Raw genomic sequence first — 288,358 nt, 5'->3', positions numbered from 1 at the left:
TCTTCTCTTCTTTTTCACCTACATGCACACACAAGTCCCCAATCTCAGTCTTAACTTTCTATTCCTGACCTCCTTCGATCAGCTTCCTTTGCCATTATTGCAAAGTGCCCACTCTCCCTCCATTCTCCCTCCATTCTCCACAATAAACGTTGTGTAAGGGAGTTCAGAGACATTGCTGGCCTAAAATTATTATTTTAAGCCAAGCTTTCCAGCTCTTGGTCTCTTTTGTGGCATTCCTGTGGGGAAGAAAATGTCAGTTCCATTATTATTATTTTTAAAAAAAGTTTATTACTTTTCTATTCGATAGCAGCCACACTTCTAATTAAGACTCCAACATAATAAGTGTACAGGTGGGGGGGAAATAAAACTCACTGGATACCAATCACAGATATTTCTTAGATGAAACACTTTTAATGTTCTTTCTTTTTTCTCTTCCTTGCTCTCACACGCACTCTCTCACACACAGACACAAATACAAATGTGCATATATTTATTCTGTACTTTCAAGTAAATATCAATTGTAAAGGTAATGTTTAATCATTGTACAGTGATGCGTCTGGTATAGCTTTCCTAATAAAACATTTTGAAAAAAAAATAGATATATATTAGAAGATACAAAAGCCTGAATTTTAAAAACTTCAGCTATACCCTGTTCATACCCTTGCTTCCCGTTAAGTCCATGTTGTTTTATTAATACCAGTACAATCTATTGTGATGTTAATAGAATATAACAAAAATAACAAATCTCTGCAATTTTTCTATCAAAATGCTATTTTGGATTTTTAAAATCTGATTTTTCAATCTCTTTCTTTCTCTTCCCTTTTCCCTTCTGCTCCTTCTGTTTTTCCTCCATTTCAATTTGTTATGCTTTTATCGGAATGAGTTTCTTCCTACGTAATAATATGCAATAGATTTATTTAATTCTTCGAAATTATCGGTACCATTATTTATGTTCTGCTGCAAGGAAAAGTCATTTGATTTGATTTCAACACCCACCCACCCCAGAAGTTTAAAATTTTAAAATATATTGAATATATTATATATTATTTTTAGAACGGGAGGCATAAATGTCAGCATTTTTTTTTTAACTGTGTGGGTATGTTGCTTTCCCCCCTCTTTTTCTATAACAGTTGAGAAAATTAGGCCTAGTAACTCTCTTGAAGCTACAAGCTCCCATCTGTTTTACTGAAATCATAGTTTGGGCTGAGATAAATGAAGTGGTTTTGTTGTGTTTGCTATGGATTTTTTAAATATATCTCTTCTCTTTTACTTTAGAGTTGCTATATTGCCAAATTAACTTCGTAGAGCCTTTTTTTTTTCCCCAAATCATTTTGACTAGTATGAAAAGAAGCAAAAAAAAAAAAATAGTTTGCTTGTATCATTTATTTCCTTTCCAAGGTATCTAGCTGGTATCTTGTTTCTTGTAGAACTGAGTTGACACTGAAAAAAATCGGAAGGGAAAGATTTCCTTGGTGGAGAAAAAAAATATTATCCATCCCGTATGGCCAGTAGATGGCACCCGAGTTCCAGAAATGACACCCGGAGACCAAGAGGCTACTTTTGAATGGTGCACACAGCCTATCCATTTGGAGTCCCGAATCTGCCCTTAATAGAAAATCATCACGTTGAATGTAATTCACCAGACGTCACTAATGCCTTACATGAAGATAAAAAAAAAAATCAAACTAAAGGGAAACTCTGGAAAGTACCTCCTTTAGTATGTACCAGTATGGTGGTGGTACCCTGTTTCTGACGATTTCAAGCAATGGTTTTTATATTTATATAACACGAGACACACAGACACACACTCATGAAGAAAGGGGAAATGTATTTAAAAAAATAAAATAAGTCATAAAAGCAATTTATTTGTCTTACTAAAATGTTATCCAGGGAACTTAAAGTGTGTCTATGGTGGGGTGGGGTGGGATGGGAAAAATCTATCTGCCTCTCATACTCTTGATCCATGATTTGTTTGTTCTAATTTAGTTAAGGAATCAGTGCATAAATTGCAACCTTGGGTGTAAAATATATGTTCCTTCATACGGTCGCTAATCACTCGGGTTGTGTTCCTTTAACACCAAAATAAACTGGAATAGGAAACTCACTGTATCCCCTGTTCTAAAGCCAGGTTAAAAAAAACAAAATGAAAGCTCTGGAAATTAAGCCAGTTGAACTCTCTTGAAGATTTTACTCTTGAATTTTGTCTTTGTAGGGGATAATATGAAATGTATCCCACTTAAGAATAATAGAAATTGAATTTAGGCTCTTCCACCCAGACCATGGGATTGAGAACAGTACAATGCTGTATTTATTTACTGAGTCTTACCTGCAATAATCTACAAAGTGATCTACAATTAGCAAAGGCAGTAACAAAAGCCCAGTTTTTGCTTTGTGATATCTTTGTGCTATTAATCATGGGCATATTGAATCAAAGTGAACTTGTGAACAAAGCTCAAGTTATAAAATGTGTAATTTAGTTGACTGTGGTTTTGGTTAAATATGCTTTTGGTCCAGGAACACTTATGCCACTGGTCCATCTATGTTCTAAATTGCAGCAGCTTTCTAGAATTTACTCAGGCCTATGGTCTTAACTGGATTGAACCATTGGCTTCTCCCCCTAAAGTCTTATTTTCTTTACTACTGGGAGTTTTCATGTGTAAAATGGATACAGACCCCCTACACTGTATGATGATAATGATAACCTTTTTCCATAGTAGAAAAAAAAGCTCTATTCCACATAGGAAGAAAGAATCTAGGGAATTTCGTTGTATTAGAATACTGTTCAAAATCCAGTAACAGGAAGTTAGATTGAGAGGAGTGGCATTCACAGGTAAAATAGATTCATGCTGGACAGAACTAACTTTGGAAAGGATTGTAGTGCAAAAGTATATCAAGATTCAGCATAATAATTGTTATAATAGTTGTGTTAAGTTTGAGATGTACAAAAAGCTTTTTATCTTAATGATCCCCGGCTATGAATCCAATACATCTGAGTTCCTAAAGCATTTGCTGCTCATCATTTCTAACGTAGAGTTTCTGAAATTATTTATTTTCATTTTTTTGCATAGAGGTGTCATTGCAGTTTTGGATTTACGGCATTATCACTTCATCAAGCTCATTTGTTTCTCCTGTTTGGCTGGGTAGTCAGCAAGACTTTTTTTAAAAAAAAATTATCAGAAAGTATAAATATACATTTATTTTATAATTAAAGTAATTACATTTTTATTCAATTTTTTTATAGCCACCCATCTCAGCCAAGATACTTTCTATAAGCAATTATGACCTCTCTTTTTTTTTGCTGCATGCATGGATAAGGTTTGATTTTATAAAATCTTCCAAACATGATGAATTGCTCATAATGTCTTGAAATATAACATCACTTGAGCATCTAATAGAGATAAATGGTTATAAACAATATTTTCCTTTGTTTATGTTGTCATTCACAAAGGTATCTAAGCTTAAATATAGAAATCAGTTTTGAACTGAAATGCTGACATAATATTAAGCGAAAACAAATGTCTAAGACTAATTTTTCTACTCAAAGGAATGCTTTTGAAAGAGAAGAACACGGAGTCTGAATTTTGTTTGTTTCCTTGCATAAATAATTTTCTTGCTGATTATATAGCCACTAAAGTCTGTCATATGCAAAGGGTCTGAAGACACAGCTATGTAATGCTGCTGTATATAATATAACTGTTAATTGAGGTAATATTACTGGATTGAGAGGCTAATGGGCAGAACTATAGCTGTTCATTTCTCTAAAGTGGGTCATCCCATCAGTGACTGTTTTCATTCATTAATCTGAGTGATGGGTAATTAGTGGAGATGGTTTATCACCATTAGCAGTTTTGTTAGATAGCAGTAGCAATAATATTAATTGAAATAATTGTGAAAAAGAAATTACTTTATATTCGTAGGAAGGAAGTGTTATGAAAATATGCTTCAATGAAGTCTTTTGTATAGAATTCTTACATTTTTAAGGGCACTCATGAAGCAAACGGTATCTGCTGTCAATGCTTATACTAAATACCATATTATAGTTTCCTGAAAGATGTGTTCCCTTCCAAGCTCTTAGGGATATGTGATAATCTTCACTAGTGAGCAGAAGAAGGAGTCTGTAGAATACATGGGGGTGGTAGAGAAATGTCAGCTGCCTAGCAACCCTGGCATATGTGCATCCTTGTCAGTCGTACAGCTATTAAAATCACAAAAGGCAAGAGACAACCTAGACCCATCCCATTTAAGAATAGAATGTTTGAAGGGCAAGAATGTAAAAAACTGCAAAGAAGTGTGAGATGGTTATAATGGTAGTACCTGATAGGATAAAGACCTACTTTCTCTTGGATGGGAGATTTTTTTTTTCTGGTTGGTTTTTTTTTTTAAGTCACCAATATGGATTAGTGCCTATACCTGATATATAGTATATTTATATACTATAACTGTATATTTTTGTATTAGGTGGTATTGCTAGATTTCAGTTCTGGGGGGCAGGGAAGCTGATGGACAGATTTAATTTCTGGTGACCGCCCCCCAAAAAATGTCTCATGCATGGAATTTCATACATGAAATTAAACCTTTTATTATGAAATATATACATGCTTATATACACTGCAGTGGTGCAGTGGTTAGAATGTGGTACTGGAAATACAGATTACTTCTGACTGCCAGCTGCCTGCAGTTTGGCAGTTTGAATCTTACCAGGCTTAAGGTGGACTCAGCCTTCCATCCTTCTGAGGTGTGTGAAACAAGGACCCAGATTGTTGGGGTCCTCATTTGCTGACTCTGTAAAAACTGCTTAGAGGGGGCTGTAAAGCACTGAAGCAGCATATAAGTCTAAGTGCTATTGCTATAAAGAGATGAATAAAGGTAAAGGTTCCCCTCACACATATGTGCTAGTCATTGCCGACTCTAGGGGGCGGTGCTCATCTCCGTTTCAAAGCTGAAGAGCCAGCACTGTCCGAATGAGGTCTCGGTGGTCATGTGGCTGGCATCATTTAACGCCAAAGGCGCATGGAACGCTGTTACCTTCCCACCAAAGGTGGTCCCTATTTTTTCTACTTGCATTTTTATGTGCTTTCAAAACTGCTAGGTTGGCAGAAGCTGGAACAAGTAACGGGAGCTCACCCTGTTACACGGCAGCACTAGGGATTCGAACCGCCGAGCTGCCAACCTTTCGATCGACAAATCGACGAGCTAAACGTCCTAGCCCCTGAGCCACTGCTCAAGGTGAATAGTTGTTATTAATTGATTAAGCATGTATATGAAAACACTTTCAATAAGAATTTAAAGTACTGATCAAATCCTGAGATTTTCAGTGTGTTGACAGCTGAAAGAGACGACCACAGGTTTTGGTTTTGGTTTTCCCCATGATGGAAGAGTTTCTCATAGATCTGCTCAGGGTTGAAAAGTCAGAGCTTGGTTTAGTAGAGTTAATCTGCTAAATAAATGGTACTTTTCAATAGGTGTGGATTTTCTGCATGCGAGCAATTGAAGTTGAACAAAATTCTCCCCCCCCCAAGTATTAACATGTCGGCTCTGCCGCTGTAAAACAGGTATTATTAATTAATATTTCCACTGTTCGGGATCATTTTTGTAGTGGAATATTATGGCTTGTGACAGCTGGTTGGATGTCAAACGAAAACGGCTGAATGATTTGCCTGCTAACTGCGGTGCAATTTGAAGTCAATCTAAAATATTAAACAACACCCCTATGGATTTGCTAGAAAAGTATGTTACCTTGAGAAATATAGCCAAGCATAATAAGTGCTAGCTTTCGTTGGGAGGGTTACCACCACAGAACTACATCAAAGCTAAGCAGACTAAGGAATGGAAAACCCTTTTCCAGGATTTTTAGGTTGTTCAGAAAAGCAGCCCAGCACAGAGGATTTGACTGAAAGGTTATCAGTGTTATAGACAATTAAGTGGCTTACTTAAACTTCACTTTTAAACAAAGTGAAGCAGCAGAAGGAGATGCTGCTAAGAGAACTTGGTGCTACAGTATGTAGTCTGGAATTTGCCTCTAAAAGCAGCATGCTGTTTTTACCATGGTGGCGCAGTGGTTAGAATGCAGTACTGCAGGCTACTTCTGCTGACTGCCAGGTGCCTGCAATTTGGCAGTTTGAATCTCACCAGGCTCAAGGTTGACTCAGCCTACCATCCTTCTGAGGTGGGTAAATGCCCCCAGAGTGTTGGTGGGAAATAGGCTGACACTGTAAACTGCTTAGAGAGGACGGTAAAGCAATGTGAAGTGATATCTAAGTCCAAGTCCAAGTGCCACAAATGATGAGAGTGTAACACCATCAGACTTCCCCAGTACAGAAGAAAAATTCAGTTGCCTGTCTAGTAAGACATGGTACATGGAATGAAGGGGCAAGTTAAATATCCTGTTCTACCTTCATCTTCATCAACATCATCCTTAGGGGATTTCTATGCTTATTCTGGGTGCAAGCTTGTCCATCCTGTTACTTTCCAAGTGTGCTTTGATTCCAGCTTTTACAATTTGCTAGTTGAATGGCTATTTATTGTCTAGGCTGCTCAAACTCAATAAATTTTGCAGCAGATGATAATGATGATTGCAATTTTTTTTTTGTTTACAAAAAACCCCCAATATTTTTATGTATATACAAAAAAGTAAATTATATTTTGAATATGGGATGTAAGTCATGTCTTGGCCAATACAGTACAGATAGATAATTCTGAGAAAAAAGACTTGATAGTTGGACGTGAGGATGTTGATGGAGAAAAGTGTATATCTCTGTGTGTATCTGTGATTGTGCGTTTTCTCCCTGAATTTGCTCATAATGAGTAGGAAAATGACATGTTGATTTCTGATGCTTTACTTGATATTTATTTCAGGAGTGTTTAGGGGATATGATTCAGGGGTGGTATTGACTTGTCTTAACTACGGGTTCGCAAATGTGAGCAACCAACTCCGTGCATGCGTAGGACTTTCTGCGGATGTGTAGAGCATTAAAAAAAAGGATGTGATGATGTCTGGGTGGGTGGGTGGAGCCTCCCGCAGCCCCAGCTATCGGTTCTCCCAAACTGGGTAGAACCGGCAGAATCCCACCACTTACATGATTCAAATTAGCCATCTCTTTTCAGTCAGTTTAAGATATTCCAAGGCACTCTGTGAATATTAGAAATAAGATTTATCATAGCAAATGAGCTGGCGTTGTGAGTTTTATAGAAAGTCACAATGTATGTAATAAGATTCACATTCATTCCGCTTCTCCTTTCTGTTCCAGAATATAATGCTCCCTATGAGAATGATTCACATTGTGATAATTCAATGATTTTCTTATAATGCTATACAAACTGCAGATGAACAACAGCCATTTGCTATATCAGGGAAATAATCAGGTGTACAAGATTTAAGTTCATATTGTAGTCAGTTCTACAACTGATGTGTAACAATTGAATAAGTGTTATAACCTTGGATGACCTTTAAAGCACCATAATTTGGTTGATGTTCAACTTTCTTATGTGGTGAGCAAAACTTTTTTGTTGTTGTTCTTGGTAACTGACAAATTACTATTTGAATAATTTTCTCTTATTTTATGTTATATGTTTTATTGAGAAAGATAATTCTTTTCATTACCATAAATAGGAGATTTAACTCGATTTCCTCTCACATCAGTGGCCTAAACTACTTTATATTTTTTAAAAGTATTAGCTTTTTACATTAAAACAGTAGACTAACTATCTTTTCAAGCTGAACCTGAAATATTTTTACTTTTAGAAAATCTTGGTCTGTTATCCTTGGGACTTGTCCCAGTACTTGTTCAGATTTCAGTGTTAGACTTCAGTCAACTATGATTCAAGGAAACCTTTCATAAAGAGCAGAATTTCTTTGTAAACCTGTATAGGAATGTAAGGTTCTCAAGTTTGGGGATAATTTCTATTCAATGGGAATTATATCTTGCAAAAATAAGTTGGTGCAGTGGTTAAAATGCAGGCTACTTCTGCTGACTGCCGGCTGCCAGAAGTTTGGCAGTTCAATTCTCACTGGTTCAAGGTTGACTCAGCCTTCCATCCTTCCAGGGTTGGTAAAATGAGGACCCAGATTGTTGGGGGCAATATGCTAATTCTGTAAACCACTTACAGAGGGCTGGGAAATACTGTGAAGCGGTATACAAGTCTAAGTGCTATTGCTAATCACACCTATGCAAATATTTTTCATGAGTAACAGTGAAAATTAACTGTTAATCTTCCAAAAGATGTTCTCTCCATTTCTATTTAAAATAATGCAAATATGGTTCATTGACTCAGGGCCAGGTCATTTAATTTATATTCACCTGAATCAAACAAAATTTGAAAGGAAATTCTTAGCACAGGTAGGTGGAACAAAATTGAATCCACTTCCCCTCAGAATTAGCAGAAGTAATCCTATCTTTGTAGGTTGTTACCTTGAGAGCAAACATTTACTGGTCCTCTTCTGCTGGCAGAACAAATGAAGGCTAAAATTATTTTCTCATCGTGTTGGTTTATCCTTCAGAGTTATTTTTTTCTCCTGGCTTCCAGATGTGTTAACAGATGCTACTGAAACACATTGGGAGATGCTAGGTTGGTGAAAAGCAGGCTAAGACATACTTCTAATGTATTCTGATCATGTATTTTATTTTCTTGCATATTTTTTTAAGGACAATCACTGACTTGGAATTCAGAGGGTTATTTTTGCAGCTTATAGGACATGCTTCATTAGATGGATTTCTTTACTATGCATGCTTTGGAAATGATTCAGAAATGCTTTGGACCTGATATAAGCACAGCATTGATCTGCTGTTCATTAAAATGCTCTGTTTTGTTTTTTTCAGGCTTCGGGGTGAGGCTCAAAATTAGATGGTATATTAGATGGTTATTTTTATTTTACTTTCTCAAGGTTCACGTAGGAGCCTGAAAAAAAGTTTGCCTTTTCTAATGAACAGAAAAGAAGCATTGTAAACATACACAAGTACAAAGCACTTCTTTGCATATCTATGGTATAAACTAAGTAAAGCTACCTAATCGACATGTAGCTCCTCATTTTCAGTGCATTTAAGGTTGTTGTGAGAACAAAACATTTTAGTTTTTTTCTTAAAAAAACAACAACAATTCTGAGGTTGATTGTTGCAGCTCCACATTCAACTTGCCTAAATGTTACCAAGTCATTGATTGCTCTCCCATGACACATGCTTAAACTGAAATAACTCATTTCCAGGATTAGCACAATATATTGAACTTTAAATGACCCTTCAGGAAACCAGAATAAGGTTAATAACATTGTATGTTTTGTGAATATGTCTATTTTACTTGATTTAAGTATGTATATGGCTAGAAGTAGTAGAAGAAAGAAGGGACGTGGTGGCTCAGTGGCTAAGACACTGAACTTGTTGATTGAAAGGCCGGCAGTTCAGCGGTTCAAATCCCTAGTGCCGCATAACGGGGTGAGCTCCCGTCACTTGCCCCACCTTCTGCCAACTTAGCAATTCGAAAGCACGTAAAAAATGCAAGTAGAAAAATAGGGACCACCTTTGGTGGGAAGGTAACACTATTCTGTGTGCCTTTGGCATTGAGTCATGCCAACCACATGACCACGGAGATGTCTTCAGACAGCGCTGGCTCTTTGGCTTTGAAACGGAGATGAGCACCACCCCCTAGAGTCGGAAAGACTACCACATATGTGCTAGAGGAACTTTTACCTTTAGTAGAAGAAAAAGGGGAAGGAAAGAGAGGGTTTAAAATACACACATTTCTTTTTCCTTAAGGCAAGAACTCATTATTTTCCTCATACAATGGGATAGGCTAACAGCTATAAAAATTACAACTGGGATGTTTATACAGAATCTTCATTGGCAATTCCAAGCATCTACTATTATGGCATAAGTGTTTGTCCTTGGCATGTCAAGACTACACTCTTAACAAATCAAGAGAGGCAGGCCAATAATAATAATAAAACAGTTTTTGGATTAAAATAAAATTAAGTATTGTTGAGATGATTTAAAATATGAATTCTAGGGGCAGAAAAAAAAATACTGTTTGGTGATAATTTTTGTTTCAGCTTTTGAGCTTCTCAAATATATATATCAGGGGCAGGGGTGCAATCCAGCAGGTTGTGACAGGTTCTGGAGAACCGGTACCAGAAATTTTGAATAGTTCAAAGAACTAGCAAATACCATCTCTGCCTGGCCCCAGAGAGGGGAGGGAATGGAGATTTTGCAGTATCCCTCCCCTGCCATGCCCACAAAGCCACAGCCACCAAGCCATGCCCTCAGAACCGGTAGTAAAAAAAAATGGATTTCATCACTTATCTGGGGACTATATATCATTATGAGGTCCCAGAAGATGCACCTTTGTCCTAGATAAGCCTGCTATGATTAAGAACGTCCTTGAGGATAAAAGATACTGGAGGCAAGAGTGAGTTTGTGGCAACTTGTAGATTGTGTTATTTAAAATCTAAATGTAATATCTTTTCAGTCAGGCAATGCTCAAGCTTCAAATTCTTGCTTCACTGTACGACTGATGCAAGACAGTGGTAACCTATGCTACATCATAGGATTGCTATGAGGGCAAAATATGAAAGAACAGCTTTATTTTTTTCAGCGATCCTACATTGAAGCGTCAAATAAAAAGGTGGTGAGAGTAGGCTATGTTTATAGTCTATTAATAAGCTTTTATTCAGTAAAATGATGTTAAAGTTCCAAACTATTGTTTTCTAAGTGTACAAAAAGAGATAATTGGGAAGTGAAAATTAATGCAGCCAGTCTTTATTTATAGCAATTTTATATGCATATTTTTTTTTAATTTACATTTATATCCCGCCCTTCTCTGAAGACTCAGGGCGGCTTACAGTGTGTAAGGCAATAGTCTCATTCTATTTGTATATTTACAAAGTCAACTTATTGCCCTCCCAACAATCTGGGTCCTCATTTTACCTACCTTATAAAGGATGGAAGGCTGAGTCAACCTCGGGCCGGGCAGTAACCTGCAGTAATTGCAGACTACTGTGTTCTAATAACAGGCTTCTTAACAGCCTGAGCTATTAATATACATATTTCATTTAATATTTTCTAATTCTTGGATTTACCTATAGTTTCAGATTTAAAGAAAGGTATAAATAACTGACTAACAAAGCCTCAGTTGTGGATTTTCTATATTCCACATTCTTAATCTCTGAATTTAGATGGGATTTATTTGTTTTCCTTATCCAGATATTTTTCCTTACATTTTCTTATATTACATTTTGTAAGCTCCTTTGGTATAACTATGAGTAGAAATGTAGCCATGTGCATATGTGGAAAAAGAAGCCTTTATGAATTGATGCTTGGGTTATATGATATTATTATTATTATTATTATTATTATTATTATTATTATTATTATTATTATTATTATTATTATTATTATTATTATTATTATTATTGCAGTGAGGAAGGACACAGTAGTAGTCACTTCAGTAGTCCTTTTTTTATAAACAATTATGCCTACATTAATACTGTATATATCCATACTGCAGATGGGAGTTAATTATAATTTGTGTCTCTTATGAGGCAGTATTCACAAGGGTCAGTACTACAGTCAGACAAAAATTAGATATATAAAGAATTTTTCATTTTCACATAATGTGAATTCTTGTTTAAAATTTTTTGCTTTCAACATAGGACTGGAGACAGGGATCTCCACTTTAAAACTTTAGACACAACATCTCAAAATTTGAACACCCTAAACCATCAAATTACCTTTTCTCAGCAGTTTCATCTAGATTTTAAATAATATGGGGGCTTTAATGAGTTGTGGAGTACCCTCTTTCAGTTTCCAGCAGCTCAAACACTGATTACATATTACCGCAGTCTGAAATAGGTCAAATGTTATAAAGCATGCCCCAATTTCCAAACATGACAGTTTAGAAGGACACCATGGTCAGTAGTAGCACATGCTGCTGATAAGTCTATCAAAAATGATGCATGTTCATCCAGGTTGTGACACAAGTCATCAACTAGATTGATCAATGCCATTTCTATCCGTAACCCAGATTTTGAATTGTAACTAAAAAGTCTCCAGATAATTCATTTTACCCAGGACTCTCTATAGCTGGTTCACCACTACCTTCTCAATCATTTGCAAAGAAGGAATGTTTGGAAATTGGAGGAAAATTATAAGAAACAGCGGGTTCCACGGAGAGCTTCTTCAGAAAGGACTGTAACCCAATGCCTTTTAAACTAAGGGGCATTACCAGTGGTAGGATTCAGCCAGTTCGCATCTATTCAGGAAACCCAGTTGTTAACTTTCTAAGCAGTTCGGAGAACTGGTTGTTGGAAGAAATCTTATTTTGTTTTTTTTCACTTTACAGGGCTAATCCTGTAAGGGAGGCAGGAAGGAAGCATCTTGGTGTTGTTTCTACCCTAATATTTATTGCCCTGCTTACAAAAACTGCCTCTCTGGTTAACCCTTATTACATTGTAATAGCTAAGGTGAAGCGCCCATCGACGTGAGTGACATTGAGTTGGCCACATCTACATTGTCACATGACCACCGAGCCATGCCTACCCATTAGGACAGAGAACTGGTTGTTAATTATTTGAATGTCACCACTGGGCATCACCCTCTTCCCCAGAAGACATTACTATTTCCCAAGATGTTTTAGTCTTAAGAAGAGAAGATTAATATCTAGGAAAATGCAATATCAGTTTTCAAGTACCAGACAATGTGTCATATATAAAATACAACAATAAAAGTTTTTCTAATCTTCCCAGGTTTAATTATTCTAAGTTACAGAAAAGCAGATTGAGGTTAAATCTTTCCAAAGATGGTGGGATATTTAAGCAGGATTCATGTACAGACTGGACAGCCACTGTTATGATGTGGATTCCTAATTCACTAATCAGGTGGCTAATTTCAATGGACTCAATATCCCTTCAATTCTATGATTCTAAGAATTCTCCCCTCAGTAACTATCTATAGATATTTTCAGTCATCCAGGTCATGATTGTCCCAAAGGTGCTTTTTCAAAAGGCAACTGGACTTTGTTTTTCCTTGAAGCTGTTCAGCTTCTCATCCAAGCAGCTTCTTCAGTTCTGAATAAAGCTTCTTTTTCTTCAAGAAGAAAAAAAAACAAAAAACAAAGTCCAGTTGCCTTTTGAAAAACACATTTGGGATCACTTCAGTAACACTGAAATAATGATCATGAAGGAAACCATCTGAGGTCAGAAATCCAAGCAGAAAACCAATAAGCATTATTGCACTAAATCAGCCTCCTCAGTCTGGGAGTCTCCAGATTAATTTGACTTCAGTGCCTTGGGAATGTTTAGAGACATAATTAAATAATTGCCGAGTGTAGGTAGGTGATACCTTATGGCCTGGCCCGTTTGTCCCACAACACCAATCTTTCAGAGATGTCTTAATTTGCCATATTCCTCATTTGAAAGCATCTCAGGTTTCATTTCTGTACATGAGTTTCAATAATTCCATTGGTATTTCTAGCTCTGCTATAGTATTTGACTTGTGAGACTGAGAAAATAGTATCACAAATAACCTGGCAATGTTTCTGATTTGCCAAACAGGGACAGACAGTAATGACATACTACTATGTCTCTACTGTGGAAACCAAAAGTGAGGTATGATATATAGCTTTGCCAGCAGTGAATATGATTTCAGTGGTATAGAGTTAAAGTATCTGCAATTGACTAAAGTTAGGACAAATTCAAATAAGTTTTCAAGTATTGAGAAAGAACATTTTATTAAAATCAAATGCATAATATATGATATAATATTGGATATAAGAAAGTTTGACATAATGTGGACCATAACTGTACACTGGTACCCTGGTACTCAACTGCTTTGAAATTCATCAAACTGGTACTCCATGCATTTTGACATGAAAATTTTGTCTGGTACTCAATGTTTGGTACTCAATGCATAAACTAGAATTTCTCAGTATCAGCTACCTTGTGACTCGCTACATTATTCCTTATAGAAAAAGAACGGTTGGTACTTATCATTTTTGGTACTAATTGCACCTCCCAGAATCAATTAATGATGAGTACCAAAGTACCACTGAATATTACTGTGTTTCCCCCAAAATAAGATTCTGTCTTATATTTTTTTGAACCCTGAAATAAGCACTTGGCCTTATTGCCATGCACTCAAAAGCCTGATTGGGCTTATTAGTAATGCAAATTCTTTTGCTTCATTTCAAGCAGGTTAACAAACCAAAGCAATACTTTCATACTTCCTAGCAGTTATCACAGAAGGGAAAGATCAACTTGTAACAGTGTAAATGCTTGGGTTCAGGTGTAGAATCTAGGTATCATCCATCCATCTGCATAACTAATACATCTTTATGAGCATGTGAACCCACATTTATTTATGTAAATATATCTATATATGACCCTAGCTCTGTTCATCAAAGCATGGCTTTGTGGCAAGGATCCAGAATTTCTATTTCTATTTCTGGCACTGGTTAGTCAATTTTTTTTTTTTGTTTACATTTATACCCCGTCCTTCTCCGAAGACTCAGGGCGGCTTACAGTGTGTAAGGCAATAGTCTCATTCTATTTTGTATATTTTTTACAAAGTCAACTTATTGCCCCCCCAACAATCTGGGTCCTCATTTTACCTACCTTATAAAGGATGGAAGGCTGAGTCAACCTTGGGCCGGGCTCGAACCTGCAGTAATTGCAGGCTTTGTGTTCTTAATAACAGGCTTTACCAGCCAGAGCTATTCCGGCCCCTCTAATTACTCTAAGAATGGAAGTTGTAGCCTTTTCCTATGGCTTCTTTGAGACTTAAGATACATACAAGAATGAAAATTCATTCATGGCACCACCATAAGTACAAATTGAGATTGCATCGCTACAAATACAAATGTGGATGTGATTTGTTTAAAACTCTCTCATTAAAAGGTATCTAAAAGTGTAATATTGGAGAATGGTATATTAACCTAAGCTAGTCAAGGATACCTTCAAATGATAATGGCTGTTCTTAAGGACAAGCATAAATTATATTGAACTAAAGGCAGGTAACTGTTATTGTCCTTGGGAAAATAGTTACCCTACTGGCATATTTTCAACACACTATAGTAGCAATGCAATGTTCATCAGTTAGGTAAAGTTTCGCCTCGCACATATGTGCTAGTCGTTCCCGACTCTAGGGGGCGGTGCTCATCTCCGTTTCAAAGCTGAAGAGCCACCACTGTCCGAAAACGTCTCCGTGGTCATGTGGCCGGCATGACTAAACCAAAGGTGGTCCCTATTTTCTACTTGCATTTTTTATGTGCTTTGGAACTGCTAGGTTGGCAGAAGCTGGGACAAGTAATGGGAGCTCACCCCATTACGTGGCACTAGGGATTCGAACCGCTGAACTGCCGACCTTTCAATCAACAAGCTCAGCGTCTTAGCCACTGAGCCACCACGTCCCTTTTATTAGTTAGTTACCATGATATATATTTAAATAGATTTGTTTCTACTTGATAGGAAATAGGAGAAGCAGCTATCAGCTTCCTATCATGTTTTTGCTGACATTTCACATTTTCTTAATTTTTCCAAATGAATTAAAAGTGTTGAAAGAACAAATCCCATTTTACTGGAGAGAAAAAAGCACTTTGCAAGAAAATAGCTTTGACGTGATCATATATCCATCACAGAAAATGTTTTGTCCTGTGCTTTCCTCTTTATAATATGTCAAAAAAAGGACCAATAATCTGTATATTCACATACAAGTCTTGAATGAAGCATTTCAAAGGTTTAATCTTTGTAAACTGTGATGTAAATGGTCTATGTCCACACTTTTCTTGATAAATGAATTGTCCTTTATTTATCATCCTTATTTCCAAATTTTGTAATAAAGATCTCAACAAGAAGAAAAAGAAGCATTAGGATAAAATTCTGTTTAGAATTGCATGCTTTCTAAGAAAGAAGCAAAATTAGGAAAGAACATAGTGTATTTAAACTACAGTATTTAAAGCTGGCATACTGTATATCTGCAATAGTTTGATTCATCCATCTCTGATTATTTAATGATATGATTGTGGATCTGGGAAGAGGGTTAAATCCATTTAAAACATTGAGAAAACTTTATTAAAATTCTGGATGTCATGGAACCTAAAAAAACTTTTGGGGGGAATGTTTTAGCCGCTAAATATGGAATGCACAACTTTCCCCTTTTGTATGGTTGCTTGCTTGCTTATTTTTCAATAGGTTTTGATCTTAAAGGTGATCTAACCAGATCTTAGCAGCCAAACCCTTATGCATAATATTATTCCAAAAATTAAATAATCCAAGATAAACAATCAAATACACTGTATATCTGACAATGGCCACTTTATTTCCAAATTTTAACAATGTGCTCTCCAGACTCTGGCACATAGCTTCTCCATGGGTAGATGGGCAAATCTGATTAAACATAACATTACTTCTGATTTTCCTATGCACTTTGAAGATCTACAAATATAGGAAGTTTTTCACAGAAGGAAAAAAAAATGAAATACCTGTAGTTTGAACTTAGAGGTTTTATTTTTCATTTGATATAAATAGGAGTTAATAAATAATAACATAAGTGCAATAAATAACATAAGAGTTTTGGAAGTACTTAAAGTCAAGGTATCTCAGTAAATTTCTAAATATGAATTAATAAAGGTTATACAAGCAATGAGCTTTGTGGAAGAGTTTAGAAGGAAGGAGTGTCTCTTTCTCTATTTTTGGAATACCCAAGAAATTTAAAGAAATAAAGAAAAAAACCTTCTTCACATTTATGTCTTGTAAGAGCTTTCTAAAATGCACTCTTGAACTGATTATTAATGTGCAGATTTTTCATGTCATTAAAAGAGGCCTTTGCCCCATGCGGATTAGGGATTCAGATTGTGTCCTGAATTAAATATCTGTTGCCACAGTCTCATCATGTCAGGATAAAGTAAATGTTGGCATCTCTGCTTTTTAATAAGTTTTTGTTCTGTTTTGTGCCTAGATCTTATGGAAAGGTCACATTTTTATATCTATCTTCATATGCATTTCCCTCCCCCCTGGAAAAAAAAATCTAATCCCCGAAAAACATATATCTAGAAAATATCCTCTTAAGAAAAATACTCTTCTCTGTTGAGAAGAGAAATTGTGATCATAAATCCTTCCTCAAGTCAAGATAGATTCCTAATGACTTCATTGGTATTTGCATGTTATTTCCATGCAGCAATCAACAATACATAAATCTCCCAGGTCTTTCTTTTTTTTCCCCCTTCAAATTCTTAATCTAGCCTATACTCCTATTGTTTCCCCTTGCAATCCCATCCAAGCATTAACCATTTCTGAACAAGCTTGTTTTTTGTTTTCTTTTAAGATCAGACAGTCTCCTTGGTGCTGCCACTTGTTATGACAAAGGAAGTGAAGGAAAAGATTGCTTTTCTTACACTTTGCAAGTAGGGAAGAAATTATGTTGACTGTATCATTGGGATGGAATTTACACAGGACTAAAAGACACGCTGTTAAATTAAGCACTTTTCCTTCCTGATTTTCTTTTGCTATGCAAGAAACAATTTCAACCTGGGACCTATCAAGCACCTAGACAAATGCTTATCATTTCAAGATCCATAAATACATTTAGGTGGCAATCTTCTGGAGGAGGACTCTAAAATCATCAACTAAAAGAATCCACTTTTATTCTTCATCCCAACCTGTGATCGATTCCACTTCATTTCTTTTCTTTTTTTAAAAATTGTGCTTTTGTAGTTAGGCTGTGGAGCTGCCTTGCAGAAACTGAACTGAAGAGCAGGTGCTAAAGCTTCTTTGTCTGGTGCTCAAACAAATGTATGGCCTTCCTAGTCTATGGCTAAAAATAACAGAGAATGGTGAAGTCAGAGAATGGTGTTTAGTCATACCCAGTTTAAGTGTGGATACCAGAAGGCTCTCCTTTAACACGAGCCCATCTGGAGGCTGAAAATTTCATCAGAGACCCATTCTTCCACTTGGAAGTGAAGGAAGTGGTGAATAAGAAAAGAATCCTCTTTAGTCAAAGCAACCTATCAGCAGATTTTTCTATCATGATGCTTTGGTGTCCTTTCAACGTTAATCCTTTATATTCTCCCAGAATTTTCATAATGCTGATTTCATTGATGTTATTTTTCTGACTTGAATTATGAGTGACTGGTATTATTATTATTTTTTCAATTTGTTAATGGATATTATGCTGAATTTCCTGACAAGAGTTCTCCGAAAGTTATGTTCTTTGGGAAATGCTCAAATTCTCCAATGTGAGTTATAGTGAAATTATTTATGGTTTGCTTTGACCTGGCTGAATCACCCTACCCAAATTGCATCTTCAGTTTTTGCAGGAGGGGTACACTGGACCATTGTTAACAATGTAGTAAAACTATATGGTGTTTTTTGGTTCTTTCCACAGCATACAAATGCCATTTTCATTGCTATTTGCTGGACAAATGAAAAGCAAAACCAAGTCTCTGATAATCCACAAGGTCAAATTTGGAAGTATATTGTATCCTTTCCATGGTTTGTGCAAATTAATGGCAAGTTTAAAGCCAGAATCAAAACCTGAAGAAGGTTAAAAGATTCACTAAGCAAAAAAGATCTGAAAAGGATTGGTAAGATCTATTCTGCCAAAAAAATGATTTTTCTACTTGCATACACAGCTGTCTTCTCTTTCTTGCATTAATGTGAACTTTTGCAGACATGTTCAAGAAAAATAAAGGTCATTTCCTTGTAGATGTTATTTTTTTTATAGGCTGAAAATGTGCTGACAATAGGTAATATGTACAAAGCCAAATAAATATTTTTCAATGCTTTGAGACTGAAACTTTTAAGAACCACACTGAAAATTTTACATTTATTAGCAACACATGCAGTAGATTATTAAATGTCAATAAATAAACCTGCCCTTTGCACAGGCCCTCATGCCCTGGTCACTTCCCATTTGCACTATTGTAATGCCTCAGAATGTTTTCCACAGCCATTATTATTTCATCAAACTTTTTTTAAAAAAACTTTCAGTTAGGGATTGCAAGATACCAAATTGTATTTTGTCAGATGTGACCACATTTCCTTGTCTGTAATTTGATGCATTGTTGCTCTATGTGATAGATAAGACAATTCTTCAAAGCAGAATAAGAAACTAGATCCGGGTCAGCAACCTTAAAGACTCAAAGAGCCACAAAGGTCCTAACCGGAAGCCCTCCATTCAATTCTGGACCAGAGCTCTGGTTTCCCCACCATAGAGTCTCCTCCTAGTGCGGCATCCCTCTTCCTCTACCTCTGCTAACCAAAAGCCCTATCAATTGTGGAGCCAACAGGAAAACCCACCCCTTGTCATAGAGTCTCCTCCTGGCGCACCATGCTTCCCCTCCCAACCGGAAGCATCTCTCAAAATTGTGGTGCCGACTGGCAACAGGGAGCCACAGCAGAGGGATGCAAGAGCCACATGTGGCTCCAGAGCCATGGGTTGCTGACCCCTGAACTAAACAGAGGAGCAGGGAAGTTATTTTCTGAATATTTTGATCCAAGATTATTTCCAGTCCTGAGTGAATCTCTGGACTGATGTTGTTCCATAACATAGTTGTAAGAAATGAACCAGGTTTTGAATATTTATCTTCAATATGTCATATACATATTTGCATTTTGCTTCCCATGTAGTAATTATTTAAACTCCAATCAGTGCCTTTAACTAAAACCTCCTTCACATTCCTTTTTATAGAGTTGTTTCTATGGTCATGTTCTTGAAAATTCCTGTCTTATTCAGACATCAAAACTGTTTTACTTCTATAGAAATCTGTGATCCTCTAAAGAATAGACTGATGGTTTCCATATTTAGAGTTTCATAATGCATCAAGAATTCCCTGGTTCTATGAAATAAATAGCTTGAACACAAATGATGTTAATGTTAAATATTCAGAAAAATATATATCTGAAATATATCTGTCCATTTTCCTAAGTTAATGTTGGCAGTAATACAGAACTCACTTGCCACTGTCTTCTTCCAGAATTTTTTAAAAATTGGCTTCCTAATGTAAAGTACAGCTGTAAGATTGTTATTTGGTGGTTTCACCTTCAACTATTAACCACATCCAACTTTTAGCTTTTTGATCTGAGCCAAGATCAGATGAAGTCTGCCACTTATGAGCTGCTGTGGCACAGTGGTTAGAATGCAGTACTGCAGCTACTTCTGCTGACTGCTGGCTGCCTGTAATTTGGCAGATCGAATCTCACCAGGCTCAAGATTGACTCAGCCTTCTATCCTTCCGAGGTGGGTAAAATGAGGACCCAGATTGTTGCGGGCAAGAGGCTGACTCTGTAAACTGCTTAGAGAGGGCTGTAAAGCACTGTGAAGCAGTATATAAGTCTAAGTGCTATTGCTATTGTTATGTAATCAATAATGTAAAAATGAGCAAAGCTGGAAAAAAAAAGCAATGGGAATGGTCCATTTTACCTTGTGATTCTTGGATGTTGCAAATTATATGCTGAGGCAGAGGTAACTATCTAGAAATTTTACCATGCTGTCTTCAAACTGACTTGCATTGGAAATAGTAAACCACAACATTGCATAATCTATAGTTTTAGTAAAGCAAGAAACAAAACTCACACCTTTCCTAATTGGTAAATGATTTCCTTAAAGGCACTCCTACAATTCCACAAATTGGCATTTCGCTTTTCTGTAATGTGGTCTTCAAATCAGTCAGTGCAACTGAGGGCCATCAGTTTGATTGATTGATCTAACTATTGAAGCAACTTACAGTATTTTAAAAGACTTGCTTAAGATACAATATTGATCATCCTGCTGCCTGTTTAATTAGTGAGGCTTATTTTTTACTAGCCAACATTAGGGAATATGAACTTTATTCTATCTATTAAAAATGGAGAATATTCAATGTCACCAAAATAAAGTGAAATTAATAACTACTTGCTAATCAATGCAAAGGCACTTGGCCAAGACTCCAAATATAGTTTTTTAAAAAATGTTCAAGGTATCACCAAGTTAACAATTTTAATATTTTAGATACATACGCACATGGACCCATAAACATAAAGAATGAAATTGTTGATGGAATAGTTTCATGGGTAAATAATAATAAAAATGTACAGGAAGCATTGAAAAGTGGTGCTATGCCAATATGTATTAGATGCAGCCTGGGCAACACAACTGGTTGTCCATAAATACACATTGCTCTTATGAAGAACAACTGCATCAACCATACACTAAAGTAAATACAAAATCTGGAACCATAGAAGTTATTTAAATTGGGCAACAACTGGTTACTCTTTGGCTTCTATTCTTCAGGTAGCTTGTCTATTAGAAAAACTCTTCTGAGTCTTCATGGACCTAGTGATGGGGGAGGGGAGATGGGGGGGCTGAGAGAAAAGACCCCAAGGGGCAAGAAGTCGAGAATGGAGTGTCTTTGTGTGGAGCCTTGGGAAACCCAGGGGAGTTGGGCCTTGGCACAATAACTGGAACAATTGCCACAATAAACTCCATTGCTGTTGCAAATCGAGGACTACCTGCACAGAAATGTATTAGTGTAACAATTGCCTAAAAGCATCAAAAGAATTCTGATGGGTCAGAATGATGGTAGTATCCAAATGTTCCTGAGTTACACTTACAAATAATCATCAGGGTAAGTATAAAAGGATGCTGGAAATTGTACTTCTGACAGCAGAGGAACAAGGTGATTTGGACTGTCAGCAGTAACTGGAGGACCACACGCTTCCCAGCCATGTGTCTATCAGAAGCCCCTTTCAAATATGCTTTCTAATATCTGAGAAGAAACAAAATGCTTCTGTTTCCACTAGTCTGTTTTGAGAAATGTCTTTTTATTGCCCATTTATTCCATCATTCATTATGCCTTTAACCTGTCATCAGAAAGAAATTCTATCCTGCAGTTGATCTGCAATTTCAGTAAGGGACCTTTTAGCCATGACAGAGCTCAAAGTAAAAAAAAAATGGACCAGGCATTCAGCTCCTACTCTCTCTATTTTTGAAAAAGTTGGATAAGCGGCCACAGTAAATGACTGCTGGGTGGTGCAGGCAAACACAACATTTAGAAGAGAAATAAAACATGAGTCTTTTAGGCAAACCAACTAAGTTAAAACATGCATAGAACCCAAGGAATCAGATAAGCTAATTGTTTTAATTAAATAGCTTCTCGCCTGCTTTTCTGCTTTCATTCTCAAAAGGCATATTTTACAAAATTGGAAGATTATCCCAAACCACCCTTCCAAACTAACACAAAACTCTCACAACCCTCCTAAGTTACTAGCCCTCGCAGAAATCCACATGGATCCCAAATGTTACTCACACCCCTTAAAAAAACACCTCTACTTTAGAACATTCCAAAATTTATTTTTTAAATAAATGTGAACTATTGATCTTCACTAATTTATTTAACCTGACTCATTAATGTTGGTAGCCAACTGTCCATTTTTCTAGCGGACAAAAATTCTGATGGGAGGAAAGCTAGTTTGGTCTGGTGGTTAAGGTACCAGGCTAGAAGCCAGGAAACTGTGAGTTGTAGTCCCAACTTAAACATAAAAACCAAATGTATAACTTTAGGCCAATCACTCTCTTTCACTTCACAGGATTATTATTGTGGGGAAAATAGAGGTAGGAAGGGGCATTAGATATGTTTGTTATATAAAAAATGATGAAGGTGGGATATAAATAAATAAAATATTCTCACCAGTTTTCCCTAACACAGTTTTGTGTTTTGGATTTCAAATCCCATAATCCTCTACTAAGCAACTTGTTAATTTATCTAGACATCACCAGCTTGAAAAAAACTGTATCTCAGCATTTTAAAGTGTACATGTCCACATACTGTAGCCTCTCACGATTCATTTAGGATTCATTTAGGCAAATACTGAACAGTATACAAATTGACTGCATTAAGCACTATTTGGATGCTTTCCTGTGAATCATTCAACATAAATAAGACAAAAATAGTTCTAAATAATTAGTTGAAAAAGGGACTAGACTGATATCTCTAGCAAATAGTGAAAACGTATCCTGAAGTAAGGCGATATTTCTTTCTTTCTATTTTTTTTCTGTAAGATTTGTGGCCTAAATGGCAACATAATTACAGTAAAAATGCACAAGTCACTTAAATTAACGAAGTAATTAAAGTAGACTAATGCACTACTATTACTTTTGTGCAAGATAAACATTTTCCCCTCCACAATTCTTTGTTTTCTGCCTTATTTTAAAATGTTGTGCTTTTGCATACAGGTTCCAAATAGGCAACGTATTTCAGCTCCCACACAAATATAGCTCTCTACATACAAACATATTTTCATGGAGACTCACTCTTTTTTGAAACATACATGGCATTATCATAATAAAAAGCTTTTCATTCAGAATGGGCCAGGAATCACCCTCCCTCCCTCCCTCTCTTTCACCCACCCACCCAAAGGAGCTTTTTCAAAAAGCATCTGGGCTTTGTTATTCCTTGAAGATGTTTCACTTCTATGCTTCTTCCATTCTGACCAACCACCCAACCATCATCCAACTTTAGCACATCATCACCTTTTGAATTAACCGTTTCCTTGGCATCCCTTCTTTTCCTAGTACATTGCCTGCTTATTGTCAATGAGACTACTAACCTGAGGTCAAATCCTTCTGCTTTTGTCCCCACATATGCATGCACAGATCACATGCTCTCTAGATGTCTTCTTGGACAGATGTAGATATAGAACCAGTGATCGATTAGATGCTAGGGATATAGGCTCAGTGATCAAATAAATATGTAGAATATCCAAAAAGGAGAGAAAAAATGTCCGGGTGAAAGAAGAATTTGAAGAAGTATACCACTTTCAGAAATGAAGTCAGGAACAGATCGGCCAATAGAGGTATTAGAAGAAGCAAAGTCTATCTCTGATCATTCAAGATACTCCAAAAGGACCAACAAAGGAGTTGCATCATGACGAAGATTATTTTACATTGCCAAGAGAGAGCAAATAAAAAAAATCCATACTTGAAAAGATACGGAAAGGATGTCAGATATTGAAGGAGACAAACAGGAAGGGTGGCAAAAAGGAGATTGAAACATTCTCCAAAAAGGAGATTAAAACATAAAAGTGACACTTAGAAACCTGTCAAAGGTTTCCTACCAGGAAAGAAAACTGTGCTAGCTGAGAACAGTGTTCTCAAGATGATGTAGAATGCTGTCCAGAACTATAAATCTAGTCAGAGACCGAACTCATTGGTAGCCTCATCTTGCAATCAACAGAGATAGATTTGATTTCACAGCTACTAAGATTGTTGGCCGAGCAGGTACAGAGATAGCCAGAGAAATGTTGAAGCCTGTGAAACAGGCCCTTGTCAGTCATCAGGAGTGCTGATTTACCACCAGCTTATCAGATACTTAGGAGCTGAGGACTTGTCAGCACAAGAAATATACAAATAGAATGAGACTATTGCCTTATACATTGTAAGCCGCCCTGAGTCTTCGGAGAAGGGCGGGGTATAAATGTAAACAAACAAACAAAAAAAAAGCAACAGCCAGCGACCGTTGTCAGATTGCTGCTGTTAGGAATGCTCATATGTACTCAAAGAAACCATACCATACATGTGTTTGTATGAGTGTATACGCATATAGACAAACATTTTGGTGGTTAAGCAGGCTAGAAACAAAAGATTGTGTATTCTAGATCTGCTTTATTTACAAAGCCAGATGGAATATCTAGAAGATATATGTGTCATGGAATGGGCTTTGCTCATCTGATGTGGGATCTATCATAGTATTGCTATCACCTACTTATGAGAGCACAGCCATATCACTCAAAATTAAATGATTTGTTGTGCTTCGCAAGTAATTTCCAGACTCAGTTGAAGATGCCTTCAATGTTATTTGAAAGATTCTTGTTCTCTTATGGACTTATTTGAATGCTGAGATCTGCAGAATTTTCTGAAGATGTTTCAGCTGTTCTTTTGCTCATTTAATCTTCTATTGTGAATGTACATATTCTTTTGCTGAGCACACACCAAGCATAATGTTTGAGTGCAGCACAGAAATCAAATAAATAACTAAATAAATATTGATCTTGCCCCGAGAAACTCAGCTTGGATGTGTTATGAAAAGAAAGTAGGTATTTTTGAAAAATGATATATTCCATATTAAAAATAATGAAAACTTTTGGGGAAAAAAAACCTATGCACTAGCTGATTCTAGTGTAGCTCTTTATATAATGTAAAATTGAACTACAGAGGATAATATAGAAAAATATTCAACTATTTTACCTCTCTTTTTCTCATTTACATTCCAGGGTGGCAACATCCCATTAAAAATGTATATGCAGATCTGAATTTTTAGGGCTAATATATTGGTTAATGTGTCTGAAATGAGTTTCTTAAAAATGTATTCAGTATTTTAGCCATTATCAGACTTTTTCTAAATTATGGTTTAGAAACAGAACTTACTCTTTCAAGTATTAAAAGTCTGTTCAGAAATTGTAATGTAGATCTTTAGTCACTTTTTGGGACAGATGTTAATACTTGAAAGGTTACTAATTAGAAATACTTCACCTATTCTCAACATCATAGAAAATATTACCCACAATGCTAAATCAGAGGATTGTGAATACTTCAACAATGAGTTGGAAGGAGTGGTTCACATTTTATAAGGCCATAATGGTGAACTCTTTATTTTTAACTCTTTAAATACAAGCTCGATGGACATTACCTTACAGATGACCCCCATTCTGTCAAAGACCTTGGAGTTTTCATATCCAATGATCTAAGTGCCAAAGCCCACTGCAACTACATCGCAAAAAAGGCTTTAAGAGTTGTAAACCTAATCTTACGTAGTTTCTTCTCCAGAAATACTACACTACTTACCAGAGCTTATAAAACATTTGCTAGACCAATTCTTGAATACAGCTCGCCTGTCTGGAACCCATACCACAGACAACAAGTGGTCACTAACAGACAACAAGTGGTCAAAATTGGCAATGCTCTATTAAATCCTGTTCCTGTCAAGAGTGGCGTTCCTCAAGGCAGCGTCCTTGGACCAACCCTCTTCATACTATACATTAATGATCTTTGTGACCATATCACAAATAATTGTGTTCTCTTTGCTGATGATGTCAAATTATTTAACACCACAGACAATGCATCTATCATCCAAAAAGACCTTGATCATCTAACCACTTGGTCTAAAACTTGGCAACTCCAAATCTCAACCAGCAAATGCTCAGTCTTACATATTGGAAAAAAAAACCCAAACACTAAGTACATACTTGATGGACATTACCTTACAGATGACCCCCACCCCGTTAAAGACCTTGGAGTTTTCATGTCAAATGATCTAAGTGCCAAAGCCCACTGTAACTACATAGCAAAAAAGGCTCTAAGAGTTGTAAACCTAATCTTGTGTAGCTTCTTTTCCAAAAACACTACACTACTAACCAGAGCATATAAAACATTTGCTAGACCAATTCTAGAATACAGCTTGCCTGTTTGGAACCCTCACCACATCTCTGACATCAATACAATTGAACGAGTCCAGAAATATTTCACAAGAAGAGTTCTCCATTCCTCTGAAAACAACAAAATACCTTATCCCGCCAGACTTGAAATCCTAGGCTTAGAAAACTTGGAACTCCGTCGCCTTCGACAAGACCTAAGTTTAACTCATAGAATCATCTATTGTAATGTTCTTCCTGTTAAAGACTACTTCAGCTTTAACTGCAATAATACAAGAGCAACCAACAGATTTAAACTTAATGTTAACCGCTTTAATCTAGATTGCAGAAAATATGACTTCTGTAACAGAATCATCAGTGCTTGGAATACTTTACCTGACTCTGTGGTCTCTTCCCATAATCCTAAAAGCTTTAACCAAAAACTTTCTACTATTGACCTCACCCCATTCCTAAGAGGACCATAAGGGGCATGCATAAGCGCACAAATGTGCCTACCATTCCTGTCCTATTGTTTTTCTTTTCTTCTTCCTATATATTTATAGATGCTTATACCTCCCAATATTTACTCATATATATGTTTATATACTATAAAATCTTTTTATATGATGTTGTGACAAAATAAATAAATAAAAAAATAAAAATAAATAAATTTCAGACATCAATACAATTGAACGTGTCCAGAAATATTTTACAAGAAGAGTTCTCCACTCCTCTGAATACAACAAAATACCTTATGCCACCAGACTTGAAATCCTGGATTTAGAAAACTTAGAACTCCGCCGCCTTCGACAGGACCTGTGTTTAACTCATAGAATCATCTATTGCAATGTCCTTCCTGTTAAAGACTACTTCAGCTTCAGTCACAACAATACAAGAGCAAACAATAGATTTAAACTTAATGTTAACCGCTTCAATCTTGATTGCAGAAAATACGACTTCTGTAACAGAGTTGTTAATGCTTGGAACACACTACCTGACTCTGTGGTCTCTTCTCAAAATCCCCAAAGCTTTAACCAAAAACTGTCTACTATTGACCTCACCCCATTCCTAAAAGGTCCATAAGGGGCGTGCATAAGCGCACAAGCGTGCCTACTGTTCCTGTCCTATTGTTTTCTTTCATTATATCCAATTAATATAGTTATTGCATGCTTATACTTATATATATAAGCTTATATATTATATAGTTACTTTCATGCTTATGCTTATATATAGTTGTGACAAAATAAACTAACTAACTAACTAACTAACTAACTAACTAACTAACTAACTAACTAACTTATGGAACACGTGCCAGAGGTAGCATGAAACAGAAGCTCATGAAAGAAAAAGATCTTGCCTCTTGCCACGCTGCCCATGTCGGGATGCCCTGCCTCCTGCTGGCCAGCTGGTCTTCAAGTATCTGCTGAGCATGCACGCATGTCCGTGCATGTGCATGTTTGTGCATGTCCATGCATGTGCATGTTCATGCATGCACATGCATGTGCACATTCACACATGACTGTGCACGCATGTGCATGTCAGCACATGCACATGTTCACGTGCGCACACGTATTTCAGTTTGGGCATATGCGCATGCACAGTTTGGGCACTTGGTGTCTAAAAGATTCGCCATCACTGTTATAAGGCATCAGTCCGGAACATTTATTTATTTATTACAGCACCATTTTTTAGGTAGTTGTGGCTGCTTTAAGAAGTCAGCTCATTAACTTTAATGTAACTTTGACCCAAGCATAGTTTTACTAAATAACTGGCTATTGGCAATATTCAAATCATACTTGTTTGGAAGTTGACAACTGCTGACATGATCAGCACTTCTGTCAGTGCTTTGATTGACAATAAAACCCTGGAATGATGTCAGTATAAAAGTTGCCTGCTTTGGGCCTTTTTAATATTTATCTCAATTTGATAATGCTAAATTTGCCAAGGGCTTTGAGGTTATTGCAATTTAAGTGTGTGTGAAAGCGCTGTTCTGTTTTCTCACTATATTGGAAAGAAACAGCCTAAATATATTATCATGGCATTAGATTTTATCTAAAATAAGATATAACTCAATAACTATTTTGTCATAAATTTGATTTGGAGCTGGACAAAGAAATGGCTAAGTGAAGTCTTTGCTTAATTTCTTTATACAAATTGCATCTTTTCTTTAGTTCTATGCAAAAGATTTGAGCTCCAAAGAGCTGGTTTGACCTTCCTAAAAGTATTCTGACATTGTTCCAGCTACCAAGGACCCTACTGTGAGCTTTAAACCCCTGTTTGAATTTCACAAAGGGTCATTGTGGTTCTGAAACATTTCCAAAAAGCAATAGAACTCTTCTGCCAAGGTCAAAAACAGTTTTCGAATTCAAAAATATTTTGCATACTTCTACTTGGTTTAAGGGATAATTCATCAATCGAAGTCTGTTGTCTCTATTCTACTTGCCGGCTTACACACACACAAATAAGCACATCAAACTCACCATACATTGTTTATTCCTGCTTCCCCTTAATTATAAGTTCAAAAGTCTTTATAAATTAGCAGAATATATATGTCTGTCTGTCTGTCTGACAGTCACACACACATGTGCATGCACACATACGCACACATATAAATGTATTATAAATAAAAATATTGGCCACCTATCTTACCATAGGGTAACTCTGGGAGTTTACAGTTATATTTACAATTAAAACATAAAAAGTTAAAACCAGACATTAAAACCTAGGACACATGAGGAGGGCAAGGGCAGAGTGGCGGGGGTGAGAGGGAGGATGAAATCTGTTATATTACTCAGTCAATCATTTCCATTGCACTGTTCCCACTCTGGGGCTGCAAGCCAACTGGCGAAGTCAGGTCTTTAAGCCCTTATGAAAAGATAGGAGGCTTAAGGCCAACCTCACATTTGGTGCGGGGGATGTTCCAGAGGGCAGGAGCAACAGCAGACAAGCAGACCCTTATTTTAGATACCACCAGCCAAAATAATTGGGTTGACTGGACTGACAGCATGCCTCCTCTGTGGGCATGAGTGGTAAGGGCCAATCCCAGTGGGTTGAGATGGTCTCTCAGGTAACCTGGATCCATGCCATGAAGGCCTTTAAAGGCAATCACCAACACTTGGAATTGCACCTGGAAGCAGACTAGCAGACTATACAGCTCACTGATCAATGATGTTACAGGGGCCATTCTTGGGGTGGGGGGGCTCCCAAAACTACCCACATTGCCACAATCTGTACCAATTGTAGCTTCCGAATTGCACCTAGAAGAGACTAGTAACTTATGCAGCTCACTGAGCAATGGTGTTATAGGGGCCATTCTTGGGGGTGGGGGTCCCAAAACTACCCACACTGCCACAGTCCTATAACAGTTGTAGCTTCTGAATGCTCTTCAAGGGTAGCCCCATATAGAGTGCATTACAATAATCCAGCCAAGAGAAGAATGGAATAGAATAGAATGGAATGGAATGGAATGGAATGGAATGGAATAGAATAGAATAGAATAGAATAGAATAGAATAGAATAGAATAGAATAGAATAGAATAGAATAGAATAGAATTCCTTATCGGCCAAGTGTGATTGGACACACAAGGAATTTGTCTTGGTGCATACACTCTTGGTGTACAGAAAAGAAAAGAGACATTTGTCAAGAATCATAAGGTACAACACTTAATGATAGTCATAGGGAACAAATAAGCAATCAAATCATATTAGGAAACAGTCAATATAAATCTTAAGGATACCAGCAACAAGGTTACAGTCATACAGTCATAAGTGAGAGGAGATGGGTGATAGGAACGATGAGAAGATTAATAGTAATGCAGAGTTAGTAACTAGTTTGACAGTGTTGACAGTATTATTTGTTTAGCAGAGTGATGGCATACGGGAAGAAACTGTTCTTGTGTCTAGTTGTTCTGGTGTGCAATGCTCTGTAGCGTCGTTTTGAGGATAGGAGTTGAAACAGGATGTAAGAGATCTGTAAATATTTTCACAGCCCTCTCTTTGACTCATGCAGTATGCAGGTCCTCAGTGGAAGGAATTATTACTTTATAATATCTATAAATATAGATAGAAATGAAAGATCACAGTTATTCCTTATCTGGTCAGAGATAAAATATTTAAAAAATTATAAAGTTGTTTCTAATTTTAGTCTCACAGAAAATTCCCTATTGTAAATAGTTAATCAACAATGCAGCTAAAGCCCTAATATATCCAGTTTCTTGAATTTTGCTATTTCTGCAACTGGAGTAACGATAATGATTTCATTAGAACTTTTACTTGAAATTACTTTTAGGTTTGATTTTTCAAAAAAAATCAGAAGTTTCCTAGTGCTATTATAGTAGTATTTTATAAAACTCAGTAATGTGATGTACCTACTAAATTCAACATGGCTGATCTTTTCAAAGATGGAAAAGAAAACTGATTATCACAAACTAATGAAGTCTTAGAAGCGAATGCCTATTTTTATAGGAATCATTCTGCTGAAAAAACTTGGATGGCACTAAATTTTACCTTGTAAATTTAAACTTTTGAAGATAATAAATTCCTTTCTCTCATAAAGTAGGTATGACAAAAAAGATGATTCAAATGCATTTAGTCCAACAGATAAGGAAATGAGGTCATTATTCTCACATCAGAAGAAAGACAATAAGAATGTGCATTACTCACTGAAGATCATCATCAGAACCATAATCTAACTTGTAAGCTCAAATGAGCATTTAATTATTCCTAGTTACAAGATAAGGCTTCCTTTTTCAAGTGGAAGACAATGAATGTATTCTAGCCATATTTATAGAGGAATCTAAATGGCTAGATGGCAATTTCCAATTCCTATTTAGCTCTGCTTTGTCAGCTCTTCAATTCACTGAAAACTCCACTTAACAACAGTCAGAAGTAGATAAGAACTCTTCCCAAAATGCAGTAGCCACTTTAGAGCTCCTGCATTTAGCCATTAAGCAAAATAAGCATGTACTTAAAGCATCAAGGAGGATTTTTTCCCTTCCTAGCTATTATGCCTTTAACACGTTCACTGCCACACTATAATTTTTGCCCTTATTGCTATGTTTGACCTTACTCTGCATTGTTAAAACACACACACACACACACAAAAAAAAACCCTTTTCTTTGGCATGGTGAATAACTAAAGTTTAAAAGTGTGGGTCTGAAGATGTCAACAGATATTTCATTCGTTTCCATCTCTTGGCATGAGATTTTAGCTTCCGTCGAGGGGCACCAATTTTGTGCTATGCTTGGGAGATCAGCTGGCCATAATCCAGAGCTGAGCTAATCTAAATTTCCTTCTATCCTTTTACTTTTCACTCCAGGAGTAGTATACATGGACGTTTAACTCATCCATGAAAACTATTTTTATTCTAGTAAGGCTTCTATATGGGTAATCTTCAACATACAACCGTTCATTCACTCACGCTCTCGTGACGTCTCGTCTGGATTACTGCAATGCTCTCTACATGGGGCTCCCCTTGAGGAGCACCCGGAGACTCCAGGTTGTTCAGAATGCGGCTGCGCGGGTGATAGAGGGAGCCCCTCGGGGCTCCCACGTAACACCTCTCCTGCGCAGACTGCACTGGCTGCCTGTGGCCTTCCGGGTGCGCTTCAAGGTTTTGGTAATGATCTTCAAAGCGCTCCATGGCATAGGGCCGGGCTATTTACGGGACCGTCTGCTGCTACCGAATACCTCTCACCGACCCGTGCGCTCTCACAGAGAGGGACTCCTCAGGGTGCCGTCAGCTAGGCAGTGCCTTCTCTGTGGGGGCTCCCACCCTTTGGAACGAGCTTCCCCCAGGACTTTGTCAACTTTCGGACCTCCGAACCTTTCGCCGCGAGCTTAAAACTCATCTATTCATCTGCGCAGGACTGGACTAGATTTTAGATTTTAAATTTAAATTGGTTTTAATGGGTTTTATTATGTATACTGTTATTTTTAATTATTTGGCTATTTGGAATAAGTTTTTTAATGGATGTTTTATTTTGTATCTATATGTTTTTTATCTGCCTGTAAACCGCCCTGAGTCCCTAGGGAGATAGGGCGGTATATAAATACGAATAAATAAATAAATAAATAAATAAATAAATTTAGTGATGTTCATAGTTACAATGGCACTGAAAAAAGTGACTTATAACCATTTTTCACACTTATGACCGTTAACAGCATCCCCATGGTACCGTGCTTTACATTCAGATGCTTGACAACTGGTCCATATTTATGACGGTTGCAGTGTCCTGGGATCATTTGATAACCTTGTGTGACCTTCTGACAAGCAAAGTCAATGGGGAAGCCAGATTCACTTAACAACCGTGTTACTAATTTAACAATTGCACTGATTCACTTAACAAATGTGGCAAGTAACGTTGTAAAATGGGGCAAAACTCACTTAACAAATTTCTCACTTAGCGACATAAATTCTGGATTCAATTGATATGTCTAGCCTTCTTATTGCAAAAGCATCACTCATTGTTTTGAAGTTCATTCAGAATTGTATATCAGCATAAAACCTCAAACTACTAGAATTGCAATATTAAATGCTGCTTCTAAAACAGATAATTAAAAAAACAAGAAACAAGAACTTCATTTCCTATGTCAGCTCGCTATTTATATTTCAAAAATTATATGCATAGAAATTGTGCATATTATACATATGCTGCCTAACATATACATATTTATACAATGAACAGATTTTCAAATATGCCTTTTTTTCAAGCACTTTTCTATAATGTAATGCACCCCCTCCATTTTCATATGTCCATGTCCTTGTTAACTTTTGTCATTATCTTTCTTGGTTTCCCTCTTGCAAAGCCGTATCATAAAATGTGGGACAGTGCAAATTCAAAGGATAACTGAAGGTCTGTTCATACATTTGTTCGAGGATACAGAATGAAATAAGTTCACTGTATATGCATTTTTCCCCGGAATGAAAGAAAATAAACCTCGTTTTGATTAAGATATTGCCTAGAATCCCATTACCACCACTGCTCTCCCTGTCCTTCATTCTGGGTAAAAGAAATCATTATCAAAAGAATGTATCAAATTAATTTTTGCCTGGATTGGTTAACTGTTTCACGCAAGTCATTTATAAAAAAGGTCGAACAGCATAGGGCTCTGCACAGAGCCCCATGGCACTTCACACAATACTATGTTCCAAGGTGAAGTAGAACAAGCAGTCATTGAATCTATCTAACTGTAGTACCTTCAAGTCCCTATTATATCACGCTATTAAGAAGTATATCACGAGGCCGTCTGTTCCGCTGAGGCCCAGGTATACTGTATCTATGGCATGCCTTGAAAGCAAATCATGATCAAAGAGAGAAATATGATCAGTCTGAGATGATTGGTTGGCGACAAGCTCATGACGATTCCTGTTAATATAGCAAATATGCTGCTTCATTATCATTACAGATGTTTCCTTTACAACTATCAAATTGGCAGGACAATTCTTTTTCTGGTCTTTTTCTTCCATTCTTTTGTAAATGGGAATGGCATGTGTTCTCCTTCAGTTTTCTGGGACCTTGACAGTCATTCAGGAGTTAGTACAGTTCACCAAGATCTGTGACAATCTCTGATTAGTCTTGTAGTCAGAGGTGGCATTCAGCAGGTTCCAACTGGCTCAGGCGAACCGGTAACGGAAATCGCAGGTGGGCCTGCCGACCCCCCCTCCACCCGTCCCAGCTCTATGCTGTCCTATTTAGGCTCGTTTTTGAGGCTGGGTACATGCCCGGAAGTCATGTGTGTGAGCAAAGCACATGCATGGAAGGCTGAGGGTATACACGGAGGTGGCGCATGTGAGCAAAGTGTGTGCACACACACGTGCACTCACATTTTTGGGGCTGGGCAAACTGGTAGGTCAATTATGTGAATCCCACCTCTGTTTGTAGTATACTGGGATGTAATCCTTCTAGCAATGGAAATTTGAATTTCTCTTGTCCCAAAGTTGCTTTTCCAAAAGGCAGCAGGACTTTGTTTATTTTTTCCTTGAAAAAAAAACCACAAAAAACTGAAAAAGCTTCTTGGATGAGAAGCGAAACATTTTCAAAGGGAAAAAAAAATCAAGAAAGTCCAGTTGCCTTTTGGAAAAGCACCTTTGGGATAACCATGACCTGGATTATTGAAAGTCTCCATTGACATTCAGGAGAAAGTAACAGATTGTAAGTGGTATCTTCAAGAAGTCAAAAACCTTTAGTATAAACAATATCTTAAACCATAAACTAACAAAACGGACTGGATTTGCCCAAACTTATACGCTAACCATACCCCTTCATACCTAAGACTGACATTAGTATAATATATAATGTTGTACAAATATATCTATTAGACCTTTAACAGAGCTGGTTAACAGAGCATTGTGTGAAAGCTCTCAAGTGCTTTAATTTACCATCCGTAGGGACATAAGGGATAACATATTTCCTGTAAAATAGTCTGTTTCTACCCAGTTTTACTCCCTCCATTCCTCTGTTTATATTGGTAAATGGAAAACCTGAAATCCTCCCCAGCTGCGCAGTTTTACACATGTAGAGTCTGAATAAGAGCCATTTGCTACATGTTGTATAATTCATTTCCCCCACTCCTATTGCCATGGCAACCTCCAGTGTGGCTATATTTTGGGTAATTTTCATTCTGATATCTATAAAAAAATAAAATAGATTGATGGAAAGTAGATGTCCAGAAGCCATAAATAAATAAATAAACCCCAGAGACCTTCCCAGACATTAGTATCACCCGGAAAATTGGTTTTCCATTAAATTCACCCTCCTTTAATTGTATCAGGAAAATACCTTCTCACTTTCTGATGAGACTGACTTTTTAGCACAGGCAGCTGTTCTTTGGAATGAATGAATTCTCCCAGGTGTGAGAAAATTTCACACCTGCTCCCATTTTTAACCTTCAAGGAGGACATCTTTTCCATTAGGCTCCCACTGAGGATAACTCATTTTGAAATAACATCACTGATTTTGATGGGTTGCTATTTGGTGTAGAAAACTGTATCCAAAAGATTAATTCACCATGACCGGAGGAACAATATACATATAATAATATTCAGATTAAAGACCAGATAATATTCCTGGAAAGGAATTAAGCATCCCGGTGTGTATGTTTGTGTGCATTTTCCTCCTTCTTAGCATTATTACATAGGGATTTCCTTCACTGCCATGGAAAAGATATTCCAATCGAGTATCCTTGGTTACCTGTCATTCAAAAGTTACTGTGCATTTCTCAAATCAAGCATAATCCTGTAATTAATCTGATGGTGGTTGGACCAAATTTACAAGTTGGTTAGGATGTTTTGGGGCAATATAGAAAAAGAATAAGAGAGTTGTGAAGGACCTTGGAGATCTTCAAGTCCAACCTTCTGCTTAGGCAGGAATAACCCTATACCATTTCAGACAAATGGTTGTCCAATCTCAAGTACATGCTCAAGAACATATGCTCAAGAACATGATAGCTAATTAGATCTAGCCATCATTGAAGGATATGGATTATTTAGATCAGGGGTCTCCAACCTTGGTCCCTTGAAGACTTGTGGACTTCAACTCCCAGAGTCCCTCAGCCAGCAAAGCTGGCTGAGGAACTCTAGGAGTTGAAGCCCACAAGTCTTCAAGGGACCAAGGTTGGAGACCCCTGATTTAGATCATTTGTTTTGGCACTGAAAATACTTTGATCAACCTGCGGGAGAACTTTACCTGGAACAGCATAGGGAAATGTAATCCTTTCCATGCTTCAGGACTTTCAAGAAGCTTTCAGTATTGTCGACTAACATATTCTGGAGAATTATATAGTCAGGCATCAGTGGCATAGTACTGCACTGATTCTCACGAATGAAGGCCAATATATGTGTCCCAGGATAATGTTAAGGGATCCAACCTGGGTCAGTTACCAGGACCAGAGGTTTAGTCTTCCGAGCTTTCAGACTCGTGCTGGAATCCATCCTCAGGGAACTTCTCTCTAGCAGAATGTGGTAGCATCCCTGAGGATAGGCTACAGCATTAGTCTGTAAACTTGGAAGACTAAACATCTCGTTCCCGTGACTGACCCTGATTGGATCCTGTACTGATTCTTTTCACATAAAGATAAAAGGTTCCCCTCGCACATATGTGCTAGTCATTCCCGACTCTAGGAGATGGTGCTCATCTCTTTTTCAAAACCAAAGAGCTAGTGCTGTCCGAAGACATCTCCTTAGTCATGTGGCTGGCATGACTAAATGCCGAAGGCAAACAGAATGCTGTTACCTTCCCACCAAAGGTGGTCCCTATTTTTCTACTTGCATTTTTTACAAACTTTTGAACTGCTAGGTTGGCAGAAGCTGGGACAAGTAAAGGAGCTCACCCCGTTATGTGGCACTAGGCACTCGAACTGCTAAACTGCTGACCTTTCGATCGACAAGCTCAGCGACTTAGCCACTGAGCCACCGTGTCTATTCAAATATGGTTAGACAATTCCAAAAGATAATGCTATGACATTTTTGTTCTAGGATTAGACTGAAGGATCTGAATGCTGCTTATCGCATACACAAAACATAGTTAATTCATCCAAAGATCCAAGGGAAGTGCCGGATGAGACAGTGGAAACATTTCCAACTTAGGTTAGAAATTGAAAGTATAAAAACAACATGTTCCTGGATGGACTGTCTATCCATGCAGGGAGACAGCTTGAAGCAAATATTCAGAGGTTTATATATACAGAAGAATAGAAGCATTTCTTACATCCTAGGAAGGAAAATAGATTTAAGAAATAACTCAGGATGTCCCCATCCTGACTCATTAGGGTATTTAAAAGAAGGAAAAGAAGTCCCATCAGATTTATAAGATACTAAAGCCTACCTCAATAAAATATAGTTGTGATCTTCTTGTGGAGTATGTTTTCTGATCTGGTCTGACAGTCCAGGAAAATGATGTTAAATCAGTTTTTTATTTTTGCTCCCATTCTTAGATGGATTTTCTCCCTTTTTAAAAAAAAAAAGTCTTCCTTTTTTAATGTGTGCAGAACTTTGACCATACTGTGATGCCTTAATTTTTCTGACCATATCTTGTTGCCCTTTATAAAAAGAACTAAATCTTTGTAGATTTTTGATCATTGTAAAAAGAACTAAATATGAGACTTCATGATGTGAGCCACACACACAAAATCTGTATCACCTTTCCACATCATCATTATTCATGGCCCGAGTGAAGAAAACATCTGCCCCAACTTCGTCTGCTTATTTTAGGGAAATGTTTACATGCTTTTAGCCAAAGTGTTTCTCTTGTTTAGAAGCATAAATTTGCATGCATATAGCAAGGTGATATAATTATCAGCATCCCCAGCAGAATACAAGGGGTCACACATGAAAATGGAAGGTCAATACTGATGACAAGCAGAAAATGAATTCTGCATTATTTTTAATCAGCAGCTTATGTTTGACATATCCAACTTTACACCATAAATTCTCCATAGATTCCTATTTAACAAATCATTATGGTCAAAAAACAATACAAGTCTGTGTAAACATTGGAACAAAGCCAAAACAGTTTAAAATATAAGAGAACGGATTAGAAAATAGTGGCCTAAGAAAATGTTTCTTATTGAAAAGTCACAAAGACTGGAAAATTTCCATTGTTTTTTTTTTGTGTGTGTATGTATGTATATGTGTGTGTGTGTGTGTGTGTATACACACAGACACACACATATATACATATATATACAAACACACACAAATGATGTCATGGTATATATAAACAAAATTATATGACCATATTGTCATATTAAAATGCTCTCTTATTATATAATTCATAAAATTTATGTAGTTTTAAATGGTTTGTTAAATTCCAAAGGTTTACTATTTCACAATGCTGTTGGAAAAAGCTTTTTTTGTTAAAGGTTTGTTAAAATATATTGTTGTTGTTAGTCATGAACTTGTGTCCGACCCATCACAACCACATGGACATATTCCTCCTGTCCTTCCTGTCCTCTTCCATGCCCTGGAAGCATTTAAGCTCATGCCGACTGCTTCAGTGACTCCATCCAGCCACCTCATTCTCTGTCGTCCCCTTCTTTTTTTGCCCTCAGTCTTTCCCAGCATTAGGCTCTTCTCCAGTGCGTCCTTCCTTCTCATTAGGTTATCAAATACTTTTAGCAACAATATAATTATTTAGCAATGGAAAGAGTAAAAAGGAATATTAGGACAGATCGATTTACAACAGATCTTTCAGTGACCATTCAACGTTACAAAGGCACTGAAAAAAGTGACTTAAGGCCATTTGTCACACTTATGACCATTGCAACATCCTCATGGTCATATGATCAGAATTCAGATGCTTGGCAACTGACTCATATTTATGATGGTTGTAGTGTGCCAGGATCATATAATCAACTTTCTGACTAGCAAGTATAAAAGTCAATGGGGAAGCCAGTTTCAGTTAACAACCGGGCTGCTCACTTAATATAACTGCAATGATTCACTTAACAATTGTGGCAAGAAAAGTTGTAAAAGAGGGCAAAACTCACTTAACAAATGTCTCACTTAGCAACATAAATTTTGGGCTCAGTTGTGGTCATAAGTCATTCCTTAAAAGATACAAGGGCCTCTGGTGGCTCAACATACTAAGCAGTCTGTTATTAACACAGCTGCTTGCAATTACTGCAAGTTCAAGTCCCACCAGGCCCAAGGTTGACTCAGCCTTTCATCCTTTATAAGGTAGGTAAAATGAGGACCCAGATTGTTGGGAGCAATAAAAGTTGACTTTGTATATAATATACAAATGGATGAAGACTATTGCTTAACACAATGTAAGCCGCCCTGAGTCTTCTGAGAAGGGCGAGATATAAATTCAAATAAAACAAAAACAAAAAAACAAAAAAAACAAAAAAAAGTCATTGTAGTCATTCCTTATAAAACACAAATCTGTTCTTTCTCCAGAATTTCCTTCTTAGAAACTTATCTTTCCATTGCTTTCTCTTCTTTTCTTTGTGAAAAATGTGTATTTCTAAGTAAAACACTACAGCAAAAATGCCATGATTTTAATTTTCCAAAAATTCCAATAAAGCCCTGAAGCCTGGAAATAAAAGATTGCTGGAACCTGATATTTTATTTTGAAAATATGCCAGGTTTCAATTTAACCTTGCTTAAAGCCTACAGAAAAGGTGATAAAATGCTGTACAATCAGGCCAGAAATTCACTAACAAGGGAGATCAGAGCAGCAAAAAGAAGCTACTCTGAAAAGCTAAAGAATCAGTTTTCAGCAAATGAACCAGCAAACATGTGGAAAACTCTTAAAAATATCACCAGCTATGGCAAACCTCCTTCCCAGGCTGAAGGTAATCAACAACTGGCAGATGACCTGAATGAGTTTTACTGCAGGTTTGAAAGGAAACTACAGCCACCTATCTCCACAACCCCCATCTCAGACACACCAACAACAGCCAAGCCTCCTACAACTGACCCCATTTCATTGGGTTCACAACCCCTAGTGATCACAGAAAAGGAAGTGCAGGACCTATTTCACAGACAAAAACCAGGAAAAGCTCCAGGCCCAGACAAGATAACTCCTTCTTGCTTAAAAGTCTGTGCTGACCAATTGGCCCCCATCTTCGCCCATATTTTCAATAAATCACTAGAGATGTGCTATGTTCCTTCTTGCTTCAAACACTCTACCATCATCCCAGTGCCGAAGAAGCCCACCATCAAGGAACTGAATGACTACAGACCAGTTGCTCTAACATCTGTAGTCATGAAAACCTTTGAAAGGCTAGTGCTTTCCTACCTGAAAACCATCACGGTTCTGCTGTTAGATCCCTTGCAATTTGCATACCGAGCAAATAGATCAACAGATGATGCTGTTAATATGGCTCTGCACTACATCCTACAACATCTTGAGTCTCCAAAGACCTATGCAAGGGTCCTTTTTGTAGACTTTAGTTCAGCATTCAATACCATCATTCCAGATATTCTTCTAACTAAGCTAAACCAGCTACAGGTACCGGAACAGATTTGTAAGTGGATCACAAGCTTCCTAACAAACAGGAAGCAGCAGGTGAAGCTAAGCAAGATCACATCAAATATCTGTACAATTAGCACAGGGGCCCCACAAGGCTGTGTGCTCTCCCCACTTCTCTTCTCTCTGTATACCAATGACTGCATCTCCAATGATCCATCTGTTAAGCTACTGAAGTTCGCAGATGACACAACAGTGACTGGTCTCATTCGAGACAATGACGAATCCGCATACAGACGAGAGGTCGAACGACTAGCCTTGTGGTGCAACCAAAACAATCTGGAACTGAACACACTCAAAACCATAGAAATGGTGGTAGACTTTAGGAGAAACCCTTCCATACTTCCACCTCTCACAATACTTGACAACACAGTATCAACAGTAGAAACCTTCAAATTTCTAGGTTCTATCATATCGCAAGATCTCAAATGGACAGCTAACATCAAAAACATCATTAAAAAAGGACAACAAAGAATGTTCTTTCTACACCAACTCAGTAAGCTCAAAGTGCCCAAGGAGCTGCTGATTCAGTTCTACAGAGGAATTATTGAGTCTGTCATTTGCACCTCTATAACTGTCTGGTTCGGTTCTGCAACCCAACAAGAAAAACACAGACTTCAGAGGATAATTAGAACTGCAGAAAAAATAATTGCTACCAACCTGCCTTCCATTGAGGACCTGTATACTGCACGAATCAAGAAGAGGGCCGTGAAAATATTTACAGACCCCTCGCATCCTGGACATAAACTGTTTCAACTCCTACCCTCAAAACGATGCTATAGAGCACTGCACACCAGACCAACTAGACGCAAGAACAGTTTTTTCCCGAAGGCCATCACTCTGCTAAACAAATAATTCCATCAACACTGTCAAACTATTTACTGAATCTGCACTACTATTAATCTTCTCATAGTTCCCATCACCAATCTCTTTCCACTTATGATTGTATGACTGTAACTTGTTGCTGGCAATCCTTATGATTTATATTGATATACTGACCATCAATTGTGTTGTAAATGTTGTACCTTGATGAACGTATCTTTTCTTTTATGTACACTGAGAGCACCAAGACAAATTCCTTGTGTGTCCAATCATACTTGGCCAATAAAAATTCTATTCTATTCTATTCTATTCTTAAAATTAAATTTTAAACTTAAAATTCTAAAAAAAAAAATGTGTAGGAGATAGAGGGCTCCGCATACAACAAGCTATATAAATGTGTCTACATGGAATGGAGAAGCTTCACATTAGATACTCATCCCACTAATAATAATGTCAACAGTCACATTTAATTAGTGCAGTGACTAAATACTGTTTGATTGGGATTTTTTTTTTTTTGCAACAATCTGCTAATTAGTTACTAAAGGCAAAAGGGGCAGTGTTATGTATCTTTAAATATTTAGGCGGGAAACAAGCACGTTGCTGATTGGTTGAAGCCGCCGGTTAAACAGTATATAAAGGGTTGATTTTCCCCAGCCAGGTTGCTGGGTTCACCATATATTAAAGAGCTGTTGTCACTACCCTGGTCTCCAGCCTCGTTACTTCCCGAACTTAACACTGGCGACGAGGATGGGATCTCGAGGCTAAGGAGCACCAGAACCGAGCTGAAACACGAAAGAACCGAACCCAGCAAACACAGGGCAGAAAAACGGAGATGGCCAGTTACACTCCGCCCGCACCGTTTGACCCGGCTAAAGAGAAATGGGGAACGTATATGACCTGTTTCGAAAGCTTTCTAGAAGCCAACGAACTGCAAGGAGTTCCAGATAACCGCAAAAGGGCATACTTCTTGAGCCACTGCGGTCCCGAGGTCATCGACATCGCGGAAGCCCTGGCAGAGCCAACGCCGATACAATCGGTATCGTGGCAAACTCTGCAAACCCTTCTAAAAAACCATTTCGCGCCAACGCCATCCAAATACGTGCGGCGTTTTGAATTTGGAGAGCGCCGGCAGTTAGAGGGCGAATCCATCGGCGACTACATGGCCGCCCTACGGAAAGCATCCAAAGACTGTGGGTACCGAGACCTGGACGAGGTGCTGCTGGAGCAACTCATCAGGGGGGTCCGAGACATGCGTTTGCGGAGGCGACTGCTATCGAAAAGCAATCTGACGCTGGCAAACGCTCTGGACGAAGCCCGAGCGCATGAAATGTCCACCCAAGCGGCGGAGACACTGCAAAAGCCTCTCACACCAAAGGCGAGCACAAAGTCAACCCCGGTGCACCAAGAAGAGATCCAGACCGAATCCGACGGTGAGGATGAGGAAGGGGTCTGCCGAACCGAGAGACGCGGCAAAGAGGACCGGGACGAATGCGGAAGTTGCGGAGGTCAACATCAGCGCCAACGCTGCAAGTTTAAGGACGCAACATGTCGGCGGTGCGAGAAGAAAGGACACTTAGCTAAAGTCTGTCGAGCTCCCCAACCTTCCCGCCGAAAATTCAAATCGGCCAATCAGAGCACGGGATCGGCAAGGCGACCCGCGATTGGCTCAAACAAAAAAGGCGCGGATTCGAACCAAACAACTGTGGTCATAGGCCGCGCCTCAACCCGAGTGGAGAAGAAGATCTTCACCAAACCCAAAATAGAAGGAGTAAGGTGCCGACTCGAAGTGGACACCGGGTCAGCGATCACCATCATGTCATGGGACACGTTGGCGAAGTCACTGCCATCAGTCGCGAAGCGCCACCTGCAAACACAACGGCTACGAGTCCACGACTACCAGGGGAATCGAATCCCTGTTCGAGGGCCACCTCCGTCCGAGTCGAGTACGGACCACATAAGAAGACCCTGCCCATCACGATCGTCGAAGGGACCCTGCCTAGCTTGTTGGGACTAGACTGGTTTCGTGCATTGGGCATGGGGGTGACTGGCATCTACAGAAGTGACTGTAACCTGAAAAACATACTCATGAACGAGTTCGAAGATGTCTTCAAGGACTGCCTGGGCAAGTACAAGGGGACCCCTATTTCCTTCAACTTAGACCCCCAGGTAGCTCCCATTAGGTTAAAGGCAAGGAGAGTCCCTTTTGCCCTTAAGCCTAAAATTGACAAGGAGCTAGATAAGCTCATAAATCAGGGGATTTTGGTGCCAGTCGATCACGCAAAGTGGGAGACGCCAATTGTCACCCCAGTAAAACCAGATGGGTCAATTAGAATCTGCGCTGACTACAAGGCGACGCTAAACAAAGCCTTACAGAAAAGCGCTTACCCAGTTCCCGTGGTGCAACACTTGCTGCACTCTTTGGGGCAAGGGCAAGTCTTTGCAAAGTTAGACTTGGCTCAAGCCTACCAACAACTGCCCGTAGACGCCAACACAGCCGAAGCCCAAACGATTGTAACTCACAGGGGGGCCTTCAAGTGTACCCGATTACAATTTGGGGTGAGTGTGGCACCGGGGCTGTTCCAAAATTTGATGGAACGTCTTCTCCAAGGGCTCCCAGGGGTAGTTCCCTACTTCGATGATGTACTGATATCAGCCGAAAACGTAGAGGAATTGGGGGAGCGTTTGAGAAAAGTTCTGGGCATTTTCCGGTCAGCCGGACTAAAAGTTAAAGTGAACAAATGCCAGATAGGGGTAGAATCCGTCGAATTCTTGGGCTACCGAATAGACAAGAAAGGAATTCACCCCACTGAGAGCAAGGTCAAGGCAATCAGAAAGGCTCCAGCGCCCAAAAACAAAACAGAGCTACAGGCATTCCTAGGGCTAGTGAATTTTTACGCGGTCTTTTTAAAAAACAAAGCGACCGTTGCTGAACCGCTGCATAAGCTTCTAGGGAAAAATACTGCTTGGTCTTGGGGGAAGTCGGAAAGTAGGGCTTTCGAAGCAGTAAAAAACCTGCTCTCGAGCGACAGCCTGCTCATCCAGTACCATAGCTCATTGCCACTAGTGCTGGTTTATATGCCTCCCTTACGGGTGGGGCTGTACTCAGTCACAGACTGCCAAACGGCACAGAAGCCCCTATAGCCTTCTACTCCAGAACGATGTCCTCCCAGAGAGGAACTATAGCCAGTTAGATAAGGAAGCGCTAGCAATTGTGTCAGGGTGAAAAATTTCACGAATATGTTTTCGGGCGGGATTTTGAAATTGTGACTGACCACAGACCGCTGTTAGGAATACTGGCTGGCAACCGCCCAACGCCTGTGGCACTTTCGCCACGATTGACTCGATGGACTATTTTCTTAGCCGCTTATTCTTACAAGCTGCAGCATCGACCAGGAAAAGAAGTGGGGCATGCAGACGCGTTAAGCAGATGCCCACTACCAGGGGCGATCGAAGATCCCACTCCGGGGACGCCCATCCTGCTTATTGACTCTTTGGACTCTGGCCCAGTCACATCTAAGGAAGTGGCTCGGGCATCATACCGGGACATTATGTTAAGGACTGTACTCGGTTGGGTACAAAGAGGGTGGCCCGCTGCGCCGGGCGAACGGTTTAAGGAATTTGTAAAAAAACGTGATGAGCTCTCGGCTCAAGGGGGGTGCCTGTTATGGGGTGATCGTGTGGTAATCCCGGATAAATTGAGGGGAAAGGTATTGGACCTCCTCCACGAGGGTCACCCAGGGATCGTAAGGATGAAGGGGCTAGCAAGAAGCTATGTGTGGTGGCCACTCATGGATTCAGAGATTGCTGAGAGGGTAGGGAAATGCCAGGCTTGCCAAGAGTCCAGACCTCTACCCCCAACGGCCCCAGTCAGGGAATGGGAAAAACCCCAAGGACCCTGGTCAAGAATCCACATTGATTTTGCTGGCCCTTTCCACGGCCAAACCTTCCTCGTGGTTGTCGATGCATTCTCTAAATGGTTGGAGATCATACTCATGAAATCCACCACGGCCGAGGCAGTAATCGCAGCCCTGCGCCACCTATTCGCAACACACGGGTTGCCTGACACTCTGGTGTCCGACAACGGCCCGCAATTCACGGCAGCCCAGTTCGAGGAATACTTGGCAGAGGAGGGCATCCGACATGCCCTCTCTGTGCCTTTCCACCCTGCGTCGAATGGCCTTGCAGAGCGTTCCGTCCGGAGCGCTAAGGAGGCATTGTCCAGGCTCAAGCCAGGGGACTGGCAAACAAAGATAGATTTCTTTCTGGCCGTTCAGCACAGAACCCCAAGCACTGCTACCGGCAGAAGCCCAGCCGAATTATTAATGGGACGGAAACTCCGGTGCCCACTTGACCGTTTGAATCCCCATTACACACCAGAGGGTTACAAGGGGGAACTAGAAAAAACGAGAGGAATGGGCATAGGCGACCGAGTGTGGGCCCGCAACTATGGGGACGGCCCAAGTTGGCTCGCAGGGCAAATCATAAAGGCAACCGGTCCAAAGTCATATTTAGTCGAGTTACAAGACAACCGAGTATGGAGGCGCCACATAGACCAGATAAGGAAACGAATAACTGAACAACCCGAGCTAGCTGAGACAGACAATGACCCCTCCTTATTTGACTCCACAGCTGACCATAACCCGGGGGAGGCGCAAGACTTAGCTGAGGTCCCGGAGGTCCAGCGACGCCATCAGGCTCCCGATGGAAACAGCAGGGAAAACTCAAAAAGTAATCCAGGGCCGGAGGGCCAAGAAAAAGAGACTGCCAGTAATCCAGGGCCCGATGGCCTAGAGAAAGAGCTGGGAGGAGAAAAAAGCCCCTCCGACCAGCTCAAAACACCACCCAGGACTGAACCGTGCAGGTCCGAAAGAATTAGGAGACGCCCAGGTTATTTGCGTGACTACGTCGAAAAATAACATGTAAATAATATGTAAATAGAGGTAAAGTGTTTTCTGGGAGGGGAGGAGTGTTATGTATCTTTAAATATTTAGGCGGGAAACAAGCACGTTGCTGATTGGTTGAAGCCGCCGGTTAAACAGTATATAAAGGGTTGATTTTCCCCAGCCAGGTTGCTGGGTTCACCATATATTAAAGAGCTGTTGTCACTACCCTGGTCTCCAGCCTCGTTACTTCCCGAACTTAACAGGCAGTATACAGCATAATTTGCAATTCTTTCAATCTGGTGAAACATTTTTAAAGCCCTATAATAGCCCCACTATACAATACAATATAGCCCTCAGAATATTGTATGAAAATAAAATGAATATGTCTGTTGAGAAAATGGAAAAGGATACCTTGCTAGAAAACACCTCTCCTATAATCACCGGTAATGAATCCCTTCTGTGAATCAAACTATAGTACATTTGAAACCAGCACTATTGTTTATCTATATTCCTGATTAGACCGTGTAATTTCTTTCCTAGTTTTGTTAGCTATACAAAGCAGGTATTCATACTAGCCTACAGTGTTTGAGTATTAGCACTTTGAAATTTCTAGTGCTACAGTTTATTGTGTGTTTCTTCCTTTCTTCCCCAGTAATGATGAGTCATAGAAAAACCAGCACCAATGCTAGAATGGATTTTTGATTAATGTTTTTTTTTGTTGTTCACCATTTTAAGGCTGTCCTGAAAAAGGAACCACTGAATAACTATCACCTTCCTTCTAATGTAAAAATGATTGTCTAAGGCAGGATGTTCTTTAAGTTGGCTGTCTAGTTCATTACTTTTCAGGCTACTGTTTTATTGTACAAATGAACACACAGGAGTGACTCAGCTAATGCTGAGATTCCAACTGGCTATAAGATCCGTTGTTAGGTCATCCCATTTCCCTCAGAATCTAATTTGCAATATTTGTCATTGAGAACCTGAAGCAGTTATGTAGTTTATTTATTTATTTATTTATTTACTATTTACATTTCTATACTGCCCTTCTCCGAAGACTCAGGGCGGTTTACAGCCAAGTTAAAAAGACATATACAAAAATTAAAACACAATATTTGTATAATATATGAGTTGACAAAATGCCAGTAGCACAGTTAGTAAAAAGCTACTTAAAAAAAAATCCTTGTGCCATGTAGATAATTTTCTTTCTTTCTTTTTTTCTTAATAGAAACCCACCAAACCATGAGTGATAAGAAGAATTCTATTGAGAATGACAACAAAAATATTCAATTGTAGTGAGTGACCAAAGAAACCATTCCATTCAGGGGTGGAGTGTAGTGAGTGACCAAAGAAACTATTCCATTCAGGGGTATCTTTACTACTCGTTCGCAATGGGAACACACTTCTGCACATGTGCAGATCATACCTTATTATGTATGGCAGAGCCTCCCTCCACTTTTACTACCAGTTCACAAGAACTGGACAGAACCGGGAGCAAGCCACCACTAATTCCATTTTGGTAGTGTATTTTGGACATGGCTAACATCAGATGCATTGTCTATCAGAACGCACCACACAACACGTCTCTATTTTATCCTCATCAGATGTGGGTATCCAGATTTATTCTATGGGAATAAGTCACCCTCCAATGGGGAATTTTGCTCATGGACCTTTGCACTCTACATGACTATATACAACATAACTAAATGTTTTTCAATGTAACTGAAAAAAAATACACCGTATAAAAATGGATCTACTATGACATCTGCAAGCTTAAGAGAAGGTGGTTTCTATATATCTTTCTAATAGACAGCAACATTATGGATAGCTGACATCAATCTTTTGCATGTGCTGTGATAGCAAATTTATATTGGGTGGGACATTTAACAGTCCAATATATTTGGAAAATGTCAGATGGAGTAACTTGAACCAGTGAGGGATACCTGATTACAGTATTTTTTGTCATAAAAATAATAGTAGAATAGTAGTATATTACTAATATGACCACTAATGACATGTGGGATTGTGCTTTTTTCTGCATCATTATGAATTTAATTCTTTTTTCTTGTACCCAAGAATACAAGCTAGATTGAAATAGGGAACAGCGGACTTAGTTTATTGTGTCTATTGTTTTCCTTTTATTAGTTTTCTTTTGTTCCCCTAGAAAATGCGTTGGGACCTTGCAATGTCTTTATTCTAAAGCTTAGTCCTAACAGATTGCAAGTGACCTGAGCTTTATATTCTAAATTAGATTCTGCCAATCTCTGAAAGGGTCTAACATTCTCATGTAACTTTTAGTTTTACACTGTTATCTGCAAAAGTGAAACAATTAAAATAAGGTTTACAGGGATCCCCAGATTAACACACATTGTCTCTCATCATGATGCATTTTAGAATCAATGGTATTCATGCTACATCCTTAGTGAATTTAATTAATTGTGTTAGACTTCCATAGTGTTAAACTCTTTTCATTAACCTACCCTTTACAGTTGTAGTTAATGAATCCCTGCAAATGTCTTGATTGGCTGAATGTTCTTCAAACACTTCATTAAAAATATTTTTATCAATTCATACTTATTGTCAGAAATGAAAAGAAATCATTGTGTTCATGTCCCCCCCACTTTTTTTTTGCTTAAAATTACCAGATGACTTTTAATTTATCTCAGGTAAAATTGGATTTTGCTCCAAAGCTTTATTACAATCAACTTTTCTATCCAATTCAAGATGGATCAGATGAAATCAATAAATTGCTGCTTTGATTTACTTGCTCATAATTTGCTTTCTCTCCCAGATTTAGTCACGTTTTATATGCCTTCCTTATTCTTACCTTGCTGAGCTGACTTACCATGTAATGAAGACTGATGGAATTACTGATGTTTTGAAGACCTCATGCTCAGTCTATAACTTTACAATGCTGCTGAGCCTCATTTTTAGTTGTCTGTTTATTTCTTCTTTTTTTTAAAAAAAAAGCTGTCCTTGTCATTAATAGGAAGAAATGGCTTTTTTTTAAAAAAAAATTCATTGTTCCAATCTTAATTCAGTGCTGAAGAGTCTTGTGAATAAGGTACAGTTTTGATTTGGATGTCAAAGTGGATTGGAAAATACTAACTAGATAAGTAGCACTAAAGTTCAGATAAAGTTGTCATGCATCCTTTAGATTAGATTAGAATTCTTTCTTGTACTTTCTGATACACACTGTGTGACTATACCTCCATGTCCATGTGGTTTTCTTAGAAAGTACAGAAACATGGTTTTTGAGGATAGTTTTCAATATCCAGACTACACTAAGAGCCTCAGTCCAAATGCTAACCAACATGATGGTGCTTAACTTTCAAAACGAACCAGGGCCAGCAATTATTGTCACCTGCTCAGTTTTCTAAAATTACGTTCCCTGATTTTTTCCCAAAGAAAGCCATTTAGTTTTCTGGTGACCTTGGACTAATGACTGATAGAAAAAACAACTCTCAATTATTTATACAAGGATACTGTGCTGACGTGTCTTGAATATTTCTTTTTTGCCAACGTGGCTTCTGATACCATATAGTATCTCAGCACCAATAACATGCATTTTACATCCTTGACAAAAGTCAAAGATATCATTAAAATATATATTTTTAAAAAAATAAAAAATATTTTTATTAAATATTTTTTATTAGCACTGATTGACATAACTATAAACAAAGATGTATGAGTATCACAAGCCTACCTTACTTTTGTCCTTTCTTACTTTATAAGAAATACTTTCTAAAGCCCATAGTTTTTTTTCTCTTTTCCTTCCTTTCTTTTGTTACTTTTTTTCTGACTTTTTCTTGAGCTAGCTGAATAACAGTTGTTTGAATAATTAGTATATCCTTCCGTGTTATCAATAGCAATGAAGGGCCAAAGGCATTGTAAATTGAACTTATATGTTGGGGTTATAAGTTGGACTTAACTGATTGCTATTTTGCTTCACTACCATGCAAGCAACAATCTAATTTATACTGCAATATGATCATTAATATTACTCATAGATCTGTATACTGGAAAAGGAAAAATGCTGCTTAAGTCATTCTCCATTTCATTATATTGGTACTCTTTGCACTATTTCTCTATAATATATTACTATCGTTTTAACAATACTTCATCTATGCATTTATAAGCTGGTAAAGACATCACAGCAAGACAGAGCTAGAAGAATAAATCCAGATAAAATTGTGGTATCTTTCCAAAACTCCACAGATGCAGTTATGTTAGGAATGATCTGAATTTTTTAAAAGAAGGAATAAGAGAGGCATATGTTATCCTTCCTAATTTCCGCACACCCTAGACTTAATCATTCCAGGGTGCTGCATTAATTTTTCTGTAATTCCTAACTTCCTTGGAAACTTTTGAAAAGGTATTGACTTCTTATTTTGTTAGATTTATATTCTATGTTTCCCAGGAGCTTAAGGCAGCACATGCATGAAAATAGCTTTACTTTATACCTATAATAATGACTCTGTTAGTTATTTGGGCTAAGAATATATCTTTCCCCCTACACCAGTGGTGGGTTGCTACCGGTTCACCCTGGTTCAGACGAACCAGTAGCAGTGGCAGCGGGAAGCTCCGCCCAGCCACCCAGACATCATCAAATACGAACTGCGCATGTGCAGAAGGTTCTGTGCATGCACAGATGAGATGCGAACTGGTAGCAAAGGTAAGTGAAACCCACTCCTGCCCTACACTAAAATAAAAGAAAAAATCAGGACATTTTTATGGATGAAGATAGCTTTATACTTGAATTCCCAGTCCTAGCCAAAGCCTCACTAGTAAACTATGTGGCATGAATTATGCCAGTAATTGGGTAGGTTGTCTTCTTTATTAAATGAAAATGAAATGATGACATAGTTAAGGAAGTTCTGATTTAAGCCAAAAAAATCAATCTTAAAATCTTAAATCAGAACTTCCTTTACTATGTCATCATTTCAAGTTATACGAATCAAACATTTTGGCATGTTGTGTGCAAAAGGACCAGGAGAAATTAACAAAAGTATTTACATGAATGTGTTAATTACTGCTTTTGTGTTTTTATAAAATTACAATGTTGCATTTTCAACTGCAACATCAGAGCCTTTTTTTAAATATAATCTGAAATTAAGTTGTTACATCTCATTTAGCCAGGAATCCTTCCTCCAACCATGGGTTTAAAAGAAAATATCAGGAAATCCATGTAGTTTCAAATCAGCTTAAAAATGGTGCCATCTTGAATGTGGATATTATAATCCACACAATTAGAAAGATTATGGCAGGGGTGAAATCCAGCAGATTCTGACAGGTTCTGGAGAACTGGTAATGGAATTTTTTAGCAGTTCAGAGAACGAGCTTCCTCCGGGGTTACGATCACTCCCCGACCTCCGGACCTTCCGACGCGAGCTCAAGATCCTTTTATTTCATCGTGCAGGGCTGGCCTGATGTGTTATGGTTTTTAATTGGGTTTTACTATTGTTTAGCCAAATTTGAATGTTTAGCCAAATTTGAATTAGATTTTTATAGTGTTTTTTAATCTATTTATGTATATTTATGTATATTGTTTTATGTTGGCTGTAAACCGCCCTGAGTCCTTCAGGAGAAGGGCGGTATAGAAATTTAATAAACTAACTAACTAACTAACTAACTAACTGGCAAATACCACCTCTGGCTGGCCCCAGAGTGGGGTGGGCCCCAGAGTGGGGTGGGAATGGAGATTTTGCAGTATCCTTCCCTTGCCATGCCAACCAAGCCATGCCCATAGAACCAATAGTAAAAAAAAAAATGGATTTAACCACTAGATTATGGGGGTTTGCAGACCATTGCAAATAAAGGCTGTTTTTTACCAACAGTTCATTGAGTTCATTGAAAGCTCAGGGCCTTTGTCATATGAAAACTGATCCTTAAAAGGACAGATTCTGAGATATGAAGTTTTCCCCACCTGCATTTAGTCATCTCCCATCATTGTCTTCAGTTGGGATATGTGCAGTGATGGGATGCTGCCAGTTTAACAACCGGTTTGGTGATTGTGTGCTTCGCACCCTGTGCATGCAAGTGCAGTTTTACAAATACTAACCTTCTGTAGTATTGAGAGTAACACAGCTGAGGCGCAGCAATCTGCTCTGACATGCCAAACAGCTGATAAAGGTAAGTAAAGTGCAGGGGCGGGGGCGGGCCGGGCCGACCTGATCATCAGAGCGAACTGGTTCACTCCCAGCCGATGGTTGGAGCTACTGGTTCACCTGAACCGGTAGAATCCCACCCCTGGATATGTGCTAAGGAACTGAATGGGCTCTGCAGAATGTGGAAGGATAGAGAGGCATGCTTGTTCCATTGCCCAAGGTTCTGTTTAAGACCAAAACTTCAAGATAAATCCAATGTGCTAGCTGGAAAACTCTCGAGACCTTTTGGAAATCGTTTGAGCCATTAACTTGCAGGAGAAGAGAACCATTCTATTAGTTCCTGTATCCTTGCGAAGAGAAATATTATCAGTAGTCTAAATCTTAAAGAAGGAAATAGTCTAATCATAATGATGAATGGATATGAGATCACTCTCCTTCACAGCAGGAAGGTAATTTTGCAAGCTTGTGAAGCCAATCAGCCCTATTTAAGGAAGTTTGACTAGTTGGGTGAGGCTATGGTGTTATTGGTTGGGATGCATGCCCCTACATGTCAAGCACATATTGTAAAAAAGAAGGACTTCTGGCTAGAGATAAATTGGTATTAGGCTGATTAACTAGAAGGTGGAATAAAATTCCTCCATCAACTATTTAGTCCCAGTCAAATGTTTTGGAAGAAGAGTTAGTTGGAAGATTACAAGCCCAGCAAATGTTTAGGGAGGAGAACAAGGAAAGGGAAGTTCTCAGGAGAAGAACAAAATAGCCTATCTCCAGTGACTAAACTTCCAGGTGAGTTTCCTAACTGTGGGATTATCTGCACTGCTGGATTGCCCTTCTTTCAGGACATGTGAGAAGCCTGGAAGCTATAACAATTTTAAAAGGTTTTGTTTAGAAACGGGAAGGCAAGAACAAGCAATATCACCCTGCATTTGGACTTCACATACGATCTGTGGCTGCCCTGCTTTCAAAGTACATTTTCCTGCTTTTGTTAACTCGAGTGTTTGCTGTTTACTTTCTTCAAGATTAAGCTTTGCACTTTGATTGGCTACTTCAGGAAGACCAGAACACACACACACACACTTTATTTTTCCAGCAATAGGATCATCAGCAGATTAACATAGAAAATACTGCTCAAAACCCAGTAAGAATATTTTATACATTTCTGTGCATATAATGTAGAGTATGTGACAGTTTTATTTTCTCAGAATCAACTGTGTATGGATTCCTTTCCTTTCCTTTCCTTTCCTTTCCTTTCCTTTCCTTTCCTTTCCTTTCCTTTCCTTTCCTTTCCTTTCCTTTCCTTTCCTTTCCTTTCCTTTCCTTTCCTTTCCTTTCCTTTCCTTTCCTTTCCTTTCCATTCCTCTCCTCTCCTCTCCTCTCCTCTCCTCTCCTCCCAGAAATAAGAAAATGTAACTTTTTTTAATAAAGCTGGTTGTTTTACCTTTGCATTTTTGTTGCACTTGGATGCTTTAATGTTATATGTGAATTTATTCTACTTTCTATAAATGTATTTTACATACATAAAATTTTCCAGTAACACTCATCCTCAGAAAGCAAAGCCAGTAGCAATTGTTTTTCTGGAATGGAAAGTTGGAAGGCACAGCGGCAGAGGAATTGTCAAGTGGGAGGGTGTGGTAGGCTTCAGTCTGAACAAAATACCTTGCAAACTATTTTTTTTTTATTATTTAATTTTGTCACAACAGTATACATAAACATTGTCACAGTAAAAAAAAAAGAAAAACATATCATGAAATGTGTGTGTATATATATATATATATATATATATATATATATATATATATATATATATATATATATATATATATATATATATATATATATATATATATATATATATATATATATATATATGTTTTCTGAGGTTTTCACGGGTGTTTGTATATAGGTCTTTGGTTGTTCGGGTTTTCTCCTGTGTAAGATTGGAAGTGTCTTGGCGACGTTTCGACGAAGTCTCATTCGTCATCTTCAGGCTTCAGCTTCGTGCTTCTGGGAGCAATGTGTGATCGCAGCTGTTTCTTCCTTTTAACTGCTAGTGGGGGTTTGAACTGATTGGGTGGGAGCTTGGCTGTGCTCTGATTGGATGGGGTTTTTTCTGTGCTCTGATTGGATGGGGGTGTGTCCTGTGTTGGTGGGGGCTTGGTTGTGCTCAGTCTAGTCTGTGCTGCAGGGGGATTTGAGCTGGTGAGCTGCATAGCTGTTGTTTGGCTTTGTGGTCGTGCTACATCTTCATAGTGGGTGTCAGTCTGCTGCATGAATGGATTGGAGGAGTTTGAAATGGCTAATGTTGCAGCTGCGGTCTGGCTTCTGGTCCTTGGTCGTGCTTCATGATCAGTGTGGGTTTGGGTCTGCTTTCTTTGAACACTTTGAAACCCAAGCACTAGAAAAATCTGATCACAAACCCAAACTCTGGCTCAGATATGTAGATGACACCTTCATAATCTGGCCACACGGGAAAGAAAAACTTGACAACTTCCTCACACACCTCAATAGCCTACACCCCAAAATACAGTTCACCATGGAAACAGAAGTTAATAACCAACTTCCCTTCCTGGATGTCTTAGTCTACAGAAAACCCAATGGCTCCCTAGGACACACCATCTACCAGAAGAAAACACACACAAACCGCTATCTGCACGCACTCTCACACCACCACCCAGCACAGATCAACTCCGTAGCCAAGACACTCATCTCCAGAACAAAATGCTTAGCTGATGAACAACACCTAAAACCCGAACTAGACACTCTCACTAACGTACTAACATCCAATGGATTCCAAACAAATAAGATTACCAAGCTAATCCAAAAAGAACCCCCCACTAAAATCCAAGACAGAGAACAAGAAAACGGCACAGCCCTCCTCCCATATATAAAAGGCACCACAGACAGAATCAGCAAGATCCTCCACAAACACAACATCAAGACAGCATTCTGCACAAACAGCAAATATCCACCATCCTAAGAAACCCCAAAGACAAAATTGAGTTAGAAAATCAAGGAGTATATGAAATCCCATGCACCGCCTGCCCCACCACATACATTGGACAAACCAACAGAAGAATAAGTGCACGCATTGAAGAACACAAGAACTCATTCAAAAAAGAGGAACCAACTTCTTCCCTGGTCCAACATTTTAAAGTCACAGGACATGATATTGAATTTAACAAGACCAGAACTATCGCCAAAACTGAACACTTTAACAACAGAATAATCAGAGAAGCCATTGAGATAGAAAAACGCCCACACAGCATGAACAAACGAGATGACACCTCCGCCTACCAGCCATTTGGAAACCCGCCCTTATTGACAAACGAGTCCCTAACACGAGGAATGACACCAGACCCACACTCACAAGGTCCACACAGGATGTCACCACCGCACATCCACCCAGAAAGCAGACCCAAACCCACACTGATCATGAAGCACGACCAAGGACCAGAAGCCAGACCGCAGCTGCAACATTAGCCATTTCAAACCCCTCCAATCCATTCATGCAGCAGACTGACACCCACTATGAAGATGTAGCACGACCACAAAGCCAAACAACAGCTATGCAGCTCACCAGCTCAAATCCCCCTGCAGCACAGACTAGACTGAGCACAACCAAGCCCCCACTAAAACAGGACACACCCCAGCCAATCAGAGCACAGAAAACCCCATCCAATCAGAGCACAGCCAAGCTCCCACCCAATCAGTTCAAACCCCACTAGCAGTTAAAAGGAAGAAACAGCTGCGATCACACATTGCTCCCAGAAGCACGGTTGAAGCCTGAAGATGACGAATGAGACTTCACGAAACGTCGCCAAGACACTTCCAATCTTACACGGGAGAAAACCCGAACAACCAAAGACCTATATACAAACACCGTGAAAACCTCAGAAAACAAATATTGCACCTCTACGGGGAGGAAATCCACCATCTGACCAGGACCTATGAAAAACTAGAAGTCCAAAGAGCTTCCATTTTAGGTGACCTCGCATTCCTACGAAACTGCCGCGATCAAAATTTAATCCCCAAATGCTTCCAATTGAAATTCCACTCCAACTCTGCAGCCACCAAACGCATCCTAAAAAGAACAGAATTGGCCTTAATCAGAAATGAACTTCACACAATAAGATTCCTCCTAGATCAAATCAACAAAGATCTCCTCACACTTCACCTCAAACTCAGCAACAAGATGCACCCTGCACTTTGGGACAAATCCAAACAACTTGCCGCCTGAGAGCCAAACACAGACCACCCTCAAGACAGACACGCACACCAACAAACTCAAGACTACAAGAACGCCAGAAAACAAACCCCTCCACCCTCACAGCAACACATGAAACAAACAGTGCATAACATCTCAGATAGGATCCTCACCAAAGCTGAAACCGATGTCCTTTCCAAAGGATTCAACTTTGCAGTCACTCCCAAATACATCCCCACCGAAAACATTATATGCGGAGTTGAAACCAGCCTGACCAAAATCAACCCCGATGACGCTAACAAAATCAGACTCGAGATCTCCAACATCCTCTGCACCAGCAAGCCACCCAAAAGCAACTTACCCAAAGAGGAACAGACAGCACTACTTAACCTGAAAAAAGATACCAGCATAATAATCCTACCAGCAGACAAGGGCAACGCCACGGTGGTTATGAACACATCTGACTACCAAACCAAATTAACCAACCTACTCCAAGACCCTGCATACAAGCCCCTAAACACAGACCCCACCACCTACCTAGAAAAACCCACTAGATCCAAAATAAAAGCCTCCCCCATCAGCGAAGAAATCCAACAAAGAATCATTCCCAGAGAGAAATCATCCAGATGCCCTAAGCTCTATGGCCTCCCCAAGATACACAAAGAAGGAACCCCACTCAGACCCATAGTCAGCTCCATAGGCTCACCTCTACAAAACCTAGCCAAATTTCTCGCCAAACAACTACAGCCCTATGCAGAATCCATCACCTCACACGTAAAAAACTCATTCCAGTTCATAGAGATCATAAAGAAACAAAACTTACAGCCCAGCGACCTACTCGTGAGCTTTGATGTCATATCCCTCTTCACCCAAGTGCCAATCAAAGAAGCCTTGACAGCTATCCAAAACAAATATAACCCCCCCAAGCACATCCTAGATCTGACCAACCACTGCCTATCCAACACATACTTCATCTATAATGGACAAAAATACAAACAAGTAGAAGGAGCACCCATGGGATCACCCTCTCACCTGTCATTGCCAACTCTACATGGAACACTTTGAAACCCAAGCACTAGAAAAATCTGATCACAAACCCAAACTCTGGCTCAGATATGTAGACGACACCTTCATAATCTGGCCACACGGGAAAGAAAAACTTGACAACTTCCTCACACACCTCAATAGCCTACACCCCAAAATACAGTTCACCATGGAAACAGAAGTTAATAACCAACTTCCTTCCTAGATGTCTTAGTCTACAGAAACCCAATGGCTCCCTAGGACACACCATCTACCAGAAGAAAACACACACAAACCGCTATCTGCATGCACTCACACCACCACCCAGCACAGATCAACTCAGAGCCAAGACACTCATCTCCAGAACAAAATGCTTAGCTGATGAACAACACCTAAAACCCGAACTAGACACTCTCACTAACGTACTAACATCCAATGGATTCCAAAACAAATAAGATTACCAAGCTAATCCAAAAGAACCCCCCACTAAAATCCAAGACAGAGAACAAGAAAACGGCACAGCCCTCCTCCCATATATAAAAGGCACCACAGACAGAATCAGCAAGATCCTCCACAAACACAACATCAAGACAGCATTCTGCACAAACAGAAAAATATCCACCATCCTAAGAAACCCCAAAGACAAAATTGAGTTAGAAAATCAAGGAGTATATGAAATCCCATGCACCGCCTGCCCCACCACATACATTGGACAAACCAACAGAAGAATAAGTGCACGCATTGAAGAACACAAGAACTCATTCAAAAAAGAGGAACCAACTTCTTCCCTGGTCCAACATTTTAAAGTCACAGGACACGATATTGAATTTAAAAGACCAGAACTATCGCCAAAACTGAACACTTTAACAACAGAATAATCAGAGAAGCCATTGAGATAAACGCCCACACAGCATGAACAAACGAGATGACACCTCCGCCTACCAGCCATTTGAAACCGCCCTTATTGACAACGAGTCCCTAACACGAGGAATGACACCAGACCCACACTCACAAGGTCCACAGGATGTCACCACCACACATCCACCCAGAAAGCAGACCCAAACCCACACTGATCATGAAGCACGACCAAGGACCAGAAGCCAGACCGCAGCTGCAACATTAGCCATTTCAAACCCCTCCAATCCATTCATGCAGCAGACTGACACCCACTATGAAGATGTAGCACGACCACAAAGCCAAACAACAGCTATGCAGCTCACCAGCTCAAATCCCCCTGCAGCACAGACTAGACTGAGCACAACCAAGCCCCCACCAACACAGGACACACCCCCATCCAATCAGAGCACAGAAAAACCCCATCCAATCAGAGCACAGCCAAGCTCCCACCCAATCAGTTCAAACCCCACTAGCAGTTAAAGGAAGAAACAGCTGCGATCACACATTGCTCCCAGAAGCAGCTGAAGCCTGAAGATGACGAATGAGACTTCGTCGAACGTCGCCAAGACACTTCCAATCTTACACGGAGAAAACCGAACAACCAAAGACCTATATATATATATATATATATATGTAGATCTTTGGTTATTCGGTTTTCTCCCGTAAATTGGAAGTGTCTTGGCGATGTTTCGACGAAGTCTCATTTGTCATCTTCAGGCTTCAGCTCGTGCTTCTGGGAGCAATGTGTGACTGCAGCTGTTTCTTCCTTTAACTGCTAGTGGGGTTTGAACTGATTGGTGGGAGCCTGGCTGTGCTCTGATTGATGGGTTTTTTGGTGCTCTGATTGGCTGGGTGTGTGTCCTGGTGGGGCTTGGTTATGCTCAGATTAGTCTGAGCTGCAGGGGGATTTGAGCTGGTGAGCTGCATAGCTGTTGTTTGGCTTCGTGTTCGTGGTCGTGCTACATCTTCATAGTGGGTGTCAGTCTGCTGCATGTATGGATTGGAGGGGTTTGAAATGGTTAATGTTGCAGCTGCGGTCTGGCTTCTGGTCCTTGGTCGTGCTTCATGATCAGTGTGGGTTTGATCTGCTTTCTGGGTGGATGTGGTGGTGACATCCTGTGTGGACCTCGTGAGTGTGGGTCTGGTGTTATTCCTCTTGTTAGGACACGCTTGTCAATAAGGGCAGGTTTCAAATGGCTGGTAGGCGGAGGTATCATCTCGCTTGTTCATGCTGTGTGGCGTTTATCTCGATGGCTTCTCTGATTATTCTGTTGTTAAAGTGTTCAGTTTTGGCGATAGTTCTGGTCTTTTTAAAGTCAATATCGTGTCCTGTGGCTTTAAGGTGTTGGACCAGGGAAGAAGTTGGTTCCTCTTTTTTGACTGAGTTCTTGTGTTCTTCAATGCGTGCACTTATTCTTCTGTTGGTTTGTCCAATGTATGTGGTGGGGCAGGCGGTGCACGGGATTTCATATACTCCTTGATTGTGCACGCATTGAAGAACACAAGAACTCAGTCAAAAAATTACTTTCGATATACAAAAGATCTTTTTATGTAATAATTTCCTGATTCTGTTCTATATTTATATTCTCTATTGTATGTCTAGGACTTGCTCACATAGGAACCTTATAATTTAGTTTATAAGAGTATTTTTTCCAAACACGCAAAAGAGCAGTTCTTAACACATGATTTTTAAAAGCCTTATCCACTTTTTTGTCATAAATTAAATATGCATGCCATCCATATAGCAAGTCATAACCTTCTATATTCAGAATTCTTTCCTCCGTTAAATTAAACCAATCACTTATTGCAGAGAGAGCAGCTGCTTCATAGTATAATTTAAAATTGGGCATTTTTAAACCTCCCCTTTCCTGAGAATCTTGAATTATTTTCATTTTAACCCTCACTTTTTTACCTTCCCATATAAATTTATTAATTCCAGTCTGCCATTCCTCCAGATTTTTATCTTTCTTAATTATTGGTATCATCTGAAAGAGGAATAAAAATCTAGGTAAAACATTCATTTTGATACCAGCTATTCTCCCCAACAACGATAATTGCAATTTTTTCCAAACAATCAACTCCTTTTGAACTTTTTGCCATAAAACCTCATAATTATTCTTATACAATTTCACATTTGATGATGTAATATAAACCCCTAAATATTTAACCTTTTTTACAATTTCAAATCCTGTTATTTCCTCTAATTTTTCTTTCAGTTATCTGGCCATATGTTTTATTATCACTTTTGTTTTATTCTGATTTACCTTAAACCCTGAAACCCTAATTGTCCAGCACGCATGTATGCAATGGAACCCAGAAGTGCCGTTGGCCGCAGCATGCATGCGAACCAGCCAGCTGCTCTCTTCTTGGTTTTGGCGCTCTGCCGTGCATGAGCACTCCAGTTTCGGGACTCGGTGCCAAAAAGGTTAACAATCATTGTTCTAGGGTGTTAGAATTTTGCCTAATTCTACGGTACTAACTTCCTTGTTGTCAAACAGAAATTAGGTCTGGGAGTAATCATTTTGAGAAAGAAAATATTCTCATAGGAAGAACCAATTCTTTTGCAGCTGATGAACCTGCATCCTTTGATATTAAGGATATTCTTCTGGGATGGAATGATTATGGATGATAATGACAGAGTTAATAACATGAGATTATGATAAACAAGTAGCTGCCATGATACTTCTTCTGCCAGATCCCAAGATTTTGGTAATTTTACAATATTTAGATAAGTTTCTGGAATGAAAGAAAATAGCGGTTGTAATTCATACTGGCAGAAATAAAAAGTTCCATGGGCCAATCCTAAATTAAATATAGACTGCCAAATAATAAGGAGTTGAATCCAGCTTTCCTATTGACTTTTTTGATGGGATGCCACAACCATCATAAATATATGCCAATTGACAAGTGTCCAAATTTTTATCATATGACCACAGGGATCAGAGATGAGCTTCACATAATTTAACAATTATGGTTTGCTCCAGCACCAAAAATGTGAGACTGTGTACGTGTGTTCATTTAGCTTGTGCATGAGCCTTTTGCACATGCACACAACCTTCTGTGCATGCGCTTTGTTTGCATGTGCGCTTGCATGCATGCGCACGGCTTTAAAAATGCAGCTAAATAGAATGACATAGTGCCCGGGGTGGGTGGGCAGGCCCATCTGCAGGACACAAATACAGGTTCGCCCGAACTGGTACAAACCGGATAAACCCCACCCCTAACGGGGATGCTACAACAATTGTAAATGTGAAAATAGTCATCAGTTACCTTTTTCAGTGCCTTTGTAACTAAATGGTCACTAAATGAAAGATTGTAAATTGAGGATTACGTGTATATGGTTCAAAAATATTTAAGATCCAAATATGATTATTGGATCCCAGCTGTTTCTAACTGGAAAAGAAATACTGCCTTAATTCTAGTGGATGTGAAGCAATTTATAATTATTTCTAGACATGAAGGAACGTTCCTAGAAATACCAGTTGTGAAGGAGCAGTGGTGAGGAGAGAGAGAGATTTTTGTTTTTTTCATTGTCTATGTGAAAGCATTCGGCTCTCCACTTTGAGAAGGTGCTGAATTAAGATAGTCCTTTACCTGATTCAGCAGAGCCACTTTTAGGTTTCTTATTGTCCTGCCCTGTAAGGAAAGAAAAAAAAAAGAACTAGAATAGATTCTGAGTTGAGCCAATAGTATGCAGGAACAGATCCAAGGATATCATGGTTGCCACGAAGTCCTGAATTTCTCCAAATAGCAATAGCAATAGCACTTAGACTTATATACCATTTCTCTAAGCAGTTTACAGAGTCAGCATATTGCCCCTGGGTCCCCATTTTACCAACCTTGGAAAGATGGAAGGCTGAATCAACTTTAAGCTGGTGAGGCTCAAACTTCCAAATTGCAGTCAGTCAGCAGAAATAGCCTGCAGTACTGCATTCTAACCATTGTTAGAAAAAGTGCTGAAAAAGTGGAGAAATATTTGGGAAGGGTAAGTAATATACTGTATTTGGCAATGTTTTATTATATTTCATTTTGCTGTAAGCTACCAAGAGTCAGAATGATTCAGAGCATACATACAAATACAATAAATTTATAAAGCCTCCAAGATTTAAAATGTTGTGCAGACTTTTATTTTATTTTATTTTTATTTTATTTTATTTTTCAATTTCTATACCGCCCTTCTCCCGAAGGACTCAGCGCGGTTTACAGCCAACTAAAAACAACAAATATAAACCTTAAAAACAAATTTAAAAGATTAATTTAAATAGGCTGAAAATTCTAAAAACTACTTAAAAAAAACATTAAAAAACTATTAGGCCAGTCCTGCACGATGAAATAAAAGAGTCTTCAACTCACGCCGGAAGGCCCGGGGGTCAGGGAGTTGGCGTATCTCTGGGGGTAGCTCGTTCCAGAGAGCTGGAGCCCCCACAGAGAAGGCCCTCCCCCTGGGGTCGCCAGTCGACATTGTCTGGCCGACAGCACCCTGAGGAGACCCTCTCTGTGGTAGTGCACCGGTCGATGGGAGGCCATCGGTAGCAGCAGGCAGTCCCGTAAGTAACCCAGTCCTAAGCCATGGAGCGCTTTAAAGGTGATAACCAACACCTTGAATTGCACCCGGAAAGCAACCGGAAGCCAGTGCAGCCTGCACTTTTAAAAGTGCTTTACTCATACTTTATATTCTCTTTCCTTCCCCTGAACATGTTCTGTCACGTGTTTTTCTTCAGCAAACTATACTTCAGCTTACATATTATGATTATTAAAAAAATAATGCTTGAGTAAAGCAATGATAAATATTCATATTGCAGATTTCAGTTGTTCAGAATGCTTCAGGTACTCCATAAGCTTAATTTCCTTCAGTTGAAGACATTTTCACTTCCTTTTTCCAATGCTAATTGCAAAGTATATGTCAGGGTGGGGGTGGACAGTCTGGACTGTTGCTACCCACATTTGATCATTTATTTATAGCCTTTAAAATTCAACAACTCAGTCACAAACTTACAATAGTTAAGGGATAGAGTCCTGTCTTTTTAAAAAAACAGTCTCTTCACCAGAGGTGGTATTCAGCAGGTTCTGACCAGTTCTGGAGAACCGGTAGGGGAAATTTTGAGTAGTTCAGAGAACCGGTAAATACCACCTCTGACTGGCTCCGCCCTTATCTATTCTCTTCCTCCCAAGTCCCAGCTGATCGGGAAGAAATGGGGATTTTGCAGTAACCTTTCCATGAACTGGGGAGGGAATGGAGATTTTACTGTATCCTTCCCCTGCCATGCCCACTGCTCTCCACGCTTATATTTTTGATAGATTGCCTGGGAGTTGTTTTCAACTACTAATGACCACATAGATAGTTTTTCTCCAAGGCAATTTATTCCTGACCTGTTCTTTCATGTCTCCCAAAGGTGCTTTCAACCTTTTTCCAATTGAGTCCATCTACCTTGCAACTGGTTGTCCTCTTCTCTCTCCTTTTAGTTTTCCCGGTAAGTCTTTTTCAGGAAGTTAGGTCTTTGCATAATGTGTCCAAACTAGGAAATTTGAGCCTGATGATTTGTGCCTTGAGTAAGAAATCTGAGTAGATTTGTTCAATGATCCATTAATTTGTTTTCTGGCTTGTTCATGATATTCTCAAGAGTCTTCTCTAATACCAAAGTTCAAAAGTGTCAATGAACTTCCTATTCTGCTTCTTTAAAGTCCAACTTTTGCTTCTGTGAATATCACAAGGATTACTAGGGCTTATATGAAGGTTTAGACACATTATGGCATTTAAATATCTTTCCCAAGGCCTCCATAGTGGCTCTACTGAGTACTAGCCTCTACTGTATTTTTTAAAGTGTTAATACCACCTTATAATGCCTTGGTAAGATCACATTTGAAATATTGTATCTAGTTTTCATCACCACGATATAAAAAAGATGTTAACCCTCTAGAAAGAGGAGAGCAATAAAGACAATTAGGGGACTGGAGGCTAAAACATACAAACAGCAGTTGCTGGAATTTGGTATGTCTACTAGTTTAATGAAAAGTAGAACTGGGGATGATCCGATAGCAGTGTTCCAATATCTAAGTGGCTGCCATAGAGAAGAGAAGGTCAGCCTATTTTCCAAAGCACTGGAAGGCAGGACATAAAGTAATGGATGGAAACCATCAAGGAGATGACCAATCTAGAGCTAATTTCCTGAGAGAACAATAAATCAGTAGAATGGCTTGCCTGCAGAAGTTGTAGGTGGTCCAACTCTGGAGGTTTTTGTAATGAGATTGAACAACCATTTGTCTGGAATGGTACATGGTTTCCTGCTTGAGTAAGGGGTCCGACTAAAAGATCTACAAGGTCCTTTCCAACTTTGTTATTCTGTATTTTGACTGTCTGATCCTTTACTGTTTATGGTTGATAATACAGAAGCTATCTACTACTTTGATATCTTCCTTGTGAATTCTAAGGCCAGTTGTCATTAATTTGGTCTATTTTATATTTTATCCCTTTTTTCATTGCGTTCTATGAATTTTATACTAGGGGCTTGCAGATTCTATGCATTCCGACTACCAAGGTAGCAACAGCCATATACTGCAGGCTATTGATGTATCTTCCTCCAAATTTAAAACCACACTCTTCTTCTTACAATCCAGCTTCCCTTAATATGTATTCTGCATATAAATTGAATAAATATGGGGACAGTGTGCAGCCTTGTCACACTCCTTTGCGAACCTGGATCCAGTCTATTTCACCATGTTCTGTCTGACTTTGGCTTTCTGACCTATGTATAAATTTGTCATGGGGGTAATGAGATGTTGTGGGATTCTTATTTTCTGAGAACAGTTCCATAGCTTGACCTGATCAGCTCTATCAAAGGCTTTTCTATAATTGGTGAAACATATACGGACTTCTTTTTCACATTTTTTGACGTTTTCAATTATCCAGAACATATTGTCTGTAATGACTCATCTTTTTAGGCTTGTTCTAAAACCAGATTGAACATCTAGTACCGTGATGGTGAACCAATGGCACGCATGCCCAAAGTGGCACACAAAGCCATGTCACCCAACTCGTGCGGCCTTGCCTGTTTGTCTTCCGGGTTTCTGGTGTGCCTGTGTGCACAATGATCAGCTGTCCTTTGTGTGTGCAGCAGTGCCAAAAACCAGTTTGCGCATGAACGCCAGCCAGCCGATTGTCGGGTGTGGGTGTGTGCCAGAACCCAGAAGTTTGACTTTTCCAGAGTGTGATCCCTTCTCACGCACAGTAATGCTGAAAATCGGCATGCACATGCTGATCGTTGGGCGCGCATGCACACTAGAATCCAGAAATTCAGCTTTTCTGGACCACGGCCCTGATAAGCATGCATGCATGACTTTTCCACGCAATCTTTTTGGCACTTGGTGGCAAAAAGGTTCACCATCACTGATCTAGCATCTCTTTTTCCATGCAAAACTCTAACTGTGTTGGATGACTTTAAGCACTATTTTGCTATCATATGTAATTGAGGTTATTGTACAATAGGGTGTGTTTGCTTAGTTAAGTCTCCTTTTTTGATATTGGAATCTAGATTAACCTCTTCCAATACGGCCATTACATCATTCTCAAGATTTGCTGATAGCTTGGTTAAAATCTTGACTGATTTTTTCTTGTGTTTCTTGCCATATTTCAGTGAGTATTCCATTAGTTGCTGTAGTCTTCCTATTACATAATGATCCGAGTGCTGATCTAACTTCATCTTCTAATACTAGAGGTTCTTCTAACTTGAGAATACAATATCTTCTAAGCTATCTTGGATGTTGACATTTCTACTGGATAGTGTTTCAATATTCTTCCATCTTCCTTTGATCTTCTTTGAATTGGTGGTTACATGTCCATTGGCATCCTTTAGCATATCAGTTTGAGGTTGGAACCTCTGTTTCAGTTCAAATATCTTTGAAAGACATTCTCTGTTTTTCAATTTCTGTTGCCATCTTCAATGCCTTTATAGACGTTGTTGTAATGTTTCTTGTCTCTTCTAACAGCTCTGAAACTGTTAATTCCTTTATGAGATATTTGGCTTTAACTTCTCTCCTTGGCAATTTTCACAGCTCATTCTGATATTTAGCTTGCTTTCTTTTCTTTCTTCATTTTTGGCAGGGTATTTTCCACATACATTCTTAATAACTTTAAGCTCCTTCCATAATTCATCTCGTTTTCTATCAATGAGTTTAGAACTTCAAAGCAATTCCTGATGTTCTCTTTGAAAATGATGGAGATATATTCAGGATCATATTGTGGAAACTTCTTCTATTACTTCTCCTTCCTCCTCGTCTCCTTTCCCTTTCCACTCCACTCCTCCTCCCTCTCCCTCCCCCTCTTCTTCCTCTTCATCTTCTTCCCCCTCCTCCCCATTTCCATATGCTCCTTTCTTCCTTCTCCTGTAGTTTGTGATCTAAGATATTTATTTTTAGTTGGAAGAAGGAAAAAAGTGTTCAAATTGAACTCATCTCCTGGTCATTGCTTTTTGTAAGATTATTAGAACTGAGACTTCCCATGTTGTGGAATTCAAGTGGTAAGGATATCAGTGACAGTTAATCACAATGTCTATCTAATCTTCAATATCTGAGGCAAAATGCTTCTCAATAAGTGAGCGCAAAAAAATGTTACTTTATTTTTGTCTTGCCTATATAGCTGATCCTCATTTAATGATTATTTCTTTAGCGACCATTGTAACTTAACATAGCACTGAATGAATGAGTGTTACAACCAGATCTCATACTTATAGCCATTGCAGCATGATCATGGCAGTTGTGGGTTTCAATTTTTTTTACTACCAGTTCTGTGGGTGTGGCTTGGTGGGCATGGCATGGCTTGGTGGGTGTGGCAGAGGAAGAATACTGTAATAATTTCCATTCCCTCCCCACTCCAGGGGAAGGATACTGTAAAATCTCCATTCCCTCCCCACTCCAAGGGAAGGTTACTGCAAAATCCCCATTTCCTCCCGATCAGCTGGGACTTGGGAGGCAGAGAATAGATGGGGGTGGTACCAGTCAGAATTTTTACTACCAGTTGTTTGTTTGTTTGTTTGTTTGTTTGTTTTTGAATTTATATCCCGCCCTTCTCCGAAGACTCAGGGCAGCCTACATTGTGTTAAGCAATAGTCTCGTCCATTTGTATATTATATACAAAGTCAACTTTTATTGCCCCCAACAATCTGGATCATCATTTTACCTACCTTATAAAGGATGGAAGGCTAAGTCAACCTTGGGCCTGGTGGGACTTGAACTTGCAGTAATTGCAAGCAGCTGTGTTAATTAACAGACTGCATTGGTCTGTTGAGCCACCAGAGGCTCAAAATTTCCACTACCAATTTCCACTGGTTCTCCAGAACTGGTCAGGACCTGCTGAAACCCACCTCTGGTCCATGGCCAATGATTATGATTTGCAACCTTCAGAACTGGCTTCCCACAAACAAAGTCAATGGGGAAGGTGGAAAGACGTTGGAAGTTGAGGCCACATGGAGTCCTTGCTTAATGATCTGCATGATCTTTGCATAAGGGTAGTGTCCAGGACTGCCAGAACTGCCATTGCCAAGTGGCATGTTCTTATGGTTATTCAACTTATGATCATGTTGTTTAGCAGCAGTTTCCATTCCAAATTGTTTAAGTGAAGATTACCTGTATCTGACATGGAGCTACGACTGTAAAATGATGGTTTGCTGGGGGAAGAAAGCCCTGACCTTAGCTCAGTGAAAGTAATGGATTTATGTACTATTGGAAGGATCGGTATAAGTTCAAATAAAATATAGGCTACAATTACTAGAAAAATGAATAACATAATCAGGGATATTTCCATTTAATATTTTCACTTATCTAGAGGGGATCTACAATGTTAAGAAAATTAAATATTCTGGAAGGCTGTAATCTAAATATCTAGCAGACATTTCTTTAAAAGAAAAAGTAAATTGACTGAAATGCCAGCCCAACACTTTACAAGCTACTGAAATACATTTTAATGTTTTTTTTTCATAGAAAATTATAATACAACTATTGGTAGAACTAACTAGAGAATTCAAAGTCTTGTTTGAGGCGATTTAAGAAAAAAACCTCACTGATGATACAAGATATATACTATGCAGATGGAAACCTTTTTTTTACCCACTGAAACAAAACATTGCCAATATTGACTTTTTCCTATTTTGAGATTCCCAGTCTGTATCCTCATTAGGTTCCTAAAATAACACAGGCCTGGTTGGTGATATTTATTTGTATCAAGAAACCAGTAGGATTCTTGATTAAAATACAATGTAAGTTCTGATTTCTTAGTTTGGGATTTGTGAGAAATAAATATACCAGCTGCTCATCTTGGCTGAAATCCGCAGGGAAGCAGAATGCTTAGTAAAGTTAGGAACGATGCCCATCTTTGACAAACACTGTCTGTTGAAGTGTTAGGGCTCCACAGCCAACTGCTCAGTTTTGTGTGAATGACAACATGGTAGCATGAACATTTAACTGCAACTAGCAACAGACAGCACTGAAAGAAATCTTTAGCATTCACACCAATAAATAAGCAGCGGGATTATACTCACTTGTATAGAGTGACTGCAAATAATTGTGTAGCTGTGAAACAATAAAAATTGCTTTGGGATAAGCATTTTTACTAATAAAAGATCTGTACTGATCACTTGAAACCATCAGAGCTCCCAAATAATCAATTACAAGATAAAAATAAATAGAAATTATTTTAACACCGCCCCCCGCCCCCAATTGGTCAGCTCCCACCATTGTCTTTTGAGCATTTTAAATCCTAGTAATATTTTTGCTTGCATACAAATGCCTACATACTGTAGGAAGTTAGCACCCATCCCTCTCCTAGAAGAATGAAATATTTTAGAAAATATTAAAAAGGCAGAATATTATATTTCCCTGGATGAGAAATGGAGAAACATGTTTTAAGGACAAAGCAGCTCCCTGCAGCTTCCTGCCTTCCCCCACCTTTGTCAATGGGCCAGCGGCAGAAACTCATTCTCCTCACCTTTGTCAATGGACCATCATCTGCAACACAATAGGACCCATCTAGCAACAGAAACTCACCACATGGCACCTGGGAATATTACATCAGCCAGCAAGGCTAACTAAGACCCCCACCCCCTGGGAGTCTGACAACCAATCAGGATACTCTTCCTGTGCCCCAGAAAGTTCAAAGCTCAGAGAAAGCATAAAGCCAGGGTGCACTCAGCATCTCAGCCCTTTTCTGTTCAGGAACTCAAACCATGTGAACAGTGGTGGGATTCAAATTTTTTAACAACTGGTTCTGTGGGCGTGGCTTATTTTGGGGTGTGGCTAGCTGGTCATGTGACTGGGCGGGCATGGCTGGTCATGTGACCAGGTGGGTGTGGCTGGCTGGTCATGTGACTGGGTGGGTGTGGCTAGCTGGTCATGTGACCGGATGGCCATGGCTATGGGAATAGAAACTACTCAGAGGGCTAAAATGTCATTTCTGATCATCCTCACATTAATGACCATTGCAGCATTTTTAGCAACCATGTCACTCATTTCACAACTGCTTCTCTTTACCACGGTTACAAGATAGGGCGCAAAATGTAAAATGTGAGGACAGTCGTAGGTGTGAGAACCGGTCAAAAGTGTGAGGACAGGTCAAAAATAACTTTTTCAGCCCTCTGAGTAGTCCCTATGCACAAAATGCTGCAAACAGGCATAAATGATGACCGGTCATAAGTGTGAGGACTGGTCAAAAGTGCAAGAACCTGTCAGAAATCCCTTTTTTCAGCCCTCTGGGTAGTCTCTATGTGCAAGGGACTACTCAGAGGGCTGAAAAAGTTATTTTTGACCTGTCCTTGCACTTTTGACCAATCCTCGCACTTATGACTGTCCTCACATTTTACGTTTTTCACCCTATCTTGTAACCGTAGTGAAGAGAAGCAGTTGTGAAATGAGTGACACGGTTAAGAATGCTGCAACAGACATAAATGTGAAGATGGTCATAAATGCGAGGTATGTTCAAAAGTGTCAGAACCTATCAGAAATCACTTTTTTCAACCCTCTCGGTAGTCCCTATGCACATAGGGACTACCCAGAGGACTGAAAAAAGTGATTTCTGACAGGTTCTCACACTTTTGACCAGTCCTCACACTTATGACCGGTCATCATTTATGCCTGTTGCAGCATTTTTAATAACCATGTCACTCATGTCACAATTGTGGTGCTTCATGTGACCGGGTGGGAGTGGCCAGGTGGTCATGTTACATAGCTTCTTTGCCCTAATGACAGTTTGCTGCAATGTTCGTAAGTGTGAAAAATGGTCATAAGTCACTTTTTCAGTGCCGTGCTTGTTAAACCAATTACCAGAACAAATCCATTCTCCCTCCCTCTTTCTCTCCATCTCTTTCTCCCCTTTCTCTCTTTCTTTCCTTAATCTCTTTCTCCCTCCCTCTTTCTCTCCTTCATCTTTCTCCCCCCCTTTCTCTCCTTCATCTTTCTCCCCCTTCTATCCTTCATCTCTTTCTCTCCTTCATCTTTCTCTACATCTTTCTCTCCTTAATCTCTCCTTCTCCCTCCTTCTCTTTCTCCCCCCCTTTCTCTCCTTCATCTTTCTCCCCCTTCTATCCTTCATCTCTCTTTCTCTCCTTCATCATTTTCTGCCCTCCTTCTTTCCCTCCATCACTCTTTCTCCAGATGGGGCAGGGTAGGCTGGTGCTGCATGGGTGGGAGGTGGCCGCAGGACAGTCCTGCTGGGTGGGCAGCAGGCCGAGGTGATTGACACATGCTTTGTTGGCCACCCGATCCAAGCTCCTTGCTGGCCGCGCTTTAATCGCTGGCTAGAGAGAGGCTTGAATGCAGGCGGACCGGGGAGGGAGGATTAGCAGGCCACCAGCCGCGCGAGGGAGGCTGAATGCCTTTGAAGTGATGACAAAGCAAATGCGGGGGAAGGGCTTCTTCCCCCCTAACAGAAGCCCCACAGCCAGCGCCCCTCATCCCCATAGAAACACCTCCCGGTAAAGGCCCCTCTCCGCAGACTCTCAGGCCCTGCCTTCTGCCTCTCATTCCCAAATCCCCCCTCTCTTCCTCAACAGTCCTGGTGGGGGGAAATCACTCACCGTCCCCCTCCCCCTGCAGGCCCCAGGCGACTCCCACGCCCCCCTGCGCAGTTGGCTTGGTTGGCTTTGGTTTTGAAACGAAGTTCCGAACGGGCAAGAAGCAGGAGGAGCCAGGCCCATGCCCCGTGACGTGTTTCCAGAAACCGGTAACGCTGCAAAAAACCATGTGACAGGAAGGGAGGGAGGGAGGGAGGCCAGGGCTACCACGCCACATGGAGAGAGCCCCCCCCACCTACCCCACCCCCCTCAGTTGAGTAAGGATCATGTGAGCCCGGGAATTCTGCTCGCAATCGGTGCAGAAGAGGAGGAGCAAAGGAAGGGCCACGTGGCCAGCGAGGCGCTTTATTTGCTGGCTAGAGAGATGCTTGCATGCAGGCAGGCTTCTGTCAGCGGCCGCGGGGCATTTGGATCAGGTGCGATCCCAAGCTAAACCGTTTGTTAAATTGCCGGTTCGCCCCGCTCCTTGCCCCTCCCCTCCCCACCATTACTTACTGGTGTCGGGTGGGCAGGGAGGTGCATGGATCCGCTGCCCACTTACCCAACACTGGTAAGTAATGGTGGGGAGGAGAGGGGCAAGGGGAGGGCCGAACCGGCAATTTAACAAACGGTTCGGCCGAACGGTCTGGAACCAGCAGAATCCCACCACTGCATGTGAACCTGACCACCATTAAACCATCTTTCCAAGCAGTCTCCATGTTTCCAGTGTCTTTTTTCCCACTTGGAACTGAACCCAGATGGATGTTTCTTCCAACAATACAAAACCACGAACTGAAAATTTTAATCGTGCTTCCTTTCTGATCCCATGAAATCACTGGTTACACTTCATGCAATTTTATGGTTGTAACATCTGACATGGCTTACCACTAGAAGGCAGCAAAGAGATGCAGGGGAAAGAAAAACATTTTTATTTATTTATTTTATTTATTTTTGTCAAGCATGTATTTTATGACAGAAACACGTGTAAACATAATTATAAATACATAAAAAGGATACGGATAAAAGAAAACATTAGGACAGGGATGGTAGACAAGCTGGTGCACTTATGCATGCCTCTTATAGACCTCTTATGAATGGGGTGAGGTCTACAGTAGACAGTCTAAGGTTAAGTTTTGGGGATTTGGGGAAGAAACCACAGAGTCAGGTAGTGCATTCCAGGCATTGACCACTCTGTTACTGAGTCGTATTTTCTGCAGTCTAGTTTGGATCGGTTTACCATGAGTTTATATCTATTGTGTGCTCTTGTATTGTTTTGGTTGAAGCTGACTTATTCATTGGCTGGTAGGACATTGTAGCAGATGATTTTATGTACTATGCTTAGGTCAGACTGAAGATGGCAAAGGTTTAATTTGTCTAAGCCCAAAAGTTCGAGTCTGGTGGCATAAGGTATTTTGTTGCAAGCAGAAGAGTGGAGGACTCTTCTTGTAAAATATCTCTGGACTTGTTCAATTGTATTAATGTCTGATATGCAATGAGGGTTCCAGAAAGATGAGCTGTATTCAAGAATTGGTCTGGCAAAAGTTTTGTATGCAGTTCAATATTACTGGAGAAGAAGCTACGGAAGATTAGGTTATGGATGGGGAAGAACAGGCTCCAGCTCAACCCTTCCAAGACAGAGTGGCTGTGGATGCCGGCGTCCCGGCACAGTCAGCTTACACCATCGCTGACTGTTGGGGGTGAATTATTGGCCCCCAGGGGGAGGGTGCGCAACTTGGGTGTTCTCCTGGACGACCGGCTGTCCTTAGAGGAACATCTGATGGCCGTCACCAGGGGAGCATTTTATCAGGTTTGCCTGATTCACCAGTTGCGTCCCTTCCTAGACCGGGACTCCTTACGCACGGTCACTCACGCCCTCGTCACTTCCCGTCTGGACTATTGCAATGCTCTCTACATGGGGCTCCCCTTGAAGAGTACCAGGAGGCTCCAGCTACTCCATAATGCAGCTGCGCAGGTAATAGAGGAGCACCACGTTGCTCCCATATAACACCTATCCTGCGTGGCCTGCACTGGCTGCTGGTAGCCTTCTGGGTGCAATTCAAGGTGTTGGTTATCACCTTTAAAGCGCTCCATGGCTTAGGACCAGGCTATTTACGAGACCGCCTGCTGCCACCGATAGCCTCCCATCGACCTGTGCGCTCCCACAGGGTGGGTCTTCTCAGGGTGCCGTCGACCAAACAATGTCGGTTGGCACCCCCCAGGGGGCGAGCCTTCTCTGTGGTGGCACCGACCTTTTGGAATGAGCGGCCTCCGGGGTTGCGCCAACTCCCTGACCTCCGGACCTTCAAACGCGAACTTAAGACTTTATTATTTCATTGTGCGGGACTGGCCTAAGCGAAAATTTTAAATGGAAATTTTAATTGGGTTTTATGTCGGTCTATGACCGTTTTAGTTCGATTCGACCTATTGTAAATATTTGGTTTTAATTTTGCTTTTAAATTTGTTGTTTGTATTTTGTGATGGTTTTTAATATGGCTGTAAACCGCCCTGAGTCCTCCGGGAGAAGGGCAGTATAGACATTAAATTATAAATAAATAAATAAATAAAACAACTCTTAATGCTTTTTTAGCAATGCTGTTAAAGTGAGTTCTGGCACTTAGATCATTTGAGATGAGAACGCCAAGGTTTTTATTTATTTATTTATTTATTTATTAATCGTATTTATATACCGCCCTATCTCCCGAAGGACTCAGGGCGGTTCACAGGCATTTAAAAACATATAAATATAAATACAGAATAAAAACAATTAAGAAACTTATTTGAAAGCCCGTTAATTAAAATATACAAATAAAACCCAATTAAAACCCATGAATTTAAAACCTAGCTCAGTCCTGCACAATTAAATAAATATGTTTTAAGCCCGCGGCGGAAGGTCCGAAGGTCCGGAAGCTGGCGGAGTCCGGGGGGAAGTTCGTTCCAAAGGGTGGGAGCCCCCACAGAGAAGGCCCTTGCCCTGGGCGTCGCCAGACGACATTGCCTTGCTGACGGCACCCTGAGGAGACCCTCTCTGTGAGAGCGCACGGGTCGGTGAGAGGTATTTGGTAGCAGTAGGCGGTCCCGTAAGTAACCCGGCCCAATGCCATGGGCGCTTTAAAGGTGGTCACCAAGACCTTGAAGCGCACCGGAAGGCCACAGGTAGCCAGTGCAGTCTGCGCAGGATGGGTGTTATCACGGGAGCCACGAGGGCTCCATCCGCCAGCGTTCTGGACTAACTGCAGCCTCCGGATGCCCTTCAAGGAGCCCCATGTAGAGAGCATTGCAGTAATCCAGGCGAGGCGTCACGAGTGCGTGGTGACCGTGCATAGGGCATCCCGGTCCAGAAAGGCGCAACTGGCGTACCAGGCGAACCTGGTAGAACGCTCTCCTGGAGCGGCCGTCAAATGGTCTTCTAGAGACAGCCGTTCATCCAGGAGGGCGCCTAAGTTGCGGACCCTTTCCGCCGGGGCCAATGACTCGCCACCGATGGTCAGCAGCGGATTAAGCTGACTGTGCGGGATGCGGCATCACAACCACTCTGTCTTGGCGGGATTGAGCTTGAGCCTGTTTCTCCCCATCCAGACCCGTCGGCCTCCAGACACCGGGACAGCACTTGATAACCGTTGGGGTGGTCCGTGTAGAAAAGTACAGCTGGGTGTCATCCGCATACAGCTGATACTTCACACCGAAACCACTGATGATCTCACCCAGCGGCTTCATGTAGATGTTAAACAGGAGGCGAGAGAATCGACCCCTGCGGCACCCACAAGTGAGGCGCCTCGGGTCGACCTCTGCCCCCTGTCAACACCGACTGCGACCGGTCGGAGAGATAGGAGGAGAACCACCGATAAGCGGTGCCTCCACTCCCAATCCTCCAACCGGCGCAGCAGGATACCATGGTCGATGGTATCGAAAGCCGCTGAGAGGTCTAATAGGACCAGGGCAGAGGAGCAACCCCTATCCCTGGCCCTCCAGAGATCATCCACCAACGCGACCAAAGCCGTCTCCGTGCTGTAACGGGCGGAAACCGGACTGGAGCAGGTCTAGATAGACAGTTTCATCCAGGTGCAAGGAAACTGATATGCCACCATACTCTCTACAACCTTCGCCGCAGCGAAGGTTGGAACAGACGATAGTTACCTAAAACAGCGGGTCAGGAAGGCTTCTTAAGGAGTGGCCTCACCACCGCCTCTTTCAAGGCGGCCGGGAAGACACCCTCCACCAAAGAAGCGGTCGTAATCGCCTGGAGCCAGCCTCGTGTGACCTCCCGAGTGGCCAGCACCAGCCAGGAGGGGCACGGGTCCAGTAAACATGTGGTGGCATTCAGCCTACCCAGCAACCTGTCCATGTCCTCAGGAGCCACAGGGTCAAACTCATCCCAAACAATATCGCCAAGACCACCCTCGAACATCTCACCCGCATCACCGCAATCTTGGTCCAACCCATCCCGAAGCTGAACGATTTTATCGTATAGACAGAGTGACGGTCATCTGTTAGGTCGTATCCATCCAGCTTGTATTTTGTGTTCTGATTTTTTTTGCCAATGTGTAAGACAGCACATTTGTTGGTTGAGATTTGGAGTTGCCAATTTTCTGACACATAGTCAGGTCTTTTTGTAGAGTAGCAGAATTGTCAGTGGTGTTGAATAGTTTTACATCATCCACAAAGAGAACACAGTTGCTTATAATATGATCGCAAAGATCATTTATATAAAGTATAAGGAGTGTAGGTCCTAAAACGGTCCCTTGGGGACACTGCCGTTAACAGGTGCAGGGTTAGATAAGATGTTCCCTATTTTGACTATTTGCTGCCTGTTTGATAGGAACTCAGCTATCCACTTATGCAGGAATCAGGAATCCACTTATGCAGGAATACGATTTTTGTTTTAGAAGTAGCTTGTTATGTACCACTGAATCGAAGGCTTTACAGAAGTCTATATAATTGCATCTATTGCTTTACCCTGGTCGAGTTTTGAAGTCCATATGTTTTTGCAGTGTAATAGTTGCAGTGTAATAGTAATGGTATCCTGCTGCGCCAGTTGGAGGGATTGGGAGTGGGAGGCACCGTTTATCGGTGGTTCTCCTCCTATCTGTCCGACCGGTCGCAGACGGTGTTGACAGGGGGGCAGAGGTCGGCCCCGAGGCGCCTCACTTGTGGGGTGCCGCGGGGTCGATTCTCTCGCCCTTCTGTTCAACATCTATATGAACCGCTGGGTGAGATCATCAGTGGCTTGTGTGAGTACCAGCTGTCGCTGATGACACCCAGCTGTACTTTTCCACGGGCCACCCCAATGAAGCTATCAAGTGCTGTCCCGGTGTTTGGAAGCCGTGCGGGTCTGGATGGGGAGAAACAGGCTCAAGCTCAATCCTTCCAAGACAGAGTGGCTGTGGATGCGGCATCCCGGTACAGTCAGCTGAGTCCTCGGCTGACTGTTGGGGCAGTCACTGGCCCGATGGAGAGGGTGCGCAATCTGGGCGTTCTCCTGGATGAGCGGCTGTCTTTTGAAGACCATTTGACGGCCGTCTCCGGAGAGCTTTCCACCAGGTTCGCCTGGTGCGCCAGTTCGCCCTTTCTAGACCGGGATGCCTTATGCACGGTCACTCACGCCTCGTGACATCTCACCTGGATTACTGCAATGCTCTCTACATGGGGCTCCCTTGAGGGGCATCCGGAGGCTTCAGTTAGTCAGAATGCGGCTGCGCGGGTGATAGAGGAGCCCTCGTGGCTCCCGTGTTACACCTATCCTGCGCAGACTGCACTGGCTACCTGTGGCCTTCCGGGTGCTCTTCAAGGTGCTGGTGACAATCTTTAAAGCGCTCCATGGCATAGGGCCGGGCTATTTACGGGACCGCCTACTGCTACCAAATACCTCTCACCGACCCGTGCGCATTCACAGAGAGGGACTCCTCAGGGTGCCGTCAGCTAGGCAGTGCCGTCTGGCAACACCCAGGGGAAGGGCCTTCTCTGTGGGGGCTCCCACCCTCTGGAACGAACTCCCTCCAGGACTTCGTCAACTTCCGGACCTCCGAACCTTTCGTCGCGAGCTTAAAACACACTTATTTATCTGCGCGGGACTGGATTAGATTTTAAAGTTATGGGTTTTAAGGGTTTTTTATTATTTATACTATTTTAAATTTGGGCAATAGAATAAGTTTTTTAATTGTTGTTTTTAATCTGTATTTATATGTATTTTAACTGCTTGTGAACCGCCCTGAGTCCTTAGGGAGATAGGGCGGTATATAAATTTGAAAAATAAAATAAAATAAATAAAATAATAGTTGCAGATTACAACTGCAGGACAATTTTTTTCTAAAGCTAAATTGCTTGTTAGAGAGTAGTTTGTTTATTTCTAAGTAGAGGGTAATGGATTGGTTTACGATTGATACCATGACTTTGCAGGTGACACAACATAATGAGATTGGTCTGTAATTATCAACTAGGCTGGGGTCACCCTTTTTGAAGATAGGAATGACTGTGGCTAGTGACCATAAGCTGTGATGAACTGGTTGTTGAAAAGACAGGTTTGAACCCAGAAATGGCATTTCTCCCAAAAATGCAGCCCATGACATATATATATGGAAACAGAAGTTAATAACCAACTTCCCTTCCTGGATGTCTTAGTCTACAGAAAACCCAATGGCTCCCTAGGACACACCATCTACCAGAAGAAAACACACACAAACCGCTATCTGCACGCACTCTCACACCACCACCCAGCACAGATCAACTCCGTAGCCAAGACACTCATCTCCAGAACAAAATGCTTAGCTGATGAACAACACCTAAAACCCGAACTAGACACTCTCACTAACGTACTAACATCCAATGGATTCCAAACAAATAAGATTACCAAGCTAATCCAAAAAGAACCCCCCACTAAAACCCAAGACAGAGAACAAGGAAACGGCACAGCCCTCCTCCCATATATAAAAGGCACCACAGACAGAATCAGCAAGATCCTCCACAAACATAACATCAAGACAGCATTCTGCACAAACCAAAAAATATCCACCATCCTAAGAAACCCCAAAGACAAAATTGAGTTAGAAAATCAAGGAGTATATGAAATCCCATGCACCACCTGCCCCACCACATACATTGGACAAACCAACAGAAGAATAAGTGCACGCATTGAAGAACACAAGAACTCATTCAAAAAAGAGGAACCAACTTCTTCCCTGGTCCAACACTTTAAAGTCACAGGACATGATATTGACTTTAAAAAGACCAGAACTATCGCCAAAACTGAACACTTTAACAACAGAATAATCAGAGAAGCCATTGAGATAGAAAACACCCACACAGCATGAACAAACGAGATGACACCTCCGCCTACCAGCCATTTGGAAACCCGCCCTTATTGACAAACGAGTCCCTAACACGAGGAATGACACCAGACCCACACTCACGAGGTCCACACAGGATGTCACCACCGCACATCCACCCATAAAGCAGACCCAAACCCACACTGATCATGAAGCACGACCAAGGACCAGAAGCCAGACCGCAGCTGCAACATTAGCCATTTCAAACCCCTCCAATCCATACATGCAGCAGACTGACACCCACTATGAAGATGTAGCACGACCACAAAGCCAAACAACAGCTATGCAGCTCACCAGCTCAAATCCCCCTGCAACACAGACTAAACTGAGTACAAACAAGCCCCCACCAACACAGGACACACCCCCAGCCAATCAGAGCACAAAACCCCCCCCATCTAATCAGAGCACAGCCAAGCTCCCACCCAATCAGTTCAAATCCCCACTAGCAGTTAAAAGGAAGAAACAGCTGCGATCACACATTGCTCCCAGAAGCACGAAGCTGAAGCCTGAAGATGACGAATGAGACTTCGTCGAAACGTCGCCAAGACACTCCCAATTTTACACGGGAGAAAACCCGAACAACCAAAGACCTATATACAAACACCCGTGAAAACCTCAGAAAACATATATATATATAAGGGCGGGTTTCCAAATGGCTGGTAGGCGGGAGGTATCATCTCGCCTACCAGCCATTTGAAACCCGCCTTATTGACAAACGAGTCCCTAACACGAGGAATGACACCAGACCCACACTCACGAGGTCCACAGGATGTCACACCACATCCACCCAGAAAGCAGACCCAAACCCACACTGATCAGGAAGCACGACCAAGGACCAGAAGCCAGACCGCAGCTGCAACATTAGCCATTTCAAACCCCTCCAATCCATACATACAGCAGAAAGACACCCACTATGAAGATGTAGCACGACCACGACCACGAAGCCAAACAACAGCAGTACAGCTCACCAGCTTAAATCCCCCTGCAAATCAGACTAATCTGAGCACAACCAAGCCCCCACTCAAACAGGACATACCCCCAGCCAATCAGAGCACAAAAAACCCTCCATCCAATCAGAGCACAGCCAAGCTCCCACCCAATCAGTTCAAACCCCCACTAGCAGTTAAAAAGGAAGAAACAGCTGCAATCCCACATTGCTCCCACAAGCACGAAGCTGAAGCCTGAAGATGACGCATGAGACTTTGTCGAAATGTCACCAAGACACTTCCAATTTTACGTGGGAGAAAACCCGAATAACCAAAGACCTACATATATATATATATATATATATATATATATATATATATATATATATATATATATATATATATATATATATATATTCATTCATCTCTGTACCAGAATAAATTTGAGGTTGTTGGAAATATTATGCCAGTCTCCCAATTGTTTCTAACATGGTGCAGAATAGAAATGGAATCATCAGACTTTCTATTTTCCTTCTTTTGTTTTTTTTTTCAATATAAAAGCTAGAATAACCAAAGTCTTTAGGACAATCTACATTACTTACCCAAATTATTGTTTCCAGATGCTGAGTGGTTTGTGAGCTTCCTCTGATTGAATGGAATAATGATGGGGGCAAACTAAACTGGAAAATATCTGCCGTGGTGTTCCAAAGAGATAATCTTAGCATTTTCAGGAAAAATTGGGAGAAGTCCAAGTTAAAACACACTGTGAATTTAAGTAAAAGTGTAAATAGGCAGTAGGGCAATAAAGAGTATCCAAAAACTAAAGTATGTAGATTTGGGAGGGGATAGATAGATAGATAGATAGATAGATAGATAGATAGATAGATAGATAGATAGATAGATAGATAGATAGATAGATGATGGGTAGGTAGGTAGGTAGGTAGGTAGATAGATAGATAGATAGATAGATAGATAGATAGATAGATAGATAGATAGATAGATAGATTGATAGATCGATAGATCGATAGATCGATAGATCGATAGATCGATAGGCAGGCAGGCAGGCAGGCAGGCAGGCAGGCAGGCAGGCAGGCAGGCAGGCAGGCAGGCAGGCAGGCATAAATAGACAATCAAGTCTTCATAGAATGTTTCAATGACTCTAGGCTATTCTCAAGGTAGGTAAGGACATTTTATTCCAATCAGAAAAAAGAAAGAAACTTTACTGCTCCCCCCACCCCTCAAAAATCCCAGACTACAAAAAGACCAAAACTCACAAGTTAAAACATTGTTGTGATTCCAATGATACTGGTAATTTTTCATTCTCTGAGGACATAATAAAGTTTCACACCTATGAAACTTTTCTGGCATGCCAGTATATTAGCCAGTTCAAATGCTTCCCTGGGGTATTCAGTGGTGTAATGATAGTTAATGACATGTGAAGTGCAAGAGTCTGTATCTTCTTCTTCTTCTTCTTTTTTGATTTTGTTTTGTTTTGGTAGGAGGAATTTCCATTCATTTAATTGTGTATTAAAGAATGAATATTTATTTAATCCAAAAAATGGGAATAACATGCCAATAGTAGTTAGTTATTTTTGGTTGTTCCTTCAGTTGTTCTTCTTTGGGGTTTTTTGTTCCATCAGAGGTAATGATACTCTAAGACAAAGTTTTCTGCGTAACATCAAAGTGAGCAGAAGGCACCCAAAATACATGTAATCAATAAGCTAAACTTCCTCTATAATGTATCTCAGTTGTAAAAATGTGCATATGTTCCTTTGTAATTAGCCAATTAATCCTATGAAGGAAAAGCAAAATTCCTACCTGAATAAAAACCCATAGATACTGGAATGTTTTCAAATAGTTTATAGTAAGTAGGATGCTATGTTTTGGGATTGATATTGTCATGTCAACAGCATCCATGACATGCAAATAAAAGCATATGCCCTGTGAGTTCAACACAGATATCATTTGACTACAGATGCTCACTACAGGTGCTCATGTTTTGGATTGGTTTCTGGTGATGGGATAAATTTTATTTTTAAAATGTACAGAAAAGGAAAGAGAGACATTTCTGTCATTCCATATTTATTGAAGAAGAAATCAAAGGGATCACCCCTACCACACCTCTAAATATTTTAAAAAGAAAATATTACATTTACAAAGAATATGATTTTGGAGGCAGATCCCCCTCACCTGTTTAACCTTATTTTCCCCTTATCTTGGGGGCAGGGGTTGGCTTCAAAAATTTTAGCAAGGGATTCTCTGCTGGGTGGGCATGGCCATGGTGGGCATGGCCTATTTGGTCTCCTGCATCACGGGGGGGGTAGAGGGAACATTTTTGCTTTCCCAAGGCTCTAAAGGCTTTCTTCACGCCTCCGGGAGGGTGAACATGGCCTCCCCAGGCTCCGGAGGCCCTCTGGAGGCTTGAAATGGGTCAGTTTCTGGCCTTCCCGAATTTCTGGTAGGCCCATTTTTTGCCCTCCCTTAGACTCCACACGTGTCCTGCACTTACCTTCATCCAAAATGGGCCACATGGAGACTCCTGGGAGGGGTGTGGCAGGGTGGGTGTGGCAGGGCCACCCAGGAGTGAGATTTGGGGGTTCTCTGAACTGCACAGAATCTTAGCTAGAGATTCTCCCAAACCCTGCAAATCCCCAGCAGCCCACCCCTGGTTGCGGAATGGGGAAGAGAGAGAAAAGTTGTCTTTCACTCAGGTAAATGCATTTTGAACGTACATTAAAAGAAACAACAACCTTTCTTCTGTTCATCACTATCCTCTTCAATAGTCTTCTCTTCCCAATCAGTAGCTTTATTTATTCATTTATTTAAAACTCAGTAAGCTCAAACTGCCCAAGGAGCTGCTGATACAGTTCTACAGAGGAATTATTGAGTCTGTCATTTGCACCTCTATAACTGTCTGGTTCGGTTCTGCAACCCAACAAGAAAAACACAGACTTCAGAGGATAATTAGAACTGCAGAAAAAATAATTGCTACCAACTTGCCTTCCATTGAGGACCTGTATACTGCACGAATCAAGAAGAGGGCCGTGAAAATATTTGCAGATCCCTCGCATCCTGGACATAAACTGTTTCAACTCCTACCCTCAAAACGACGCTATAGAGCACTGCACACCAGAACAACTAGACACAAGAACAGTTTTTTTCCGAAGGCCATCACTCTGCTAAACAAATAATTCCCTCAACACTGTCAGACTATTTACTGAATCTGCACTACTATTAATCGTTTCATAGTTCCCATCACCAATCTCTTTCCACTTATGACTGTATGACTATAACTTGTTGCTGGCAATCCTTATGATTTATATTGATATATTGATCATCAATTGTGTTGTAAATGTTGTACCTTGATGAACGTATCTTTTCTTTTATGTACACTGAGAGCATATGCACCAAGACAAATTCCTTGTGTGTCCAATCACACTTGGCCAATAAAATTCTATTCTATTCTATTCTATTCTATTCTAAAAGTTTTATCCAGCCACCCAAGCTGCAAAAATGTGACTGTGGGTGGGAATAAAATTCCAACAATACTCTAAACCTCAGAATTACAAAATCGCTAAAGGCAAAATAGCTAGAAGTCATTTAGAATCCACATTCAGAGGGAGAAGGACCCGTTCACCATTACATAGATAATGTTGTAGCATTGAAGATATCTGTAGTACCTTAGGAAAACTTGATGGGAGAAGTTTGCCCAAGGCATTTTAAGAATTGTTGCAGCAGTTTTTAAATAGCTAGTAATGGTGAAAGTATTAGCATGGAACAAGTGCTGATGTTCCTACTCTAATTCCTCAGAGAGCTTGAGCAACAAAACCTATGTCACAGAAATATCAGGTGTATAGAGAAGAAAATCAGACCTTGGAAGAAGGTGAGGGCACAATGACAATGAAAAATAATAATTGTAAACCCATGTTGCCTATGCTTTATAGATTTGGTATTTTATATTAATATATTTTAGTGTACAGTATTTTCAATAGTACATATTGTTATGAAAAATGTACTTTTATAAATTGTTAGTTCATCTTTATTTGTAATCGGTTTCCATAGTGGGAAGCACAGAAACATAACCAAAAAAACAAGCTATGATGAAAGAAACAAAGAATAATGATTTCAGACAAGGAGAGCCAAGACTTTTCTCTAAAAATGAATTACACTTGAAGAATGATTCTACTGGTGATTCCTTTCCCCTCACCACATGTTTCTCTTCAGTGCTGAATATATTTTCTTTCAGCATTTTTGGTTTCTCAGAATCGAAAGGAATGAGTGCCTATACTTATTTTTTTTCCCCAAACAATTTTGTAGATGCAGTTTTATGAGTAGATTTGACAAAATATGTCACCAAAATCATATGTCGTTTTTGTATTCATAAATGTAAACCATCCAGAATTGCTGGGAGTTGTGCAGCATGTAAATGTAATGAACTCCCTCCCCCCTCTCTCTCCCCCCCCCCCACACACACATACCATGAACTACAGAAAGGATCATTTTGGCCATCAAGTACAGGAATATAAATGAAAACTTTTTGACACCTGGTCTTTTGTCTATCCATCCAAATCTTTATACCATTCAGATCAGTCTTAACTAGCTTGCTAAGTCAACATGTTGCCAGCTAGCATGTCAAATGCCTTACTGAAATCAACATTAATTTTACAGTAGTGTTTCTCAACCTTGGTCACCGGAAAATGTGTAGACGTCAATTCCCAGAATTCCTCAGCCAGGAATGGAGATGAAGCCCACACATCTTAAAGTTGCTAAAGTTGAGAAAAATTGTTTTACAGGATTCCTACTATCTACTGTTGGAAGAAATATCCATCTGGGTTCAGTTCCAAGTGGGGACAAAGACACTGGAAACATGGAGGCTGCTTGGAAAGATGGTTTAATAGTGGCCAGGATCAAATGGCTTGAGTTCCTGAACAGAAAAGGGCGAGATCCTGTGTGCTCCCTGGTTTTATGCTTTTTCTGAGCTTTGAACTTTCTGGGGCACAGGAAGAGTATCCTGATTGGTTGTCAGACTCCCAGGGGGTGGGGGTCTTAGCTAGCCTTGCTGGCTGATGTAATCTTCCCAGGTGCCATGTGGTGAGTTTCAGTTGCTAAATGGGTTCTATTATGATGCAGATGATGATGGCCCATTAACAAAGGTGGTGAGAATGAGTTTCTACCTCTGACCTATTGACAAAGGTGGGGGGGCATGAGTGAGCTTGGCTGAGGCTTTAATGGCCCATTGACAAAGGTGGGGGGTGGCAGGAAGTTGCTTTGACTTTAAAACATGTTTCTCCATTTCGCATCCAGGGAAATATATTCTGCCTTTTTAAATATTTTCTAAAATATTTCATTCTTCTAGGAGGGGGGTGAGTGCTAAATTCCTACACTACCAAGGAATTAAAAATTTAATTTAATTTAATTTAAGAAACAAAATGAGCTGTTAATTTAGCATGCTTTTCTCTCTTACTTTTTCTAATGTGAAAGCATAAATGTACCAAATTAAAGCTTAAAAAAATGAAGAAATAAGACAAATAAAAAGAGTCAGATCTGTCATTTGCTATTCTGCTGATCACAAACTGTCATTAATAATTGACAGTTTCTGGGGCTGGATTTCTTCTAAAGCACAATGTTGATTCTTTTTCAGCAAGATTACTGCTTCAAAAGGCTATCAGTTCCTTCAACTTGATCATTGACAAGCCTCACAAATATCAACAGTTATACAATATATATGTCTTTCTCCTAGTACTCATTCCATTTATTCAGTATTCATCCTCATATATCACTTACTCTGTCACAAATCCCTTAATGTTTATTTTGAATTTTCTACTATTTGTACTTTTAATTATCCAGGAAAAAAAGCTAATATCAAGTCTAAAGAAAATACTGTAATGTTATGGCCTTCAATAGATTTGAAATAACTGGAGTGATGTTGCACTACCTTTCTGATTTCTTTTAGATTATATAGTTCTTTTTATGTGACAGACATAAAACTCAGTGTGTAAGATTGGTGATAAATATACATTAAAAAAAAAGCATCTGTCCACAATCATTGATCTTGCAGCTTTTACATTCCTGACTTTGATTATGCATTTTCTGTTACAGGTTTAGAAGATTAATTCTTTCTTTAGCTGCATTTCAGTATGAACTCATTTTGTACTAGGTTTTGCCCAAACCAAATCCTATTCAGCTATTCATTTATTTTCTTTTTTTTATTTTATTTTATTTTTTTTTTGCATTTATATCCCGCCCTTCTCCGAAGACTCAGGGCGGCTTACACTATGTCAAGCAATAGTCTTCATCCATTTGTATACTATATACAAAGTCAACTTATTGCCCCCCAACAATCTGGGTCCTCATTTTACCTACCTTATAAAGGATGGAAGGCTGAGTCAACCTTGGGCCTGGTGGGACTTGAACCTGCAATATTGCAAGCAGTTGCTGTTCTTGTTATACATTAAAGTAACCAGTCTCCTGTACTTGTTATATATTAAAGTAACCAGTCTCCTGTACTTGTTATACATTAAAGTAACCAGTCTCCTGTACTTGTTATATATTAAAGTAACCAGTCTCCTGTACTTGTTATATATTAAAGTAACCAGTCTCCTGTACTTGTTATACATTAAAGTAACCAGTCTCCTGTACAAGTCTGAAAGAAGAGGCTGCTACTTTGAACTATTTAATGAGAGTATTAAAACAACTGCAAAGATTTGTGCAGGAGCCTGAAAAAAAAAATCTCAAGCTCGTTTACTGAATAGGAAAGTCATGTGGTGCCGATGTATATTGTAGGTTTGATTGCTTCTTTCCTTGCTGTCTGGCATGCTTTGTGCATTAGTTTAGACTAATATAAAATAAGGTGGATAAATGTTAGAACCGAGACACTGACTTTATATGATGTATGAACCAGACAATCAAAATCAAGCCATGATAGGATTTCCCTGTGTGGGTATTGAAGAATACATGGATGCAGCTCAATTACATTTTTTCAATTTTTCGAATTGAAGTTTAAAGTTTATCATCTGGTTGATTATTTATATTCCCTCTGTTTTCAGGACCCTTCAGAACCTTAGGGCGATATACCCCTAACAAGACCATCAGTCAGAATATTATCAATATTAGCAACTATTATCACAGAACTGAATATTTTATTAATATGATATCTTGTGTTTTGCTGTAATAGAATTTTTTTTATTGGCCAAGTGTGATTGGACATACAAGGAACTTGTCTTGGTGCATATTCTCTCAGTGTACATAGAAGAAAAGATATGTTCATCAAGAATCATAAGGTACAACACTTAATGATAGTCATAGCTTCTCTTCAGTAGTACTCCTTTGGCTTATAAACAGTTTATTCAACATATCTTTGCATAAAGACCATATTCTATGTTAATCAAGTTTGTTAAGCCTCCGAATTCCCATCACATTGATTTTTTACTTTTATTTCTTATGTACTGTTTTGCCAAATACATTGAAATGTACACTTTTAGAAATACAATGAAATCGTTAACTGGAATCCTAATAGCATCAATTAGCTAGAATAATCACTTCTGTTACAAACCAATAATGCCTGGTTTGCAACTAATTCCAACTAAGGAACAAATTGATGTTCAAATACAGAAGTAGTTTTTGAGGCTTGGTTATAGTGACCAGATGTCCCAATTTTGGCGGGACAGTCCCGCTTTTTAATAATTTGTCCTGCGTCCCGCGGCAATTCCAAAAAGTCCTGATGCAAGAGGAGGAGGCGGAGAAGGGGGAGTGGCAGAGAAGGGGGCACGAGAGGGAGGAGAGACGCCGCTTGACTTCACCAGAGAGGAAGAGAAGAGCCGAGCCTGCCTGGAAGAACCGAGAGGAGAGCCGAGCCTGCCTGGAAGAGTGGAGAAGCAGCAGCCGCTCCTCCTCCTTCAGGGAGGTGGCAAGACTCAGTGTGCATGAGCAGCCCCACCCCCCCGGTCAATGGTGTCCCGCTTTGCCATCACTGAAATCTGGTCACTTTAGACTTGGTTTAGTTTTGTTTTAATGAATTAATATGAAATAGAATGTATCACACAAGGACATTAGAAAGATTTTTTTAAAAAACAAACAAACAAATCATTTCATTAAAGGATGACAGTTCTCTAGGAATGTGTTCCTGGTGACTTATTCATTTGTTTGATGGTATTATTGGAAGGAAAATTCACCTGGTTCTGTTCCAAGCTGGGAGAAAGGCACTGGAAACAACATGGAGGCTGATTGGAATTTATTGAACAGAACCACAAAGACAGTCCTGGATCAGCTGAACAACAGGTTGAACGAGTGGATGGATCTTTATAGGTTTCTGAGACTTTGAAGTTTGAGCTGTTCTGCGGGTGGTGCAATGAAGGGGCTTGTGTTCTGAAAGGATGTTGGGCAATTTCTATTGTAGCTAATGGCTTTCATCCTGTGTTGGATCTTGGGTGAGGGGATGCTTTTAATCCTTTCACTCTGCTTTTGTTAAGCTGTCAATCTTTGCTGCAAGTGGTTTCGAAATAACCTGTCTTGAATGGATTTCTGCCTACAGTATTTGCTTTGCTTGTGAACATAGTTATCGAGATAGTTGTATTCCTCTTTCAATAAGCTCTTTATCTCTTAATGCTGGCATCTGCTGTGGGCTATTAAGAAAGACTTGGGGGCTGCTTCCTGCCTTTAAAACATGTTTCTCCATTTCTTCTTTAGGGAAATATAATATTCTGCCTTTTTTAATATTTCCAAAAATATTTCATTCTTTTAGGGTGGGGTGGGGGGCTTCCCACAGTATGGATTGATTTCTCCACAAAATCTTGGAGATGCTAATCTACAAGTGCTGGATTTGTTTATTAACTTTGTGTTTGATTTTCTGTTGCATTGTCAGGATCACCCATTTCATCCACATTGAGGAAAAAGTAAGAAAAGGAATGTGGTTACCCCTTTCTGCTATGCATCAATATTCTGTTAAGATTGTAAAAGAAAGGAAAAAATAGTTAATTCCTGGTCACTAAATGGAAGATAAAGCTTTCACTTGCCTCTCTATATTTGAAGACAGGTGAAAGATATGATATCTACCTTAATGTCTGTCTGATTTGGATTCTTAAAAGTAAGTGGGTGAATACTACCTGGAAATGTGCAATCCTGTTGTTTTAGTGATTATCTAATGAATGCAACACCAATTCAGAATAGTTTAGGTGCAGCAAAAAAAGATGGCTTTACAAGCCCATTTAACAAGATGAGTATGAAGCAGCAGCATTAACTGCTAATTGCTTATACAGTCTTCTTGTAGAAACTTTCAGAGTGAAATTAAGGAGGTAGGAGAGCATCATTCTCATTGTACTTAATGATGAAATATCACAAAAGGCTAACAAGAAAAAAAACTTCTATTAACTACTTAATAGAATAGATTCAGAGGATTAATCTATTAAGAGAATAGTGCAATTGATTAATTCTTTCCCACCCATGCCATTTTTGAATGCACTTCTGATTTTCCCGAGATTGTTAGCAACATTAATGATTAGTGAATATTATTTTTAAAGAAATCATAGGTTTAAAAGAATAGTGTCAACTAGAACAATGTTCCCACTTTTTAAGTTTTAGGCATGCTACCCAGAACTATATTCTTGATAAGAACAGTACTGGTCAAGTATCTTGATAAATATTTGATGAAGTTAAAATGAAACCATCAATCATCTCCTCATCTAGCCAGCTGTTTTCACTCTCTAAGCATCTTCTGTAAGGGATTGACAGAATGAGTATATGTTTTAATTTTGTTTAAATCAATCAATTAAGAAATTAGGTGTAGCCATCAATTAGCACAGGGTTTTTTTTAACCCCAAAGTATACAGCTTTAAAATCACTGAATATAGAGCTCAGCTGAGTCATGCAAAATGAATATCAATCTAATCCTAGAAAAGCAATATAATTGATTGATTATGTTCCACCAAGTCACTGTGGATCCCTAGTGACCAGATAGGTAGATTTTCTCCATGTTGACCTGTCTCTGACTTGGTGTTTCAAGTCTCCCAACAATACACTTAACACCTCTCTAACTGTCAAATCACCCTGTTTCTGGTCATCCTGTTCTCTTTTCTTCTACCTTTCTTAGTACAACGATATTCTCCAAAGAGCTAATTCTTCACATGATGTGTGCCAATTAGGAAAAATTGAGCATGATAATTCATACCTCAAAGGAGAATTCTGGGATGATTTGTTCAGTGATTCATTAGTTTGTTTTCTTGGCTCCCTAGTCAAGACTCCAAAATAAAAAGCTAATAAATAAGTTTTTTAAAAAAATGCATTCAGAAATATCAATACCTTTGCAAAATACTATTATAAAGAAAGATCAGGGATAGAATAAAGTAAAAAAAAATATTTCATAGACTAAAGTGAATAAGATAGCCATATTAAAATGCAGTGAACTAGGATGTTTTATTATCATGAAGAATTGATGGAATGATGGCTAACAATTGTACTGGAAATTTCTGAGCATGGATCAAGAAAATATATTTTCAAAATACTGTAGAACAAAAACATATGGACAACCCCTTTATACTGTATGTCAGAAATGGGAAGTTATCTCCTCCTTAATCAAGGGAAAGTTAAAAATGGACCAAAGGCATCAAAAACCCAACTCTTTGGGGTTTTGTAGGCACATCAGCTTGGTTTCCAAGACTCTATAACCAAGGAATGCATTCATTCATTCATTCATTCATTCATTCATTCATTCATTCGTCTGTCAAGCATATATAAGATAACAGGTAAAAGTATAAACATAATTTGAATACATGAAAAGAGTAAGTAAAAAAGGAATATTAGGACAGGGATGGTAGGCATGCAGATGCACTTAGCCATGCCCCTTACAGACCTCTTAGGAATGGGGTGAGGTCAACAGCAGACAGATTAAGTTTAAAGTTTTGGGGGTTTGGGGAAGAAACTACAGAGTCAGGTAGCGCATTCCAGGCATTGACCACTCTGTTACTGAAGTCGTATTTTCTGCAATCGAGTTTGGAGGAGTTTACCTTGAGTTTGTATCTATTATTTGCTTATGTATTGTTGTGGTTGATAATAAACCTAACAGTGACTTTAAGGGAAACTAGCTTTCTTCGTTATTGTTAATAGGCTTGATACCAATGAACTGGCATTATCCCAAATATATTGTCTAATTTTGGAATTAGTGATGATAGTTGTAAATCTCCTCTGAGAATGGAAGGTCTTGCTTAATTCAAGAACCAGAGTTATTAGGAAAGTTTCCACTGAAAGAAGAAGGACATTGCTTTCATTATTTTTTTCATCCAGCCATGAGTCTCCCTCGCATGGATCAAATTGTAGAGCAGATTATTGTCCTTCCTATGATGGAAATTGCTTCTTATTATTTTCCTTCTATTATTTGCTTCCTTCCATTTGTACACTACATATAGTCTTGAAGGTTTTTCAGTTATAACATATTTCTTGAATTATGGAAAAATTAATGATTTATTTATTATCGGTTATTATTGGTTTTGTTATTAAGATGTTTCTTATAAAGAAAAGAATCACTACACTTGCAAATGAAAGAAGGCTTAAGACTATATATGTCTTAATTATATAAATTATATATAAAGATTATACACACACACACACATACTGGTGTATGTGTATGTATTTGTGTATGTATATGCAATAAAAATTCAATAGAGAAGAAGTTGTGGGGTAGATCGGGGTGAAATCCAGCAGCTTCTGACAGGTTCTGGAAAACTAGTAGTGGAAATTTTGAGTCGTTCAGAGAACCAGCAAATGCCACCTCTGGCTGGTCCCTGAGTGGGGTGGGAATGGGGATTTTGCAATATCCTTCCTCCAGGAATGGGCAGGGAATGGAGATTTTGCAGTATCCTTCCCCTGCCACACCCACTAAACCAGGCCCACAGAACCGGTAGTAAAAAAAATTGAATTTCACCACTGGGATAGATATTAATATAAAATAATTGCAGATGAGCCGTTACTTGACTTAATTGGGGATCATGTGTTCCAAAAATGGCAAGACAGATTTAACATTTTTTTCATGCAGTATCAAATGACACTTGAACAAATGAAGCTGAACCTGACATTTAAAGTTAAATTAACTACAAGTTTCAACTGAAATGTTTTTTTTTTCCAAGGGAAATCCTAGTAAATCATGTTTCTTGCTCAGAAAAAAGAAAAAGTTTGAAAGTTAAAATATTGCAATAATCAGAATAATATAGCAATAGCAATAGCACTTAGACTTATATACCACTTCACAGTTCTTTACAGCTCTCTCTAAGCGGTTTTATAGAGTCAATATATTGCCCCTAAAAATCTGGATCCTCATTTTACCAACCTTGGAAGGATGGAAGTCAGGCTTGAACTGTTGAACTGCTGGCAGCTAGTAGAAATATTTCAGCAGAAATAGCCTGCAGTAGTGTATTCTAAGCATTGTGCCACCACGGCTCTGATCACATTATTTGATTTTTTTAAAAAAGAATTTTTTAATCATAAGAAATTTCCTAGAGATAATAAGTTCTTGCAACCAAGAATTGACACAACAAAAGCTGGAATATTTTATATGTTCTCTTACTAGAAACAATGGGAACACAAAAATAACTTCTATATTCTTTTGCTTATAGGTTTACAAAAGTAGTTGAGACTTTCTCTATGCTGACCATTGTTATCAATTCACTGTATTCAATTCATTGATTTCAGGCTTGGAATACTTTGCAAATTCATATTTTATAAATTGAATAGAATAGCATGGAATTTTTTATTGGCCAAGTGTGATTGGACACACAAGGAATTTGTCTTGGTGCATATGCTCTCAGTGTACATAAAAGAAAAGATTCGTTCATCAAGAATCATAAGGTACAACAGTTAATGATAGTCATCGGGTACAAATATGTCGTTTGAAAGAGACATTTGTTCAATGGCTTTACAGCCCACATGTCTGATAAGATCTCATGATGGTATACAAATCACGTCCTCCTTTATTTTTACCTCACAGTAACCTTGGTAAAATAGATTATATTGAAAAAATTCTGCCCCCACAGTCTTTCAGGATCTTCTGAGTCTGAGGACATATCTGAATCTCGCTCTCAGTCTCAAATTAGCACTAAAAGCAGTTGACGATCCTGCAAATCATTTTGATATTTCTGAAAATTTATTGCTTATTAAATAACCCAGTTGAAAACATTTAAAAATATGTCAATATAAATTATAAATTTTATGTTAAAATATGTAGTGTAAAAGAAGCATATTTGTTATATGGGAATCCAGTACTGATTTCATATATTGCATTAAGTTTATGATTTGCTTAAAAAGTTTACAAGAGATGGCCACAATTTGCCTCCATACGTTTGTTTAATATACCCAGAAAAGGCTCCTGCAAATACAAGAAAACCTTTGAAGCTTTGCCCAATCATATTGTGTGACCCTGACTTATTCAATAAGCCTCAGCTGTCTATGTTCATATAACATATGAACTAGGAAAAAGTAAACCTTATTTTGCTTTTAGTGCAATATGAAAACTCAGGCTATCATTTACAGTTTTTACTAGCATCATGAAAACTAGGCTGAACTCTGACCTGGTGATCAGGACTGAATCTTATTTCTCCCTGGAGATAACACAAAGAAAATGAAGAAATTTTCATTGCTTTATAGTATGTTCCCTAGTTACTTTGATGACTTTGTGCAGGGGTCCATTTGTGATAAACATCACTCTAATTCCTTCAAAGACGTGCAGACTAAGAAAATTAATGAATTCCCTTAGGCCAGTGTTCTATTTGATATTCCTCCAGGACTGAGTCTTCAATCATCCCCAAGTACCAGAGATGAGTGATTGATAAGTACTGAGGGCCTTATCTTCATTCTGTTTAGTTTGATCTATATGAAAAGATCGCAGAGAATCAAAGAGAATTCTCCATAAGCAAGGAGTTAACCATTTCCCCTTCTGGTCCGGTTGCATATTTTGCTCAGGTTTACTGGTCACTTTTGCAAATCTCCAGGATACTGTACATTGCTTTTTTTTCACTGAACTTGTGGTGTATCAAAGCCATATCCTATGTTTTGCCTAATTAATTCTAAACTTCAATGTTTTCCTGATATTTTAAATTTGGGATTTTCCATCCATTTTCTTTGTAAGAAGTTGCATCAGGTTTAGCTTTTGCTTTTGCTTGTTTCACCTGCTAAGCAAATGTTTGTTGTTCTTGGATTGGCACAATCTACTTTCCAAATACTATGTAGTTAATTTGGTTTTGATTCCATGTGGCATTTCAACTTCCCATTTCACACCTGACCATTTATTGTGGAAGTTCCCTATTACTGTTTTATGTCATTCGCCAACAGATTGTCCTTGATTATATCTTTATTTTTGGTTTTGATTTCATGGTACACATAACCCGGGCAGATTCAAGGGACTGAGCCTTGAAGTTAGAAATTAGACTTAACTCAGGAATATTTAAGAATGAATCCTCAGGGACAACATGAATATAAACTCAGAGCTTTTGCAGATGACTTGGTGATTACTTTAACAAACCCTATAAATTCAAGTATATCTCTGTTGGAAATAATTGATCGATATGGGAAGGTTTCAGGGTTTAAGGTAAATCAGAATAAAACAAAAGTGATAATAAAACATATGGCCAGATAACAGAAAGAAAAATTAGAGGAAATAACAGGATTTGAAATTGTAAAAAAGGTTAAATATTTAGGGGTTTATATTACATCATCAAATGTGAAATTGTATAAGAATAATTATGAGGTTTTATGGCAAAAGGTTCAAAAGGAGTTGCTTGTTTGGAAAAAATTGCAATTATCGTTGTTGGGGAGAATAGCTGGTATCAAAATGAATGTTTTACCTAGATTTTTATTCCTCTTTCAGATGATACCAATAATTAAGAAAGATAAAAATCTGGAGGAATGGCAGACTGGAATTAATAAATTTATATGGGAAGGTAAAAAAGTGAGGGTTAAAATGAAAATAATTCAAGATTCTCAGGAAAGGGGAGGTTTAAAAATGCCCAATTTTAAATTATACTATGAAGCAGCTGCTCTCTCTGCAATAAGTGATTGGTTTAATTTAACGGAGGAAAGAATTCTGAATATAGAAGGTTATGACTTGCTATATGGATGGCATGCATATTTAATTTATGACAAAAAAGTGGATAAGGCTTTTAAAAATCATGTGTTAAGAACTGCTCTTTTGCGTGTTTGGAAAAAATACTCTTATAAACTAAATTATAAGGTTCCTATGTGAGCAAGTCCTAGACATACAATAGAGAATATAAATATAGAACAGAATCAGGAAATTATTACATATAAAGATCTTTTGTATATCGAAAGAAGTAATTTGCAATTAAAATCTCTGCACGTATTAAAAGAAAAAGGGAAAAATTATATTTGGTTTCAATATGAGCAACTACGTGCTAGATGGAAGGAAGATCAGAAAATTGGTATAATGCAGAATGAGGAAAATTTGGTAAAGCAAATTAGAAATCAGTCTCAGGAGTATATAAAGAGATTGTATAATGTCTTACTTGAAATAGATTCTGAGAGGGACTTGGTAAAGGACTGTATGATAAAGTGGGCACAAAATTTTCAGGAGCCAATATTATTAGAAACTTGGGAAAAAATTTGGGTTAGAAATGTTAAATTCACGCAGGCACAGAATTTAAGGGAAAATTTTTATAAAATGTTTTATAGATGGCATTTAGATCCTAAGAAACTATCGTGTATGTATCCAGATATGCAAGCAAAATGTTGGAGATGTAATTGTGATGACGCTACATATTTTCATATTTGGTGGACTTGTAAGGATATTAAGGCCTTTTGGATAAAAATTTGGTGGATTTTACAAAATGTTCTGAAAAAGAAGATAAAGTTCCTGCCGCAATTTTTTCTCCGGGGAATTATTACGGACTGTACAGTAATTGAGACTAAATTGATTTTAAATCTAATAACAGCGGCAAGATTACTGATAGGACAGTATTGGAAGAAAAAAGAAGTACCTACAATAGAAGAATGGATATTGAAAGTTGCCAATTTGGCTGAGATGGCAAAAATCTCAGCCTTTTTGAAAGACAATACGCAAGAAAGATACTTAAAGGAATGGAAAAAATGGATTGACTATATTCAAAGTAGATATCAGACTAAGAGTTATCAGACTGCCTTTGAATGATTAGGATGTATTATTTCTGATTGTTTTGGGGGAAGTTAGGAACTGATGAGAATTGTAGGAGTATAATTGAGTTGGGAGGGAAATTTTTTTAGCATATGTTTGTTTTATTTTTAACTATACCTTGTGTTTGTTCCGGGAAGTCCAGGAGGGAGGGGGGTTTGTGAATGGAGGGGGGAGGGGGAGGGAAATTTTGTAAAACTTTTTTAATTAAAAAAAATGAATTCTCAGAGATATGAGGCATATGAGGAAAATATTTTTTAAAATTACACATTAATTTTTTCTCCTAATATATGTACAGAGTTACATACATGTTGTTTGATTCTTAATGTGAATTTTTGGCTCTAGAAAATTTAGCAGGATTTTAAGGTCCCACGTGATTTCTAGCTAGGGCTAATATACGTATTGCACTGAAAGCTTGCCAGGGGGTTCAAAGCCTTTGTAGAGATAGCATTCTGTTTGAGATGTATACTCCAGGAAATAAATGAGTTGTTAGTTCATAAGTCTAAGATGTTCCTCAACAGGATATTTAATCTAAGTCCCATTTGATTTCTAGAATGGGAAAATGCCACAGAAAATTGACTCAGTTGGTTTGGAGCATCTTCTTCCAACAAATACAGCCAAACAAGCACCTTCAGTTCAAGCAGGCTGGCAATAGTAAACTGAGTGGAATGACAAGTAGACAAGAATAAACAGCAAGGGCAGAAAATAAATTGTTGTTCTCTGCTGATTTGGGTAGAGTTTTTCAATAAAATTTGTCAGTACAGTGTTGTCAGAAGAATAATTTCAGGTCCCAATAGGAGCTGGGGTTGTGCAAGAACCAATCAGAATAAAACTCAGACATGTTGTGTGGAAAGGAGATTTATTTACTCTCAAAAGGAAAGAGGATTGTTTGTGTTGCGCTGACAGGAAAAAAACCAGGTACAGAGGGGTTGTTTTTTAGCAGGGACTGGGTCTTTGTTGTGGGCTTGAGGTGAATAGGTCAGTGGTGGGTTTCAAATTTTTTTACTACTGGTTCTGTGGGTCTGTCTTGGTGGGCATGGCTTGGCTTGGTGAATGTGGCTTGGTGGGCAAGGCAGAGGAAAGATACTGTAAAATCTCCATTTCCACCCCACTCCAGGAGAAGGATACTGTAAAATCTCCATTCTCTCCCCACTCCAAGGGAAAGTTACTGCAAAAGCCCATTTCCTCCCGATCAGCTGGGACTTGGGAGGTAGAGAATAGATGGGGATAGGGCCAGTCAGAATTTGTATGACTGGTTCTCTGAACAACTCAAAATTTCCGCTACCGGTTCTCCAGAACTGGTTAGAACCTGCTGAAATCCACCTTTGGTATAAGTGTGCCCATGTGCTGGTCCTACGGTGTGACTCTGTCAAAAAGTCAATCTTAATTGTCCTTTCTTGTGTATGTAGGCAATAGGTAATAAAAGGGTGTCAAACTCAAGGCCCTGGATCCAGCCCACGGACCTGGAAACAGCAAAGGACTGGCTCGCGATGCCTCTGCCAGCAAAAATGTGATCTTCCTGAGCTCTGTTTTCACTGGCAGAGGATTGCAGGAGGCCATCACAACTGAAAATGGAAGCTCAGTAACCCATTTTCACTGGCAGAGCACTCAGGCCACGAGTGGCATTATGCTGGCCATTCCCACCCTGGGCCTCCGAGGTCAAATACAACCAGTGGTGGGATTCAGCCAGTTTGCACCACTTTGGGGGAACCGGTTGTTAACTTTCTGAGCAGTTTGGCAAACTGGCTGTTGGAAGAAATCATTAGGGCAGAGAACTGGTTGTTAAATTACTTGAATCCCACCACTGAATACAACCCTGCTGTGGCTCTCAATGAAACTGAGTTTGACACCTCTGGTGTAGATAGTGGCCTTTTTGTAGATTTGTGTGGGTGAACAGTTTCTTTGTCTGGTTAATTACTCTTATGCAGGTAATTGGCTTTGCAATTTATCAGTTGATTTCTTAGCAGAGATCTGCTTTCAGTGATCTTTCTCAGATCCTTTTTAAAAAGTCCCTGATTGCAACATAGTTTCTAGTCTTGATTGATTTGATATGATTATTACTGATTATTAAAATTCTTTCTGCTTTGTAAAAGAATGGTTGAACCTTTTCAGATAAAAACACTCATATCCATGCTGATCTGAATATTGCAACTGCTATAAGGCCAGGCATTATAATTTTATCTTCTGCTGGTCCAATTTTATATATGTGTGTGTGTGTGTGTGTGTGTGTGTGTGTGTGTTGCCACATTCAAGTCTTTTCCTGTGTAAGGTTGAGAGTATCTTGGCGACATTTTGATAAGGTCTCACTCATCATCTTCAGGCTGGTGCTTTCGGCTTCATGCTTGTGCGAGCAAAGCGTGGTTGGAGCTGCCGTCTCTCTATAAATACTGGTGGGGAGATGGGGAGTGTTGCTGTGAGCGGGTTGGTTGGCTGTGTGGTATATATATATGTGTGTTGCCAGGGTATTTATTTATCCCAATTTTGTATTAGACAAGAAAAGGAATGAATTATATCTTTAATGTCAAATCAAAGCAATTTTATTCACAGGGTTTTAAAAGTATAAGCACAATATACAACTTATAAAGTAAAATATTCAAATTAAGAATAATATTAATTTAAGACAAAACTTGATTATAAACAACATTTTTAGTTTCACCTCCAGGAGCAAGAATAAATAAATTCTGCGGTGAATCCACCCTTCAGCAAACAAAATAAAGTTATCTATGGGAGAAACATGGTGATCTCAAATCTGCTCCACAGTATTTAACAGACTGACCCTGTGACTTATTGATCGTGATTGAGAATGTAAGTCTCAATTTTTTTTCAAACATTTTTCAAAAATTTTTTCCAGGGAAAAAAAGTCATCTGTGTACCAAGTTTGGTTAAAATTGCTCAAGGTGTTCTAGAGTTATGGTGGAACACGCACAGACACAGAAAGAGAGAGGGTTGTTAGGGGTATATAACCCCTACAGTATTTTTTTCTAGACAGTAAGTCATCTGTGTATCAAGTTTGGCTGAAATTGCTCAAGCTGTTCCAGAGTTATGCTGGATCGTATATACATACATACATACATGCATACATACCAGGAGTGAAATGTAAAATTTGTTACTACCGGTTTTGTGGGCATGACTTGGTGGGGGCATTTATGTGACTGGGTGGGCATGGCCAACTTTTTTTTTTTTTTACTTTTAAAAGCATTTTTTCTATAACCTCTTCGGCTGAAGAGGTTGTAAAAAAATGCTTTTAAAAGTTTGTGATGATCAGGCAACTTAGCTGGGATCGCCAGAGGAAAAAAAGCTTTTAAAGAGTTCTGACAATCCCAGCTGAGTTGCCTGATCACCAGAACCTTTTAAAAACATTTTTTCTACAACCTTTTTGGCCGAAGAGCTTGTAGAAAACATGCTTTTAAAGGGTTCTGATGATCAGGCAACTCAGCTAGGATCACCAGAGGAAAAAAAGCTTTTAAAAAGTTCTGATGATCCCAGCTGATCTGCGCGATCATCAGAGGCTTTTTTTTTACTTTTAAAAACATTTTTTCAGCAGAAGAAAAAATGCTTTTAAAAGTAAAAGAAAAACCTCTGATGATCGTGTGGCTCAGCTGGGGCGGGAGGGGGAGCAGGGATTTTTTCTACCAGTTCTCTGAATCACCTGCTGCCATCGCTACCGGATCGGGTAATCCAGTCCAAACTGGGAGCATTTCACCCCGATACATACATACATACATCATATATATATGAAACTAGTTAAACCTGGGGGTAAGGGATTTACAATTTTGACTTTCAAATTAATTTCAGTGCTTCTAATTTAAAAAAAAAAGTTCAATTTGGAGATTGGATCAACTCATCTTTGACTAAAATTTGAATCAAATCTTTGCCCAGTCAAACATTTTAGATTTTTGTTTTGCTTTGTTTTATAACTTGATTATGGATATATAAGTGAGTTTTATCATATATGCTTGATCCTTAAACTATGATGACTATATAACTCCACTATTTTTGGCTACAGCTTAGAAGATGTAATTGTGACGTTCTATTTGTTTTTAATTTGAATTTATATTCATTTATATTTTAAAGATGTTATGAATTTAATTTTTCAATTACATCACTCTTATGCTTATTATTAATCACTTTAAACTTCATTTGTTAGCAGAAAAGTGGGATATAAATCCAGCACATGAAAACAAATTTGAGAAAAACCTACCATTGAAATAAACAGGAAAATATAGTAATGAATATCTTTAAAATGTCCTCATTTATCAAGGTATTTCAGGGGGAAAAAACTTTCCTTGAGGCATTCAGCAATCTGCAAAGTCAACTCCACTGATCATTTGCTGCACCCAAGGCTTTTTAATTTTGTTTATTGTTACAATATAGCATAATGATTAAAAACTGCCGCATAACACAGAATCTGCTGCAGAAGCAAACAAAACTTTTGACCAAATGGCTATCAGTGAAATATTTTTTGCACATGATTTTAAAGACACCCAGATACCACCCACAGAGAGGGTCTTCTCAGGGTGCCGTCCACCAAACAGTGTCGGCTGGCGGCCCCCAGGAGCAGGGCCTTCTCTGTTGGAGCTTCGACGCTCTGGAACGCACTTCCCCCTGGCTTATGCCAAGTGCCTGATCTTCGGTCCTTTCGCCGTGAACTAAAAACATATTTATTTATTCAAGCGGGACTGGCATAATAGTTTTACTATTTTAAATTGGGTTTTTATGGTTTTAGGGTTTTTAAATTTTTAAATTTTAATGTCGGCCTTTGTTTGTAATTTGCTTTGTTTAAAATTCTGGTTTTAATTGTATATATATTGAGTTTTATTCTTGGCTGTACACCGCCCTGAGTCCTTCGGGAAAAGGGCGGTATAAAAATCTAATAAATAATAATAATAATAATAATAATAATTTAACATTTGGGGCAAGGCTAGGTATCTAGGATATATTTCTAGATATACAGAAATTATTGATCTGATTTTGGGGAAAATATAAACAATGGGAAAAGTTGTGTACACTACAGATCAAGACTTGAGACTTTTTAGACAATAGCAGTAACAAAAGGATTATAAGGTATATTATATTAGTTAACGACATGTTTCCAGGAGAAATTACTGCACCCATAACTCATCAAAAATAAATAACAGCTACTATATATTTACAGAGCTCATTATAATCATCAGGTTACTGAATTAATTACTTCATGAATTGAAGTAATGAAGTAATTACTGATTTATATCAAATCTTTTCATGCATTGTAATGTATTTATACACAAGCAAATGAAAAGCAAAACGGAATGGAATACAATGAACATGATCTCTGTTGGTGCAGAATTACAAGTTCTTGTGAAATATTCATATAACTGGGCCAATTTTGATGACATCTATTCAGTGAAAGTTGAGCCAATGAAATCAATTTTGTCCAGGGAAGTGCAACTCTACTAAGCATCAACGACACATCGCCAGATCCTGGGTGTCATGGGATGTAAGAATAACCTTAAGGAACAGAAGGCGCCTCAACCAAGATAACAGTCAAAGAAATTTGAGTCCAAAGCTGAAATCTAATTAGACAAAATATCTCAGAGTTGACCTTCCTACTTTTTATAAATATAAAGCCATGGGGAGGGGTAGGCAAATTCAAACTTGCAAAATTCTGTTAGTATGTTTCTATATAAAAAGTATAAAATGTATACTTTTTTAATACAAAAAGTATAAAAAGTATAAAAAGTATAAAAAGTATAAAAAGTATAAAAAGTATAAAAAGTATAAAAAGTATAAAAAGTATAAAAAGTATAAAAAGTATAAAAAGGGACACAGTGGCTCAGTGGCTAAAATGCTGAGCTTGTTGATCGAAAGGTTGGCAGTGCAGCAGTTAGGATCCCTAGCAACGGGGTGAGCTCCTGTTACTTGTCCCAGCTTCTGCCAACCTAGCAGTTCAAAAGCATGTAGAAAAATAGGGACCAGCTTTGGAGGGAAGGTGTCCCATGCGCCTTTGGCATTTAGTCATGCTGGCCATGTGACCACAAAGACATATTTGGACAGCGCTGGGTCTTCACCACCCCTAGAGTTGGGAATGACTAGCACATATGTGTGAGGGGAACCTTTACCTTTACCTTATACAAAAAGTAGTATTAGCATTCATCATTTTGGTTTTCTAGTCTGGTTTATCTCAGAGATGACATTGGGGTCTGAAAACCTAAAGCTATTGTCTTGTTACAGTTGAGTGACAGTCTATACCTTCCCATCCACATCATCATAATCTCCACTTTGTGAAGTACACTTTGTGTACTTCAACATCATCCCCTGTTGCTATACCACTGATATCATCAGTTTATGTAGTATACTACATCTTGTGCCATTGAATGACTGCCCTGTGGTTTTATCTAGATGTTAAAACAAATGGGTGAGGCACATAAACCCTGAGGCTCCCCACACTTTAGCAGCTTAGGGTTGGACCTTTTCTACCAACCAACATTAAATGGAACTGGCCATATAGAAAAGAGGAGAACCCACTATAGGAGAACCACTAGTGCCTCCAAAAGTCCAAAGCTGGTCCAGAACAATACTACTTGATGGTATTGATAGGGTCAGGAGGTGTAATACACCTCCTGACCCTATCTAAAGGTCATCCACAAAACAACAATTAGAAATGGACGTTTGGAGACTGGATGAAAGATATTCACATTGTGGGTCCAAGAATGATCTCCTGAGAAGTAGACATACTAGCTTGTTCTTCAAAGTACATGGTATCTTATCATCTTGAAAAAAGGGATTAAACACTACTTGGACTCAACCAAATGCCAAATCCAAGGAGGCCTCGACCAATCAGAATATGAATTAAGTAAGAACCAGTTAAGCCAAACAAGTTCCTAAAAGAATTTTCCTCATTCCATTATTTAAAAGAAATGATTGACAAAAAATAACTATCAGGATTTATTGAAAATGATAGGCATAGTCCTTTAAAATGTTTATTATTCCCTATAGACTTTCAACCTAGTAAAGACAGATGTAAACCTCAGTTTCTATAATTCTACAGAGGAATTATTGAGTCTGTCATTTGCACCTCTATAACTGTCTGGTTCAGTTCTGCAACCCAACAAGAAAAACACAGACTTCAGAGGATAATTAGAACTGCAGAAAAAATAATTGCTACCAACCTGCCTTCCATTGAGGACCTGTATACTGCACGAATCAAGAAGAGGGCCGTGGGGGCACTTCCTGGTTGGCTCCGTTGGCAATGGAGGTGATCTTTCTGGTCACCAACCTCTGGATCATGTTGGACTGCTAAGACAGCGACAATCAGCTGTCCAGCAGTTCGGAAACCCCCCTCTTCGGGAGAAGAAGCGGTGGTGAGCAAAAGGAAGCAGAGGTAGAGCTTCCCTAGAGCTCCTGGAAGATACCAGGGGGCTCGAAGGGTTAAGCCCCCTCAGAACTTCAAAGTGCTCCAGATCTGAGGCTTTTTTCCTGCTCCGGCAGACCTAATTGCCGCGACCAACTTCCGGGACCAATTTTAACTTAAAGAAGATAATACCGGACTGAACAGAAACAGGAGAGCTCTAATTATAAAAGCAAGTAATCAATCAATTCCCTGTTATTTTTTTTTTTAAGTTTTGGATCTGATTTCAAAGTGAAAATGCCGATCGTTCTTTAATGAGCTACACAGTTGAAAACGAAAGTGTTACAAGTCTCACTGTCTGTTGTTTATAGCTGAGGCCAGCTGGAAAATTTTTTTTTTTTAAACATTGTAATGAGAAGGGAGAAGAGATACTGAGACTGGAAAAAAAAAAGACTTAAAAGGTTTATACGTAATATTAAGTTAAAGAGAAATTTTAAGAGATGGCAGCAAAACAATTAAAGTCAACTGTTACAAAAACCCCAGGAACATTAACACCGGGAGTCTCTCCAGCACATACAGCAGATACAAAATCATTAAATTTGGAAGCACTTCAGGATAACCTGAAAGAATTTATGAAAGAATCTCTTAAAGATGCTATGAATTGGCAAACTTCCCAGATAAAGGATAAGTTTAAATTAATTACAGAAGAAATGTCAGAGATGAAAAAACAGATGTTAGAAATTCAAATTGGAAATAAAGAAGTTAAAGAAGGTTTGGTGTCAGCAGTACAGGGTCTGGCATCAAATGTGATTTTATTGGAGCAGGAAGTAGAAGAAATAAAGAAAGTTAATTTAAAATTGGAAAATAAGATTGAGGCAGTTCAATGTAAAATGGATAAAGTTGATGATGAAATTGTTTTGGTACAATATAGAGCTATGGAACTTGCTTTACGAATCCGTGGACTTAAAGAATGTAAAAATGAGAATTTGAAGCAAATTTTTTCGGAGGCCTTTGCAGAGATTTTGGCAGTTCGGCCAGCAGATGTGGCCTTTTATATTGATAAAATTTATCGTGTGAATTCCTGGATAGCAAGACAAAGAAATCTTCCCAGAGACATTGTTATTTATTTTACTACTAGAACAGTGAGAAATGAGATTTTACAAGCTTTTTTTAAAGGAGACAAGATTCAAGCGGCCGGCCAAGACATTTTAATACTAAAGGAAATTCCCCACTGGTCAAATTGTGGGAATTATTATGGAAAAATAAAAAAATTTTGCAAAAAAAAAAAAAAAAAAAAAAAAAGAAGAGGGCCGTGAAAATATTTGCAGATCCCTCGCATCCTGGACATAAACTGTTTCAACTCCTACCCTCAAAACGACGCTATAGAGCACTGCACACCAGAACAACTAGACACAAGAACAGTTTTTTCCCGAAGGCCATCACTCTGCTAAACAAATAATTCCCTCAACACTGTCAGACTATTTACTGAATCTGCACTACTATTAATCGTTTCATAGTTCCCATCACCAATCTCTTTCCACTTATGACTGTATGACTATAACTTGTTGCTGGCAATCCTTATGATTTATATTGATATATTGATCATCAATTGTGTTGTAAATGTTGTACCTTGATGAACGTATCTTTTCTTTTATGTACACTGAGAGCATATGCACCAAGACAAATTCCTTGTGTGTCCAATCACACTTGGCCAATAAAATTCTATTCTATTCTATTCTATTCTATTTCTTCTGAAAATGCTTACTGACACTGATTGATTAGTTATCTAGCAAGCCATTTGAAAACCTGGATTAAAATAATTGTATATGGTGCTACACTATCTTCCTCTTGCTCATTTGCTATTAAAAATCCAGTGATCAGGCTAGACAGAAATAACAATTTTTTTACTCCATTTGCAAGTTGGGTGTTCACAAAGGTATATTTTTATATATATCATAACTTCTTCATCTTAGGGATTGAACTACGATATGATTCTTTCACAGTGGCCTCATCTGAACGTGGACAGAGAAGCACCATATATGGAATGCTATTAAATCACCCTTCCAGCATGTCCAAGATTATTTTGGTAATATAAACACCCTCTTATGCAGAATGGAAAGAATTATGTTAAGATAATTTGGTATAGCCAAAGATCTACTTTAGAGATCCATAGAATTTTTATCTGTTATTCAGAAGATCCAAATCAAAAATTCTGTTTGATTTATGTTCCACCTTGGTCCAAACATAAGAAATTGATCTGAGAGATCACAGTGTGAAGAATCTGACAGTACAGGGTTCCCCCCGCCCCCAAGAAGTACACTTACATATTGAATCAAAGACTCACCCCAGAAACTTAGTTTTAGCTAACATTTCAAGCAATAAATTCTTGTGCTAGAACAGCTTAGTTCCAGTTGAAGAAATGTATAGGGTGGATTGAGGAGCACAAAGCAGGAGTTTAATAAATTTTGCCTGAGTTGCTTCTAAGGACTTTATATCTTCCTAATGCAAAGTTGTTGTCCATACGGTAGGAAACTCAGCATCCTAGCTCAAATAATTTCACTGCTGCAGGAATGAAGTTGTAACTGTTACATCCTGCAAATCTAATTATATTATTGGAAGCCTTCTGGGCATAAACTATAGTTTCTCAGTGTTGCTTCCAAGAGGTAGTAGATTAAAAATAAATTTCTAGATATTTAAAAACCTTAATCTGTTCAATTTGAATGACATTACTTTTCCAATTGTGGTCTCACTTGGCACACTGCTTAGTAAATTAAACTAACTTCATTTTCAAATAATTAACTTCTCATTTTTCATGCTGCAACATATGCTAGAGTCTGGAGGCTCTGTCAAGGAAAAGCTGAGTTTGGAAGAGAATGATAGTGTCATCTGCATAAATTAGTGTGTGTGTGTGTGTGTGTGTATGTGTGTAAATATAAATATAATCTTAAAAGACAATTCAGTAAAAGTGCTACACTAAATTTGCAAGCAAATTTGGAAAACTCAACAGTGGCCACAGGATTGGAAAAGGTCAGTTTACATTCCAATTCCAAAGAAAGGCAATGCCAAAAATATTCAAACTATTACACCATTGCACTCATTTCACATGCTAGTAAAGTTTTGCATAAAATCCTACAAGCTAGGCTCCAGCAGTATGTGGATAGAGGACTATCAGAAGTACACACAGGATTTCAAAGAGGCAGAGGAACTAGAGATCAAATTGCCAACATATGCTGGATCATGGAGAAAGCTAGGGAGTTCCAGAAAAACATCTACTTCTGCTTCATTGACTATGCTAAAGCCTTTGATTGTGTGGATCACAACAAATTGTGGCAAGTTCTTAAAGAGATGGGAGTATCAGACCATTTTATTTGTCTCTTGAGAAACCTATATGTAAGTCAAGAAGCAACAGTGAGAACTGGACACGGAACCACTGATTGGTTCAAAATTGGGAAAGGAGTCTGGCAAGGCTGTATATTGTCACTCTGCCTATTTAACTTATATGCACAACACATCATGAGAAAAATGGGGCTGGATGAATCAAAAGTTGGAATTAAGATTGCCGGGAGAAATGTCAACAACCTCAGATATGCTGATGATACCACTCTAATGGCAGAAAGTGAAAAGGAACTAAAGAGCCTCTCAATACGGATGAAGAAGGAGAGTGCAAAAGTTGGCTTGAAACTCAACATCAACATTAAGAAAACTAAAATCATGGCATCCAGCCCTCTCAATTCCTGGCAGATAGATGGGGAAGAAATGGAGGTAGTGACAGATTTTATTTTCTTGTGCTCCAACATCACCACAGATGGGGACTGCAGCCAAGAAATTAAAAGATGCTTGTTCCTGGGGAAGAAAGCTATGGCAAACCCTGCCAACCAAAGTACATATAGTCAAGGCTGTGGTTTTCCCAGTTGCAATGTATGGCTGTGAAAGTTGGACCATAAGAAAGGCTGAGCACCAAAGAATTGAGGCCTTTGAACTATGGTGCTGGAGAAGACTCCTGCAAGTCCCTTGGACTTCAAGGCGATCAAATTGGTCAGTCCTAGAGGAGATCAATCCTGACTGCTCTTTCTGCCATATCCTGAAGATGAAACTGAAATACTTTGGCCACCTAATGAGAAGGAAGACTCACTGAAAAAAGCCTAATGCTGGGAAAGATTGAGGACAAAAGAGAGAATGAGGTGGCTGGATGGAGTTACTGAAGCAGTCGGCATGAACTTAAATGGACTCCAGAGGATGGTAGAGGACAGGAAGGCCTGGAGGAATGTTGTCCATGGGGTCGTGATGGGTTGGACATGACTTCGCAACTATCAACAATAACATAGAGTTGCTGTCTATGAATGTATGGTGGAACTTACATTTTGAGAATGCCTGAACTGTGAAATGAATGTAAAAACTAAATAAGGGACAAAGATAACCTTGCTAGTCTTATCATACAGTAGGAATTGGGGCAGAAGAAGAATTTGACTTGCATAAAGGTATTATAATAAAGCAACATCCTTAAGTAGAATTATTGATGATCAGTAGTTGTGGCTCTTGGGTGCAATCAATAGTTTTATTTATTTATTTATTTATTTATTTATTTATTTATTTATTTATTTATTTATTTATTTTGTCACACAGTATATATAAGCATAAGCATGAAATAATTGTACAATATATAAGCATATATATGAGTATAGTATGTAATGACTATATTAGTTGGATATAATGAAAGGAAACAATAGGACAGGAACGGTAGGCACGTTTGTGCTCTTATGCACACCCCTTACAGACCTCTTAGGAATGTGGTGAGGTCAATGGTAGATAGTTTTTGGTTGAAGCTTTGGGGATTTTGGGAAGAGACACAGAGTCAGGTAGTGTATTCCAAGCATTAACAACTCTGTTACTGAAGTCATATTTTCTGCAATCAAGATTGGAGCGGTTAACATTAAGCTTAAATCTATTGTGTGCTCGTGTATAGTTGCAATTGAAGCTGAAGTAGTCTTCGACAGGAAGGACATTGTAATAGATGATTCTATGAGTTAAACTCAGGTAATGTCGAAGGCGGTGTAGTTCTAAATTTTTCTAAACCCAGGATTTCAAGTCGGGTGGCATAAGGTATTTTGTTGTATTCAGAGGAGTGGAGAACTCTTCTTGTAAAATATTTCTGGACACATTCAATTGTACTGATGTTAGAAATGTGGTATGGGTTCCAAACAGTCGAGCTGTATTTGAGAATTGGTCTAGCAAATGTTTCATATGCTCTGGTTAGTAGTATAGTGTTTTTGGAGAAGAAGCTGCGCAAGATTAGGTTTACAACTTTTAAGGCCTTTTTTGCGATGTTACAGTGGGCTTTGGCACTTAGATCATTTGATATGAAAACTCCAAGATCTTTAACAGAGTGGGGGTCATCAGTAAGGTAACGTCCATCAAGCTTTTACTTAGTGTTTAAGTACTAAGTTAGTGAACTTAGGTTCTTTTTTGCAATATATAAGACTGAGCATTTGCTGGTTGAGATTTGGAGTTGCCAAGTTTTAGACCATTCAGATAAAAAGTCCAGGTCTTTTTGGAGGATAGCTGTATTGTTGGTGGTGTTAAATAGTTTGACATCGTCAGCAAAGAGAACACAATTACTTGTAATAGGGTCACAGCGATCATTAATGTATAATATGAAGAGTGTTGGTGAAAGAACGCTGCCTTGGGAAACTCCACTTTTGACAGGAACAGGATTTGATAGAGCATTGCCAATTTTGACCACTTGTTGTCTGTTTGATAGAAAAGCTGTTATCCAATTGTGGAGGTGTCCTGAGATGCTGTAGGATTTTAGTTTTAGGAGAAGTTTATCATGTACTACTGAGTTGAAAGCTTTACAGAAGTCTATGTAGATTGCATCTATTGCTTTGCCCTGATCAAGATTTGTAGTCCGTATGTTTTTGTAATGAAGAAGTTGTAAATTACATGATAAATTTTTTCTCTGATTATGATTTTGTTTGTTTTTAAAATGACAAGTACTAAAACAAGTTAATATACAGAGTTAAAGTTTACAATACAGAAATGCAAAAAGCAAAACTCATCATGGGGACTTAACTTAATATTTGTACCTGTGGGCATCAGTTCTGAATTTGGGAAACGAAGAATTAATACTAGTAAGTAATGCTCAGACCAATCAAAGAATCATTCATTTAGGACAACAGCCTGTAAGGAAGGGAGTATTAACTCAATGAGGATCAACTTCTAATTTTCAGTTTTATAGTGTTACCCAATCAGTAGTGTTACCCAATCAGTTATAGTAAATTGAGGCAGAAGCAGTTTTATGGGCAAACATCCCTATGAACATAATGAACATAATAAATATTAATCCCCATTTTTTTTCTCTCTCTCTTGCATTTTTAGTGTTTAAATTTGGTAGAACAGGAAATTAATCTATCAAAAACATCTCCCTAAGAAGGGGATTGAACTCAGTAGTTTCAATGGCTCTTTCAATTCTGTGATTGATGAGATTTAAATACATTTACATAGTTAAGACCTTGGGTAATATCATGGTATAAGTTGCATAAATGGAAAGTGTGAGATACCAACCATTCACAGTGTGTGAAATACCAACCATTTTCATAAAATACTATCAAAGTTATACATGAAAGTGTTTTTCATTGACCATTTCTTTTAAAACTACTTTTGCATTGAAAGAATAATTCTCAAATGCCACAATCAGATAGGCTCATTGTCCATGCCTAACTATGGAGTCAAACTGAAAGGCCTTTTAGATAGATATGCTTGTACAACATGCTATGCTTGGTTAGTGTTAAAACCAGGGGTGGGATTCTACCGGTTTGGACTGGTTCAGGTGAACCAATAGCTCTGACAATCAGCTGGGAGCAAACTGGTTCACTCCGACGATCAGCTGGGCCTGCTCACCCCTGCGCTTTACTTACTTTTATCTTCACAGCCGATTAGCGCAGCAGAGCAGATTGCCATTCCTCAGCTGTTTTAATTCCCTAGCACTAATGTGGAAGGTGATTTTTCGGTGAATTGCACACGTGCATGCAGCACGCAATCACCAAACCAGTTGTTAAACTGGAAGGATCCTACCACTTGTTCAAACTGGCTAATTCTTTTGTGGCTGAGCATGTTGTGTGAACCATCTATTAGTTAATGGCTGCTATAATGTACAAATCTAGAAAATGTTTTAAACTATTAAACAATTGTATTGAGCAAGAATAACTCCAGTTTCAAGATCTGCAAGGTGGATCTTTCTCCTCCTGTATGATGACCATGTAATCAAAACTGTATCGTGTAGAAATAGAAGGCAGGCACTGAACGTATCCACACAATTCTTGAGATTGCCAAATAAACAGTTTTGCATTGATGAGATGTTTAGTTAAAATGCATTTGTTCTCCTCTTCCTTCCCATATGATTCCTGGATCCTTTCATATGAAGTTTATCATGTACTACTGAGTTGAAAGCTTTACAGAAGTCTATGTAGATTGCATCTATTGCTTTGCCCTGATCAAGATTTGTAGTCCGTATGTTTTTGTAATGAAGAAGTTGTAAATTACATGATAAATTTTTTCTCTGATTATGATTTTGTTTGTTTTTAAAATGACAAGTACTAAAACAAGTTAATATACAGAGTTAAAGTTTACAATACAGAAATGCAAAAAGCAAAACTCATCATGGGGACTTAACTTAATATTTGTACCTGTGGGCATCAGTTCTGAATTTGGGAAACGAAGAATTAATACTAGTAAGTAATGCTCAGACCAATCAAAGAATCATTCATTTAGGACAACAGCCTGTAAGGAAGGGAGTATTAACTCAATGAGGATCAACTTCTAATTTTCAGTTTTATAGTGTTACCCAATCAGTAGTGTTACCCAATCAGTTATAGTAAATTGAGGCAGAAGCAGTTTTATGGGCAAACATCCCTATGAACATAATGAACATAATAAATATTAATCCCCATTTTTTCTCTCTCTTGCATTTTTAGTGTTTAAATTTGGTAGAACAGGAAATTAATCTATCAAAAACATCTCCCTAAGAAGGGGATTGAACTCAGTAGTTTCAATGGCTCTTTCAATTCTGTGATTGATGAGATTTAAATACATTTACATAGTTAAGACCTTGGGTAATATCATGGTATAAGTTGCATAAATGGAAAGTGTGAGATACCAACCATTCACAGTGTGTGAAATACCAACCATTTTCATAAAATACTATCAAAGTTATACATGAAAGTGTTTTTCATTGACCATTTCTTTTAAAACTACTTTTGCATTGAAAGAATAATTCTCAAATGCCACAATCAGATAGGCTCATTGTCCATGCCTAACTATGGAGTCAAACTGAAAGGCCTTTTAGATAGATATGCTTGTACAACATGCTATGCTTGGTTAGTGTTAAAACCAGGGGTGGGATTCTACGGGGTTGGACTGGTTCAGGTGAACCAATAGCTCTGACAATCAGCTGGGAGCAAACTGGTTCACTCCGACGATCAGCTGGGCCTGCTCACCCCTGCACTTTACTTACTTTTATCTTCACAGCCGATTAGCGCAGCAGAGCAGATTGCCATTCCTCAGCTGTTTTAATTCCCTAGCACTAATGTGGAAGGTGATTTTTCGGTGAATTGCACACGTGCATGCAGCACGCAATCACCAAACCAGTTGTTAAACTGGAAGGATCCTACCACTTGTTCAAACTGGCTAATTCTTTTGTGGCTGAGCATGTTGTGTGAACCATCTATTAGTTAATGGCTGCTATAATGTACAAATCTAGAAAATGTTTTAAACTATTAAACAATTGTATTGAGCAAGAATAACTCCAGTTTCAAGATCTGCAAGGTGGATCTTTCTCCTCCTGTATGATGACCATGTAATCAAAACTGTATCGTGTAGAAATAGAAGGCAGGCACTGAACGTATCCACACAATTCTTGAGATTGCCAAATAAACAGTTTTGCATTGATGAGATGTTTAGTTAAAATGCATTTGTTCTCCTCTTCCTTCCCATATGATTCCTGGATCCTTTCATATGATGTTTATTATGAACCTTTCAAAGACAACCAATTCCTATTTGCAAATGAACAGTCAATATTTGCCTGAAGCATGTAGAAAAATAAATGATAAGAGTTGAAACCCAAAGGATGAAAGGCTAAATGAAAATGTCTTCTAGCGCATGCAAAATTGTCTTCCATTTCCATATGCAGAACCAACTCATTTCATCTGCCTGCTAGAAGAAAAACAGGTTTCTTGACTGTCTGCTAGGCCATGGCAAATGGAAGAGAAGAGGCAGAGGGAAAAAATGTAATCAATTGCGCAAGCACTTGAGAATTCTCATAATAGATGAAAGATTTCAGGTTAAATAAGGGCTTCACCTTATTGATTAGAAAATCAAAGCTGCAATGCAATGGTGTTTATTCAGCTGTGCATTACCATTAACACCATCAGCATGGTCATGATTTAGAGAAAAGACAGCGTATGAAATTACCAATAATTTTAGAGTATTTCTTTCTTCACTACCCTCAGTTAAGAAACTAAGGTGAAATTGCAAACCATCTTGGAAAGTCTTCTATGACCTAGACATAAAAGCTAGACAGATTCTTTTAAAGGATTTTTCATAAGCTAAGACATTTTTAATTTTTAAATAATTAAATGGTACTTAAAAAAATTCCCTAGATTTTTTTTAAAAAACTGGCAACTAAACATATTCTCTGCAAGAGTCTTACTTTTTATAATCTAAGAAAATGATTCTAGTTTACTCTATATAATGAGAGAAGAAAAAGGCAATAATGAAGAAGTGAACTCAAACATTAATGAGAACCTAAGTGAAATATCCCTTTTTGCCTCTTCTATTTTGGGTTACTAATTTGGCTTAAACTGAATGTAAGTTTTACATACAAGGTTTTTTTAAAAAAGTAATCAGTTTTGAAGCTGGTTTGGATGAATATTTGTTTCTAAGTTTGACTTGAATGGAATTTTTGACAATCTCTTTCTCATTCTTCTGAGACAATGGAAGAGGACGTGACCATTTCTATATTTATTGACCCTATTGAGGGGAATGGTTTTAAGACTTGTATTTATCCCCTTATCACTCGAAGTAATTAGAGACAGAGGGTTTTTGGAATATCTTTGGAGATGTTGTAGAGTAGGGATTGTCAGGGTTCCAAGTAATACATCATTGCAAACAGAACTGTGAGGCAAACAGGTTCTTCAAACAACAGGTTTATTGGATATATCATATTGGCACAGACTGGTGAAAACTGACTCTAAAGGTTTCCACGATTGTTACTTAAAAGTAAAACGATTGTTAATTAAAAGTAAAAACTTCCCCCTTTCCAAAATAATTGGTCACATGGTCCAATCAAAGTGCTGTCCAATTGCTTGGAAATTTTACTCCTCCTCTTTTCAGTCACCTGTGGGAATGTCCTTGGTCCTCAGAGAAAACTATTTTGTTTTAGCTATAAAATCTCAGCTATCTCTATTCCCTCTCCTTCTCCCTCAGCACCATTGTGGCAACACTGAAGCCTCCAAGATGGCCTCAGTCAGGCCAGCTTCAGAGTTGACAGAGATTTTAATTACCCACGTTGTGCACAAATAGTGATGCCATTGGTCATTATGAAGGATGACACAATTGTGCTGCACTGTATTATTTAGGTTCTTTTAGTCTCCAATAAGGCTACACTAACCCTCTTCTTTTCCATCTGCCATGCTTCACCTCTTGGCATCCATCACTTATATGAATAACTAGACAACTTTGTGACTCATTGGGTCATTATTACAAAGAAAGCTAATATAATACAATATGACTAGAATGAATATTGAATTTTAGGCGGACCATTTTTTTACCCCAATGCCAGATGGTTCTGTGATAATCTAAGAAGAGTATGCATCAGACAGAAAAATAATTGTAGTGACAAATGAACTAAATCACGATTTATTTATTTAAACAGATAAATAGACCAAAGGCAGGAGCAAAGAAAGCAGTAGGAGTAGAAAGGACTTTTGACTCTCTGATAGCTACTCCATTGACTTTGCTTGTGCAAAACCGGCAGGGAGCATAAGACTCAAAATCATGTGACCGTGGCAATATTGCAATGGCCACGACCTTGTGAATAAAAGTGGTCTGACTATTGTGGAAACTTCAGTTCCATAGAAGTAACAGGTCACAGATATTTTACACATTCTTTAAATTAGTGGATTTTAGATTTCTTGATTCAAAAATTGTTTCAAGAAAAGGCAATAATGAAGAAGTGAACTCAAACATTAATGAGAACCTAAGTGAAATATCCCTTTTTGCCTCTTCTATTTTGGGTTACTAATTTGGCTTAAACTGAATGTAAGTTTTACATACAAGGTTTTTTTAAAAAAGTAATCAGTTTTGAAGCTGGTTTGGATGAATATTTGTTTCTAAGTTTGACTTGAATGGAATTTTTGACAATCTCTTTCTCATTCTTCTGAGACAATGGAAGAGGACGTGACCATTTCTATATTTATTGACCCTATTGAGGGGAATGGTTTTAAGACTTGTATTTATCCCCTTATCACTCGAAGTAATTAGAGACAGAGGGTTTTTGGAATATCTTTGGAGATGTTGTAGAGTAGGGATTGTCAGGGTTCCAAGTAATACATCATTGCAAACAGAACTGTGAGGCAAACAGGTTCTTCAAACAACAGGTTTATTGGATATATCATATTGGCACAGACTGGTGAAAACTGACTCTAAAGGTTTCCACGATTGTTACTTAAAAGTAAAACGATTGTTAATTAAAAGTAAAAACTTCCCCCTTTCCAAAATAATTGGTCACATGGTCCAATCAAAGTGCTGTCCAATTGCTTGGAAATTTTACTCCTCCTCTTTTCAGTCACCTGTGGGAATGTCCTTGGTCCTCAGAGAAAACTATTTTGTTTTAGCTATAAAATCTCAGCTATCTCTATTCCCTCTCCTTCTCCCTCAGCACCATTGTGGCAACACTGAAGCCTCCAAGATGGCCTCAGTCAGGCCAGCTTCAGAGTTGACAGAGATTTTAATTACCCACGTTGTGCACAAATAGTGATGCCATTGGTCATTATGAAGGATGACACAATTGTGCTGCACTGTATTATTTAGGTTCTTTTAGTCTCCAATAAGGCTACACTAACCCTCTTCTTTTCCATCTGCCATGCTTCACCTCTTGGCATCCATCACTTATATGAATAACTAGACAACTTTGTGACTCATTGGGTCATTATTACAAAGAAAGCTAATATAATACAATATGACTAGAATGAATATTGAATTTTAGGCGGACCATTTTTTTACCCCAATGCCAGATGGTTCTGTGATAATCTAAGAAGAGTATGCATCAGACAGAAAAATAATTGTAGTGACAAATGAACTAAATCACGATTTATTTATTTAAACAGATAAATAGACCAAAGGCAGGAGCAAAGAAAGCAGTAGGAGTAGAAAGGACTTTTGACTCTCTGATAGCTACTCCATTGACTTTGCTTGTGCAAAACCGGCAGGGAGCATAAGACTCAAAATCATGTGACCGTGGCAATATTGCAATGGCCACGACCTTGTGAATAAAAGTGGTCTGACTATTGTGGAAACTTCAGTTCCATAGAAGTAACAGGTCACAGATATTTTACACATTCTTTAAATTAGTGGATTTTAGATTTCTTGATTCAAAAATTGTTGCAACATAGTCCACTCTTTGGGTAAACGTGAAGGTACAACAGAAAACCTGACAAACACAATGGCGGTGTTAGTAATATATTAATTGCAGCTTTCATTATTTGCACACACACAAAAAAAACACCCCAAAGCGCTCCAATATCTTTTATTTTCTATGTGCACATCATGGAACAATTGAAATAAAAATAAATTCTAGAAAACAATTGGTTTAATTGTATTTACTAAATACAAATAGACAAGGGGATTACACTGATGGATAAGTATAGATAAGGGGACTACACTGATTCTATGCTGTGTGCTGTGGTTTATTTAATAATGGTTTATTGAATAAATGACACCATTGGTTGTGGTCTTACCATATATTAAGCCAAGGGGGGGAAATCTTATTATGTGAACAAAACAAATAGCCAATTATATGGCTGTCCATTTATCCTTGAAACTCTGGGTTGCAAAGAAAAAGTATAGTGTTCCATAAAAGAGACAACAAATAAAATCCCCAAAATGTGATAAAATCAAAAGCACCAGGGCTCAAAAAACCCCATCAGGACTGTTTTTGCTCGGAGTTCAGGATTAAAGTAGGATGCCTAACTTCTCAAGCAGGAATGTGAGCAGCATCTGACCAGAGGCACTTCATCTGAAAATAAACACGAGTATAATTGCTGTGTTATAAAACAGAGGACTTTTGCAATTATAGCCAAAGTCATAAATTACATGCCGTAAGATGCAAAATAATGAGAGAAACGAATTCCTCAGCTTTATTATTATGTTCACAGTTGCTTTGATGGTGCAAGTTTTATTTAGAGCAAGATGTTTTACTGTGTGAATAGCATGCTCCTAATCTTAAGAAACAAATAAGAGAATGTGAAAGCTGGAAACGGGTAGGGTTGGTGGGGGGGGGAGAAGAAAATGGAAACTGTTGTCTTGCATAAGAAGTAGAAGACTAGAAAGAGGTTTTTATTATCAGAAAATGACATAATCACATATAAACTACTCTACTGGGTGAAACTCACTTGATATCTAAAAGTAGGTGTGGCAGCATTAGCAGGATGAGAGCATCCTTATTAAATAATTGGAACGTTTCTGTGAATACTCCAACACTGGAAGTTTTTATGAAGAGATTGGACAACCATTTGTTTGAAATGGTATAGGGCTTCCTGCCTGAGCAGGGGGCTGGGCTAGAAGACCTCCAAGGTCCCTTCCAACTCTATTGTTCTGTTCTGTTCTTAGTCCTAATTTTAATACATACATCCAAGTTAACCAAGTATGTAGTTATTGATATGAATACAGTAAAGACAAGAAGACAGCTGTTATGGCATTACTAGGATGTACTTTTTGGAAAATTATCGTGAATTGTTTCCATTTTAGTTACACCCAGCATACTCCCAGCTGTCCCAGATAAAAGCAAGAATATGGGACATTCAGTTCAGCAAAAACTATAGCTTGATATTTGTTTATCAATCTCACAAGTTCAAGTACACACTTATTACAGTCATTGACCAATTTGTTTCAAACAAAAAAAATACCCAGGAAATTGAGAACAAAAGAAAAGTATAAAATAGAAGAGCACAAAAAGAGCACTTTTGAACATGCTAAAAAAGAAAACATAATAACATTATAAGCAAATAAAATGGCTAACAATAACATAATGTTAAAATATTATTACTTTGGGTAATAAGAGATAAATTAAGAACCCTCAAGATGTTAATGTATTAAGAAAAATTTTTAAAACCAAGGAATAAGAGGTGGGCAAAGCATCAAAATGGGGAAGGGAAGGAAAAACAGGCAAACACAGGAAAGACAGATGCAAATAACAAGCAGAAGATAAGAAGTTAATAAAAACAACCAACATTATCTCTCATTCTTTCTCATAGACACACACAGACATTTCCAGAGTCATTGAATAATTAACATGGATAATTATCAATGGATAATTAACATGAACAGTGTGAAAGGAAGTGGCCTTTTTAAATTCATCTTTAACCCTTTAACCCTGTCTTTTTCTTTTGTTGTCTCTTTAAGTCAGTGTTGATTCCTGGTGACTGCCTGTACAAATCCCTGACGTTTTCTTGGCAAGGATTTAGAAGCAGTTTGTCATTGCCTTCTTCCTAAACCTGAGACAGTATGATTGGTACAAACTCATCAGGCTGGTTTTCATGCTTAAGGCAGAACTACAATTCATAGTTTCCTGGTTTCTGAACTTGTCCCTTCAGTACCACAATCAATGGCTCTCTTTTATGTATCTATTTCAGACAAATGGCTGTACAGTCTCCTTTTGAAAGTCTCCAGTGATGGGCACCCAGAACTTCTGGGTTCTACCCAGATCAGTGAACTGGTAGCGGTGGCAGCGGGAGGCCCTGCCCACCCTCACTTCTGCGCAGGCAAACCAGTAGTGACGGGTTTTGCAACCCACTACTGCTCTGAAGGCAAGCCATTCAACTGGTTGATTGTTCCCACTGTTAGGAAATTTACTGTTAGTTCTAGATTACAGTACTTCTCTTCTTGATTAGTTTTCACCCATAGCTTCTTCTCTTACCTTCTGGAACTTTGGAACATAGTTTGCCCCCTAAATTTTGTGGCAGCCCCGCAAATATTAGAATGCAGATATCATGTCTCCTCTAGTCCTTCTGTTCAGTAAGCTAGACATACTCAATTCCTGCAATCAATCTTCAAATATTTTAGCTTCCGGACCCCTAATCATCTTTGTTGCACTTCTCTGTACACTTTTCAGAATCTCAACATCTTTTTTATATTGTGGTGACCAACACTGGATGTAGTATTCCAAGAGTGGCTGCGCTAAGACTTTGTAAAATGGTACTATTCCTTCATATGATATTGATTCTATCCCTCTATTAATGCAGTCTAGGATAGCATTGGCTTTTTTGGCTGCTACTGCACACTGGCTCATTTTTAAGTGATTGTCCACTTGGACTCCAAGATCCTTCTCACAGTTACTGGCATTAAGCCAAATAACTGTTCCAATTTCCCTCAGTTTGCAGGAACTCAAGTCTGAACTTTTACACCATTTGGAATCCCATCTGAGTTTGGGGGCTCTAACCTGAGATTCTGAGGCTCAGACAACTCTATTTACACCTCTGTGTATAATGCATTTCTCTGATCTCTGTAGCCACTGTACTTGCTCAGTAGAAGAAATTGTGTTTTGAGTAGCTTTTCCCAACTCATTTATGTCTAGCTATATTTTAATTATTTTTAGAAGACTGTCCACAAGATTTGGGGGCCTTTTCATGTTTCTTTGCCAACTTAGTTTTTTGCAGAGATGGTATTAAAGGGAAGCACCTAGCTTGACACTGGTAAAATGGTTAAGTAAAGAGGAGTAAATGAGTTGCTTGACCTGAGTGATGCATTTAAGACTACAAGTGGACTTACAGAAAAACAAAACCAAATTGCTGTTGCAGAAATTTCATTCAAAGAGATATAAAGATAATTTTTTTTACTCCTCTCTTGTTCCACTCATAATGTGTCTCTTACTTTTTTGTGTGTTGTAAAAAAAAAAAGAGTAGTGGTTTATTAGTTTGTTCCCACTGATTTGGTGAATCACTTGTAATAAAGGAAGCATTGCTAGATACGGCTGAATAAACATTCGCTAGGGCAAATCCAGTTTATCTTACTTGTGCCAATAATTCTACTAAAAAGCAATTGGAAGGACCGGAGGAAAGAAAACTAAGAAGAATTGGACTGAGTTTCACTTAGCAGAAAGAAGCTATTAATAATTCCCATTAGATTGTGTAAGAAGCTGAGTTGTTGAGAAAAGTGATAGTATAAAATCGTTCTCTCTTTTTTTGTGCCCTACAACTAAAAGTTCCTAAAGTGAATTTATAGCTGAAGAAAAGAAGTACAAAAAGCTAACAAATAAGTACATTTTTTTGCTCCTCCTAAGTCATGAGTATTTAGATGTACATTTTTATGATAAAACAGTCTAGTGATTTTGTTATTCTACATATCTTAGCTCCAAAAATACATACTTTGCAGGTAGTTTAAAAACCAATTTAAACTACAGAAGAAATCTTCAATAAATGAAATAAGAGAACAATATACAATTCCTCAGTAGTAGAACTGGATGTTCAGCTTGTGAACTGAATTTGAGGATTATGATTTTTGATTTGAGTTTTGAAAATTCTTTTCAAAAAGTACAGTCTCTAGTTTTTCTGTATTTGTGTCTGCTATATATCAAACTAAATTTAGTATTTCATATCTGTATATTCAATATTTCATACTCATCTTTCATTAGTTGTTATGGCAGTATGGAATCACATCTTATACTATAACAAACTAAACTTGGCTTAACGACTAAACACATTATTTCAAATTAGACCTTCCAATAAAATATTGAAAGATAGAGCTGAATTTAGGCCCAAACTGGGCTGGCTTTCTTTCTTTCTTTCTTTCTTTCTTTCTTTCTTTCTTTCTTTCTTTCTTTCTTTCTTTCTTTCTCTCTCTCTCTCTCTCTCTCTCTCTCTCTCTTTCTTTCTTTTTATTTATTGTGTTTCTACACCACCGATGTCTCTTAAGGAAGACCTCTCATTTGAAGAGAAAGAAGCAAAATAAATACCAGATTACACACACACACACACCATATTTTTTGGAGTATAAGATACACCTTTATTTTTCTACCTCTGAAAGCTTCTGAAACAGAGCTTCAGAAAAAAAGCCTCTGAAACTTCCTTTCAGAGGCTTTTTTTCTGAAGCTCTGTTTGGAGGCTTTTTTTTCTGATGCTTTTTTCAGTCTCTGAAACTTCCATTTGAGAGGCTGGATGGGGGCTACATTTGGAGCATAAGATGCACCCATATTTTCACCCTCTTTTTTGGGGGCAAAAAGGTGCGCCTTATACTCCAAAAAATACGGTATGTGTGTGTGTCTCTCTGTGTGTGTGTGTGTGTGTAGACCACTTAAGCTCATGCTGACTGCTTCAGTGACTCCATCTCATTCTCTGCCGTCCCCTTCTTCTTTTGCCCTCAAACATTCCCAGCATTAGGCTCTTCTCCAGTGAGTCCAGTTTTAAGGCTTTTTTTTTTTGTTCAATTTTTTGAGAAAAAAAACAGCCTGAAAAAAGCCTCAAAATGGGCAGAAAAAGCCTTGAAACAAGCCAAAAAAAGCCTTAAAAATGGGCTGAAAAAAGCCTTGGAAATAAGCTGAAAAAGCCTTGAAAACAGGCCAAAAAAATGGGCTTAAAAAGTCCTGAAAATAGGCTGAAAAAAAGCCTGAAAAAGGCCTGAAAATGGGGCATGTGGAGGCAAGAAAAAGGCTGGTAGGTGGGCCTGGCTTTGATAATATTTGGTCTATAAGATTCACAGACATTTTCAGCCCCTTTTTTGTTTTGTTTTTTTGGGAAACAAAAAAGTGCATCATATAGTCCGAAAAATACGGTAGGTTTTTATAGAGACAAGTAATTGAGTGTAGCACTTCTACTGCGTTCTCCTTTAAGATTTTGAATAACTCAGCTGGAATACTGTCGCCTCCAGTAGCTTTGTTGTTGCTCAGACTTCCTAAGGCCCATTTGACTTCGCATTCTAGGATGTCTGGCTCGAGGTCAGTGGCCATCCCATTGTGGTTATCAGGGACATTCAGGTCCTTCTATAGGACTTTTGTATATTTTTGCCACTTCTTTTTAATCCTTTATCATGCCCACCTTTGCATGAAATGTTCCCTTCAATTTTCTTGAAGACATCTCTGGTCCTTCCTATTCTGTTGTTTTCTTCTATTTCTTTCCACTGTTCATTTAAGAATGCATTCTTATCTCTTCTAGCTATTCTCTGGAATTATGCATTTAATTGAGTGTATCTTTCTCTTTGTTCCTTGCCTTTACTTCCCTTCTTTCCTCGGCTATTTGTAAGGCATCCTCAGACAGCCACTTTGCTTTCTTGCATTTCTTTTTCTTTAGGATGCTTTTAGTTGCCACCTCTTGTACAATGTTGTGAACCTCCATCCATAGTTCTTCAGGCACTCTGTCTATCAGATCAAATTCATTAAATCTATTTGTCACCTCTATTGTATATTCATCAGGGATATGATTTAGTTCATACCTGAGTGGCCTAGTGCTTTTCCCTACTTTCTTCAATTTAAGCCTAAATTTTGCCACAAGACGCTCATGATCTGAGCCACAGTCAGTTCCTGGTCTTATTTTTACTGATTGTATAGAGCTTCTCCATCTTTGGCTGCAGAGCACATAGTCAATCTGATTTCTGTGATGACTGTCTGGTGACATCCATGTGTATATTGAAACAGATTGGGGACATCCTTTTGTAATCTGCCATTCTTTGCTGTAGATAACAGAACATTTGTTTGTTTGTTTGTTTATGAAAATGTATATAGCCGCCTACTTGCTTACTCTAGGTGGCTTACAGTAAATAAAACAACAATGTAGAAAAAATAAAATTATTATTATTATTAATATTAATAATAATAGTAATAATAAGAAGACTTACCTGTATCCAAAAAGTTATGGCAACATAAAGTGGAGAAAGTTATAGAAAATGAGAAGGTGGGATGTTCGAATATAGACGGATCATCACTTGCAACACAACACGCCAGATATCACAGTTGTTGAAAACCGAAACGTACGATTTATTGACATCATAGTACCAGGAGATGCCAGAGTCAAAGAACAAGAACTGGAAAAAATCAGAAATATCATGACCTGGCCATCGAAACTACACAGCTATGGATGAAACATGTAACCGTGATACCCATTGTTACTTGGTACCATGTCCAAGAATTTTATAAGATACATCAACAAATTGCAGCTTCCTGCAATAACACCAGTGGAACTGCAAAAAACTGTGCTACTTGGAACATTGTACATCTTAAGAAGGTACTTGGTTGATACCTAGGATAGTGGCACCAACCCGCATCAACCATTAGCACCAGTCAATGCTATTTGTGATGCCTTTTGAAATGTTCAGTTGACTGAGTTTCATGATTAATGAATCAAGTAAATTAATAAAATAACAACAACAACAACTCCTACACACTCAGTGACAGCACTTACTCAATGTATGTGTTGGTTTAATTAATATAATTAATTAATAAAAATGATGTTGGTATAATTCCACAGGCTTACCTTTACTGATTTTATATTACAGACAAAAATGTGAAGAATGATTCATCAGAATCATCAAATCTGCTAGTTTCTTTGTTTTGTGTCTTGACCTATGATGCCTGGATTTGTCCCTGCAGATTTTTTTCAGAAGTGGTTTGCCTTTTTCTCCCTGAGTGACAGTAACCTGAGAGAAAGTAACTCAGGGTGTCAAACTGGTGGCCCGCGGGCTTGATGCACGTGCAGGCCATGTGCAAATGTAATCTTACTAAATGTAAACTTTACTATAATTAATAGGGAATGGATATCTTTTCATCCTGAAATATCAACTGTTTGCAACTGTAATATCATTCAAAATCTATTTCAGTTTCAATTACTGTGAAATATTATCTTGTCTATCATTCTTATTTCTTGATATATATTTTTTATTGCCTGCTGAAGGACTATTTGGAAATTTGATCTGCATGTGGGCTTAATTTTCCATTTATCCTCTTCTAAATTCAGGTTAATTGATTTAGATGTAAATATGGTTAATTATATATGAATACCTATATAAGACTACTTGAGAGATCTGAATACTGACTATTCATGTCAAAACTCATTATGCTGGAAAAATACTGCTCTGCATTTTTTAAATACATTTAGAAACATTACAGAATCAGAGATTAAAAAAGAAAACAACACAAAATACAAGTAGAGAGCTTTGACCACGGCTCAGTTCAACATACCATTAAATCATTGTGAATATCAAGCACAAATAGTAATCAATATACTGTCAAAGCTCCTGTAAAAACAAAATATAATCACAGTTCTGCTTATGAGGATGATAAAATGGTTTGCTTTCTTCTTCTTTTTTCTTTTATGCTATTATACCATATTTTGCTCTTAACAGAGACTCATTATTCTACTTACCTTCTACCACAAAGGACCAGTAATTGATTGAATTTCTCCAGGTCCATGAACTGGTAGATGAGGCAAACCCCCCAAAGTGTAGCTACTTGATGTTGTGCTTGTTTTTGACAAAAGCCAACCAAACTGCAAACCAATATTCTGTAGGAGTTGATTTGGGAGCCAAGGAGTAGCAGCTGGAAACTTTGTTTTGCTGACCTCATTTTTTTTTTATTAAAAAAAAATTGCAGAGAAGTTGTGTTCGGGAAGAATAGAAACCTTTCATTGAATGAATGAGAAAGCACAGTAGTCTTCTGAAACCTTTGCCTTGCATGGCATGGACTCACTGATTTTTGTAAAGTAAGATGGCTGAACACTGAAACAATAGGGTCATATGGAAAGAGAAGGACATACTGTGTCCTATGGTGTAGCATTCATCAGGATTACAATGCATGTAAATCTTCTATCTTGTGATGCTCTTTATGGTAGGATTCCATATCCTAGGGCCTTCCATGATTCATTGCAGTCTATTGTTTATAACTGTGTATTCTAAAAGAGCAGTAAAACAATAAAATTAAGTACCTAACTGCATTTATATCCCTGTAGAGCTGAAACCAGCTCTACAGGGATATAAAGTCATAATGTTCTTTCTCTACCAGAACTACTGAGCAAGTTTTATTCATCCCCAAAATGTTTAGAATAACAGAGTTGGAAGGGACCTTGGAGGTCTTCTAGTCCAACCCGCTGCTTAGGCAGGAAATCCTACACAACTTCAGACAAATGGTTATCTAATCTCTTCTTAAAAACTTCCAGTGTTGCAGAATTTACAATTTTTAGAGGCAACTTGTTCCACTGATTAATTGTTTAACTATCAGGAAATTTATCCTTAATTCTAAGTTGCTTTTCTCCTTGATTAGTTTCCACCCATTGCTTCTTGTTCTACCCTCAGGTGCTTTGGAGAATAGTTTGTCTTCCTCTTCTGGTTTGCGTTATCTTAATTTTTTTCCCACTTTCCTTGGTTTACCTTCATAAGGAGCTTTTCTATATCTTCTTTACTTTCGGCTAACAAAGTGATGTCTGCATAGCTCAAATTGTTGAGATTTGTTTTAGTTCTGCCTGTCATCCCTTCTTATGTTGCATTTTTATAATGCATTTGCTGCATAAGTTAAAGCCATAGAGGGCAAGATGCATCCTTGCCTCATTTCCTTTCATAAGCTGAACTACCATGTTTCTCCAAATTTAGTAGCTCTTTGTTCACTGTAAAGATTCCTCCAAAAAATAATTAGGAGATCTGGCGCTATTAGCATTAGTATATTCTCAGTGTTGCAGAAACCGTACAATGAACCTTTTGCAACCAATAAAACAAAGGCAAACTTCATTCTTATATTCTCTTTCCCTTAGTGATTTGCACATTCTCTTATATATCTTTTTTATATAACTATTTAAATCAATCTTTTCCAACACTGTGCTGTTCTCCATAGTTGTTGACGTACAGCTGTTAACACTTCAACAGTTTTCTCTCCTGCGTATATAAATAATTCAGTAGATATTGGAACACGGCTATCATGTCACCCCTAGTCCTTCTTTTCATAAACTAGACACATCCAGTTCCAGCAACTGTTCTTTATATGATTTATCCTTGAGTCCCCTAATCATCTTTGTTGCTCTTCTTTGCACTCTTTCTAGAGTCTCAACCTCTTTTTTACATCATGGTGACCAAAAGTATTTCCTTATGTGAGTATATACATATTTGAGTCACTTTTGATTCCTGGGGACTGCCTGGGCTAGTCCCTGTTTTCTTGGCAAGGTTTTTGAGAAGTGGTTTTTCATTGCCTCCTTCCTAGGACTGAGAGAGAATCACATCAAGATCAACCAGTTGGCTTTGTGCCCATGGCAAGACTAAAATTACCAGTTTCCCAATTTCCACCCTGGTGTCTAACCATTACACCAAACTGGTTCTCTATTGTTATGTTTTCCTTTTTTTAAAAACCAAATGCTTAAAAATTCATCAGTGTTAGATACATGATCTCTCCCACCAATTGGGTTCATCTACACAGTGGCTTCCTCCAATAATCAAGGCAGCAGGAAAATATATTGTTTTGAAAACTGCTGCCCTCACAGTATTTATTTTATTGTGTCTTAAAATCAGGCTGGTAGAGCTGGACAGGCGCACAATAAGGTGGCATCAGAAACTGTGCAGTTACTATTCAATAAAATTAATGAGTTGTATTTCATTGCAGGTCACTTGAGTCATTAATTACTGTGGAATTCCTCCAAAAAGGACAATGTTCTGATCTTTCTTTCTTTTTTTCAATATTCATGATCTCATTCCCTCTCTATGAGAGTTAAAAGTAATTTTTTGATTAGTTCCAAGCAGTGTGTTTCTGTGCTTCCAACTAACTTCCATTAAAGTTCTACTAGAAAAAAAAAGTTCATGGAATTGTATTTATGGCTGTATTTGTTCTTTTAAAATATTTACATTCTGTCTATCATGCTAAGCATATCGAAGCAATGCACAAGATTGAAAACACTAAGTTAATACAATGGCATATAAGAACTAATTAAACATGCAACATAGTATATGCCTATAATAACCAAGTGGCAGCCACATGAAGTTTCAAATGCCAAAAATAACATCAACATTTCTAGAGTAGTAATTTGACTCTAAATTTGACTTTGTTTGTATCTACAGTATGTATATATGTATTATTATCGTTATCATTATCAAATAACTCAAGTGGTTATCAAGTGATAAAGATATCTAATATTCTTTCCTACTCCCATTTCCCCCATAAGAAAATATTTTGCAGTGAGTTGGGCTGAGAGAGGTCTAAGATCACTCAGTCAACTTTCATGATTAAAATGGACTACAACTCACAATCTCCTGGTGATTGGCCCAAAGTCACCAACCCACAGTTCATGATCTTCTGGTTTCTAGCCCGATGCCTTTAACCTATAGCCATAAAAAAATCTGCTGTTCTGTGATTCGTACTCCTATAATATGAAACTTAGCAAGAATAGCTAACAAACATGCCAAACTCTTTTAGTGACTAAAAAGCCCCCAACTTTAGCATAAACATAAATGAAAGGGTACGGACTTTGGAGCATCTAGCAGGATTATATATAGTGAAGATTTTAAAAAGCAGGAGAAGCAAATTTTGAAACTCATTCAAATATGGCAAATAAAGTTAAGCTGCATATTTTATTTCTTCCATAATTAATTCATTAGATCACATTAGTATAGTCCCAGCTAGGACAGAAGGTAAATGATCAACAAATTTAGATCTTGCTGAACTTTGTACCTCAGTTCATGATACTGTTTGTCAGGAAGAATATATGACTGGTTAATTGTACCTGAAACCAGGTGATTATCTAAATGAGATCAGGATCAGTAATATGCCATTCAGTGCTCATTAGAAGAGAGATACTGGTATTCTTATTTTCTATAGTTATGAATATATCCAATGAAAAGTATCCAAACATTGAAGTTATTTTATAATAATTTTTAGTTTATCCTTCATCTCCATTTGTTTGAATAGAATAGAATAGAATTTTTATTGGCCAAGTGTGATTGGACCCACAAGGAATTTGTCTTAGTGCATATGCTCTCAGTGTACATAAAAGAAAAGATACATTTATCAAGAATCATAAGGTACAACACTTAATGATAGTCATGGGGTACACATAAGCAATCAAGAAACAATATCAATATAAATCGTAAGGATACAAGCAACAAAGTTACAGTAATACAGTCATAAATGGAAGGAGATGGGTGGTGGGAACGATGAGAAGATTAATAGTAGTGCAGACTTAGTAAATAGTTTGACAGTGTTGAGGGAATTATTTGTTTAATAGAGTGATGGCATTCAGGAAAAAACTGTCTTGCTTGTTTGTTTGCTCTGGAACAGAATAATAGAAGGTGGCTATATGTTTTGAGCAATAGAATGCTGACTTATGCATCTTAAGAATAGAATAGAATTTTATTGGCCAAGTGTGATTGGACACACAAGGAATTTGTCTTGGTGCATATGCTCTCAGTGTACATAAAAGAAAAGATACGTTTATCAAGGTACAACATTTACAACACAATTGATAGTCAGTATATCAATATAAATCATAAGGATTGCCAGCAACAAGTTACAGTCATACAGTCATAAGTGGAAAGAGATTGGTGATGGGAACTATGAGAAGATTAATAGTAGTGCAGATTCAGTAAATAGTTTGACAGTGTTGAGGGAATTATTTGTTTAGCAGAGTGATGGCCTTCGGGAAAAAACTGTTCTTGTGTCTAGTTATTCTAGTGTGCAGTGCTCTATAGCGTTGTTTTGAGGGTAGGAGTTGAAACAGTTTATATCCAGGATGCGAGGGGTCTGTAAATATTTTCAATATTTTAAATAAACTGTTATGATATACATATGTGCCCTCTATTGGGTATAGGTTAGAGATGGCAGACAGCAACCATATCAGTGTGTTTTCCATTCAATGAGTTATATTTCTTGTGGAAACTATTTTGTAGGAAATTATAGGTAGGATGAATGGCATACATGTCTAATAAATAAATAAACTCCCAGTTCCCCATTTTGTGAAAGTGACCATAACAATTCTTGCAACATTATTGACATGCTTCATGGCCCAAAAATCTTTGGACCATGGCACAATGTTTTACTGGTGAGGATATCAGACATTCGCCTAAAACCCATATCATATCAGCAACACTTGATAATCTTCATTGTCTTTGCACTAACAACAAAAGAAATATTCACACTGATTAAGAGTTAAAGGTAATACATAAGCTCAAAGGACTATCCTTTTCCTTTAGGCAAATGAAGATAAATCAAAAGATCTGATACCTGTTTTAGTTGACCCTTTTGGATTTGAGGAACTCACAATGTTTAGTTCCAAAGTCTACTTGAGAATTGTTAAGCTAGCCATTCATAAAATGCAAACAGGTCGACAAAAGCAAAACATAGATAATTTATTTTTAGGGGGGAGGGAACACATGATTATTGTTCCCTATAGTGTTTATTATAATAAACTAACAATAAATATAATATAATAGGGTAAGATAATTTGATTTCAAATCAAATACACCTTTAAGTATTTACCTGGTTTTTCATCAACCAATAGGAAGATGATGAGATTTGATGGTGACTCATAGTTTAGGAAAGAGTGGGAAATATGAAAAAAGATACGAAAAAAGTTCATGGCAAATAGACAAGAATGCAAAAATGTAGGGAGAAGCACCTGTTTCAGCAGCAGCAGTCCATCATGATATATATCTGTTGTTATGCCAAAGAGAGATGACAAAGAGTACACTCTGATCACTAGGATGTCATAACATTTATTAAATTTCCAAAAATTAAAATACACAGTACAAAAAAAACCATAATACACAAAAGCAAAAAATATAAACAAACAAAGACAGATGCATCGAAATTACAATACTAGCAACAGCCTTTCTACATCGGTATCTCTATCCTATTTAACCTCTTTACACAGATTCTACTTTTAAATATTTCTATCTTTAACTTACATCCTTGTTTTAATTATCTTAACTTCTATTCAAAATTTGATCTCATAACAAAAATCTCCCTTAAGTTTTATGTTTACTCTCCAGCCAGGAACACCATCTATTCCATATTAAATAGTACTCGGTATCTTCCCTCTCCTTCATTTCCATCGATAATCTGTCCATTTCTGCATATATATATATATATATATATATATATATATATATATATATATATATATATATATATATATATATATATAATAATAATAATGTATTTATATATAAAATTTGTTTTCTGAGGTTTTCGCGGGTGTTTGTATGTAGGTCTTTGGTTATTCGAGTTTTCTCCCGTGTAAAATTGGAAATGCTTCGTGCTTCTGGGAGCAATAGGAGAAACAGCTGCAATCACACATTGCTCCCAGAAGCACGAAGCTGAAGCCTGAAGATGATGAATGAGACTTCGTCGAAACGTTGCCAAGACACTTCCAATTTTACGTGGGAGAAAACCCGAATAACCAAAGACCTAAATATATATATATATATATATTATAATTTGGTTCAGATGGATATCTGGATGTTTCCAATTCTGTGCTATCACAATTCTACTCGCCATCAGTATATGTAGTATGATATATTGTATATTTTTTCCATTTTCCCTTCCAGAATACGCACAAGAAATAGTTCTGCTTTTCTTTCTATCTTCTGTCCTGTTATTTCATCCAGCCATTTTTTTATCTTCTCCCAAAATTTCCTAATCTTAGGGCAGGTCCACCACATGTGGTAGATTGTCCCTTGTGTGTGACCACACCTCCAACAATTTGGGGACCTGTTTAAGAACATCCTGGCCAATCTCGCTGGTGGTAAGTACCATTGATAAAACATTTTGTAAAGATTTTCTTTATAAGCAGCTGGCATCATTAGCTTGTAGTTTCTCTCACACAATCTATCCCATTGATTCAAATAAATATTATGTCCAAAATTTCTTGCCCAACTAATCATTGTTTCTTTGACAGTTTCTTCTTCCATTTTAAATTTTAATAGAAAATTATACATTTTTGTAATCATTTCCCCCCCGGATCCTATTAATATCTTATCAAGTTCCAATTATTCTCTGTATATGCCAAATTGTTCCTTATCTTTTTTATATTTTGTTCTGATCTGTAAGTATGGCCACCAATCAATTTTTATTCCTTGTTCTATGTCACCCAAAATTAACTAAAGAGTTTATAGATGGTGCTATTCAGTGTACAGTGAACAGGGTCAATCTTTTTTTCATCAAATTTTTGTAAGTGTGAATTACTGTATTTTATGTTCAGTTTGAAGATGAGCACCAAATGATATCTATACTTCTATGGATGGATAAATGACAAATAGTTGCTTTCCTTCAATCCTACCTTCTAATGAAAATAAGTTCTTATACTTGCTTGGACTACTCAAAGTACATGCTTGAGAAAATAGTATGAAGCCTCTTACCCAGTATCTTCTCATGAATTGATAACTAAAATGTATTAGTGAACAACTTTAGGGTGCATTATATTCTACTTAGGGCCTCTGGTGGCTCAACAGGCTAATGCAGCCTGTTATTAACAGCAACTGCCTGCAATATTGCAGGTTCAAGTCCCACCAGGCCCAAGGTTGACTCAGCCTTCCATCCTTTATAAGGTAGGTAAAATGAGGACCCAGATTGTTGGGGGGCAATAAGTTGACTTTGTATATAGTATACAAATGGATGAAGACTATTGCCTGACATAGTGTAAGCCGCCCTGAGTCTTCGGAGAAGGGCGGGATATAAATGCAAATAAAATAAAATAAATAAAATAAATAAATAAATACTTATTAGAATTGAAGAAACCAGATTCAATAGGTTACACCATTGCCTTGTGGTGAGATGGGCATCAAACAAATTTAAGAAATGAAAATTAAATATCCCCATCAATTTCTTTTCATGATTTTAAGACAGCCAATATTGCTCAGCCTAACCTTCATTATAAGTTTGTGATGGTGATAAAATGAGGTGGGGATGTAGGTTCTCCTACATTGACTTACATGTCTTGGAAAAAAAAGTCATAAAAATACATGCCCTGGGGAAAAAGCAAAATCATATTTGGATCACTTAATTCTAGGGAAACATAATTTGACATTTGTTCCAATTTCATTTTCTTCTAGAAAACAGCTACATTTGAATGCATCAAAAACTCTACCGCTGTTCCTTTCTTGAGAATGGGCCCAGGAGATCACAACATATTTTAATGTACACATTACACTGAAATTTTGTAATGAAAAATTCATAAGGCTTATCATTGCCACCATATTAACTTAGAAATATTTAATATTCAACTGGGAACTTTTAAGAGAGGTACAAACGAGCTGCACCAAATTGCTCTTCTTAGAAAAATTGATTAAAAACATAATGGTGTTTCCCTACACAAAGTAAGTTATAAAGGCTTGCAATCCATTCAAGAATTAACTCAATCTTCACTCATTGTTTTATGCCTGAAACTATTGACGGTCCTGTCAACTTTTCAAATAGCATATGAATACTCTATGTGGATGGTAAATTGAACCATACACATCTGACAATTACAGTGTGATGGGATGGGATAGGATGGAATGGGATAGGATAGGATATTAAGGATATTAAATTAATATAAAAATTTTTGATATGTCTTCCATGTCCTGCCCACAACAGATTGTTCAGAATAACAATTCCAGTCTCTAGATCTGTTTTGAAAATTTGCAGGTTGCTGCACTATTAAGATTCCTAGCTTGGATAGAAAACTTCTCTTCCATAAACTTAATTTCATCTCAAGATCCAGGCTACTTTTTCTGAATACCCAAAACCAGGAGTCCTGGTTGTGTGGAAAGATCTCTTGATCTGCAGGGATGTCTATATGGAGATTCTTGTGTTACTCATCCTCTGCATTTTGAACAATGCATAATTATTCAGTGAATAAGAGAGCCATTGTTGCTCAGCCTAACCTTAATTATACTTCATGGTACTTATGACTGCTGCAGGACAAACAGATGATAAGAATGTATCAGTCTAGGCATCTTACAGATCAGTGATGGCGAACCTTTTAGACACCAAGTGCCCAAACTGCGCATGCGCATTCCCAAACTAAGGTGCACATTGTGAACATATGCATGGGCGGGCATGCATGCATGTGCAGTAGAGACCCAAAGACCAGCTGGCTGGCAGCAGGCAAGGCATCCCAACACCGGAAGTGCAGCAAGAAGTAAGATCTTTTTCTTTTGTGAGCTTCTGTTTCGTCCCATTTGCAGGGAAACACCAGAGAGATCTGACCTGGGGTGATAGCATGTGTGCCACCAGAGAGGGCTCTGTGTGCCACCTCTGGCATGTGTGCCATTGGTTTGCCATCATGGTTATAGATCCATATAGGTTCTGATATTTGCTCTGGGATATTTTTCAGTCATCTAGTTGTCAGATCTAAAAATTATCCAGTTTGTCGTTAGAAGCAGAAGATGACCACACTGTTAACATGATTGTTAAGTTAAGTTTCTGTTCACCAATCTTGCTTAGTTTCTAGACTTACAAAGGAACTTGGGAGATGATGTGGCAAAGGTGACTCCACAAACACTGGGTAGGGAAGAATAGAAGTGAACCTATCTAGCATATGTACAAGTTCAAGTTCAAATCTACTGTACATTATGAGAGTAAGATAGGCAGAATATTCTTACATGTCTTTTCTTATTGCATCGGCAAGCTATTGACCCAGCTGTCATGTTTAGGATTCTAATCACCTTATAGAATAACAGAGTTGGAAGGGACCTTGGAGGTCTTCTAGTCCAATCCCCTGCTAAGGCAGGAAACCCTATAACATTTCAGACAAATTTTTCTTCCATTATAATCTTAATAATTTCCAGTGTTGGAGCAGTCATAACTACTGAAGGCAAGTTGTTTCACTGATTAATAGTGTTCTAACTGTCAGGAAATTCTAGGTTGCTTTTCTCCTTGATTAGTTTCCATCCACTACTTCTTGTCTTGCTCTCAGGTGCTTTAGAGAATAGCTCTTCTTTGAGGCAACCCCTGGGATAGAGAAACACTACTCTCCTTCTTTCCATTAAACTAGACATAGTTGTTGTTTATATGTTTTAGCATTCAGTCCCCTAATCATCTTTGTTACTCTTCTCTGCACTCTTTCTAGAGTGTCAACATCTTTTTTTTTACATAGTGACAACCACAACTGAATGCAATATTCCAAGTGTGGCCTTCCCAAGGCATTATAAAGTGATATTAATATTAACACTTCATGTGATATTGATTCTATCCCTCTGTTAATGCAGCCTAGGACTCCCAGTTCCCTCTCACAGTTACTACTATTGAGTAAGGTACCACATATACTGTACCTAAGCATTATTATTTTTTTGCCTAAGTGTAGAACCTTAATTTTTTCACCATTGAATTTCATTTTGTTTGATAGTGCCCAGTGTTCAAGATCCTTCTATATCTTAAGCCTATCTTCTCGAGTGTTGGCTATTCCTGTCAGCTTGGTATTATCTGCAAATTTGATGAATTTTCCATTTATCCCCTCATCTAAATCATTGATGAAGATGTTTAAGAATACTGGGCCTATAACAGAGCCTTGAAGTACCCCCACTGCATACTTCCATCCATGTAGATGCAGTTCCATTGATGACTACATGTTGAATGTGCTTGGTTAGCCAGTTATGAATCCATCTGGTGATGATGCTGTCTAGTTCACATTTTTCTACTTTATCTAGTAGTTGGTTATGGTCTACTTTATCAATGACTTACTGAAGTCCAAGTAAATTATATCCACAGCATTCCTCTGGTCCATTAATTCTATCACTTTGTCAAAGAATGCAATAAGATTTGTCTGGCATGATCTGTTTTTGACAAAGCCATGTTGGCTTTTGGTTATGACTTTGTTTGCCACTAGGTGTTCCCTGCTTGATTATCTTTTCCAGAATATTCCCAGGTACTGAGGTCAGGCTGGTAGGTCTGTAGTTTCCTGGATCTATTTTCCCCCCTCTGTTTTAAAGATGGGAACTACATCAGTTTATGTGGGAAGAAATTAGTGTTTTTTAATAACACTGCTGACCAAGTGACTGATATTTGCCAAGTTGTAACTTTTACTGGGCAGGGTACATAATGGAAACTTGGGCAGTGTCTTGCCATGATATCTCGGATTCCTTCTGGTTTGTGGATTCTGATGAAGTAAATAGGTTGCTCTCCTATCTTTTTGGAAATGAATTCATGTCCCTTTTGTCTCTTGTGGAGGGAATTTATGGATTTGGTAGTAGTCAATAGCTCATTGTGAAAAGGGATATTTTCTGCTGCCATGAAAAAAATGTACTTCCTTCTAAAGTCCTCTCCTTATATCCTGTTGCTTATATATAACATTTGCTTTTCAGGGAAGGATGTTGTAGCAGTATGGGAATACAAACTAAAAATATCTAAGAAGAGACAAATTATCTGATTCCTTAATGTTTCAGTCCTGGATATGAGACAGAAGTGAAACTAGTTATATTAGGAGATGACTTTTGTTGCAATCCAGTTGCAGGGAAAGTAACTTTCTAGACCTCTCAGTAATATTCAATGTCATCACAAACATTGTACTTTGGTGTTTCCACTTCTTCCTTTGTGAGTGGTTCTTTTAAGGGACTGTACAAGAAGAAAGGCTGTTTTTGTTTTTCCACTTCTCCATGGAAATATTGATATAGGAGATAGTATCATCAATATGTTGATAGTAATTAACTATACACTGGTGATACAGACAATGTTTTATCCTGGTCTGTAGGCCATTAGAGTCTCAATGAGAAGAAATAGGACCGAACAGTGCAACACAAAGCTTCAGTGTTGTCTCTTGAAAGGTGTCACTGAAAGAGTAGGTCTGTGATTTCAGGATCCTCCTGGGTTGGACCCAAAGCTTCTGTGGGTTGTACAGGTGAAGGTCAACACCCAAAGGGATTTTTCTCAGCTCTGACTGATGTACTAACTGTGATTTTACCTAAAAAAGGAGGAACAACAAAAATCATGCTTCCACCATCACTACTTTGGATTATTACAATACATTCTAAATAATATTGCCTTTAAAGGAAATGCAACAGCTTACATGCTGGCTGGCACTGAACATTGCAAACCTATTACACTTGTGCTACAAACCCTCCATTAGCTGCCAGCAATTTGGTAGGTGCAATCTAAGTGCTAGTTTTAACTTTTAAGGCCCTGTATGCTTTGGCACTCAGATATTAGCAAGTCTGACTCTTTAAAGCATAAACAAGCCATTTTCTATAGGCAACTCAAGGGGAAAAAAACTATGACTAGTTGGCAGATTAGAAAGGTTGAGCTAGAAGAAATTGGCTCTGATCGAATATATACTGTTGTACAAAATCCAAATCTTTCTAACTTTGGTCCTTGTATTCAACCTTCACTATGGGAAGATTTGTTTATAAGAGGAAAAACAAGAACATTCAGGTTTCTGTAAAAATTCTGTAAACACTGCAAAAAGAATGTTTGTATAAATTAATAATACTATTCCAAACCATGGCTCTAGCAATTATCTGAAAACACCATTGCAACTATTATCACAATTACCATGATGATCATGATAACGATGATGCTATCCAGGTTATAAAAGAGTATGTTGCATAGTCTGTGAAAGTCACATCTTTCTTGCAAGCTGACGTTAAGGAGGAGAAGCATGATCAAGGCAGTTTCTTCTTCAGGAACATAGGTGATTGAAGCAGAAGCTCATGCCCAGAAGCTACAGTATGGATTAGGCAGGGCTGAGGGACACAGTCAAGAGTGGTGTTTCTCAGTCTTGGCCACTTTAAGAAATGTGGACTTCTGGCTGGCTGAGGAAATCTGTTTGTTTGTTTAGTTTGTTTGTTTGTTTACCACCCATCTCACCACAAGAATTGATATCCACACCTCTGAAAGTTGTCAAGGTTGAAGAACATTGGTCAAGAGGGATAAGACCTCACTCTAGCGGTGGCAATTCCTGAGTGTGGAGTGTGGTTCCAATAATCTATCCAAGCAACTTGTTTCTAGACTTCATGGCAAACATTCAGACTACATCTCACCGAAAATGAATGATACTTTTTAATTAGTCATTATATTTAAATGTCTCTCTGATTTCAATGTCATATCTCATGAGTAATTTCACACTGAATGCTACTCCCTAATGAATAAGAATAACATTTTAAAAAAAGAAATAAGAAATAAAAGGAAATAATGTAATAATGTAATAATGAAAATCTGAACTAATTTAAATAGATGGTAAGTTAAACTGAAGTTGCTATTTGCACTTAGTTCATTTCTACTGAGAAAAATGTACCTTTTGTTAACATAAATTAATATTACATCTTAACCACTAAATAAAGAATAGTGTCTTGAAATGCGGTACAGGTGGCCAGCTTATGGAGAAATTTGTGCATTTGTGCACCTTTCTTGTATGTGCAGCTGTTTTCTGAGATTCCTCATATATCAAGTCTACTCATAGAAAGGAAGAGCAACACATGCTTCAAAAATGAGTTGGAAGAAGCACTTTAGACCAATTTGCTATTCATTAGTAGTTTATCTTTTTCCAGACTTCTGTTTAAGAAGAGAGGCAGCTGCTTTATGAAATATATTCATCAATATTAAAGTGATTCTTAAAGCAGCTACCCCATTCTCAAGCTCTCATGGATGCCTGAAAAATGTTAGGCATTTTTATGAACTGTCAAGAATTATTGGTGTGAAGGCTGAAGTCATTCTTCTAACTCGTTTTTGGAACTTTTACAATCCTACTGAAAACAATGTTGTCTACTGTTGAGCCAGAAGAGAAATCCAATGCTGACTTTCTCTTTCCTGAATGAAGGAGAAATTATTGATTTTTTTTTTAAATTGGCAAAATGGAGTATTGGGCAATGGGTGATTTTCTTGGCATAAGTTCCACGAGCTTTTGCATAGCATTAGAACCATTATCATGATAAACTCTTTCTCAATATAAATTACAAACATTTCAAGCTGTGAACTTCAGTAGAAGGTAGTTGAGAAACATCCTTCCTACATTTCTCTTGTAAAAAAACCCACAGAATGTAACACAATGACAAATCAAAAAGAGTTTGATTCTTGCTGCGCAACCATCCAATTTATGTATTGTGTGTAAAAATCAGCATCAATTCAAAAAGGAACCTTTGAAATCCAAGCTCCATAATTCAGGTAAGATGATTAGATGATTTTAAGAGTCATTAAAGGGTATCAAAACAAATATTTGTTAATTAGATGAGGATGTTTTGCTGACCTGGGGCTTTGTTGAAATTTCTGCTTTTTTACTTTCTTCAATATGTAGTCTTAATAAGTAAATCTTTGTCCATTTTTAATTGGAGGATTTTCTCAGACTAAAAAGTGAACGTATTACAACTGACCTATAATTGACCAGACTTTAACAGATTTTGTTGAATATATTTTGTTAAAGGGGCCTTAGGAGAAAGGTCTTATTACTAGCCTTGCAAAAGTATTTGTTTTGCATTTGGATAAACCTAACCCAACCCATTTATAAGGAGAAAGGATATAAATATGGAAAGGGTGGGGTTATCTATGTAAATTCAAAGGCAGAAAGTTGAATATTGCCACAAGTGGAAAGATGATGATTTATGAAGAGGGTCTATAACTCTATTTTTAATTGTGATCTGATGGTGCTGATGGTGATGGTGATCATATTATTTTACGCTGCAGTCTGGATCAGTTACTCATTTTTGTATTGCTTTTGCTCTTGTATTAGAAAGGATTGATCTTCTAAAATCCTCTAAGCTTTACAATTTCCACTTTCTGATTAACAGTTTTCACTTATAAAAGAGAATATTTGTAGCTCAAGGTTGAAATGTAGGGTCCCTGGTGCTCTCTGATCTTGGTTGTTTTCTTGCAGACGTTTCATCACTCAAGAGTAAGTAACATTATCAGTGCTGGTAGGGAATGGGTTTGCATCTCATCTTATAGTCTAGTGCCATGATGACGAACCTATGGCACGTGTGCCACAGATGGCATGCAGAGCCCTCTCTGCGGGCACACTAGCCATCACCCCAGCCCAGCTCCAGCATGCCTCTTCTGGCCAGCTGATCTTCAGGTCTCTGCCACGCATGTGTGGGGGTGGGACACATGGGGGGATGTGCCCCACCCCTGCACATGCACAGGAGTGCACATGTGTGGAGGGTGCAGGTTTATGCAGGAGGTTTTCCAGGCCCAAACCAGGCATGGGGGCCTTGCGTGGTGCCCTGTGCCCTGTTTTGGCTGTGCAAGCCTCCTCCCATGCCCCATGTTGGGCCTGGAAAGCCTCCTGCACCAATCTGGAAGCAAAAACAAGATGTGGGGCGGCACATGCACGGGGAACATGAGCACATATACGGGGGGCCCTCGCACTGCATTTTGGCGGTTCTGGCATGCATGTAAGCATTTGTGCCCGTGAGCACATGCTTTGGGCGCTCGGTACCAAAAAGGTTAACTATCACTGATCTAGTGGCTTGCACTGTCAGTGTTGGTGTGGGTGCTTTTGGTTGTTCTTTGGCGTGTTTTCTGTAAGTTTGTTTGTGAGTTCCTTAGCTGCTTCTTCATTATTATTCTGATGTTAATATTGGTGTTAAACTCTGCTCATCGTGGTGTTGCTTGCTGTTGTGGAGGATGTTTACGTTTTTCTGTCCCTTTTTTGGCTTCTAGGAATTCTCTATCATTTTTGGATTTAACTTGGCCTAGGATGGTCACAGTTTTCCAATTGAAAATTTGATTAAGTCTGTTGTGAAATTAGGGAGTTTTCAACATGTCTGCTACTTGGTGTTTGTGATTGCACTCTACTAGTCTTCATCTGTTTGTCCAAAGGGGCTGTTGCAAAGATGATTCCTGTTTTTAATTCTGGGGTTGCTGGATCTTTTGGTTTACTTAGGATGTTTTGGAGGATTTTAGTTGGTTTATGTGCTATGCTGATCAGCAGACAGAAGACATGATGAAAACTCACAGCAATCAGCACCTAGATAAACAGAGTTTAATACCAAGATTAAACAAGGTGCTGCTAATCAAGCTAACAGAAAGCAGACAAATCAAAGAACCTTGAAAGACTATCTCCACCAGCACTGACAGGGCAAGCCTCTAGAACATGGATATCTAAACCCTGGGCCATGGCCTATTTACACCTGGGCCACGTGAGCGGTGGGCTGGTGCACACACATCAGAGATGGGTTTCAGCAGGTTCTGACCAGTTCTGGAGAACCGGTAGCGGAAATTTTGAGTAGTTTGGAGAACCGGTAATAAAAATTCTGACTGGCCCCACCCCCATCTATTCTCTCTGCCTCCCAAGTCCCAGTTGATTGGGAGGAAATGGGGATTTTGCAATAACCTTCCCCTGGAGTGGGGAGGAAATGGGGATTTTACAGTATCCTTCCCCTGCCATGCCCACCGATCCATGCCACGCCCACCAAGCCATACCCATAGAACCGGTAGTAAAAAATTTTGAAACCCACCACTGACTCACATGCACATGCAGGTTGAGTTGCATGAGCAGCGGTCTGGCATGTGTGCACTGCACACTTGCGTGTAGCTCAACTTGTGTAAGTCAAGCTGCCCATGCATGTGCTTGGATGCTAGCGTGCCCCTCACAGGGCCTGGTCTCCTTCTCCTCTTGCCAGGCCACTAGGTGTTGTGTCTGCGCCCCCCGAGCCGGGCCTCCTGCCAGAAAGTGACTTGGAAAGTGAGGGGGAAGGGCCATCAGGACTTACTTCGGGAGCACCAGCTTCCCTGGCTCAGCTCCAGGAACCAGAGGCAGGCCAGGTGGAAGAGATAACGAGGCCTCCATCCCCTGACTCTTTCCCCCCCCCGCCATGCCTCCAGACCCAGCTGATGGCAATCAGGCCTGGCTGGACCCTAGGTTTCGTAGGCAGGAGAGGCGGGAACAACAGAAGCAGGGGTGGGGCAGGCCTAGGAAGTGCTGAGTCATAAAGGCAGCAAGAGCTGCTGTGCCTCTTCGTAGCAGGCAAATCAACTGATTAACTAAGAGCTGAAGTACTGTTTGTTCCTGGGTGACTCATCGGCGTCGAGGGAGATAACAGAGACACTTGACAGATGCTCACTAGTTTGCTGCCAGAGCTGATAGTACCGGCTAATTAAGCCATCACTTGGACGGAGGCGAGGGGGGACAGATCACTAGGCTTTCTGCAAACATTGGGGACTACTGCTGTAGAATATAAAATAACAGCAAACCCACTCCCTACCAGTACTAATGATGTTACCTATTTTGGATAATGAAATGTCTGTAGGAAAATGACGAAGCTCAGAGAGCACAAAGGACTCTTCATAACAGTTTTCAGTCAAGCTGTCCAATAGTATTCAGTCTCATTAGGAATAACAAAAGGAAATCTTTGTACTTAATCCAAGGTTCTGTGCCAAAATTTCAATTAAGTATTACACAAATTATAGTAAACTGGACAATATCCAGAGCAAGTGGAATGTAAGGGATTGAGGCTCTTGGCAGTTTGCCTTGCTGACATCAGGTGTAATAGATTTGTAAATGCATACACCTAATCTCAAACTCTGAGTTATAGGCTGGATACACACTGGGACGAGCTAATAGGAAAGCTGCATAAATGTCTCCAAAGTCCTATAAGGCTAACAAACCAATCTTAAAATTGCTGGAAAATATCCAAGTATCCTTAATATTTTGACCACAGTTGCTTTTCTCTATGGTAGTATGCTGTGGTAGCATGGTAATGTTTTAATTTGTTGTTTAATTTGTTTAATCTGTAATTTTTTCCCCCTAATTTATATTTACTTTTTTTTAATAAAGAACATTTGCCTTCTCCACTTCCATTTTGTGCTAAAAAAGGAGAAAGATAACATGTAAAGATACAAAAGCAAAAAGAATATGTTTAGATAAAGAAAGGAGAATGAAAATTTGAAAGCCAAAATAAAATGGCAGGGAATAATGAAAAAGTAATCTTTTGTTCTTTAAAGCACAATTAGACACATAGAGAATAGGTTGAATGCCTGACATACAATAACAGAGGAAATAAATGAATCTGTCCTGGAAAATAACAATGCAATTTATAGAATAACATTGGATTTAGATGGATTACTCTGCCTCTAGAGCCATTTTCAGAGGTTTGTTGAAGCATTTGTATTGACAGAAGGGTAGGGTGATAAAAAGCAGCCAGATGATAGACATAACATCATCATGCAAGCCATCTGTTTTGTACATGTCATGCCTACATACTCCTCACTCCGATAGACATTGCTGCCCTGAATGATGGGATATTCTCCTTGACTATAAGAACTATTAAGGAATGGAACAGCCTGCCCCCCGAAGTTGTGAGTCCTCCAAACCCTTTTTTGCAGTTTTTAAAAAAAGACTGGATAATCTTTTGTCCAGAATGATGTGAAGATTTCTATCTGGGTAGGAGGTTGGACTAGAACAGTGGTGGCTAAACTTTTCTGGACCGAATGCCCAAAGCATGTGCCCATGCCAGAACCCCCAAAATGCAATTGGTGCATGTCCCCTTCATGTACCATGCCCCCACGCATGCACGGTCACCCCCCTGCACATGCCCTTCCCCCTGCATCCCTCCTTCCCCCTGCATGCTTCTCACCCCCTGTGCATGTGCTCCCCACCCTGTGTATGTGCTCCCCACCCCCCACATATGCATCACTCCCATTCATGTGCCCCCTTCCCCCCACGCATGCACGTGACCCCTGCACATGCCCTGCCCCGCATGCCCCCTAAATGCTTCTTACCCCCTGTGCATATGCTCCCCACCCCATGCATGTTCTTCCCACTCCCCACATGTACACCACCCACGTGCATGTGTGCCCTGCCCCCCACACATGCACGACAGAGACCTGATGACCAACTGGCCAACAGGAGGTGAACACACATGTGCGACAGAGCTGAATTGGGGTGACAGCTCACATGCCGACAGAGAGGGCACTGTGTGCCACCTGTGGCACTCATGCCATAGATTCGCCATCATGGGACTAGAAAGTTCCTATGATTTTATGAATTTTCTCTGTGATTCAAGAACTCTATCTGAAAAGATGAACTGATGGACAGAGGACAGCAAATCATCTTTATTATTAGTTCGTTGCATAATTAGCCAGATGTTCCTACTGGGTTTGGCATTTTTGTCCACCTCTCAAGTCTTTCCCAAGGACTTCAGATAGGTAGATATAGATGTTTGATGGTGTTTAACGGCATCATCTCAGGATGTAAATGCTGCCAAGCAAAGCTGTCTTTTGTAGTTGACTGGTGGCAAATTTTTCCATGCTGATTGTGTTCAAGAAGTGTTTTGGTTGTTTTGGGATTGCACCCAAGGCACCCATTACAACTGGTACTACCTTTGCTTTATTTTGCCAGTCATTCTATTGGTATTTGCAGCTCTTTGTACTTTGTTATCTTCTTGATAACAAAATACAAAGCTGTCTCCAATTACTGCCATCTCCACAATCCAGAGGATTTTGTCTTTCTTGTTCACAATTGTTAAACCTGCCGTGTGATGTGGCAGGTGTCTGTCTGCTAACATTCTAAAGTCCCTGAGCACTTAAGTTTCTTTGTTTTCTATGACTTTCTGTATCTCAGTTCTTGCTTGCAGGCAAAAGGTATTTCTTGCAGATCTTCCAATACACGATTGTTGCTACTTTGTCATGCCATTGCTTGTTGTCAGTCTGTGTGATCTTCTTGCAGCAGCTATTTAGGTGGTCTACTGTTTCTTCAGCTTCTTTGCAGAGGCGGCATTTGCTGTCCGTTGCTATCTTATCAATTCTGGCTTTCTATACATTGGTTCTTAAAGCTTGGTCTTGTGCAGCTAGAATTAGCCCCTCTGTACCTTTCTTCAACCTTTCCAATCTTAGCCATTGCCAGGTTATTATCTGCTTTGCCTACTATTTTATTTTTTTAATTGTACTGGCCATGTAAATACTTCTTGTCATGTCTATTTTCTGTTTTTCATTTGTTCTTTGTTATAAGCCAATTTGGTCTCACCAGTGCTCAGTAAGCCTTCTTGCTATACTAGTTTGAGTGCATCTTGGAATTCAGTTTGGCAAAAGCACCTGGTGAGAAAAAGGGAGACTAGTTATTCCTGAGCCATGAAAACCAGCTGGGTGACTTTGGCCCAGACACACCCTCTCAGCCTAACCTACCTCACAAGGTTGTTGCAGTGGAGAAAATAGGAGAAGGAAGGACCATTATTTATTTTATTTATTTATTTTATTTGATTTTTATACCGCCCTTCTCCCGAAGGACTCAGGGCGGTGTACAGGCATAATAAAAAAACCGGCAATACAATATACAAATTTAAAATACAATTTAAAAAACTTATTTAAATTAGCCCAATGATTAAAATTTACCATACTAAAAACCCCGTTTAAAATTACTAAATTTAAGATTAAAATCCCAATTTAAGCCAGCCCCGCGCGGATAAAAAGGTGAGTCTTGAGTTCGCGACGAAATGTCCGAAGGTCAGGTATTTGGGGTAAACCCGGGGGAAGCTCGTTCCAGAGTGTGGGAGCCCCCACAGAGAATACCTAACACACATTAGGTATGTTAACAGCTTGAATCATTTCTAAAAATAATAAAGGTGGGATAAAAAGGGGCCGGTTTAGCTCACGCTGGTAAAAGCCTGTTATTAAGAACACAGTAGCCTGCAATTACTGCAGGTTCGAGCCCGGCCCAAGGTTGACTCAGCCTTCCATCCTTTATAAGGTAGGTAAAATGAGGACCTAGATTGTTGGGGGGGCAATAAGTTGACTTTGTAAAAATATACAAATAGAATGAGACTATTGCCTTATACACTGTAAGCCGCCCTGAGTCTTCGGAGAAGGGCGGGGTATAAATGTAAACAAAAATAAAAATAAAAATAAAATAAAACGAATAATTAGTGGGATTAAAAAAGTCATAGCCAACAAGTCTTATTTACATTTCCTCACCCAAGCAAGTACCTATTACCATTTATACTCCCACTAATCAGCAGATGACAATAGCAATGAAAGAAAAGCAGTGATAAAACAACCCATTAATACCATTGCCAACTACTTTAAACTCTGCTTTCTGAACCTTTATAAAATTTTAATGATTTTATACTGAGGTTCATGGCACAAATGTTGATAACAAAAGCAAAAGTCCAGGGAGAATAAGAAAATGGATTGATAGGACCACTTATAGCATGGCAAAAAGCAAAAAAACATCCACAGGTACTCTGTACTTGTACGTGTTAAATGCTGCATGACAGACACCTAGGATAAAAAAAATTATTAATTAACTAGCTATGCCCTATCTGCAGCAGTTAAAAAGAACCAAGCAATCTGCCAGGATATGCCTAACTTCAAATGATAGCCTGGTTAAAATATAATGCAGTACATTGATAGCAGGTCAGTATATCATCAGAGGCCACAAAGTAAATGATTCCTTTCACAGAACCATCTAGCAGTCTTACATGAAGGAAACCAAGAGCCTTTAAAGGTATGTATTAAAAAATCATATTGTTCATTTTCTTTAATGTTCTAAGTTCCCAATGTACACCTCTATTGGTATAATCTTCATAAACAGGGAATATTAATGTGTTCTCTTTTATTTGAAACTTTGAGAATATTGTTTGGTTATTAATAGCCTTTATCTACAGGAAATAACATAGATGTAACTTGATGCCACACTATATTTTCTTCAAAAACATTTTTAACATTTCATGCTTTTAGTCTCTCCTTATGAATGACCTAACCTGTAGAAAATCTGCATGTTTATCAACCATAGAATTTTTAAAATCCTTATATTTATATGCTTAGAAAATGAAATTCAAGGGAGGAGTGTACTAAATCAATGAAAACTGTTTCACAATTCTTTGGGGAGGAAATATATGTTGTAATAACAACAGCAGGAAATTCTCTCCATGTCCAAAAGTATTGTGGAACTTTGCTCTCTGTTATCCTAGGGCTACTGGCTCTGAGTTGCAAAAATCTGTATAGCAGCAGAGACAGACAGAAAATTCTACCACTTTGCTTCCAGCTTGTGGTCAATCAGAGTTTTGCAATCCTTAATAATATCCTAACTAGATGGAGAGAGAAAAAAGTTTGTTCAGAAATTGAGGACAAAATAAATTGTAGGAAACGGAAGTGAAACTTACAGGCATGTAGCCTATGGGCCAAGATAAATGAAAGTATTGGGAAAACAAATGAAGGGATACGCCAAATACCTGACCTTCGGACCTTTCGCCGCGAATTGAAAACATATTTGTTTATTCGCGCGGGGCTAGCTTAAGCTTTTTAAACTGTTTAGTTTTTAGATTTTAAATTCTATTTATGTTTTAAATTGGGGTTTTTAGATTTTATATATTTTAATTTCTCGGCCAATTGTGTAATAAGTTTCTTAATTTAGTTTTTAAATTGTATATTGTGTATGTTTTTTAGCCTGGCTGTACACCGCCCTGAGTCCTTCGGGAGAAGGGCTGTCTAGAAATTCAATAAATAATAATATAAATAATAATAAAAGGGTGAAATATCCTGCTTTGTACAAATGCAAAGTAACCATAATGTATAAAAACGGATTTACTTGCTGTGTTGAATTGTGTGATTAAAATACAGCTCATGCTAACATTTTGCTCACATTCTTTTCTTAAAGTTCACATTCCTCAAAGTAAAAAAATAATAATATAAAACTATTTTATGGAAGTGTATGCTGTTAACTCAGTTTAGAAAACTATTTGCACCTTGGTCAATACATTACTTATGATCTTTAAACCGTTCTCCACAGTTGGTACCGGTAACATACAATTCATCATAGTTTGCAAGTGTAGCCAAACTTGGGAAGAGGGAGAGAAGAGAAACCACAAAGCCAATATTTTTATTTCATTACTGAACTAGTTGAACATTTGGAATGTTTTAAAAAATGAATTTAAACAAAGTTGGATAATTTGTCAATAACGAGCAAAAAAAAAAAATGTAGCTCTTCTTACCTTACTAAGAAAAATCAAACAAGGCAAATGATAACCTAACTGATTCCTTATTGATCTAAAAAATGCTTGATTTAAGTATGAGTGGGTTGTAATGCTAGTTACAGTTAAACACTGATTATGCCTGTTGTTGTTTTTTATAAAGTTGAGCAGATGGCTGAGGAGCCTACCTCTTGGAAAGACAGTTTGTCAGATATGGGCATAATTCCTAAGATTACTAATCACTCCTTATCCTTAAGTGCTGTACTTCAGCCAAGATGAGCAATTGGTAACATTTATTTCTTATAAATCTCAAGCTAAAGGGTCATGGTGGCGAAGTGGTTAGAATGCAGTATTGCAGGCTAATTCTGCTGACTGCCGATTGCCAGCAGTTTGACAGTATGAATTTCACTAGGCTCAAGGCTAACTTATCCTTCTATCCTTTAGAGGTTGGTAAAATGAGGACATAGATTGTTGGGGGCAATATATTGACATTGTAAACTGCTTAAGGAAGGCTGTAAAGCACTGTGAAGCAATATATAAATCTAAGTGCTTATATATTGTTATTGCTTTTGCTAAAGGTTTTTTTTCCCCATTGGTAGGTTTTATTTTAGATTCTGGCTGGTCTATGTTTCTATGTATGTGTAATGTGTGCATGTGCATTCAGTAAGTTTTTCTTCAATGATTATCAACTGGCAAGAAAGGGACTAATAACAGGAAAAAAAAACCTACATATATAAATATGGTTTTGCTTTCACTGAAAGAAGAGGTCTACATCTTAACCTTTGAGAGAAGCTTTAGTGATTAAAAATAAACCTTTTAAAATGCTAGTTTGAACAAAGCTGCTGTAATTCATAATAAATGCAATGTTTTCTTGCAAGCTCTGTGATAAAGAAGAACACAGGTTTAGTATTGTTGGCTATGTTTTGATTATTTGGATGAAAGGATACGTTTTGAAAGCAAGTGCTTAAGTTGAATTTATGATGCATGTTCTGTGTGTGTGTGTGTGTGCGTGTGTATGTGTGTGTGTAAAGAAAGAAACAGACTGTCGTGTCCCACTTCTCCGCTGACGGCCGGGTCAGGGAAATCCGAATCAGGCTTGCCTCTGCAGCTCTGCCCAAAGTCCTAGCAAAGTCCTCAGAGCAGGCAGGAGACCAGAAAGTGACTTCAGCAAGATAAGTTCAACTTTGCCTGACTCAGAGACTGCCAGAAAGCAGATCCTTTATATAGGCCATGGGGTGTGGCTCCATGACTCAGCACTCATTAAGGCCTGCCCCTCCCTTCCTTCTGTTGCCTCCACCTATCCAGTCTTCTGATGCGAGGGTCACTCCAATCAGCAGCTGTTGGAAATAAACCTTCCTCAGGCTCACATGCTGTGGAGGATGGGGAGGGGTCTAGCTGCTCCGTTTGCCTGGGCATGGAGCCAGGGCTGGGGCCGGGGGGTGCTCCCTCCTCTGCAGCCTGCTTGGGCATGGAGCCAGGGCTGGGACCGGGAGGTGCCCCCTCCTCTTCAGCTTGTCTGGGCATGGAGCCAGGACTGGGGCCGGGAGGCATACATTCCTCCGTGTTCGGGAGCAGATAAGAAGGCCCCGGCTGCTGTGAGAGCGGGCAAGATACAACACTGACATTCTGCGAACTCTGGAACTAAAATAATTAAAATTTTATTCTATTCAGCTTTCGTCAATCATCTGCTGACATCATCAGAGTAATAAACTACCATTACAGAGATCTCTGCCTTTATATGCCATTAATCAATTTGACCATTGCACATGTAATAGGCCCTTCCAGCCTATAATATCTATGTAATGTATTTGAATTTCAGGAGGGAAATTCGAGCGGGAAATTGCACGTTGCTGATTGGCTGATGCCTCAGCCAAAACACTATTTAAAGAGTGGTTTTGCCTGTTGGTTGTTGCTGGGATCACAATAAACCAAAGAGCTGTTGTCACTTGTATCGTCTCCTGCCTCTTCATTGCCCGAACTTAACATTGGTGACAAAGGTGGGATATTGAAGGCAGTGAGACTAGGAAAAGAGCTGAAGGAGCCACATAACTTCAAACCCAGCCAGCATCAAGGGCGGATACATAGCGATGTCTAGCTATACGCCGCCAGCACCATTCGACCCAGCCAAGGAGAAATGGGGGTCGTACATGGCTCGTTTCGAGTGTTTCCTCGAAGTTAACAAACTGCAAGGAGTATCGGATAATCGGAAGCGAGCCTGCTTCCCGAGCCACTGTGGGCAGTCTTCGATACCGCCGAATCGAGCCACTGTGGGCAGTCTTCGATACCGCCGAATCGCTGTCGGAACCAACACCGGTACAGTCGGTACCATAGCAAACGCTACAGACGACACTACGAGCACACTACGCGCCGGTGCCATCAAAGTTTGTACAACGGTTCGAGTTGAGGCAAAGAGTTCAGCGAGAGGGGGAATCGATAAGCGTGTACATGGCCACCTTAAGGAAAGCCGCAAACCACTGTGAGTATAGAGACTTGGAGGACTTTCTATTAGAACAACTCATTTGTGGGGTCAGGGACATCCGACAACAGAGGTGGCTGCTGTCGAAAAGCAACCTAACTGTCAGCCTCCACTCCAGTCTTCATATGCTTTTGAATGATTATATCAGTAGATAGAATGTAAACTGTTTATTTCTGTATTATAAACTGTTAAGGAAATGAGATGTATCATACCTCCGTCCAGGGTGAAGGAAAGGAGCCTATTAAGGGTGTCGGCTGACATAACAGGGGGAGGGATAATTAACTACTGTGTTTTATCAGCGCGCGCTTTTCTAACCGACACTGCATTCCTAAGTTGACTGACATCCAGAGACCTGTGGAAGAAGATTACCACGAGGGGCCGTGAAGGAGTTGGCATTGGACCAGACCAGCCTGACCTCCTGGAGGAGGAGGGACAATTGGGGGGATATGATATGTTAGCTATATTTTGTCTCAGTTCCAGCTTTGCTTGGCTGCAATCCAGACTGTAAAAGTAAAAGTACTTGTTTTCATTCCAAATGAAGTCAAGGTGAATTCTTTCCTTTTTATTGTCGGAGGTAGCTTGACATTAAGCTGGAACTCACATCATGTCTACCAACCAGGATTGCAATTGCAATACCGGGGGGAAACCCAAATGTGATGGAAGGCCTGCTGCCGGCTGAGCTGGGGGAGGCGTCCAGAGGAATTTTTGCTGACACTTTTAACCCTGAGCTGGAAAATTGCAGAGATCGGTGGATTGAGCAATTAAGGCTGGAAGAGGAGAAGTGGAAGCCAAGTGCGAAAAGTTTCAGTCTGGAGTAACAAGAGGAAAAAAAAGGGCACGGTGAGACTATCGGATTGGCAAGAAGAGAGAGTTAACAGACAACGCCAGTTGGAGCAAGCATTTCGTCTTTTCCGTGAGGTGAAAGAAAGACAAACAGCTCGTCAAAGGTATGAATCCCCTATTCGGTCCTCCAGGTGGGAGGGAGAAGAGGAGGAAGAGAATACAAAGGGGCCAGCTAAAGGTGAATTCCAGGGTGGTGAGATTTCTGAAGAGCCAGGGCTGGAAAATCTCTCCCCAGAGGAAGCTGAATTGGATGAGGGCCGGGCGCCACCTGCTGACCAAGCAAGGTCGCGCAGGGGAAGGAAAAAGCCAAAAATTCCCCCCCTATCAGAGAAATTTGATGGAAATGCGAAGGAGTTGGGACTGTTCCTGGCGAAAGTGAATGACCACATGATAGACTGGGGGGAAGATTACTGGTCACAGGCAGCACAAGTGAGAGCTGTGACTCATAATTTGACCGGAAGAGCAGCTGCGTGGTATGTGTCGTTACATACAAACCACTCCCCCTTACTGCAGAACTACGAGCATTTTATGACTGCACTGAGGCGGAGGTTTGAGGACCCCCTGGCAGAGCAAAAGGCCAAAGGTCGGATGAAAACCATCAGGCAAGGGAGGAGGCCGGTGGCTGATTATAACCAGGAGTTCAGTGATTTAGTTCCCTTGATGAGGGGGTGGTCGGAGGTGACCCTTGTAGACATTTTCAAAGATGGTCTGAATGGAGATCTCTATGAACTGTGTCGAGCACGAGCCTCTCCAACTACGCTGTATGGCTGGTACACCCTGGCAGCAGAGATGGAAATCGAGTTAGTGAAGGACCGCGGCAGAAGACAGCGCATTGGAGGGCCATCCCTTGGCCGTTTTCCAGAAGGAACTTATAGGGACGTCCCTAGATTGGAGGGAGGAAGACCACGTTCGTCTGCGTGCTACAGATGTGGAAAAGGCCACCGAGCAGCCGACTGTAGAGTTAAGTTGATACCAAGCGCGACCTCTGGTGGTGAAAAGGAACCAGTGAAGCCAGCGGCTAAGGCGCGGAAACCAGCAAAAGTGGGGGAGGGCGTTGCCAAGAAGGGCACGCCCATCAAGGAGGATGGCGAAGTGTCGACTGATACTGACGACAGCAAAACCACGTCAGAGTCCGATGAAGACCTTCTGGTGAGTTGGGCACGGGGCCCCTTGGACATTCCAGTTAATCTACATGTACCCTCTTCGGGTAATAAGGGGGAACTGCTAGCACTACTCGATTCTGGATGCACTAGATGTATGGTCAGTCCCGAACTAGTAGAAAAAATGGAACTAAGGTTGAGAACCTTAAGTAGACCCATAGCGTTTGCCCAGTTAGATGGCTCTGTGGCAGGGGGAAGGCCCGCCCATTTCGTAACGGAACCCATAGAAATGATAATAGGAGACCACCGCGAAATTCTGAACTTCATAGTAGCCCCAGGAATGGACCAACCCCTGTTGTTAGGCTTGTCATGGTTGCGAAATGGAACCCCATATTAACTGGAGAACGGAGTCCTACGTTTCCGTTCCAAAGCCTTAAAAGGGGAAAAGGGGAAACCCAAGAAGGAACCTACCGTGACCTTGCACCAGGATAAGTTGGGGGCAATGATTGAACGTATAGACGGGGAAGAAAGAATACCCAAGGAATACTGGGACTTACGAGAAGTCTTTAATGAGAAAGCATCAGACGTACTTCCTCCCCATAGGCCTATTGACTGTGCCATAGACATCCTTCCGGGGGTAAAGCTTCCAAAGCCAAAAGCTTATCCCATGACCCAAAAGGAATTGGGAGAGCTACGTAAATTCATAGACAAAAACCTAGAGCGGGCTTTATCCAACCGGCTAGGCCTCGTGGCGGCGCCAGTGATGTTCCGGGAAAAGAAAGATGGCTCCTTTCGTCTTATAGTTGACTATAGGAACCTAAGCGGTGTGCGAAAACATATATCCCATGCCACTCATGAAAGATATGTTAGCACATTTAGCGAAGGAAAATTTTCACCAAACTGGACCTGCGAAGCCTACTACAGAGTTCGTATAAAGAGGGGATGAATGGAAAACCGCTTTCAACTGTCCACTAGGATGTTTCCAGTTTAGTACTGCCATTTGACTGCAGGGGCGCCCGCAGTTTTTATGCAACTAATAAATGAAATACTCCATCAGCATTTATTCAAAGGAGTTCTTGTCTACCTTGACGACATACTTATCTATACAGAAACAATGGAAGAACATATTAAACTAGTAAGAGCTGTACTCAAAAGTTATTATCTGCAGAACTATATTGCAAGCTTTCCAAATGTGATTTCCATCAAACCAAAATAGACTACTTAGGGTATCGATTTCGCTGATGGATTAGAAATGGATCCAGAAAAGTGAAAGCTGTCTTGAATGGGCCCCCACGCACACATAAACAACTCCAAAGTTTTTAGGATTCGCAAATTTCTATCGTCAATTCATCCCTCCTTTGCTCAAATTGCTTTACCAATCACTAACCTCTTAAAACTAAAGGAGACACGAAACCCAATCCATCATTACCTCTCGAATGGACAATGGAATGTCAAGCTGCATTTGAAAAATTAAACGACTCTTTGCCGCTGAACCTATTTTAAAGCACCCTGACATGGATGTTCCTTTTGTAATACAAGCTGATGCAAGTGATGTAGCAGTCGGAGCCGTCCTGCTCCAAAACAATGCTGATGGTAATTTACAACCCTGTGCTTTCACTTCTCGAAAATTGACTGAAACTGAAAGGCGATGGGCTATTTGGGAAAAGGAAGCATTTGCAGTTCATTGGGCTCTACGGACATGGAGACAATTCTTAGAAGGTTCAAATCATCCTTTTGAAGTTTGGACTGATCACAAAAATCTAGAAGCTCTAAAGACTCCTAGAAAACTTTCACCTAAACAAGCCCGCTGGGCTCAATATTTTAACCGCTTTAATTTTACTTTACATTATATTCCTGGGGGGAAAAACTTCTTGGCAGATGCTCTCTCACGCTTACCCCAATACAATTGCACTCGCTCCGAGGTGGTTCAACCAATACTTCCCGTACAACAGTTAGCAGCCCCAGCAATAACTAGAAGCCACTCCAAAGCTGACCCCTCACTCCCAGATGAACTAACCAAGTCGTTTAAAGAAGCTTTAAACACCGATGACTGGTACTTAACTCATTCCATGAATGCACACTCCGTGATGGACTAGCTTGGATTGGAACAAAACTATATGTTCCCCTATCACTCAGAGAAACCATCCTACAACGATGCCATGATGCCAAAATGGCAGGGCATTTTGGATTTGTGAAAACTTTGCATCTTCTTAAAAGACAGTTTTGGTGGCCAAGTCTTAAAAAAGACATTCAAGCATATGTAGCAAGTTGCCCTATTTGTGCATCATCCAAAAGACCTCCGGGAAAACCTCCTGGACTACTTCAAACAGTAGCCAGACCAGGAACCCCATGGAAAGAAATATCCATGGATTTCATAGTGGAATTGCCTGAAAGTTCAGGAAATACTGTTATTTGGGTTGTGACTGACCTTTTCTCCAAACAAGTCCATTTTATTCCATGTTCGAAAATACCCTCCTCAAAGACTCTAGCAAAGTTGTTTGTACAGCACATTTATAGACTTCACGGAGTTCCTGATCGCATCATTTCAGATCGAGGAGTTCAATTCACTTCTCAGTTTTGGAAAGAATTTTTGCGACTCATTGGTTCCAAGGATTAAGCTCTTCCCATCATCCTCAAACTAATGGAAGCTGTGAACGTTCAAACTCTGTACTAGAACAATATCTGCGATGTTATGTTAACTACCAACAAGACAATTGGGCAGATCTCTTGCCTTTTGCTGAAGTTGCCTACAACAACTCAATTCATAGTAGCACTGGATTTACTCCTTTTAAAATAGCTTCAGGTCAAGATTTTGTTCCTATCTCAGAACTCCCAAAGGAAGAAACTACTGTTTCCTCTTTGTCAGAATGGATAGATCAAATACAAAGCACATGGAAAATGACTCGCAAGGCGATCGACGACGCACATAAAAAACAAGCCGATAAAAAAAGGTCCCCTGAGAACAAATATCAAGTGGGCGATAAGGTTTATCTTTCCACCAAATATCTTCAAACCACTCAGAAATCTAAGAAACTTGGACCCAAATATGTGGGACCTTTCCCCATAGTAAAATCATCAACCCCGTGACGGTACAACTAGATTTACCAAAAACACTTAGAAGAATCCACCCCGTTTTCCATGTGAGTTTGCTGAAACCTGAACACACGTCTACTTTCCGTCCTAACCGTACACCCCCTCCTATACCAATTCTCATAGAGGGAGAACAACACTTTGAAATAAAAGAAATTTTAGATTCAAGAAAACATAGAAATAAAATTCAATATCTTATTTCCTGGAAACACTTCCCGTTATCCCAAGCTGAATGGGTGAACAAAGAAGATGTTCGTGCTTCGGAAAAGATAGCACAATTCTATAAAAAATATCCTGATAAACCCTAACTTCTCTTTTTTCTTTCTAGGACTGACGTCCTTGTTGCAGGAGGGCCGAATGTCAGCCTCCACTCCAGTCTTCATATGCTTTTGAATGATTATATCAGTAGATAGAATGTAAACTGTTTATTTCTGTATTATAAACTGTTAAGGAAATGAGATGTATCATACCTCCGTCCAGGGTGAAGGAAAGGAGCCTATTAAGGGTGTCGGCTGACATAACAGGGGGAGGGATAATTAACTACTGTGTTTTATCAGCGCGCGCTTTTCTAACCGACACTGCATTCCTAAGTTGACTGACATCCAGAGACCTGTGGAAGAAGATTACCACGAGGGGCCGTGAAGGAGTTGGCATTGGACCAGACCAGCCTGACCTCCTGGAGGAGGAGGGACAATTGGGGGGATATGATATGTTAGCTATATTTTGTCTCAGTTCCAGCTTTGCTTGGCTGCAATCCAGACTGTAAAAGTAAAAGTACTTGTTTTCATTCCAAATGAAGTCAAGGTGAATTCTTTCCTTTTTATTGTCGGAGGTAGCTTGACACTAACCCTGTCGATAGCCCTGGATGAGGCCAGGGCACACGAGATGTCCACCAAAGCGGCGGAAACCTTACAAAAGCCGGACACGCCAAATGCCGCAGCGAAAGCGACGCCGGTCCACAGTGAAGAAATTCAGGCCGAGTCGGACGGTGAAGAAGAGGAGGAGGTCTTCCACACCGGGAGGCCAGAGAGAGGCGACCGGAACAAGTGCGTGAGTTGTGGAGGCCAACACCAACGACAGAATTGCAGGTTCAAAGACGCAATTTGTCGGCGGTGTGAAAAGAAAGGACACATAGCTCAGGCCTGCCAAGCCTCTCAACTATCCCGCCCAAGATTCAAACCGGCCAATCAACAGGGCACCAGATCCGCAAAGAGGCCAGGGATTGGTCAGTTCAAAAAGGGCGCGAAGTTGAATCAGACCACTGTAAGAGTGGGCCACACATCGACACGGCTAGAGAAGAAAATATTCACCAAGACACACATCAAAGGAGTGCAGTGTAAAATGGAGGTTGATACTGGCTCATCAATCACGATTATGTCTTGGGACACAATTGCAAGAGACCTGCCAGACGTTGCGAAATGCCAGCTGCAACCCCAAAAGCTGAGAGTGCAAGACTACCAGGGGAACCGAATCCCTGTTCGAGGAGTCACATCCATCAGAGTAAAATATGGACAATTCAAGAAAACCCTGCCGATCACCATTGTAGATGGAAACCTGCCCAGTTTGTTAGGTATGGACTGGTTCAGAGCCTTGGGCATGGAGGTAACCGGGGTTCACCGAAGCGGAGTCAACCTGAAGGACGAATTATTGAGAGAATTCGAGGACGTTTTCCAAGACTGCCTGGGCAAGTACGTGGGGACCCCCATTTCATTCAATTTGGACCCCCAGGTGGCTCCCATTAGATTAAAAGCTAGGAGGGTCCTGTTCGCCCTCAAACCCAAGATTGACAGGGAACTAGACAAATTAGTAAACCAGGAAATACTAGTCCCCGTCGACCATGCAAAATGGGAGACACCAATAGTGACCCCAGTCAAGCCGGACGGATCAGTCTGGATTCGCGCTGACTATAAGGCAACGCTCAACAAAGCATTGCAAAAGAGTGCTTACCCCGTTCCCGTAGTGCAACATTTGTTGAACTCATTAGGACAGGGACAGGTTTTTGCCAAACTCGATCTGGCCCAAGCCTACCAACAATTACCAGTTGATGGCGAAACGGCCGAAGCGCAGATGATTGTCACACATCGGGGCGCTTTTAAATGCACTCAACTTCAATTCAGAGTTAGTGTAGCCCCCGGGTTATTCCAAAACCTAATGGAACGACTCCTACAAGGTCTACCGGGAGTAGTCCCATATTTCGATGATGTACTGGTATCGGCAGAGAACTTGGAAGAATTAGGGGTCAAATTGCGGAAGGTTTTGGGCATTTTCAGGTCTGCGGGACTTAAGGTTAAACTCAACAAATGCCAGATAGGAGTTGAATCTGTAGAATTCTTGGGTTACCGGATAGATAAGGAAGGCATCCACCCAACGGAGAGCAAAGTGCGAGCCATTAGAAAGGCCCCAACCCCAAAAAACAAAACAGAATTGCAAGCATTTTTGGGGCTTGTAAATTTCTATGCTGTATTTTTAAAAAATAAGGCAACGGTAGCCAAACCGCTACATAAACTGCTAGCGAAGAAAGCTGTTTGGATTTGGGGCAGGGTTGAAGCTAAGGCATTTGAAGGAGTTAAGAATCTCTTGTCCAGCGATAGCCTTCTTATTCAGTACAATGGGACATTGCCACTAGTACTAGTTTGTGATGCATCACCCTATGGGGTAGGGGCTGCCCTCAGCCACAGGTTACCGAACAGGTCAGAAGCCCCTATCGCATATTTCTCCCGCACGATGTCCGCAGCGGAAAGGAACTATAGCCAACTAGACCGGGAAGCCCTGGCTATAGTTTCTGGGGTTAAAAAATTCCACGAATACCTGTTTGGCCGGCAATTTGAGATAATCACAGACCACAGACCTTTATTGGGACTCTTGGCGGGGGACCGTCCAACACCGGTTGCACTATCACCCAGGCTGACCCGTTGGACTATTTTCCTGGCAGCATATTCGTACAAACTGTCTCACCGACTGGGCAAAGATTTGGGACATGCGGACGCTTTAAGTAGATGCCCGTTGCCAGAGACTATCAAAGACCCGACCCCAGGGACACCCGTCTTGTTAATTGACTCCTTGGACTCTGGCCCAGTCACATCTACGGAAGTGACTAGGGCATCTTACAAAGACATTGCCGTGAGAACTGTGATTGGTTGGGTGCAGAGGGGATGGCCCACTGCACCAGGGGATCATTTCAAAGAATTTACAAAAAAGCGTTTGGAACTGTCGGTACAAGGGGGTTGTCTGTTATGGGGGGATAGGGTGGTTATTCCGGAGAAATTACGAGGGCATGTGTTGGAACTATTGCATGTGGGCCATCCGGGGATTGTGAGGATGAAGAGCCTAGTGAGAAGTTACGTGTGGTGGCCACAAATGGATAAAGACATTAGCGACAGGGTAGGGAAATGCCAAGCATGTCAATAATCAAGGCCACTACCTCCAACAGCCCCCTAAGGGATTGGGAGAAACCCCAGGATCCATGGTTCAGGATCCATATAGATTTTGCCAGGCCGTTCCATGGGCAGACCTTCTTAATTGTGGTAGATGCCTACTCGAAGTGGTTAGAAATTTTACTCCTGAAAACCACAACAGCGGAAGCTGTAATCACAGTATTGAGGCATCTTTTTGTGACACACGGGTTGCCTGACACTCTAGTGTCTGATAATGGCCCACAATTCACGGCCACCTAGTTTGAGGGGTACTTGGCAGAAGAGGGCATCCAACATGTCCTCTCGGCGCCTTTCCACCCGGCGACGAACGGACTTGCAGAACGTTTCGTACATAGTGCCAAGGAAGCGCTATCTAGAATTAGCCCAGGAGATTGGCAATCCAAAATTGATACCTTCCTGGCAGTCCAACATAGAACTCCCTGTGTGACCACCGGCTGCAGCCCATCGGAGTTACTAAAGGGTAAAAGACTCAGGTGCCCCCTAGATCGGTTAAACCCAACATACTCCCCTGATGGGTACCAAAACACAATGGGAAGAACCAGAACAATGACAACAGGTGACCTGGTATGGGCACATAACTATAGTGAGGGCCCAGCGTGGCTAAAGGGAACAATTGTAGGAGTGACGGGCCCAAAGTCATACATAGTGGACATGGGGGATGGCCGAGTGTGGAGACGCCACATAGATCAATTACGAAAAAGAATGCAAAACGATCCAGAAACCAAACAGCCAGACTCTGACTACCCAATATTTGAACCAACAGCTAACACAACCCCGAGGCGATCGGGGACTTAGCTGAGTCTGAAGAAGTCCAGCGACACCAACCGGCTCCTCCAGAGGACAGCAGGTATGACTCTGACAATAATCCAGGGCCGGATGGCCCAGAGGAGGAGCTGGGAGGAACAAACAGTCCCTCCGACCAGCTCGACTCACTCCCAGGGAATGAATTGCGCAGGTCAGAAAGAGTTAGGAGACGCCCTGTCTACCTGCGTGACTACATGGAAAAATAACATGCAAATGTTATGCAAAAAAAGGGCCATGGTGGCTCAGGCTGTAAAATAGCCTGTGATTAAAACACAGCAGCCTGCAATTACTGCAGGCTCGAATCCCACCAGGCCCAAGGTTGACTCAGCCTTCCATCCTTTATAAGGTAGGTAAAATGAGGACCCAGATTGTTGGGGGGGCAATAAGTTGACTTTGTAAATATACAAATAGAATGAGACTATTGCCTTACACACTGTAAGCCGCCCTGAGTCTTCGGAGAAGGGCGGGATATAAATGTAAATTAAAAAAAAAACAACTATGTAAATATGGTACAATGTGTTCTGGGAGGGGAGGAGTGTAATGTATTTGAATTTCAGGAGGGAAATTCGAGCGGGAAATTGCACGTTGCTGATTGGCTGATGCCTCAGCCAAAACACTATTTAAAGAGGGGTTTTGCCTGTTGGTTGTTGCTGGGATCACAATAAACCAAAGAGCTGTTGTCACTTGTATCGTCTCCTGCCTCTTCATTGCCCGAACTTAACAATCTATTTCTCTCTTTTCCTCTCTAGATGGGAAAGAAGAAATTCACTGGATTAGAAATCTTCCTGATCACTTTCTTTCTTATGCTACTCATCATAACCATCGCTTTGATTGTACTTCTAGCAACAGGTTATTCTGGTCTTAAAGGTAATGTTATTCACAGTTCCTTGACTTATAGCCAGAAGAATGCTTCAACAGCTTCAATGGCTACTCAAGATCTTTTAAAAGAGTCCTTAAATATTTCTCACATGATTTTCAGATAGGTGTGAACATCTAATCATGCCTTTCGGTGAGTCTTTGTGTTTCTTCCGCTTTTGGTCATTTGCCATTTTGAAATATGGAAGTCATGGGAATTAGAGTAGGGTAGATATATTGGGGTTAAAACTTCAAAACAGAACCACCAAAATTCTTTCCAAGCCCCAGGCTCATGTACATATGATGCAATTCCACCAATTTCATGAACTCCCTCCAAGTGTTGAATGGAGTTAATAAAAAAAGTGGTCTTGTCTATTCTAAGTCATAGAATAGCCAAGAATATTTCCCTATTTGCACCTAATCAAGATACATATATCCCCTAGCTATTCCTTTTTTTTCTCTGCCAGGTTTCCATATAGTTACCTTACCTGGTCTTCAATCTGTATCTGAGACAGTGTAAAATACTGTTTTCCTTGTTAAGTAAATAATAAGTTATGGCAATTTTACCACAAATACAACCTGACACACTTTCTGACCATTTTGCAATGGCATTACCTAGAGGGTTGGATAAGCTTGGCAGCTATTAACCAATTTAGGCTGACTTTAAGGTATCCTCTAATTATCTAGATCTTGGTTACTGCCTCTGGTCATTATATTCTGAGCAATGGAAGGATTCAGGTATTTCAAAGTAGGTTATCTATCAGTAAATATCAGTCAAGTCACCAGCTAATCCTCAGCTCAGGGATATGAATGGTAGCAGATCAGAGGGAGTGATAGAGATTCTGCAGGAAAAAATGATTTTCTTTAACCCTGCTCCTCATGGTGCATCCCCACCCACATATGATATTCATCAGCCATTACACAGAGGTTATGGCATTTTTTTTTAATGTAGGCTTACTATCTTGCTAGAAAAACAGCCCAAATCATAGTTGATGGCTGAGTAACTGCATAGTAAAGCAAGAGAGATTGAACTAGATCATACAACCATCCCAGAACTTGGTTGCCAACTGTTGCATATGGTGCTTTTGAATATGAATGTGAAATTTATGGGTTTGTGGTCTTCTAGCAGAAGACCACAAACCTGGTATTCCATAGACTATGGGATTAGAAGCTCTCTGGAAAAGCAATAAACACATGATCAAAAGCTTCTCAAAGAAAGGCTGACAAACCAAAAGTTGCCCCTGCAACCATATATATCAGGGGTCTCCAATCTTGGTCCCTTTAAGACTTGTGGACTTGAACTCCCAGCTTTGCTGGCTGAGGGACTCCGGGAGTTGAAGTTCAGAAGTCTTAAAGGGACCAAGGTTGGAGACCCCTGATATATATCATCCGGTATATTTGCTCTGTAGCTGTTTGGTGTGATCCTACTCTGGTGCACAGATGTGAGGTAAAGTCTTTCCTCTTCATCTGTTGATTTTCAGAACTTTGTTTCTAGAGTGGGTGCAGAGGTGAATAGGTGGAGGGAGTTTTAGAAAAAAAATTGTAAACTTGTGAGTCCACTCATCCATCAAACCATTGACATTACAACAGTGCTGTATTGATGGATCTGTTTCCCAACAACTGATGACAGTGAAAATGGAAAGGTGGGGGAAGCTATCTTCCCTGCATAAAAAACAAGGACATCTTTAACAGCTAGCCAGAATGGAAACCATATTAACTGAACTTTGGAGATCAGCCCTTAGGTGCAGTTGAGTTGGTAATGTCCTTGTATAAAACAACTTTTTAAAAAAAATAAAAATAAAAGGGGGGTGGGCATTTGCCAAAAGAAATGTAATGCTTACTTACTATTTACATGCTTATTGTTATAATTTTCATAATAATAAAGAATGCATAAAAGGGACATGGTGGCTCAGTGGCTAAGACCCTGAGTTTATTGATTGAAAGGTTAGCAGTTAAGCGGTTCCAATCCCTTGTGCCGTGTAATGGGGTGCGGTCCCATTACTTGTCCCAGCTTCTGCCAACCTAGCAGTTCGAAAGCACGAAAAAAATGCAAGTAGAAAAATAGGGACCACCTTTGGTGGGAAGGTAACAATGTTCCGTGCACCTTTGGCATTTAGTCATGCCAGTCACATGACTACGGAGATGTCTTTGGTCAGTGCTGGCTCTTCAGCTTTGAAACAGAGATGAGCACTGCCCCCTACAGTTGGGAACGACTAGCACATATGGATGAGGGGAATCTTTATCTTAAAGAATGCATAAACTTGCATTCCTGTAATTAACCAAAGGAACCTTTGAAGGTTAAACAATATATCTAAAGTTTTCTGGAAGTTGGAGTAAATAACTAAATTATTGCTTGACCTATAGAAAGAGTGTCAGATATAGATAAAAAGGATAAATCAACAATTTTCACCCATTGGGCAAAGAAAAGCATTTAAAATAAAAGAATAATAAGGAATATATTGTCATTGTGTCAATTTTTAGTATGAGTTAAATATCAGACCTTTATTTGTAATTTTACTGTGATAACGTTTAAAATGCTCACCTCATTCAGTTATTGCATCATTATTTCCTAGCCACATACATATATATGTGTGTATATATACATATACATATATGTACCAAATTTGTGTTTTGCCGATAAAGAAATAAAGGGAGACTAGTATAGATCTATAGATCTATTTCAAGCTATTTAACTCTCATCAGCTAGCCAACTATGCAGTGAAACAATTGCTAGTCTCTGCAAAAGTAATGTATCATCGCTAGCTGATGAGAACTAAATAGATGAGAACCTTCCATATTGGGGCAGACAGATGCTTCGACAGAAAAACACTATATATATTATATAGTTATTATATATATATAAAACACGATAACATTGTGTGTGAGAGAGAGAGATGACATACTCACAAATTTTATAAATACTTATGATTAATTATTTTACAAAAATTGGTAATCTGGTTCACTGCATATTTCAGAAAAATTGCTTAAATGCAAATCATTTGTTTCAACTATGCAGTGAAACAGTTGCTAGTCTTTGCAAAAGTAATGTATCATGGTAGAATAAACAGATTATGATAAAATGCTCCCTAGATGAAAGTATGTACAAAATACTCAGGGACAGAACCAAGTTATTTATTTGTATAATTGCTTTAAAATGGGTAATCAAATTATGCGGACATGTGCTTATACTAACATTAGAATATGTAGACTTCAGAATAACATTACTGCATTTTATTAAGCAGGGAAAAAAAGAAAGGTATATTAGACAAGAGTAACATTCATTTATATTATATCATTTGTTTATAACATTTATTTCAACTATTTATTTCCAAAAGTGTAATCAATAAAACAATATATTAACCCACATTTTCTGTTCAGTGTGTATTATGTAATTGAAAATAGCCTGTAAGGGTAAGAAGTAGAATTTGTTTAAAAATAGGCATGATACATTTATTAATGGAGTGATGTTATTTATTTATTGTAATGGTATTGAGATAAAAGGCTGAGTTAATGACAGGCTGTAGGAGTAGTTGAAAACTAGTTTGGTGTAGTAATTAAAGGCACCAGACTAGAAACATTCACTGAAGACTGTGAATTCCTATCCTGCCTTAGGCACAATGGCAGCTGGGTGACTTTGAGCCTGTAACTGTCAGCCCTAGAAAGGAAGCCATGGCCAGCCACTTCTGAAATCTTGCCAAGAAAACTTCAGGCGCTAGTCCAGCTAGCCACTGAGAGTTAATACTGACCAGAAGCCCAAATAAAAAAAGATTTTATTTGTATGCTGATGTGAGCTCAGGAGTTACTGAGGCTAGAGTCAATGTTGGAGATTGTTGAGTCCAGAGAGAATGTTGAAGTTGCAAGTTTATGTGGCAGAAATTGGACTGAGAGTTGAACATTGACTGGAATACAAAGAATGCCATTCTGGACTATGTGGTGAACCAGTGGTGGAGCAGGAACAGCTGTGTACAGCTGCTTGTGGTATTGGACTGCAGATGGTCGACTGTTGAAGACTCTCGCAATAGGGCGCTCTCACTAATAGAATTAAATATGATTCTTATCTGGATGGACATGGTGTTTTATATCTGTTCAGGTTCATTTTTCATCAAAAAAATGTGGCATGTGGCAGCTTCACCTTTGGCATGTTGGAGGGCTTGAGCACCCAGGTTGCAAATGTTTCCAACCTTGTTAGTCTTTTGTAGACCACAAAGACCTGGATTTTCTCCTTGGCATCAGCTCAGGGTGGTGAATGGAATGGCTTTAATTCTGAATGATTCTGGGCTGGGTCTTTTGGGGAGGCTGATTTTGTATTAAATGTATGAGAGTTGAAATTTGAGAGTTGGATTGCTTATCTAAATGGAAATAAACAAATCGGTAAACAAGCTTAGTCTGCAATCCAGAACTAATTTAGGTAAAGTCACTCAACATACTGGACTTAATTCAGACTTAGTATGTTCTGCAGAATAAGGTTGTTAATAAGGCATAGATAGAAAAGAATATTACATCAACCTATTTGATTCTCTTCTAAAAATTAAATGTATTTTCTGTCTGATATCTGTATATACCGATACATGCACATTCTCTGAATGAATCACCATACTTCTAGAAGCATCTGAATATAGAATAGAATAGAATTTTTTAGAATTTTTATTGGCCAAGTGTGATTGGACACACAAGGAATTTGTCTTGGTGCATATGCTCTCAGTGTACATAAAAGAAAAGATACCTTCATCAAGGTACGTTCATCAATATCATATTCAAAGTACGATTTGTTTTGTACAGTGCCTAATCTTGATAAAATGAATGATTGAAATTTGCCATAGCATCTAGTGAAGATTGGTCAGATTTGCTAATTAACAAAATACTTGATTGTTGCTTATTTATTTCTATTGTTGTTATTGTTGCTGCAGTTGTTATTCTCTGATTGATATAATACATTGATTTATTTCTAGCCTTTTCACCTACTTGTCCAGTTATTCCTCTTCCTGAAAGAATAGATTGCATCCCGGATCAAGTGGCAACACAGGTAAGTAGTGTATACAAGTGAAATAATAATAATAATAATAATAATAATAATAATTATTATTATTATTATTATTGTTATTATTTAATGATTAAGAATTATTAAATTATTAAATTTCCACCCATCTTAAACTGCGAGTATGGGCATTCCTCAACTTACAACAATTCATTTAATAACCATTTGAAGTTACAACTACATTGAAAAAAGTCACTTATGACCACTGATCACCATTGTGATCAAAATTCAGTTGCTTGGCAATTGACTTACATTTATGATGGTTCCAGTGTCCCTGGTCAAGTGATCACCTTTCACAAACATCTGACAAGCAAAGTCAATGGGGAAGCCAGATTCACTTAACAACATGTGGCTACCTGAACAACTGCAGTGATTCACCCTAACAACTGTGGCAAGAAAGATGGCAAAACTTACTTAACAACTGTCTCCCTTAGCAAAAAAAAAAGGGGGGGCTTAATTATGGTCGTAAGTTGAGGACTACCTGTATAACTGTAGATAATAATAATAATAATAATAATAATATATAATAGTAGTATATATAGTATTATAGTAGATAATAATAATATATATATAATAATAATATATATAATAATAATATCTAATAAATAATAATTGGATAGCAGTATAGAAGAAAAAGAACTGGAGAAAATCAGAAAATAGGAAGACCTGCAAATAGAAGTCAAATAACTGTGCTAAAAGAAAGCAAAAGTAGTATCACTAGTAGTAGGTGTCTTGGGTACAATCCCAAAATCTCTGAAGGACCATTTGAACACCATCATTAGTGATAAAAAAAGACTATCCATCAATTGCAAAAGGAAGTTTTATTCGGAGCCGTATTGATACTTTAACACCATCCAAGAACAATATCTGCCTATCCCATGTGTTTGGGAAGAACTCAATTACAAATCCAGTCTAAACATCTGGCCAAACAGAAGTTCTTTTTGGAAAAAGGTTGCTGAAAATATAAAGTTAAGAAATATTGGGGTGATATTTTTTTATAAAGGAAAAATTGCTGCCTCTTCTTCCCTTTCTTTCTTTCCTCCTACGTAAAGCAATCCTAAGAAAATACTATACTTTGCAAGGGTGCGAAGTGGTTAAGAAAGGAAAACAAAATGCATGCCATTTACTCAAGGCAGAGTAAAAGTTTTATGAGTATATTGTTCATTGGTATCATTCTGCTTAATAAAAAATATTTATTTCCCACACTGGTAAGATTACAAGTCCACCTTTTTAAAGGGAATATTTGCAAAGAGTTGGAATGGTCAATGGAATTGATCATGCTCATTGAAAAAAGCTTGGCAGCCCTACTTATTTCTTTATGCATGCATGCAATCACTTCTAAAGGCTCAGGAAGGCTTACAAATGTCATGTTGTTGAAACCATATCATGTGTCCTGATTTAGTAAGCTAACAGACTGAGTCATTTGTTGGCATTCAAGTAGAGCATTCATGAAGCTTTTTGTGCCTTCACCATTATGCCTCTCCATTTCTCCCCAAGTTAACAAGCATATGCAGAGGAGTTTGAAATGCAGTAGGAAAATTTTGAGAAAAATTAGAAAGAAAAAAAAATGTGTGGCAATAGAGGGAAAGAGGCAGCAGGAAATAAAAGGATAAGGAGAAATAATTGTCATCATCATTATTGTCATGATCAGATAGTTCGGAAAATTTGGAACTGCTATCACATGGGCCACCACAAAAAATACTTTAGGATTGCATGGAGAGGAGAGGTGTTTGGGTAAACCCCAACAATTATCAGAGATGGGGAAGGCAATCAATATACAGGTGGCGAGGTGACGCAGTGGTTAGAGTGCAGTACTGCAGGCTACTTCAGCTGACTGCTAGCTGCAGTTCAGCAGACTGAATCTCACCGGCTCAAGGTTGACTCAGCCTTCCATCCTTCCGAGGTGGATAAAATGAGGGCCCAGATTGTTGGGGGCAATATGCAGACTCTGTAAACCGCTTAGAGGGGGCTGTAAAAGCACTATGAAGCGGTATATAAGTCTAAGAGCTATTGCTATAGGCAAATACATGTGTCGCAGGATAATATTGCAAGATCTAATCTGGCTCGGTCAGCAGGACCAGAGGTTTAGCCTTCTGAGCTTTTAGACTCGTGCTGGAGTCCATTCTCAGATAAATTCTCTGTATCAGAATATGTGGTTTGGGTTATTCTATTCTTTACATTTATGTGGTGCTTTCCTTATGTGGTGGATTAATGTGTTGATGGTCGGCAATTGGCTGTTGTTTCCTTGTGCTGTTGTTTCCTGTGCTTCCAAGTCCTTGGCACATACCGTATTTTTTGGAGTATAAGATGCACCTTTTTTGCCCCTAAAAGGGGGTGAAAATTTGGGTGCATCTTATATAGTGAATGTAAACCCCCCCCACTGGCCCCCACCCCTTGGCCTCTGCCTCCCAGCAATTTACCTTCTTGCAGCAAGCAGGAAGAAGAAACAGCCCATTTCAGCTTCAGCACAGCCTAATTAGCACAAGTTTGTCCATTGGATCGGCCTCCTGACTCTCAGCTGTTTCAGGTTGCAGGGATTGCCACTGCCTATTGCTGTGCTGGACTCTGCTGCTTGCTGCAAGGAGGTAAATTGCTGGGAGCAGATTTTTTTTCTTGCGCTAATCAAGAAAGTAAAGCAGGCTATTTGCTGTTTGCTGCAATGAGGCAAAATTGCTGGGAGGCAAAGACAGAGGCAGATTTCTTTTTCTTGTTTTCCTCACCAAAAAAGGTAGGTGCGTCTTATAGTCCGGAGTGTCTTATACTCTGAAAAATAGGGTAAGTACTTGATAAGTGGGTGGGAAAACAGCACTCATGTTGACTGACAAAGGGCCTGTTTCTCAGGCTTCAATCATTTCCCTGGCTATCTTTGTACCTGCATGGTACAATCTTAGTAGCTGTGAAATTGACCTTGTTCATTGCAATGTTAGGCTACCAATCAGTTTGTGTTTCCTTGTATGACTGCTCATACTTTGAACACAATTTTCTACCTATTATTATGTACTACTTATTAAATAGACAGAAGGGAATCTTCCTCTATGGAGCTGTAAAAGAAATGATTTGGAGTTCACTTTAGTAAACCACTGCTAAAAGTAACAGCAGCTTGTCAGCTGTTGTTCACACAAGTTTATTTGAGCAAAAGTTTCAGAATCTTTTGTGGAGGAAAGGTAGAAACTGAAGAATGGTATAACTATGGTTTATTATAACCTTTCCCAGTTTGATACTTGCCAGATGTGTTCAATGATAATTGTCAAAATTCCCAGGCAGTCCTCCTTTAATACACTGGAAGAACATGTGCTGGAGGAAATTAATTTATTGTAATATTGAAATGCAGGCAGTGATACAGAACTTTGGATCAATAGATTGCATGACAAAAATCTTATTTTTAAAGTCATTTCTTTCTTTTCATTAAAAATCTTTAAAAGAAGTCAAGAAAATAAAAGTTTAATTCTCATGTCAGCTTCAGCTTTATATAATTTAATACTTATATGTAAATGCTTGAACAGAATAGTTTTCACATGCCAGGAAATTACCAATTTGTATACTTTAAGCCATTAGAAAGCCATTGCAGGTCAATTTTGTTGTGCTTCAATCTTTTCTTCTTTCAAAGTGATGAGTTCGCATAGCTAGACTAGTCTTGATCAGTGATGATACTCTTGCAGAAGGTGCCTGAAAGAAGTAGATGATAGTACATGCTGTTGGCTTTTAGATGGTTTTCTATATATTCAAAGTTCTCTTTTTTAATCCTGTAATTGTTAGAAGGGGAAACATAAAAGATGTATCTAGTAGGCAGAAACTGGCAGTGCACAGTCCACATGGAAACATTGTATGAACATTTAAAAGTGCCTGCCAATCTTAACACAGAGAAACAGCACAACGACTGTTAATTCAAAAGGTTAGGAGAGTAGGGGTAAGAGAATTCTTGGGTTCCCAGAACACAACAATTCCATCTGTCTATCTGTTTGTCCATCCATCATCATCATCATCATCATCATCATCATCATCATCATCATCATCATCATCTCTCTCTCCCTCTCTTATCTATCTATCTATCTATCTATCTATCTATCTATCTATCTATCTATCTATTTATTTTATTTTATTTTATTTTATTTATTTATTTTGTCACAACATCATATAAAAAGATTATATAGTATATAAACATATATATGAGTAAAAATTAGGAGGTATAAGCATATATATATATATATAGGAAGAAGAAAAGAAAAACAATAGGACAGGAACGGTAGGAACGTTTGTGCGCTTATGCACGCCCCTTATGCTCCTCTTAGGAATCTATCTATCTATCTGTCTGTCTGTCTGTCTGTCTGTCTGTCTGTCTGTCTGTCTGTCTGTCTGTCTGTCTGTCTGTCTATCTATCTATCTATCTATCTATCTATCTATCTATCTATCTATCTATCTATCTATCTTAGGAATCTATCTATCTATCTATCTATCTATCTATCTATCTATCTATCTATCTATCTATCTATCTATCTATCTATCTATCTATCTATTATCTATGCCAGGATTAAATTTCTGGAGAGAAAATATTTATGTTTCTGGCCCCAGCCTGTGGTTCCAATGGTGGTAGGAGCATTTGGGACTGGGACTCCTAAACTGGGACAGTGGTTTCAACAGATCCCAGGGATGACATTAGAGCTTTCTGTATAGAAGGCTGCAGTGCTAGGAACAGCCAAGTTACTGTGCAGAAACCTCAAACTCCCAGGCCTGAGACTGAGGAAGACACACACCACAGGTAGGTTGAGAAGGGATTTTTTTTAATACAATAGTGATGATAGTTATTATTTAATGTGATAATCTGGAATACCAAAATATTTGTTCATCAAAATGTTAGCACCTCTTTTTTTTTTCCTATGAAGTACCCTTCCCATCTGAAAATGAAATACTTTTCATAACCACTTCCTACACATTTTATTTTTTTTTGAGAAATTGAGTAGCGTATGTATATGTACGGGGCAGGGGGAATCATTTGCTGCTTAGGCAACTGGCTTGATACTCCAATTCAGTCAAATGTGTCAAAAGGGAATGGGAAAGTGTATTCAGTTGCTAATTTGATTGTGTATAATAGTCCACATTTAGTTACGCCTAACTGCATGTGATTCCTCTTGGACTATATTTGACACTGAAACTCCAAGTAGAGAATACTAAAATAGTAAATCCTTATAACTCTTTATTATGCTTCTCAAGAGAAGACATGGGAAAACTTTCCTTGTAATCAGAGGTTCACATTACTAATTCAGAATTATGGTCCTGCAGTGTTATTGTGTTAACTATGGGAATCAAGTGAAGGGTTGGGATTGTTCAAGGTAAAATATTCTTTCTTTCACAACAAAACAAAAATAAACAATCACAAAGTTAAAGTCTATCTAGATCAGAGGCTTCCAAACTTGGCTATTTAAAGACTTGTGGCCTTCAGCTCCCAGAATTCCTCAGCCAGACAATTTTAGCAAGCCTCAAAAAACTAAACAGGATTAGGCCTTGTTAGGACCTGGATGGGAGAGCAACAGGACCAATATACAGTTGGACAGTGTGGGAAAATTTTTTAAACAATCCTGAAAAAAGTAAAAGATGAAGCCCTGTTACAAACAAAATTGAAGGAACAATGTATGGGAACAGTTGAATGCAACTTTAAAATGCAAGTTGTTGTGTTTTTTCCCTTTCTTTTAAGAGCAAATTATGGGAGCATTAACAATATACAAATTATTTTTTTATAGTTTTTATTTAAATCCTATTACACCATCCCTTTCAATTAAAAAAAACAACTTTTCCTGAAATTAGGAATAGCATAATTAGAAATAGCAAAATATGTGCATGTTGGCTGTGGAAGCCATTAGAATTAATAAGTATATTTGCAATCAAGAAAATAGTTTTGAAGTTAGTCATGGAAAAGATAATGTCATTTATTTAATAAATGTACACAAGACTTTAGCTCCCAAATATTTTCCCCTTTCTAATCTATAATTCTTTTGTGATAAGAAATCAACCTTTCAGTGAAGAAACATTTACATTAGTGATTAAGAACTTTTATTTAAATTCATTGTTTTGTAATGTCTTATAAGATGAATCACGTAGATTCTGGGATAACATCCAAATGATGGTTGGTACTTGATTCTTGATTAATACATGACCTTCTTTAAAGATCAGTTACGAGAAAAGAGATAAATGAATCAAGGGAATAGAAACGAATGAGTGAAGACTTCATCTTTGCATGTATTGCCAAATTTGTTTTAGCAAAAACTTTTGCAGTCAATAATTTGTATATGTGTGTGTATCATTCTTGTGTGGAAGGATTGATTATATAAATGTATATAAATGTGAATGCTAGATAAGAATTGGTTCCTGTAACTTAGATGGTGAACAGAGATATTATTTGTAAATTACCATCAGTGTCTTTTTATTTCTGCTTAGTGATGAATGGAACCAGCCCAATTTGCTTCAAAATTAATCCAGACGGAAAGTAGTTTCTTATGTATGAAGAATTCTAAGCATGAAAGAGCGTGTTGTTCTGATTTAATGGGAAAATAATATAGCATTCTCTTCTAAAATACTTAATAACTTAAGTGCTACTAATTAGTTACAAGACACTTTTTATTTCTCATAAAAAGTCTATATGCTGCTTATGAAATTAATCATTTCAAGTACAGGTTTAAATTAATATTTCTACTATATATCCCTGGCAAATTTAACATTTCAGGATAGATTCAAAAAATGCTGAAAAAAAGGTGTTACTGAGGAGAGTATATATGCAATGGTGGCCTTTCTTCTTAATTTGTCAGCCCTTTGGGATTTGAGAGAGTTAAAGTAGAAAATGGGTGTTTAATACTTATTTCCAGAAAAATCTGAATGAATAATTCTTGAAAAGGTCAGACACCAGCTATCTGCTTGCTCAAATTTCCCTCTATAAATCAAAGATTTCTTCAGCATAGTTTAATGTCTTGGCACTCCTGAAAGATAAGTTTTGCAACATTCTGACATTGGATTAGGAATCAGTAAAATAAAGCTTCTGGGACATGTAAAGTTGTACTCGCCATCATATAAGGACCGCTATCTATTTATACAATCTCTTGCAGCAAATATTAGAAGATGCATGGCTTACTGTGATCAGTAAATGCACAGAGGTCATCAATAACATTGCACAGTTCTATGTGAAAGCTAAAGTATTTATTTACAGTTAATATAAGCCTCAGGTGAGATGGACAGCAAACAAATTTAATTAATAAATAAAATAAAATTCTAATTCCATAGTACTAAAAATAAAAAAGAAGAAAAGAGAAAGGAGAAAAAAACCAAATGAATAACTAAATCCAGAACAATCAGAAATAATTACAAAAAGCAAAAATAACTCTCAGACAAACTCCAAATTAGCTGCCCACACTCAGCCAGCTGGAACTTAAAGTTCATGGAAATGCAACAGTCTTAACCTATTTATGGAATTGCAGTAAAGTGGGAACTGCCTGTACTTGGTGGTGGTGGTGAGAGTATTCTGTAAAATGGGAGTTATTACAAAACAGGCTAGCTGTCTCATTCATTCCCTGTAAGCTTCATGAAAGAAGGGAAGTTCCAGCAGGCACTCTCCTGGGAACTTGGCCAGATTGATAGATTTGCTTGTGGCAAGGTATTGCCTGATGTGTCCTAGTTCCACACCATTTATGGCCCTAAAGATGATGAATAACACTTGAAATTGAGATTGGAGACCTACTGGCAAGCAGTAATAATATAACTAGTATGGTAATAATAATAAGGGGACATGATGACTCAGTGGCTAAGACGCTGAGCTTGGCGATCGAAAGGTCGGCAGTTCAGTGGTTCAAATCCTTAGTGCTCTGTAATGGGGTGAGAACCTGTTACATGTCCCAGCTTCTGTCAACCTAGCAGTTTGAAAGCACGTAAAAAATACAAGTAGAAAAATAGGGAGCACCTTTGGTGGAAAAGGTGTGCGCCTTTGGTGTTTAGTCATGTTAGTTACATGATCACGGAGACATCTTCAGACAGTGCTGGCTTTTCGTCTTTGAAACAGAGATGAGCACTGCCCCCTAGAGTCAAGAATGACTAGCACATATGTGTGAGGGGAACCTTTACCTTTATAGTTATAATAAAGTTTTTACACCTATACAAGTTATAATACAGTTTTATATCTGTAGTATAGATGTTGTATAGGTGTAATTCTTCATTGCTAGAGCTCACCTGCCAATAATATTGCTGCCAAAATTTTTTTATTTTATTTTGTCACAACAATATACACAAGCATCAACATAAAATAACTACATATCATATAAGTATATATATGAGCAAAAGTATGCAATAACTATATTAATTTGATATAGTGAAAGGAAATAATAGGAAAGGAACGGTAGGCACTTTTGTGGTCTTATGCACGCCCCTGATAGTCCTCTTAGGAATGGGGTGAGGCCAATAGTAGACAGTTTTTAGTTAAAGCTTTTGGGATTTTGAGAAGAGACCACAGAGTCAGGTAGCGTGTTCCAAGTGTTAATAGCTCTGTTGCAGAAGTCATATTTTCTGCAATCAAGATTGAAGCGGTTAACATTAAGTTTAAATCTATTGTTTGCTCTTGTATTATTGCGATTGAAGCTGAAGTAGTCTTCAACAGGAAGGACATTGCAATAGATGATTCTATGAGTTAAGCACAGGTCTTGTCGGAGTCGGCGGAGGGAAGCTGGCATTTTGGTGGGAGGAAGTGGGGAGGAGTGGAGTGATCTGTATATGAAGTTTCTATTTCTGTTTCCTGCATTACTGTGCTAATCTCTACATGAAGTTTCTGCTTCTTGCATTACTGTGCTAATCTATATATGAAGTTTCTGTTTCCCAGCAATGATGTAGTGTGGGAGAGGTTTGGTTAACATTGCTTTAAGTGAGAAGCTTCAGTTCTTCCCTAGATCTCTTGTTATCACAAAAATTTCAGTAAAAGCTCCTTTTGGAACAACTGCAGTTTCAAGAGTCCTTCTTTCTTAGGAAGATTAGAGAGGCAAGATCTTACAGTCTCTCTAAAGGCAGCCTCACGTACAGTACATTGCAGTATTTCAGACAGGTGGTGAGGAAGACATGAATTACTGAGGTCAGGACATTGTAGTCCAGTTAGAATCATTACTGGTACAGCAGTCAAAGCTGGGTGAACTTTCTGCTGTTTATTAGGAATTGCTGGTCCAGGAGGGCCCACAAGTCAACAGCTCAATTTCCTATTATGATGATCAAAGATCATAAAACATAAAACACTTCAGTACAAAATATAAATTAAAAATTAAAACATGAACAATTCACCCCAATGAAGAGTAAACATGATTAGTACAAATTTAAATCCAAACAACTTATTAGGTAGCTACCTAAAGTATTATTGTTATGTTTCATGTCAGCAGGTAGCAAAAAAGCAGAAAAGCAGGCAGATTTGCTCAGCCTCATGTGATATGTGTGTTCAATGGTAACTTCAGGAACTATTAAATTGAAAGATAATGCTCAAATGTTTGCAAAAGTTGGTCTGCTCAATGTGTTGCTCATTATTTTGCCAATTATATTTTATAATACTTTTGAAGACTAGAATATTGATTTTTAATTAATGTAAATAATTTGTTTCAAGATTTCCCCCTTGATAGATTAATGCAGGGTCCCCAACCTGTGGGTCATAGCCCACTATTGATCCATCGTCTATTCACAACTGGGCTGCACAAATGGCACTTGCCCACATAGCCTGACACACATGAGTGGTGGATGCCATTGCTCACAGCCCAACTTGTGGGAGTTGTGGGTGCCGGCGCTTGTAGCCCTATTCACATGAGCAGCGAGCACCAGTGCTCACAGGTCCACTTGCATGAGTAGTAGGCGCACACGGCTGCACTCACACAAATGATGCTGTGCTCACACATGTGTGTATGCATGTCTGCTCTTCGCCAAAAACCATCCCCACTCCATGCCGGGCCACCAACCCGGAAAGTTTAGGGAATGCTGGATATTTCTAACAGCACTATATGAGGCTCTTAAATTAAAAATCAGAATATCACCCATATATTTCAGAGCTGAGATGGTTTGGATTTGTAGCTATCTTTGGAGAAGTCAGATTTATGTAAGGCAGAAAATGGGTCAAAAATGAGTCCTGCCTCACTCCATATTAAACATGTTATATTTCTCTCTCTCTCTCTCTCTCTCTCTCTCTCTCTCTCTCTCTCTCTGTGTGTGTGTGTGTGTGTGTGTGTGTGTGTGTATTTTCTGAGGTTTTCGCGGGTGTTTGTATGTAGGTCTTTGGTTATTTGGGTTTTCTCCCGCGTAAAATTGGAAGTGTCTTGGCGACGTTTCAACGAAGTCTCATTCGTCATCTTCAGGCTTCAGCTTCGTGCTTCTGGGAGCAATTTGCATGACCACGAACACGAAGCCAAACAACAGCAATGCAGCTCACCAGCTCAAATCTCCCTGCAACTCAGACTAATCTGAGTACAACCAAGCCCCCACCCAAACAGGACACACACCCAGCCAATCAGAGCACAAAAAGAACCCCATCCAATCAGAGCACAGCCAAGCTCCCACCCAATCAGTTCAAACCCTCACTAACAGTTAAAAAGGAAGAAACAGCTGCAATCACACATTGCTCCCAGAAGCACGAAGCTGAAGCCTGAAGATGATGAATGAGACTTCGTCGAAACATCGCCAAGACACTTCCAATTTTACGCTGGAGAAAACCCGAATAACCAAAGACCTACATATGTATGTATGTATGTATGTATGTATGTATGTATGTATGTATGTCTTTAGTTATATATATGTTACCTAATTAGGGTAATGAAATGTTTGCAAGAAAACAAGCAAGCTCAGACAGCGCGAAGGACCTCTCAAATACATTTTTGATCAAATGTTCCCAAGAAACATATCTTATTCACCTCCAATTCCTGTCATAAAGGTTTCTGATAAGAATAAAGAGCCAGCAATCCATTGAAGAGGTGTCAGGCTTTTGCCATTTCTTTGTCCTTTATAATATCAAAAGCCAATTTAAACTCTGGAGAGGGTTCTTTGTCCATGTCATACATCTATTAGTCAGATGTCATAAAATCAAGCCTTCTCTGCCTACTCATCTGCAATGATTTTCTCATTACCCAACCAGTCCCTGAATTTATCACAGAGGTGCCTTGTGCAAAGCTTTCCCAATTAGGCTTAGGAAGCTAATGGAGTAATAGTTAATTAGATCAAATGTGAGCCTTTTCTTGTAAACCGGAACAATTACAGTCATATTAGTCTTCTGAAAACTATCCAGAAGAGTTAATAAATGTGAAGAGGGTAGCCAGAACTGGATCTACTAGTCAACATTATTCTTTATAATTTTTACGGGAGTATAATTTATAGCCAACAGCTTTGCCAGTTTTCAGCTGGCCTGTCAGCCTTTCACCTTCTGAGTTTATTTATTTATTTATTCTACTTTATTCATTAGTTTATCAAATATGTACAAGATAGCAGGTATGAATATGAACATGGACATGAACGATGGAAATGAATACAAATAAATGGGGAAAGTAGGACAGGGATGGTAGGCACACTGGTGCGCTTATGCATGCCTCCTTTATGGACCTCTTAGGAATGGGATGAGGTCCATGGTAGACAGTTTAAGGTCGAAGCTGTGAGGGTTTGAGGATGTATCAACAGAGTTGGGTAGAGCATTCCAGGCGTTGACCACCTGTTGCTGAAGTTGTATTTTCTGCAATCAAGTTTGGAGCAGTTTACCTTTAGTTTGTATTGATTGCTTGCCCATGTATTATTGAGGTTGAAACTGAAGAAGTCATTGACAAGTAAGATGTTGTAGCAGACAATTTTGTGTACAATGCTTAGATCAGGCCACAGGCGGCACAGTTCCAGATTGTCCAAGCCCAAAATTTTGAGCCTGGTGACATAAGGGATTCTATTATGAGCAGAGGAGTGGATTACTCTTCTCTGGACCAAATACCTTTGGACCTGTTCAATTGTATTAATGTCTGATATACAGTGTGGATCTCATGCAGATGACCTATATTCGAGAATTGGTTGCAAAGGTATGGTATGCCCTAGTTAGCAATACAATGTTACCGGAGAAGAAGCTTCGCAAAATTAGGTTAACAATTCTTAATGCCTTTTTGGCAATGCTGTTACAGTGAGCTCTGGGGTTTAGATCATTTGAGATGAGTACTCCTAGGTCATTGACAGGATGAGGGTCATCTACGAGGTCGTTTCTGCCCAACTTGTATTGGGTGTTCTGATTTTTATTGCCAATGTGTAGGACAGAACATTTATTAGTTGAGATTTGGAGCTGCCAAATGCACAACCATTCTGACACCTGGTCAAGGTAGCTTTGTAGGACAGCAGCATTGTCAGCAGTGTTAAATAATTTTACAACATCAGCAAAGAGGACATAGCTGATTTTAATATGATTGCATAGGTTGTTGATGTAAAGCAGAAAGAATGTGGGTCATAGAACGCTTCCTTGGGGGGCACTGCTGTTAACTGGTGTCGGATTTGATAGGGCCTTCCCTATTTTGACTACTTGTTGCCTGTTTGACAGGGACATGGCTATCCATTTGTGCAGGTCCCCAGAAGTGCAATAGGAAAACATCTTGGGAACTCTTTTTTGGTGGTGAATTTTCAAGTCATGACCCTGTTTAGAGTATCTACTGGGATCAATATCCACTCCCAGAATGTATGGTGAAGGTATTACTTAAGCTCCATCATCAAAGTAGTTTTGTAAATTGTACCACTCCAAAATGGTATCCTCATTGTATGAAAGGAATAGGATCTATTCCTGTTTTCGTCCAGTTATTGGAATAAAGTGAATATTCATATTTCCCTTTTGTCAGGCTTTTGGCTGCTGACAGAACTGAATGCATTCCACCTCCCCAGTTCTCAGAGTTCCCTTTTAAAAAGTGCATTAAGTTTGGAAGAGTAGCAGCACAAATTTTCCAGCAAGTGAATTCATTTTAAATTTAGAATTAATCCCAATGTATATAAGATGGAGACTTTCTGAGTTCTAAGTAGGAAAGTAAGTTCTTTTTTAGTAGCTAGCAGATATGTTAGCTACTATTGCTTATAATAGTTGCTTGTAATAGTTGCTTGAATGCTTATAACTCTGAAAAGCAACTCTTACTGGTAATTTGGAACGCCTATAATTGAAAATCTGTTTATATATGTGTGTGTGTGTGTGTGTGTGTGTGTGTGTGTTTTCTGAGGTTTGTTTTCTGAATAAAACAATAAAATAAAATAAAATAAAATAAAATAATAAAATAAAACCTGAATAACCAAAGACCTACATATATATATACATTACAAATCCACTTAAAAGGTCAGGGATAGTGATTTCAAATTGTGCAGCTTGCATGTCATTGATTAAAGGTAAAGGTTCCGATCACACATATGTACTAGTCATTCCAGACTCTAGGGGGCAGTGCTCATCTCTGTTTCAAAGCCGAAGAACCAGCACTGTCCGAAGATGTCTCCAGGGTCATGTGGCCAGCATGATTAAATGTCAAAGGTGCATAGAACGCTGTTACCTTCCCACCTATTTTTCTACTTGCATTTTTTACGTGCTTTCGAACTGCTAGACTGGCAGAAGCTGGGACTAATAATACAGGTAACCCCATTATACGGCACTAGGGATTCGAATCACTGAACTGCCGACCTTTCGATTGACAAGCTCAGCATCTTAGCCACTGAGCCACCACATCCCTTTTTGTAATGTAAGTTGTACCACTCCAAAACGGTATCCTCATTGTATGGCAATAGCCTCATTGTACAGGCTATTGTCCAAAAATTAATCTGGAGTTTATTTTGATGGTCACAGTTCTGATTTCCTTTTAATGCTGATAATACAGGATCTGTGTGTACTCCGTGGCTGTTGCTGGGATCCTCAGAATGAAACACATGTACCTTGGTGCTACTTTTCAAAAAATCATGGGTACCAAGTTCAAGGAAAAATGTCGGATACAAATTCAGGTAAGCTGAAGAAGCCTAAACTCCAGACTTATTAGATATTTATAGACACAGCATGAAAATAAGGCAATGAACATAAAATGTAAACTAAAGGTATTTTCAGAATGTGGATAAACTCAATGCTTGATCTCTTTCTTACTAATAATCTTAAAATCGGATAGATCAAGGATCTGCTCCGTGTCTGCACCACTTAACAGCCATTCCTAAATTCTTAAACTTTCTGAGTCAGGAGGCTAAGTTACTGTAGCATGTTTGTTAATAAACTTTTGCTATTTAATAAGAAATTGGTTTTTTTTTTAGTTATTTTAGTTACGAGGTAGGGTTAAAATTGAGAAGGTTTTTTTTTTACTATTTTTATCACTTCTGCTTATAAAATTAATACACGTAAAAAAGTATTTTATAGTATATTATTATGCATTGTTTAATTGTTTACTATGACTTTGTCTTGGACCATAAAGAGATAAATTAATAGAATTGTTAATTAAGTGCCAGAAAGATGAGATATTAATGATTCATAAGGATCTGTGAATCCACAAGTTGTGAGAGAACTAGGACAGTATCTGAGAATATTTCCAAGAATTAAGCAGATGTTCCTTTTGCTTCATGTACAGATTCAGTGTTTTTAGAAGCCTACAGATTAAGCAAAAAATTAGATTAAACTTGGTCCAGTAGCAAATTGAAGTCAGTTCAGTTCTTTCAATCATTGTGCAATTTATCAGTGGCTAAGTGCAATGCAGAAAATTCTTATAGCATTTTTCAGGGGCATCAGCTTCCATGCAATGGAGAAGGCCAGTATAGAGGCTTCCAGAATGAAGTGGATCAACCAAAAGGATTGATTGATTGATTGATTGATTGATTAATTAATTCATTTATTCATTCATTCAAGCATGTACAAGAGAACAGGTATAAGTATAAACAGGGACATGAACATAGGAAATGAATACAAATAAATGGAGACAGTAGGACAGGGATGATAGACAAACTGGTGCGCTTATGCATGCCCCCTTTATGGACCTCTTAGGAATGGGGTGAGGTCCAAGGCAGACAGTTTAAGGTTGAAGCTGTAGGGATTTGAGGATGTAACAATGGCATCAGGTAGAGCATTCCAGGCATTGACCACTCTGTTGCTGAAGTTGTATTTTATTTATTTATAATTTATAAATTATTTGTTTATTTATAAATAATATTTATTTATAAATAATTATAAACTTATTTATAAATAATACACAGAGACGGATTCAAAGCCTGTTTTACTCTATAATTCATTGGCTGATTTTGGCTCAGAGGTTCAACCTAATCAACTTCCTAGATGCTGGAATGAAAAATGCTTCAGATATGTTGAACACAGATTTAATCTAAAGGTCAGAATGGACTGAATAGCTTATCAGTAAATTGCATACATTATTCTCTGAATGAGGAGTAAACGGCATGCTTTGTCCTGAATGAGGAGTACCTAGTAGACCACATATTACTATTGTTATTGTCAATATTGGAAGTAACACCTTTCAATCCTTCCCTTCATTTTTAGGATTTGAAGCTACTCTAATAAGACTACCTTCCCCATCCCTGTTTGGAAATGATATTGAAAAGCTTCACTTCACTGCAGAATACCAAACAGCAAATCGATTTCATTTTAAGGTTAAAATGTTTTTTTTAATGAAATATTTTCAACCAGAAGATCAAGGAATGCAAGTGGGTGGCAACTAAACCTAATTTATTTTATTTTTATTTATTTATTTATTTATTTATTTAATTTTGTCATAACAATATACACAAGCATCACACAAAAAGATTATATAATATATAAACATATATATGAGGAGAAATATGAGGCACTTCACCCAAGTGCCAATCAAAGAAGCCTTGACAGCTATCCAAAACAAATATAACCCTCCCAAGCACATCCTAGATCTGACCAACCACTGCCTATCCAACACATACTTCATCTATAATGGACAAAAATACAAACAAATAGAAGGAGCACCCATGGGATCACCCCTCTCACCTGTCATTGCCAACCTCTACATGGAACACTTTGAAACCCAAGCACTAGAAAAATCTGATCACAAACCCAAACTCTGGCTCAGATACGTAGATGACACCTTCATAATCTGGCCACACGGGAAAGAAAAACTTGACAACTTCCTCACACACCTCAATAGCCTACACCCCAAAATACAGTTCACCATGGAAACAGAAGTTAACAACCAACTTCCCTTCCTAGATGTCTTAGTCTACAAGAAACCCAATGGCTCCCTAGGACACACCATCTACCAGAAGAAAACACACACAAACCGCTATCTGCACGCACTCTCACACCACCACCCAGCACAGATCAACTCCGTAGCCAAGACACTCATTTCCAGAACAAAACGCTTAGCTGATGAACAACACCTAAAAACTGAACTACACACTCTCACTAACGTACTAACATCCAATGGATTCCAGAGAAATAAAATTACCAAACTAATCCAAAAGAACCCCCACTAACATCCAAGACAGAGAACAAGAAAACGGCACAGCCCTCCTCCCATATATAAAAGGCACCACAGACAGAATCAGCAAGACGCTCCACAAACACAACATCAAGACAGCATTCTGCACAAACCAAAAATATCCACCATCCTAAGAAACCCCAAAGACAAAATTGAGTTAGAAAATCAAGGAGTATATGAAATCCCATGCACCGCCTGCCCCACCACATACATTGGACAAACCAACAGAAGAATAAGTGCACGCATTGAAGAACACAAGAACTCATTCAAAAAGAGGAACCAACTTCCCTGGTCCAACACTTTAAAGTCACAGGACATGATATTGACTTTAAAAAGACCAGAACTATCGCCAAAACTGAACACTTTAACAACAGAATAATCAGAGAAGCCATCGAGATAGAAAACGCCCACACAGCATGAACAAACGAGATGATACCTCCCGCCTACCAGCCATTTGAAACCCGCCTTATTGACAAACGAGTCCCTAACACGAGGAATGACACCAGACCCACACTCACGAGGTCCACACAGGATGTCACCACCACCTCCACCCAGAAAGCAGACCCAAACCCACACTGATCATGAAGCACGACCAAGGACCAGAAGCCAGACCGCAGCTGCAACATTTGCCATTTCAAACCCCTCCAATCCATACATGCAGCAGACTGACACCCACTATGAAGATGTAGCACGACCACGACCACGAAGCCAAACAACAGCAATGCAGCTCACCAGCTCAAATCCCCCTGCAACTCAGACTAATCTGAGCACAACCAAGCCCTCACCCAAACAGGACACACCCCCAGCCAATCAGAGCACAAAAAAACCCCCATCCAATCAGAGCACAGCCAAGCTCCCACCCAATCAGTTCAAACCCCCACTAGCAGTTAAAAAGGAAGAAACAGCTGCAATCACACATTGCTCCCAGAAGCACGAAGCTGAAGCCTGAAGATGACGAATGAGACTTCATTGAAATGTCATCAAGACACTTCCAATTTTACGTGGGAGAAAACCTGAATAACCAAAGACCTACATACAAACACCCACGAAAACCTCAGAAAACAAATATATATATATATATATATATATTATATATATATATACACACACACACATACACACACACACACATATATACATATACATACATACATACATATCGGAAAAGAACAATAGGACAGGGATGGTAGGCAAGTTTGTGTTCTTATGCACGCCCCTTAAAGTCCTCTTAGGAATGGGGTGAGGTCAACAGTGGATAGATTTTGGTTAAAGCTTTGGGGGTTATGAGAAGAGACCACAGAGTCAGGTAATGCATTCCAAGCACAGATAATTCTGTTACAGAAGTCATATTTTCTGCAATCCAAATTAGAGTGGTTGACATTAAGTTTAAATCTATTGGTAGCTCTTGTATTATTGCAGTTGAAATTGAAGTAGTCTTTAACAGGAAGGACATTACAATAGATGATTCTATGAGCTAAACCCAGGTCCTGTCGAAGGCGACAGAATTCCAAGTTTTCTAAACCCAGGATTTCAAGTCTGGTGGGATAAGGTATTTTGTTGGTTACGGAGGAGTGGAGAACTCTTCTCGTAAAATACCTCTGGACACGCTCAACTGTATTGATGTCAGAAATGTGGTATGGGTTCCAGACAGGCAAGCTGTAATCAAGAATTGGCCTAGCAAAAGTTTTATATGCTCTGGTCAGTAGTGTGGTGTTTTTGGAAAAGAAGCTAAGTAAGATTAGGTTAACAACTCTTAGAGCCTTTTTTGCTATGTAGTTGCAGTGAGCTTTGGTTATATAGGCTTAAGTTAATAATAACAGAATGAAAAGATGAATGAAGGACAAGCTGATGCCATAAGCTTGTATCACTGGGCTAAAAGATCACTGTGCAGAAATTGGAGGCAAATTTTCAGTTTGTACAATGTGATTATTTTTGCTAAATATACTAGATCTGGATTGTTAAATTCCAGACATCCATTAGATAACAGCAAAGAGATATAGAAAGCACTAAATGTTTGCTCACATATGGTGAACATCTGGAATTTTGCAGTTTAGATCTATTCTGTATCTTCAAAGCTAAAAATAAAATATTCATTTGAAAGGGTGTGTTGTCCAATTATAGAACATTGTATATAAAGCAAAACCAACCTTACAATTCATTGTCTTAAAGTAAAATGTTCTGCAAATGATCTTAAGGCAAATTAGTATAAGCATAAAAATAGGTATATTTCATTCCTATTTAGGAACAATCTATTTAAATATATATATTGAAGGGTACTTGCTATGAAAATATATTCCAGGAAAAACTGTCTTAAGGTCAGCATTCTCATGTTGGTTCACAGCCAATATGAAATTTCTCAGGACATTTCAGATATTCATTGAGAAACCCATCTGTCTGGTTTGCCAGTTTTAACTCTATTAGTAAAAAGCAGGCATGAAACCTTTATAAACTTTTGAATCGAATGCCTGTGATGATGTAGGGAATATTACTTAGACTTATATACTGCCCCACAGTGCTTTACAGCATCTCTGGATGATTTACAATGTCTGCATATTGCCCCCAACCACCTGGGTTCTCATTTTACCAACCTCGAAAGGATGGAAGGCTATGTCATCTTCTGTCAGGATCAAACTTCTGGCTGTGGGCAGAGTTTACCTGCAATAATGCATTCTAACCCCTGCACTATGGGGGCTCAGTGTAAGTGAAAATGAAGTATTTAAAACATAGTCCACAATTATGAAAACAGTTTTAACATACATTAAAACTGTTTAAATAAAAGACATTGCTTTGAATTTCCGATAACAGGATTATGAAACAACTAAAGATGGCTTTGATTTTTGAGAACAGAGATGGCTTAGTCAGTCTAGAAATCTGTAGCTGTAGAAATTTCTCTAACAGTACAGGGACTCTAGAGATCAGAGCACAGCCAAGCTCCCACCCAATCAGTTCAAACCCCACTAGCAGTTAAAAGGAAGAAACAGCTGCAATCACACATTGCTCCCAGAAGCACGAAGCTGAAGCCTGAAGATGACGAATGAGACTTCATTGAAACGTCATCAAGACACTTCCAATTTTACGTGGGAGAAAACCCGAATAACCAAAGACCTACATACAAACACCCACGAAAACCTCAGAAAACAAATATATATATATATATACACACACACACATACACACACACACACATATATACATATACATACATACATACATACATATCGGAAAAGAACAATAGGACAGGAATGGTAGGCAAGTTTGTGTTCTTATGCACGCCCCTTAAAGTCCTCTTAGGAATGGTATGAGGTCAACAGTGGATAGATTTTGGTTAAAGCTTTTGGGGTTATGAGAAGAGACCACAGAATCAGGTAATGCATTCCAAGCACAGATAATTCTGTTACAGAAGTCATATTTTCTGCAATCCAAATTAGAGTGGTTGACATTAAGTTTAAATCTATTGGTAGCTCTTGTATTATTGCAGTTGAAATTGAAGTAGTCTTTAACAGGAAGGACATTACAATAGATGATTCTATGAGCTAAACCCAGGTCCTGTCGAAGGCGACAGAATTCCAAGTTTTCTAAACCCAGGATTTCAAGTCTGGTGGGATAAGGTATTTTGTTGGTTACGGAGGAGTGGAGAACTCTTCTCGTAAAATACCTCTGGACACGCTCAACTGTATTGATGTCAGAAATGTGGTATGGGTTCCAGACAGGCAAGCTGTAATCAAGAATTGGCCTAGCAAAAGTTTTATATGCTCTGGTCAGTAGTGTGGTGTTTTTGGAAAAGAAGCTAAGTAAGATTAGGTTAACAACTCTTAGAGCCTTTTTTGCTATGTAGTTGCAGTGAGCTTTGGTTATATAGGCTTAAGTTAATAATAACAGAATGAAAAGATGAATGAAGGACAAGCTGATGCCATAAGCTTGTATCACTGGGCTAAAAGATCACTGTGCAGAAATTGGAGGCAAATTTTCAGTTTGTACAATGTGATTATTTTTGCTAAATATACTAGATCTGGATTGTTAAATTCCAGACATCCATTAGATAACAGCAAAGAGATATAGAAAGCACTAAATGTTTGCTCACATATGGTGAACATCTTGAATTTTGCAGTTTAGATCTATTCTGTATCTTCAAAGCTAAAAATAAAATATTCATTTGAAAGGGTGTGTTGTCCAATTATAGAACATTGTATATAAAGCAAAACCAACCTTACAATTCATTGTCTTAAAGTAAAATGTTCTGCAAATGATCTTAAGGCAAATTAGTATAAGCATAAAAATAGGTATATTTCATTCCTATTTAGGAACAATCTATTTAAATATATATATTGAAGGGTACTTGCTATGAAAATATATTCCAGGAAAAACTGTCTTAAGGTCAGCATTCTCATGTTGGTTCACAGCCAATATGAAATTTCTCAGGACATTTCAGATATTCATTGAGAAACCCATCTGTCTGGTTTGCCAGTTTTAACTCTATTAGTAAAAAGCAGGCATGAAACCTTTATAAACTTTTGAATCGAATGCCTGTGATGATGTAGGGAATATTACTTAGACTTATATACTGCCCCACAGTGCTTTACAGCATCTCTGGATGATTTACAATGTCTGCATATTGCCCCCAACCACCTGGGTTCTCATTTTACCAACCTCGAAAGGATGGAAGGCTATGTCATCTTCTGTCAGGATCAAACTTCTGGCTGTGGGCAGAGTTTACCTGCAATAATGCATTCTAACCCCTGCACTGGGGCTCAGTGTAAGTGAAAATGAAGTATTTAAAACATGGTCCACAATTATGAAAACAGTTTTAACATACATTAAAACTGTTTTTAAAGTTTAAAAACTGTTTAAATAAAAAGACATTGCTTTGAATTTCCGATAACAGGATTATGAAACAACTAAAGATGGCTTTGATTTTTGAGAACAGAGATGGCTTAGTCAGTCTAGAAATCTGTAGCTGTAGAAATTTCTCTAACAGTACAGGGGACTCTAGAGATCAGAGCACAAATACATTGCAGCACAACTTTTGATATCAGAACCCGAAGCTTAAAGGGGTAGAATTACAAGCCCTCTTTATGGTCTTACACAAACTATATTTTATTTGATTTGATGTACATTTTATTGTACATAGACAACAATCTAATCAATTATGGGAATTCTATATCTTTATCGAGTAGCTGGATTGATCAATACATAAAATGAATAATAGGAAATGTGGAAGATAAAGTAATTCATTCTTTATACTTACATGTAAAAGAAGGGATCTGGAATTTGTCTAAAACTATTATGCTTACCATAATTGCTCTCTGAAAGACTGTTGCTTTTACAACTGAATGTTAATTCTATGGGACCTAGGCTTCCATTCTTATAGCTAAGCTTTTACCTATCTTATTAGTGCTTGCTATATTATCTACACCTTAGGATTCCCAAAGCATAGTGGCTTTCTGGCATCTTATTTGGACCAAAAAATGTAAGTGAGTTGGGACTTGAGGTTGGTACCTTATTTTCTTTTATTGCAAGACTAATATAATTAATTAAATTTATTAAACCTGATATAGGTTTACCACCAATTAAAAATATTTCAGATGAGGGAAAGTTGTACATTCACTTTATTTCATTTTAAAATTTTATGTTGCTGTTTGGTTTTAACAGTTTACAGATCCTGCCAACAAAGATAGATATGAAGTCCCACATGAAAACGTTCAACCTTTTCAGGGATCTAAAGCAACCAATTTAATGTATCGAATAGAAGTCACAGACAATCCTTTTGGAATCAGTGTGATCAGGAATAGCAATAATAAAGTTCTGTAAGTTACCTATTTGTTCTTTAGGGGTTTTTTTTATAGGTAACCCTCAGTTCATAATTGTTCAAGCACTTCCCCACCCTAAGATTAATTGTGTAGCAATTCTTAAATATTTTGATCTCGGGCTCCTTTTAGGTTCTTAAAAACGATTGAGAATTTCAAACAGCTTTGGTTTGTGTGGGCTATATATGTCAATATTTATTGTATTATAAACTTAGGTTGAGAGACATATTTTTATTTTATTACATTATTTTTACCTTTACAGACTCTCTGAAAGGGTCTCAGGAACTCTCAGAGTCCCCCAGACCACACTTTGAGAATTGTTGCCAATAGAGCAATAGCAATAGCATTTAGGCTTATATACCGCTTCACTGAGCTTCACAGCCATCTCTAAGCAGTTTACAGAGTCAGCACATTGCCCCCAACAATCTGGGTCCTCGTTTTACTGACCTTGAATCAACCTTGAGCCTGGTGAAATTTGAACTGCCAAATTGCAGTCAGCAGAAGTAACCTGCAGTACTGCATTCTAGCCACCATTGAGGCTCCTGTTGTCAATATATTGACAATTAATTTTTAAACATTTTTTTAAATAATGAAATAAATGGAGTTATTTGAACTGTACACATCTGTAATAGAAAACATCTCATAATCATAAGATGTTTGCATGTTCAACAGCATCCCAAGAAAGACTCTAAATCAGAAGATGTTTTCGCACTTTTCATACCAGATTTTGTTATATTTCGTTCTGTTGTTCAACATGAAAACGTTCAACCTTTTCAGGGATCTAAAGCAACCAATTTAATGTATCGAATAGAAGTCACAGACAATCCTTTTGGAATCAGTGTGATCAGGAATAGCAATAATAAAGTTCTGTAAGTTACCTATTTGTTCTTTAGGGTTTTTTTTTATAGGTAACCCTCAGTTCATAATTGTTCAAGCACTTCCCCACCTTAAGATTAATTGTGTAGCAATTCTTAAATATTTTGATCTCAGGCTCCTTTTAGGTTCTTAAAAACGATTGAGAATCTCAAACAACTTTGGTTTGTGTGGGCTATATATGTCAATATTTATTGTATTATAAACTTATAATAATTATAAACTTGAGAGACATATTTTTATTTTATTACATTATTTTTACCTTTACAGATTCTCTGAAAGGGTCTCAGGAACTCTCAGAGTCCCCCAGACCACACTTTGAGAATTGTTGCCAATAGAGCAATAGCAATAGCATTTAGGCTTATATACCGCTTCACTGAGTTTCACAGCCCTCTCTAAGCAGTTTACAGAGTCAGCACATTGCCCCCAACAATCTGGGTCCTCGTTTTACTGACCTTGAATCAACCTTGAGCCTGGTGAAATTTGAACTGCGAAATTGCAGTCAGCAGAAGTAACCTGCAGTACTGCATTCTAGCCACCATTGAGGCTCCTGTTGTCAATATATTGACAATTAATTTTAAAACATTTTTTTAAATAATGAAGTAAATAGAGTTATTTGAACTGTACACATCTGTAATAGAAAACATCTCATAATCATAAGATGTTTGCATGTTCAACAGCATCCCAAGAAAGACTCTAAATCAGAAGATGTTTTCGCACTTTTCATACCAGATTTTGTTATATTTCGTTCTGTTGTTCAACATGAAACGTAAATGTATCTGCTAGCAAATTCATTGTTGTTGCACATTTTAGGCAAGAATCAGATGTAATCATCCTTCTGGGAAGTTTGACTGCCATCATTTATTTATGTAATATCCTTATCACAATATTGAAAAGGGGTAATTAAAACAATACATCAGCAGCAGTCAAGAAAGTGAGCAATGCCTGTTAAGGAATAAAGACCTATTATCTATTCTTCCAAATGTTTCCGGAGTCCTGTAGTGTCCTATCTTGGTGACTATAGCTCTTAGTGATGACCCAGTTTTGAGCTCTTATGTCACTTGAGACAAATGCTGGTCTTTTCCTTAGCCTTTTTTTTTTTTTTTTTGGCTTCTTCTTCACAAGCAATGCTTAGTATGAATACAGTGTGAATTGAATGCAATTTTTTTAAAAAAGAAATCCAGTTTATGAAAAGCATAATACCTTTGATCATTCAAACAGCTTCAACACAAGTATAGGACCTCTGATATATGCCGACCAGTTCTTGCAGCTTTCCATTAGAGTGCCTAGCTGGAATGTTTATGGGGTAGGAGAACATGTACATCGACAATATCGGCATGATTTTAACTGGAAAACATGGCCTATTTTTACCCGAGATGCTTTTCCTAATGGGGTAAGTGTTGTCTTCTTCAGATTCCGTATCAGGTTTGGTCTTCTGAAGCAGTGAAACAAATAAGTACATAATAGATTCTGTATGAATGAAATGAAAGGAGGAAAGGAAAATGAATAAACCAAGAAGCATGATTCTGACGTTGATGTGAATAAAATGATAGGACAGCATTACTTAATATTCATATAAGGCATAAAGGAGAACAACAAGGAAAGAAAGCACACTTTGCTTGTTAGCAATACAGCTGGCCCACAATTTAGGTTACAACTGAGTCCAAAATTTCTTTTGGTAAGCAAGATAGTTGTTACATGAGTTTTGCCCCATTTCATGATCTTTATTGCTTTAGTTGTTAAGTTGTGAAAAACAGTTGTTGTTTTTTCAATGCCATTGTAACTTTGAATGATCACTAAACAAATAGTTGTAAATTGAGGACTACCTGTACCCCAGTGACTTCCATTGCAATTTTTTTTTGGCAATCCTTTTTTTCCTTTCTATAGAGAACTGGTGGTGGAGGAGGAGGGGGAAGAGGAATTATAAGGATATAGTTATAGATCATGTTCCAGTTTTTTTTTAAAAAAAAATTGGACAAAGAGTAGAATAGAATAGAATAGAATAGAATAGAATAGAATAGAATAGAATAGAATAGAATTTTTTTATTGGCCAAGTGTGATTGGACACACAAAGAATTTGTCTTGGTGCATATGCTCTCAGTATACATAAAAGAAAAGACGTTCATCAAGAATTCTAAGGTACAACATTTAATGATAGTCATAGGGTACAAATAATAATAATAATAATAATAATAATAATAATAATAATAATAATAATAATAATAATAATAATAATAATAATAATAATAAAAAAAAAAAAAAGAAGAAGACAAACGTGTATTTTAACTTTCTTTTACTTTCTAACTGTTGCCATCTGGTCTTCAAAAAGAGTTTTCCAAATAGAACTTGTGCCACATTAAATCAAATAATACCCCCCCTCCAGAGTAAGTAAAAATAATGCAGAAACGTGCACAAATATGTTTGACTAAACTGAGAAAGCAAAGGCAGCAGACATAGTTTGAATTAGAAACTTCATTTATAGCAGTGGTCACCAACCAGTGGTCCGTGGACCACTGGTGGTCCGCGAGAAAACTTTGGTGGTCCACAGAAAAATTATTTGCATTTTTTATATTGCATTAAATGCTATTTATGTTTTTTAAAAATTCATATTAGTGGTCCTCGGGATTTAAAATTATGAATTTAGTGGTCCCTGAGGTCCGAAAGGTTGGTGACCCGTGATTTATAGCACACCGATTTAAAATATTGGCATATTATATTAGAAAAGCTTTAGAATTTTTTTTTAAAAAAACCTGTTAAATTGTAAACAAGAAAAATGTTCACAAACAAAAACAAGCAAACTGAGTTTTTTTACATGGGAGTGAGTGAGTGAGTTACAATAAGAGAAGGATTGGTGGTAGCAGTAAGAATCTAGAACTGATTAGGCTACATTTTAGACCCACTATAGCTTTTGGATGGTCTTTTAGACAGTCTTATGTCAAGTGCCTGAATTAATTATTTATATTGTCATAGAACCAGTAGATCCACTGATCTAGACCAAGGGTGTCAAACTCGCATTGTCACAATGTCGTCACGTGACATATCACAACTTCTCCCCCCCCCTTTGCTAAATTGGGCAATGGTGTGGGCAATGCATGACATATCCGACCCATGGGCTGTGAGTTTGACACTCTTGTTCTAGACAGTAGGGCAAGAAGCAGATTAACAATAGATACTTGAAAAAGCAGAAAACACTGGATTTCATTAACTATTTTGGTCTAAATTCAAGGACACATGCTGTGTGGTTCTTCACTCAAATTAAATGCCAATATCTAATTATGGATAAATTAATCTGGATTACCAATCCACTGGTGTTACCAAACCACATATATGTTAAACATGTTCAAGGCAGTTTAAGATATTAGGAGTTCTAATGAACTTTAGCATTTATATATTATTGTTTTTTTCCTTCAAAGGATATGAGCAACCTGTATGGTGCTCAGACTTTCTTCTTATGTCTGGAAGATAAGAGTGGACACTCATTTGGAGTGTTCCTTATGAACAGCAATGCCATGGGTAAGGAAATAATTTATGATTTTGATAAAAAATCATCTGCCTTTGATAAAAAATCATCTGCATTTTCTACACATGGAATTATATGATAAATGCACAAGAGTTAATCAGCAGGTATGTTTTATACTATACATTTTTCATCCAGTACATGTATTCTGAGGAAGTTGTATTCCAATTACATCGTTCTAACTAATAATAGTGAGACTCTAATTGTGAAACAGTGTGATCCTATCTATTCAGAATGAACCCCTTAATCTTGGTTAGTTAATGCTATGGTAGGTTAGCAGATATAAGATTACCAAACTCATCCAAAAGAACCTCCCACTAAAATCCAAGACAGAGAACAAGAAAATGTTCACAAACAAAAACAAGCAAACTGAGTTTTTACATGGGAGTGAGTGAGTTACAATAAGAGAAGGATTGGTGGTAGCAGTAAGAATCTAGAATTGATTAGGCTACATTTTAGACCCACTATAGCTTTTGGATGGTCTTTTAGACAGTCTTATGTCAAGTGCCTGAATTAATTATTTATATTGTCATAGAACCAGTAGATCCACTGATCTAGACCAAGGGTGTCAAACTCGCATTGTCACAACGTCGTCATGTGACATATCACAACTTCTCCCCCCCCCTTTGCTAAATTGGGCAATGGTGTGGGCAATGCATGACATATCCGACCCATGGGCTGTGAGTTTGACACTCTTGTTCTAGGCAGTAGGGCAAGAAGCAGATTAACAATAGATACTTGAAAAAGCAGAAAACACTGGATTTCATTAACTATTTTGGTCTAAATTCAAGGACACATGCTGTGTGGTTCTTCACTCAAATTAAATGCCAATATCTAATTATGGATAAATTAATCTGGATTACCAATCCACTGGTGTTACCAAACCACATATATATATGAAAACCTCATATATATGAAAACCTCATATATATGAAAACCTCATATATATATGAAAACCTCATATATATGAAAACCTCATATATATATATATATATATATATATATATGAAAACCTCATATATATATGAAAACCTCATATATATGAAAACCTCATATATATGAAAACCTCATATATATATATATATGAAAACCTCATATATATATGTTTTCTGAGATTTTCATGGTGTTTGTACATGGAGAAAACCGAATAACCAAGACCTACATACAAACACCCACGAAAACTTTAGTTTTCATATATATGTTTTCTGAGATTTTCATGGTGTTTGTACATGGAGAAAACCGAATAACCAAGACCTACATACAAACACCCACGAAAACTTTAGTTTTCATATATATATATATATATATATATGAAAACCTCATATATATATGAAAACCTCATATATATATGTTTTCTGAGATTTTCATGGTGTTTGTACATGGAGAAAACCGAATAACCAAGACCTACATACAAACACCCACGAAAACTTTAGTTTTCATATATATGAAAACCTCATATATATATGAAAACCTCATATATATGAAAACCTCATATATATATGTTTTCTGAGATTTTCAGGTGTTTACATGGGAGTGAGTGAGTGAGTTACAATAAGAGAAGGATTGGTGGTAGCAGTAAGAATCTAGAATTGATTAGGCTACATTTTAGACCCACTATAGCTTTTGGATGGTCTTTTAGACAGTCTTATGTCAAGTGCCTGAATTAATTATTTATATTGTCATAGAACCAGTAGATCCACTGATCTAGACCAAGGGTGTCAAACTCGCATTGTCACAATGTCGCCACGTGACATATCACAACTTCTCCCCTTTGCTAAATTGGGCAATGGTGTGGGCAATGCATGACATATCCGACCCATGGGCTGTGAGTTTGACACTCTTGTTCTAGACAGTAGGGCAAGAAGCAGATTAACAATAGATACTTGAAAAAGCAGAAAACACTGGATTTCATTAACTATTTTGGTCTAAATTCAAGGACACATGCTGTGTGGTTCTTCACTCAAATTAAATGCCAATATCTAATTATGGATAAATTAATCTGGATTACCAATCCACTGGTGTTACCAAACCACATATATATATGAAAACCTCATATATATATGTTTTCTGAGATTTTCATGGTGTTTGTACATGGAGAAAACCGAATAACCAAGACCTACATACAAACACCCACGAAAACTTTAGTTTTCATATATATGAAAACCTCAGAAAACATATGTTTTCTGAGATTTTCGCGGGTGTTTGTACATGGGAGAAAACCCGAATAACCAAAGACCTACATACAAACACCCACGAAAACTTTAGTTTTCATATATATATGAAAACCTCATATATATATGTTTTCTGAGGTTTTCGCGGGTGTTTGTATGTAGGTCTTTGTTTATTCAGGTTTTCTTCCGCGTAAAATTGGAAGTGTCTTGGCGACATTTCGACGAAGTCTCATTCGTCATCTTCAGGCTTCAGCTTCGTGCTTCTGGGAGCAATGTATGATTGCAGCTGTTTCTTCCTTTTTAACTGCTAGTGGGGGTTTGAACTGATTGGGTGGGAGCTTGGCTCCCTAGGACACACCATCTACCAGAAGAAAACACACACAAACCACTATCTGCACACACTCTCACACCACCACCCAGCACAGATCAACTCCGTAGCCAAGACACTCATCTCCAGAACAAAATGCTTAGCTGACGAACAACACCTAAAACCTCAGAAAAGATATGTTTTCTGAGATTTTCGCGGGTGTTTGTACATGGGAGAAAACCCGAATAACCAAAGACCTACATACAAACACCCACGAAAACTTTAGTTTTCATATAAATATGGATACCTCATATATATATGTTTTCTGAGGTTTTCATGGTGTTTGTACATGGAGAAAACCGAATAACCAAGACCTACATACAAACACCCACGAAAACTTTAGTTTTCAAACATATGTTTTCTGAGATTTTCGCGGGTGTTTGTACATGGGAGAAAACCCGAATAACCAAAGACCTACATACAAACACCCACGAAAACTTTAGTTTTCATATATATATGAAAACCTCATATATATATGTTTTCTGAGGTTTTCGCGGGTGTTTGTATGTAGGTCTTTGTTTATTCAGGTTTTCTTCCGCGTAAAATTGGAAGTGTCTTGGCGACATTTCGACGAAGTCTCATTCGTCATCTTCAGGCTTCAGCTTCGTGCTTCTGGGAGCAATGTATGATTGCAGCTGTTTCTTCCTTTTTAACTGCTAGTGGGGGTTTGAACTGATTGGGTGGGAGCTTGGCTCCCTAGGACACACCATCTACCAGAAGAAAACACACACAAACCACTATCTGCACACACTCTCACACCACCACCCAGCACAGATCAACTCCGTAGCCAAGACACTCATCTCCAGAACAAAATGCTTAGCTGACGAACAACACCTAAAACCTCAGAAAACATATGTTTTCTGAGATTTTCATGGTGTTTGTACATGGAGAAAACCGAATAACCAAGACCTACATACAAACACCCACGAAAACTTTAGTTTTCATATATATATGAAAACCTCATATATATATGAAAACCTCATATATATATGAAAACCTCATATATATGTTTTCTGAGGTTTTCATGGTGTTTGTACATGGAGAAAACCGAATAACCAAGACCTACATACAAACACCCACGAAAACTTTAGTTTTCATATATATGAAAACCTCATATATATATGAAAACCTCATATATATGAAAACCTCATATATATATGTTTTCTGAGATTTTCATGGTGTTTGTACATGGAGAAAACCGAATAACCAAGACCTACATACAAACACCCACGAAAACTTTAGTTTTCATATATATGTTTTCTGAGATTTTCATGGTGTTTGTACATGGAGAAAACCGAATAACCAAGACCTACATACAAACACCCACGAAAACTTTAGTTTTCATATATATATGAAAACCTCATATATATGAAAACCTCATATATATGTTTTCTGAGGTTTTCATGGTGTTTGTACATGGAGAAAACCGAATAACAAAACTACATACAAACACCCACGAAAACTTTAGTTTTCATATATATGTTAAACATGTTCAAGGCAGTTTAAGATATTAGGAGTTCTAATGAACTTTAGCATTTATATATTATTGTTTTTTTCCTTCAAAGGATATGAGCAACCTGTATGGTGCTCAGACTTTCTTCTTATGTCTGGAAGATAAGAGTGGACACTCATTTGGAGTGTTCCTTATGAACAGCAATGCCATGGGTAAGGAAATAATTTATGATTTTGATAAAAAATCATCTGCCTTTGATAAAAAATCACCTGCATTTTCTACATGGAGAAAACCGAATAACCAAGACCTACATACAAACACCCACGAAAACTTTAGTTTTCATATATATGTTTTCTGAGATTTTCATGGTGTTTGTACATGGAGAAAACCGAATAACAAAACTACATACAAACACCTAAAACCTCAGAAAACATATGTTTTCTGAGATTTTCATGGTGTTTGTACATGGAGAAAACCGAATAACCAAGACCTACATACAAACACCCACGAAAACTTTAGTTTTCATATATATATGAAAACCTCATATATATATGTTTTCTGAGGTTTTCATGGTGTTTGTATGTAGGTCTTGTTTATTCAGGTTTTCTTCAGCGTAAATTGGAAGTGTCTTGGCGACATTTCGACGAAGTCTCATTCATCATCTTCAGGCTTCTGCTTCGTGCTTCTAGACAATTGCTCCCAGAAGCGCGAAGCCTGAAGATGACGAATGAACCGTCAAACGTCACCAAGACACTTCCAATTTTATGGGAGAAAACCGAATAACCAAAGACCTACATACAAACACCCACGAAAACTTTAGTTTTCATATATATGAAAACCTCATATATATATGTTTTCTGAGGTTTTCGCGGGTGTTTGTATGTAGGTCTTTGTTTATTCAGGTTTTCTTCCGCGTAAAATTGGAAGTGTCTTGGCGACATTTCGACGAAGTCTCATTCGTCATCTTCAGGCTTCAGCTTCGTGCTTCTGGGAGCAATGTATGATTGCAGCTGTTTCTTCCTTTTTAACTGCTAGTGGGGGTTTGAACTGATTGGGTGGGAGCTTGGCTCCCTAGGACACACCATCTACCAGAAGAAAACACACACAAACCACTATCTGCACACACTCTCACACCACCACCCAGCACAGATCAACTCCGTAGCCAAGACACTCATCTCCAGAACAAAATGCTTAGCTGACGAACAACACCTAAAAACCGAACTACACACTCTCACTAACGTACTAACATCCAATGGATTCCAGAGAAATAAGATTACCAAACTCATCCAAAAAGAACCTCCCACTAAAATCCAAGACAGAGAACAAGAAAATGGCACAGCCCTCCTCCCATATATAAAAGGCACCACAGACAGAATCAGCAAGATCCTCCATATATATATATATATATATATATATATATATATATATATATATATATATATATATATATATATATATATATATATATATATATATATGGTAATCTAATTTGGCACATATGTTCTTCTTGGCTTCTAGGTACTCGATAAAAAAGGATTTTTCGAAATGACCATCAGATCATTAGTATTTCATATACAGTATTATATTAACACACTCTGATGCTAAAGAGTTAGACATTTACTCCCCCTCCCCACCTGAAAAAAACTTTATTCCTACTACCAGTTGCCTTATATTAACATGCTCTGATGCTACCCCTTCGCTAAACTGGGTGTGGGCATGGCATCACTCATCCAGCCTGCAGGCTGGGGCATTCTACTTCCCTTCCCTCTCTATTCCAATTGCCAATTGCCTTATATTAACATGCTCTGATGCTACGGAGTTACACATTCTACATTAAGTTTCAGGCTTTAAGTGTCAATTTATCATGCCTGATCACATAGTTTCGTAGCGAAGCATGGGCATCCAGCTAGTTCTAGATATAACCATAACAGCCTGAAATTTAATCATAAAAATCCAGTTAACTTTAAAGAGCTTTGCAGAGCGTGCTATAGTTACCTTTTATTGAACTAACAATAGAAAATATTTGTAGACATTCCTGGTTGTCACTGCCATATGAATATCTCTCCAAATTAGATCAAATCCTACATCTCATCTCATCCAACCTCTCTTACTAGTTAATGAAAATCCTTAACTAGTAGTTTTGGGACATTATCTGAAGGAAGGTTTCTGTTGCTATTGTTGTTGCTGTTGTTCAATCTCATGCAAACCCAAAGTACTACCAAACATTGATACTGACGCCTGTATCCCTAGGTTCAGGCAATGGAAATACAGTAAAACAAAAATCTAAATTTCTTCTGCATTCTGGTGGCATCTTAAAACATCTATGAAAACCTTTTTCATAGATAACTAAATCAATATTAATATGTCTTGTCCAGTAGCATGATAGAACAGAGATTTCAGTAGTCTTCCTCTTTGCCTACATTTCAAGAAAATATTATCCTTCTCTATAAACAATACAATGCAAAAGGAAATGCTACCCTCTTAAATTTTGTTTTGTATTTTAATTGTAAAGTTGATAGGACTTCCATGGATGCCTTCCTATTGGAATCTTGGCTTCCATATCTGTCGATGGAATTACACTGATCTTAATGATGTGAAAGCTGTAGTAGAAAGGAATCGAGCAGCTGGAATACCTTATGTAAGTAGAAATGTACAGGTGGAGAAGGAGTGGAGTCACTGTGTAAGAGTTGGGTGGTTGCATACATCTGTTTAATTAATAAATCAGTACATTATAGATTGGAGGGGGAAATCAGTTATTTTGAAGACTGGGATACCTTTTGACTGTGCTACTGTGTTCAGTAGAAAGATACATAATGTTGAAGGTAGAATATAATTTTGTGAATATAACATTGTTAACAGGATGCGAGAAACCAAATGAACCTTTATGTTCAGTCAGAATGAGCCATATTATGGACAGAACAATAATCATATTTCATACACTCTTATTTCCAATGGAGACTTAGATATGATATAGAATTAATGTTTCCAATCATTTCATTCGGATTAAAATGCTCATCAGCATCAATTCTCTTTCCTTTATGCTTTTCTTGGTATTCATCATATAGACTAAGATGATCTTGGTGTTGGTGATAATGATGATTCTTCACGGTTCTGCCTGGGTTGCAATAGTGTAAATTTCAACATTTCCAATGACTGCAATTTTCTTTCCAGGATGTTCAATATACTGATATTGACTACATGGAAGATAAGAAAGATTTTACTTATGACAAGATAAATTTTGCAGGCCTCCCTGAATTTGTCCAAGACCTTCATGACCATGGACAGAAATATGTCATCATACTGGTAATTCTGATTAATTTAAACAGTTCAAAGAAAAGTGAAATAATTATTGAAGCAGTTTATCAGCAATTGTTTGCATATAGCAATAGAATTTAAAGTTATATACCACTTCACAGTGCTTTACAGCCCTCCCTAAGCAGTTTACAAAGTCAGCATATTGCCCCCAACAAACTTGGTCCTCATTTTACCAACCTCAGAAGGATGGAAGGTTGAATCAACCTTGAACCAATGAGGCTCAAACTCCTGGCAGTGAACTGAAATAGTTTGTAATTCTAACCACGGTGCACCATGGTTCATATATATTGTACTACAGCTTGTATGTATTATGTTATAATGCCAAATATCATGGCTACCCAGATCATTACAATTTCTGCTCCTTCCTGAAACTTTAAGAAGTTTTTGCTATTATTACTTCTAAACTTCTATATTTTTCTTCCTTATTTGTACTAAGAGTTACCTCCATCTCAACTGTTTCAGTAAAAGTAATGGGAATCTGATGAAACAGTATTATTTTATTCAGGAACAGAGGAGTCTAGTAATTGTTTATCTAGTCCCTGCAACTTCTTATAAACCTTCCTTGACTTACCTATTTTTGTTATTCAATGGATCATAGATCAATTTTTAAACAAAAGGCACATGAAATGTGCGATGGAAGCATTACAATATTTTTTAAAAGTTAAAAATGAACAATTCTTGCCAGCACAGACTCACCTGTTTTACATCTTCATCTTTAATGATGGTATTTGATTTTCCCACACAATTAAATATACCCCAAAGTTGCCCACTCTCTGCATTATAACCAATAGTCATTGGGTACTGTAATTCCATTCCCAGAATTTTTTTTAAAAAAACATCCAACAGATGGCAAAAATAAACAGAATATTAATTGTGCCATAGCAGCTGCTCTCCACTGGTACCTGGCAATTTAGTGGCAGAAAGCAAGGCTGCAAGCAAGAAACAAGATGGATTTTACAGGACCAGAGCATGTTCAGGGATGTCACTTTACAAGTCCTGCCCTACAGGGTCATGATGAGAGAATATAAAAGTAGGGTGACATCACTGAGGAGTAGAGTTTGTCAACTTTTTTCTGCTTTGTTGCACAGCAAAATGCTCCTGCTTTCTCCTATGGGTGCTACAATCAGTTCAATGGTGGGTTGCTACCGGTTCATCCTTACGCACGGTCACTCATGCCCTCGTTACTTCCCACCTGGACTATTGCAATGCTCTCTACATGGGGCTCCCCTTGAAGAGCACCAGGAGGCTCCAGCTAGTCCAGAATGTGGCTGCGTGGGTGATAGAGGGAGCACCGTGTTGCTCCCATTTAACACCTATCCTGTGCGGCCTGCACTGGCTGCCAGTAGCCTTCCGGGTGCAATTCAAGGTGTTGGTTACCACCTTTAAAGCACTCCATGGCTTAGGACCGGGGTATTTATGAGACCGCCTTCTGCCACCGATATCCTCCCAACGACCTGTGCGCTCCCATAGAGTGGGCCTGCTCAGGGTACCGTCGACCAAACAATGTCGGTTGGCGGCCCCCAGGGGGAGAGCCTTCTCTGTGGCAGCACTGGCCCTTTGGAATGAGCTGCCTCCGGGGTTACGCCAACTCCCCGACCTCCGGACCTTCAAACGTGAACTGAAGACCTTATTATTTCATCGTGCGGGACTAGCCTAAGTGTAATTTTTAATTGTAATTTTAAATATGGGTTTTATGTTGGTCTATGACCGTTTTAATTGATTCGGCCTACTAAATATTTGTTTTTAACTTTGTTTTAAATTTGTTATTTGTATTTTGTGTCTTAATATGGCTGTAAACTGCCCTGAGTCCTTCGGGAGAAGGGCGGTATAGAAATTAAATTATAAATAAATAAATAAATAAATAAATAAATAAATAAATAAATAAATAAATAAATAAATAAATAAATAAATAAATCCTGTAGCGGTGGTGGTGGTAGGCTTTGCCGACCCGCCCGCTTCTGCACACAGGCAAGTGTGCGTGCACCCACAAGCAAACTGGTAGCAACGGGATTTGCAACCCACAACTGAATCAGTTACATAATGCAAAGGTTTAGAAGGTTTAACGTTTTTAATTCTGTTTGTTAAAGGATCCAGCCATTTCTGTCAATAACCTCATGAACAATACCCCTTATGAAGCCTATCATCGTGGTGAACAGATGAAAGTGTGGATAAATGAATCAGATGGAATAAGCCCTCTTATTGGGGAAGTAAGTTGCTGTTTTTAGAAATCAGTTGTGGACCCCTTGAACATTAACATACAGTATAGCAAATAAGTGTCTAAAATGGAAAAAGAGAAAGGAGAGGGAAAATGTACTAATCCAGAATCATCTGCAAAACTGGGATCTCTTCTTCACTCCTCTTATTTTATTTATTCATTACTCTGAAGAAACCCACTATAATTTTTCTCTTTGGCATGAGAATCTTTAAAAAAAAGCATAACTCTTTGATAAATGTTATCCATGTTGATTGTTCTGACCGTGTAGTGAACCTACTTTTCTTTAACTAGTTCTGGAATGTAAATATTGGCACAATCATCAAATTGAAAATAAATCACAATGTTGAAAATAGTTATTTTATCAGATATATTCCAAAAACAAAAAACAAAAACCCAACTTTTTGTAAACCTAAGAAAATGACAAGGGAACACCTGTCTGATCTTGATGAATATAAATCACAGGGGCCTGATGGATTATCTCCCAGAGTTCTGAAGGAGCTGATAGATGTTATCTCAGAACCATTGTACCATATCTTTCAAAAAGTCCTGAAGCACCAGGGAACTATCAGAGGATTGTAAAAGAGCTGATGTGGTTCCTATCTTCAAAACAACAACATCAAAAACAAAAACAAAAACAAAAAAGAACCAGGAAACTATAGGCAAATCAGCCTAACATTAATACCTGGGAAGACACTGGAAATAATAATAATAATAAAACAGATCTGTGAACATCTAGAAACAAAGTTATAACAAAGTAGCCTGTTTTAAAGCAGATCATGACAAACCAATCTTATTTCATTCTTTGACAAAGTGACCAAATTAGTAGATCAGCGAAATGCTGTGGTCATAGTATACTTAAACTTAAGCAAGGCATTTGACAAAGTAGACCATAAGCTACTTCTTAGTAAATGAGAAAAATGTGGGATAGATAGCATTACCACTAGATGGATTTATAACTGGCTGACAAACCATATTCAATAAGAAGTTCTTAATGATACTACAATTACATGAAGGGAAGTAAGCAGTGGGGTGCCTCAAGGTTCCATCTTAGGCTCAGTGCCCTTCAATATCTTCATAAATCTTAGATGAGGGAATAGAAGGGGAATTCATCAAATCTGCAGATGACACTAAGGTGACACTCCAGAAAACAAGCTTAGGATCCAAGAAGATCTTTACAGACTTGAACAATGGGCCCTATTCATCAATATGAAATTTAATATAGAGAAAACAAGGTTTAAGGTACAAGTACAAATTAGGCAAAACTTGGCTCAAAAATAGTAACTGTGAGAGGGAGTCCTAGTGGATGATCACTTTAAAAAGAGCCAGCAGTGTGTGGCAGCATCCAAAAAATCTAGTACAATCCTTGGCTGTGCAAACAGAGGCATAGAATCAGAATCACATGAAGTATAAATCCTTAGTAAGAATCATTCCTGGAATACCACATCCAGTTTTGATTACCTCATTACAAAAAAAATGTTGAGCCTTTGGAAAAAGTGGAAAGAAGAGCCACTAAGATGATTAAGGGCCTGGAGACAAAAACATATAAATGGTTGCAGGAATTGGGTATGGCCAGTCTAGAAGAAAGAAGGACTATGGATGACATGATAGCAGTATTCCAGTATTTTAAGTGGCTGCCTCAAAGAAGAGGGGATTAACTTATTTTCGAAACCATCAGAAGGCAAGACAGGAAATTATGGATGGAAACTAATCAAGAAGAGAAGCAACTTGGAAATAAGGAGAAATTTCCTAACAGTGAGGACAATTAATCAGTGGAATAGCTTGCCTTCAGAAATTGTGGGTGCTTCATCACTGGAGGTTTCTAAGAAAAAACAGGACAGCCCTCTATCTGAAATGATGTAGGGTGTTGATGTAGGTGTTGAGCAGGGTGTCAGACTAGAAGAGCCCCAAGGTCCCTTCCAACTCTATTCTGATTCAATAGAGCTTACTAAGAATCTTCCTACTCTGTTTAGTAACCTACAAGTTATTTTATTATATTATTAGGAACTTCTTACATAATGTTCAGGTCTGTCATTATGAAGGTATAAACATTCCATTCATTCTATATCATGCTCAATAAGTCATGAGGAATGGCTCCAGGCAGAAATGTAATAGTCATATAAAATATTTAAATTAGTATATCAATGTTATCTTGCATTTGATGGTAACAAATTCAAATTTCTTCTCTCCCTCAGTGCATTTATTTCTTTACATTATAGTGAAAATATTTACTAGATGAGAAATTTGATGATTGAACATTGTCTTCAAAAAAGAAAAAAAAGTTGGTTTCTTTGATGATAGCCATTTGCTAAGAATTACAACTGATTTGCATTGCCTTATAGTCTATGATTTCTAGGTCTCTCTCCCTCCTCCCGTCTCTACACACACACACACACACACACACACACACACACACACACACACACATATATAATTTTCTGAGGTTTTCGCGGGTGTTTGTATGTAGGTCTTTGGTTGTTCGGGTTTTCTCCCGTGTAAAATTGGAAGTGTCTTGGCGACGTTTCGACGAAGTCTCATTCGTCATCTTCAGGCTTCAGCTTCGTGCTTCTGGGAGCAATGTGTGATCGCAGCTGTTTCTTCCTTTTAACTGCTAGTGGGGGTTTGAACTGATTGGGTGGGAGCTTGGCTGTGCTCTGATTGGATGGGGTTTTTTCTGTGCTCTGATTGGCTGGGGGTGTGTCCTGTGTTGGTGGGGGCTTGGTTGTGCTCAGTCTAGTCTGTGCTGCAGGGGGATTTGAGCTGGTGAGCTGCATAGCTGTTGTTTGGCTTTGTGGTCGTGCTACATCTTCATAGTGGGTGTCAGTCTGCTGCATGAATGGATTGGAGGGGTTTGAAATGGCTAATGTTGCAGCTGCGGTCTGGCTTCTGGTCCTTGGTCGTGCTTTATGATCAGTGTGGGTTTGGGTCTGCTTTCTGGGTGGATGCGGTGGTGACATCCTGTGTGGACCTTGTGAGTGTGGGTCTGGTGTCATTCCTCGTGTTAGGGACTCGTTTGTCAATAAGGGCGGGTTTCAAATGGCTGGTAGGCGGAGGTGTCATCTCGTTTGTTCATGCTGTGGGCGTTTTCTATCTCAATGGCTTCTCTGATTATTCTGTTGTTAAAGTGTTCAGTTTTGGCGATAGTTCTGGTCTTTTAAAGTCAATATCATGTCCTGTGACTTTAAAGTGTTGGACCAGGGAAGAAGTTGGTTCCTCTTTTTTGAATGAGTTCTTGTGTTCTTCAATGCGTGCACTTATTCTTCTGTTGGTTTGTCCAATGTATGTGGTGGGGCAGGCGGTGCATGGGATTTCATATACTCCTTGATTTTCTAACTCAATTTTGTCTTTGGGGTTTCTTAGGATGGTGGATATTTTTCTGTTTGTGCAGAATGCTGTCTTGATGTTGTGTTTGTGGAGGGTCTTGCTGATTCTGTCTGTGGTGCCTTTTATATATGGGAGGAGGGCTGTGCCGTTTTCTTGTTCTCTGTCTTGGATTTTAGTGGGGGGTTCTTTTGGATTAGCTTGGTAATCTTATTTGTTTGGAATCCATTGGATGTTAGTACGTTAGTGAGAGTGTCTAGTTCGGGTTTTAGGTGTTGTTCATCAGCTAAGCATTTTGTTCTGGAGATGAGTGTCTTGGCTACGGAGTTGATCTGTGCTGGGTGGTGGTGTGAGAGTGCGTGCAGATAGCGGTTTGTGTGTGTTTTCTTCTGGTAGATGGTGTTTCCTAGGGAGCCATTGGGTTTTCTGTAGACTAAGACATCCAGGAAGGGAAGTTGGTTATTAACTTCTGTTTCCATGGTGAACTGTATTTTGGGGTGTAGGCTATTGAGGTGTGTGAGGAAGTTGTCAAGTTTTCTTTCCCGTGTGGCCAGATTATGAAGGTATCGTCTACATATCTGAGCCAGAGTTTGGGTTTGTGATCAGATTTTTCTAGAGCTTGGGTTTCAAAGTGTTCCATGTAGAGATTGGCAATGACAGGTGAGAGGGGTGATCCCATGGGTGCTCCTTCTACTTGTTTGTATTTTTGTCCATTATAGATGAAGTATGTGTTGGATAGGCAGTGGTTGGTCAGATCTAGGATGTGCTTGGGGGTTTTTATTTGTTTTGGATAGCTGTCAAGGCTTCTTTGATTGGCACTTGGGTGAAGAGGATATGACATCAAAGCTCACGAGTAGGTCGCTGGGCTGTAAGTTTTGTTTCTTTATGATCTCTATGAACTGGAATGAGTTTTTATGTGAGGTGATGGATTCTGCATAGGGCTGTAGTTGTTTGGCGAGAAATTTGGCTAGGTTTTGTAGAGGTGAGCCTATGGAGCTGACTATGGGTCTGAGTGGGGTTCCTTCTTTGTGTATCTTGGGGAGGCCATAGAGCTTAGGGCATCTGTATGATTTCTCTCTGGGAATGATTCTTTGTTGGATTTCTTCGCTGATGGGGAGGCTTTTATTTTGGATCTAGTGGTTTTTCTAGGTAGGTGGTGGGGTCTGTGTTTAGGGGCTTGTATGCAGGGTCTTGGAGTAGGTTGGTTAATTTGGTTTGGTAGTCAGATGTGTTCATAACCACCGTGGCGTTGCCCTTGTCTGCTGGTAGGATTATTATGCTGGTATCTTTTTTCAGGTTAAGTAGTGCTGTCTGTTCCTCTTTGGGTAAGTTGCTTTTGGGTGGCTTGCTGCAGAGGATGTTGGAGATCTCGAGTCTGATTTTGTTAGCGTCATCGGGGTTGATTTTGGTCAGGCTGGTTTCAACTCCGCATATAATGGTTTCGTGGGGATGTATTTGGGAGTGACTGCAAAGTTGAATCCTTTGGAAAGGACATCGGTTTCAGCTTTGGTGAGGATCCTATCTGAGATGTTATGCACTGTTTGTTTCATGTGTTGCTGTGAGGGTGGAGGGTTTGTTTCTGGCGTTCTTGTAGTCTTCGGAGTTTGTTGGTGTGCGTGTCTGTCTTGAGGGTGGTCTGTGTTTCGCCTCCAGACGGCAAGTTGTTTGGATTTGTCCCAAAGTGCAGGGTGCATCTTGTTGCTGAGTTTGAGGTGAAGTGTGAGGAGATCTTTGTTGATTTGATCTAGGAGGAATCTTTTTGTGTGAAGTTCATTTCTGATTAAGGCCAATTCTGTTCTTTTTAGGATGCGTTTGGTGGCTGCAGAGTTGGAGTAGAATTTCAATTGGAAGCATTTGGGGATTAAATTTTGATCGCGGCAGTTTCGTAGGAATGCGAGGTCACATAAAATGGAAGCTCTTTGGACTTCTAGTTTTTCATAGGTCCTGGTCAGATGGTGGATTTCCTCCCCGTAGAGGTGCAATATTTGTTTTCTGAGGTTTTCACGGGTGTTTGTATATAGGTCTTTGGTTGTTCGGGTTTTCTCCCGTGTAAAATTGGAAGTGTCTTGGCGACGTTTCGACGTAGTCTCATTCGTCATCTTCAGGCTTCAGCTTCGTGCTTCTGGGAGCAATGTGTGATCGCAGCTGTTTCTTCCTTTTAACTGCTAGTGGGGGTTTGAACTGATTGGGTGGGAGCTTGGCTGTGCTCTGATTGGATGGGGTTTTTTCTGTGCTCTGATTGGCTGGGGGTGTGTCCTGTGTTGGTGGGGGCTTGGTTGTGCTCAGTCTAGTCTGTGCTGCAGGGGGATTTGAGCTGGTGAGCTGCATAGCTGTTGTTTGGCTTTGTGGTCATGCTACATCTTCATAGTGGGTGTCAGTCTGCTGCATGAATGGATTGGAGGGGTTTGAAATGGCTAATGTTGCAGCTGCGGTCTGGCTTCTGGTCCTTGGTCGTGCTTTATGATCAGTGTGGGTTTGGGTCTGCTTTCTGGGTGGATGTGCGGTGGTGACATCCTGTGTGGACCTTGTGAGTGTGGGTCTGGTGTCATTCCTCGTGTTAGGGACTCGTTTGTCAATAAGGGCGGGTTTCCAAATGGCTGGTAGGCGGGAGGTGTCATCTTGTTTGTTCATGCTGTGTGGGCGTTTTTCTATCTCAATGGCTTCTCTGATTATTCTGTTGTTAAAGTGTTCAGTTTTGGCGATAGTTCTGGTCTTTTTAAAGTCAATATCATGTCCTGTGACTTTAAAGTGTTGGACCAGGGAAGAAGTTGGTTCCTCTTTTTTGAATGAGTTCTTGTGTTCTTCAATGCGTGCACTTATTCTTCTGTTGGTTTGTCCAATGTATGTGGTGGGGCAGGCGGTGCATGGGATTTCATATACTCCTTGATTTTCTAACTCAATTTTGTCTTTGGGGTTTCTTAGGATGGTGGATATTTTTCTGTTTGTGCAGAATGCTGTCTTGATGTTGTGTTTGTGGAGGATCTTGCTGATTCTGTCTGTGGTGCCTTTTATATATGGGAGGAGGGCTGTGCCGTTTTCTTGTTCTCTGTCTTGGATTTTAGTGGGGGGTTCTTTTTGGATTAGCTTGGTAATCTTATTTCTTTGGAATCCATTGGATGTTAGTACGTTTGTGAGAGTGTGTAGTTCGGTTTTTAGGTGTTGTTCGTCAGCTAAGTGTTTTGTTCTAGAGATGAGTGTTTTGGCTACGGAGTTGATCTGTGCTGGGTGGTGGTGTGAGAGTGCGTGCAGATAGCGGTTTGTGTGTGTTTTCTTCTACATACATACATACATACCTATATACACACAAAGATATGTTCATGTATATCTTACATATATGCATACAAAAATTATGTAAAAAAACCAGATGCATATGCATGTAACAGATGTATCCTATTATGGAGACATATTTAGGTATCAGTGTTTTGTGGGTGTTCTTATGAGAAAATAACTGGAGCAGAACTCAGCAGTATGTTATATATACTATATGTAAAAACACAACAAAGCCGAATGTCATTTATGATATCCACTAAGTTGTCTAGATGACAATTTCTTGTAGTAGTACGGTTATGTGAAAAAGAAATAATTTAATAAAATTGGAATTTCAGAATCTAACATATAATCAATTGTTTTTTTTCTATTTTATTGTCTTCCCATACATATAAATAACAAGTTTTGGTTTTAATACAGATTAATCAGATATTTCACTTGTTTCATTTTGCAAAACTATTTTTAAGGAAATATTTATTTCCTTTGGTTGACCAATTTTATACTTTTTTTTAAACCTGCAGGTGTGGCCAGGAACAACTGTCTTCCCTGATTTTTCTAGTCCTGAAGCTGTTCAGTGGTGGGTTAATGAATGCAAAAATTTTCACAAAATAATCCATTTTGATGGACTTTGGATTGTAAGTACTAACTAGCACAATGAAGAAACAAATATTTGGTAGCAAAAATACTTAGCAATAAGCAAAAAATATACATCTCTAAGTTTTTATTCTTTTCATAGGCAACAATATGTTCTTCTCATAGGAATATAAACATTGTATAATGTTTTGATTTTTTAAATACATGTTATCCATGCCTAGCACATTTAAACATGTTCAGTTGTTGCTGAAATTCAAACAGATTGGAACCTATGGGATATTATAATATCTGAGCAAATAATAGAAATGGAGGAAAGTATGCAATTCATGAGACTGAACAACAGTAAAATGTTGCTGGTAAAGTCTAGTTGCTAAGTCTAGCTCAGCTCCAAGGGATTACATGAAAATATCCATTTTGTTTTTCTAGCAACAATATAGCAGTATAGCTTTGTTCCAGGATGCTATCTTAGCTTCCCAGTCTAAGCCTGAAGGTTTAGAATTTTCTTGTGGTTTATCAACCCAAACACTAAGAAAATTTGATTTTTGGTTATGTATAAAATCAGCCAACGTCTGTTGCTGTGATTTATTGCTCGTAGTAACAGAAGTCTCCTCTTGAAGGAGGAAGGTTGTGTCTCTCTTGTTAAAGAGCTAGAAAGTTGAGGCAGACAACAACATTTGAAAAACTAAATGAATAACACCATTCAGTTCTGCTACTCACTACAGAATTTGATAAACAAATATTGAAAATTCTCTGTAACTGGCTTACAGATTCAAAGGTAAACTTGCCTACTCATGAAAATTGTTGCCACTATGGGCTTTGTCCAGTGGTGGGATTCAAGTAATTTAACAATCAGTTCTCTGCCCTAATGATTTCTTCCAACAACCAGTTTTCCAAATTGTTCAGAAAGTTAACAACTGGTTCTCCCGAACTGGCTGAATCCCACCACTGGCTTTGTCAGTCAAAAAACACCCATTTACTAGAAAGTGAGTCATATTTTTAGAGGAAAATGTTTGTAGCTCAGGGTTGGAATGACAGGTCCTTAGTACTTGCTGAGCTTGGTTGTTTTCTTGCAGACATTTCATTACTCAAACTAGGTAACCTCATCAGTCCACAGAGGATAATTATCTAGTTTAGATAATGAAATGTCTGCAAAAAATAAAATAAAAATAAAGCTCAGATAGCACTAAGGACCTGTGAGTCATATGCTGTATCTTCTCTGTTAACACATGGGTACCTTCGCTGGGACCAATATTATTGTGGCAGTTAAATATGTTACTAAGAGTGGTTGCTGTTTAAAATTATTTTTAAAAAGTTGAATAGAACATGGATCCTGATGAGATATGTCTGAAAACCACAGCTACTAATCCATGAATTTCTATGAACCTTTTCTCACAGGACATGAATGAAGTATCCAATTTTGTCAAAGGATCAAAAACTGGTTGTGCAACAAACAATTTAAACTACCCACCTTTTACTCCAAGTAAGTTCTCAACTGAAATAAAAATTATTTGATTTCTATGCCAGATTTTTCATTTAGCTGTGTATATAAGATCGTTACATAGAACCTTAGACATTTTGACAAACAGATTCCTTTACCAATTGTTAAAGAAATCCTATCTGCTACAACATAGGGATTCTTTTGGAAGAATAGAAAGAACTAATTGCTAAATTGTCAGATGACTGTACAACTTGTTACCCTATCTCTAACTAAAAGAATTTTATTTGGGAATTTTTAAATCAAAACAAATAACTTCACTTACAGCAAAGTAAAAAGTGCTGCTATAATTTATAACTACTGCATAAGAATTAAATCAAATCTAATTTGATAAAGAATACAGAATAACAGAGGTAGAAGCAACCTTGGCGGTCTTCTAGTCTAATCCTATTCCCAAACAGGAGACATGATACCATTAATTCAATCTAACTAGGAAATTTTATTCCTTTTTATTCAGATATAGCTGTGCAATTATTTGTAAATAACATTTATTCTAATACAGAGAAGTATCTGAATCAATTAGAAAGTATTTGATTTGATATGATTGTATTTATGATTGTATTTATAAAACTAATTTAGAGATTTGATCAACTAATTTTCAATTAGCGAACTCAATATTCAATATTAACCTTATTAAAAACTAGTCTAGTGTAGTGGATTAAAGAAAAGAGAAAAAAAGTTAACTTTAAAAAAAATGGAATTTCTTGACATCTGTTTGTCTATTCTTCCAGAGAGCTATACATTGAGATATTCTATAAAGATTTTTTAATTTAATGGGTTTTTAAAATCTCTTCGTTTTACAGAAATTCTGGATGGAGTTATGTATTCAAAGACACTTTGTATGGATGCCGTCCAAAGGGCAGGGAAACACTATGATGTTCACAGCCTCTATGGATATTTCATGTCTATAGCTACTGATAAGTAAGGAATTATGCATTCTTTTTTCCCTTCAATTCATTCAAGCTAATTTGTGCCAGATTTCCTTTGTTTCAGTTTGGACTGCAATAGCTAATCAAAAAGAATACAAATCTAAGAATATGTATTAGCAATAGCAATAACACTTAGACTTATATACCACTTCACAGTGCTTTACAACCCTCTCTAAGTGGTTTACACAGTCAGTATATTGCCCCCAACAATCTTGGTCCTCATTTTACCCACCTCAGAAGGATGGAAGTCTGAGTCAACCTTAACCCTGGTGAGATTTGAACAGCCGAACTGCAGCTAGCAATCCACTGAAGTAGCCTGCAGTGCTGCACTCTAATCACTGCACCACCTTGGCTATTAGAAAATAAAAGATTAATTTACTATACAACAATTCCACTGATTTCTCTACTAGTACCTCTGACAGATCTTGTTCCCTTGTGAAGCCTAAAACCATCCAGGAGTGAAATTATTTTTCAGAGTATAAGACACATCTTTTCCCCCCTAAAAGAGGGTGAAAATTTGGGTGCATCTTATACACCAAATGCAGCCCTGCCCACCCATTGGCCACCACCCTATGGCCTCTGCTTCCCAGCAATTTACCTTCTTGCAGCAAGCAGCAAGAACAGAACAGAACAGAATAGAATAGAATTTTTTATTGGCCAAGTGTGATTGGACACACAAGGAATTTGTCTTGGTGCATATGCTCTCAGTGTACATAAAAGAAAAGATACGTTCATCAAGGTACAACATTTACAACACAATTGATGATCAATATATCAATATAAATCATAAGGATTGCCAGCAACAAGTTATAGTCATACAGTCATAAGTGGAAAGAGATTGGCGATGGGAACTATGAAACGATTAATAGTAGTGCAGATTCAGTAAATAGTCTGACAGTGTTGAGGGAATTATTTGTTTAGCAGAGTGATGGCCTTCGGGAAAAAACTGTTCTTGTGTCTAGTTGTTCTGGTGTGCAGTGCTCTATAGCGTCATTTTGAGGGTAGGAGTTGAAACAGTTTATGTCCAGGATGCGAGGGATCTGCAAATATTTTCACGGCCCTCTTCTTGATTCGTGCAGTATACAGGTCCTCAATGGAAGGCAAGTTGGTAGCAATTATTTTTTCTGCAGTTCTAATTATCCTCTGAAGTCTGTGTTTTTCTTGTTGGGTTGCAGAACCGAACCAGACAGTTATAGAGGTGCATTTCAGTTTCATTTCAGCCCATTTCAGTTTCAGCACAGTCTAATTGGCACAAGTTGATTGTCTTTGGATTGGTCTCCTGACTCTCAGCTGTTTCAGGCTGCAGGGATTGCCACTGCCTATACTGCGCGGGCCTCTGCTGCTTGCTGAAAGGAGGTAAATTGCTGGGAGCAGATTTTTTTTTTTCTTGTGCTAAAGCTATGCTGAAAATGAAAATGAAAGTAAAGCAGGCTGTTTGCTGTTTGCTGCACCAAATTGCTGGGAGGTAGAGGCAGATTTCTTTTTCTTATTTTCCTCACCAAAAAAGGTAGGTGTGTCTTATAGTCTGGAGCATCTTATACGGTACTTTTAAAATATTTGCAATTTGGGCAAAACATGGTTATTGACATAATCCACCTCATGGATTGAAAGGCCATCTATTTAGTACACACAAATTATAAGATGTGATCTGAAAGTCTGGCCCATATATTAGTCTATTCATAAATTAATTTTGCAAGAATTTGCTGGATTTGTTGTAGGCACAAATGCTATGTTGAAACCTGCCTTTCATTCATTTCAAAATATTTTGTCCTGACAAAATAAAGCTATTTCTTAATGCTATACATTTATGTTGTTTTCAGAGCACTCAAGGCTATTTTCCGTGAAAGTAGAAGCTTCCTCCTTTCCCGATCAACATTTTCTGGTTCTGGAAAATTCACAGGACATTGGCTGGGAGATAATTTTGCAACTTGGAATGATATTAAATGGTCTATACCAGGAATATTAGAATTTGGTCTATTCGGATATCCTTTTGTAAGCTATTTTAACTGTAATAGTAGATTGGGTCCAACTGTTAAATTATGGTATAGTAAAGTAAGATAAAGTTTTCAATTAATGTATCCCTTTAGGTGAGACGTATGCATACCAATTCTTTAGACTTGGTTTGCACAACATATGATTTAGTAAACTTCAACTATATACTTTGGAGTTCCTGACTATCTCTTTTCTATTGGAGTAATCCTTTGGTAAGCTGTATGATTAGAGAAATTCTTGGTCCTCTGTGAGATTGGTTGTTTACTTGCAAATGTTTCATTACTTGACTATGTAGCATCATGCTGATAATGTCACTTAGTTGGGCAATGAAACATTTGAAAGCAAGTTCAGACAGCACCAAGGATCCATAATTCGACTTGAGCTACATGTATTTTCTTCTGCAATATGATCTGCAATTCCAAAAGAGTACAGCTTTGCAGTTTGGCAATCCAAAGAATAAAGATGAGACTGAAAGATGTATTCAGAAAGCAAAATTATTTTTAAAGGCAAAAATATGGATTTAAAGGTATCTCAGAATAGATGGGGCAATAGATTTTTTTATAAGACTGCTGTTATTATTTTCTAGTTTTAAAAGTGGCTTAGAATCAAAGTTACTTAAAGCAACACCAATGTGATATGAATTTACTTCTCTCATAAGGAAAGCTAAAGTAGATTCTTTCTCTTGTTGTTGTTGTTTTACTCTGAAACGAGGCTGATTATTTGTTGGAAGAGACATTTATTGCAATGGCTACTATACCATGCAATTCCTTATAGCCTGAAGCTTGTCTTCTTTTTGTACTTGTGCTTTTATAAAAATATGCATTGAAAAGCTGACTGTCTTTTATAACTTTGATTTTTCATAGGCCTTAATCATAGAATGTATATGTATATACATTCATGCATATACATCCATGTATGTGTATATGTGTACATACATATATATGCATGAATATGTGTACATATACATAAAAATATATTTAGAAAAGTCAGATTCAAATATTTACTTAGAGTAATGGCTGAGCTCATTGCTATTCTATCCTACTGCTCTTTGCTCAATCATCCAAACATGATTTAGATTTTTTTAAAACCTCTTTCAAAGACCAGTGTAAATCAATTTCTATTGGTCATCTGAGAACTGATTAATGGAGAATTTGTAGATACGATAGCATCACATCTAAGGCAGATATATCATACAGTATGTCAATGATTTTTAATATGCTTCTGTTTTAGATTGGAGCAGATATTTGTGGCTTCATTGAAAATGTCTCAGAAGAACTTTGTAGACGATGGTTGCAACTTGGAGCATTTTATCCATTTTCTAGGAACCACAATGCTGCCTCACATGCCGTAAGACCAATTTTAAAAGTAGATCAAACTTCTAATTATTTGAAGCCTTTTTTTTCCACAGTAACTTTATAAATATTTATTTCTAGCCTAAAGATCCAGCATATTTTGGACACAACTCACTTTTGGTGAATTCAACAAAACACTACCTGACAATACGTTATACTTTGTTGCCATATCTCTATACCCTGTTTTATAAAGCACATGCTCGGGGAGAGACAGTTGCAAGACCTGTTCTACATGAGTAAGTTCCTGCTTTTAAGATTTTGGATGATGGGAAAGAACTTCACATTTTGCATATTTATGTATCCCGGTTTTTATATTCATGTCTTACACGCACAAACACATAGACAGACGTACATAGACCCAGTATTTATTAGCAACAGCAATAGCACTTAGACTTATATACTGCTTCATAGTGCTTTATAGCCCTCTCTAAGCGGTTTACAGAGTCAGCATATTGCCCCAACAATCTGGGTCCTTATTTTACTGACCTCGGAAAACCTTGAGCCAGTGAGATTTGAACTGCAGCTAGCAGTCAGCTGAAGTAGCCTGCAGTGCTGCACTCTAACCACTGTGCCACCTCGGCTCTTATTAATCTTTATGGACTCCAAGTAGTTGAGCCCAATATTATTTCAGATTATAGAATGTTAAATTCTTTAAAAGTCTTGTCCCAGATGAATGTTTTACAGATTTTAAATTTTATGAAGGTTTTCAAACAAGAAAGAAGGATGCCTCTCTTCTGCTGCAAATTAGAAAAATGAAGTGTTAAATATTATCAGGTCTGACTTGAGGATTTAAGGAGCCACAGTGCAGTGCTTGAGACTGGATACAACAGGTTCTTCAATTGGCTAACCTCAATATATACATTGCAAGCAAGCTTTGGAACTTTGAAGGGCCTAGCTGGAGTTTTAGATTCCATTTCAGTGAGAGGATTCTAGCAATGTATAAGGCTTATTCTCACAGGAATAAACAGACAATTTATTGGGGCGTGCATAAGAGCACCAGTGTGCCTACCGTTCCTGTCCTAATGTTCCCTTTGGTTGTATTCAATTTGTGTGGTTATTTCATGCTTATACTTATATATATTGTTGTGTTTGACAAAACAAACAAACAAACAAACAAACAAACAAACAATTATCATAATTAATCATTATGGGGTGTGCAGTTAATAAACTCCAGAAGAAGCACTCTTAGTTTCCAGCAAGCTAAAATGCTGAAAAATAAAAACCATCTGTATGCCTAGAGCTCACTGATGCTTGAAGATATCTGGAATTTGTTCAAAACATCACAAGCATTTCCTAACATTCTAGGGATATTTTTGTAGACACTAAAGCTGTGTTAAAATCTGACTTTGCAATCACTCAGAAATGTTCTTCCATTGCAGAATAGCTTTTACCTTATTCTCAGAAGATGAAGGATTTTTTTCCCTCGTTTATTTTGATAATGTATTTAATCTGATTTTATTATTAGGGTAGTAGATAGTGCTGTTGCTTTTGCAGCTTTCTGACACGTAGGCTTTCTTCATTCTTATGTCTCCTTACTTGCCTTTTGCTTCCTATACAAGAAAACAAGTTCCTTTGTGATGCCTTGTATCTGGATTTAATCAAAGCAAGGAAAAGTTGCAAAACATTGGTGAGATGATGGTACAATGAAAACCACGACATTTACATACATAAAATAAAATATGCGTAATAGAATGCAGATGTATATGCATACACACCACCAAATTTCATATTTAAAGTAGCTTATGACCTTACAGCCATCAATAAGAAAGAGGAACAGCATGTAAATCTGCTTATATCAATATTTATGCGTTAATCCAAAATACAGTCTGAGTGACAAAGCTAAAAGTGTCTCAGCTTCATTAAGGCATGGAATGTTAAAAAGCCTTAACAGACAATGTTTAAGAATATATTGCATATTGAATCCAAAAGTGTTGACTTCATCAAAGCATAACTAAGTTTCAAATCCTACTTTTTTTTTTTCATGTGGCAATGTCAACTTGTGAGTTGTCTTAAAATCTGAAACCTTCTCTTTACTCTTATGCTTGAAATTGTCAATAGTGTCCTCAATACATAAATAGTTATTTAAGATTCACCAATAAAAAAACAAAAACCATAACTGTAACATTTCTTTAGATTCTACTCTGATGAAGCCACCTGGACTATAGACAGACAATTCTTGTGGGGACCTGGACTACTTATTACTCCAGTCTTAGATCCGGTATATTTAATTTTTATTAAGTTGCAATATACATAATTGTTTGTTTTGCAGTGAGTACATGCTAACCGGCATCACAATCTCTGTTACATGATAAATAGAACAGTAGAAATACTAAAATAATTTAAATAATTTAGTGAAAGAGTTGAGCATATCCTTTTTCATCATAGTTACTTCCTATCGCCTTTTGTGTTAGACCTGTCCCAGTCCAATATCTTAAGAAAGAAAGACTCTCAGTCCATTTGGATAAAGTGATAGGTTCTTTTATGAAAACATGCTGGCTGCAGTAATGTCAGGCTAGAACTAAATTTCCCATGGTAAAAAGATACAGAAAGTTTCCCCTCATCCCAGCCTTCCAGTTATGGTCCGTTTGCCTTCAGCAAATGAAGATTCTCCTTGAGGTTTTGAGAATGCTGAGATTTTGGGGTAATCCACATTCTTTGTCAGGGTACATGGCCTTGGGTACTGGCACATACTGGTTCTGAGCTTCTCTGTTCTTTGTCAAACTGTAATTTCCCCCCTCCCTATTTCCCAACACATACTGACAGGTTTATTGATCATTTGTTCATTCACCACATGCCAGTAAGGCGCCAAGCGAAAGATGGCAGACCTGACATTTTGTATGAACAGTTGCTTTTCAAATAATGTTAGCTTTTCAAACTTCAAGTAGTACTTTCACCCTTTGTTTAACTAAAGGAAATTTAGCAAATGGTTTTAGAGGAAGCCAAATATTAAGTTATTGTGTTAGAATGTTTCTGTTTGATGGAATAAAATAAATCACCTCCCTCCCTCCCTCCCTCCCTCCCTCCCTCCTTCCCTTCCTTCCTTCCTTCCTTCCTTCCTTCCTTCCTTCCTTCCTTCCTTCCTTTCTTCCTTCCTTCCTTCCTTTTCTTCTGTTCCCTTCCCCTTTCTTTCTTTCTTTCTTTCTTTCTCTCTCTCTCTCTCTCTCTCTCTCTCTCCTTCCGTTCCCTTTCCCTTCCTTCCTTCCTTCCTTCCTTCCTTCCTTCCTTCCTTCCTTCCTTCCTTCCTTCCTTCCTTCCTTCCTTCTTTCTTTCTTGTTTCACCGTTGCTTCAAAAACAACACCTATTTCTGCCACAAATCCACCAACATGTACTATTGACAGCTTGATAATCACTTTCCATTCTCCAAACCTTCCAAGTCTACAGTCAATATAGGACATTTTGTGGTGGGAAATAGCAATTGACATTATAATATGGAAAAAAAATGCTTGACAAATAATTTTTCCAGTAGGAAAGTTAGGAAAGAATCAAAGAGAAAGACTTTCACCCTCATCTACGTCCAGCCTAGAAAAAAATACGAAGTAATATAAAGGTATTTCCCTTTGATATTGCTAATAAATGAAATATTTTCTTTTTTAATATTTCAGGGTGTTGATAAGGTAACAGCATACATCCCTGATGCTGTGTGGTATGAATATGAGACGGTAAGTGCATGATTATTACAAAATGTCTCCCCTAAAAGTAAACTATTAACATTTCAAATTAACTCTGCTGCGTAGCAATCTGTACATCATTTTTTTATACATTTTAAAATTCATGTGTATCAAAGGTCCGGAGCTGCTTAGAATTTTATAGGGGTACTCAGTAGCAAAGTATACACGAAAGGTCAAATCAAAATTTTTAGATAGTTTGGATCAAAGAGAATATTTCATTTTCACTGAAGCATTGCTTTAATCAGGTTACCTTTGATGATTAAAAAAGAAGTAGTACATCAAACAAATTCTCTAGCCTTTCTAAGAAAGTTGTGTAGGGTATGAGTGGGTCATTGAGCATTTTATGTTTTAAAACTATCCTGCCAAAAAACAAAAGCAAACACAAGTTGCAATACAATCTTTTTTAAAAGAAGCGCATTAAGACTATACGAAGCTAAAATTCATAGATAAATTTCCAATTCCAAATTGAGTCAAGTTGAATGTCTCCAGTTTCCCCTCCCCCCATAAATGTGACAGTTGAATTTACTCAATATGAATGGAAGAGTTGAATTACTGTATACTAATTTGGTTTTTTTAATTGACTTGAACTTTAGCCATTTTTTTTTATTTCGTATAATACAAAATACATAAATAGAGTCATGACATTCTTCCTCTGCCAATTACAATTATAAAAGGAATATATGCATTCTTCTTTGTAGAATTTTCAATTCTAGTTTGCAGTAACAATTTTATGAGTATAGTAAAACTTTATTCTAGTTTCCTTATAAAAATAGGGTATGAAAGCACCTTGCAGAAAACAAGAGTGTCAAATGTTCCTTCCAGAAAACAAACTTGGACTTCATCTTAGAGGAGGATACATCTTTCCTATTCAAGAACCAGCCAACACAACTGTTTACAGGTATTTTCTGATATTAGTGTATTCTTAAGATGCAGCTGTGACATCTATTTAATTTGTTTAAAGCACTGATGGTGGATAAAAAGACTACATAAGAAGGAAAAGAAAGTTGATTTTTAACCTCACCATAAACAAATGCAATACAGTGCAATTTAGCCATTGTCCTTCTTTTGGATATTAGTCACAATAACCAGTGATGGGATTCAAAAATTTTTGTTCTGTGCGCGTGGCTTGATGGGTGTGACCAGGCAGTGTGACAGGCAGCGCTCGGGCTCCTGCACTCTCCTGGGAGCACAAATGGGCTGTGGGGGTGTGTGCCACCCCCCTGAGCCCCGTTTTGGGCCTAGGAGGTCTCCCTGAAGCCTCCTGGGAGCTAAAATGGGCCACGGAGCGAACACCACTTCCATGCACCCCATTTTGGGCCTAGGAGGCCTCCCTGAAGAGCAAAAATGGGCACAGGGAGGTGTGCCGCACCCCCATGTCCTATTTTGGGCCTAGGAGGCCTTCCTGCATTTACCTGGGAGCCAAAATGGGGCGTGTGAGGATTTCTGGAAGGGGTGGAGCCAGCCAACAATTTAACTACCAGTTCACCTGAACCGTCCTGAACCAGCTGAATCCCACCAATGACAATAGCACAAAAGATATCAGATACTAAAAGAAAATATTAATTACTTAAGTTAAATATAACAGAGGCCCTGATAGGCGGTCCAAGTGCTGATGATCCAAAATATATGGTAGGAACATCAGGATTTTTTTTCCAGCCCACTGTTTTTGAGGGTTGAAAAGTTTCTTCTGTTATCTAGGAATTTGGGCAGACTTTCCAGTTCTTGGGTACAATATTAAAATATTACAATATGGAAATCTCCTTTTTCTGGCATAGATTCAGCTTATTATTTCCAAATACCTAACACCAATTAGTGTTGTTTGGAGGAAGACAAAATATTCACAATGCATGAACCAACTCTACAGATGGATTAAACATTTCTTTTCCAAGTCTAGAACATTTAAAGTTTTATCCAGAGGAAATGTAACTATTGGTAAGGAGACATTCTCTGCATGATTTTTGTTAGTTCTCATTTCAAACTGATGAGAAGAGAATTTGTTCCTTTGAAATCTCATTCCAAGAAGATGAGAACTTGGGAGAGTAGTATTGCATTTATTTGTGAAAAGGGAGTCAAGGAGGGCATGTGAATATCTTGTCTTGCATTATACAATCACCTCTATAGTAGCTTTGTGGCTACATTATTTTTCTCACTTCAATTACTTTCTGAGGAATTTCACAAGACACAAGGTAATTTCTGCCATATTTTTTTCTCTTCCCTACCTGTTATTATTAGTGTCCTATTATTCAGAGGCTTGACCCTTAAAAATCTATTGAAGATTTTGTTTTCCCTTTGGGGAAAAATGTAGAAATACTTCATCCAATTTTCCTGCCAAAATTTGACTAACAATTTTGGAAGGTCAATTTCTTATGCCTGCCTGCCTGCCTGCCTGCCTGTTTAATTGTTCTATCAGGAAATTTCTCCTTAATTCTAAGTTGGTTCTTTCCTTGATTAGTTTCCATCCATTGCTTCTTGTCCTGCCTTCATGTGCTTTAGCAGCATTTTGCAGCCAATGCAATCTCCAGAAGCTGATTAGAGATACATTTCTGCCATGGATAAGAATGATGCTACAGTTATAATTAGTTCTAGAATTTTTGTAGATATCATATCCAGGGATCTGTGACCAATAAGAATGGAGATGAAGTGTAGTAGGGCCTTTTTGCCACTATATTTTTTCTCCAGAAACATTGAAATGCATTTATTTGCATCTGTATGCAAGTCATTGATTGAAAATGGATTGACTGACTTTGCATTTGTCTGCCAAAATACATGCACAGATTGTGAAATTTCAAAAGCATGTGCTATAATTGATTGCTGCTAATCACATTGACTACTGTATGGGCAATAAAATGGGATATAATTGGAAATTACAAACAACATACACCTATAATTGGTTTGTGATTATGATGGGATATCCCACTTGGTTCGTAGTAAATAGACCTCAATTGAAACAATTTGGCTTATTTTCTGTAAGAAAGCTTAATTTAACACAATGATACTTATTTCCAAACAAACATTAGTCTTTCACCCCATTATTATTCTCCTTACCCATCACAAATCCCTATATGCTCAATTATTTCATAATATCATTAGAAGAATAGAATGGATGAGAATGTAGTCTTATTATATAAAACTCTCAATATCTGGGCCAATAAAGACAATATGTTTTTTAACAGCCGTACAAAGCCTATGGGACTTATAATTGCTTTAGATGAGAATGGAGAAGCAACTGGAGACTTATTCTGGGACGATGGAATAACAAGAGGTAAATTTACTAAGAAAAATAGATATGTAGTAGATAGAATGATAGAATGTTGGAAGTAAAGAACAGTAGAAAGAAAGAAAGAAAGAAAGAAAGAAAGAAAGAAAGAAAGAAAGAAAGAAAGAAAGAAAGAAAGAAAGAAAGAAAGAAAGAAAGAAAGAAAGATAGCAATACCAATAGCACTTAGACTTATATACCTCTTTATAGTGCTTTATAGCCCTCTTTAAGCAGTTCCACACCATTTATGGCCCTAAAGTTGATAAATAGCACTGGAAATTGAGATTGGAGACCCACTGGCAAGTAGTAATAATATAACTGTAGTATAGTAATAATAAAAATAAGGGGATACAGTGACTCAGATACAGTGGCTAAGATGCTGAGCTTGTTGATTGAAAGGTTGGCAGTTCAGCAGTTCAAATCCCTAGTGCTGCATAATGGGGTGAGCTCCCATTACTTGTCCCAGCTTCTGCCAACCCAACAGTAATTTATCTTAATTAGGGCCAAATTGAATAAGTTTTTTAAATATTATTTTATCTTGTATTTATCTTGTTTGTTTTATCTGGCTGTAAACCGCCCTGAGTCCTTCGGGAGAAGGGCGGTATAAAAATCTAATTAAATAAATAAATAAATAAATAATAAACAGTTCAAAAGCACATAAAAAATGCAAGTAGAAAAATAGGGACCACCTTTAGTGGGAAAGTAACAGCGTTCTGTGCACCTTTGGCATTTAGTCATCCTGGCCACAACCACAGAGACATCTTCAGACAGCGCTGGCTCTTCAGCTTTGAAATGGAGATGAGCACCACCCCCTAGTCAGGAACGACTAGCATATATGTGTTACTTAGCAGTTTTACAGAGTCAGCATATTGCCCCCAACAATTTGGGTCCTCATTTTACCCACCTCAGAAGGATAAAAGGCTGAGTCAACCTTGAGCCTGGTGAAATGACAGTCAGCAGAAGTAGTTTGCAGTACTGCACTCTAACCACTGTGCCACCATGGCTCATAATAAATACCCTAATAGGAAAAAAATAAGACACCCCCTGAAAATAAGCCCTGGTACTTATTTTGGGACCCAAAAGAAAACAAGTCCCAGGGAACTTATTTTTTGGGAAACACGGTAGATAATAGAAAGATAAGAAGATAGATAATAGACATATTTTTTTTCTAATTCAAAACAAAGTATGCAAATAATCATGGAAATTAACATCTTCAGTATGTTAAATTCAACATTAACATTATGAAAATTTACATGTTCAAGTATTTCAGCAATTACCTGCTCTTATAAAAACTACATGGAAACAAGGGTCCTTTGTGCTCTCTGAGCTTGGTTTTTGTCTTGCAGAAATTTTATTACCCAAAGTAGGTGGCACCATCAGTGCTGACAGACCAAACCAGTAGAATATAAATTGAGAGAAAACTCCATTCTTTGCTAGCACTGATGATGTTTATTTATTTATTTATTTGTAAAATTCATTTGCTGCCCATCTTGTATTCAAGAACTCTACGAGGTTACCTAGTTTGGGTATGAAATGTCTTCAAGAAAACAACCAATCTCAGAGAACACCAAGGACCTCTCATTTCAACACTGAGCTACAAATACTTTCCTTTATTGGTATTTGAAACTCCTGATCTGTAGCAGTGGTGTTTATGGAAATATGGAAAGGATATCAATTTTAGGAGATTCTCGGATATCTTAGTGCTTAGCTCATCAGTTTATTTGCTTGCCAGCAATGGTTTCTAAACTTCTGGAAAATACCAGTTATCTCTGTGTTTCTTAAATTACCTTTCTCTCTGATTTCACAGACCTTTGTGTTGCACCATATATAATTGCTGGTCACCAGTGATTATTTAAAAAAGCAAGCAAAATAATGAGATGATTTAAAAAAAAAAGAGAGAGCAAGAGAAAGAACAATTTGGATGATACTGAGTGAATACTAAATGCCTGGACTCTTTTTCAAGATCTAAAATAAGCAGGTGTCCACTGCATTAATTTAAAATAAAGTAATATAAAATGTTACCATTTTATTAAATAAAATATAGGCACAATGATTTTACAATCAAAAGTACATGCCCTTTAGAATTTGCTAGCAAATTTCCTACTTTTTTTATTTTATTTTTTGGTTAAGAGCAGATAATACTTAGCAATTAAGTTTATGTCTAGAATTTTAATAGGCATATATTGTCTACTTTGTAGAATAAAACAGTTTGGGTCACATAACTTTATAAAAGGTTATTATGGGAAAATGTCTTCTATTTCAAAAAAATTCAACGGATAACATCTTCAGAATAGAAAAAAACAAACACTTTAGTGGTTTATTTTTTCAGTGATTTATTTGACAAATACCGACCCAGGCATATCATTTCTTACTAGTTAATAATTTTTAAAATCTCTTCTTTCACCATGAACAGATTTTATTGTTAATTAGAACATTTGGGAGGAAGGGGGAAATTTTTCTGTGATTTATTTTAATTAAATTAAATAAAATTATCTTGAATGTGATAGGAAGTCAGTGTCCATAATAGCAATTCTTTTTGGAATGAAGGCATTCAGTTAATTTGGTTTCATGACTCCAGGATTTATAATTTAGATAGATTGAAACTCACATTTTCCCAAACACCAATGTCTTCAATTAGGAACTATGCTAAGTAAAGCATAGATGATGTGTATTATGACAGATGATCTCTTGTAGCTTCTGGCCCCTTTCTGATAGCCTAGGACATGGGTGTCAAACTCATGGTGTCACATTACTGTTGATTTTTCCCATTTGTGGATCTGGGGTGGGGGTGGCCTGCGCATGAGCAATCTGGCCCACAGGCTGTCAGTTTGACACCCCTGCCCTAGAATCACCCCACTGAAATTCAGCAACATGTCATCAAAATTGGTGGGGTATAAATATTCTTTCTTTGTTATGGCATTTCTAACATTGATTGCTGTATGATTTGTCCATTACTGAGAGTTCTATATCATCTACAAAACATTTTATATTACTTTACCTTAGATTGCACTGTAGCTTGGGGTATATTTTATTTATTTTTTCCACGGTTCTTTCAATTGTTCTATTGATATTATGTTTTACTGTTCCATCTGTTCGATTATTTATAGGTAGATGTTTAGATGGACATCAAGACCAGTTATGAGCAGATCTGCCAAATATCATTCAGAATTTTAATAATATATATTTATTACATGCATATTACATAACTCTTTAAAATATATTTCTCCTTATGTTATAGATACAGTCAGAAATGAAAAGTATCTCTTATATAACTTTGCTGTCACAAATGTAAGTATGTTTTCATTAGTGATGGAGATTCCCAGAAATTTCATTCAGTTTTTAACTGGATAAATATGTTTAAGTAAAGTAATGGATAATCTGTGATCTGTTATGAACAATGAATATCTGTTTAAAGAAGAACATTTATATGCCTGCCTGTGATTTATATGGAATAGCAGAATGAAGGATATTTAAGAAATATGTGAGTCAGAGCAAGAAGCGCAAAGAATGAATGGGTTAATTTAACACAATATGTGAAAAAGTGAGTGCATTTTTGGTGTACAGAAATATAGCTTGCAAGAATGAAAAGCTACAGAGTGACTAGTGTTGGATAAACTAATACTCAATTTTCTTTTATTTTATCTCCAGCTTTAATTTATTTTCCTCATAAATGCTTACTGTTTTCTGCATCTGTGAATCTAATTTAAACAGTTCCCTTTTTTGTAATAAATATGATCAACAAGTTTAGTATTGGGGAATCTTACTGAACTTAAATGCTAGTGAAAACTCATTTCATTATAGCAATTAGATTGCATGATGTTTTCCAAAGGATGTTGATTCTACTTTATTTATAACAAAATATTGTTTATATCTTAAATACATGATTTTTGCTTTAAGAGAAATCATACAAAATCCTAGAAAATTATAACTAAGATCAGTGAACAAAAGTGTTGTGTAATCGTTTTGCTGTCTTCCAGAAAGTCTTAACTATGGCAGTTATACATAAAGGCTACATAGATCCAAATAATCTGATATTTGAGAACATCAAGATTCTTGGGCTACCCCTTGAGCCTTCAGATGTGAAAGTGACCTCAAACAACGTGGTTCAATCATATAATTTGACTGTCAAGTACAATGCTGCAGACAAGGTATACATTGCTGAGTGTTTTCATAAATTTTAATGAAGTTCCCCCCCTCAGATAGTATCATTTGCTACTCAAAAATAAGCACTAAGGGCATATTTACCAGATTTAAAATGTAGTCAAGAACAATGTTTCAAAAATACATTCCTTTAGATATTTCAGTGAGAGACACTTTGGTAAGTGTTTTCAAGGCATGGCAAAATAAAGCTTTGCATAGTTAACTTTGCCCTCCTTCAGCACTGAGTCTAAGACATGCAATTGTCAGAATATCTGAATATTCAAATATAATTTTGGGTATTGAGTATAATAAAGAATAATTCACGGCTTGGGAACATTGCTAAGTTTATGATCCTTTAAGAATTACAGGCTCCTAGCAGTTAACAATATAAACATAGAAACAGGTCAAAACAAAACAGTAACATTGCATTCTCACCAAAGAATAACAATCTGAAGTGAGCTAAGAAATCCCACCTTCTAGTCCCTGAAAGCTTTCTAAAACAGAGCTAGTTTCAGTTGCTTCCAGAAGGACATCAGAATGTATGCTTGTCTTGAGCAGTGGGAAGCTTCATAGAGTAAGGTTTATCATCAAGGAACAATGTTTTCAGGTTTCTGCGCTCCTCACCTCAAAACAAGAAACCCAAACTAGATTTTCACTCAAGAAGAATATCACATAGTTTGATTATACTTGAAAAAGGTGGTCATTTTTTTAAAAAAAGAGGTAAAAGTTTTCTCCAGTCATATCTGACCTTAGGGGGCATTGCTCATCTCCGTTTCCTAGCTGAGGGAACCAGGATTGTCTGGCGATTCTTCTATGTGGCCAGCATAATTACCATATTTTTTGGAGTATAAGACACACCTTTCCCCCCCACAAAAAAGAGGTGAAAATCTGGGTGCGTCTTATACTCCGAATGTAGCCCCAACCAGCTTCTCAAATGGAGGCTGAAAAAAGCATCAGAAACAGAGCTTCAGAAAAAAAGCCCCACATGGAGCTTCATGGAGCTTAGAAAAAAAGCTCTAAACAGAGCTTCAGAAAAGAAGCCCCCAAATAGAGCTTCTGAAAAGAAGCTCCCAAACAGAGCTTCAGAGGGTTTTTTTCTGAAGTTCTGCTTTGGAGGTTTTCAGAGGTAGAAAAAAGTTTTTTCTGAAATGGAGTTTCATAGGCAGGGGGAAAAAAAGCCAAAAAAATCAAGGCACAGAGCTCACAACCAAGGAACCTGTTGCTAAAATTCACCTCTGGGAACAGCTGATTGGGGGTATTTTGAGAGGCCAATCCACCTGGCAATCAACGTTTTTCTTATTTTCCTCCCCAAAAACTAAGGTGCGTCTTATACTCGGATGCGTCTTATATTCCAAAAAATATGGTATATGCTCAGGCGCATGGAATGCTTTTCCCACTGAAGTGATACCTATTTATTACTTGCATTTGTATACTTTCAAACTTCCAGGTGGGTAGGAGTTGAGGCAAGAATGGGAGCCCACTCCATTCACACAGTGCTTGGGTCTCAAAATTCCGGTTGACAAACCCAGCATTTTAACTGCTAGGCCATGAGTCAATAGGTCAAATTTGACTGGCACACACACACACACACACACAAAAGGAACACCCTTATTTTAAGAATTTGATTCTTAATAATATTTGTAACCTTTTTGTTGTTTTTGTTGTTGCTTTGAACTTTGATATATCCCTTAAAGAGTGACACAAAAAAGAGGCATGGAGTTCAATATGCAAAATAAAGAGAAATATTGAAGAAAATTTTGAGACATATATCATCTTTAATATTCATAACCAGGTGGCTGGTATGGATTTGAAATCAATATTCATACAGCCACTTCTAATTTGATTATGCAGCATAAGTTAATATTTTCCCAGTACTGCTGGTCTCAACATTTTCCTAAAATAATTCTGCCTTCTCACTTGTCCCGCATACCTTGAAAAGACCCCCAGAATATCTTGCAAATCTTGCAAATCCCTTTGACTACTGTCTGGTTCTTCAATATTTTGTCGGCAAGTTAGTTTCTCCAGCTGATTAATATTGCCAGTTGTACATTATTTAACAAATAAAAAGGTAAAGGTTTCCCTGATAGTCATAGTAGAATAGATACTGTTTCTATTTAATCTGCTACTTCTAGAATATGCATTTATTCATATTTCTTTATGGCTTTTGTGCTATTAATAAAAAGACACTAAGCTGTTATTTATTAATGTAGTGAAACCCATTTTTTTAAAAAAACAGGGTTACACCTGGGATACTTATGTGATCCGTATTTTGGTTTTTATTATGAATTTCATAGGTTGCTCACATAACTGGTCTTCATCTTAAATTGGGGGAAGAGCATAGAATATCCTGGAAGCAGACTTTAAGAGATATTGACAGATTTGATTGTCATCCTGAAGAACATGCATCAAAAGAAAAATGTGAAGCTCTTGGCTGCATATGGAAAGTAAGGGGAAAAAATCCATTTTGTCCTTCTTAGGTGTTTTTGCTCTTTGAAGTTCTGTTTGTAAAGACTTCGTATATATTTGCATTTCTTTCCTCTTTATCTACAACCACAAATTGGAGTCAAAATAGCTTATCAACTGGGTGGCTCTCCATCAATTTTTCCTAAATGTCCTGTAGAATTTTGCCGAGTACCATTTGTTGAGTTTATAGTTTACTGTGAAGTTTCCAAACCGCCTACTTTTGAACAGTATAACTGGATTAAATTATTATTATTATTATTTATTATATTTGTATACCACCCATCTCCCAAAGGACTCAGGGCAGTTCACAGCCAATAAAACAACAGAAAACATATAATACATATAAAACAGCAAAAAGAATAGACAATTAAATTCAGTTGATGCCTTAAAACTTTTAAATACAAATTTAAAACCCCATTTAAACCCCTGATTTAAAAACCCCAATTTAAAACTACGTTCAAGCTAGTCCTGCTCTTTGAAACAGCAACGTCTTCAGCTTGCGGCGGAAGGACCTGAGATCAGGGAGTTGACGAAGCCCCAGATGAAGATGTAATGCTGTAAATTTTTGAAATGCTGTAATTCAGTTCTATAACCATAATTAGAACTGCACTTGATTGTGAAAATAAACTGTAAAAATCACATTATAATGGATTATAATGGTGAATTATTTGCACTTTCTCCCCACCCAGAAATAGAAAATAATGTGGAAAAATGCAGATATTTTTATGTTTCTTATTAATTTGAAACACATCTAGGAACGTTTCCATGTGACCTAAGAAAATGTAAAGTGAACAGAATTGTGGAATCCTTGGTGCTCTCTGAGCTTGATGGACATTCTTGCAGACATTTCATTACCAACCTAGATAACATCATCAGTGAGCTGATGTTGTTAACTAGTTTTTGGTAATGAAAATTCTGCAAGAAAACCCCCAAGCTCAGAGAGCACCAAGGACCCCACAGCTCAACTGAGCTACAAATATTCTCTTTTATAAGCAGAATTTCTGGATAGATTGCAACTCTTTTACCCCTCCTTTCTTTCTCTCCAGCTATAATCTATGTTTTCTTTTTCAATTCAACTCAAATTTCTATATCTAATGGCATGGTGTTGCTTCCCTTGGCTGTCATTACCAACAGCAAAAGTTGTGCTGTTTAAGTTCTGCAGTCCCATTATAAGTGTCATAGGGCAACTAGAACAGTCCACATAGGGATGAATATGTGTTTTCCTAAAATTCTTGTAAGCTTGTTAATTGTTGAAATGGACAGAAAGAGACATAAAACATTCACTTTTCTATATACAAGAAAATTAAACCAGTGATTATACAATATATATATATGTATGTGTGTGTGTATATATATATATGTGTGTGTGTGTGTATATGTGTGTGTGTATATATACATATACATATACATACATATATGTGTGTGTGTATACATATATATACATATATATATATATGTATGTGTGTGTATATATATGTATGTGTGTGTGTGTGTGTGTGTGTGTGTACATATATACATATACATACATTGTATCACCACCCTGCACAGATCAAGTCCGTAGCCAAGACTCTCATCTCCAGAACCAAATGCCTAGCTGACAAAGACCACCTGAAAACTGAATTACACACTCTCACAAACATATTAATCTCTAATGGATTCCAAAGAAACACAATTACCAACCTAATCCAAAGGGACACACCGCCCAAGAACCAAGACACAGAACAAGACAACGGCATTGCCCTCCTCCCGTACATCAAAGGCACCACAGATAAAATCAGCAAAATTCTCCACAAACACAACATCAAGACAGCCTTCTGCACAGACCAAAAAATAGCCAACATCTTAAGAAACCCCAAAGACAAGATCCATCTAGAAAACCAAGGAGTCTATGAAATACCATGCAAAATCTGCCCAGCCACATACATTGGACAAACCAATAGGAGAATAAATGCCCACATCACAGAACACAAAAACGCAGTCAGAAAAGAAGAAAAAACCTCTTCCCTTTTCCAGCACCTTAAAACCACAGGACATGAAATTGATTTTCAAGGAACCAAAATTAATCTCCAAAATTGAACACTACAACAAGAGAATAATTATGGAAGCCATCAAAATAGAGAAACACCCCGACAACTTGACCAAACGTGATGACACCTCCCACCTACCAGACATCTGGAAACTAGCCCTAGTCAACAAATGAGTCCCAGCCAGGAAAATTAACACCGGACCCAGGATAACACATGATGCCACCACCAATCATCCTCACCAGATTCAAAGCTAAACCTATCCCACAGACAAAACGCAACCACCATCCAGAAGCCAGACCACGCTAGCACCACCAGCTGCTGTGCCCCCCTCCAATCCCCACACAAAGCAAACTGACACACGCCATGAACATATGACAAGACCTCAAATTTGGAGCCAAACCAAAACCCGGGATCCTGCATCACAGCCATCTGCTCAAGACATCACATCAGAGAACTCCAGAGGCCACAACACTAAAGCTCAGGACATTACAATACAATCTGCTACCCAGAATGCTACAGCACAAGTGTTCTGTCTCCTTTCCCACTTCAGATCAACGAGCTGGCCTTCAGCCAGTGGATTCACAGCTTTTATCAGTCCTGGCAGAGAAATCACAGCTGTCTGCCAAAGTTCAAACAAGTGACTCACGGAGCAAGACTCTCAGCTCTTTTTGAAATGGTTCAGCTAGCGTTTGCTTCCCGTGAAGTGAGAGCAGTCCCAAAGCTCCTTATATATCCTGTGGGGTGTGGGCTCCTGCCCCACCCTTCCCTTTGATGATGCCGCCTCTCTACTCTTCTGAAGCGCGGGTCAATCCAAGCTTGATTATTATTATTATCAGCTGGGCCTGAAGGCGTAGCCTGGGGAAGGGAGGAATCAGGGGATGATGGCCTCATTACGTCCTTCAACTGGTCTGGTTCTGGCTCCTGGAGCTGAGCCAAAGGCATTGGTGCTCCCGAGGTAAGATTAACCGGCCCTTTCCCCTCACTCTCAGAGTCACTTTCGGGCATGGGGCCAGATTCAGGGGCTGGAGTCACAACAACAAGACTCAGGAGGTCACATTCCCAGAACTCAGGACATTTCCAGAAAGCCCATTACCACTACAGAAGGTCACATTCCCAGAACTCATGACATTTCCAGGAAGCCCATTACTACTACAGGAGGTCACATTCCCAGAACTCAGGACATTTCCACACAGCCCATTAACCAGTTTGTTACAACACAAAAGACTAATGGGCACACAGATAGGACCACACCCACACAGGATGATACGAAACAGCTGACTAATCTGCAAACACCACTTGACCTACCAATCAAGATGCAACCAAACAGCCAGCCAACCTGCTTACAGCAACACTCCCTACCTCCCCACCAGTATTTATAGAGAGACAGCAGCTCAGACCACGCTTTGCTCACACAAGTGGGAAGCCGTAAGCACCAATCTGAAGATGACAAGTGAGAACTCGTCAAAATGTCGCCAAGATACTCTCAACCTTACATGGGAAAAGACCCAAATACATCAAGACCTACATACCGAAAATGTACGAAAACAAATATACATACATACATACATACATACATACATACATACATATGTGTGTGTGTACATACATATACATACATATATATGTGTGTGTATATACATATACATACATATATGTGTGTGTGTGTGTGTGTGTATGTATTTGGTTTGTACCCAAAATCAATAAAAATGCTTAGCTGTAGTAATCATATATAAGACATCCCCTGATAATAAGCCCAAGCGGGCTTTTGAGCACATTGTAATACGGCCAAGTGCTTATTTCAGTGATATATCTATATATCTATATATCATATATATAAAAACATATATAAATGTTTTCTGAGGTTTTCGTGGGTGTTTGTATGTAGGTCTTTGGTTATTCAGGTTTTCTCCCGCATAAAATTGGAAGTGTCACACATTGTGTCACACAATCACACATTGATCCCAGAAGCACGAAGCTGAAGCCTGAAGATGACGAATGAGACTTCGTCAAAACGTCACCAAGACACTTCCAATTTTACATATATATATATGTTCAACTCATTACATCATGACTAGTGTAGTTAAGCATTTTTATTGATTTTGGGTACAAACCAACTAAAGCTGAGCATTTCTGCAGAGCTAAGTAGACAGAAATGTAGCTACCTGGTATCCCCCCCCCCAGCAGATTTCTCTTTAATTCCACAAAAAATGCATGGAATAGGACAATATTTGTTTATTATTCATGAAACTCCCTGAATTTTTCAAGCTGTTCCATAAGAAGCAAGATATTGTGAATTGTAGGGAGAAAAAGACATCGCATAAAATCATTTTCCATTCTTTTGGGTGCCCTCAAAGGACTTCTCTCCTGCAGAGAGATGCCAATCAGCTTCAATCCCCATTTTACTCTCAGTTACTTGAATCAATAGTTCTTAAAAGTCCATAATTATATTGGATTCAACTCTTTCTAAATAACTTGCTATATTTGTTTCCCATAGTAATTCCAAGAAGTATTCTTTCAGCTATTCTGTATAGCAGCTGCAGAATCATTTTAATCCGATCAAACAAGACTCAGTAGTCCTTTTAACATTAAACTATGATTCTATCTTGAATGTTATTTCTATCTTGAATGTTATTTCTATCTTGAATGTTATTTCATGTCATAATAATTATAATATTTAATGCTTCTTGATTCAATTCATCAGTGGGACTGGTTTTGGAAATTTTGCCATTCCAATGACAAAGGATGCTTCTAAAGATAAAAATCTTAACAGTGGCCTAAAAATTTTATCCAACTATCCAATTTCAGTGCTGCCAGTGCTACAATTGACTTTGAATTTGTAATCATAGTTCAAGTTCAGACTAGATCCTAGGCTGTTATTTAGTTTGCTTTTCTTTATGATCTGAGACTTTAAATAAATCATTTTGTTTGATTGTTTTAATTCTTGTTTTTCTTTTTCAATAAAATTTATTTCATATTTTGGTATTCATTGTTACAATATGATGCCCCTGTACCCTCTTCTCCAATAAGCCATTCTAAGATCCTTTATAAGGGAAAAATAGTGTGGAAATAAAATAAATGAATATATAATTATGGAACTGGGTGAGACCACAGTATCAGAACTGGGTTTCAGCAGGTTCTGACTAGTTCTGGAGAACCGGTAGAGTATTTTGAGTAGTTCGGAGAACTGGTAGTAAAAATTCTGATTGGGCCCGCCCTTATCTACTCTCTGTCTCCCAAGCCCCAGCTGATCAGGAAGAAATGAGGATTTTGCAGTAACCTTCCCTTGGAGTGGGGTGGGAATGGAGATTTTACAGTATCCTTCTCCTGCCACACAATGCCAGGCCATGCCATGCCACGCCCACCAAGCCACACCCACAGAACCGGTAGTAAAAAAAATTGAAACTTACCACTGAACATTATGTCTAGTCATATGGAACAACCTCCCCATTTTTATACAATTCTATAAAGGCATTCAGTAGTAGCTTTGGGAAACTTGATTTGGAAAAGTCTTACAAACTAATTGTAAATATTGACTCTAAAAAATTCAGATATTATGGATTTAATCTCTTTCCAATTTTATTCACTCATTGATATATTCTTTTTCATTTCTAATAAACTAGCCTTCTCCTGTTGCTGACGTTCCATACTGTTATTATCCTCCTGACAATGGTTACACAGTTGACCAAATTGAATATACATCATCTGGTTTAACAGCCAATCTTGGTGGAAACATTGATTCTATTAGACTTTCAGGACGGCAAATCCCCCTCATTGACAAACTTCGTTTGGAAGTAAAATATCATGACAATAACTTGCTTCAATTTAAGGTAAACCTCTTTCTAAACTTTTATAATGGGTCACTTTGGAAACAGATAGATGGTTTTGTCATTATTAATAAACAGTTTGATTCTGGCTATCTGGTTAGAAGTTTGCCAAACTATCTGGTTTAAAAATATGAAATGTAAAATATAGAAAAAATAGCACTATTGATATGTATTGTATCGTGGTGGATACATGTTTAATTCTTATTAGCGTCTTCATCTAATCATTGTGTTCTCTGATTTGTAACATTTTGACTTTTCAGCACAAGTTCATTCCAGATTTTATTTTTATTTACCTGTGAAGAAATATCAATATCCATTTTCTTTTCAATTTTCCAATATCGACATTTTTTGCAAGTTCTGTTCTATCAGAAATGCATTGATATGCAATTTGTCCAGTGCAGCTATATACAATTTTCTTTATAATATTCCTTTGGTAATCCAAATACAGAGAGAGAGAGAGAGAGAGGGAGAGAGGGAGGGAGAGACTTTGCATAGCCCCACTCTCGCCACACCACAGTTGCTTTATGACTCTAATTCGACAGAAGTTGAAAATAAATAGAAATATAAATCTCTTAATCTTTGATTCTTTACCATTTTAACTGGAGTTTATTGACCACATTTTCTTAAGGGAACCCACTTGCCTCTCTCTATTGATTAGAATCTCTTTTCTTTGTTGGAAGACCATAAGTAAAACTTTTTGATGTGTTAAGAAACTTTTATCATCATTAAGTGGGAGAATATTATAAAATGAACATGCAGTTCTCTGATATAGGTTTTATGACCAAGTTTTAAACCTAATACTTTTATTTTCAGATTTATGATTATAGTAAAAAGAGATTTGAAGTTCCAGTGCCTCTGAATCTTCCGCAAACACCTGTAAGTACTTTGGGAAACCGTCTCTATGAAGTGTCAATTCAGAACCACCCATTCGGAATTCAAGTTCGGCGCAAAAGCACTGGGACAGTCCTGTAAGTAGAAATGTGATATTATAGAGGAAATGTTTAATTGGTAAATTAAAGCATGTTGCAAAGACTGTTGTGGATTGACTATAGCATTAATTGCTATGGACTACATATAAAATTGCACATATTTAACAAGGATTATTTAGCTATCAGCAGTATAATACCTGGGGACTTTTCTTAAATTAATATCTTCCCTCACTATTGCTATTACCTGTTTCTGGGTTAATTTTTTTTTTTTTTTGAATTTATATCCTGCCCTTCTCCAAAGACTCAGGGCGGCTTACATTGTGTAAGGCAATAGTCTCATCCTATTTGTATATTTATATACAAAGTCAACTTATTGCCCCCAACAATCTGGGTCCTCATTTTACCTACCTTATAAAGGATGGAAGGCTGAGTCAACCTTGGGCCTGGTGGGACTGGAGCCTGCAGTAATTGCAGGCAGCTGTGTGTTAATAACAGGCTGCATTAGCAGCCTGAGCCACTTCCCAGCCCAATTAATTGGTTGGTTGATTGACTAATGGGTGGACAGCTTCTTAACCCAAAGGTGCTTTTTCAGGAGTCAACTGGACTTTCTTGTTTTTTCTTTTGAAGACGTTTTGCTTCTCATCCAAGAAGCTTCTTCAACTCTGACAGAATAGTGGGGAATGGAAGGATTTCTATTCCTTGCAGACAGCTGGTAATCTGCATCCTTTTAGAGGGTCGTTGAAGCACTTGGAGGTTTATCTGTGTCCTCAGGGTCACCAAGAAACATCTTCAAAAGAAAAAAAAACCAAGAAAGTCCAGTTGCCTCCTGAAAAAGCACCTTTGGGACAACCATGACCTAGATGACTGAGAATCTCTACAGACTAACTTCTTAATTGGACAAGATGAATTTCATTTCATTCCAATATAAATTCCACTTATTTTTTTCCAAATGTTCTAATTTGATTTCTCCATGAGTTGTTGCAGCATCACTGTACTATTCTTAAAAGACGTTGCTTTACTCTAAACCCATGATGGTGAACCTATGGCACACGTGCCAGAGGTGGCACGCAGCACCCTCTCTGATGTCACACGAACCCAATTCAGTCCTGCTGTGCATGCGCGCACGCCTCCTGCTGGCCAGCTGGTCTTCAGGTGTCTGGTTGGGGGCACATGTGGGGTACACATGAATGGGTGGGGGTGGGGGAACGTGTGGAGGGCCGTGCATGCATGTGCAGGGGCGGGGTGCATGTGGGGCATTTGGGCATGTGGGGGACAGGGCATGTGCAGGGGCATGCACGGATGCACAGGGGTGGGGTGCATGCAGGGGGCCATGTGTACATGCACAAGGGCCATGTGTGCATTGCATTTCGGGGGTTCAGGTGCGTGCTTTGGGCACTCGGTCTGGAAAAGGTTAGCCATCACTGCTCTAAACTATTCAGTAAACACCATGTTAATCAAAGTACCTTGCAGTTTCTTTTATGCTCATCAGGTAATGAACTAAGCTTATCATCTCTTTTACCTCTCTTCTGCCGTGATCAAACATTGTAGAAAAATAAGCAAGAAAGGAGCACAAGAACATCAAAACTTCTTCATTGCTTTATATTTCGTTTTTTGAGAATCCATAGGAAAATGAAGAAGCTAATAGAAAAGGAGGCTTGAGACAGGAAGAAAATAGTTGCCAACCTTCATTGAGGAAAAAAGGAGAACTGTAAAAAAAACCCTTGGTGGAAGTCTAATTTAAAAAAAACACATAAAGGAAATGAAAGAAAAAGAACAAGGAAGAGTCCATATAGATATCTGAGTACTGTAAATGCAGTATTTGGAAGACTAAATCTCAGAATGAGCTACAAAGCAGACAAAAATGCTAAGAAAAATAAAATGGGCTTCTCATGTGAATTGTTCTGTGAATTGTCTTTTACGGGAGCTGTTCAATTGGAGGCTACTTTGGGGCTGATTTATTTTCAATTCCTGACCTGAGCAGGGTTTAAACCTGGCCTAAGCCAATTCTATGACTTTCCAAAACATTAAAATACAAGTGTAATTGCTTAGTGTTGTTGATCTTTATCATGGTGTATAGGAGTTGAGTGCCATTACAATTCTATAAACTACTAATATTTCTGCATTTAGCTGTCCAGTGGTTTTAATCTACAGCGATCAGTATTCCGCCTTCTTTCATTTTTGCATTTTGGGTCTCTTGTCATTAATTACCTTTCAAGAACATGTCAGTTCTCCAGGAGAGCTATCTAGATCCAGAAATTAAAAGAGAATTGTTTCAAGGTTTGAATGCTATGCAATTTTAAAATTCACTGATGAATCAGTGATGTATAGAAACAAAGTCAATAGCTCAAAAATATATAAAATGGAAGAGCTGCGATGTTTCCCCTCCCCCATTTGTCAACATCAAATAGTATTGAATACTCTTTTTGTTTTAATATATCAAGGAGAGAACTTTGTGTTTTGATGATATTAGAAAATGTCAACGAGTATTTGGTCTCTTTGCAAGAGCAATGATATTTTACTGAAAGATAGAAAATTTTTTATTTTAGTATAGTCACACACCTTTTTGTTTCGCTAATAGCTGGTATATGTTTATTTATTTATTTATTTATTTATTTGATTTTTATACCGCCCTTCTCCCGAAGGACTCAGGGCGGTGTACAGGCAGAATAAAACCAACAAAGAACAATATACAATATACAAAGTTAAAATCAATTAAAAACTTATTAAATGAGCCTGAAAAATTTAAGAAATTTACCATAAAACCAAAAACCCCATTAAAATTGCTAAAAATTTGAGTTTAAAATTCCATTCAAGCCAGCCCCGCGCGAATAAAGAGATATGTTTTCAGTTCGCGACGGAATGTCCGAAGGTCAGATATCTGGCGTAAGCCCGGGGGGAGTTCGTTCCAGAGTGTGGGAGCCCCCACAGAGAAGGCCCGTCCCCTGGGGGCCGCCAGCCGACATTGTTTGGCGGACGGCACCCTGAGGAGTCCCTCTCTGTGAGAGCGTACGGGTCGGTGGGAGGCATGTGGTAGCAGTAGGCGGTCCCGTAAGTACCCAGGTCCTAAGCCATGGAGCGCCTTAAAGGTCGTGACTAGCACCTTAAAGTGCACCTGAGAGGCCACAGGTAGCCAGTGCAGCCTGCGCAGGAGAGGTGTTACATGGGAGCTGCGTGCAGCTCCCTCTATCACCCGCACGGCTGCGTTCTGGACTAACTGAAGCCTCCGGACGCACTTCAAGGGGAGCCCCATGTAGAGAGCGTTACAATAATCCAAGCGAGAGGTAACGAGCGCGTGAGTGACCGTGCATGTTGTCTACTTTATCCTGCAAATGATTGAAAATGCAACATCTTCAAATTGCATTACTATTTATATGTTACTAATATAATATAATTTAGTCTTGTTTGATGTTTAATTATAGTTTAACATTTAATCGTTGTTCTGACTGTAAGATTTTTTCCCTTCTTTTATAGATGGGATTCCCAGTTACCTGGCTTCACCTTCAGTGATATGTTCATTCAGATTTCAACTCGCCTACCTTCACAGTTTGTATATGGGTTTGGGGAAACAGAGCATAAACAATTCCGGCATGAAATGAATTGGAAAACCTGGCCAATGTTTGCAAGGGATCAGCCTCCTGGAGTGAGTCTCTTTTTTCTTGATAGAATTCGCCTTCACTTATTTATTGTAGATTTTAACTGAGTAAAGTGGCTAAATTAATGCCTCACAGTTCTTTTAAAATGAAATGTATACATTTATTTATCATTCTTGTACATCACTGCTCTAGGCAGTTAGCAACATAACAAAAGGCATATTAAAAGTCTACAGTAGTCAATATTAATAATCAATTAAATTAAATTAAATTAAAATGGCTGTGCTAGTAAGTAATAATAAATGAAACTATTCACGTGTTACAATATTTATTTGTTTATTTATTTATTTTGGTAGTTATACTGCTTAGAATATAATCAATCCCGAATAAAATAAATCAAGTAAAAAAGTAAGCACAAAGCATTATATGACAACAACATAGAGCATCATACAATCAAACTACAACTCTCTGGAAAAGTTCACCCTTCATCAATTTCTAGAAAGTGGTTCATAATAGGGCAAGTTCAGTTCCTTGGAGATTATCCCACATTAGCAGAGCACAACAGAGAATCAACTGCCTAGCTTCAGTCACTTTAGGAATCACCAAACATTTTTTCCCTAGAATATATGGTAGTATGAATCCAGTGGAAAGGTTAGTTCTGCATGTCTATCAATGCCAAGGTAAGTACAGTAGGGCTTCATAGGTAAAAGCATTATTTGAAGTTGGTGAACTTGGAATGAATTTGGAAATCTACTAGCAATACAGGGCCTAAACATTGGTGTAATAATGCTTAACAACAGTGCTAATTAGTAAGCAAACCACTATGTTCCATACCAATTACAACAGCCAAGTGGGCTTCTGAAGCAGGCCAGTAGAAGACTTTGCAACAGTTTAGCCAAGTGATATGTGATTTTGTGAAATCCCTTTACTCCTGGTAGGGCCACACCTGAAGCTAGACAAAAGCTTTTTGGCCGTATCTCCACCACCCCATCCAGGAATTACTCTGAGTCCAGAATGACTTCCTAGTTATGAAACTATTCCTCACAGGTAGTGCTTCCTTTTTAGTGAGTGGAAACCACAATAACCAAATAGCAATTTCTTGGTTCATGCTTCAGATATCAACATATGTCTGTCCCATCCAAACCCAATCCTAACTATTTCCAAACACTAGGACCAGACTGGGTGGGCTATGTAATCTTCAGTATCAATTGCATACTGAGGACATAATACCGTAAACCAATAGATGGCCTCTTCCATGTCTTCATGCAGATGTTGAAAAGTAATAGGAGAGGATTAACCCATGAGACATCCTCAAAACTATTCATTGGGTTAACCACTCTTCCCACAAAACCAATGCCTGGAACTATTCTGTAAGGTAAGTGTGGAACCATTGTAGAATATTGTTCCAGATCTCCAGCTGGAAGGCAGTTCATGAGGATTTTAGCGGGCACTAAAGCAAAGACAGCCAAGAAATCTAAAATATTCAGAAGAGGCACACTTGACTCTACTAGGTCTACACAAAGATAGGCTGTATTGAGAATGTAGTTTATTGCATTCTATCGATATTCACATGCTAACAGTAAAGTGTATATGCTAATGGCATTTTTTTCTCTTTATGTCTATAGTATAAATTTAATACTTATGGAGTTCAACCTTTTTATATGGGCTTGGAAGAGGATGGCAATGCTCATGGAGTCCTATTGCTGAACAGTAATGGAATGGGTAAGTTGTTGTTCGTTTCTTACTGTCTATTTTAAACTAAATAAATTGCCTTCAGAAATCACTTGAGTTTCTAAAGAAGAGATTGGACAGCCAAATGTCTGAAATGGTATAGGATCTCCAGCAACAGCAGAGGGCTAGACTGTTGTTGTTAGTTGTGAAGTTGTGTCTGACCCATCATGACAACGTTCCTCCAGGCCTTCCTATCCTCTACCATCCTCTGGAGTCCATTTAAAGTCACGTCTACTGCTTCAGTGACTCCATCCAGCCACCTCATTCTCTGTCGTCCCCTTCTTCTTTTGCCCTCACTCTTTCCCAGCATTAGGCTCTTCTCCAGTGAGTTAGACTAGAAGACCTCAAAGGTCCCTTCAAGCTTTATTCTATTTTAAACTAGTGCATAGCATATTAATGAACATTAATTCATAGGCCTAATTAAGTAGACTCCACGGGATGGTAGAGAATAGGAAGACCTGGAGGAACGTTGTCGATGGAGTCGCGATGGGTCGGACACAACTTCGCAACTAACAACAACCCCCCCTCACCCATAACAATCAACCAGCCATCCCTGTATTCAATCAAGCACCCATCACCCTACCACCCATTCAACCAACCATCTTACCAGCCATCCAACCAGCCATTCAACCAACAATCCAACCAGCCATCCAACCAACCATCCAAACAGCCATCCAACCAGCCATCCAACCAGCCATCCAAACAGCCATCCAATCAGCCATCCAACCAGCCATCCAACCAGCCATCCAACCAGCCACCCAACAATCCACCCAACCAGCCATCCAAACAACCATCCATCCATCCAAACAACCAAACTACCATCCAACCATCTATGCAACCATCCGTTGTACACAACCCCCAACCTACTAACATCCAAAACTAGGTATGCACGCCCCTTACCTCTTCAACACCAATCACTTCAGATCTCAAATGCAAATTGATAAATGCAAGAAGCATAGTCAACAAATTACCTGAACTTATCCTCTTATTAAACAGTGGCACATTTGATATCATTTTTGTTTGTGAAACATGGCTGAACTCATCCCTTCCTGACTCCATTATCTCAAACAAAGAATATCAAGTCTATCGATCAGATCGTGAAAACCGAAGAGGTGGTGGAGTGGCTATCTTTTACAAAAAGTCACTGAATCTAAAAAATATCCAAGTAGCACATAAACTCTCTCTTCCTGAAACTATTGTATGCGACCTATCCCTTGACACTACTCTTCGATTCTTACTATGCTACAGAACCCTGACTATGACATTACCCATGCAAATATGCTAACCTCAATACTAACATAGGCTACCTCTTGCCCATATCCTCTCATCTTCCTGGGTGACCTAAATCTACCTCTCATTAACTGGACAACTAATGAATGTTCAACTGACCCAATCCATACTACACTATACAACGCTGTTACAAACCTAAGTCTTGAACAACTTGTAACTAACAATACAAGATTCAACAACTGCCTTGATCTCATCTTCTGCAACAATTCAAACTCAGTTTACGGACTACAAATTAAAGAACCTTTTTCCAACAGTGACCACTGCATGATTGATTTTCGTCTCAATATACGTCCATACTTAAATCGTCATAACAATAGTACTCCCAACTACAACTTCAAAAAAGCCAATTACGACCTTATAAACAACGATCTTTCATTTCTGGACTAGCAAAATTTGTTTGCAACCTGCATAACCACTGAAGACCACTATAGAGTCTTCCTACTTGAAATCAATAGAGTCATTAAACTATATGTACCACAAATGACTACCATGATCAAGAAAAACAAACTACCCATATCAATAAAAAAGCTTCAATCAAAAAAAAAATCCCTCTGGAAAAGAAACAAAAAAGGCTATGTTACAAATATCAAAAACCGCTACAGAAACATATGAAACCAAATAAAAACTGAATGCACAAATTACCACACCAAGCAAGAAGAGAACCTTCTGCGCACAAATTCCAATCGTGCCTTTTATAATTTTGTTAACAATAAACTTAAAGACTCTAGATCCATCCCACCACTAAAAGATTCTAACAACAAAGAATGCAATGACGAAACAGTTAAAGCAAACCTCTTCAACATTTTCTTTGGCTCAGTTTTTGTTAACTCCGATAACACATATCCGACATTCCACAAACATACCAGTAATGATTATGATTATTTAACTCATATAGATTTCACAGAAGACAACGTTGGAAAAGCTCTTCATAACTTAAAACCATCGCTATCTATTGGACCCGATGGACTATGTGCATACTTCTTAAAAAAACTTTCCATTAATATAGCAGAACCCCTAAGTATTATCTTTGATAAAGCTTTCACTACCAGTTCTCTTCCCAAACTTTGGTCACTAGCCACAGTCATCCCTATCTTCAAAAAAGGAGACCCCAGCTTAGTCGAAAACTACAGACCGATCTCCCTTTGCTGCGTCACCTGCAAAGTCATGGAATCTATCATCAACCAATCCATTACCTCACACTTAGAAACTAACAACCTACTCTCCAACAAACAATTTGGTTTCAGGAAAAAATTATCATGTAACTTACAACTTCTCCACTGCAAAAACATATGGACTTCAAATCTTGATCAAGGCAAATCAATAGATGCAATCTACATAGACTTCTGCAAAGCTTTTTACTCAGTAGTACACGATAAACTTCTCCTAAAACTAACATCCTATGGCATCTCAGGATCCCTCCACAAATGGATATCTGCTTTTCTGTCTAACAGACAACAAGTGGTCAAAATTGGCAATGCTTTATCAAATCCTGTTCCTGTCAAGAGTGGCGTTCCTCAAGGCAGCGTCCTTGGACCAACACTCTTTATACTATACATTAATGATCTTTGTGACCATATCTCAAGTAATTGTGTTCTCTTTGCTGATGATGTCAAACTATTTAACACCACAGACAATACTTCTATCATTCAAAACGACCTTGATCATCTAACCGCTTGGTCTAAAAATTGGCAGCTCCAAATTTCAACCAGCAAATGCTCAGTCTTACATATAGGAAAAAAGAACCCAAAAACTAAGTACATACTAGATGGACATTACCTTACAGACGACCTCCATCCCGTTAAAGACCTTGGAGTTTTCATGTCAAATGATCTAAGTGCCAAAGCCCACTGCAACTACATAGCAAAAAAAGCTCTAAGAGTTGTAAACCTAATTTTGCGTAGCTTCTTTTTCAAAAACACCACACTACTAACCAGAGCATAGAAAACATTTGCTAGACCAATTCTAGAATACAGCTCGCCTGTTTGGAATCCTCACCACATCTCTGACATCAATACAATTGAACGTGTCCAGAAATATTTTACAAGAAGAGTTCTCCATTCCTCTGAAAACAATAGAATATCCTATCCCACCAGACTCGAAATCCTAGGTTTAGAAAACTTGGAACTCCGTTGCCTTCGACAAGACCTAAGCTTAACTCACAGAATCATCTATTGTAATGTTCTTCCTGTTAAAGACTACTTCAGCTTTAATTGCAATAATACTAGAGCAACTAATAGATTTAAACTTAATGTCAACCGCTTTAATCTAGATTGCAGAAAATATGACTTCTGTAACAGAATCATCAGTGCTTGGAATACTTTACCTGACTCTGTGGTCTCTTCCCATAATCCTAAAAGTTTTTTCCAAAAACTTTCTACTATTGACCTCACCCCATTCCTAAGAGGACCATAAGGGGCGTGCATAAGCGCACAAACGTGCGTACTGTTCCTGTCCTATTGTTTTTCTTTTCTTCTTCCTATATATATGCTTATACCTCCTTATATTTACTCATATATGTTTATATACTATATTATTTATTTTATTTATTTATTTATTTATCAAATTTTTATACCGCCCTTCTCCCGAAGGACTCAGGGCGGTGTACAGCCTAAATAAGATACAATATATATACAATTAAGATCAAAATTTAAAATAAAGCATATTACAAAAAGGCCAATGTATAAAAATTTAAATTTAAAATTTAAAAAATTTAAAACCCCACAACAATAAAACCCAATTAAAATGTTAAAAAACCATTATGCCAGTCCAGCTTGAATAAATAAGTATGTTTTTAGCTCACGGCAAAAGGTCCGAAGATCAGGCACTTAGCGTAGGCCAGGGGGAAGTTCATTCCAGAGCGTCGCTGCTCCAACAGAGAAGGCCCTACTCCTGGGGGCCGCCAGCTGACGTTGTTTGGCGGACGGCACCCTGAGGAGACCTTCTCTGTGAGAGCGTACCGGTCAGTGGGAGGCATAAGGTAACAGCAGGCGGTCTCTTAAGTACCCGGGTCCTAAGCCATGGAGCGCTTTAAAGGTGGTAACCAAAATCTTGAAGCGCACCCGAAAGACCACAGGAAGCCAGTGCAGACTGCGGAGCAGTGATGTTACATGGGAGCCTGGCGGCTCCGTTACTACTCGCGCAGCCGCATTCTGGACTAACTGTAGCCTCCGGGTGCACCTCAAGGGCAGCCCCATGTAGAGAGCATTGCAATAATCCAACCGAGACGTAACCAGAGCATGAGTGACTGTGCATAAGGCATCCCGGTCAAGGAAGGGACGCAACTGGCGGACCAAGTGAACTTGGTAAAAGGTCCTCCTGGAGACGGCCACCAGATGTTCATCAAAGGACAGTCGTCCATCCAAGAGGACGCCCAAGTTGCGAACCACCTCCTTTGGGGCCACTAACTCGCTGTGGGTGCCGGCATCCACAGCCACTCCGTCTTGGAGGGATTGAGCTTGAGTCTGTTTCTCCCCATCCAGACCCGTACAGCTTCCAGGCACCGGGACAGCACTTCGATAGCTTCATTGGGGTGGTCCGGGGTGGAAAAGTACAGCTGAGTATCGTCAGCGTACAGATGATAACTCACCCCGAAACCACTAATGATCTCGCCCAGCGGCTTCGTATAGATGTTGAACAGGGTAGGCGAGAGAATTGACCCCTGAGGCACCCCACAAGTGAGGCGCCTCGCGGACGACCTCTGCCCCCCTGTCAACACCGTCTGCGACCGGTCAGAGAGATAGGAGGAGAACCACCAATAAACGGTGCCTCCCACTCCCAATCCCTCCAACCAGCACAGCAGGATACCATGGTCGATGGTATCAAAAGCCGCTGAGAGATCTAATAGGACCAAGGCAGAGAAGCAACCCCTATCCCTGGCCCTCCAGAGGTCATCCACCAACGCGACCAAAGCCATCTCCGTGCTATAACTGGGTCGGAAGCCGGACTGGAATGGGTCTAGATAGACAGCTTCATCCAGGTGCCGAGGGAGCTGCCATGCAACCACACTCTCTACAACCTTCGCCACAAAGCGAAGGTTGGAGACTGACCGGTAATTCCCCAAAATAGCTGGGTTATTCCCCAAAATAGCTGGGTTCCCCAAAATAGCTGGGTCCAGGGAAGGCTTCTTAAGGAGGGGTCTCACCACCGCCTCTTTCAAGGTGGCGGGGAAAACCCCTTCCAACAAAGAAACATTTATAATCCCCTGGAGCCAGCCTCATGTCACTTCCTGAGCAGCCAGCACTAACCAGGAAGGGCACGGATCCAGTAAACATGTAGTTGCATGTAACCTCCCCAGCAACCTGTCCACGTCCTCGAGAGCCACAGAATCAAACTCATCCCAAATAACCTCAACAAGACGCGTCTCCGTCATCTCGGCTGGATCATCGCAATCTTGGTCCAAACTATCCCGAAGCTGAACGATTTTATCGTATAGATAACCGTTAAACTCCTCAGCACGTCCTTGCAAAGGGTCATCCCGAACCTCCTGATGAAGGAGGGAACGGGTCACCCGAAACAAGGCGGCCGGGCGGTTATTTGCCGATGCAATGAGGGTGGAAACGTAAGAATGTTTCGCCTCCCTCATTGCCACTAGGTAGGTCTTAGTAAAAGACCTCACTAGTGTCCGATCAGCCTTGGAATGGCTAGACCTCCAAGTGCTCTCTAGGCGTCTTCTCCGGCGTTTCATCTCTCTCAGCTCCTCGGAAAACCAGGGAGCCAATTGAGATCTACGCTGGGTCAGAGGCCGCAAAGGCACGACACGGTCCAAAGCCCCAGCCGCGGCCCGTTCCCAGGCTGCAACTAGTTCTTCAGTCATGCCGTGGGCCAGATCCTCAGGAAATGGCCCAAGCTCCGTCCGGAACCTCTCCGGGTCCATCAGGCGCCTGGGACGGAACCAACGCATTGGCTCTGTCTCCCTGCGGTGGTGGGCGGCGGTCCGAAAGTCTAGGCGAAGGAGAAAATGATCTGACCATGACACCGGTTCCGTCACTATATCTCCTAATTCCAGATCATTAACCCACTGACCTGAGATAAAAATCAAGTCTAGTGCGCCTCCCCCAATGTGTGTAGGGCCATCAGTTACTTGAATCAGGTCCAAGGCCGTCATGGAGGCCTGGAACTCTTGAACCACCGTTGATGACAAGCCGGCTGATGGCAAGTTGAAATCCCCCAAAACCAAAAGTCTGGGAGTCTCAACCGCCACCCCAGCCAGCACCTCTAGTAGCTCAGGTAGGGCTGTAGTCACGCAGCAAGGAGCCAGGTACGTATATATATAATCTTTTTGTATGATACCTACATATATTGTTGTGACAAAATAAATAAATAAATAAACAACAAATTCATAGGCCAGATGAGACTCAACATGGGTTTGCCAATCCCTGCATTGTTCATGATGCCAGTATGAAAACATCAAATACTTTTTTATTTGCTAAATATTTATCTATCTTTAAGCAAATAACCTAAAACAACTTACCATTTCTATATAAAAAAATATGTCTGCCATCACAAATGTTTTTAGCATACATTATTCCAAGTTAAACAATAGATTACTATTATTTGTGAAATAGCTTATCCAAAGCAAATAATTTGATACAGTTACATGGTTCCTCTTGCTGGGAAATGTCTCTGTGTTTAGCAGATGAGATGCAGCATATTTCCTGCAATTTCAAGGGAGAAGATTGTACGTCAGGTTGTTCATCTCAGAGGTGAAATGACAAAGGAGTGATTTTCATTTTTATTGATTGGTTTTATATAACGGTATTTTCAGGTCTATGCAATATTTATTTCCCCTTTGTGAATTTGCAGAGGTAAAATTCCAGCCGACTCCTGCTTTAACCTACCGTACCATTGGAGGAATTTTGGACTTTTATATGGTTTTGGGCCCAACTCCAGAACAAGTCATTCAAGAATATACTGCAGTAAGAACCCATATTACAAAAAAATCTACTCTAAAACATGATTATAATATTCCTTATTATATCAACACAACATTGACCGTATAATGTCAAGTTCTTTTTGTTTGTTTTTATTAGCTTGTTGGACGTCCAGTTTTACCTCCATATTGGGGTTTGGGATTCCAGTTGTGTCGATATGGATACAAAGACGATGCAGAAATATCTGAATTGTATGATACCATGAAAGCAGCTAATATCTCATATGTAAGTTATTCACAAATAAGCATTTTTTCACAGCTTTCTATCAAAAAACAAAAAAGAGAATGTCATGAAATTACTTGAGTTATGCAATTAGTTGAAATTATGCATTATCTGTTATGTTAAATTATGGTAGCATTGAACAAAAACTTTTCTAGACTTACTAAAACATCTAAAAGCTCTGAATAAGTATTTAAAAAGTCAGCAATTCAAAAGAAATTTTAAAAGAGAAAGAGATCAATTGTTAATCTGACAAAATTGTAATATCAGCTATTTCTTATGGATAATAACAGCACTACCAATCTAGAAACAAACATGTATTGGGTATCATGTATCATTAAGTGTTGTATCATTAAGTGTTAAATTTGTACCCTATGACCATCATTAAGTGTTGTACCTTGATGAAGGTATCTTTTCTTTTATGTACACTGAGAACATATGAACCAAGACAAATTCCTTGTGCGTCCAATCACACTTGGCCAATAAAAAATTCTATTTAACAAAGTTCTAAAAGAGTAATGTTAGTGGTGCAGTAGTCTTTTGTTCCTTGATGTTTTATTTATTTATTTATTTAGTTTGTTTTTTGTTTGCTTGTTTATTTATTTATTTGAAAATGAATAATTTTTAATGGGCTTGTTATAAAAAAATATACATCACTTCACAAAATTAACTTTTCCTTAGGATGTACAATATGCTGATATTGACTACATGGAACGGCAGTTGGATTTCACTCTAAGTCCCAATTTTATAAATCTTCCAGCTCTGATTAACAGAATAAAAAAGGATGGAATGAGATTTGTCATCATTTTGGTAAGTGATAATTGTTCAGACTAGTTGGTTAATATAAGAACACAGACACAATTATCCATCCATCCATTTTTGTCCACCATCCCAGGTATGTGTATTTCTCAATGGATTGCTTTGCTTTTGTTAGATAACTGAGCACAATAGTCATTTCCTAGGGTTTCCTGAGACTTAAGGAATATTTCAGCCTTCTTTGATTATATAATATTCTTGACTATTTCCCCTAAAGCAGGAATGTCAAACTCACATCGTCATGGCATCATCATGTGATGAATCGGGACTTTTTCCCCCTTTGCTAAACCAGCAGGGGTGGGGCCAGCATGTGACGCATCCAGCCCATGGGCCGTGAGTTTGACACCCCTGCCCTAAAGTTATTTATCTGATTCTTTTCACTTATAGATATTTCTTTTAGCAATTTTAATAAAAAATTATAAGTACAGGAAGGTGACAATATTCAACCTTAGCATAGCCCCTTCCCAGTTTTGTAACATTTAGATTCCTCATATTCCATTCTAGTTGTTCTTCCTGATCAGAAATGTTTCAACTGGCAAGTCAGTATGCTAAGTACACTCCTGTTAAAGACAAAAGACTCTTTTGCCTTCTCCCACTCATCCATCAGGTATTATTAGTGTGTTATTGGGTGCTTCTTAATTCAGTTTTTAACATCCAGCAGGTATTGTTGAATGAGTTGTATAATGACTGTCTGTTTCCTGACAACCATATCAACAATCTGTTTCCCCTTACTATTTTGATTGTGAATGTGACTGCCATTAATATGGTATCCGATAAGCTTCCTTTACTTTCCTTCCAATATTTTCTACCATGATTTTTCTTGTAAGTTTAACTGAATATGATAGAAGTGCAAGTACATACATTCCTTTTATCAGCTTCTTTATCTGAATTGTGCTATTCAGATATATTGATTGGGACTGATGCTGGAATGCTATATTTAAGCACTGAGGGTTTTCCTATGTCCTGTTTTCACTATGACCATAGTAAGGATATAAAATCTCTTAAATTTAATCTTTACTTCAGTTAAGATTTGAATGAAATGCCACTTCTGAGAAAAAGAGAATCCACTATGTCTTTTTGTTTTCCTCTGCTTCAAAGTCCCATTTACACTTTCTAGCTTATCTGGTGCTCTTCACTATAGAGTAGCTTGTGAGGAAAGTCTATAGAGCTTATTCTGACAGCCCAAAAGTCTGGGCTGTCAGAGAACTTTTGGACAATGTGAAGTTCTTCTAAGAGTAAGACATGTTGCCTATTTAAAACGTTGTCTTTCTACATCAGACTGATTCACAAATTGTCAGGGAACTCTTTAAATAATCCCTTCCAGTTAACTGATCTCATCATAGAGATCTAGAACTCCAGTGTAATGCTTAAAACATCAGCCTAGGAAGAGAGGGATTATGAGTTCTAGTCCTGCCTTAGGTACAAAGCTATCTGGCTGATGTTGGGTCAGTCACTCTCTCTTAGACATAGGAAGAAGACAATGACAAATCACTTCTCAAAAACCTTGCCAAGAAAACTGCAGAAACTTGTCCAGGCAGTCACCAGGAATCAACACTAATTCAAAGGGAAAAAAAACAAAGGAAGGAATAGCAGTTATATTTGCCATCTCCACAGCTGATATATTTTCACTATAGGATTTCCCATGCTATATGTTGTGCTTCCTAAATTTAGATGTAAATCTAAAGACATACGGTTTTCATTTCAGGATCCAGCCATCTCAGGAAATGAAATTAATTATCCTGCTTTCACTAGAGGACTTCAGGATGATGTTTTCATTAAGTGGCCTAATAGCAGTGATATTGTGTGGGGAAAGGTAATATTTTATAAATGTAATATTGTGCCTTGCATTTGTGCCAAAGAATAGCACTTAATATAGCTAACTATTTTTCTTCCTTCCTTCCTTCCTTCCTTCCTTCCTTCCTTCCTTCCTTCCTTCCTTCCTTCCTTCCTTCCTTCCTTCCTCCCTCCCTCCCTCCCTCCCTCCCTCCCTCCCTTTTAGAAGTTGCCCAATTGAATTGATTCTGGACAGCTAATGATACAAGCAACCAATAAAAATATTCCCAGTAAGATGACATGAACTGATAAAATAGAACCAAACAAAAAATACACATTCTGATTATTAAAAAAACAGCTAAAGAAAACTATTCCTTATTCCAGGTCTTAGGGAAATAATCATGACCTTGAGAGGGATTTCATCTTCTAATTTCAGCACAGTCTGAGCAAAACTGAGTGACTGTAGGATGTTTTACCTGTTGATTCCATAGAACTTTAATCTTTGAATGTGGATATGATGGCACTATCATAGGCAGACCCAATGTACAATCTGGGTGTCCTCCTGGACTTGTGGCTGTTGCTTGGAGAACAGGTGGCAGACATGACTAGGAGGATCCTTGCATCACCTGCACTCATTCCTGAATTGTGTGAATTACTGAATTGTCTGAGGCCACAATCACTCAATCTCTCATGATTTCCAGACTGGATACTGAAACATGCTGTTCATGGGTCTGCCCTTGAAGAACAGTTCAGGCAGTGTATGGCATTAGTTATTTAGTACTACAAGCTATAGTGGCTCTAAGTGTGCTTCTGGGTACAACTCAAGATGCTGGTTAGTATCTCTTCACATGTCTACCATCGGGCAGAAGACATTGAAGCATATCCAGCTGAACAAATAGGTTTAAAAATAGTTTCTATCCTTGGGCTCTCAGACTCTTAAACACAACCCACAATCACTCCATGCACATGCGGAAACATATGACTAGTTTTTCTTTTTCTTTCTTTTTCTCTCTCCCCCCTCCCAATTACTTGCATAGGGATTATTCTTTATACTATTTATGTTGTTTGTATTTTTTTGTCATGGATTGCACTAGTGAGGCTAAAAGCAATTTTGTTGCATACATGATGTACAATGATAATAAAGGCTATACTATAATATTGTTACCACCTGTAAGGCTATTCATGGCTTGGAACTGGTTAATTATAAGACTGCCCAGATGTTGTTAGTTGACAAAAGTCAGTTGGCAGGGGCCAAAAGGAGAGCCTTTTCTGTAATGTGTCCCTATCCTTGGAATACCATTTTCTCCGTGATTAGGTTAGCCCTTCGCTAATGGCTTTGTGTGGCCTTGAAAACCAATTTCTGGACCTGGATTTGGGGCCCTTAATGTGTGATAGAACCCATAACTTGGCTTTCTTCTGGTCATTTTATCATATGCTCATCTATCTTTATTTTTATATTAGGTACTTTGTCAATTTTATCTGTTTTATTACATGCCACCTTGAGTCAATATTCTATTCTATACAAATCAAGTAAACAAATGGGCATGCATGCAAGCATCCAAAAAAAACCTTGCATCCAGTAACAAACACAATTAGGAGACAAGATATATTCATACAAAATCCTTCTGTTGTGACCTGTCAGAGGCCAGCCCCTCCAGCAGCCGAATCAGATAATGAGGAGGCATGGGAGTCAGGGTCAGCATCAAGGCAACTTGAGAGCTCCAAGGGGGAAGAGGGAATGGAGCTGGCAGAGAGAGAGAGAGAGACAGACAGAGGTGGAGCCTGGGCTGTCTGTCAGCCCCCAGATAGACAGTCAACAGCCCCCAGGTTTGGAGGTGACTGATGAGGAAGAAGAGGAACAGTTGAGTCCAGTGCCGGATGCACAGGCATGCAGGAGGCAGAGGAGAGGAGAGCAGTGGAAATCCATAGGCCGATCCTTGGAAAGAAAGAACCATTGTTGCTAGCGAAGCCCCACCTAGCTCTGGGGATAAAAGGCAGGGGGTGGAAATGAATAGATGTGGCAGACAATTATTCATCTACCTGCCGGACAGACTTGTTAGCCTGCAGTGAGAGAGAAACATTTTGCCAGGGCTGCCAACATTCCTAATTAAAGGAATCTTTGAGTTCATTTCAGAGGGTTTGTCATGTTTGGGGAGCTGGGTCAGAATACATTCCAGTAGGAGTCATGAGTCCAAGAGGACCCACAATTGTGCAACAACTCTGAGGGATTGCTTACTCCATCTTTTCATACCAGAGATGGCAAATTTTCAGATCTCGGGGGCATCTTAATCCATACCTCTATAATCTTGCGAGGACTGAGTCAAAGCCAAAGAGAAACTCTGAAGAACAAATCTTGGGTAGAACAGAGAGGACAGGAATGTGGCATGAATATCAAATACTGAAGCTGCCTTCTCCAAAAGCAGCCTTTCCTGTTTCTGTTACATTTGTTAATGCTTCTCATAGCCATATTGTGATTGTCTGCCATTTCCTCCTTCCATCAACTTCCTTTGACTCTTGCCAATGCTCCACATTTTAAAGTACCCCATCTTGCAATAAGATAGCATACTTGTCCAAATAAGTAACAATCCCAGACATCTAGGGTACTTTATCATAGTGTTCAACAATCTGACAACTGTTCTGCCAGCCTACTTCCCACTACCACTTATGTTCTTCACATCAATCACTCCCTGCTCTTACCTGCATTGCTGTGGGGACAAAAAATTCCCACTGAGAGAAAACCAGTATAGTTGTACCCTTGCCTCACCTCAGAGCAGGCAGCAGCAACAGAGATGCAAGAAAGAAAGAAAGAAAGAAAGAAAGAAAGAAAGAAAGAAAGAAAGAAAGAAAGAAAGAAAGAAAGAAAGGAAGGAAGGAAGGAAGGAAGGAAGGAAGGAAGGAAGGAAGGAAGGAAGGAAGGAAGGAAGGAAGGAACAGAAACAGTCAAAAACTGAAACATTTAAGGCAGATTGCAGTCCTTTTTCCATGCAAGACAAAGACAATAACTAAGATAGCTGTTGTGTTATGTATGACAACTATGTGACAGCTAGAGGATACAGCTTTTTTTTTAATTGCTGGACCACCCATTTGTTTCTACTCCCATTACTGAACAACCCCATAATCCATATGGCCAAGCTCTCTGACATACAAAGGATGAGCATCCTTGCATCACCATTCCTTCCATCACTCAGGTAAGAGCTCAATCCAGAGCAAATACCAAGCCATCATCATTATTATTGCCCCCTAAATAACAAGGATTCCCATGTCCCAGTTGCACCACCATCTCCTCAACAACCAAGCTAGAAGATGTCTAGCTTAGAGCTACAATTGCCTTTGCCCCTTTCCCTTATTTTTAATGCATTTCCCCCCCATTTTGGTAACAATGAAAGGCAAACAAATTTTGACAGTGGATTATTTGTAAGAAAAAGTCTTTTCCTTTAACTATTTTATAAAGCTAATTATTTTCAAATGTTTTTTTTATTTTAGGTATGGCCATATCTTCCTAATATTACTATAAATTCATCACTCAGCTGGGATGAGAAAGTGGAAGTAAGTGTAATTTATTCATACACTGCCTTGGTAAAAAGATCCCAAGCAAATTCTCATACTAATAAAACCTTAACCCTGACGGTAATTTTAGTAGTAATAGCAATAGCAAAACCCAACATAACTTCAGTCGCATTGTAGAAAATCTGCAATTGGAAGAAGCTGGATGAATGCCCTCTGATCTGTAGGTTGTTGACACAAGTATAATCTCTGAATGCCTGAATGGTCAGTTCTCTGGGTTTATTTTGAGATAGATTAAAGTTAGATTAAAAATCACAAAGCTTGTACCACACGGGGGAAGCATTATTAGAAAAACACAGCATAGCTGCTGCTCCCTGAATCTCACAGCAATAGATTCAAAGGTTAAGATTCAAAGAACTTTGAAACTCATTTATAAGCCCACTGGAATTTATATACATCCCTTCGCAATCCCCCTTATAATGAGGCAAAGTCTCTTGATTACCTTGTATAGTATATAATACCAGTGTCTGCTATTAAATACCAGCTGCTAGGATGCAGCCGTGGAAAAGAACTATTGACATAGAATGCTTGACCAGTTGACCCGATTCAGCAGGCTTTTCTTTCATACGTACTGCATGAGAAGAGTTTCATAAAAAAGCTGGGTTTTTGTTAGAGAATGAAAAACAGTTTTAGTGTGGGGACACATGTTTAATCAGTCCAACACATGTTTACTTATAAGCAAGCTCTGCTGATTTCTGGGTGACTTATTGGAATTGGGTAAGTCTAGTTCAATGGGGATTGAACTAGACTTACCCAAAAAGGGATGTGGTGGCTCAGGGGCTAGGATGTTGAGCTTGTCGATCAAAAAGTCGGCAACTCGGTGGTTCGAATCCCTAGTGCTGCTGAGTAATGGAGTGAGCTCCCATTACTTGTCCCAGCTTCTGCCAACCTAGCAGTTTTGAAAGCAAGTAGAAAAAATAGGGACCATCTTTGGTGGGAAGGTAACAGCGTTCCGTGTGCCTTTGGCGTTGAGTCATGCCGGCCACATGACCATGGAGACGTCTTCGGACAGTGCTGGCTGTTCAGCTTTGAAACGGAAATGCCCCCTAGAGTCAACAACGACTAGCACGTATGTGCGAGAAGAACCTTTACCTTTATCTTTACCTAGTTCAATGGGGAAAAAAGTTCTAAAGGGTGATATGATAGCAGTGTGCCAATATCTAAGGGGCTGCCACAAAGAAGAAGGAGTCAACCTATTCTCCAAAGGACCTGAAGACAGACCAAAGAAGCAATGGATGGAAACTAATAAATCAGAAAACCAACCTAGAAATAAAGAGAAATTTCCTAAACAATTAATCAGTGGGGCATTGCCTTCAGAAGTTGTAGGTGTTCCATCACGGGAGGTTTTTAAATTGAGATTAGACAACTACTTGTCTGAAATGGTATCAACAGAAGTTTAGTTTCTAATACATGGGACATTTTGTGGTGTTTTGGTTTTTTTTGGTCACATTTTCTGCTTCTCTTCAGCTTTACAGTGCTTGGACTGCTTTCCCAGATTTTTTTCGGAAATCTACAGCTCAGTGGTGGAAAAAAGAAATTGAAGAAGTTTATAATAACCCCACCAATCAATCACAAAGCATCAAGTTTGATGGCCTGTGGATTGTAAGTTTCTATCTTGTATAATGTTTTATCTGATAAATTTAGTAACATTATTTCCAGTTCATGTTTTCTACATTAATCAGCGTTTTCAGACATCACATTTAATTTAATAGTAAGAAAATATTACTTTCTTACTATATCTGGGGAGCTTGGTAATTCCCGCTAATTTTCTATTCCCAGTCATTGCTAATGCAACTCATATGGAAGGCTTACTTTGGGAAATGGTTTCTAAAATATAGAAATTTGATGAACAAACAAAGAAACCAATAAATAAAATGAATAATGCAGCTGAAATGAATTATGAGGAAGTTGATTGTGGTTCGGTTTTTTTACTGGCAGAAATGGGTAAATCCATTTAGAACCAAATCTCATCCATGTCCCATATCAATATGCTCATCCATAAGTTTATGACATTTATTCCATATATACACTGATTTATATCACACACACACACACTTAAATATCCTTTAGAGCATTCTAAATCAAGTAGTCCAGGCAGTTCAAATGAATGTAAAGGGTTATTGCAAATTTATGCTCTCTACAAGAATCTTTACTAATGTATTGCCTATTTGCTAATAGTCAATTTCTGCTATCTTGGACTTTACAGCTTATTTCAACATAGCACATCTTTCATATAATTTTATGAATAATATAAACTAGAAACAAGTTTATATCATTTCATTCAAAATTTGCATACAATTTTCAAATAAATTATCTAGCTATAGTATTAGATATACACTTCATAAAAAGTCAGTGAAAATTTTAATTAACAGTCTGTGTGTCTTATTTGTTTTATTATTTAAGGATATGAATGAACCTGCAAGTTTTGTCAATGGTGCAGTTACTGGTTGTAGGAGCTCTGAATTAAATAATCCAATATATATGCCAGGTAATTATTATAATACTGGATTCTAATGTTGTGTAATGTTGATAAATATGAGGTCAAAATATTAACACATCCTGAATTTAAATTAAGCCAAACTTTCTAAATTGAAAATGTTTAAATTCAGTCAGACACATGATGCTAGTAAAAATATTTTGGAAATAGTGCTATTATTCTAGATTTTCCATATACTTTGGACAAGTTCTGTCACAAATTTATTATGCATGTTGTGTATACAATATTTTTCTGATGTGAAATCACTAAAGGCCAAGCCATATAAAATATTTTATCTAAAAGAGTAAAAATTTTCATTTGTAAATTTCAGACATAGATTTATCTGGTTCTATTAACTTTCTTGAATTTATTTATTAATTATTATTTTTATCAGCCATTCTGGGAAAACATGTGGGACTAAATGAGAAAACCATATGTATGGAAAGTGAACAAATTCTGCCTGATGGAAGCCCGGTTCGACATTATGATGTCCACAATTTATATGGGTGGTCACAAACTAAGCCTACCTATGAGTAAGTAATATTTCTCTGAGTAATAGCAACACTTTAATAGTTATTTAGTAGTACTTATGGTACTTATTCCATTTAATAAGTAGAATCCTAATTTTTTAGAGTTAATTTCCAGGAGAGATTAAAAGTTTGTACATGTACAGTATATTAGTTTAATTCTTTTTTTTATTGTTTCAGTAAAGAGATAATATCATTTAAATGTGTAGTTCTTTAAATTGTTCTGTGAATATTAAAATGCTTTAACATTACAGCTAGAGTTATAGGATGAACTGTATGATAGATACCTGCAATTGAAGATCTGTTGAAAAATGATCTGAGTTTTTGAGATTTAATTCATCTGTTCTTAGACCCATCTCTATAACAGAAATTGCTGACTATAACTGGCATATCCAAGAATGTAATACAAAGGGCAAGAATACTTTTTTTTATTTTTATATTTCTATCCTGCTCTTACTTAAAGGAATTCCTCAATTTAACAAAGTCCAGCAGAAATAGCTGGAATAGAAATAGACCAGATATCAAACAAGTGATCTTAGGTATATTTGTCATTCCTTAATATTATGCTGTATAGCATTTTGCAATATAGTCTGGTATTTAAAAATCCCAGTGAACTATTTTTTAAATTTATCACTTGGATCACTTACATTTATAAGGAGGAGATTGTCTTTAGTTTCCAGTAATGTGCAAAAGTTAGGCTAAGCTATAACTTACTGTTCTGACCCAGCTCCCCAAATCCGACAAACCCTCTGAAGTTAACTCCAAGATTTCTTTATTAGGAGCGCCAGCAGCCCTGGCAAAAAGTTTCTCTCTCACTACAGGCTAACAAGTCTGTCCGGCAGGGAGATGAATAGTTATCTGCCTCATCTATTCATCTCCACCACCTGCCTTTTATCCCCAGGGTGGGGCTTCGCTAGCAGCTGTGGCTCTTCCTTCCCAATGATTGATGCACGGATTTCCACTGCTCTTCTGCCTTCTGCCTAGCTGCATATCAGGCACTGGACCCAGCTGTTTCTCCTCTTCCTCATCAGCCACCTCTAGACCTGGGGGCTGTTGACTCTCCATCTGACAGCTGACAGGCAGCCCAGGCTCTGCCTCTGTCTTTCTCTCTCTCTGCAAGCTCCATTCCCTCTTCCCTCTTGGAGCTCTCAGATTGCCTTGATGCTGACCCTGACTCCCATACCTCCTCCTCCTCCTCTGATTCGCTGTTGGAGGGGCCAGTGGTCGACTTACATACAAAGTTGGCCTAAGATACTTTGCTGTCTGAGATAATAGGCTGCTGCAATTTCATGGATTGAATATTTCTTTAATACTGATGACAGAATTCTCTCTTTTATTTGAAAGTAGCAGACTAGTTAGGAGGAAGAAGCCGTAATTCCAACTCTACAATCACAGCATATTGTAGTTGCTTTTTCAAAATAGTATATCCTATGTGGTTTATAGCTATGCACAGGGGGCATATACTATTCAAGATAGTATATCCTATGTGGTTTCTAGCTATGCACAGGGGGCATTTGGTTATATTGAAATCTGGGCTCATATGAAACTTTTAATGTTTATTCACTATTTCCTTGTAATAACATTTTAAAGAAAGAGAATGTCCCATCTGCCCAATTTAGACATTCCAGAGTGAAAAAGTTAATTTCCTAGGTACCATGAGCACCATACAACTTCAACCTTCAATAGAAGCTGGGTGCCATGGGGACATTTACCTTTCCAGTTTGACTGGCCTTTTACGCTTTGCTGTCTTCTTACTAAATCTGCAAGTATGTTGGGACAGAATATTAAGGGCCCAACTATTCACCTAGTTGTGAGTGATTATCTGTACATATTTCCTCTGCAAAAAGTTATGAAGTTGCTGACCTGTTTCTAAAATAAAATGACCGAGCTAATATTTTGAATACAGCTCAATATGGATGTTTATGCCCATGTCACCAAATTGTCCTGGTGCTTTAAGATACAGTTTATTGCGTTTATGAGATGGATTCATTTCGAAACATAATCTGCAAAGGCCAACTTGAGACACTCCTGTGTGATGAACCAGCCATGAACTGTAATAAAAAGGGCTCTGCCATTCATTGATGACATGAAACAATTTTCAACTTCTCAATGTGCCATTAAGAGTGTAGCACAAGGAATTGGAGAAGAAAATAACCTCTTGTTCCAAGCTTAGTCTGTGATGGACTGCTTTAATTAAAAAGCTGGTATTGTTTGGCTAGGATTCCATGTAGGATATGCAGAATGATTGTTTTAAATTAAGTGCTCTGTATACTCGTTCGTAAATTAATAATCTTAGCAATTCACTTTTTTTAAAAAGGGCAAACACTAAAGAGGGGCAAGAAGGTAGATATAAAGGAAAGAATCAGAGAAATACTAGTGCTTTAACACTGTATTTTGTCTGTTCCCAAACATCTTTGGGACATTGTGGCTCAGTGGCTAAGATGCTGAGCTTGTCAATCAAAAGGTCAGCAGTTCAGCAGTTTGAATCCCTAGCACCATGTAATGGGTGAGCTCCCGTTACATGTCCCAGCTTCTGCTAACCTAGCAGTTTGAAAGCACATAAAAATGCAAGTAGAAAAATAGGGACCACCTTTGGTGGGAAGGCATTCCGTGTGCCTTTGGTGTTTAGTCTTGCCAGCCACATGACCATGGAGATGCCTTTGGACAGCACTGGCTCTTTGGCTTTGAAATGGAGATGAACACTGCCCCTAGAGTCGGGAATGACTAACACATATGTGCAAGGGGAATCTTTACCTTAACCTTTAAACATCTTCATGAGACACTAATTCCTGATTGAGATACGTTTGTGTTTGAAACAATGCCAGATCAAAGGATAATATATCTAGGTTGTTTACCCTGCAATTCTGTGAACAGAGAACAGCCTTCCTTCCAAATTAGTCATACTGACCTTTGGATAAGTTTCCTATTGCCATGAAAAAAGAGAGGCAGAAAAAGATAGCAGTGTCCACCTGAGTGAACACTGTATCTGGTGGCATTCTAACATTTCATTGACAATCACAACTTTTACAAAACTGCTGATGAGAAAGGAATGAATTTCAGATTTGCCTGTTGCCAGCTAGATCAAATATTACTTGAACGTCATCAGCAAACAATAATTCAGCACTAGATGTAAATGATACCTTAGATGAAACTGAAAATAAAGGATTAAATTGTGGGTTTCTGTGTGCGTCTGCATGTGCAGTTCCTCCAAAACAATAGTAATATTATACAGAATAAGTGACAAGTTCATCTGACTCTTATTTATTTATGAAATCTTTCCTGATTTATCTTGTCCTTCATTCCAGCGTGAATCCTATTTTGAAACTGCAAAAATAATATACAAAGGTTAAGTTGTCAAACTTTAAAACAGAACGAGAGTGAGGGAGACTGCAGAGCTAAAATCACTGAAAGGCCAGGTGGCACACCAACACAAAACACAACAGCCTATCAGAAGGAAGGGAGGAAATTAGTCTGCTCTCTTCAGATAAAGGTTAAGTAGAGAGCACAGGAAGGTTGGTTCCTGTACTGTCACCACTTAGCTTCTCTTGCTAGAGAGGCTTATAGGAAGCTTTCAAAGGAAGTAATAAAAGTTTACATAAGTTCAAGTGGGATGGAAGTGGGCTTTTATGTATCCCCACTGAAGATGTGACAATGGTTCACTTTTGTCTACACACACCCACACAAACAAACAAACTGAAGATGTGTAATTGGTCAATCAAAGTATACATTAGACAGAAGTTCATTTGCTTGTTTAGATGATTCAGAGTTGCTCAATTTTTAAAATTACAATGCAAGCAGCATTCATCAAACAAAAGCTATGCAGACAAGCAAAACCCCAACACACACACACACACACACACACACACACACACACACACACACACACACACACACGTATGTATGTATGTGTATATATATGTAGGTTTTGGTGAAACCTATATATATATATATATATATATATATATATATATATATATATATATATATATATATATATATATATATATATATATATGTTTTCTGAGGTTTTCACGGGTGTTTGTATGTAGGTCTTTGGTTGTTTGGGTTTTCTCCCATGTAAAATTGGAAGTGTCTTGGTGACGTTTGCTCCCAGAAGCACGAAGCTGAAGCCTGAAGATGATGAATGAGACTTCGTCGAAACATCGCCAAGACACTTCCAATTTTACACGGGAGAAAACCCGAACAACCAAAGACATATATATATATATATATATAACGTATCTAATCAAAAGAAACCAAATGTATGTGTACATTTAGCTAGTTATATGTCTGTCCACCTCACAGATGTGACTCTGGGTGGCATATACAGCAGTGGTGGGTTTCAATTTTTTTTACTACTGGTTCTGTGAGTGTGGCTTGGTGAGCATGGCATGGCTTGGTGGGCATGGCTTGGTGGGCATGGCAGGGGAAGGATACAAATTTACATAATGTAAATTTCCATTCCCACCCCAGTCTAGGGGAAGGCTACTGTAAAATCCCCATTTCCTCCTGATCAGCTGGAACTTGGGAGGCAGAGAAGATGGGGGTGGGGCCAGTCAGAATTTTTACTGTCGGTTCTCCAAACTACTCAAAATTTCTGCTACCAGTTCTCCAGAACTGGTCAGAACGTGCTGAAACCCACCTCTGAAATACAGATTAAAAACTAGGGTCAGAGACTGATCACAGACAAGGGAGAAAAAATCTTGCAAAGGTCAGATACTGCCATAAGGAAGGTCCTCTCCCAAATCCCCCCAGATGACATTGCTTCAGGGAAATGACCATGTCCATCATGTGAAATTAGTAGGATGGTCAGAAACAGCAGGTCTAACAAATAACTCAGTTCTGTACCATACAGACCTTGGTAGGCAATAATAACCACTTTGCTTCATATCCAGAAACATATTGGGAGTCAGTCCAATAGTACTGCATGAGTGTACCATGTTATATTCCTAATTACCTGCACTGCAGGTACATACCTGATATGGTCCTAATTACCTTCACTGCCACATGTGACAATCCTGTACCAAACGAAGTCCAAAACCTGTAGAAAATTTCTGGAAGCCTGGCACTCTGACAAATTGATCATCAACAGGCACATAGATACAAAAAAAGATCTGAATTTCTAGAAATGCAGAACCCTTTACATAGAACTACCCTGGAAGAGTATTTGGAGTATTTGGAACAGGATTCAGATTATTTGAGGAACCATCTAATCACAAAGGGAGTGTCCTGTTCCACCTGTACCAGCAGAGTGGGCATGCTGCAGGCCCATCAAACAGGACATTTCAGTTGGCAGGATCCAGGAAATGAGCCTTCTCCACCATGGCCACCTTTGGCACATATTACCCCTGAAGTGAGATCTGCTCCTACTCTTTTAACCTTCCATAATAACTGAAGGCCAGTCTCTGCCAGTTTGGTGCCCAACAGGGGAGTATCGCACTGGAGGGGGTTGATGAATTAAGAGAAAATCCCACCTCCCCCACACCAAATATCCAGTTCCTTCTCTCTCCATCTTCTAACTGCAACTTTACTTTGGATTGTAATTCTATTTTTCATTGTTTTTAGAAATATTTATCTTTTATATTTATTTATTTATTTATTTATTTATTTATTTATTTATTTATTTATTTATTTATTTATTTATTTATTTATTTATTTATATATCAACAAGAACAAGGAAACAAGTAACAATATAGACATAGTCATGGACATATGAAAAAAAAATGGCACAAAAAAGAAGATATAAATAGGCAAAACATAGCCATAAACACATAGAGCGATTACATATAATTGGGAACAGTAGGACAAGGATGGTAGGCACACTGGTGCACTTATGCACACCCCCTTAGGGACCTTTTAAGAAACATGAAAGGTCCACGGTAGATAGTTTAAGGTAAAAGATATAGGGATTAGAGAGACTAACAATAGGATCAGGTAGAGTATTCCAGACATTTACTACTCTATTGCAGAAGTCATATTTCCTACAATTAAGATTACAGCAAATTACATTGAATTTAAACCTATTGATATCCCTTGTGCTATTATGGTTGAAATTAAAATAGTCATTTACAGGTAGAACGTTTTGGTAAATAATCTTATTAAGACTAAGCATAGGTCGGAATGTAGTTGACATAGTTCGAGGCTATCTAGATTGCTTTTAATGTTGTAAGCCACCCAGAGTCGCTTCAAAGTGAGATGGGCAGCCATCAGAACAAACAAACAAATAAATAAATGGACATCCATATGCTATTCGAAAGAGACAATCACCAAGTGAAAAGGAAACCATTTCAGCAGCAATCAACACTCAGATGAGCAGAAATTAACACCAAGATTAACATTAGACCAACAATCAAGCAGCAAATAATACCCCAATCAAGAACCAGCCAAACAAGCTAACAGTAAAAAGCCCAATCGAAGAACTACTAAGATCATTCCCACTAACACTAATAGGGCAAGCCACTAGAACAGGGATGTCAAACTCACATCATCATGGTGGCGTCATGTCACGTATCAGGACTTTTTCCCCCTTCACTAAACCGAGCATGGCCGTGGGCAGTCTGGGAGTTTGACGACCCTGCACTAGAATATAAAATGAGAGCAAACACCACTTCTGGCTAGCACTGATAATGTTACCTTGTTTGGGTAATGAAATGTCTGAAAGAAAACAACCAAGCTCAGCGAGGACCAATGACTCCTCAAACATTACCTTCAGGATAAATCAGGATAATGTTATGATAGGTGTATTGTATGTATGTATGGATTGATAACTTCCTTTTTTTATTTTTATTTTTCATATTGTTTCTCACTCAGTATTGATGAAAGAGAATATTTTCCTAAATTTCTTTCCCAGCAGAATAGAATTTTAGAGGAATTATTATGAGTAGAATGCTATGTTATTCCACTAATTTCATTACAAGGTGGCGGAGGGCTGTGTGTGAATATCTTTTGCTATATAATCATCTCTCAGCAGTCTGCTTTAATTAAATCCCAAGGGATGATATAATAAAAACATTCCTCCAATTGAGCTTTTTCAAATTGGGAAGCGTAGGCAGTTGAAGAAGATTCAGCAGGATAGAAAAATGTTTTAGAGAAAACAACAACAGGAATAGCACTCTGAATTACCTCCAACAATAAAATCAGTTGAAAAACACTGCAGGAAAAGATTCTGAGAGAAAGAATTTCTCTTAGTCATTCTGAGAGAAATACATAATCTTTTGTAGAGGACGAAAACTCCAGAGACATTGCAAGGCCCTACTGCCTCACTATTTATGGATATGTCAGCCCTATAGACTAGACCAGGGTCAGCAACCCACGGCTCTGAAGCCGCATGTGGCTCCTTCATCCCTCTGCTGCAGCTCCCTGTTGCTGGTTGGTTCCACAATTGATAGGGTTTTCAGTTAGGACAAGTAGAGAAAAAAGGATGCCGCACTAGGAGGAGACTCTATGGTGGGGGAACCAACTTTCAGTCAGCTCCAGAATTGAACAGAGACTTCCAGTTAGGAACTTTGTGGCTCTTTGAGTGTTTACGCTTGCTGAACTCTGGGCTAGACTAAGGTTCAGTGCCATATAGGTCTACAGCTATTTTAAATAAAACAGCTATAGTAACAGAATCTTGCAAATGTGTGTGTATGCTACTGTCACCATCATTTTTATCAGTATGTGAATTAGGGTGGAATCTGTGAGTTGATTTCTCAAGTTAATTTCTTTTTTCTTTTTAATATTTTTATTTTGAAATTTCAAGAATATAAATATTCCATCTTTCCTTAAGCAGTGTGTTGTATGGGTACAAGTATCTCTGTGAAACATCCTTCACCATTTGCAACATATTCACATTAATATTTTTTCTCTAAACTTAAAATTATAATATATTAAGCAATTAAACATTGTAAAGCTCTTCATTTTCTTCTTAATGTCTTCTAGTGATAATACCATATTAACATTAAACATCATTACATTGTACTTGTACTAACAATTTTCATCTTATTTATATCTCTATGTTAGCGTCCCAGAAAAAAACCCACTTCAAGTAAAACTCCAAAGCAAGCATCTTTTAAAGTTCTATTTACTAGGATAGGTAAACTGGCACATCTGGGAAAACCCTAATCGGAGAGGTCTGGGTTTTCCCTCAGTAAATCAAAACTCCTAAAACCATCCCCTGTCTCCACCGTCAATCACATGCTCCAATCGCCAACTTTCCCGTCTCGAGACAGCACTCCGACCATTCGTTCTCCAGATGCAGGATCGGCCTGACCTTGACCAACAGGAAGAATGTTATTATGTCTAAAGACAACCCCTCTACTAAATCCCCCCTCCTATTTTCTCACACATGAGAAAGTGGCAACATGGATCTAATATGGCTTCCAAAGCTGACACTCTAACATAATATATTTTCTATTATTCCTTAGTCTTCTTCATTTCCAAATTCCATTTTTATTCTCTAACCATTGATAAAATGCTTCTCATATCATATAATATTCAGTTTGTTCTTTCTCCTTAATTGCTAATGTTAATCTCTTCATTTCTGCACATTCTAATATTTTCTCAAGTTAATTTTTTAGAATGGGTTTAAGCCATACTTGTTTGATCATTCCCTTATCTTCCCACTGTCTTTCATTCAGTTTCTACAAGTTCTGTGTGACCTCTACATCAAATAAGACTTTCAGGTTTGCCTTGCCAAATCCCATATTGCAACAGAGAATTTACTCTGAGCAGTTATTGTAGATTTTAGTTGTTATTTATTATTTTATACTAGAATTTTTAAGTGTATATATAGGGAGTGCTTTTATTTGTTCTGGTCTCTGGTCTAAGACTCTAATAAATTATTGTTGTAACTCAAAGTTAGAAAATAGCATACAGAACAAAAGGATATCTTTTCCTTTATTCAAATACCTGATTTGCAGGCATTTAGAATTTAAAATTTTGAAATTTAAAAATTAAAATGTAGAATATTTTATGAATTCTATCTCCACATTCCTATTAACAATTGTTGTATGTGTGTATTAAAACTCTTAATGCACCCCTGTTGCAATAGTCCTAACTATCTGCATTGTATTTTTGCTTCTAGATATATATCACGGTTTTTAATGACTCACCCTAAATGTTCGTTTATTCATCTTATTAGGGCTCTGCATAGTATTACAGGGGAACGTGGCATTGTCATTTCTCGTTCAACATATCCATCGAGTGGCAAATGGGCAGGGCATTGGTTAGGTGATAACGTTTCAAAATGGGACCAACTTTACAAATCCATAATTGGTAAGTGAAAGCTAAATTGCATGCAGTTAGTAGGTTTTATGTAAACAAATACTGTTTATAAAACTTTAAGAAACAGACACTTAATATAAGTACTATAAAGTTGCTCTTAATGCTTATCTACTCACTTTTGCAGTGGATTGCATACATTTTTGTAGTCATCAGATTTATTTATGTGCCCCATTTCTGGATATATCAGCAACATATATTAATGACATAGGCTGTTTTTGAATATTAAGGAATAAAAGTCCTGAAAAATACTCATCAGGAACATCTAATCTTCTCAGTTACTAATGAATTAAACTTCAGTCTTAATACCTTGAAAACTTAACAATTACATTTTTGTCACTTTATATTTTCTCCCAGATGAGCACAATAGCTATGCATTGAAAATATTGCATGTGAAACTAAATATTTTCATATTCCATAACACTATTCTTATGGCCATTTAGCACGCAAAGCATTTTTCCTTCATCATTATACCATTGTATCATGTACTTAATACATGATTAATTATATTTCAATGAGTCCAATTAAGGAAAACATTCAGGTTGCACTTTTTGTAATTTGCATGTGGTATTAATATATTCTTCTACATTTATGAAACATGCCCCCGAATAAATAGCAATAGTAGTAGCACTTAGACCTAATTCCACTTCATAGTCCTTTACAGTCCTCTCTAAGCAGTTTACAGTATTAGCATATTGCTCCCAATAATCTGGGTCCTTATTTTACCAATCTTGGAAGGATGGAAGGCTTAGTCAATCTTGGGCCAGTCAGGATCAAACTCCTGGCATTGGGCAGTGAATTAGTCTGCAATACTGCATTCTAACCATGCACCACCACAGCTCTTAAGTTCTTCTTTTTGCATTGAACCTTCATCAATAAACTTGTAAGTGGGCTTTTTTTTTAAAAAAAGGATCCACTAATAAATCATTTCTCTTATAAGGAAAAACCCATAAAGTAATATTAAATTAAATTAAATTTAAAAGGTGCATAATAATTCTAGCTTGAAACATATCACCAATGTAGGGGGAATCCTTCTAGTCTAACTATCTTCTGAAGAAAAGCAGATGGATTTAGGATTTTCTGTAAGTTTCCAGTTTCCAATTCTGTATAATATGTATAGCAGGTTTTTTTTATGTAAAACATGAAATGTAACAAAATGGATGCAAAATCTGTTACAGAATTCATTATAATCTACCAATATAGCCTCCTGAATGTATCATGTTGCTCTTAGAATTAAAAGTTCATTAAACATCTTGAATATATTATAAAATTGCTTAGTAAAATGCTTACTACAGAAAGTTACATATATAAAATGTGTACATTGAGATAATTATACTAAAGCCAAAGTTTATTACAGAAAACTGCAGTGGAAAACAAATGTGTTTTTGTTTTGTTTTTTTGCAGAAGATTGAGTGGAACCAATCAATTCTTGTAATTTTAATATATAATGGCTTTAGACTGAGGCATGTACCCTCAATTAAAACCAAAACAATTCCTAAATGTCCTACAAGAGTTTAATATAGTGATTATTAAAAGACAAATCATTTGCTAAAACAGTGTACTACTTTTTTTTCCAGGTATGATGGAATTTAGCCTTTTTGGAATATCCTACGTAAGTTTAATTCACAATAATTTCAATTGTTTCTTTATATTGTTTTTAAAATGTGAGACTGATATTTAAATATTTTTATTATGTACAGACTGGGGCAGATATCTGTGGCTTCAATGACAATACAACATATGAAATGTGTGCTCGTTGGATGCAGTTGGGTGCCTTTTATCCATATTCCAGAAATCATAATGGCATTGGATTTATAGTAAGTTTAGAAAATGTGGTTTTTAGTATTGATGTTGCCTAACATGGTGAAAATTTCCTTCAGTAGAACCTCTGGTTCATGCTTTAAAATGCTATAGTGGTATCAAGCCATTATTCATGTTTTTGTCTATTCCATTAGAAGTGATTATGCAAGAAGAAAATACTGAACAAAAAGTAATAACCATGATTGGTTTAGTAAGATCTGCAACTAAATCAGGGACTCTGGCTAGTTTAACTCTAGTGCAAAGCCTTGACTCACCTTATATAGGAGTAACAGCCCCCACAGCTGCTCTGTCTTATTACTTCTTGTTAGACTGCGTCATCTCCATCTTCTTGATCTATATGAGAGATAGGATTGGCTCCCAAATCTTTACATATGAGTTGTGCATGATATTAATCAGTGTTAATATATATATTAACATGGTCGAACTTCCTTAAAAATGCTATAACTAAGGAAAACTAATAACCAAATAATTCATGCAGTTAATCATCTCCTGATCTGGGAAAGATGTTTCCCAGAGTGGAAACTCCATTGTTTAGAAGATGAAAATGGCACATTAAGAAAAAAAAATGGAGTAAACTTCTCTCTGTTGGAAGGACATCTCTCTGCACATACAAAGCCAGGGGAGGCAACTCTGGATCAGAATAAAATTAAGGCACTAGTCTTATGCAAAACAACTAAAATTTCCTCCAGCAAAGTGATTTATTCAGTGCAAGTTATCTGATTTGCTTTGCTAAAACTAAGAGGCTACCCAATTTGCCATGGCAAAGCAATTTGGGTAGCCTCAAACTACTTTGGATCATTGATGCAGTAAAGAAAATACAAAACATTTCTCAGCCTTCTCTGGAAATATTCACCGAAGTACTTTAAGTACTGGGCAGCTTCAAGATAGCCTACAGCATGTGCCAAAGTCACTTAGCTGGAAGACCTTTGTGTGAGCAGACAGTTCAAGCTGGGTGATCCCACAATGCTTGCGGATGCAGTCAGCCTCAAACGTTTTTTCTAGGTATCATGTGTGACTGTGATTGATGGTGATAGACAAACCACTGGCTAGTTTTCCTTTACTTGTCCATATCCACTGGCCAAAGAAGTGGCTACTAAAGGTAAAAGTAAAGGTTCTCCTCACATATATGTGCTAGTCGTTCCCGACTCTAGTGGGTGGTGCTCATCTTCATTTCAAAACTGAAGAACCAGCGTTGTCCGAAGACGTCTCCATGGTCATCTGGCTGGCATGACTAAATGCCAAAGGTGCACGGAATGCAGTTACCTTCCCATCAAAGGTGGTCCCTATTTTTCTACTTGCATTTTTTACGTGCTTTTGAACTGCTAGGTTGGTAGAAGCTGGGACAAATAACGGGAGCTCACCCTGTTATGCAGCACTAGGGATTCAAACCACGGAACTGCAGACCTTTTGATCGACAAGCTCAGTGTCTTAGCCACTGAACCACTGCATCCCTTTTACACTTTTACAAGTGCCTCCTATGCACCTGTAAATCTGCTACTTTCCTACATCCCTATCCCTTTAGCTTGTTTGTTCTGCACTTGGGGAGTAGTGCCAAAGTGGAAAGAAACCATTGAAGATATTAAATCCAGTACCCAGTGCAGGACTCTAAACTCAAGACACTCTGTATAGATGGCTGTCTAGCTTCAATCCAAAAGCATCAGGGTACACAGCATATTTCTCAGTAATTGGTTTCATCATTAAACTATACTTCCACATAAAAGGTCCCCTCAAAAAAACCCCATTTAATTAAGGAAGTAGTTTAAACAATTGAATCTTAAGGATTGATATAAGGACATGATTAATTGATACGATTATGAGATATAGTTAGCCTGGAGAAAAGTAGGATGAAGGGAACTATGACAGCACTCTTCAAATACTCAGTGTCAATAGAGGAAGGTTAAGATCTGTTTTCCTCTGTTTCAAGGGGAAACAGGATGCAGAATAATGGATTTTAATCATACCAAGGCTAATTCAGATTAAATGTTACAAGAAGCATCCTAACAGTAAGGGTGACAGTAGACTGTTATTCAGAGAGATTGCATCTTGGATAATCAGTTGAATGGTTGTGTTTGTGGTTGATACTAAATTATTGAGGATGTTAAAACCTGAAAGTGACCGTGAGGAGACCACAGGAATGGACTGAAATATTGCATCCAGTTCTGATCACCACAATAGAAAAAAGATGTTAAGACTCTGGAAAAAGTGCAGAGAAGAGCAGCAAGGATGGTTAGCAGGTTGGAGACTAAAACTTATGAAGAATATTTGCAGGAATTGGTTATGTCTTGTCTAGAGAAAAGAAGAACTGGGGGACACGATAGCAGTGTTCCAATATTTATGAGATTCTCAGTCATCCAGGTCATAATGTCCCAAAGGTGCTTTTTAAAAAGGCAACTGAAGTGTGATTTTCCTCGCCAACATTTCGCTTCTTATCCAAGAAGAAGTGTGAATGAGAAGTGAAAAATCCAAGTGAAGAGGGAAAAACAAAGTCCAATTGCCTTTTGAAAAAGCACCTTTATGACAGTGTTCCAATATTGGTCAGATATATTTTTCTCCCTTTCTCAAAAAATTAGAACTAAGGATAAGCCAATTAAATGGATTTGGGGAAAATAAATAGCATTTTCTTGTGGAATACATACATTAATTAGCCAATGGAATTTATTGCTACACAATAAAATCATAATGAGAGTATCTACCCTGGATTTTTAACTATATAATTCAATTTTTACTAAAGAAAAATTAAATAATGAAAACCAATAATAGATAAAATACATCCACCTAAAATGATAAAATGTACCTTCTTGTTCATACTTCCAACATAAATTGAGGTGGCTTTATACATTCTAGACAATTTTCTATCAGTTATTTTTGCTCTGCCGTCTTCATATTTTTCCTAACATTTTTCCTTTTCTCATTATTGATTTAAAATCCACCTACTGCGCCCCAATCCTTTAAGTTTTACATTATTACTTTTATTCCAAGAGATTTCCCCAAAATTATTACCAAATCATTGGCAAATTCCTTTAATTTAGGGCTGATAGTATCCAATATTCATTGCTCAGTACTGTAATATTGACACTTTAATATTCTGCAAATACCAATTGAGAAGAATTTGTCTCCATTTTCTGCTGTGAGAATTCCAAAGCCTTCTGATTGGCCACTGTAAGAGACAAAATGCTGAGTAAGAAGGTATATGGCCTGATCCAACAGATCATGTTCTTTTGATGGACTCTGGTTAATTAGATACGTTCAGATGGAAGTTGATTTAAATGGCCAAAGACTCGTTCAAGCTATATGGTTCTATAAACGTTAGGGTCTGCTGGGAAAGCAGTGCTGACTTAAATCTTCAAAAATAAGAAGTTATGTTCCACACATTAATCCCTCAGTTGTTTATAACAAAAGGGGCAAAAAAAAGAAAGCGAGTTGGAGATAAATCTTATAAATAGGCAGAGAAATTAACCGATCTGGCCTCTGCTGGCTGCTGTATTCCAAAAAGTATCTGTCCTCCAAAGTGGAGAACAACAAGGTTAGAAATATATTGTAGAGAATAGGTTAACTGAGTGAGTGGGGAAATAAATTAAGGAGGAAACAACACTTGCATACTTAATAAGGCTAGTGAAGAAAAATTGAGTTTTATTGCATATTGATAAAGGACCAGAAATTCTGGACTGCCAAATTTTAAATATATGCTGCTGTATTTTAGGTGGACAGAACTGTGAAGTGATAACTGCAAGTCCACCATTCAATCTGTTGCACGGTTTTTTTTTGTGAGATAGATTTTGTTCTATTTATATGTTCTTTCCCACTAATTTGCCATCTGTGAATAGTAAATTTTCTAGAAAGTATATATCCTTCAGTGTAATGAAGACTGTGTTTTGCTTGTTTCTGCCATCCCCTTATCATGAGTCCATGTATTTGTGCTGGTCTGCATCAGCTGTGAAATCCAGCCGGATTTATCTGGCTTGCGGGAGGCAGTAGGGCTGGTGGTAGGAGGGTCCACCCATCCGCCAGGACGTCATTACGTCCCATTTTTGACCCTCTGTGCATGCGCAGAAGAGGTGTGACCACTCACATTTCCAATTCAATAGCGAAGGTAAGTGCATTTCACTGCTGATCTGTATGTCCAGAAAACACAGCATAGGCTGCATAAACTATACTCATGGTCACATGGCTAGGAGAGATGGTGGAGGAGAGGAGAGTGGGATAGTTGTTACTACTTATTACCGCCCGTTTCTCTCCCTTAAAGATGGGGGTGGGATCTCAGGTGTTTGTTGCTTGTTTGTTTGTTTGTTTTTTTATCCCTCGACCCATTATGGTACATGCTCACTGTCAACATTTATTTTTCTGGATTCTCCCTTATTCCAAATCTGGTATTTTTCTGCTCACGTTTTAGAAAGTTATCTTGAAGATTGTCAAACAGAAACTGTCTTGAGCTCCTTTACATAGTTCATTCCAACAGCCCACTGGGTTGAAAGAACAAAAAGAAATGGCTCAGTTTTTAAAGAAATTAGAAACATATTTTAAGTCCACAATAGTCAGTAAGTGGCTCTGGCAGACATATCTCTAATTCACAAGAGTCTAGGAAAGCAGAGAAAATATGGTACAATCTGATATGCAAGATTCTGTTATACCAAATCTAAATCAAAATAGTTTTAACTTTCTTGTGGCATTGATTTTTTTGTTCTGGTGTGTGTAAGTGGGACTGAAATCTATCTAGAACAGGGGTCTCTAACCTTGACAACTTTAAGACTTGTGGACTTCAACTCCCAGAATTCCTCAGCCAGCTTTGCTGAGGTCCACAAGTCTTAAAGTTGCCAAGGTTGGAGACCCCTGATATAGAAAATACAAGTACATTATTTTTTTTGTCTAATGCTTTCTATGCATGTAAGAAAGAGCAAAGAAATGTGGATATAGCAGCAGAGTGACAATTTCTGAAAATCTAACTATTATATTTATTTGAAATTTTAGAGGCAAGATCCTGTAGCTTTTAATAAGGAATTTGAAGACATATCCAGGAACGTGCTCAATACCAGATACACTTTGCTTCCATATCTGTACACACTGATGTATGATGCCCATGCCCATGGTAGCACTGTTGTGCGCCCTTTACTTCATGAGTAAGTATTGAATATTTATTTATTTATTTATTTATTTATTTAAATTTTTATACCGCCCTTCTCCCGAAGGACTCAGGGCGGTGTACAGCCAAAGATAAAAACAATAAAGTATACAAAGTTAAAATATCAGTTTAAAATACATATTCAAGAATATTCTTGAATGCTCATTTCAGGTAGATGTTCTGAAGAAAATCCTGTCATCTTGAAATTGTTCCGATTCTTTCTTAGTTTATAAAAACTGAAGGACACACACACACACACACACACACACACACACACACACACACACACACACTTACTGATTAGTTGTTACAGCAATTATATGAATACTCAGTATCAAATCCTTCCCATGACTGCACAATGCATTGCCATTTATAAAACTATCTGACTAAAGTCATTTATTTTTTCTTCAACAAAAGAAGCTGAGATGAGTTCCTTCTTTGACCTGCATTTTTCTGGGAAAAAAATATTACACAGTTTCTATGTTACATTATAATAGAAACAAAATACAATGAAACATAATTAAATATCTAAACATATACATATTCAGTGAATGAAAATTCTTATAATTTATATTTTTTTTAAAAAAAATTAAAAATCCCAAAGTTTGAATATTATTTTCATTCATACCATTATCATTGTGTGACACGCAATAGGAAAATTCTGTCTGAAATGAAGGTGTCATCAGTAGGTGACAATTAATTAATGCTTTCAAAGCTTAATTTTTGCTTGCAATAAAATAACAACTGCATATGTCCTTTTTAAAAAAGGAAATGACGCCTTTCCTTTTTTAAAAAATTCAACAGGTTGGAAATTTAATCTCAAGAGCAGCTACATTTTTCAACATTTAGAACAGTCTTTTCAAACCAAGTATATATAATAGCATTTTTGGCATACACCCAGTTATTTGATTTTTAAAGAAGCATAATGCCCTTATCGCTCTAGATCAGCTGTTTAATCAGAATATACTGATAGTTTTGGATAACTTGAAATAGATGGGCAAAAGTTTCTGGTTAATTTTTAATGGAGGAGGAGGAGGAAGAGGAGGAGGACATGATAACTAAGATTTTTGTAGATAAAAAGCAAAACCTGAAACCAGCCCAACCCTTCTCTGCATAATGACTCATTATACTACTTTTAGATTTACAGATGATAAAGCAACATGGAGTATACATGAGCAGTTTCTCTGGGGACCTGCATTGCTCATTAGTCCTGCACTACATGAAGTAAGTTGAGAGAGAAAAACGAAAAGTAAATATGTGTGAATGTATTTTTCTTCAAAAAGAACCATTCATATTTTATTTAATATTAATATATCTATTTAACTGTAGAACGTTACAGAAGTGGAAGCTTACTTTCCAGATGCCCGCTGGTATGATTATTACACAGTAAGTAATGTATCTCTTCTTCTTCCTTGTACCTGTCTTATTCCTCTAAAGTTTAAGACAAATTTCTTCAGTAGTAAGTTTCCATGCTTTCTTCTAGCCTCAAATTTCAGCTGAATTCAAGAATAAGACCTTGATAAAAGAAAAGGAGGGGCACTGAGCTAAATACTGATGGGAATTTGAATCAAATGTTAGTGAAAGCAATCGAAGAAACTTTATTCGAGTTATCCAATAAATGTGGAAGAGAGAGTGACTTTTGGGGAGATGGGGATAACAATATGGAAAATATTGACTTCTTTACAAATAGGAAGAAAACATCAACACAAGGCAACAGCCAAGAAGATTACCAACTCCTCTTGATCACATCAACCTTCATCTCAGAGGTGGCTATATTATCCCATGGCAGCTACCTGGTTTAAACACCAACACCAGGTATGAGCAGTATGTCACCATGTTGGTAATTTGTTCATGAAGTTTGTATTGAAAAGTTGCTTTTTTGTTTTTGTATAAAAACAAAACATTTAAAAATATAAAAAAAATATTATAAAATATGTAATTGTGTTATAATTGTTCACTGCCCAGAGTCACTGGGTTGAGATAGGCCGTTATAGAAATAGATGATAGATAGATAGATAGATAGATAGATAGATAGATAGATAGATAGATAGATAGATAGATAGATGGATGGATGGATGGATGGATGGATGGATGGATGGATGGATGGATGGATGGATGGATAGATAGATAGATAGATAGATAGATAGATAGATAGATAGATAGATAGATAGATAGATAGATAGATAGATAGATAGATAACATGTTTTCCCAAAAATAAGACCCTGATTTATATTTTTTGCCACCAAAAAAAGGCACCAGGTCTCATTTTCAGGGGGTGGGATATCGTCCACTGACTTAACTCATTTGTGTCTGTTGCCTCAGCTTCCTTTTTGCTGTCAGAGGCCTTCAGGAACTTCTTTGGCTTTGGATAGTTGCAGCCAGGCCTCGCATACCTCGGCCCATTTCTTCTGCAGCCAGCAAAATATTCCTGAAGGCCTCTGTAGAGGATCAATCTGGAGCTCTGTTATCGGCTACAGAGGCCTTCAGGAATTCTTGCTGGCCACAGAAGAAATGGGCTGAGGTGTGTGAGGTGTGCGAGGCCTGGCTGCAACTATCTGGGCAGCTCCACCCCACCCCACCCCCAAGCCCTAGCTTAATTTTTACCCATGCACCCTGGAGTGGGAGGGGTCTTAATTAGGGCTTATTTTGGAGTAGGGCTTATATTGGCTGCACATGTAAAAATCAAGCTAGGACTTACTTCCGAGTAGGTCGTATTTTTAGAGAAAGTCAGACAGACAGATAGATAAATAGGTATTATATCTTCTCTAAGTTGGCTACACAACAGGTCCTTATGAAACTAATATGCTCTAGCTCAAGTTAGAACAATGATGGAATTATTATTATTATTATTATTATTATTATTATTATTATTATTATTATTATTATTTATTCGATTTTTATACCGCCCTTCTCCCGAAGGACTCAGGGCGGTGTACAGCCAAAAGTAAAAAACAGACAATACAATATACAATTTAAAATACAAGTTAAAAAACTTATTTTATAATTGGCCTAAAAAACTTTAAAATATATAAAACTAAAACCCCATTAAAATTAATAATAGAAAATTTAAAATCGATAAAATTTAAGCCAGCCCCGCGCGAGTGAAAAGATGTGTCTTCAGTTCGTGGCGGAAGGTCCGAAGGTCAGGTATTTGGCGTAAACCCGGGGGAAGCTCGTTCCAGAGTGTGGGAGCCCCCACAGAGAAGGACCTTCCCCTGGGGGCCGCCAGCCGACATTGCTTGGTGGACGGCACCCTGAGAAGTCCCTCTCTGTGAGAGCGTATGGGTCGGTGGGAGGCATGCGGTAACAGCAGGTGGTCCCGTAAGTACCCAGGCCCTAAGCCATGGAGCGCTTTAAAGGTCGTAACCAAAACATTAAAGTGCACTCGAAAGGCCACAGGTAGCCAGTGCAGTCTGCGCAGGAGCGCTGTTACGCGGGAGCTATGCGTAGCTCCCTCTATCACCCGCGCAGCTGCATTCTGGACTAACTGAAGCCTCCGAGTGCACCTCAAGGGGAGCCCCATGTAGAGAGCATTACAATAATCCAAGCGAGAGGTAACGAGTGCATGAGTGACTGTGCACAAGGCATCCCGATCAAGGAAGGGGCGCAACTGCCGAACCAGGCGAACCTGGTGGAAGGCCCTCCTGGAGACGGCCATCAAATGATCTTCAAACGACAGCCGTTCATCCAGGAGGACACCTAAGTTGCGCACCCTATCCTTTGGGGCCAGTAACTCGCCTCCAACAGTCAGCCGCGGCTGCAGCTGACTGAATCGGGATGCCGGCATCCACAGCCACTCCGTCTTGGAGGGATTAAGCTTGAGCCTGTTTCTCCCCATCCAGACCCGTACGGCTTCCAAACATCGGGACAGCACTTCAACAGCTTCATTGGGGTGGCCTGGGGTGGAAAAGTACAGCTGGGTGTCATCAGCGTACAGCTGGTATCTCACCCCGAAGCCACTGATGATCTCACCCAACGGCTTCATATAGATGTTGAACAGAAGGGGCGAGAGGATCGACCCCGCGGCACCCCACAAGTGAGGCACCTCGCGGTCGACCTCTGTCCCCCTGTCAACACCGTCAACTAAATCAACTTTCTTTTTTTTAATGTCCTTTCTCTTCTTTTCTTTTCTTTTTAGTCGAAAAAATTTAATGGGACTTACAGTTGCTTTAGATGATAATGGAGCTGCTCAAGGACTTCTTTACTGGGATGATGGAACAATGATTGGTAAATATAACCTTGCTAGATTCATCAGTAGATTTAATTGGCTTCCAATATATATCACTCCCCACAGAATACAAAGACAGATTGAAGATACTGCTGAATGGGTATTATACTGAATACTCTGTTGGGTGTTTAACTGTATAATCCACATTATTGAAAAGAGTGCATAACTTGAAAAAAATATATGTTGTTAATCCTAGGACAAGTAAATATTTTGTGATTTAAAGCATCATCTTTCTCCTCTGTCCTGGCCACTTTTTAAAGAGGTACAATTAAGACATTCTTTTATTTATTCACTGTTTGGTTTGGTGGCAGCAGTGTTTCAGATAGAAAATCCATACAGAGAATGGTAAGAACAGCTGAGAAGATTATAGAAAACTCAATTCCCATTATTCAGGATACTACTTATAAATGATATGTGAAGGACTTGAAGCATTGTTATAAATTTCACACACCCACTTCATTCCCACTTCATGCTCCTCTCTGGGAGGAGGTTTCAAAGTATTAAAGCATGACTACTAGATTCTATAACAGTGGTTAGAGTGCAGTGCTGCAGGCTACTTCAGCTGACTGCTAGCTGCAGTTTGGCAGTTCAGATTTCACCAGCTCAAGGTTGACTCAGCCTTCCATCCTTCCGAGGGGGGTAAAATAAGGACCCAGATTGTTGGGGGCAATGTGCTGACTCTGTAAACGGCTTAGAGAGGACTGTAAAAACACTATGAAGTGGTATATAATTCTATCTGCTAGAGCTAGTGGCAGCTTTGTTCTTTGTGCCATCGGTCTGGTAAATTTGCAAGTATCCTTTTTTTTCCTCCACGTATATATATACACTCAAACTAGATTGTGTTGTTTCTCCGTGTCATATATATGAATAGAATAGAATAGAACAGAATTTTTATTGGCCAAGTGTGATTGGACACACAAGGAATTTGTCTTGGTGCATATGCTCTCAGTGTACATAAAAGAAAAGATACGTTCATCATGTGTGTGTGTGTATGTGGGTATATGCATAAAGGTTATATTTTGAGAATGCAACAAAATTTCATTTTTATGTATGCTGATTAGTTTTCTTAATGTTAAGTTTCAAACCAACTTTTGCACTCCTTTACTCACATCAGAAGGCTCTTTAGTTCCTCTTTAGTTTCTGCCATTAGAATGGTATCATCTGCATATCTGAGGTTGTTGATATTTTTCCCAGCAATCTTAATTCCAAATTTTGATTCATCCAGCCCCGCCTTTTTCATGATGTGCTCTGCATATAAGTTAAATAGGCAGGGCGACAGTGTATAGCCTTGCTGGACTCCTTTCCCAATTTTGAACCAGTCAGTGGGTCCATGTCCAGTGCTCACTGCTGCTTCTTGACCCGCATACAGGTTTCTCAAGAGACAAATAAGATGGTCCGTTACTCCCATCTCTTTAAGAATTTGCCACAATTTGTTGTGATCCACACAATCAAGGCTTTAGCAGAGTCAATGAAGTAGAAGTAGATGTTTTTCTGGAATTCCCTAACTTTCTCCATGATCCACTGTATGTTGGCAATTTGATCTCACATTTAAAGTGACAATAAAGTATTCTGTTCTATTCTGTTCTGTTCCGTTGCGTTCCGTTCTGTTCCATTTTTTCTAAAGGACAGATTCATCTTATCTTGTGCTTGGAATGCTTTGTCAGATGGCAATGAAACTATCTCAAGGTTAAGGAATGCATTTTTTATTTTTATTTTTTAATTTAATTTTATATATTTATTATATTCTTCATTTTTTAGTTTGTTTTGTTGTAAACTACTCAAACACTGTGGCTATTGGGTAGCTTAAATATTGAATAAATAAAGGAATGAAATGGTGGGAAACATTATGTCAGAAACATGGATATTATAATAATCATATATTGCAATTCTTTTATTACAGATGCATATGAGAAAGGACTTTACCTCCTACACACGTTTAATGTCAGTCAGGTATGTAGATTTTCTAGGTATTATTTCCTGATTGAATGAACCAATACAAATGTTAGTGAACATTTGAAGGTACAATGGAGCAGAAAAAAGTGGCTTATTACTGTTTTTCACACTTACGACCAATACAGTATCCTCATGATCACACAATCAGAATTTGGATGCTTGGCAACTGACTCATATTTATGATGGTTGCAGTGTCCTAGGGTCGTTTTGCGAGTTTATGACCAGCAAAGTCAATGTGTAAACCAGATTCACTTAACAACCATATTACTAACTTAACAATTGCAGTTATTTGCTTAACAACTGTGACAAGAAAGGTTGTAAAATGGGACAAAATCACTTATCAAATGTCTCAGTTAGCAACAGAAATTTTGGGTTCAATTCAGATGTGGTATTCAGCAGGTTCTGACCAGTTCTGGAGAACCGGTAGTGGAAATTTTGAGTAGTTCGGAGAACCGGTAAATACCACCACTGACTGGCCCCACCCCCATCTATTCTCTGCCTCCTGAGTCCCAGCTGATCAGGAGGAAAAGGGGATTTTACACTATCCTTCCCCTTCCATGTCCCCCATGCCATGCCATGCGACGCCCACTAAGCCACGCCCACAGAAGTAGTAAAAAAATTTGAATCCCACCACTGGTTCAATTGTGATGAAGAACTACCTGTACAAAGAAATCAATTATGCTTCTATATAAACCCTCCAAAAAGGATTTGGCTTAGAAAGGTCAGTGGCTTAGTGGCTAAGACGCTGAGCTTGTTGATTGAAAGGTTGGCAGTTCAGCGGTTCGAATCTCTAGTGCCACGTAACAAGGTGAGCTCCCGTTACTTGTCACAGTTGCTGCCAACCTAGCAGTTCAAAAGCACATAAAAAATGCAAGTAGAAAAATAGGGACCACCTTTGGTGGGAAGGTAGCAGTGTTCCGTGCGCCTTTGGCATTTAGTCAGGCCGGCCACATGACCACGGAGATGTCTTTGGACAGAACTGGCTCTTTGGCTTTGAAACGGAGATGAGCACCACCCCCTAGAGTCAGGAATGGCTAGCACATATGTGTGAGGGGAACCTTTACCTTTACCTATAAACCCTCCAGATGCAAACAAATATCACCAAATGATTTCTTTGAATCAATTACTTGCCAATAACATTTGTACATGTCTCTGTATGACACACAGAGCAAAACACAGAAAGAGGGAAAGATGAAGCAAAATGTATTTGGAGTGAGAGAGGGAGAGAGAGAGGGAGGGAGGGGGAGAGAGAGAAAGAGAAACCATGTTGGGATTTTTTTTCTCTCAGATTACTTTCATCCTTGCTGCTGTCTCTTTCTCATATATTTTCAAGCCCTACAAAATGTAGTCCTTTTTAGATCTCATTCCATAGCCACACGAATCATTTTTACAGCCCATTCTTCCTGTCCCACCATTAGATGGCTACCTGTGGCCTTCCGGGTGCGCTTCAAGGTCTTGGTAACCACCTTCAAAGCGCTCCATGGCATAGGGCCGGGTTATTTACGGGACCGCCTACTGCTACCGAATACCTCTCACCGACCCGTGCGCTCTCACAGAGAGGGACTCCTCAGGGTGCCGTCAGCGAGGCAGTGTCGTCTGGCGACGCCCAGGGGAAGGGCCTTCTCTGTGGGGGCTCCCACCCTCTGGAACGAACTACCCCCAGGACTTCGTCAACTTCCGGACCTCCGAACCTTCCGTCGCGAGCTTAAAACACACTTATTCATTTGCGCAGGACTGGATTAGATTTTAAATTTATGGGTTTTAAATGGGTTTTATTTTTTTTATATTGTTTTTAAACATTTGGCCTTTTAGAATAAGTTTTTTAATTGTTATTTTAATCTGTATTTATGTGTTTTTATTTGCCTATGAACCGCCCTGAGTCCTTCGGGAGATAGGGCGGTATATAAATACGATTAATAAATAAATAAATAAATAAATAAATAAATAGATGGAATGAATTTCTGGAAGGGACTCATAAATGATTAACAAAATTCAGGTGCAATATGCCAAATAGTAGTGTCTGTGTAACCAGAATTAGTTGAATGAGAAAACTACAAGTGAAACAAGCAATTAACCGAGTACCTTCAAACATGAATTATTCCTTGTCACCAGGTACTGGTGGGGTGGGGTGGGTGGGTTAGGGGATTATTGTTTTTACTTCTTGTGCATTGAGTTTTTATTTTTGTAAGCCACCCAGAGTCATTGAGAATGAATGGGTGGCCATATAAATTCTCTTAAACAAACCAATTCTCTTAAACAAGCCAATTCTCTTAAACAAACAAATGGAAAATTCTTGCTGATTCAGATCTTACCTGCTTTCTGGAGTCCCTTTTCTAGCCTGCAGGCATTGTGTTCAATAAAAATCATTGGGTTTTAAATTTGTCTAATAGCTATTCACATGGCAAAATAATATTTGTGTTTGTTTTTGATAGTAAATATAATTATGTCATTATATATACCCTTGAGGTAGTTCTATTAGGGTAGAAAGAATAAAGAAATTGTCATTTCAAGATATATTTTTTTGCGAATGATACTTTTTTCATTTAATTTGATCCATTTGTTGGCACAGAACATTAAATTTAAAAAGGAATCGTTTGCAATCATTTTCTATTATAATTCAGAGATAAGTGAATGACTGCTTCTTCTCATAATAGTGAAAAATCTCTTTGCTTTCTGGTGTTCTCCAAAGAAGTCTTGAAATATCACAAAAACATGAACCACTCCAAATGTCTCTTTATCAGCTTTCTAGTGTTCAAAGTCTTCCTAATCACTATTTTGTCCCTTTCCTGTTCCAACGCATATGCGTCTAATAGGTTCTTTTCTTTCAAACTACAGTTGAAACAGTTGAAGAAGGTCCAGAAGATTTGTTTTTGCTATTGTAGAGCTTTCAGGCTAAATTTAGATTTTTTTTCCAATCTGATATAACTGGAAGATCAGTTTGCGGCTTTCAAGTTAAATTTAGGCTCATGGCACAGTTCTGCAATGTGGCGTACCTGCAAAAATTTATCTTATGTCCTCTTGAAGATTGGGTATGGGAGTTGTATTTGAGAATGGGCCGTGCTTACTTACAAGTTCAATCAAGGCTCAAAATGATGTGGGTTCGAATAATAAATATAAAGGTTATCGTCAAATTTCAACCATTCATTTAGTGATTGTTCAATATTACAATGGCACTGCAAAAAGTGATGTATGACCATTTTTACCTAGACTGGATTTCGTATTTTTATTCACTTGTTTATTCAGTTTATATTTTTATATTTATATTGTGGCATTTTTATCCCCTTACTGTAATTATTATGTACACAATAATGTGAAATCACAGTGCCAATTCTTTTGGTGATATGGCCTTCATAAGCACTAAGGAACCTAGGATATAATATTACTATTGTTTTGGGTTTTTTTGCATTTATATCCCGCCCTTCTCCGAAGACTCAGGGCGGCTTACACTATGTTAAGCAATAGTCTTCATCCATTTGTATATTATATACAAAGTCAACTTTTTATTGCCCCCAACAATCTGGGTCCTCATTTTACCTACCTTATAAAGGATGGAAGGCTGAGTCGACCTTGGGCCTGGTGGGACTTGAACTTGCAGTAATTGCAAGCAGCTGTGTTAATAATAGACAGACTTAGTCTGCTGAGCCACCAGATTGTTGCCTTCAAGTCAGTATTGACTCTTAGCAGCTTGGACAAGTCCCTGCAGTTTTTCTTGGAAAGAATTTTGAGATGGTTTATTGTTGTCTCCTTCCTAGGACTATGAGAAATGACTGGTCCAAGGTCACCAAGCTGGCTTTGGGCCTGAAGCAGAATTAGAACTTTCTCCAGGAACTAGCCTGATGTCCTAACCCCTACACCAAACTGGCTTTACATTTTTTTTTTGATTGAAGTCCTCAAATCATTAATTTGATCAATTAAGTAACATATATTTCAAATATGATTGAGGAATGAACAAAATAGATAAAGATTAACTAATTTATCATTTAAGCTATCTTGAAACTTTCAGTGATACAGATTTTGCTTACTGATGCTTTAGTAATGTAGTGCAGTTACAGAACTATTTGTTCATATAATGGCTGAGAATGTTAATCAGTGTCCATTGTTTTCATTTATACTAGAGAAAATTATACATTATTTTTCTGGATGAGTATCACATATTAAGAAGGAGGAAGATGAACAGTTAGGAAACATGGAATATAAATAAATAAACAAACAAACAAACAAATAAATAGGGTAACAGGATAACAAAGTTGGATGGGTCTTTTAGTCCAAACTCCTGCTCAGGCAGGAAACCCTACACCATTTCAGATAAATGGTTGTCCAATCTCTTCTTAAAAACTTTCTTTTTTTTTTTTTTTTGTTCAAAAAGTTTTTATTGGTCAAAAAAGGTTTATACAAATACATATCAGGTATGGTAAATTTTCATTTTTCTTATGCAAGATAAGAATTTTGCTCAAATTTTTAACACATACAACAGCCATATGGCAAGCAGGTGACACGAAGTAGCTAAGTTTACAAATCTTACATACGCAATAAAGAAGGGTCAAGAATAAACAGAATATCATACAAAAGAGAATAAGGAAAACCAACACAATACCAAATATCTTTATCACTTCCTAGTTTTGGATCTCAGAACTCTGGGTTCAGCCTGACCCAACTCCAGGCCCGCAACAGCGGCAGCCGCCTCCGCCCCATGGTCTATAACCTCCCCTTCTTCAATTCCTGGGTCATCTGATTCCAGGAGGGCTTTGTGTTCCTCCACGTAGGCCGTAGCCTCCGCAATTGTACTAATTTTTTTCGTAATGCCCTCCCGGAAAATCATCAATCCCTCTGGCATCAGCCATCTGAAGCCTACTCCTTCTGGTACAATTTGCTTGACAAAAAGTAATATTTCTTTCTCATTTCACGTACCTGTCTGGGAATCTGCCTCAGAATGGCTATCTCCCTGCCCCTGTAAGTCAGTGCCCCACTCCTATGTTTTCTAAGAATTTCATCTCTCGCCTCTTCTCACAAATTTGACATGAACCTCTCTGGGAACTGCATGCGTGCATATTGTGAATTAACTCTATAAACTCGATCCACATCCCAATTCATGAAATCAACACCTCTCCCAAGAAATTCTCCCAACAATTTAGTCACAACATCTCTCAAATCTTCTTGGTCCACTTCTTCCAAATTTTGAAACCTAAGGAAATAAGACATTTTATCCATCTGTAGTCCAAGCACAGCATTGCCTGTCGTCTCCTCTCTTTTCTGCACTGCCCGCATCTCACCCTCCAGACCTTCCACTTTCTGCTTGTTTTCTGCTGAGACTTGTTGAGTATCCTTTAAATCCTTTTGGATAGTCACAATTTCTGCTCTTATTTCCGTTTGGCCTCTTTGCAAATCATCCAGTTTCTTGTCCATATTGGATAACTTTTCCAGAATTCTCTCCATCTCTCCAGCAGTTGGTCTCTGACCTTTTGCCATTTAAAAAAAAAAAATTTCAAAATCCTCAGGCAAGCACAGTATCCTTGTAATTTCCTCCGGATCCACCAGGGGGCACTCACAGGAGCAACGAGTCCAGAGTACAGTTAGTCAACCAGGAAGCCGAAGGGAAGTGATGTCATCAAGATTCTCATAGTGAAGGCGGAAGCTGGACGCCACCACTGTTCCCCAGAGGGAGGGGGGGCCTCAAACCCTCCCTCCTAAATTTCTCCATCACCTCTTCTCTCCAGAGCTCCACAAAACCGGTAATCTTCTTAATTTAAGTTCTCCTCTCCAGAATGACTCGTGCTCCTTCCAGCCGCAGGGGAGAAAACCCCCGCACCGGAGCACTCCACTCGCGTTACCGATATCCCTTCCTTCTCCATTCCTCAATTCTTCTCCGTTCCTGTTCACCACCAGGCTGCTGCAGTTATAAATCCAAAGCCCGGTGTCACTGGCACAGCGGCCCAGGCGACGACCAAAGTAATGGCCGTGGCCTGTGGCCTCCAAACCCCGCCGAGCCTAGGACGCGCCAGCATCGGTCCCCCCAGTCCTGTATGTCGGCTGGGAGACCCCTGGCGAGCCGTCCGTGCGGCAGGTGTCCTTTTCGGAACACCTGGCCCCTGGGGGCCTCGGCGGCGGCCGGATTCGGGCACTGGGGGCAGGAGAAGCCTCCAGACGACCGTTGCCCCTGGACACCGGAAGTCGTCTCCCTTCTTAAAAACTTTCAATGTTGGAGCATTCACAACTTCTGGAGCAAGTTGCTCTGTCAAGAAATTTCTTCTTAGTTCCAGGTTCCTTCTCTCCTTGATTAGTTTCCTTTCATTAATTCTTGTCCTGCTTTGGAGCATAGGTTGATTCCCTCTTCTTTATGGCAATCCTTTAGATATTGGAACACTGACATGATGTCACCCTGGTCCTTATTTTCATTGAATTAGACCTATACAATTCCAGCAACCTTTCTATATATGTTTTAGCCTTCAGCCCCATAATATCTTTGTTGCTGTTCTCCGCTCTTGCTCCCAAAATAAATAAAATAATAATAATAATAATAATAATAATAATAATAATAATAATAATAATAATAATAATAATAATAATAGAAACCATGAAAGAAGAAAAAACCCTACCCAATAATAAGAAAGAAGCCACTAACTATAATAGCTATATTAATAAAAATTATATATATGTTATATGCTATAGGTATTTTGAGTAATAAATATTTTGAATTACATATTAAAACATTTCAGTATTGTTTGATAATAACAGCAAAATGAAAGAAGAAGGGAAAAAAACCTAATCTATACCAACTAATTGGTATGAATTAGTACATCTACCCTACTTTATCTACATGTGAATTATACATAGGAAGATTCTCAGTCATGCAGGTCAGGGTTGTCCCAAAGATGCTTTTTCAAGGGCAACAAGAAGAGATGCAGAATACCATGGTTGCCCATAGTGAAAGTGGAGCATGTTAAGCCAAGTACAATGATAAGTAGGCAAAGCTACATTTAGGTTTACAATAATCAGTAATAATCTGTAAATTCTGGCCAACAACTCAAGACCTTGAGCTTTTATCGACAGATTATTAGAAACCAGCACTGTTAAACCATGAGTATCACAAATTTTTGCCAATATTCCTATTGCTGCTATTTCTATTCTCACCTTATTGTCCCAATCATAGATTACATGGTGGAACCAAATGTAGATGATGGCAAATTATGAACTAACTTTATAAATAAATATATTGGGGAACTGTCTTTCAGAATGTCTTGGATATCAGGATTGCCCATCAAGGATATTTTGACCCAAATAACTTAAAGTTTGGTGAAGTAAAAGTCTTAGGGGCCCAATTCAACTCTTCTCCAAGTGTGGTTGTACTTCAGAATAATGCAATCATTCCATCTCCTCACAAAGTGATGTATAACTCTACAAATCAGGTAAGGCAATAATAATAATTTTAACATTAAGAAGAGCATAGTATTATCCCTGTTCTATTAGACCAACACTTTCTGAGATTCAGGATCCAGTTTCCCACAGCGACTATGTGGCTGCCTGTGGAAAATCACCAAGTAATATATGATGGCTTCTTCATTTTGTGGTTTTCCATTACTTGCATTAAGTAATATGATATCTGTGACCCTCAAGACAACATGATGACTAATAAATATCAATAGATGAATTTTCCATGAACTCAGTTAATTCTGTTCTAGAGCCAGCTGTGCCAGCAAGAACTACTTAGTGTAGATACAATTCACTAGTGTTGTGATGCCTTGTAGTCTTCAGGTAGTGGCCTGAACTGATGAAGATGAAGCTATGTGGAGAACCATGCTGTTATTTGTATATTATGGCACAGAACTGGCAGACCTAATGAAAACAGGATGAATGTGCGGCATAGTCAATCAAAGGAGAGTTAATTATAGTGAGAAACAAAGTGATTAGATCTGAGTGGAGAGGAAATGTTTCCTTCCCCAAATTCCATTGTTTTCTACTGCACTATATATACCAGGGGTGAAATCCAGCAGGTTCTGACAGGTTCTGGAGAACCGGTAGTGGAAATTTTGAGTAGCATGGAGAACTGGCAGATACCACTTCTGGCTAGCCCCAGAGTGGGGTGGGAATGGAGATTTTGCAATATCCTTCCCCCAGGAGTTGGGAGGGAATGGGCATTTTGCAGTGTCCTTTCCCTGCCACACGCACCAAGCCATGCCCACTAAGCCACGCCCACAGAACAGGTAGTAAAAAAAAATTGGATTTCACCACTGACATATACTTGTATATCTTTTATATGAGAAATCAGTTGTACTTCATACAAATGGTTTTCTATTTATATACAGGAACATTAAAGTAAGTTGATTATCTCCACTGTTTTGTTTCCAAAGGCAATGCATATTACAGATCTTCACCTTTTCCTGGGCCAAGCTTATGCACTGCGATGGAACTAGCATCTCTTATATGACACAGAGAAACACTTTTGTCAGCTGTACTTATCACAAGTTTATCATTCTTAAAGATGAGCAAGAGTTCAACTTTTTATGCTTTCAGAATACAACTATTCTGGAAAACAGTGATAACCATAGAGTGACTCCATTACTGAGTAGATTTGACTTTCAATAATTATGTTTCAATAATCAAAGGGCAGAAGTCTAGACTTCATGCAAGATTCATCCATAGTGTAACTTGTTCACCCCAATGCTGACAAAATTTTGATATATTGCACCTCAATGTCAACTTTAATATTTGCATAAATGGTTCATTGCAATTTCAGTTTAGCACTTTAAAATGTATGAAAATCCTTGTGAGTTTTAAATGATCTTCTCACTGAAGACTCCAATAATAGGTTATTTCCAAATAGAAAAAAAAAAGGTTTTCTGAATGGAAAACCAATTTATGTTCTATATCTGTTAATGGTGCATTAGAAGTGCCAGTCTTTGCATTAGGCATAACCTGGTATATTCATTGTCATAAGGTCTTGTGAATGACTGCTATTGGACTGTATTATTGTAATTTGAGTAAAAGTCAATATTGGAACCAGAGCTCTTTTCTTATATTATTTTTCATTAAATACATTATATGAGTAAGATTTGAAGGTTCAGGTAAGCCTTAACAGCTTATTCCTGAAGAGATCTGTTATTCCATCATTTGCTCAGCTGTTAAAGAACCACTCAGTTAATTTTTTTGGTCAAATATTTCATTTTGGATAAAAAAACAAACCACTTTTAAATTTTATGACTGCATATGGGAAGTAAACATTAGGGAACTGATAAAAGGATTAAGGGAATTGCTCCTTATGTCAGTAGATAGCTGAGGATGCCTCCATGTATATTTGAATTCAATGGAACTTAGTTCCACATAATTAAAATTCAATTCTTCACACACCTATCTGGAAGAAAATCCTGATAAGCTGAGAATAACTTTTGAAAAATGCATTTGGCTTGTCTTTAAGATACTGTTTTATGTCATACATTTATTTTTTTCTTGGCTTATCAATAAAGTAATTCCTATCATTTTACTGTTTGTGTGTGATAAGAGCTGAATTTAAATATCTTTTGGTTTAGCTGATTTTGAAGGGAGAAGTTGGAATGCTTCCTTTAATTATGTCATTAAAATCAAATTGGTTTATATTTTGCAACTGCAATTAAATGTAAAACTATTTAATTTGCTTTTGGAAATTACTTTGATATAGTTTTTATTAATGCTATGTTCTGGTGGATTGACTGAATTTTGATATTACTAATTTTAATATTTTAAGATATTGGCAGACCACTTTGAATGGAGCAACAACTAGGTGTATTTAAGAATTATTAAATGAATAAATACGTAGAAAAAGTGATTTTTGTGGAATTATGCCTGGATTGCCATGAAGAAAAGTTCAGACACTCTATGAATCAAAATAAACATTCGTAAATCATTAGCAAATAGAAATAAGGCTATAATATGAATTAGCATTATCTATGCACACACACACACATTTAAGGGGGACACTTTGTACCAAAGCTATAATGAGAAGATTATAAATATGATCCTTGGAAGAATGATTGGTAAAGTCTTATTGGTACATTTCTGGCACATGGAATAAAGGAACAAGAGGGGGGGAATGTCTAAGTAAATAGAGACAGAGTTTTAGAACAGTGTAAACTCATAAGGTTATTGATTTTGATTATTAAAAGTAATATGGTTACTGGCAATATTTGATATTTGATATGAATTAAAACTATCTAAAACAGAAAAAGGTTTCCTTTCTTTGAGAAACTTATTTGACCCATTAATAATAGTATTATCTGAAATGCCCTTCAGTGTTGTCCAAGCCCGAGATTGGGCAAAGTTGAAATCAGCCACCTAAGAACTCAATACCGGGCCAGTCCCTCCTTCCCAACCCATTCCACCCCACTGAACCCCACCCCACCCGAACCCACTGAACCCCACCCTAAAGTGTCAAGAAATAAAAAATAAAGTCCCACCATTTTTACCCAGTTCTGTTCTGATATGAAATCATGTACATTGACTTTAGCCCTACATAGCTCTAGAAGTTCTTCTGTTGTTCTGTGTAGCTTCCTGAACAACGTTAGGCTGCACATTTGAAGTAATTATGAGAGAGGAAATAATCTTGACAAGATTTTTTTTTTAATGTTCCGAAACTTTCGTGTTTCCAATTCCTGGTGATATGTGTAAGTGAAAACCAGAGCTTTAGAAATGGTTTTGGTACCATTTTCATACTTATAATCACCAAGAAATTTAAATAAAATGAGGTCTTCAGAAATTGTTTTTGAATGGCACATGAAGCAACTTTAGAATCCATGTGATGAGAATTTCATTGTGATGATGACCACTCAAGTTCGGGAGAATTATGTAGGGCTGGTCTGACCAGTGGTGGGATAAAAATAATTTAACAACCAGTTCTCTGCCCTAATGACCGGCTGGGTGGATGTGGTCATGGTGGGTGTGGCCAGGGGGTACAACAGGCAGCACTCGGCCTCCTGTATCT

At 38.4% G+C, this 288,358-nt stretch overlaps 2 protein-coding genes across 3 annotated transcripts in view; both read left to right on the top strand.

The window, feature by feature from the left end:
* The window catches only part of SLITRK3 (SLIT and NTRK like family member 3), a 9,834-nt gene extending 8,830 nt beyond the window's left edge, over window positions 1-1,004 (top strand). For both annotated transcript variants that reach the window (XM_058187943.1, XM_058187944.1), the window contains exon 2: window positions 1-1,004. This exon is cut by the window's left edge and continues 3,665 nt beyond it. The gene's annotated coding sequence lies outside the window, so the exon portion shown is untranslated.
* A 51,730-nt stretch (window positions 1,005-52,734) lies between these two features.
* SI (sucrase-isomaltase) lies at window positions 52,735-287,764 on the top strand. Its single transcript, XM_058189143.1, has 49 exons — window positions 52,735-52,931; window positions 157,752-157,835; window positions 158,542-158,659; window positions 163,597-163,670; window positions 177,533-177,653; window positions 179,179-179,288; window positions 185,795-185,949; window positions 188,044-188,215; window positions 190,236-190,335; window positions 194,532-194,542; window positions 196,843-196,968; window positions 197,502-197,633; window positions 199,733-199,852; window positions 206,967-207,080; window positions 208,435-208,519; window positions 209,338-209,455; window positions 211,284-211,455; window positions 212,686-212,802; window positions 212,889-213,043; window positions 214,941-215,025; window positions 216,411-216,467; window positions 217,250-217,374; window positions 219,650-219,738; window positions 222,971-223,020; window positions 223,710-223,880; window positions 226,167-226,316; window positions 231,983-232,189; window positions 233,000-233,154; window positions 236,587-236,755; window positions 238,331-238,427; window positions 245,529-245,641; window positions 245,756-245,881; window positions 246,557-246,685; window positions 248,397-248,504; window positions 251,948-252,010; window positions 253,496-253,630; window positions 254,432-254,516; window positions 254,899-255,037; window positions 264,153-264,286; window positions 265,870-265,904; window positions 265,993-266,109; window positions 271,079-271,227; window positions 272,369-272,453; window positions 272,559-272,615; window positions 272,920-273,044; window positions 275,368-275,456; window positions 277,358-277,407; window positions 284,640-284,813; window positions 285,756-287,764. The coding sequence occupies exons 3-49, from the start codon at window positions 158,542-158,544 to the stop codon at window positions 285,816-285,818; spliced, it is 5,331 nt and encodes a 1,776-aa protein (XP_058045126.1). The 5' UTR covers window positions 52,735-52,931; window positions 157,752-157,835; the 3' UTR covers window positions 285,819-287,764.
* Window positions 287,765-288,358: the final 594 nt, after the last annotated feature.

This window comes from Ahaetulla prasina, chromosome 6 (assembly GCF_028640845.1).
Source record: "Ahaetulla prasina isolate Xishuangbanna chromosome 6, ASM2864084v1, whole genome shotgun sequence".
In the NCBI taxonomy this organism is placed as follows: domain Eukaryota; kingdom Metazoa; phylum Chordata; class Lepidosauria; order Squamata; family Colubridae; genus Ahaetulla; species Ahaetulla prasina.
The sequence above is the reverse complement of the archived record's forward strand: the minus strand, read 5'-3'. Positions and strand labels throughout refer to the sequence as shown.

Excerpts from the sequence above, each read along its gene's own strand:
- SI (XM_058189143.1), top strand. The coding sequence starts at position 158,542 with ATGGGAAAGAAGAAATTCACTGGATTAGAAATCTTCCTGATCACTTTC. Across the intron at positions 223,881-226,166 it reads AGTACAATGCTGCAGACAAG|GTTGCTCACATAACTGGTCT; the intron begins GTATACATTGCT and ends TGAATTTCATAG. Across the intron at positions 248,505-251,947 it reads GTGATATTGTGTGGGGAAAG|GTATGGCCATATCTTCCTAA; the intron begins GTAATATTTTAT and ends TTTTTATTTTAG.